Source organism: Epinephelus fuscoguttatus, linkage group LG20, assembly GCF_011397635.1.
Source record: "Epinephelus fuscoguttatus linkage group LG20, E.fuscoguttatus.final_Chr_v1".
Classification (NCBI taxonomy): Eukaryota; Metazoa; Chordata; class Actinopteri; order Perciformes; family Serranidae; genus Epinephelus; species Epinephelus fuscoguttatus.
The window spans coordinates 9,694,656-9,983,013 of NC_064771.1; the positions used below are offsets into that span (position 1 = coordinate 9,694,656).

General features: G+C 40.8%; 2 protein-coding genes across 4 annotated transcripts; one reads left to right on the forward strand and one right to left on the reverse strand.

The window, feature by feature from the left end:
* Positions 1–76,951: 76,951 nt before the first annotated feature.
* On the reverse strand, positions 76,952–226,173 carry LOC125881218 (urotensin-2 receptor). Of its 3 annotated transcripts, none has more exons than XM_049564283.1 (4): positions 226,042–226,173; positions 223,902–224,617; positions 218,390–218,768; positions 76,952–77,064 (listed from the first exon to the last, which is right to left on the reverse strand). In XM_049564283.1, the coding sequence occupies exons 2-3, from the start codon at positions 224,613–224,615 to the stop codon at positions 218,391–218,393; spliced, it is 1,092 nt and encodes a 363-aa protein (XP_049420240.1). In that variant the 5' UTR covers positions 224,616–224,617; positions 226,042–226,173; the 3' UTR covers positions 76,952–77,064; position 218,390. The 3 variants fall into 3 exon arrangements, with proteins under 3 accessions (XP_049420240.1, XP_049420239.1, XP_049420238.1); XM_049564282.1 differs by lacking the exon at positions 76,952–77,064 and adding an exon at positions 153,121–153,190; XM_049564281.1 differs by lacking the exon at positions 76,952–77,064 and adding an exon at positions 197,300–197,642.
* Positions 226,174–271,517: 45,344 nt separating this feature from the next.
* LOC125881215 (E3 ubiquitin-protein ligase TRIM39-like) lies at positions 271,518–278,300 on the forward strand. The gene is made up of 2 exons (XM_049564275.1): positions 271,518–271,615; positions 273,432–278,300. The coding sequence occupies exon 2, from the start codon at positions 273,441–273,443 to the stop codon at positions 275,070–275,072; it is 1,632 nt and encodes a 543-aa protein (XP_049420232.1). The 5' UTR covers positions 271,518–271,615; positions 273,432–273,440; the 3' UTR covers positions 275,073–278,300.
* The last annotated feature ends 10,058 nt before the right edge of the window (positions 278,301–288,358 follow it).

Sequence of the window (288,358 nt, forward strand, 5' to 3'; positions counted from 1 at the left end):
TACGTCGGCTTTGGGTCGGCCCAGTGCTGTAGAATATACCTGTCCACATATGGAAGTCGCCACAGAAGGAGAAATTTCATCTCCGCGATCTTTGTTTGGAACTGAGCTTGCAGGGCACAGCATCTCATCACAGTTGGTTTCAGGTAAGCTAATGGGAATAAATTGGCAGAAAATAGGTATGTTGTTTATTCTGTGACTGTTAAAAGAGGTTCCTGGTGAGTGGTGAAGCACGACTGGGTGTATATAGCACATGTCCCCACCAGCTAACGTTATCTTTCGTTAGCTGTTAGCTAGTTTAGCTCACGTTAGCCAACAGGCTACAACTGTGGTTTTCATTTTATTTTCCCTAGTTGACGTTATCTGCTCATCTGGTTATAGTGAGCACTCATTTTGGGTTAAAGTGGAAGTGCCCGGAGCTGCCAACTGGTCCCGGGCAGGGCTCGAGACTTGGGATCCCCTCACCTATGGTCCCACCTGGCCTGACCTCCGCGCCCCCCCGGCCTGACCTCCGCGCCCCTGGATGGATGCTCAAGTGTGGGTGAGAGGAGCGTAGAGGAGTGCGGGGGTCATGCTGGGCGGGCCGACACTGTGTATCCCAGAACGGGTGCTCAAGTGTGGGTGAGAAGAGCGGAGAGGAGCGTGGAGGTCAAACAGTGAAGTTTAAGGATGCCTTCGGTATGTTGTTAATGTGATTTTATGGGCAATTTATCAATCGAGGCCTCCTCCTCTGCAAAGCAAACTGGCCCGGTGACTACAGGTAATAGTGCAATTTTGAAACCACTGTTTTTCCGACATGAAGGACTGATTGTTGAGCTGTTAACGGTTAACGGAGTTAACGCCAGATCCCGTTATTTAACCGTTTCAACTCTAAATTAAGCAGAGTGACAGACCCAAAGCCTTCAATCTGGCTAAAAGACAGCTGAAATACTAAAATACAGTGAAGTTGGGAGTTTGGTACCAATAAAACCAATTTTCATTCAGATATCCTGAAAGGAGAATTAGAGGGAAAGTGGCTATGGCACTTGTTCTGTCACTAAAATTTAGCCTAAGTTTTCAGTGTTATTTAACCCTCTTCCCAACAAGCAAGGGCAATGGCAGTAATGGCACAAAAAGACAGTAATTTCAGCTGTATCAGGGTAGACATGTCACCATCTCCCCTTGGGAGAGCCGGTGATTGTTTGGAGCAATTTTTATCGTGCAATTAATAGAATTTCATCTGAGAAAGAATAATATATTTTGTCTCAATAAACTTGAAAGTGCATCATTTTATTGCCTAAACATATTATTATGTTATTATCTTATGTGTGTGTGTATATATATATATATATATATATATATATATGTATATATATATATGTGTAGTATAGTATATATAGTATATATATATATATATGTAATTATATCGAGCAATACATTGATTTTCAATTAGTCTTTGAGTGATAACTTGTCAACCGCAGAATTTAAGCACAAATATAATTACATACTTCACGAAAAGAAAATTGTCTCCAAAATATACTTAGCGTACTTGTGTTGAGAATGTCCCATTTCCTCCACGAAAGACATGCATTTGTGAAACACTTGTGACACTAGCATTTGTACCCAGACCCTCTAATTATGGCTTGATCAATGAAAACATCCTGTTTCAGTCAATAGATGAGACAGAGAAAAAAGCAGTATAATTACACTCTGTTTTCATGTGCTTCTTTCCCCATTCTGTGTAGTCATCAAAGCAACGAGATTGTTTTGTAGCCTCTCAGCCGGATGTGGGATTCAGATTAATAGAACCTCTTGGCTTTCATGTCCTCATGGCTCAGTTTTGGGCATAATTTGGTTTTCTTTTACCCCTTCATCCTTCCTTGGCCCCCTTTGGTGCCTTTCAGACCCACACTGCTCTCATTTCCTCTCAAGTAAACCATATTTCATCAGCTGTTTCTCTTTTATTAAGAGACTCTTCTCTCCTCTCGCCTTCTCTTCCATCTATTTATATATCAAGCCCAACAGCTTTAGATAAATTACTTCTGTGTTCTCTCACCCGCTTTGACAAATGCAGGTGCCAGACTCGAAACCTGAGACATTACACCTGTGCAATTACGAAAAAAGATCCAGAATAACACTGATAGATGAGTGCGGTCTCCATTGTCCGGCACAGCTTTAGTTTCCCATGTCAGACTTTGTCATATCCATTATTTCCAACTATCACGCCATCATTCTCAGGGGGGTTTAACACAAGTTATAGTTGAACCTGCCACTCATGGCTGTAGTTTGAATATTGAGACATGAGGTAGCTTGGTGAATAATAGCACACAGTTTATTATTTATTATTATTGGGAAGCACTTTTGGAAAATGTACACAAGGTTGCTACTTGCTCCTGTGAAGCTGCAGCAGTTGGGCCATGATAACTGGTCATATTTCCCAAACCTTCACACTATTTATACACATAGTATAGAAGAGGTACAGAAAAAGTATGTTTGACTGACTGACTAGAAGAAAAACATGAACAATCTTAAAATGTTCCTAAATGCTTGTGTGCCTTTTTTTTCCCTATGTACGCAATCTGCTAATATTTTTAGAGACCTGAAGTCATGACATCACTTCCTGTTTAGCCTGCAGTTTAGTTATTAGTAATTGAAACCTTCATGATTTTGCAACTCGGCTCGTCAAATCACCAGCGGCTGGTTTTAGAACATAAGGTTGGTCAGCTGTTTCTACAGCCAATCGAATTGTAGTAAAGTCCAATGGTTGAGTCAAAATGACCGCATGTTTGCCTGCTGTGGTGCTGGGCCTTTTGTTTCTGTCTTCATGGTCTGCTGGTGTCTGATGGTGGGTCGCTGCTGCTGTTTGCTGTATGTGCCATACACTCACTTTCTCATTGACTAACTAATTGGCACTACTTACTTATATTATTGTGGTCTATTTTATGATAAATACAGTGCATCTGATGCTCATTTTGTTTTTTGTTTTTTTACCGTTCCATCACCACTACAAATGTAGCTGTAGCCAGTATTACACTATCACTATCCTCATTTATATTATTTATATTCAGCCACGAAATAAGCCTGAAAATCTCAAAAATCACAGTGGCAAAACAGAGAGTTGTTGCATAGGGATGATACACCATCTCATCAAGTTGCATGGGTATGAAGCGGCAGGTTTCTAGAACGTTGCAGAACATGCATTGGATGTGCATTGGAAGTAGCTGCCTGTTTCAACTCGTCTCGTCACGAATCATTGGTCTGAACTGTCTGTGTTCTTAGGATTATCACAAATGTCAGTGGAATTTTGAACAAGGTTTTTTTTACTTCTGGAAAAGACCCCAAAAGGTCTGAATTCTCTTTAGCTCTCCAAAATGAAGTGGATGCTTTAACCAGAAACTAAAAAAAAAGAATTAAAGAGCAACTTAACATAATCTCATCCTTACCAGTTTTCATACTGTCCCCACTGCTAATGATCAGTGTTTCCAGCTATTTTTAATTGAAAATACCTAAAGCCTGCTCAAAAAGTTGCATGTTGTTAGATTACACTATGAGCTACTAAGCTTATTTGTGATGTAATTGCACAACTATTTACAGTAAGGCCTATATGAATCTCTAAAAAAGATGTAGTAGCAAATTAAAAGACATTATTTGAATATACAGAGTAGAAAAAAAATGTAGGAAAGCACTGCTTTAAAAATACGTACAATGTAACTTTGAAATGAAAGAGCTAGGCAGGAATGTGCCAAATATTTTAGAGGATGTACAAAGTTTCACAGTGTTAAGACAGAAGAAATAGAAAATGCAATGTACAGACATAGCAGTCTAAAATGATGTGTGCTAATGAAGATAATGACAACTTTATAATCCCACCAGGGGCAATGTGTTTAAACAGCTTGCCTTGCCCACATACAGTAACATCTAGATACATAAATGTGCCAAGAAGTTCAGTGGAATGAGGGAATCTATATATAAATAATAATTTAAAAAAAGTTATTAGACTGATAATAAAAAGCGGCAGCATGTCAATCAGAGAAGGTGTTTGCAGCCAATCACTTTCTCTGATTGATACACCTCAGTCTGTCCTTGTCAGGCACCAGCATACCAGTTGGTAAAGTAGGAGTTGAGGATGCACTTAATAATGGCAGGGTAAGTGTATGGTTAACTGTACCATCAATGCCTTTGGCAGGTTCAGCTTCTTCAGCTGCCACAGGAAGTACCTCTGCTGTGCTTTATTGAGGTCCAGGTGATGATGGAGACCAGGAAGTGGCAGAACTCCATGTGTTGACAGGGAAGTCACTGAGGGTGATGGTGGGTGGCAAATCCACAACCATCTCCACTGATTTTAGGGCATTAATAAGTTGTTTTGTCCACACCTGGTCATCAGATGATTAATGGTCCACCTGGTGAACAAGTGCAATGAGGGCGGTGTCATCTGCAAACTTCAGGAGCATTCAGGATTGCTAGAGGTGGCAGACTGCTTTGGATGGAAAATGCATGATGTTGACTTTGTTATGCTGTAACAGATGCTGTCAGTGATTCAGTTTGTTTTCATGTTCTCCTGCAGCTGATAAATAGTTTTAATTATTAAATCTAGGCTTGACACAGATTCCTCTCAGTGAGGCTTTGCTTATATAGGCTACATTATAATATTGTGAATTCAGGAAACTGGCATATTTTGCCAATGAACAGCAGGGGTGATCAGTGCTACCTTCTTCTGAGACGCTATTGGAATTAGGTCATTACCTCTCACTAGAACTTACTGATATAGTGTGAACAGTGTGTACACTGCCATGAGTTGACATTACTCACTGGAATTCAGGGGGGAGGTAACACAAGCATGAAAGTGGAATTGATCTTCACGTTTCTCAGAAAGCAAATAACTGCGTATCTCAAAACTATTGCTTTAACATTCTAAGATCTAGTGTTCCATATGTATGTTTGTGCATGTACTTCTGTTTGTTTTGTTTTCCAGCAGGCCACATAATTTCTTTCATAACGTCGTGCCAATGTATTGTCTGCTCAATGACTGTGTGTGCATTTTTGATTGTTTCCATCCATTGAGGTTTTTTTTTTCCTTATATGAATTCAGTCTGCATGAATTTATATCTCTTTTACAAAGAATGGAGAAAGCGTGTGGTGATGTAGCAACTGAAGCATATCTGGGCTGGATTAGTCATGCCCTACAATTCTTTGCCTGTTGCTTCAGCGTTGATGTTTTGATAAGGTCTTGCACCCAGACAAAAAACAAATGTCATGACGGAATGTAATTTCATTTTGCTTAACAGCACAAGCATAAAGCCTATTGTGTGTAGCTAATTTTTGTTTAGTGTGCTGTATAAATCCATATACAAATATAACAGTGTGCTGATACAAAAAAACATAATTTGATATATTTCATTGAATATCATGAAAAAGCACTTTCTCCCTCAGTGTTGCTTAACTGTCAAGTCCTACACTTCACTGCCAAGGAGGGCCATGTGGCACTACTACTTTTAATGCATGCTGGATCCCTACACAGTTCTTTTGTTTGTGCTACTTTAAAAAAGCAAAGTAAGCAAAAGTAATTCTTATAGTAATTCTTAAGTATGCATGCCAGTGTTGTTGCACAAGAAAGGCATGCTAAGGTAGAAAATGAATTGTTGTGCATTGGTCATGATGAATTTGAACAACTATCTGAATAACTAATAACGGTCAAACCTACACATAATTACACATGTAGATCTTGTCAAACCACAGAGAACCCATCTATCCAACAAAACAAAAAAACAAGCAGTACAAAGTGCCAACTTCAGACAAACTTCCTTTCCTCATACGAATAGCTTCTCTCAGCCAGCCCTTCAGGATAACATTTGCTTTTGACCCTTGGGTGAGAGCTAGATGGGGTGCTGACACTTCAACAAAAGCTAACCAGCTGAATAGGCTACTGATTATATCGGCTGTGATCAGTCAGACAAAAGCTGCGCCTATAAATGAGGTGCAACACTCCAGACAGGTACGTAACTGTGGCCTTTTGATGAATTTATAGGCTATTCATTCTGGACCCTATATGTTGCGCAAACGATAGAGAGATATCTCGATGCATTGTGAGGATGTCAGTGACATTTTACAAGAAACTGCTTTTCCACTGCCATGCTTCTGTCATGATTTCTCTTATACTAGGTACAGAGATGGGTACTAAACATTATAGCTGTCTGAAAAGTATGCCAGTGACGTAAGTATTGCGCACAATAATTGCTACAATGTAAAACAACATGAAAAATATAAAGATTTTAGGCCAAGTTTTCAGGGGAATTTAGTAAGAATCTTTTTTGAAACTTTTAAAAATAGTTTTTCAGGATTTTAGTGTTTACGGATATGCCAACATCTGACAGCAAGTAGATTTTATTAATATACAAATCACAGAGTATGGAGCCCAGAAACAGACAAAATGTAGTAACATTATTAATGATAAAAGAAATACCTTTCACCTTTAATCTCATGGAAGGTTAAAGCATCTCACTATAATTATTTACATAAAAATCTGATTTAGTGATGTATTCACTTCTAATTTTGTCTTGTCTGACAACCTTTACCCCGAGCAGCAACCTCCTCGGGTGAAAAATAACACAACACCAAAGTGCCAAAACCTTTAGTTCTCTGAATGGCCATTGGAGGCCGACTTTGAAAACCAGGCTGTCCTCAAAGAGCCCCATGTTAAAATGCCCAACTTTACAACAAAAAATAACATGTTTACAACCTGGTGCAAAAACTGGTTTTGGTCTCTATAGCTAATTTCCCTCTTCGTGACAAATGTACAAGGAGGGATTTTTACATAATTAACCTGTTCACATTTCATTAAGGCTTCAAGTTACGCATAATTAAGGAAGGGCCGTACTGAGTGCCCAATGGTGTCCTTGGCTTCTGAGTCAGATCCAGCCCTTGCTCCTATTCAGAGTCAGCCTTTTGTCCAAATATGGTCACTTCTGGCTCCAATAAACAAGATGGTGACAGCAGTAATGCTGATTCTAAGGTCTCAAACATGAGTCCACAAACACTGGGTGATGTCATGGTAGCTACATCTAGTATTTTTACAGTTTATGGTTTTACTTCATTTAGTCAGTTTTGGGGCTCCATGCTCTGTATTGTTAAAATAGACTTGCTGTTACCAACATTGTTACCCAGGTGTTGCTAAATTCATAAAAGAAATCTTAAGGATTGTACTGTATATTTAAACAACTGAAATATGTAGTGAGATCAGTTCTCTCAAGATAAAATGTTTTGCTCAGTTGGATTTTTTTTTGTCCATTTTCAAAAACTAAATAATTATATGGACATTCAGTTTGTAAAATGTACCAATGTTCATTAAAAATCAAAGGATGCAAAACAGTATTCACTATCAATTACATTTTACTGTGTGTGGTAACTTACAGTACTGTTTATGTAAACAGCTGGACTGTGAAGCTTTGTCCATTTACAGCTGTAAGTTTATGCTCATATTCCTCCCACATTGTTATCTCGTTAGTCTACTACTGAAGATTACAAAAAAACTTTTACACACTCAGCTGATGGGAAGGTTACACAGTTCTCTGTGGTATGGTAGACATACTTACCAGTACTTTTTTCAACTAGTTGTCAATATTTAGTATGACTGAACACATCTTATACTCTAAATAGACAGTTGGGTGATTACTTCCTTATATAAACCTGCAGTTCCTTGTATGGCCACTTGACTCTGGCTTCAAAAACTAGTTAATACTTTATGGATCCCCATGTTAAAATACCCATCTTTACAGCAGAAATAAACATGTTTACAGACTGGTATAATAAATGTTTATGTCTCTTTAGTTAATTTTCCAGCTCATGACCTCTCTATAGGGGTGAATTTTTATGTAACTTGTCCCTTTAAATTTTAAAAAGGCTTAATCTTATGCAAAATGTAGGTTGGGGCAGCATGGTGGTGTGATGGCTAGCTCGCCTCACAGCACGAGAGATCCTGCTTCAATCCCAGGAGGGAGCCTTTTCTGTGCGGTGTTTGCATGTTCTCCCTGTGTCGGCATGGGTTTTCTCATGGTTCTCCGGCTTCCTCCCACATTCCAAAGGCAGGTTGGGGATAAAAAAATTGGTGACTCTAAAATTGCCCATAGGTGTGAATGGTTGTCTGTGTCTATGTGTCAGCCCTGCGATAGTCTGGCTGTCCAGGGTGTACCCTGCCTCTCACCCAGTGTCAGTTGGGATAGGCTCCAGCCCCCCCGCAACCCTCAAGAAGATAAGCGGTTATGAAAATGGATGGATGAATGGATGGAAAATGTAGGTCGTGGCCACTTGGAGTGACAGGTGGGTGCTGTGAGTTGACTAGTCGCTGTCACATCGACAGTGTTGGTTAAGTAAAGTAAACATGGTGTAAACCCATATTCACAGAATGTAGGTGTAGCCCCTATTTCAGTGTTTTCTGTTTGTGGAAATTAGTTTAAGGATTTTATTCACATTATAAAGTCATTTTCAGCGTTGGTTGTGCTAAAAGCCCAGTCGGACATTTAGTTTTTTCGGTAAGTGCATTTTGTTTTAATGAAGTTAACCAGTTAACTTAGGTTCGGGAGCAGGGTCACGCCTCAACCACACCTCTAATCACCTTACAAGCTACTTATACCAGGCCAATCCATCCAGCCCTGTTTGTCTCAGATCTCTCAACAGATCCTCAGACAGACAGTGCTTCACGCACAGCTAAACAGCATCCCTGACTAAAGTCAATACAACAATTAGCTACTCACCCACCATGGACGCCGAATTGCACATCGGTCCACCTGATTCCGACAGCGATCTCTACGACGAACTGTACGAGACCGGTTATCCTCCTCCGGAGCAGCAACCGGACCGCAGCCAAGCGACCCGCAGGAGTCGGGTGCGTTCGGTGGTCTACGTACCACAATCTCGCCGATCAAGTTCCACCAACGAGATCTCTCCTACGCCCAGCAGAACCCGGGCATCATCTCCACCTTCCGCGAGGATCCACCACACCGGTCGCCGCAGGAGGGATCGCGGAGGCTGGCTTCATCCCTCCGCACCACCTACCCATCGGCAGCCTCCTTCACGTCAGCGAAGAGCCTCCGGTCCACAAACACGGCACCCTCGCTCTCTGCCCCCACCTCCAACCCAGCAGTCTCCACATCCACAATCACCGCCCGACATCAGAAACTGGACCGTCGCCTGTCTCCAAAGGTTCCTGAAGGAGAAAGGCATCCACTTCCACCGTACCGACAACAAATCCAAGTTGTTTCAACTGTATTCAGCCTCCATCGCCGCTGCTTCGACCATGCTTCCCATGCTTCCAGCTTCGATGCCCGGGCCAACCAACGCCGGCGTCACCAGCCGTGACGTCACTCAGGTCACCCCGCCACAACCACAGCCTGCAGCACCAGCCCCCCCTAGTGGGGGGGAGGTCGTATGTCCCCCTGTGCCTGCTCCCTCTGTCTCTGACTTCTCTCAGCTAATCTCAGCTTTCTTTTCATCCCTGTCTTCGCAGGCTTCACAAAATCCCTGTGCACATGTATCCTTTCATCCCATCATCCCTTCCTCTACCCGTCCTTCAGTCATCCAAAACAACATGGCTTCTGCTCCCCTATCTTCTCTCACCAGCAGCACAGCAGGTCAAGAGCCCAGTGCATCAAACCAGGGGGCCCCACCACAAGCTGTACAGCCTGCTTCCCTCTTTCCGACTTGTCTATCCTTTCCCCTCCCTCCCCTTCCCCTCCCTACCCCCTCCCTTCCCCAACACCCAAATGTTTTTTCCGATTGTGCAACTAACCACACTCTCGCCACAGCAGCACCACCCAGCCAACCAGCTTCAGCCCTCTATCGCCCTTCTCCTGTCTCTCCCACCTTACGCCACCAAATTCTAACTGGTAATTACGTCGATCTAGCCCAACTCCTTCAGCCATCCATCATAGACACCAGTCAACCCAGAGAAATTCACACTCACTCCGGCTACGTGCAGCTCCGCCACCCTTTACCATCTCGGTCCAAAGACTTGACCCCCACTGAATTTGCCCTTGCCTTTTCTTTCTACAGAGATGTCATCTGCTCAGCCTTCCCTGCACGGAGACCTGAGCTAGACGACTACCTGTCAATAGTGCTCGACATGGCTCTATGATTCGGAGGGACAGGGTTTTACTCTTACCATGTCCATTTTGCTAATCAAGCAGCCAGCCGCATACAACAATTCAACCAAGCAACATACTGGGGCACTCTCGATTCCGAGTTATACTGCCGCATCTTCGCCGCCCACACATCCCTCTCCTGCGAGTTGCGCGGAGCCCCCTCCCACCCTGCCACCACATGCACAGTCAGCGCCCCACCACCTCGATCACGTCCTTCTTCTTCACACGACACCTCAGTTTTCAACCGTTTATCAGTAGCTGCATCCCCACCTTCCATCATCCCTAAGCCCGCAGACTCACGTCCCTCAGTCAATGTCCTAGTTCCTAAAGGGGTGGATAAACGGGGGCGTCCAATCCTCTACCAGGCAGGGAGGATGGTCTGCAATAATTTCAACCACCTGGGCTGCTCCCTCTCCAACTGCCGCCTCCTGCACGTCTGTTCCTTCTGCAGAGGTGCGCACGCCAGGACCACCTGCCCTCACAACCCTACCACACACGCAACATGACTAGCACGACACCTAGCCACACCCATTAAGGTAAACATCCTTGCCACTGCTCTACAACATCATCCCGATAGAATGTTTGTTGATTTTCTCATCAATGGCTTCACACACGGTTTCCATCCCGGTATGGAAGTACTTCCCGACACTTCACACATCTGTCATAACCTCCAGTCCGCTCTCGCAGAACCTCACACTGTCGACACCCTGCTGGCTAAGGAAGTCAAAGAGGGTTTCATGATAGGGCCTTTCGACAGTCCCCCGTTTCCTATTCCGCATCAGTCCCATAGGCGTTGCAACTCGGAAATATTCAGGCAAAAAGAGGCTGATCATTGATCTATCTTCACCACACGGTTCACACATCCCGAGCATCAACAGCGTCATACCATGCCCACATTTCTCCATGCAATACACAAACATTGACCACGCCATCATCCTCATCCGTCTAGCAGGACGCGGGGCATGGCTTTCCAAAGCTGACATCACCAGCGCATTTAAAGTTCTGCCCATTCACCCAGACTACTGGCGTTTTTTCGGCGTTTGCTGGGAAGGAAGTTTTTACTTCTCAGTACGCCTCACCTTCGGATGCAGAAGCAGATCTTTGACTCATTCTCTGAAGCCCTTTGCTGGATCTTGGTCAACAACCACAAACTCCCTCATGTATTACACCTCCTCGACGATTTTCTCATAGTCACTCCACCATCCTCACCCCCTCACCATGAGCTCACTACCCTCATCAAAGCCTTTTCGGAACTTGGTGTTCCTCTTTCTGAAGAGAAAACCTCAGGGCCTGACACATCCATCGAGTTCTTGGGTATCACTCTCGATTCAGTCTCCTTCCAGGCTTCTCTGCCAGCCGAGAAAATACAGCGCATCACTTTGCTCCTATCTAACTATCTCCTAGCAGACAGATGCACCAAACACCAGCCGCTAGCCCTCCTTGGCCATCTCAATTATGCCATTCGCATAATTCCTCAGGCAAAATCCTTCCTCTCCAACCTCCTGACTAAAGCAGCAACCGTCCCCTCACTCCACGACAGAGTCAGCTTAGACGACGCCTGCAAAATGGAAATGCGCATGTGGCAGCATTTCTGTCCTCCTGGAACGGCATTTCGTTCTTTTATGAAGACTACCTCACGCAGCCCGGGGACATCCAACTTTACACGGACGCAGCTCCCTCCAAAGGTTTCGGCGGCTACTATGGAGGGAGGTGGTTCGCTTCAGCTTGGCCCCCAGAGTTTAGCTCTCTCGATTCAGAGTCCCGCTCTCCTTCATCCGCACTCCACGAGCTATATCCCATCATCATAGCTGCCATTCTTTGGGGGCACGAATGGTCAAAAAAATCCATACTCATCCACTCCGATAACACAGCAGCTATAGAGATAATTAACAAAGGGCGATCTCGCTCTCCCATCATCATGCAGTTTATGCGCAGACTCACACTAATCTCAGCTCAACAACAGTTCATTCTCCAGGCAGCTCATGTTCCCGGTCATTACAACAGCATCGCTGACTCATTGTCTTGCTTTTCATTCCAGAAATTCAGACACTTGGCTCCAAACTCGGATCTTCATCCCACATCAGTCCCACCGTTTTCAGCCACAATATTCAATTAGCTCCACAGCTAAGAAACCTCACAAGCGCCTCACAAGAGGCCATACTGAACAGCCTCGCTCCCAGCACTCTCTCTGCCTATCTAACCGGCTGGAACTCTTTCAAAGCATATCACGCCACTTACCAGATGTCATTTCCCTCTCTCGACATCACATCCATCTGCAACTTCATCACCCATGCTCATTCCATCTTAAACATCCGAGCATCCACTATCCAGACCTACCTAGCAGGAATCAACTGTTTCTATAAACTCGTCACTGGCTCCCCTTGTCCAGCCATCTCTCATTCACACGTTACAATGCTAGTCAAAGGCTTGCGCAAACAGGAACCCGTGCCTCCAACTAGACGCCTGCCACTCACCTCCGACCTTCTCAGCCTCTGCATCCACACCCTACGTTCAGGCTACGTGTCCCCGATGGTCGACTTAACCCTCGAATCCATGTTCCTGCTGGCTTTCTTCGGGTTCCTGAGATGCTCCGAATTTGCCCCAACTTCTTTCGCTTACAACCCTTCTCATCATCCCAGCATGTCCGACATAACCTTCCATACCTCTGACTCTCTCATATTCACACTCCGAAGGAGCAAAACCGATCAATTGGGCATTTCTTTCCCCATCTACCTCTTCCGCCTCAACTCCTATCTCAGCCCATATGAGCCACTGACAAAATACATCCACTCCAGGTTTGCTTCCAATGCATTACCTCAACACCCACTATTTCTCACCGACACAGGAAAAATGGCCACCCGATTCTGGTTCCAGAAACATCTACACAGAGTCCTCCGCATTTCAGGCATTTCTTCTGAACATTACTCAAGCCATTCCTTCCGCATCGGCGCAGCCTCCACCGCAGCCAGAATGGGCATCTCTGACCAAACCATCCAGGTCCTAGGTCGCTGGTCCTCTCAGGCATACCGCACATACAGTACAGGCCAAAAGTTTGGACACACCTTCTCATTCAATGCGTTTTCTTTATTTTCATGACTATTTACATTGTAGATTCTCACTGAAGGCATCAAAACTATGAATGAACACATGTGGAGTTATGTACTTAACAAAAAAAGGTGAAATAACTGAAAACATGTTTTATATTCTAGTTTCTTCAAAATAGCCACCCTTTGCTCTGATTACTGCTTTGCACACTCTTGGCATTCTCTCCATGAGCTTCAAGAGGTAGTCACCTGAAATGGTTTCCACTTCACAGGTGTGCCTTATCAGGGTTAATTAGTGGAATTTCTTGCTTTATCAATGGGGTTGGGACCATCAGTTGTGTTGTGCAGAAGTCAGGTTAATACACAGCCGACAGCCCTATTGGACAACTGTTAAAATTCATATTATGGCAAGAACCAATCAGCTAACTAAAGAAAAACGAGTGGCCATCATTACTTTAAGAAATGAAGGTCAGTCAGTCCGGAAAATTGCAAAAACTTGAAATGTGTCCCCAAGTGGAGTCGCAAAAACCATCAAGCGCTACAACGAAACTGGCACACATGAGGACCAACCCAGGAAAGGAAGACCAAGAGTCACCTCTGCTTCTGAGGATAAGTTCATCTGAGTCACCAGCCTCAGAAATCGCAAGTTAACAGCAGCTCAGATCAGAGACCAGATGAATGCCACACAGAGTTCTAGCAGCAGACCCATCTCTAGAACAACTGTTAAGAGGAGACTGCGCGAATCAGACCTTCATGGTCAAATAGCTGCTAGGAAACCACTGCTAAGGAGAGTGTTGGGAATAGAATGATTTTATGTGTTTTACTATCAGTTGTGTTTCACTATAAGTTTTAGATATGTGAACAATGAGAATACTGAGATGATTTCAGCTGATCTGAATGTGTTTGCTTTGCAGAAGTGGAGAAGTACAGGAGAGGAAGAGACATGAAGTCTGAGGAGCACATATCGCAATGCTTAGATAATTAGTTTCATATATGTTAAAAAGAATAGAAAGTGATGTACAGATAGTAAGGTACAGCACGTGTAGGGAGTTGTGTTGTTCTCTTGTCTTTCAAAACAGGAACCACGCCCTCACCGCCAGCGGGAAGGAGTCAGATTAACACGAGGCAGGGGCGTGGTGTGGTGAAGGAGGAAGTGGAACTGCCAATGAGAAGAGGACAACGCCTTGCGTGCACAATGACACTCTGTTAGGCTCAAATATACTGGGTCAGGGAAAGGACAGGAGGTCAGACTTCGTGAACTGACACACCTTTGTTGTTCGTCAGGGACGTGAAGTTGAGACCCAGAGCTCTGTAATTTTATTCCTTTACTGCTTAATAAACTACATTAACTGAGACCGAATATCTTCTCCTATTGCTTCATTAAAGAACACGCAGGACTGAGCTCACACATAGCACATTAGAGAGTAGGATGAGACTCTTAGTCCAACAAGAGGCAACAAGCAGAAGAGATTTGTTTGGGCCAAGAAACACAAGGAATGGACATTAGACCAGTGGAACTCTGTGCTTTGGTCTGATGAGTCCAAATTTGAGATCTTTGGTTCCAACCGCCGTGTCTTTGTGAGACGCAGAAAAGGTGAACGGATGGATTCCACATGCCTGGTTCCCACTGTGAAGCATGGAGGAGGAGGTGTGATGGTGTGGGGGTGTTTTGCTGGTGACACTGTTGGGGATTTATTCAAAATTGAAGGCACACTGAACCAGCATGGCTACCACAGCATCCTGCAGCGACATGCCATCCCATCCGGTTTGCGTTTAGTTGGACGATCATTTATTTTTCAACAGGACAATGACCCCAAACACACCTCCAGGCTGTGTAAGGGCTATTTGACCAAGAAGGAGAGTGATGGAGTGCTGCGGCAGATGACCTGGCCTCCACAGTCACCGGACCTGAACCCAATCGAGATGGTTTGGGGTGAGCTGGACCGCAGAGTGAAGGCAAAGGGGCCAACAAGTGCTAAACACCTCTGGGAACTCTTTCAAGACTGTTGGAAAACCATTTCAGGTGACTACCTCTTGAAGCTCATGGAGAGAATGCCAAGAGTGTGCAAAGCAGTAATCAGAGCAAAGGGTGGCTATTTTGAAGAAACTAGAATATAAAACATGTTTTCAGTTATTTCACCTTTTTTTGTTAAGTACATAACTCCACGTGTTCATTCATAGTTTTGATGCCTTCAGTGAGAATCTATAATGTAAATAATCATGAAAATGAAGAAAACGCATTGAATTAGAAGGTGTGTCCAAACTTTTGGCCTGTACTGTACATACATAACAACCTCAATGATCTACATCAAGCTCACATCCAACTGAGCTTATAAAAAATCCAAATCTTTTGGGGGTCCATAATCAGCTTGGGCGGAAAACGCCGAGACGGAACCCCCACACTGAGTCTCCTTCTGCCCAGCGTTCAGCGTACCCTCCGGACCAGCCTGGCTGACGATACCCTCCATCCATCCTCGCCCCTCCCCTCTACATCCACTCACCATCAACATCATCTCATACCTCAGAACATTCATTAAAATGTTAACTTCATATTGTTGTGGCGTGATCCTTGCTAGTGAAATGAAGTTAACCAGTTAACTTAGGTTCGGGAGCAGGGTCACGCCTCAACCACACCTCTAATCACCTTACAAGCTACTTATACCAGGCCAATCCATCCAGCCCTGTTTGTCTCAGATCTCTCATCCCGCCCACCCTTTCCCCTTCTATTCATCATCTCCACTACTCCTCTCATCCCTTCCAATTCTATCTAGTGCATATCTCTCCCATGTCTCATTCTAGGTACAGTCCGGGGGTCGATAATCAGCTTGGGCGGATAACGCCGAGACGGAACCCCCACACTGAGTCTCCTTCTGCCCAGCGTTCAGCGTACCCTCCGGACCAGCCTGGCTGACGATACCCTCCATCCATCCTCGCCCCTCCCCTCTACATCCACTCACCATCAACATCATCTCATACCTCAGAACATTCATTAAAATGTTAACTTCATATTGTTGTGGCGTGATCCTTGCTAGTGAAATGATTTTAAAGAGGCAACAGATAGGATTTTTTTTTTTTTAGCTTGGCACCACCTAGCTTCAGCAGCGTTGCTCGCACTGTCGCAATGACCCAATTGACCGTGGGGATCAGAGATAATCAATAAAATGTAGTCTGTAAAGCCACCAGTATACCTCTATGTATATGTAGAATGAGAAGGTGCGTGGACACTACTAAATAAATGAGAGAGACCAAGCAGCAATTATCAAATTTATCTGAAGAAAAAACAAATATTAATGCAAATAATTATATCAGAATGCACAGTACCAGTACAAACAACTCACAGTAAATTATACCAATATGTACAGTATCAGTGCAAACAACAGTAGACACGTAAGGGATAATGCATAGTGAGCCGGTGACTGTTGAAAAATAACTCCCGACAGGGGAATGCAACCCCGACACGCAGCGGAGGTATTTTTTCAACAGTCACCAGCTCACTATACATTATCCCGCTTATAACATGGCTTACTACTAAAAGATTCAAATGTTAAAACTGACATCAATATTATTAAACTGCTGGCAGAGTGTATTGACAGAGGAGAAGCGTTCACCAGACAAACGGGAGCGGAGGAGAGGATTTTACTCCATTTCTCCTGGTCGGAGAGGCTGGGTGCCCAGTAGCTGCTGCAGCGGCAGCGGCGGGGGTTATCACTGATACCTGACTCCGAGGGCTGCCGTAGAATGGCAACGAGGATGTCAGCTGACCAACACTCGCTACCCGGTCCCTGGTTGCGGCAATTTGCAATGCTGGCCAGCTAAGAATGAACTAGCAGCCAGTACAGTACAGTTCTCTCTCGGCTAGCTAACATTTAGCCGTGTTACTTACTGATCCATTAGAAAGAAAGCTAGCTGGACATTGGTTTTGAAGCCTCTTTGGTCACGGAGCTCACTCCATCTCTTGAACGCCTGATTGAGGTTTACTCTTGTTTTTCCTCTTCTTTTATCACTCTCCTTTTTGTGCATCCTCGCCTCCTCAGACAGATTAGCTCGTTTTCTTTTGCGAGGCCATTTTTCACTTATCTCCAAACTTTGTGCATCTGCCATTGTGCTCCTGACTCAACTATCTCATGCCCCGGCCAGTTCCTCATAAGGACTGGCTCCAGTCCCTGATTGGCTGACCGACCAGTTTGGCAATACATGACGCATTTCCTGCCGTAAAGCAGATTTTTTCTGTGAAAATTCGTCCCCGGTGGCAGAAGCTTATTACAAAGATTGCAAAGCCATTAAGTAACCTATGTAAACGCTGATAGTCTGATTTTACTGTGTATACTACCCTGTGCAACCCACATTATTTTCATAATGATATATATATATATAGGCAAAAATGCTGTCTGTTGCTTCTTTATTTTTTTGGTAGCAAAAATGATTGTCAGAGTTAGCCATAGACTGTAATTGCATTGCGCAAAACAAGCTAGCAGCTAGCGTTAGGGAAAGCTCCACTCTCTCATCCAATTATTGTCACTTCTGGCTCCAAATATCCAAGACCGCGACAGTCAGAATGCCAAACTCGATGCTTCAAAAAAAGAGTCCACAAACCAATGGGTGACATACCAAAGGCTAAGTCCATCATTTGTATACAGCCTATAATTTGAATATAGTTGAGTATAATAAGTTACTCTTCTGTGGGACTTTGTGCTCTTTCTTCAGTTGAAACTCAGGGCCAAGGTATGTGTGCAAAATACCACATCAAATTGATCTCCAAACTCTGTAAAGATCAAGCCTCTGAAATGTCACAAGTCTCTGCTCCTGTCCATCAATTTGTGCAGAAAACACTGATTAGAGCCATAAAGTACTCTGGATATCTCTGGGTCTGTGCCTCGCTCCCTGCCAGCACTTCATATTAGATGCGTAGTGATCCATGACAGCACCAGCCGCTGTGTATTTATATTTTCTGAAGTTAGTGTCATCAGAAAGATGAGAGAAATTTGTACCAGAGAGCATATTACTAGATGCAAACAAGGATGCATGTGTTGGCTAGCTCAGTGTTAACAATGTTTGGCTTTTTGGACTTAACAAAGACAAGTCTAATAAGTGTTACATCCCTGGGTCACACTGAAGCAAAAGCAGAGACCAAATGAGCTCTGGTGCTCTGGCAGCAAGGCTTTGATATGACAACACAGTCCAGCCTCATCTGCTTCAAATGAGGTTCACATATATTGACATGCACAGTGAACAGTCTCATAAACAGCATATGCTTCAGTGTATTAAGTAGTTCAAAGGACCGAATCATGGGGAAATTAAAGGCAATGGTAGAGTTACTAAGTATTTCTTCTCAAGCACTGAACCTAAGTAAAGTAGCCTGGAAATCCAGACCCAAATCTCGTAAGATTTAGGGTCTGGCCATGAGTAATGAAAGGGGCCCAACTCCAGGGGCGGCACCAAACATGCATTTGAAAATATCACTGCATGCAATTGGATAACACTACGACCAATCAGAAGAATACATGGGGTGACGTATCCAGAGCTTAGCTACCAGGGGAGCTAACTGGTAGATTAGACTCTTGCTGTATCCGGTCGGCAAAACAGCAAAAATGTCCTTCTTGCAAAGGAAGGATTCGAGCGCCGTCTTCTGTTCCTCTTTTAGAAAAAAAAGCCAAGTCTAACTTGTTCATTGTAGCGGCCAAAGCCGTTTCAAACAACTGGTGTTCATCCGTAGCCATCTTGCAATGTTTACTGACTGATTCCGGACTTCGTCGTCGCAGCACTGTCATCATCTGTTTAGCTCACCTCTGGCCCGCCTATATCAGATACACTGATGTGATTGGTGCAGCTCGGCTCCAACGGCATGGGTAATGAGCATCATTACTGATTGCCAGAGTGACTCGCTGAGCAAATTCAAATTGTACTCTTGCGAGAACTCTGGATATCCAGGCTATAAGTAAAGTACAAGTACCTCAAAATTGTACTTGAGTATTTACATTTTATGCTACTTGCTTACTGATACTACTGGAGGCAAATACTGTACTGTTTACTGCAGTCATTTATTTGACAGTATTCCTTAACTCTGGCTGTTCTCATGCAGTTTCCTCATGTTTTCACACTAAAAATAATGCACCAAAGCTCATACATACCCAATGTAAGGATGAGCCAGTAATTTATGCATGACATTTTGGAACGCTGTGATCCCGTGGCCAATGCACTAATGGGAGTAAAGAAGGTAGCAGTCCCCAGCAGCCCAGTTAGGAGGCATGTTGGGGTGTTGGATGGGTCACAAAACACAGGACTTACCAACACATTCTCATCCCATGTCGTTGAATATCACAGTCTTTCATGCCTAAATATGCTGCGCAAGGCAGCCTCCTGCATCTGTTGTCAACGTTCCAGGCCGCCATGTCAAAATACACTTCCGTTTTTATAGGACATGTACAGTTTCTGCTCATTAGATGCATAGTCTTGATCAAAATAAAATCACAATGTACTGTAGGTAAGACATTTAGTTTTTATGTTTATTTCCCTCTGTAACAAAAGTGTGTTTAGCTTTAGGCAATAAAAGCACATGGTTAGGTATCAGAGGTGGGGGACTCGAGTCATATGACTTGAATTGAGTTCAACTCCAGTCACAAATTTGACTAACACTGATAAAAGACTCAACTTTACTCTGACCTGGTGTTCATGACTTGAGACTTGACTTTGACTTTTGAATACATGATGACGCATATATAACAGCAGGGGAGGACCCACTGGCTGATATTCCTACCTATGCTACCACAGCTCTGTCCTCCTTCCCGCAGTTCTACTCGGAGGAATGGCAGCATGTACAGCATTAGCTTCACCCTGTGCTTTTATTCAGTTCTATCTCAGTGTTACATTTGAATTGCATTTTCAATAACTCATTCAGTATTGAACTTGCTTCGTAACTAGCAACACACTGTCATCTTCGGGCTGTTACACACACACACACAGTCACCGCAGTGAGAGCCAATACACGCGCTGCTGGCTTTATATGCTCAGGCTCTGCTCTTATTTGTACAAGGTTTTGATACTGCCACAGTGCGTAATGTTCTGTTCCTGCCTGCTGTCCCAACATAAGTTCACTATCTGTGAGTGTGTGTATGGGCACTTGCCGTGTGCATCCAAGCATCATGAGACAGTATCCCCAGTGAAGTTTTTTTTGGCCTTCAGTTCCTACAACAGTGTGTTATTACCTCACCTGCTCTCTGACAGCAGCAGGTATGTCATGTGAGTGAAGTCTTTTGCCCCATTCGTTTGACAATCCATGCTGGTCATTCCTTGTCGGATTTACATGACTGTATGACACGTCTGATCTGAAAGCGTTTCATTGCAACAGTCCGGAAAACATGGCGGCGCGCTGTAAGTTTGTTTTTGTTTGCATGGTTGCTGAGCAATGGAGACTTTGCTGGTTCAAACGACTTTAGGCTACAACAGGCTTGCACAGACTTTTTTTCCAACACAAATCAACAGTGGAAATAGAAATGCCATTGCAAAGTACTTGTATGATTTTTACAACATAAACGCTTAATTAAACAGCATATACGAGGACAAATAACTTTGTTTACCATTCACAATGTGCACAGCCATCTTCGTCGTGACGTCAATTCTACCGACTTGGTCTACCTGGACCTTGCCCGAGTTTGATGATGAGACCTCCGGGTAGAACGGGTGTTCCGGACAGAAACCTTATCAATCCCAGTTCCGGCTACCAATAGAATACAGCATTACACCCTGACTAGAGGGCTCAAAGCAGGAGAGGAAGTATTTAAATCCTTTACAAGTAAAGCTACTGTAAAAATGCCCCCTGTGACTGTTGTAGTCTACTATTATATATGATCTCATGAGATTACTAATGCACTGATGTTAAAGTAGGGTTTTACTGGTGTAGCTGATTGAGGTGGAGCTGGTTTTGAACTATTAACTAATGATTACTTTCATTATGGGTTAATCTGCTCGTTATTTTTTTCAGTAATTGACTGATTGTTTGGTTTGTAAAAATTCTGGAAATAGTGAGAAATAGCGTCACACTTACCCAGAGCCCAAAGTGACATCTTCATGATGTTTATTTGTCCAACCAACAGTTCAAACCTCATCATAAATATCATTATTGAATAATAAAAAATCTTAATATTTGTTAAGCTGGAACCATGAAATGTTTTTGAAAAACAACTTAGATGATTATCAAAATAGTGTCACATTTATTTTTCTGTCATTTCACTGATTAACTCATAGTTCCAGCTGTACTTGAACATTTTCATATGTTTCGAGTGCAAAATCTTAATTTGTAAAGTAACGAGTAACTGAGACTGACAGATAAATGTAGTGTAGTAGAGGTAGACAGTGGCATGAGAAGAAATGACTCAGATTTATACTCACAGTACCTGAGTAAATGTATTTAGTTATATTCCAACTGCACTTGTGAGTACAACTTGACTTGTGACTTGCTTGACCTGAGCAATGACTTGACCCGACTTGCTTGACTTATAGAAAAGAATTTTCTCGCAAGTGACTTGGGACTTGCTTGAGACTTGAAGGTTATGACTTGAGACTTGCCTATGACTTGCATGTGTGAATGGTTTGGCTCAACATTCACATAATTAGTGAACAGCGGGCTCGCGGATGAAAGTCTGGGGCTTGTAGGACCCATCCACTTATTCTCTCACCCACCTTAGGACTTTCAAGGTCTTTGTGTTACGTTGTTGCCATGACCATTACAAACTCACGCCACCTGGCGGTGTATCATACTGCAAGAGGTGCCCATTTGTGTTGGTGTCTGATGCTGAAAACTTGGATGAGCACCAATTTCCTGATGTTAAATTCAGACAAAACTGAAGTTATTGTTCTTGGCCCCAAACAACTCAGAGACTCTTTATCTGATGACATAGTTTCTCTAGATGGCATTGCTCTGGCCTCTAGCACTACCGTAAGAAACCTCGGAGTAATATTTGATCAAGATTTGTCTTTTAATTCTCATTTAAAACAAACCTCACGGACTGCATTTTTTCATCTGCGTAATATTGCGAAAATTAGGCCTATCCTGACCCGAAAAGATGCAGAAAAATTGGTCCACGCTTTTGTTACCTCAAGGCTGGATTACTGTAACTCTCTATTATCAGGTAGCTCTAGTAAGTCCTTAAAAACTCTCCAGCTAATTCAGAATGCAGCAACACGTGTACTAACAGGAACTAAGAAACGCGATCATATCTCTCCTGTTTTAGCTTCTCTGCACTGGCTCCCTGTAAAATCCAGAATTGAATTTAAAATCCTACTGTTAACTTATAAAGCTCTAAATGGTCAAGCTCCGTCATATCTTAGAGAGCTCATAGTGCCATATTATCCCACCAGAACACTGCGCTCTGAGAACGCAGGGTTACTCGTGGTCCCTAAAGTCTCCAAAAGTAGATCAGGAGCCAGAGCCTTTAGCTATCAGGCTCCTCTCCTGTGGAATCATCTTCCTGTTACGGTCCGGGAGGCAGACACCGTCTCCACATTTAAGACTAGACTTAAGACTTTTCTCTTTGATAAAGCATATAGTTAGGGCTGGCTCAGGCTTGCCCTGTACCAGCCCCTAGTTAGGCTGACTTAGGCCTAGTCTGCCGGAGGACCCCTCTATAATACACCGGGCCCCTTCTCTCCTTCTCTCTCTCTCTCTCTCGTATTCTATTACTGCATCTTGCTAACTCGGCCATTCTGGATGTCACTAACTTGGCTTCTTCTCCGGAGCCTTTGTGCTCCACTGTCTCTCAGATTAACTCATATCGTAGCCTGGACAGCGTGACGTGTGTGGTTGTGCTGCTGCCGTGGTCCTGCCAGATGCCTCCTGCTGCTGCTGCCATCATTAGTCATTAGTCATACTTCTACTGTTATTATACACATATGACTATTGTCACACATGTATACTGCCAGATATTAATACATACTTTCAACATATTGTACCGCAGTAACCAGAACTATAACTATAATATTATTACTTTCAATAATGTTATTGTAAGATACTGTCATTACCTGCATCTCTCTCTCTCTCTCTCTCTCTTTCTCTGTCTCATTGTGTCATGTGGATTACTGTTAATTTGTTATGCTGATCTGTTCTGTACGACATCTATTGCACGTCTGTCCGTCCTGGAAGAGGGATCCCTCCTCAGTTGCTCTTCCTGAGGTTTCTACCATTTTTTTTCCCCGTTAAAGGGGTTTTTTTGGGGAGTTTTTCCTTATCCGCTGCGAGGGTCACAAGGACAGAGGGATGTCGTATGCTGTAAAGCCCCTGTGAGGCAAATTGTGATTTGTGATATTGGGCTTTATAAATAAAATTGAATTGAATTGAATGCTGTAATTACTGACAGCGCGGCGATAGTTGACAAGTTGGGAATGAGATCAGGTTCGACCTTTGCCTGAGACTTTCTCCAGGACACTGGTGTTTAGAATCATGTGAACTTTGAGTCATTTTAATGTATGTCCTCACCATGTCTCTTCCTAAACCTAACCTCTGTAACTAAACATTAATCAGGCAACTTTACATTAAGAATATAACGTCACAGTGGGCCCCTTAATTCGTAGGACATCATACCAACTGTTGTATGAGGATACATTGCATTACTAGTTACTTTGCAGAGTCAGATTTTTACTACAAAATATCTATCAACAAATGTATTACGATATATTATCATAGGTTAAGCTATCCAGCAATAAAGTAATTCATTAGCCCCAAGTTATCCAGCTGCAACATTAAAGTTTAATGTATACACTGATGCATCAATAATTATAATCCAGTTATCTGATTCTGAAATTGGCCATTCTGCATATTTTTACTCAAACTTTGATACTTTAATCATTTGCTAACACCTTTGTACTTTTAAGTAAGATTTTGCATGGAAGACTTTTGCTTGATACAAAGTACACTGTAGCGTTGCTACTCTGAGTACTTCCTCCACTGCTGGGTGTATGCATGTTATTTCAGAGAAGCCAACAGTCCCACCTATTGTTCACTTTCACGCCATCCAAGGACTCTTTGACAGTCTTCCGATACTCCAGTCCCTGACTGAAACTCTATATGTCCATTTTCTCTTCAACCTCATTTCCTACCAGCGTTTGGGTCTTTATCTTACTCAAACACACTGTCACTAATCACTTTCTAAACCCCAATCTGTCATTCTGTTCAACCAGCCTCCTTGTTTTTATCAATTACTCAATCAGTGGAGTCACCTTGATCAATAGCCAGCGGCAGCCATCAAGGAGGATTAAGCAGTAATGACACTGAAATGGGGTTGCACAGGTCTTATCTGGATCTTCTGTGTTCAAATAAATTAACCTGACCAGGTAACAGTTCTTAAGAAAGGCTCTGGTGATATATTACTTCAAATTATTTTGAAAGGCTTTTCACTTGTGTATAGCTTGCAATATTATAGATCAAACAGTTAAAGCTGTACTAATTCATGTTTTGCTTGAAAAAAAGATCGAACATCACTGTAATGTGAAAGGTGTCACTTAAAGTGACAAACCCATAGAGAACTAGAAGGGCACTTGGAGAGCGCAAACCTCCTCCAAGGCCAATTGCCTTATATTGCAATGTCAAAGGTGCAGTACATGACATTCAGAACATTGATTTAGCAGCTCAACAGCTATTATTCATGTCCCCATTGGCTATATAATTGCCGCCACCCTGCACTGCCCACATCCAGGGCTGGGCTTGCTGTAGTTCTCATCTCACTGTTCATACGTTTCCCTGCATATCTACATATCCTACATAATCATGAGCCAGTATTTTCTGTATAACCTATAACATGAGACCAATGTCCTGATGGAAGTTAAGTAAAGATGGAAGTGGTCCTTTAAGAAGGGCAGGTTGGGGTGCTGGGTTGGTCACGAAACACAGGACTTTCCCTACGAGTCGTGTTTGGAACCATGTGAACTCTGAGTGAACTCAATTTAAGATACATCCTCACCATGTTTATTTCCCTTAACATAACCACAGCAACTTCACTTGCCTAAACCTAACTTCTGTAGCTTAACGTTAAATACGTAACTTTACATACATAACGTCATTTGTAGGGTGCTGATTTGTAGGATATCATACGAACTGTTGTGTGTGCATTTGAGATATTATACATGCCGGTGTATGGGGATATGTTGATGAGCACACTATTAACTGTGTCAGCACTGTTGCTGTTAATAGCAGTGTTAGCACCACTGATAATGCCATCCCAACCCATGGTGGCAGAATGGTCCTGTTACGGAAGTGTTACACTGACCCTCAGGTCCCCACCCCCACGTTGTTGCAGTGACTGTTAGCTTATCTCTATTATTAGCTCTGTCAGCACTGTTGGCATTGTTAGCACTACACTGCTAGCTGCCACCATTTCGGCCAGGCCACCCCCATGCTTGCTTGTGATGTCGAGGGGGAGAGAAAACAATTTGTGTATCCGTATTCGCATCTGCTCAAAATTAAACAGGATTTTCCTTGGCCCCTGTGACACCCTTCCACCAATTTACATGAGAATAGGGCTAGTAATTTTTTTGTACTGCTGCTGACAAACAAACAAACACACAAACCAAGCTGAATAAATGACCTTCATCTTATTAAAAAAAAAGTTGTGTACTGAACCACCCTACAGCCTGTTTCATGTCCTTGAAAAGACAACTCAACTCCTCAATTTTTTAATAGCCTAAGACAAAATACATAACATTTTCTATTCAATTTCTATTAACTGATACATTAATATTTCATATAGACCTGAGAATAATGATTAAAAAGTGTGCCTTGTAACAATTATTTTATGACATGTTCATTCTTGGCCTGGTGTGTTTCTGTGGCAGACAAAAGTAGGACCAGGTATGATTGATGGGAACGTTATTGGGTGTACATTCAGCAAATTCTCTGTGATGGATGTTCCCAGTTTTCTCTTGGAGGGCATTTGGTCAAAGTGTCCTCAGGTGTGGAGGTGCAGCTTTCTTGGGCAGCTTGTGCCTCTAGTTATTTTGAGGTGTCAGTGCAAAAATCTTGAAAGCAAGTGAGAGAGAGAGAGAGAGAGAGAGAGAGAGAGAGAGAGAGAGAGAGGGAGGGAGAAGGACAGACAAAAGGGGAGATGCGGAGGTGAACTTTTTAGATGAACTGAGACAGAGCTCCTCTGTACTGCCGTCCAGCTCCAAAGTGTAATACAGCACTCAACTTTGGTATTGACCAGCAGTTGCTTCACTCTCAATTGATTTGATTCATGTTGAAAGGAAAATAACTACTTGTTTGTGTTTTACAGGTTTCCCTATGCATTTAAACTGGACATTAAATCAATAGTTTCTTCTAAAATGTGTTGCCTAGACTTTGTTTGATTTATTATTGTATTTGAAGATGTTCACAAGAAATAAGAACCAATGCCTTTTTGAATTAATACTCTTCAGAGATTTCAGAAGTAATTCTGATGTACTTTTTCGTAATTTGGAATGAACAGACTAGTGCTTTAAATCACAATATTAAAACATGGGTCTCTCCAAAACATTCCCCAAAACCACTCTGAAGCATGAAGTGCATCCATCAGTGCTTACACACCAATAATTTACTTCAGTGAACACAGTTCAAGAGTGTTCACTTGATTTCAGTGCCTTCATGTTATTGTCAGTGTTACTGCAGCGCTTCCCCTTCAAATGAAGCTTTAACTATTTTTACCACATCAGGGTTCAACGCTAAGGGTTTTTTCTGGTCAGAAATCTACTTGCCCAAAGTCAGTTTTTACTTGCCCTATAAAAATTGTTTGTCAATCGTTCTCTGTCTATAATTTTTCGCCCTACTTGAGCCATGCCCACCTCTATTTATTTTTCACCCCTGTCTCCAGTTCTGCTGTATTAACACCGGGTTTAATATATTTTGCTTCCATCTCTCTGCCCTGCTCTACTCTACTTCAACACTACTTAGCTCTCTCTCTACTCTACCAGTAGACTACCACATCCACCTGTTGCACAAAACGCACACAGCAGTGTTTCCCCTAGGATGGAGTTGTAGCAGCGGAGGGGAAGCACACGCATGAAAAATAATTTTCACATGCGTGAAACTTTTTTGTATGCTTGCAAAGCACAGCCTGCTGGGATGTTTTTATGTATCTACTGGCACCAGAAGGGCTCTTTTGGACTAAGTACATACAGTACATTTGTGCACAGTAATGAGCAGGCGAAATGTCTGTCTAGCTTACATATGAGGTGTCTCAAGATTTAGGAACATACAATTGTATTGAATACAATAAAAGTAAAAAGTCACTTGACATGCTGCTGTTTTGTGCTATGACCTATTTAAGTGCTGGAAGTTGTTATTTACGTGACAACATTCGAACGCAACACAAGCTCAGCACGAGTGCTGTGCTTCACTGCTGTACGAGCAGCATGTTTGTCTGTGCGTAAAAGTAGTCTGTTGATGGTTATTTACACAGTGTCCATAACAATAACTTTGTCAGCTGACAAACTGCGCTGGGCTCGGGGTCAGGTTTGGTCAGGAAAATGTGGCCCGAGCCGCTCTAGCGTGATCAGCTGTGTGTGTGGCGGAACAGGGAGCAGAGGAGAATTGTTAATGCGTGACCATGTAGAGACAGAAATGACATGATGACATAACACCATAAACAGTATATTGTCATGTTATTATATGAAGCGTCCGTCGTGCAAAATAATATCAATGGGGGCTGTGGGCAGGACATTGTTACACAGCTGTGCCTGTGACTTCAAGCAGAGAGATTGCTGCATCAGAGCCGAAGGAGCACGTTTTAAAATACATTTATTTTATCAATTAGTTATTAACTTTTACTATTTTTAGCAACTTGCCCGATAGTGCTGCCACTAACGATTATTTTCATTGTCGACTAATCTGTCGATTATTTCTTCGATTAGTCGACTAATCATTTCATCGAAAAATGTGTTCAAATGTTGAAAAATGTCGGTCTGTCTCGCCCAAACCCCAAAATTACATCATCTAATGTCTTGTTTCATACTCACACCAAAGGATTTTAGTTCACCGTCATGGGAGAGTGTGTAAAGCTGCCAATATCTGAACGTAAGAAGCTGCAGTAAGAGCATTTTGGGGTACTTTTATAGTGCTTTTCTATGAAAAATGACTCAAACCGATTAGTTGACTACTAAAATAGTCACCGATTATTTTAATAGTCGATTAGTCATCGATTAGTCGACTAATCGTGGCAGCCCTATTGCCCGATTGGGCAAGTGAATTGTTAGTTTACATGCCCGACCTTGAGTTTTACTTGCCCCGGGCAATCGGGCAATCGTTATTGTTTAGCCCTGCACATTCATGCCAACTGATATTTCAACTCCCTTTATCTTTTACACTTCAACTGACAATTCAACGGCATTCATCTCTTTCTCTTAAACACACTCTCATTCCAGGTTGTCGAATACCAATGCTTTCTCACACCCCTGGCATGTAATAGTGATGCTGAAGGCACCCTTTTGTGTGTCTGTGAGATGCAGCCTTTAAAGTCTGTATGTGATGCACAGCTGTGTCCTCGGTGAAACTCACTGTAAGTTTTCAAGTTGTCGTCGTTAGGTTTAGGCAACATAACTACTTGGTTAGGTTTAAAAAGAACATGCTTTGGAGGTTAAAATATGTACATAACCTGTTGTAAATATGTTATGTGAGAGACTATGAAACATGGATAGACATAAATAAGTTATGTAATGTTACGCTAACAGCACTGACTTTTGGTTTCACACAGGACACAAACAGTCGTCTCCTGGCTAAAAGTCTGTTTGTGTTTGACAGTTCAAATCCTTTCAGGTCTCAGGTCTTCAACTCTGAACAACAAACACACTGTCTTAGCTTCTCTAAATTCCACAGCTTTGTGTGTTCATATGAAATTTACTCTATCTTCTTTGAGCATTCACACTAAAGCCCACACTTCAACCTATGCTTTTAGTTTATATACTAGGAATGGACCGAATATTCGGTAACCGAATATATTCGGCCAAATATTGCAAAAAAAACCCCCCCACACATTCGGTATTCGGTAGAATAAGTCAAAAGCAAGGCCGAATAATAGCGCCGTTTTGATAACGCAATCAAACGGCGTGCCGTGACGGGCGGAATAAAATGTCTGCAGTGTGGCGATCTGTCCCTCACAGCACTCGCATTTGCGACTAAAAATAGTTTTGAGTGAGCAAAATAGGCTTAAATCATTCAGCACGCTATGCGAGCAGCCTACAGATTTCAACCAGCAGCAGAAACGAAAGGCGAATCCCACCGATTGTGGGTTGACCGGGGGTCACAGACACAGACAGTAACGTTAATGTATTCCTGTCAAATACAGCGGCCATCGGCTTACCCGGCGACAGAGAAGTCGGTCCAATAATATCCTCTTCTTGGTGTCGTGACTGCCCAGAAGTACCTGAACAGCCGAGCCAGCCGAACGCAGGTATGTGACGTGTCAGAGGAGAAACGAGCCTTTCACATTTCTCTCTTTCTGGCAGTAACGGCCCACAAACCTCACCGCACTTTAGGGACTGTTCGTTACTTATGAAGGGACTGTCAGGGGAGGAGGGTGGCTGGTTGATTTTTATTTTATTTATTTATTTTATTTCAATCCCCCCTATGTTAATCACTTATTGATGCTGTTTTTGAAGTATGAGTAAGTCAATAAGTAATTTATTCCATTGAAATATCATTGATGTATTATAGAAAAGTGATTTATCTTTTCATAAATGACAAAAGGCACATCTGCCTCATTTTCACTGTGGTATCGTGATACTACTCAGAACCATGATGAAAGGTTAACTATACATTTGGAGACATCCACTGTGTTTTCTGGCTTGTCAAATAGAATACAGAACGATCAAATTGAAGCAGTCGGTGATGTGATTAGAAATTATATTAAAAGGGAGATTAATGCTGCCCCATTTGTTGCTGTAGAGGTAGACGAGACAGCGGATGTCACAAACAAAGCACAGATCTCTGTTATTTTGCGCTATGTAGCTAAAAGTGAAGTGGACTGTGAAGTGAAGGAGGCGTTTTTGGGATTTGATGATGTGAGTGATGATAGACGAGCCCCTGCTGTAGCTACGTATGTCTTGGGAGTGTTGGAGAAATACAGCTGTGTTGAAAAGCTAGTGGCTCAAACATATGATGGAGCTGCTGTGATGGCATCAGAGCTTAATGGGGTGCAGGCCAGAATTAAAGAAAAGGTGCCCAAGGCCATGTTTACACACTGTTATGCACACAAACTGAACCTTGTGCTGTTGCATTCAGCAAAATGTATGCCTGAGAGTAGAACGTTTTTTAAAACACTTGAGGGACTAGGGTCATTTTTTAGCAAATCCACGAAGCGCACCCACTTACTGGATGATGTTGTGAAACGGCGCTTACCAAGAGCAGCACCCACAAGATGGAGTTCAAATTCTCGGCTGCTGCAGACAACAAGCATGTACCAATCTGATCAGCGTGCTGTATTCCATATCATTCATTCATTTTCTAACCGCTTCATCCTCTTGAGGGTCGCGGGGGGGCTGGAGCCTATCCCAGCTGACATCGGGCGAGAGGCAGGGTACACCCTGGACAGGTCGCCAGACTATCGCAGGGCTGACACATAGAGACAAACAACCATTCACGCTCACATTCACACCTATGGACAATTTAGAGTTACCAATTAACCTAGTCCCCAATCTGCATGTCTTTGGACTGTGGGAGGAAGCCGGAGTGCCCAGAGAGAACCCACACTGACACGGGGAGAACATGCAAACTCCGCACAGAAGGGCTCCCATGCTCGGGATCGAACCGGCAACCCTCTTGCTGTGAGGCGAGAGTGCTAACCACCACACCACTGTGCCGCCCCGTATTCCGTATCATGATTGAAAATCCTAACAGTTGGGATAATGACACTCAAATGATGGCCGCTAGATATGATCGATGACTGTCAAAAGCATCAACATGCTTTTTAATTATGGCACATGAGGACATTTTCAGTGAAACCGATGCACTTTTTAGCGTGCTGCAAAACAAAGTCATGGACATTGGATATTGTTGTGCACGAATCCACGACACCATCGGAGTTGTTGAACGCATGAGACAGGAGCTTAACGCACTGTATAAGCGATTTGAGCAGAAATGCAGCACACTTGGCCTAAACGATAGCGGAAGAAATCAGTCGGTCAGACATGAGAGATAACGAATGTTTGATAACATTCTGGACAACATCAGTGTTCAAATGAAAGCTAGGTTTGATTATTTTGGTGAGCTAGCTTTCCTCGGTTTGGTTGACTGTACAAAATTTAATGAGATGTCACAACATTTTGATGACACCAAACTGCAGAGCCTGTCAAAATACGCAAAGTTTTTTGACTTTGTTAGACTAAAGGCTGATCTCATCGGACTGTACAGCTCACAAACGGTGAGGAATGAATGCAAATCTCCTGGACAGCTTCTCAGCTTTTTGGCCCAGAAGGATCTGCTACAGACTGTTCCTGAGGCGACAAAGTTACTCCAACTGGTGCTCACTGTACCAGCTACAACAGCGTCCGTGGAAAGGTCATTCTCTGCATTGAAAAGACTGAAAACATACAGTCGGAATAGGACCGATTCAGGATGACTTTCCTCCCTGGAGATCATCTCCGTTGAGGCGGAGAGACTTTTAAAACTAAAGGAAAATAAGGAGGACTTTTACAACAAAGTAACGGAGGTTTTTGTGGCGAAGGATAGGCACATGGACATCATCTACAAATAAAGGTAAGACCACAAACAGTTTTCATTTCAATCTTATAAAAAATGAGATTAGACTAAGAAAAATACAATAGAATATTTAAAAACTAAATTTTGGCCTTAAATAAAATATTCTTTGTTTTTCTTTTCATGCTTTTCATTGAGCAATCTGTATTATATTGATTTAAGTATCAGAATTAAAAGCTTTTAAAAACAACTGAATATTTCACTAAAGGTCAAAATTGAAATCTGTGTTTTTGTACACCGCTCTATACTCTCATTTGTGTTGTATGAATTGTAGAATTGCGACGGCCAACAGACGGAGGGTGCAGAGCAAATGCCCTCTATCCGCTTTCTCTTGCTGCTGTAATTGTAACGTTTTTTCTTATTTTTACGTACCTTTAATACGTACCTTACGTGTGTGTGTGAAGAATGCTGATGAGATGTGAAATAACAAGTAGCCAATTGAATAAGCTACCCTTTTGGGTTTATATATTTGTAAATCTGACTCTAAAGGAGTCAGTGCCTCACCAACCATGAACCTCACCGCACGCCACTGATTAGCATCAAGCTAGCAAACAATGGTACATCCTCACGGTTGGACAAAAAGTAATAACATTAACAAATAGCGGCGGCTTTTACTCACCACAGCTGCAGAGGCTCCCAGCTTCATTTGAAACAAACTACATTATAGACGGTCCGTTATTTATTAATCCCTCTGTGTGTTTATATATTTACTTTTTATCCGCTCTGTTGTCTCTGTAAAGTTAACATATTGCACCGTCATTTCAAACTCAACTTGTTTCAAATTAAAAGCCCCTTATAACCTCGGCTAGAGAATCCTTCCATTTTCTAAATAGGCTTTTATTCTGAAACATTTGTCAGAACTTCCTGTGGAAGATACAGTAGCTTGACAGTTTACATATGGCGCTTCTAATGTAGCTCCTGCCATCTGCTGACGCTTTTAGGTGACTACAACAACATGTCGGCTGGCACATGAACAGACACAGTGACTCAAATAATAGTGAAAGTAATAAAAACAGGTAACAAGTAAGAAAAACCTGATGACATCACACACGCCGTGAAAGACGATCGGGGATAATTGGTGAGTACCAGCGTGTAGCGTGTACCAGGCATAATGCAAGTCCTGAGTCTGAAATATGTCTGTCAGCGAGTCCTACTCCACCTATTTAGACTCCACCATAGACAACGGCAGCATTTCTCCGACCACGTAGCGAGCCACAAGCTCTGTGGCTTCTTTCAGACTGATAGGTTTAACATTATCTCCGTTATTAGAACCAAACGACAGCCGTTGCTGTTTCAGAGCTGAAGGACCAGCATTCTAAAAGTAACGGAAGTAACTGATGTCTTGTTTGAAAATGTATTTAAGTATTTGATTACTCAAACAGCAAACTAACACGTTAGGTTACTCGTTACTGCAAAAAGTAACCAAAGTACTCTAACGCGTTACTTTGTATCGCATTATACCCAACTCTGGTGGTTACTGAAGCAGTGTTACGCCAAATCTTTCCAGACTGCTTGAAGTTTTGAGGAACGCCTCTGCATGTCATCAGTCAGGACCTGTGGTGGTGCAAATGCAACATTTATACTCCGCCACATGGATAACTGCAATCAAACCGAAAGAGACAAATTGCACTCAGCTGCAAAACTTTATGAGTGTGTTTGTAATATAATTAGTGCCATATCTTTTGTGAATCAGACTGACTGAGAATGTTTGCAAGTGATACACATTTCATGGTGCTATCAGCGTCTGCAAGCCATTCTTTGTGAATCTGTTCTTAAGTGCATACCTTTTAACGGTTTCACTGTTGCAATTACTTTAAAGGGCCAGTGTGTAATATTTGGCATGATTTATTGTCAATCTGAATCTGATTCTGAATATTCTACCCATTAATATGTTTATACAAGTGTATAATCGCTATAAAATAAAATTCGTTTGGTTTTCGTAGCCTTATAATTATGCTATTATATATATATATATAGCAAGGGCCTTGCTTTAGAGAGGTCACCATCTTGCGCCGCCATGTATGTAAGGCAGCCCAAGCGGACAATCCAGCCAGCCAGAGAACACGTTTCACGTGTATAAATGAACCAACGAAGACAGTGGGAGGAAGGAAGAAGGAGGAGAAAACAGCAGAGAGTGTTAGTAGTTCGTCGATAGAGAGTAGTGAAAAGTTTTTTTAGTTATAAAGTTTGCGAATGGACCACACTTACCACGCAACAGGAGAGAATGAACCCGAACCGTCATCTGCGAGGAAAAGAAGACGCAACTTCACTCCTTGTGATGCACTCTCTGCGGCACTTTTTTTCCTGGTGATATATCTCCCCAACGATGGTAGCAGTAGCACCGAATCCCATTTTGTGCATTCGGCCTCTCTTCTCGCCCGCTCAGCATCAAACACATGGAGTTCCTCATCTGTATGCTCCGGCTCAAACAGGTATGGCTCTGGGTCTGTGTCCGCTACAAGAAACTCTTCAAAATCGCGTTCAAAGTCGTCCATTGCAGCTACTATAGTCCGGAGATATTGCTAGGCTAAATAAACAGCTGAGCTCTGTTTACTGGCTACGCTGTCAGTCAGTGTGCGGGCTGGAGATTGGTGGAGCAGAGAGGGGAGGGGGTCCCCACTCTGTATGGTAAACGAGTATGTGTGTATGAAGTGTGTCTGTTATGCTAGAAGAGTCAGCGTTTGGGAAGGAGTCTTTTACCCCCTGGAGTGTTACCGGAGTTTTTGGAGTGCTCAAATAAATGGGCCTTTTTCCCAAACGCTCCTCTGGTCTCCTGCTCGTGAGGGATTCATTACAGTATCGTAAAAAACTGTACGCAAGGCTTTTTGTCCCTACGAGGCCACTGTCATTTACCCGACGGGAGGGGTGAGCGAGTGAGCCCTGCAATCTAGAATTTGATCACTGGTGTCACTGTTTTCAACCCATTTTACACACTGGTCCTTTAAATATCTTGACTGCAAATTTTCAGCAGCGAGCCCCTTCACATTTTTATTGTTAAATCATCGTCATTAGAAACCTGAGAGACAACGTGGGGCCTGTGTTTTGTCTGGGTAAAATCTATTCAGCACTGGAGTGCAGTCAAAACAAATCTGATTCAAATAACTGTCACTTCAGCTAAGCATGACTGACTTCTTTGTGCTCTGTGTCATAACTATCCCACTGGGGTTCATTGCAGTTATGAACACATGAAAGAAACAGATGAAAATAAACAGCCCAGACTGTGGTTTTGCCTTCAGGTCATTTTCTTAGCTTGGCTTTCTAAGCATGAAGAACTGCTGGTTACCAGATGTCAACATCTGTCTCCTAAATGCTTTGTTTTGGGGTTGTTTCCTGTAGTTAGAATGATCATGTTCTCACCTCTGCTTGACTGACTGCCCTACATTTTCTGGTGGTTTCAGTGCAGCTTTCTCCTGCATTAAAGAATTCAATTTTATGTACCTACTCCATAAAAGCCTGAACACACTTTGAGTTTTGTCCCTCCAAATCCATGCTTTACCTAGATGAATGGACCATCTCAACTCTACACAGGTCAGTACACTACTCAGAGCAGGCAGCAAACACGACTTTAAAGTAGTCCATCAAACGGAGGCAGAGTTTATGACGAGACGAGCCAGGGACCTTCAACTTACCACACTCGGGAATAAAGTGAATGACAGCTACTTGCCATCACATTCTGTTCTGGGAGATTACAGTGAAATGAGCCCTGAAACAGCACTGACGTGCCAGTAAATGAATATAAATTCAGACATAACTTGTCATGAATTGGAGATGAATGGTTGTTCCCATGAGGGCATTACATTTGGCAGTGCGAGAACAAAAATGGAAAACAGAGGAAAAAATTGCAGATCTAATTTCCACATATTTCCTGGTCATTCTCATCAGCGTGTGCTTATATAGGATCCTTCCTCTCTCTCTTTAAGTGTCTGTAATTAACGCACTGACGCACATGAGCTCATCATACATGTAAAAGGCCAGAAAGGTCTCACACTCTCTCAGAAATACAAAAAGACTGCATGTTACTAAAAAAGAAGATAGGGTAAGGTGTTTCTAAGATGTTCTAGTTGAGAGGCAATGCAGATTAAAGGCAGGGCTGTGAGTGTGAGCACAAAGGAAACTCAGAATGCCTCTACCATGAAAACTTCACAAGATGTAGAGAGAAAAGGGAGCTTGAGGTGCCACCTCTCTGACCCTGAGTTTCCTCTTCTTCACTTTTGGCAGGATGAGAATAAATAAGGAAGAAACTGTCAGATGCACATAAGACAGTCTCTCTCTGTCTCTTCTGTGTTTTTTTTTGTTTGTTTTGAATAATGGAGGTGAATATTTTCTTTGTATTCAATGTACCATACATGTACACATATTATCTAGAAAGTGAAAATAAATGAAAGGGTACATGCACATAACATTTTATTACATCTCTTGGGTTGTAGTTAAATATGACTGGTATTTTATTCAGCCCAAGAACGATGTTTAAGACTCTTATTGCATTTGCAGCAAATGACATGGGGTTAGCACACGTAAGGTTGGTATATTATGGGCTGAGGTTGTCATAGTTTGCTTTTTAATCATAAAAGGAATTAGCTGTTCAGATTAACAGTTTCCACCTACTTGTGTGGATTCTTGTCACGTTTAAAATCAGGCATGAAAATGGGTCAGGAGTGAAAAAGGTGAGAAGGATACGAGACCAAGCACCTGCTCGGGGGTCCCGGGGTTATGCTCCTCGATTGTTTATTTTGATGGAAAAATGAGCTTCCAAATGCTCATATCTGATTTCTTTTAGATTTACGCTAGTGGTGGTCACATGCAGAATTACAAGATTGCACAAGGTATGAATGTGGGACACAAATTCAGCCCGGGACATTCAGCCGCACCGGCGCACACACCAACCCACACACCGGCCCACACACCGACCCACATGTTTCTACCTATAATCCTCTATATGCTTGTACACACTACACAAACGCTGTACTCTGAATCAACTGCATAAGAAAATCAGCAGTTATTGTTTAATTCCAGACTAAAAAATAAATGCAACAATGAATTGGCCACAAATGGCGATGTGCGTATTATTATCTAACTCAAAATAAGAGCATATGACTCTATCCTAATGCATCTAATATTATGCACAATATAATTGTCTGCCCTTTTAGTCAACTTATTACTACAACAAAAAAATCCCACTTAATACTACTAAAAAGGTTTTCCTCTGGCTAAAATGTAATGCATAGTAGGCTATGCCTTCACATTGCACCTGTCATATTTCTGGTCTCATCCTCCTCCTCATCACGACTGGGGTTAGTCTGTCCCTCAGCTTCACTGTCCTTGGGACTGGGAGCACCACCTAACGTTAATTGCATGCATCCACAGGAAAAAAAAGCACGCACATATTTTCTTTTAGTACAGGTTTAAATTATAATGACCTAATGCAATACCTAGTGGGCTAGTTGGCCTCTTGAAACGGACACCTAGAACAAATACGCAATTTGCCAAAGCCAACCTTGCTCATTACACACTCACGAATGTTAGCTAACGTTAATACACCTGCTATAATGGCACTGTTGGCTCCAGCTCCATCTCCGTCGTTAGCAACACCAGCAGCCTCAACCCGTCAACCAACGCTGTAGCCAAACAGGTTGGTTATTTTGGAGCACTGTGCTGCCTCTTCTTGTAAAGATTTAAATTTTTTTATTCAAGTTTTTTCCACGCCACTTTTTTTTTTACAGCTTTATCCATGTTTTCGGTTAAACTAGCCTGGTCTGCCATGAGTAATGACTGATGACTGCGGCTGAGCCAATCAGAAGAAAGACGAGAGCCTCTTCAATCTTATCTCCTCCTTCAAACATCAACACACAAGATTGACACCTACGTCCCCATCTTTTTTCTGTGGCTTTGCTCCACACACACACTGTCCTGTCCATTAAAGGCAAAAGCCCATAAAAAATAATCTTTAAAAAAACTTACTGATTGCTGCTTTTTTATTGAATGCCACTAGTAAAAAAAAAAATGCTTGCTGCACCTTTTGATTGTTACCAGGTGTAGGGATTGGATGGTAGTAAATCTCAACAAACAGGATGAACCCAATGGCATGAAGATGCAGAGCATGATGGAGGAATGAAGAGCATGAGACAAACAGGAATTTGTGGCTCCAGAGCTCTGGTTTTTACTGGAGTCCATACACAGAGTACAAAAAGTCCCACATCTCTCACCAAACATGCAGGACACTGCTGGGTGGCAAAGGAGTTGCACAGCTGCAGCTGATTCCAGTGATTGCAGCAGCAGAGCAGAGGAGACACTCAACCTTTCCCCCTCCTTCTCACACTCCACAATCAGTACGTTTACATGGACAGTTTAATTCCACTTTTAATCGGAATGAACGGCCATTCCGATTAAAAGTGGTCATGTAAACGGTCATTCCGACTGAAAAACGGTCATTCCGATTGAAAATTAAATCCGATTAAAGGGGGTGGTTTATTCCGTTTGTCATTCCAAATGAAAGAATTTTGTGTGTATGTATACACTCATTCCTCTTTAAGTTCATTCCGGTCTTTCTGCGCATGCTCGTTTCCTTGCCCTTCTGGTGCGATGACACATATAGCGTGCATAGCAACGGGCTGCATAGCAACGGGCTGAGCTAGAGCAGTCGGACTCGTTGCACTCACCGGTTTCCATTCGCCACAGCACGGTCTTCTACCTCCCTTCTCCTCCTCAACAGATGAAGCATTAGCAGAACAAGGTTGTTGTCGTACTGCTGCTTTAAGAATATAAGCAAAACACGCCCGAAAAAGGCACTAATAACGGCGTTGTCAAGCATCTTGTTATCCGGAGCGAGGACTACAGTGTTTTCTTCCGGTAAACGTAAACACGTAACATCCACCCCGCCCCCTATCCAATCAGAAACCTTCCCTGCCCCAAACCTTGCGCAGACCTGAATAAAGGCGATTGAACAGATCTCCCATGTAAACCCCTCATTCGGAATTAATATTTCCCATGTAAACTACCTGGAAACACTTTAATTCCGAATGATTTCATTCAGATTCATTTCATTCCGAATGAGAAGCCATCATGTAACCGTAGCCAATGATCTCTCACCTGGCTTTTCTACCCTGAGTCTCCACCCACATCAGTGAAATCACTGTGACACTCCCACGCTAACATTAAAACATATATTTACAATTTAACATTATTTATACTTAAAGAAGACCTATTATACTCATTTTCAGACCTTTTTATTTGATTTCTGGACTCCTATAGAGCAGCTACACACGATTACCTGCACACAAAGCTTTGTAGATCTTCAGGACGCTGTGCCTCACACTGCACTGCTTCCTTGCATTTCCTGTATCCCGCGAAAACGGTCTGTGTAATTTACTCCACCCCCCGGAACTCGCCTCCCACCGAGCCCACTCCGCTGTGATTGGTCACACTCCCGAGGACTTCCGAAGGGTTGCCGAGCGCTGCTGGCATGCCTGGGCATGCCCATATAAGTAAGTCTGGTACGCATTAACGTCACACGGACTACACTGTTTACAAAAAGACTGTAAAACACAGCATGCAGAGCCATCCAAAACAGCTTGCAGGGCTCACTTCCAAATACACAAACCTCGTTATCTGACGTGCTGGCATCGTTTATACAACATTTATAGGTCAGAAAAGAGGAAAAGCATAATAGTTCTCCTTTAACATACACAATGCAAATGACTTAAGTACTAATACAGATTACCGAAAATACCTAACATAAACCAAACTTAGCAAAATATCTCCTCTGTCTTCCCTGATCCTTCAACTCAGCCTGACAAGGTAATTAACAGCTGCTGGAGTCCTGTGGCTGCATTCTCATGTGTGCACTCCATGAAAACATGCCCCCCAGGAAGTACATCTCGAAGAGGGAGGAATAAGCAAGGGTTTTCAAAAATAAAAGTACCACAACAAAAACAAACTTCCTGCAATAGTCTGTATTGTCAAACTTTATAGTCAACATCAGGCCCAGAGTGGCTAATCGGGAGGACCGAGACAATTCCTGGTGGGCCGGTCTGACATTTGGGTTGCGAGGGCTGGTGGTCTTTTTTTTTTATTTTTTATTTTTTTTTTTTTATTGGGCCGGTGTTCAGTCATCGCAGACCACACTCAGTGGTGTTTGCAAAATGGAAAACAGAAAGAGCAAGGGTGGCAGTAGTCTCGCCACCAGACAATCAGAGATCTCCGCCTTCTGGTAGTCTGGGGACACTCCTTTCTAAAGTGTGTTTAACATACCGGAGAAAACGGCCGGCGACAAAGCAATACCTCTTGCATTTTTGAAAAGGACACACCCTCCCGGAAATGTGCGCTCCCCCTTTTCTTGTCCGCAAGGAAACAAACACACAGAGAACTTGAAAATGGATGCCGAGAGATTTAACTCCGTTTTATCAAACGTGTGCTCAGTCCACAAGATTGTGGAAATGAAGGACTTACAGCGACTTGAGCCATTTTGTACAACTACACGTGTTTCTAGTAGGACTATGTTTACGAGCACAAGAGTTCAGCGAGCCACTGAAGGACCGCCCTGCGGATTTACTATTGGTTCTGCAACATAGGGAGTTTTTTTAAACTCTGAAATTGTATCCACCCATCTAAACACAAAATCAGGGAGAAAGTCATCAGTCTTTAGTTAAGCAAAGCGTCTAAAGACTGACTTGTGAGTGTAGGGTGGCAGAGAAAAGGCTAGAATTATAAAGAGGAAAGCACTGGAAACAGACGCAGCCAAACGTGCAAAAATTGACAACTTTTTCACTAAAACGAGCTCGCCATTTGAAACGACAAATGAGGACAATGAAACGGGTAAAGCAAGATGTTGAACAAAATACAACTTTGCCTGCAAACCACCGTTCAAGTTAATTAATTATCAAGTGAATGAATTGTGTGGCGTTGTAACATATAACATAATGTTATTACTGTAATAAACAAAGTCGCAGAGACCAGTGCGCTGCTCAGGCGTTTATTAGTGTTTTAGGGTTGGCCATCTTTCTTTGAAGCTACTCTTATGCAGAGGAAATAAAGATCATGGCATCATTAGAAAGTAATGTTATACTGTGAATTACAAACTTGCAGAGAACAGTGCAATACTTAATACCTCCGCCAAGGAGGTTATGTTTTCGCCAGCATTGGTCTGTTTGTCTCCAAAATAACTCAAAAAGTTATGAACCGATATTGATGAAATTTTCAGGAAAGGTGGATAATTGGACAAGGAACATATGAAAACATTTTGGTGGTGATCGGTTGAAGCAAAGTGGATAAAAAAAAAGGTCTATCGTCTGACAGCCTCAGCAGCAATTACAATTTCTGAAGACGGTGAAAATAGCGCCATCTGGTGGCCAGAAAGCACATCTCGTTCTACTTGCTAAATATTGTTGTAATTCTAAAGTTGAAATTATTGTTCTGTGTTGGACAAAAAGAAAGTGAAAAATACAAAAAAACATATTATATTCTGTGTTGGTACAAAATAAAAAACAAAATAAATACACCACAGTGTCTCCATGGTGAAGGCATATATAACCTAATAATGACAGTGATGCAAATAACCTCATTGTGATGCAGGCTGCAAAATCTGATGTAGAGGGGGAGGGAATATCACCTACTTGGCGGAGGTCTGCACTCTGAGTGCTTTTCTATTTTTATTCTTTATTCATGTTTAAGGTTTGGATATCTGTGAACACTTATTTGCTTGATATTTGATACTGCAGAAAAGGACATCTGATGTTGTAAAGAACAGTGTTGGAGATTTGCCCTTTAACTCATGTTCTCATATTTGTGAAATCTAAGTTGTGATGAAACTGGTTCATTGCAGAGGAAAAAGAGATAGTGTTATTAGAGAGTGCAACACTTTCTATTTTATTTTTATTTTTTTCAAATTTAATATTTTTATTTACTCATTTCATTTTTAAGGTTTGGATATCTGTGAACACTTCTGATACTGTTGAAAAGGATGTTGTGTTGTAAAGAATAATGTTGGAGATGTGCACTCATGTTGAAATAAATCGACATTGTGAAGCAACCCTTACTTTAAAATACACTGAATTACAAGGCTTTAGAAAACAGTGCACTATTGTAGACTTAACATGTAAGGTTATAATAGGTCATGATCGAAATTGGGCCGGTCTGAGGCATGAAACTCCAGGGCTGAAAATGAGTCCCATTCTGGCCCTGGTCAACATGCATGTGTGTGTTCCCTTTTCACCTTAGTGAGGGGATGCTGTCCAGCTCTCTCAAATCAATATCTACCATTTTTTGTTTGTTTGTTTGTTTTTTTGGTAGCTACTTACTAAAATGTTCAGGCAGAAGGTACTTGCTCTAGCTCTGGTTAAGGGTGAGAGGCTGTCAGTAAATAGTTTGTTGGGCACAGAGAAACAGAGATCTGTGTGGGTACATGAGACCTTAATAAAAGAGGGTGGATCACAGGGAGTACGACGCTAGGCTAATTTATACAATGTAAAATGCCATAAACTTGTGCTAATAATGTTAGCATGTTGTATTGGTGGGGGAAATGTGTCCAGATAAAGACAAGTGTCTTTCCTACCACAGGGGTGAAAGGGGAAAAGACGAGAAGGGGGGTTTCCTCCTTGGGGCAAGGGTGATGTCACTCTCTCCTTCGTCAAGGAGAATCTGAATCCACATCCAAATCTAGGGGTTTTCTCCAGGGAATCTCAAAAACCTAGCCTATGCAGAAACAACACTATTACTCTCTGGGTTATGTCTGAGTTCCTGTCTCTTATGACATAATAAAATCACATCAAAATTCTTCAAACACTACTGTAACACAATAGTAATTAACTTCATGAATTACTGTTCAGCATTTCTCATGAAATATTTCATCCCTTTTAACATAACTTATCTTTTTAGCTTTTTAACCATGAATTATGATGATTTAACAATTTGCACATTAAATTATGATTATTGACATTTTATCCATGAAATAGACATGTATGTATCTTTTTTAATTAATGAGCTGAATGACAACACGTCAGCATTGGTGATACACATCACACAGTAGTTTTTTTTAACCATACTGCATATTATTAGCACTGGTGGTGCATAACAGGAGAGCTATGCTGCAAGTGTGCCCAGTATAACATAAAAAGAATACAAAAAATAATTAATGCACCACCAAGAGAAAATTGACTTATTACTCATATTGCAGGTTACCAATGTAAAAATTATGCTGCTTTAACACTCTTCATATCATAGCAGTGTGTAGAAAGTCAAGTTCACATATTAGCAAGGAAACAAACTTTCTGCAAGACCTCCTGCTACCATTGTTAGCTGCAGTTAGCCACATTAGCTTAGCTCGGCTCAACTCACCAAGACGCTGCCAAAAGATGTTAAAACTCCTGATGCACAGTTAACCACAGTTGGTTATACAAACCACTAGTTTTAATTTTGCTAGTCATTTAGCAATATGTTTCGTCTGCTCCTGTCGTCTCCGTGCCTCTGACTGACGGTCTGCTACGTGAAGAGGGTGGGACTTGACTGTCCTCTCCAATCAGAAGTCTTCATTGGCTGATTGAACCAATAAGAATCAAGTATAGGTAGGATACCTGTGATTGGCACCTCAGTACGTACTTCTAGTATAGTATGGAGAGGGACCCAACTGCAGTCAAGATGGCCGACTAGGGCGTCACCATACATCTAGTCTATACCGGAAAGTTGGAAAGTCCCAAGCGGAAGTTTCTTCTTCGTGTAATTTTTTGCTTATTCGGCGGCCATACTGATTAGCGGGTTGTGTTCAGAGAACGAGAGAACGGTAAGAAAAATAGTCTTTTAATTATCATCCAACGAGTGTGGTATGATTTCTAAGATGTAATTCGTGCTATTTACAAATGCAATACATCGAAGAATTAGAGTGTCATGTCTCGTGAAGGCTGTTTCTCCGCTTGACTCGATGGTCTGGGCTAACGTTAGCTTAGCCAAAGAAAGTATGCTAATGGATTTGGCAAAGTCGTATGGCAATTTTTTCAGCGTTTTTGGTGTGTGTATTACCCTATACACACACACACACGCATATTTATTTCTTACATATATATGTATGTGTGTGTGTGTGTGTGTATAAATAGATATATATATATATAACGGTAAGATATATAACGGTATATATATATATATATATATATATACATACATATACATATAGTTCGTGTGATCCTGGTCACATTATTATTACCATCAAGGAACATATCTGTTGTCCGGACATAGAACTGTTGGCTGTTGGACTCAGGCCGTGTTATTTGCCAAAGGAGTTTTCACATGCCATTATTATGACTGTGTACATCCCTCCTCATCCTCATCCATCCTTCAATCATGTCACCATGGAAACGACACTTTGTTGTTGTTTTTTTACACTAGTATGTGTGCCACTGCTGTATATATTGTTGCATATATTCTATTGTATTGTATATATTGTTGTACATTTTATAGCTTTAGCTTGCTTGGGAAATGGAAGGACATTATTGGATGGTCAATTTTATTCCTTTGGAAAGCATAAAAACAAGAGTGCAGCCTTTACAGCATCACAAGCTATGATTGGATCATGTAACTATTTTTCAGATATTGATCAAAATCCTTCAAGAAGAAGGCATGACGAGGCTGAAGGCAGAGATCACGATGGCCAGTGGCAGCCTCTTTTAAGCCCCTCCACCACCACCCGCTACCACCCACCCCCAAGAGATCACGATGGCCAGTGGGAGCCTCTTTTAAACCCCTCCACCACCACCTGCTACCACCAACCCCCAAGAGATCACGATGGCCAGTGGAAGCCTGGCGACCCCCATTCATTGTTTTTTCATTGTTGTATGTTCATGTATTTGTTTGCCTGTTCTGTTTTATGCTTTTCCCTTGTTTTTGATTTGTGATTGAACTCAGTAAAGACGTTGTTTACAAAAAAGAGAACTCCAAGTGAAGTTATTATTGCCAGTATGATAGTGTAATATTGTGTTTTATTGGATTCCAGAAATAAAATAGAATTAAAAGAAGACTGACAATAGGAAAATATAATTATTGCATTCATTTAATAGCTAAACTGGATAATGAACACATCTCTCGACCCAGGAAATGCCTGTTCTGTTGCAGTAACAAATGTCTGGCGCCATTGTGTTGCCCATGATGTCCCCGCTCATCCCTGAAGATCTCTGGTGGATGAAAATACAACCAGCAGGATTGAAGTCATTTCTCTAAGCTGATCTTCTGTGCCTTTGAACAAACGGGGTGTGGGGAGCTGTGTCTGCACAGTGTTTGATATTTGTAGCAGAGGCAGATTAATACACCATGAATCTACAACAATTTTCCTTCCTCCCCAGCAGACTGCAGCATAAAACAACACACTTGCCACCACAGACTGATAAAACATCTGCAGCATCTTACTACAGATGTCAAGAGATCTGAGCTTCCTTAAGAAAAAGAGGCGGCTCTGCCCCTTTTGTAGAGAGCGTCTATGTGTAGGGACCAGTCCAAATTATTATCCAGGTGTACACCTAGATACTTATGACTTGGCACCACCTTGATGTCCATCCCACAGGTATTCACTGGCTGAAGAGGGGGCTTGGACCCGCAGAAATCTATAATCATTTCCTTGGTCTTTGAGGTGTTCAGTAGGAGACAGTTCTTGTGACTCCAGTCACTGAAGGCTTTTATCAGTTCCCTGTATTCAGATTCCTGCCCATTCCTGATACATGCCACAATAGCAGTGTCGTCCGAGTATTTCTGGATGTGGCAGGACTCAGAGTTGTATTTGAAGTCTGCTGTGTATAGTGTGAACAGGAATGGAGCCAGGACAGTCTCCTGTGGAGCCCCCGTGCTGCTCATTAATGTCCCAGAAGCACAGTTCCCCAACCTGACATACTGTGCGCTTCCTCTCAGGTAATCTGTGATCCAGGAGATAAAGGAAGGATCATATGATTAATGCGTAATGTCTGGGCAGTAGAACCCTTACACTGTACCACCAAAGATTTACAGTGCCTTCTTTTTTACTGTTAACATAAATTAATATTAACCATATGCTAATGTGAAAGCAAGTATGACATTTGTTGTGACCATGTGTGCATGTTGCAACTGCAGCCTAATCTGAAAGTGCTGTTTATTTGGTTGTGTAAATTCTCATTTTTTATTAATTCTCAGTTTATTTAATCTGAGAATTCAGTTTATTTAACTTTAGTTATTCTTCAGTCCTATTGTGAATGTGTGTGTGTGTGTGTGTATGTGTGTGTGTGGCCACCACCACACAAACATAATATTTACATTTGTATTCATAACGTTGATATTAAAGTTAAATCCATGAAACGTTAGCATTATAACTTAGTGATATTATTGTAGGCTTTTAACTAACTTCTGAGTTTTACAGTAGCCTATAAAGTCGTGGCGAGACAATTAACTAGTCACTTATACCGTTACGATAAACATGTAACTGCACAAAATGCATAAAATTATGTTATGTGTCAATGTACGTGTTTTTTAAGCTTTTATTTTTGTTTTAGCTCGGTCATATTTCCGGGATCGAGTGGCGATTAACCAACTTCCGGTTGTGACTTCCGGCATGGATTGGATTAATGGCGGCGCCTTGTCGGCCATCTTGACTGCAGCAAGGTACTCTTGATAGTATGTGGTTTCGGATACAGCCCAACCGCATACTATACTAGAAGTACGTACTGATATTGCCAAAATGTAGTATATAGTATGCAGTATGCAAACATAAGAAAAATCTGCAGTATGCAAAAAATGCCCGGATGTCGTACTGATTTGGAAAAATTCCACAGTATGCATCAGACCAGTCTACCTCGCCTACTGTTTCCCACAATGCAATGCACCCTTGACTGGGACCAGTCAATTGTCGTAATGGCGGACAAGAGTGATCAAGCCGGGAATACTGCGAAGATGCTATTATTTTATTAAGTGTCATCCTGTACTGTACTGTGCGTGTGATATTATTTTATTAAGCGTCATGACAAATCTTTGATACCTACCTGACTTAACGTACATAGAGATGCACTAAATCATGTTGTCTGTAATGTAGCAATAATAAAAACCCAAGCTTGTGTAGCTGTTCATTTTAATACATTTATATTTATTGAAATTGTGATGTCTGTACATAAGAGCCCCAGAGGTAGCGTTGCTGTTCTGTCCAGTAAAAACATGAAACTTCAATTTATATTCAGACAAACTAATGTGGCAGCTACAATTGTTAGATTTCATCTATGAAACCAACATTTGTCTTCCAAAAGGATTTAAATGAGCCAGTGGTAAATCTCCAAAGAGCAGCAGGTCAGTTCATCGGGTTGCTTTCTCCACGGGATGACGACGGAGGTTGACCGGCGATCATCTCGGTATTCCGGCTGCGAGCTGCTTGCTGCTCCCGGCCAGCGGCTCCCACAGCGGCTCTTCTCATCCCTGAATACGTCGGAACAAATTTCCAAACAGGCTTATTTGGATAAACTGACCACGTGTTGGGGATCTAAATGGTTACTTTTACGCCTGAAAAAATATTAAAACTTAATAAAGTGACATATTAACAGCGCTACAGCGGAAATTAAAACAGCTTTTTGCCTGCTTTGAACTCTCCGCTTTCGCTGTCGGCTGTTGCGAAATGCATTCTGGGATACTTGGCTGTATACTGCATACTGCAAACGGTCTGCTGGAATGGCATACTGTATATATATTTTGTATGCAGTTTGCAGTACATACTGATGTAGTATGTAGTACGTTAGTATGCGGTTTCGGATACAGCTTTTGATTAGCAAACATAAAATAAAATGTGCTGGAATGAAATAAATAATACATAAAATAACACTGGGAGTAAAATAACTTTGCAGAACTCAGTGTTCTACTGGGTTACAATTGTTTTAAGAGTGGGCTGTTACGGTTGTGTGTATTCTGTGCTGCTGTCCCTTTTCCCTCCATTGTAGATCGGCCCAGGTGTGCTGCATTACTTAAGGAGGTGCAGCGCACCTAGTATGGAGGAGGTGCTTAAGAGCTCCTGTGCCAGCAGCAAAGGAAAGAGGCCTCTGGTGTGGAGACTGCTGCTGGTCCTGCTGCTGCTCAGTGTGGGATTTTTGTTGTCTTGTTTGCTTGTTAATTTGTTAATAAAACAAGAAGGTGCAGAAAAAGTTAATATTAATAAAAAGTTAATATTGTGGGTCAGTGATGGAATTTTGTTTGCCCCATAGGGCTGCCTAAGGGTGGGGCGTAACAGGCAGTTTGACAACCCGCTGTCTATGGTTGGGCCTTATAACTCTGGGTATCCAGTTTCTCCTCCGTTGTTTACCAACTGTAAACTTGTTGTCGTGACCATCACAGAAGGCCCTCCTCTCGGATCATCCCATTGGATAATGGGGGAAAAAAAGACGATGACAAGAGACAATGTGGAGCACTTTTCCTCTCTGAGTTGAAATTTTTTCAACTCGAGGAGTTTAGCAGCTGCTAAAACACTTTTTGTGTGATCGGGCAAATTTTTTGGCATTCCAGTTTGATTTGGGCGGAGGAGGCAAATTTCCATTTCCGACTTCCTTTTATATATAAGTAAATATGCCTAACCATTGCGATGGATTCAGAGTTTGCAGTGACTGCAATTATGTTCCGCCTCGTTAGTTCACCGCACGGACTGTTTAACCTGGCAACAACTGCAGCCGGCTCAAACGTGATTGGTCAATATCACGCGGACTACAAACAGCCTATAACTGGAAACCAGGGCTCTTCCGCTCTTCTTCCAGAGGCAAGATCTCTGGAGTTTGCCTACAGACTCTACATTCACTGAATGTAGAGTCTGTATATAGAGACTAATGCTTAGCTAACGTTAGGAAATTTTTGGCAAACTAGTTTTAACAAATAAATAAAAATTTTAGAAAGCAAAATGTAATATTGGCATTGCATTTGGTGAAGAGCGCATTCTGACTTGTTTAGGACTTAAACTCAAAGTTTAGGTCTTGAGACTTGCCTGTCTTGACTTTGGGACTTACTTTCGACTTGCAAAACAATGAGTTAGTCCCATCTGTTATATAGTACCCACCCTACATGAAATAGACAGCCTAGTTAGAAGACACATAACATATACACAATGTTGCTAATGAGTTTAATGAATAACCTGGTATGTATTTTCCACTTTTGTGTCACTGCTTGGGAATCATTTTTTTCTTTCTCTGCTTTTCTGAAAAATCCAGCACACAATTATCTTCCTCAGTCCTGCATAATTAGGGTGACTTTTACATACATACATACATACATACATAACTTCATTAACATATCTCTGTTATGGTAACTGCTCTCATAGTGTAAACAATACCAACAAAAATCAGCTGTTTTTTCAGATAACCAGAGCTGAGCTGGAGACTTCAGAGCCTATTTTACATATCAGTTTATCACAGCGCCTGCTATAGCAGATTGAGACAGCCATACTGGGCCTGAGATCATCAGTCATATATACTGATTCATCACTAAATGTTTTGATCATCCAATGGAGTGAAGTAGTTTCTGTTTGCAAAGAAGTGGTCAAAAGGTGCCAAAGTTCGGACTGAAAGCTGCACTAATATGAATTTTATCGAAAACTTTGTTTCACAACTTAAGCATTTCTCTATAACTCTGAATAATCACAGCTAAATAAGCAACAATCAAAGTTAATGCTGAAAACATTTTTGTTAAATACTCAGCTAAACACTTAAGCAGCACTTTGCTTCATCAGGACCACAACTATAAATGTATAGTAAACAATTCTGAGCCATGCTCACTGCCAGTGAGCAAAGCACAGACAAAATCAGAAATTTTGTTTGTTTACTTTCTAATTTTGTGTTTATGAAGGACATTATCAAATCAAGTGAGAAGCAGAATGAGGGTTAGGTCCCGCACTGCTCACAGATCCCATTTAACAGCTGTTAACAGCTCACAAGCTCTGCTACATCCACTTCACGACTTGCTTACTGAATGCTAATGTTGCTAGTGTGGCTTTGTGTCTGCAGGATGTGTAGATAGGCAACATTTGTAAACATGTTTGTCATATTAACTTAATGATATGATCACTTGTCAATGTTGTGTTGGCAGCCTGCCCTGCCCTTTAAAACACAACTGCCTAAAAACTACATCCATTCCAGATGCTTTGTCTAGCTGTACTGAGGCACAACAAAGCTTTGAGCTGAATGCTAACACCAGCATACTAACATACTTACAAGGTGGAGTCCTGCACCAGGTCAGGTACCTGTCAGTAAGAACAAAAGTAATATTAGGTGTCTGAGCTGACGTGTGGACACTCAACAGCCTCAGACAACTGTATCACATGGCAGATTAACAAAACATGCAGAGGGTATTTGACAAAACATCATGAAGAAACTGAAGATGCTGCTGGCTGCGCCATAGGACGGGGTCATCCCTATGTTCCCCGGGTCCTATGTTCCCCCCTATGTTCTGCAACTGGGGAACATAGGACCCTTTTTCTGAAAAAGGGTCCTATGTTCCCCCCGAAACGCGAAAGAAAAATGCACTTACGCGCAGACAACGCTCCCTAATACATATATTTAGAAAGGGCTCATTTTCTCCACTATAATTGCCGAATTCCGCGACAAATAGCCTATGCGGGGCTTCACTGATTTAATTCAGCATTTTCCCGCATAGTTTAATGTTGCTTATAAGATATAGAAACGCACTTACCTCATGTGTTCGCATGATTCAATGCCCAGAGGCGCAGACAACGCTCCCCAAGAGTCACATATATTTAAAAAGGGCTCATTTTCTCCACTATAATGGTCGAATTCTGTGCCAGATAGCCTTTGCGGTGTGTATAGGCTATGTGTGTGATGGCCTATTAATTAAACTTTATTTCCAGCACCTGTAGCCTATAGGCTATGCATGAATGGGACAGACACTGTCAACATTACGAAGGCATCAAGCTTCTCCATTGATTCACATAAAACCGATAGCCAATTACAACCTAAAATAACCTACATTATAGTATTTGGACATCGCGTCACATGGGCTATATCTTATAAGCAACATTAAACTATGTGGGAAAATGCTGAATTAAATCAGTGAAGCCCCGCATAGGCTATTTGTCGCGGAATTCGGCAATTATAGTGGAGAAAATGAGCCCTTTCTAAATATATGTATTAGGGAGCGTTGTCTGCGCGTAAGTGCGTTTTTCTTTCGCGTTCTGGGGGGAACATCAAACCCGGGAAACATAGGACCCTTTTTTGGAAAAGCGGGGAACATAGGACACTTTTCCAGAAAAAGGGTCCTATGTTCCCCGGTCCCTATATTATGGGGGAACATAGGACCCAGGGAACATAGGTACGGTTCCCCATGGGACAGTTATTTTGGAGATGTGGACACATGATTACCGCAAAATGGGTTATCTTGTGCCATTATGCATTAAATCAACAAATGGAAGCTGACTGAGTGCTTTGCACATCCAAATGGAACAATACGTTATGCAAAATGGCGTGACAGGGCAGGTCCGCATATGACTTGGGGTGTAGTTATAGGTAACAGATCAGTTACGGTACTGAGCTTTGCAGGTGTTGGCAGGTACAAGTTTGCAAAGTGCTAACATTTGCATCCAGCTGTAGAAGCCTTGCAGTTATTGGTATATGAAATACCACAGCTGTCCTAACACAGAGAGGTCTGTAAAGTATTTCTGAACCTAAAACGTAAACAAGGGTGCTACAGATGTAAAGGTGATTATCTCTTCATTACAATTTAATCAGACTTATAAAAAGGTTGTTAAAGTTTTCAGTTCTTGTTAAAAAAATAATTCACATGGTTCTGTTTTCTTTGAAAAATATAAATGTGTTTTGGAGCTTTGTGGAATCTCTCCTTGACTGAGAACTGTATCACACTGATGACTACTGATGGTTTCTCTGGAACACAAAAGTCTGCTGAGTGAGTCTTGCCATCACCTGGGTTTCATAGCCAGAAGCCATAATGTTATGGAGGCAGTGCAGAGTATCCATCATTGGGTTCTCAGTAAAGATAAGTCATTACTCTTCGGGATAAATTTACTAGAATAGATAAAAGGATATTTACTAGCGTTGGCGCCACTAAATAACCACAGACTTGCTGTAATCACATCAACATTCAAATTCCTGAGCGGGTTTTGCCAGTGGTTGCAGGTGTGCTCTGCGTGTGGAATTCTGCTAGTCTTCCAAGAGACACAGGTTCTGAAAAGGAGGCTGCAGGAGGGAGTCTCATTTTGATACTTCTAAAGGAATTAAGATCAACAATACAAGGCATCTGAAGGCCAAATGTGGCTATATAGTATGGTATGTGACCCAGAAAGGAAATAGGCAAGTACAACTAATGCAGATAGACACTGCAACCAGATTACAGGTCTGGAACATGTCATCCTGACTTTTCACAGTGCTGCAACCTGTCAAAAAAGAATCCAAATATAATGAGATGCAATGATAAAAACACCTGCTACTGGATGTCTGCTCAACATCCCTGTCGTTGAGGAAAATATATGACTAAGGGAGTGGAACACAGAAATTGGAGGTGAAGTGAGGATGGGGGAGAAATATGAAGGTGGAAGCGGAGCGTGGGTGAATTATGAGACAATTGGCCCTTGGGCACAGATATGCAAGGGGCCCTGGTACTTCTCCTAGATGGGAGCAACACACACAGACTTTGTGGTGGTCTTGCATCTCTTTGTAGTCATTATATCTTTTTTCCTCTGTGAGGTTCCAAGGACAGAGTGATGTTGTATGCTGTAAAGCCTTCTGAGGCAAATTGTGATTTGTGATATTGGGTTTTATAAATAAAATTGAATTGAATTGAACTGAACTGAATTGAACTGAATTGAATTTGGGTCTCTGAGCAAATTTGGGTTGGGTTTTTTTTAAGGTAATTGTGTGTCTTTTTTTAGTCACGTTGTGTCTGTTTGTACTTATTTTGGGTCACCTTGTTTGTTTGTTTTTTGGAGTCATTAGTGTCTAAGATAATTTTGTGTTTCCTTTTGGTTGTTCTGTGTCTTCTTGGAGTTGTTTGGGTCTCTTTGAGGTAACTGTGTATCTGACTGAAGTAGTCTTGTGTCTCTGTGAGGTATTTTTGTGTCTTATTTGAGTCTTTCTTGGTCATTTTGTGTTTCTCTGTAGCCATTTTGTGTCTCCTCATGCTTGCTTTGTGTCTCTTTGCAGTTCCTTTGCATCTTTTTGCAGAATTTCAGTGGGGGTATTGCCTGAAACGACCACTGACCAGGAAGAAAGACTTTTTTTTTTTTTTTTACCTCTTCTTCTGCTTCTCCTGGTTTGTGCTGTTGGCTTTGTTTTTTACTACCACAAATGCACTGCACTCTACATCACTTCCTCTCTTTGGTTCACTTCCTCTCTTTGGTTTTGGATAGTCCGTTTGCATTTCCCATTATAAGTGAACGTACCAGGGTTCACTTACAAGGGAACTGAGACCCCCAGTTTTCAAGCAGACCAGGGTTCGCTCGTTCGAATGAGCGTTCACACCACTCCCAACGAACCAAACGTGGGAGTGGACAAGGGTTCACTTAAAGCGGACCAATTAGCGCCAGTCTGAATGCATCCATTGTCTTATTGGAGTAATTTTGTGTCTCTTTGAGGTATAATTGAGTCTTTTTGGTGTCTTTTTGTGTCTTTGTGTCTTTCTTGCGGTTGCTTTATGTCTCTTTGAAGTTCCTTTGCTGTCTTTCTGTGTTTCTTTGTGGTCATTTTGTGTCTCCTTGTGGTTGTTTGGCCTTGTTGTAGTTGTTTAGATCTCTTTGAGGTAACTGTATGTCTTAGTGGGGTGACTTTGTGTCTCGTTCAGGAATTTTTTAAATTTTGTGGCTTTCTGTAAGTTCTTGTGCCATACTTGGTTTGTTTTGTGTTGCTCTGTAGTCATTTTGTGTCTCTTTGTGGTTGCTTTGTGTCACTTTGCACTTCCTTTGCATCTCTTTGCTAACTTTCTGTGTCTCTTTGTGTTCCTTTTGAGTAACTCCCTAGTCGGTACAACTTAATTTGAGTGACATTTTGCAAGCAAAGGCCAGGGTGCTAACCTGACACTTTGGACTGCTGGGCCTGTGTCTGGTAGGCTCGTTCAGTAATTCATCCATGAAGCACAAATAAAGAAATGGAAAACATTAAATTTGGGAAGGTGAGGCAACATGAAATATAAATGGTATATAAACAGAAAATTTCCTGAGACGTTCCACACAATTCATCAAGACTGGTGACTGTAGATGACATTTATGGAGGGACAAGTGAGCAGTCGTGTGTCTGAAGAGCCACTTCCTGCTGTTTTATGGGACTGGTTCTTGCTGAGAAAACAATTAAAATGTCTGTATTCATAATGTCAGTAGATATTTGCCACAGACAAGCTTTAAATTACAGATGTGACTTTTAGTGACCCTTTGGGGGAGCTGGCGTAAAGAAAGGAATACGTGTAGAGGGATTGTTACTGGAGCTTGTCAGCTCAGCCTTCTAATGTTCAGCCCCTTTCTTCCAAAATAATTACGGTATTCCTTTCACATGATTGATAATCTTGGTAGTGGCCCATAGAGCCTTGGCTATACTACAAGTGATTGAATAGAGTGTGTGTGGATGTGTGTGCGCGTCCATGATTCGGTAATGATGAGCCAATTAGGACTGGAGGCTGCCTCATCCATTCCTTTACAGGGATCAATAACCAGAGCCAGAGAGCGTGCAGCCCAAAGCACATCACTGCCTGTTCTCTACCAATTCAGATTTAGCAGTCCTGTTTGGTGTTTTGCTGCTCCACTGCTGTTATTTTCTCTCATCTAAATGCTTAGGATGCGCATCCTCACCAACAACAACAGATTATAAACTGATGTTGTTTTCTAAATCAACACAGTTCACTGTTCACAGTTTCACCAGCGGTGATCTGAGAGAACATTTTGAGATTTGGTGTTGCTGTTGGGTGCTTTACTTATAGTGCACATAAATGAAAAATGGTTTACGATAAAAGTGAATTTTTAAAATTTTCCCTTAATCAGAAACATCCCAAACATTTGAGGTTTACTTTTAGTTACTTGTTTAAACTTGATTCATCTAGAATAGCCTTACTGAGATTATGAATCTTTTACAAGAGTGTCCTTGGCAGCAATCAAGTAACAAATGAGACCGATGAGAAAACAACATGACCAATTAATTGAAAAGAAAAACACTTTACTGTAAAACTATTTCAGAGAGTGTTAAGCTTTCCTAAACTGTTTTCATTAATGTGTACTCCACCCCCATTTTGTAGCAAAAACGCCTAAAATGACTGTAGCTTCTGAACCGCTTTGACTACATGCATGCATGAGGTCTTGTCAGAAAGAAAATTCTCTTAAGTAATTACTCTATGTAATACAGAGACAGAGTAATGGGCCTCTGAAGTCAGTAAAAAATTGAAGATTTTGCCTAAAATAAAATAAAAAAGTGTATTTCAGGATGAATTACTGTCTGTGGCTTCGTCTTAGCAGGTAAATGACACTGTGGGGCTGTAGGCACACTATCAATGAACATTTGTTTCAAATTTGAAGAAGATTGCTTTTTCCATGAAAAGATCCAGGCGGAGCTCCAAATGACAAGTCGGTCACTCGGCTTCAAAATAAGTTCTGTCAGTGATCAAACAACACTCAGCCAGCTTCAAGCATTGTACCTCATTGAAATCAGGTGATTATGATAGCTGATGTTGTTTTGACACAGAAACACCATAAAATATCACCAAATAAAGCCATATGAAACGTGAAAGTTATGATCCCACTTTCTAGACGGTATCAGCCAAAAATAGTGGTAGGAGTGAGACTCTTATGTTTTATAAAACAGCTAAGTCCTCGCTAACAACTCTGCTTAAGATTGTGAGTAATCCTTTAACTTCTCCTGTCGAAAAACCATGACTTGTCACCACTCATCGCGATTTTGGACTTTGTGTGTTTAGGCTGCTCTGGTGTGAAATACATAGTAAATAAAAGAAAAACGATGTTATTTTCGAAAACTCGAGAGCTTCCTGAATCCGGCAATACCAAACATCACATGGTTTGATGACGTAGTGAGCCTGGGAGATACCATTTAACAGAGGAGGAGGGGAGCGAGGACGTCGGCGTCCTGGCAGAGTTGGAGAGGTTAAAAAAAATATTAAAGAGGACATATTATGATTATTTTCAGGGCCAGTTATTATAGTTTGGGTTTCTATTAGAACATGTTTAAATACTTTAATTTTTCTCATACTGTGCTGGAACTGTGAATAATCACCAGTAAAAGCTTCTAAACGCTACTACGACATATTTCAGCAGGAATATGATCCAAAATTGAAGAAAGAATTATAATATCAGCAACCAAGATTGAATGTTTCCCTGACATTAGCATGTAGTTATATGTAGCGGTGTAGGGGTACTACCCATTGTTCCAACCACCCAGAATTCCAAGGACCCATTAGTCCCAAAAGTCTTACTGGATTGAAAACCCATTTCTCTAACAACCCCCATTGTTCTGAAGTCCCAATTATTTGAAAATACAAACTCTCTGCAGTAAGACAACCCAATCACCAGAAAAAAATGTTTGCATTGTACATTTCTGTGAAACCTGGATATATTAATTTTCTCAGCGACGCTGTGGTGAGGGTTTCAGCACAAAAATCATTGGAAAAGGAGGGGCAGGTGGGTGACAAACATATGGGTTTGGTTGCTCAGATGCTGCCAGGAACAAAGCAAAGGGTAGGTAAAAACACCCAGAATCGGTTTCTCAAACGTTGCTGGGAAACCAAGATTAACTGCAGGGAATGTGTATTTTTAGAGAAATGGGACTTTGGAGCAATGGGCAATAACTGGCTGTCAGCGAAACGGGCTTATGTTCCAATGGAACATTTTTCGGACTAATGGGGCTTTAAAAAATTTTGGTCGTTGGAACAATGGCATGGCACCCAGTGTATATAATGACACATTTGCAGTAGCGTGGCAGAAGCAGATGACCTGATAAAGAAATCTGTAGAAACAGGGTGATGATTTCTGGCACAACTTCACCTACCTTGGGGTAGGTAGATGAAGTTGTACTACATACCAAATGCAATATGTCCAAGCAGCAACAAGAAGTGTCGCTGGAGTTTGGACCTCAGATAAAGAAATCTGTCATGATCTGACATCAGCTTGTAATCAAAGTTGAAAAAACATTTGAAACTGGGTATTGAAAACGGTCTTAAGAAGTTTTTGCACACAAGAATTACTTTTATGCAAGTTTACCTCATCTCTGGAAACTCTGGCCACTTTATATGAACAGCTGCTATTTTACCATTGTATAAATGACAAGAAAAGTGTATTAGGTTGTCAAATGTGTTACTTCTGAAACAAAGAATGGCCTCAAGACAAAATCCCTACACACCAGCTCAGGCGTTTTTAGTTATTTTTGATGATTAGACCTCTGCTCAGGTTGTAGTTGACCTGAGACGTACCGGAGGTCACCATACTCAATGGACATTTTTGCTTGTCACAGTAGAGAAAGCACAGGTGTAAATGATCAGATTAATGACATCTGAATTCCATTTAGCTCAGGGGTGTTAATATAGACAGTGTGGGCGGTGTTGTTTCACTGGGGCCCGTAGGGTGGAGGGGCCCAATTGTCATCTGGAAATACACCTGCATTCAAATAAGAACTCAGGTTATATCAAAAATGGTGGGATTTTTGAAAACCTGGCCCGTTGTCAGAGCCAACCTGCCTCACCCAACCTGTTTGACCAATCTGCATGAAACTCGGTGAACATAATCTAGGGACCAATATCTAAAGTTCCCTCTTGGCAAATGTTGGAAAACTTACTAAAACTGAGCTTCTATAAGGCAATGAATATTGCGGAGGGCGTGGCTCATCACATAAAGGTGTATAACATCTCAAGGGTTTCACTGATCACCACGCAACTTTGTAGGCACATGACCACACATAATCTGAGGGGACCCCTCCATTATTGACCTGATCAAACAAAATGGGGGCGCTAGAGAGCTAATTTCTTATCTAGGCCTAACCATCATATCGATTTTTACTAAACTTGGTAGACAGAGTTTTCGTCATTATATAGTAAGATAAAGCAATCGTACTATCAAATTCACAAAAACTCTGTCTGAATACATTGCTCTTCTTAATGGGCTCAGTTGACTATTTAATTAATCTGCAATTTCCTATGACCTGTATCCCAAACACACACCATGTGAAACTGTACATGGGCAACTGTGCATTCAATGGGTATGGACTAGTTGTGTGTAATTTCCAGTAAATATCACAATATAAAACATGTTTTCTGTTTTAGATCATATTAATGACAAAAAGACAGCAAGTACTTACCCATCTATTAAGCGTCTTAAGTATATGATCTCAAGCACACAGCTGATATCCCACATGGTTGGTTTACATAAGTGCACAGCTGATAGCTACCGTGGCTTGTTTACATGGCGTTACAGGGGTGCATAATTAATGTATTCACTGTGAACAGAGAGACGCTTGCTGTTAGGACACAGTGTTAGGCCTAGAGGGAAATATTTGTCCTGGATATTATGACTGGAGAGATTTAAATATGTCAGACTTCAACAGATTATCCTGGTCAAAAGCCAGAAAATGGAAATCCTGAGCGCAGCAGTGCTGATGATAAAGCTACATGTTGTGTGAGAGAGACAGAGAAGGGGAAGAGAAAGTGGAAGTTGGATTCTTGTACAATGTTTCTATTAGTTATAATAACTTATTCAGATCACTGCTTTGTCACTTCATGACCCACCCTGCTTGAAACCTGCAATATTTATTAAGAAGCCTACCTCAGCCACCCAACCCGCGGGCTGTGAGTCGACACACACACACCACTCGTGTATTCCCAATAAATAAATGTAAAAATAATTAGTTTGAAAAGGCAGTTTTCATTTACTGAAAGTTCCTCCTTGAATAAAGTCTAAATCTATTTCTGTATTGAGTTTCTCACCACATCCCCACTTATTATGGTCCTACCACAACTTGTGTTTTTAAAAACCTTGACAGCTCACGTATAGCTACAGTACAGTACAGCCGTACAGTCTCTCAAACCTGGATTTAACCTTTAATAAAAATCCAAAATATATTTTATCCTAAAATATAAACTTCATATATGAAAGCTTTCTTTACGTTCTGTGGTGTGACTGAAAATAACAGATTATCAATAAGAGCTGTAATCGTCTCCAGATGTCTCAGCCTCACACTGCACTCTGCAAAATCTTCTGCTGGCAGTCACTTCGTTTTCTACATGTCTGCAGTAAGTCTACATCTTTTCTTGAGCCTTGTGTGATAGCACTATAAATTATATTGCACCGCTTACCATAGCTGTTTTCTCCTTAGTGCCTTTTAGCAGCTGGTGTAGAGAAATTCTTCACATTTGTCCTTGATGGAACGTGGTCAGATAGCCTTACACTGAGTGCATTTGTGTCCAGTGAGCAGAGTATAGACACCACAAATACCACATACACACAGTGAATTTGTATTCAGCAGTGACCTGTGGGTTAATGCATTCACCAAATCCCAGTGCATGAAATAAAAAATGAGAAACTGAATGTTTTAAAACACTCACTGTAAAATCCTTTGAGGATGAACACACCTTTGACATGATATTCATTCACTGCATGTGTTTGGGTTACCCCAAAGAGTAAAAAAAAGAGGATTAACTTTTTTATTTGAAGGATCCAATTATGTGGTGACATGCAGACGTCCTTCCGGAGCTCAGCGGAGGCCAGACTCTCCTGCTGTGATGGATTGAGGAATCCTCCAGGACATGCAAATAGCTTGACAAACACCACTGGGAGTAACCTGCACCTGCCAGGCGCTCATTGCTTCAGACTGCGATTATGTTCATGTGTTTGACTGGAGGCAGACGGGCTGAGGTCTGTCACTCATCTCGTGTGTTTACTTGTGGCCACAAATGTCCACCTGACTCACTTCTGGAAACACTTCATTGTCCGCCCTGGGCACTGGGACTGTCTTGTGTAGCTGCAAATGAGAAAGAATGTGTCAGAGTGAAATGCAGCTCCACAGGGAATAAAATGTATTATACTGAAATACAGCAGTGGCTTGAATGGGTCCCAGATCATTTTATGAACATAAGTGTCTACTTTGGAGATGATATTAAAATTAAAGCTGCACTTTGCTCACAGAGAGACAGCTGGGGTCTGAAGGTGTCATTTCCATCAGGGAAGCCAGTACACACAAGGAGGTAAGGTTTCACAAAGGACAGTGTTTCTTATTCAGCGGAGTAAACACAAGCACGGGAACTGTTAAATTGATTGGAATGTCCCTCTAAGGGCTCTATTATTTGAATATTCCACTCAGGTCTACTTGGCAAAGACAGAAGGAGCAGCAGCTGCTTGTAAATCTGCCTCTCTGGTAAGGTTGTTTATATTTTATTTATTTGTACATAATCTAATAGAGACAGTGAACACAAACTGCTGCAGAATTTATAAGAATGAAGTGCTGTGAAGGTTGTTGTTTGCTTATCTGATATGTACCATGCTAATATCTCCAAACTAAGAGGTCATCCAAGGTGAACGGGGTGCAATTTGTAACATATAGTTATCACCATGAAACTTCCCCAGTTGGTTACCCACATTAAGCTGATTATATTTTGTATTACAAGTTTTCAGAAATGTAATGTTTAAACATGATGCATTATCTAATTAAATATATGCTAATTTGCATACTTCCAGAAAAGAAATCTGAACATTGGAAAAAGCCAGGTTCAAAATTCTTGCATCATTTTGTTGACATATCAGAGTCAAAAGTTTTCACAGAGAAAATCTTTGATACATCTTTTTATCACCCCATAAATCTGAAAATACTGTCAACAGAAATAAAAAAGCTAAGGCCTGAAATTTTTATTCCAATTTGTTGACATATTAGAATCAAAGGTTTTAACAAAGGGAATTTTGGATATCTCTTGTTATCACTCCATATATCTGAAAATACTGTCAACAGAGATTTAAAAAACAAGAACAATTTTAGCCATGTTTTCAGGAATAAAATGCTTTATAAATCTGGCTATGAATAATATGTGAACAAATCCCTCTGTGAAAACCTTCAGAATATAACTGGAAATTTTAGTGTATGTAAGGGCTACTGAAGTAGTGAATGAGAGAGAACTCATTCTGAGAAAATGGCCTTTAAAGATATGCATTGCCAAACTCCACAAATTTTGGACAAAAAAATGAGACACTACAGCTGAATATGATAAAAAATATGTATCAAGCATGGACTGTAAAAATAATGGATGAGCTATCGTGATGTTACCCATTTGTTTGTGGATTCCTGTTATGTGGCCTGAAGTTTGGCATTTCAGCCAACGCCATCTTGTTTTTTTTTAAATAGAAGTGACCATATTTGGACAAAAGGGTTGAGCTGTAGAGGAATGTGGGATGGATCTAACTGAGAAACTGAGGACACTATTGGTAGACAGGTTGCCACTCAAAGCAGCCCGCCCTTAATTATGTGTAACTTTAAGCCTAGGGTGAGCTATATAAAAATTCACCCGTGCACATTTGTCATGAAGTGGGAAATTAGCTAGCTAGAACTGGTTTTGTACTAGGCTGTAAACATGTTAATTTCTACTGTAAAACTGAGTATTTTAACATGGGGGTCTATGGGGATTGACTGGCTCCTGGAGCCAGCCTCAGGTGGCCATTCAAAGAACTGCAGTTTTTGGCACTTGTGTGTTGGCTCCATTTTTCAGTCCCAGAGGTTGCCACTTGATATCACCATGAAACATCCCCAGTTGATTTCTCACATTAAGATGATTCATTCTTGGATTACAAGTTTTCTGAAGTGTTATGTTTAACTGTGCAAATGGGGCTTTATTTTTTTAAATATGCCCTTTCTAATCTCAAAACAGAAATCTAAACAGAAATAAACACCTAAATATGTATTTTGGACGTTTTAGTTACACTAGTCTGAAAGAAGACATGTTATGGAAGCATAATAGCCCAAAATCTCAAAATTGACCAGTTCCTACATGAATGCTTTCTCCTTGAGTGTCTCACCTGAGATAAACTTTTAAAGTTTTCCAATTTTGTCCCTGAGTAGCTGTCATGCACTGTTGTTGTAACAGGAAGCCTCACCAAACTCTGCAGACACCCAGGAATAATATTCACAGGTTAACAAGCACTGAGAATACTGCCTGACACAGAAGCATGAACAACCCAGCATACCCTGAAGCCCTCAAGTGATACCTTCGGTATTCTTAGGCATACTGGTAGCAGGACAGTATGCACGGGAAGTGTTGAGGGCAGGAAGTACAGATAGAGCAGCCTGTTCTTATCCTCGGGGTGTCAAATATGGCAGCTTTGTCAGTAGCCGTCTGCATCAGATTTCGACGCATGAAGCACCCTCTAGTGTCTTTATGAGATGTGCCAGGCATTCACCTAACTCCAGTGTATACCCTCCACAGCAATGACATGGCATTAAGAGCAAGAAAGTTCAAGTACAGTGGGAGGGGTGGTGGATGGGTCAGACTAACCCAGGATAACGCTGTTTGTGTCCTATGTGAAATGTTGAGTTTTATTAACAGTATTACATATATAACATCATGTGACATTCATGACACATGACATATGTCACAGACGTCAGGTAACATACTCACTAACTTACTTAAGTTACACAACAAAAATACTTATTTTAACCCAAAGTCTGATCTTTTTTCTAAACCTAACCTTTTTGTTGCCTAAACCTAAAGTAGTTTTGGTGACAAATTGTTAATTTTCTGTCAACACAGTAGTTTTTATTGTAAAGACAAAATGCATGTGTCCAGTGAAAACTGACACACCATCCCTGAGCGTCCAAAATTGAAACTAGAGGGTTACCTAGAGTATCATGGTTTAACAGCCTGTTCTCATGCAGAGTTTATACATAACCAAGGTAAACACGCACCAATAATTTGTATATAACCCATGTAACTCAGAAAGGTTACGAATCATGTGCCCAGTGTGCTAATGGGAGTAAACAAGCAAGAAGTCAACATAAGAAGACAGGTTGTGGTGGTGAATGGATCACAAAATACAGGACTTTTCCCCCAGGAGACAGATGTGTGGAACCATGTGACTAGGGTTGGGTGATAATACGGTAAAAAGGTATCCTGCAGTATCGAAAAATAGCAACGGTATCAGTTTCATTACCGTCATTAAAAAATCTGCCACTCATATAGGCCTACAGTGGCCTGATATAATATTAAATATAATTTATTTAAGAATGGTAATTGATGACCTCAGAATGGTACTTGATGACTTCAGAATGGAACTTGATGACTTCAGAATGGTACTTGATGACCTCAGAATGGTACTTGATGACTTCAGAATGGAACTTGATGACCTCAGAATGGTACTTGATGACTTCGGAATGGTACTTGATGACTTCAGAATGGTACTTGATGGCTTCAGAATGGTACTTGATGGCTTCGGAATGGTACTTGATGACTTCGGAATGGTACTTGATGACTTCAGAATGGAACTTGATGACTTCAGAATGGTACTTGATGACCTCACAGGATTGGACATAACCCATGGCCCGATGGCCCGGGGCCAATCAAAAAGTATGTTGGGCAAGTTGACTGACAGGTCACAGGCCTGCTCGGGCCAGTGACGTTGTAAGGCTTTTTTTGTCAGGGGAACAACTCCAGCGGCTTTTTATCCCACTTTTCTTGAGCCTTCAGTGGATTTATTGGGCTTTTTGGCCAAAGGTGCCCTCACCTTTATTTGTGCAATGAAACACCAGAGGAGGGGGAAACATGTTGGTGCGCTTGTGCATCTCCGCGAACGCGGACACTGCACACTGCTGCCATGAAGGTATATTTCTCTCCAACATGCGTTCGCTGGCCAGTAAACTGGATGAACTTCAGCTACTGATGGTGAAAAACGGATACTTTTCTACACCTGCAGTTTTGTGCTTCACAGAGACGTGGCTGTGTGGATCGATACCGGACTCTGCGCTGCAGCTGGCAGGCTTCCAACTCTTGAGTGGATTGTAACACGGAACTCTCCGGCAAAACTAAAGGTGGAGGTATCTGTTTTTATACTAACAGTGATCCAGCAGCACTGCTCTCCTGATCTGGAATCTTTTTTCATCAACTGCAAACCTTTTTACTCCCCCCGTGAGTTTGCTTCATTCATTCTGGTCGGTGTTTACATCCCACCGCAGGCCAACGTGCAGGAGGCACAGCGCACGCTCGCCGACCAGATAGGCTACTGTGTGTGGAGCGGACTTACCCAGACTTCTTAGTTATTGTCCTTGGCGACTTTAACAAAGTTAACCTCGCCCATGAACTCCCCAAATACAAACAGTTTATAAAATGTCCGACCAGAGAGAAGAATATCCTGGATCACAATTACACAACTGTTAACAACGCCTATCACGCCGTCCCCCACGCTGCACTGGGCCACTCTGACCACAACACGGTACTTGATGACTTCAGAATGGTACTTGATAGGGTTGGGTGATAATACGGTAATAAGGTAAAATAGCAACAGTATGAGTTTTATTACTGTTATTAAAAAAATCTGCCACCAACATAGGCCTACAGTGGACTGATATAATATTAAATATAATTTATTTAATGTTTAAATAATGACTGTTTGTCCAGCACTTATGTATGTGTGGTTGAGTTTTCACTTTAATACTATTACAATTTAAAACTAATAATAGGCTATAATGTTTCTCATAACTGTTGTCGGGAGATGACATTTGATAAAGTTTTTGGATGTGACGTTGTCACGTGACAGCTCAGACATGAGGAAGAGAAGAAAAGATGGCAAGCCGCGCATCAAGCGAGTTGGTCCCCAGAAACCCTACAACTTCACAACTTCTGCAAGCAGCAGCAGTAGGTCCAGTTTCCATCAGAGTGGAGGAGGGAGAAGCGCAACCCGAACCACTGAAAAACAGATGACTGTGGGCAGTCTCCTTCAAAGGAAAGCCAATGCGGCGGCAGGTCCGGTCGACACCATACAGGAGCGAGCAGGAGGTAACTGCCTGTTGTCGTGAGCCTGTTATTCAGGGAGACGCAGACCTCCTGCTCAGGTGGAAATGTGATGGAGCCAAGCATTTTCCTCTGATGTCGAGGGCTGCCTGAAAGTACCTGTGCGTTTGTGCCACGAGCTCTCCATCAGAGCGCATATTTAGCACCGCGGCCAAAGTTGTCAATCCACTACGTGCCCTGCTCCAGCTGGAAAAAGTAAACATGCTGGTTTGTCTGGCGAAAAACCTTGAATAGTTTTGAAGCATATGATGCTGATGAGTTATCATTATACTTTTTTTTATGTCATTTTCAATGAGGAGTAGCTTGTTCTGATGGTCAAAACAGTTGGAACTTGGAGAGGGTGAACTTTTCAAACTAAAGGTAGGGTCTAAAAATAAACCAAGGAACAGTATTTCCCATTGCTTCTCAGGATAGGATTATATATGCCCATTTTCAGTCATGCCTTGTTATTTATTGTTCTGTTTTTCTTATTTGATAAGCCCTAGTACTGGATGCTGTAGAGCTGTACTTTTAATGTAGGTTATGTTGATAGGTTCTAAAAATAAACCATCGGACAGTAGCCGCTGCGGTCGGACACGCTGTATAGCACACATTATGTGGACTGTAGCCCACAGACGTTGTTATTTCATTCTGTTTCATTTGCAATTTTTTTTTAAAAAAATTATTAATAAAAGTTGTTAATGTTGTACATGTTTTGTTGTTATTTTTTCAGTATTCTTAGGCCTATGTAATGTTTGTTATTATGTTGCTGAACGGTATAGGCACAAGCCGAAATTTTGGCGACTCCCTCTGGGCCCTTTAAAGTGATTTTTAATTAGTCATGGTAATACTGTATACCCCGGGAAAATGCGGGGAAGGTTTAACGGTAACAAAATTTGGATACCGCCCAACTCTATATGTGACTTTGAGTTATTTTAAGGTACATTGTCACCATGTTTCTTTTCCTAACCCTAACCTACGCAAGTTTACTTCTAACCCTAACCTAATCCTAACTAACGTAACTTTATATAGATATCATACGAACCATTGTATGAGGATACAATGGACTAAGTGTTGGTATTTCATGAGTTGTAAGTGAAAATGTGTTGGGTTAGTGATAGGTTTCACTAGTAGGGAACATCACAGTTGGTACAGCTACAGCAAGCAGCATGGGAAGAAGAGGGAAAAAAGGATAAATGTCAGTAGTTACATAGTTTTTTTTTGTTGTAAATAAACCAAAGTATTGGACAAATTAATCTCATTCCCTTTATTATTTTCCAAAGTAGGCACATGACTGGAAATGAGGGGAGGGAGAGTTGGGGAATGACATGCAACAAAGGCACTGGGCCGTATGTGAACCAGAGACGCTTATGTCTTAACCCAAAGGTGCTTTATTAAAAGTCAAGGGGATCACCATATTCATCAGGATTCATCCAATGGGGCCCACAAATTTCTACCAAATTGTAATGGCAGTCCTACCAGTAATGGCAGCAATCGGATGACGAACCAACCAATATAACCATCACTAGAGCTAGTACAACTAAAAAATGTCAGCCAGCACCCACACTACTTCTTACAGTAAGCTCTGACATAGTACTTAGGTAATTGCCTGTCATTATTTTAGTTTGACGGCTTTCATCTTAATAGCTGGCTGTTAGATTGGTAATACACAAAACGAGGAGTCAGGGGAGGGTGGGCGCTTTTGGCAATTATGGGCTCAAAGAGCAAGGCCGTGCTATTTCCTGGAAGTGCACCAGTACAGACCTGGCTGAAAATCTATAAAAATCTATACAAAATATTTGCTTGTTTTTTTCCACAGCAGTACAGTAAAACTACATTTCCTCTGCCATCCCTAAACAGGTGGTACAATCAGAAATACATACAGAAATGCAGTCTCTGTATTTGCAATTTATATGTCCTGTCTTTAGCTTGTAACAAGCCAAGGCCTCCAACCAAGCTGCGTGGCTCTGAGACAGATGTGTTTGAAAATGTTTTTTGAGAGACATGAGAGGCCTGGCTGGAAAAGCCCATTAAGTTAAATGGTGCTGGAACAGATGCAGAAATTAGAGAAACAGAAAACAATTTACAAGGACATAAATTAAACACTGACCTGTGGTAGGCAGAGAAAACAGCTCAAGCTAGACAGAAACCAAATGAAGATAAACTCAGGAATAAGTGGATCTGAGGTTATTTTAAATTACAAGTCACTGTGAATTGTGACTGATGATGAGTGCTAAAAAAAAACGAATAAGGTCAGGGACACTGTGTTTACCTATTAGTTTTACAAGGGTTCCTGACAACACTTATTTCACTCAAAATAAGATTTAATTAATGTTAAGGGTAAGAGGTGAAGTCACCACAATTCAAGCAAAGAACTACTTTCTTTGCCGTATATCCTGCTTTGGTGATTACTCCAACATATCGTCATGCCTAAAAGACGACATTAGTTATTCCCCACTGACCTTTAAAATAACCTACATAGGTGTTCTAAAAAAGACATATGAGCTTTTTTCTGATCTAATACCAATTAAACTACTTTGTTTAAACTGCATTATTTGTAACCTATTATCACATTATAAAGTTAATGAGATGAGCGTGTTAGCAAACGGTTGCTTAATCAAACATAGCGAACATGGAGAAACATTCACATTCATTTGGAGTTATGTTTCTCTTTTCTTTTAGCTCTGTTTTGTTTTCCATCAACTCCTGACAGACATATCTGACTCATTGCTAAATGCTTCATGGTGTTGACTAGCTAATCCCTGACTTTGTTTGCATGTGGTTTTGGTACCGGGCAGGTAGGTGGTTTTCAAAAAGCTTTATTAGCTGAAAGCAGCTTCCTGCTGTGTCCAGAAAGGAGGTGAAACTGAATTCAAACAGTTACGCTGCCATAAAACCCATACAATGGAAAGACGCCCTAAAGACTAAAACATTTTGTAGAACTGCGGAAAAAACTGTAGAATTGGGTGCAAGTTCTTTGTTGATTTGTCAATATAAGTAACTTTTTTTTTTTTTTTACATTACATAAAGCGATTCAATCCATTATTTTATAAAAATATTAATAGCAGCTTTATAGTTAGGGAACATTTATCTTCATGGGTATGACAGGTGCTACGACCTGGCTCAAATGGCCACAATAAAAGAAAGACACACCATGATTATCACATAACAAATCATTATTTCACAAATCAAACCAGATGTCATCAATTAAATCTAATTAAAAGTGCCCATAGAACCAAATTAAAGATGGGCTAGATAAAGTATGAAGTGCAAACATTCGTTAAATCAGTAGTATGTGATCAGGTTAAGTGATGGGTGTGTGTATATGTGTGTGTTAGAAGGTGCGGTAAAGCAAAGGTAACTACCCAAGGCCCTGTCTACACGTATATAGATATTTTAAAGATTATCCTCCTTGGTTTAAAAAAGAAAAAAATCTGTCTGCACAACCTTTATTTCACAAAATGTCTCCATACACATAAGAATGCAAAAATGATTGCAAACACTCGTTGGCATTAGCTATCTACCACATTCTTCTTTTGTAGCAAAAGTCTTAAAGTGTACAAGCTATGTTACCTGTACACAGATCTCATCACTGTTGACTCCCTGAGATATAGGGACGCAGGAATTCAAGAAATCACGGATGCTTTGGCCATGCAGAAGTGTTTTTTTTTTTTTTTCCTCTCTTCATCAATCACGATTCAACTCTCTAAATTGTTCCACCTCCTGCTGGTTCAAATGATTCGATTCTCCAGAACCCTTGTTTCTCGCAAACATTAAATTGCAGATGCTGAGACAGACCAAATAACATTAGGTGCAGTGTTAATTTTGTTGACGAAAACTATGACAAAAATGTTTCGGCAATGACCTTTTTTTTTTTTACCATGACGAAGATGAGACGATGACAAGCAAAAAATAGATCTTGATAATACAACTAAGATGAAATCTGTGCTTCATTTTTGTTGACAAGGCGAGACATGACAAGAAATTTAAAAACAAATTGAAAGCCCAGAATAGCTGTGCTTGTAATGATCATAAAACTAGTAAACTCCAGTAGATTGTAAGTGTCAGGATGTTTTGCTCGTTGCTGAACGGACTTTAAACGTGACTTTAAACTCTGTTTGGGAGTGAGGCCAAGATGCAGAGGAAATATCTGTTTTCAAAAATATCTGTATATGTGTGGACAGGGCCTAACAAAACCAAAGGGAGAAGCAGAGAGGGAGACTGAAAGAGCCGTAGTTGTGGCTTCAGAAGGAATACTGGGCCCTAGTGCTCCAGATTATACCAATCAGTCAGTTGCAGGGAGAGGAGATACTTTGGCTAGTAATAGGTCAAAACCCCAGATGACACCAGGGGTGATCACACAGATATCACGATATGTAGGCTAGGTTAGCTATAACTGCAGGCTGCAGTGTCAAAGGGAGGGGTGGATACATGTGAATACTTGCTATGTGTTGCAGTGCTGTGTGATGCTACTGCATGCAACTGTACGTGACATGTTGCTATGCTACATGACACAACATGCCGTTATGTGATGCAACCAACGCAGTGCCGGCCCCTGGCATAGGCACTATAGGCGAATGCTAAGGGCGCAGTCATCCATAAGGGGCACCACAGTGGGGGAAGGAAAAAAAACATCAATCAAATGTTTATTTTAGTAATACAATTACTACTTTTATTCTGACATATTACATAAGGCCACAACAACATAACTCCATAGCAAAGCCTACTAAATAATAGAGGCCTTTTTCTCTGGGTTCCTACCGCCCCCTGGCACCCCTCCCCAGCTCGTTACACCTTACCTGCTCTGTGGGGGACATGGGTGAGTTATCTGACGTCTGTCCTTATCATGTCAAAACAACTACCGCTACACGTCTGTGTGGAGAGAAAGAACATGAAAAAACAAAAAAACAAATCCATGTTGAAATCGGCAGGAGGGCTAGTTATCGTTACCTCTAAGAAGCCGGTGGCTGCAAAGAACAGCTCCCGGAGGTTAAGCTCTATTTAGTAAAAATGACGATTGGGCAAAGGTAAATTATAAGGTTCTCGTGATGTGAGGCTTGCCTAGGACACCACATGTGCTAGGGCCGCCACTGAACCAATGTGTGTTGCACTTAAAGGAAGCCATTGTTTCTACTAGAACATGTTTACAGCTTAAATGGTCAATAAAACATGTCTATGTTGGAGCACCTGTATTCACCCTCTGTCCGACATGCTCTGTTATGGTCTCTTTAAGCCCTCCTCCAAAAAAAGCTCACTCTGTCTGCTCTGATTTGTTGGCTTTACATTTTGATGTCTCTCCACAGTCATTGCTGGGGAACTACCATAATAAAGGAGAAAAGCGGCACTTTCTATCACCAATAAAAGCTTCTAAACACAACTGGACATGCTCTAGTAGGAATACAATCCAAAATGGGGGAGAAATGAGCAACATCGGTAACCAAGATTACATGTTTCCCTGACGTTAGCATGCAGCTATAAAAACTCGCAATAGTGTGCCTGGAGCAGATGACCATATAAAGTAATCTGTCACAAACTGATGTCAGCTTGTAGCCAAAATAATAATAATATTAATAATAATAATAATAATAACTTTAATTTATATAGCGCCTTTCAAGAAACCCAAGGTCACTTTACAATACATAGTAATGAAACAATAACACCAACAGAACAGTACAATACAATGCAAGCAGTACAGAAAAGCAACAAAACTATACCAAACAACAGAAGAAAGCAGAGAAACTGTGTGATGGTACACTGAGCATGAGATGGATTATCGAATTAAAAAGCCATGGTGAACAGATTAGATCTGAGTGTGGATTTGAAAATGTCCAGTGAGGGGTGTTGCAGGTTACAGGGGGGAGAGAGTTCCAGAGGGTGGGGGCAGCGACACTGAAGGCCCGGTCACCAAAAGTTTGGAGGTGGGAGTGAGGGATGAAGAGGAGGCCGGAGTCAAAAAGAAGTAGAAAAAAAAGTTGGAAACAAGTATTCAGAATGAAAACCTACGAAAGGTTAAACACAGATTAAGCATTAGAACAAATGACTAATAAATGCTGTTATACTTCTGGTGAGGTAGGTCTTGATTTCCACTCTTCGCAAAACTTTCACATTCTTTAACTTGTTGTCTCTCACTTTCTATGTGTAGGTGGAGGATGAGTCACAATGACGTCTCCTATTAAACCTAGCAGTGGAAAGGTCTCAACCTGACAACTTTGGCCCTGAGAGAGTAACGCTTGTTTTGCATCTAACTGTTTATTTTCGGGCTGCCACTCATCCGAGTCTTCTGAGCATTTTTATTTTTATAATTTAACCACATAAATCAGAATAATACAAGTGATGAAAATGAATGCAGGGATGAATGCATCCCCAGAAGTGTGTTTTCATATTGTGTTAAAGTATTCCAGTCTGGGAATGTGTTAAGTGCTTTTGAATGACTCACTGATCAAGTGCGCATGTTATCCCAGTGGGATAAAGAGATGCTCCTTTAAAACTAATTAGGCTCATTCATTTAACTATAATTAATACCACTGGGCATGTAGAAGCTTTTCAGGAAAATAGAGTTAAAATAGAGCACTGTCAATACAGACCTATGAATCATGGTGACGGAGTGCAAGCCAGCTGAACAATAGTTGAACACTTTAACATTTTCCACTCCAAGCTTCTAAGTAGTGGAAGGCATTTCTTGGAAATGTTCAGCTCTCAATAAAGTTTTACCAAACAATGAACCTATTATTTCAAAAGAAAAGAAATATTAATGTGGAAAAATTGAGGCTCTCCCCCTGTGTGATTCATGATGTAAAGCAACAATAACGCCTTTGCACATTCTATTGTGTTCTAACAATTCCTCTGAAATGCCAAAGTCAGGTTTTCAAAGAAGCAAAAAGGTTGGAATGATGCATCAGAGGGATGATTCATTTGCCGAGAGTGGCCAATGACGTGAGGATTTGTAGTGGAGAGGGCAGAGAGCAGCTGTCTGGGCGGTGTTCAAGCCAGCCGACACGCTCTCTTTAATTACAGCTGTGCTCTCACACCTGCAGCCTGTGGAGACAAAGTGAGAATGGAAGAGTGGGGAAGAGGAAGCACAGAGATGGTGAATTCCCAAAGTACACATAACTTATAAATGATACTATAAAACATGCACAGTCCCCTCAAAATTAATTGTTTTTGTGATGAAAGGTTTGGCTTTAGACAAAAATCATGCTGCAGTACAAGCCCTGCCTTTCTTCATGTCTCAGTCTGTTTGATTGAAAATGTGGTTTTACTTTCAAACTAAGTGTTGTAGCGGCTTTGTTTGATGCTGTGTAGTATCAAGTATTGATTAAGAGTTGTTTTTTTAAATTTGGACTGGAGGCAGTTTCTGTCACACTCAAGTTGTCTCTGACAGAGAACATGCTGTACAGCAGCTAATCACTGTCTACCGTAGATGGAAATATTCAAAGCCAGCCAGACACTAGAGAACATCTTCATTCATTCAGTTTCCTGTATCTTGGTGGATTTGGCCCACTGGGGAATTGTGAGCATATATAGTCAAAAACAAACACTCTATTCCCTGTCCTGCATATAGGCTCTTCTTTTTGGCTTTCAGTCAACACTCTTAATTCAGAGTTATTTATAATAAGTTTAAAAGAAAATTCATGTTAGCAAAAGTAAGGTGAAGCAAGATTATTATTATTTTACTCCCAAACTGATGAGTACACGGACACCATGCGAGTGTAGTAGTTCTGTTTAAACTACTTTTTGGAGTCCATTTGGAGGACATGTTCCACACAGAACTCTGGGCAACTGTGGTAGAGCTTTGATCAGTGCCACACATTGACCCTGCGACACAATATAGGGGAGAAAAAACGAACTTCAGGCACTCATGCGTGGAACAAGAACAAATGGACCCGAATTATATTAAAAAGCCTTTATTAAAAAGAACACAGCTGCTTACATCAAAACACTGATGGGTTTCAACCCTAAGGTCTTCATCAGGGTGCACAAGAGTGGACAGGAATCAAGCAAACATTGTAGAAACTTGTTGAGGGGTGTCACCCAATTCTGATTGATAAGTGAAAGCAGGTGGGTGACAGCAAAGGAACACAATGGGAGGCCATTTTGAAGGTGACATGCCTCCACAAAACATCAAAATTACATCTGTCACATAAAAAAAGAAAGAAAATACAATCCATTACTTTAATTATTTAAGTTGTATATGTACAGACACATAAAATAAAAAAAATAAGATTTGTGTGTTTGACCATCTCTATCCCATGATCCTCAGGAATTATTGATCTTAATCTTATTTTATCTTAATCTTAATAAAGTCCCTTTGGTCAAATATTTGCTTGACTCCTGTCCACCCTTTTGCACCTTGAAGAAGGTCGAACCTGTTTGGTGTTTTGATGCAAGCAGACATATTTCTTTAATTAAGGCTTTTTAACTTAATTCAAGTGCATTTGCTCCTGCTCCATGTATGCATGCATTAAATTCATTTGTTCTTCCCATGTGCTGACCCTTTTCTTCAAGAGCACCTGTATTATCTTGAGTTTTATATGATAAAGTCCTCGAGCACTAGGGTTGTGCCAATGGGCGATCCGATCGCTCATCGGCGATAGAAGGGTTGTTTCACGATGTCTGTTTTAAATGACGATGCAATCGCGAGGTGTGGGGGCGGGGGACAGCGCGTGTGTGGAGCATGCTGACGAGATTGAGGCTGAATGAGGCTGAGTGAGAGGAGACAGAGGGAGGCTGCTTAGTGAGAGAGCGGAAGGTGGGGGTGGGGTGGGGGGGGGGGGAATCAACGCCTCCGCCTGCTCGACACAAGCATACTCGGGCGTACTATAAGCGGAGCGGACTCCGCGAGGAATGCCTGCAGTCATTCGGGCTTTCATAGTCGAGCGCACTTCTGCGTTGTAGTTTCCTGTAAAAATGTCCGTGAAAAATCCCCGCGATGTGAAAAATACATGCCGAGCAGTCACTGGTGCGTGGAGTGGAATCTGCGCGGTCGTAAAATCTGAGCTTTGCGCGCAGAGGGCTTGCGGACGTCCGCTTTGAGTCTGCGCGGACCTCCATGGAATCCGTTCTGCATATGTTCCGCCCGAGTATGTTCGGGCCTTAACGCGCATGTCGCGGAGTGGTGAACAAACCAAACAACACAATGTCAGGAGAAATTGAAAAGATATGCCATCTATGTAAAGTCAACTTGCTAATTAAGGAGCCATTACATGTTCAAGAGTTTTATAAAGCTGCTCAAACGCCAAACAGAGGCTATGAGCGTTTCAGCGGGCGCGTAATGCCCCGGCGATGACATCGTTCATCGGCGATTTCACTAGATGGCGATAGATGGCGAGGACGATAGGATATGGACAAGATCGCCCAACTCTATTGAGCACACCACTACTTCATTCTCCAAAGAACAGCGTAACTGTCCGACCACAGCAACAGATCTGGGCCTGAACCTGATTAAGGAATCCAGTGGTACCAACCATGTTATGCTAGCTTCTCAGGAAGGGGGCTAAGTAACACTCCAAAGTTAGGCTAAATTTTGTTTAGGGAAAGACAGCATGGTCATTTTAACAGAGGTCCCTTGACCTCCCACTTCAAGATATCTGAATGAAAATGGGTTCTGTGGGTACCTACCCCCCCCCCCATGAAGGTATGTCCACCTTATGTTATTCCCATACAGTTCAAGGCACAAACTATGCTTTAAGGTAATGTACCACTCCTATGTAATGCATACTGTTGAGCTGCTTTCTCCCCCACAAGATTCCTGGTCCTCCTCAGAAAAAGACAAAAATGAGTCTACAGTATGTGGGTCTTAGCAGGTTCATTGCATGCTGCTATTTTGTCTCTTCCACCACACTGTTGTAGCAGTGCAGCACTTATCTGACAGAAATAAATCTAAGGCCTCTAGTTTCCCGGTGCGGCACAAGGTGGCACAGGGTGGCGAACCCCGCGCAGAGCTAGTTTCAAGCAGCGTAACCCGAGGCGTGCTCAGTTTGGTAGTTTGGCAGACCGAGGTGCACTGAGATGGGTGTGGTGGCGCAGCAGGGGGAGGTGTCGACAGATCCAGCTTGGCGCAGTGACAGTTTCATGCCAAAAGGCTTCGCCGAAGGTGTGCTAAAAGCTCGCCAGCTGAAACCAGGTCTACTGTCAGCGCAGGGGGAGCGCAGCCGGTGTAGCGGAAGTTTGGCTGACTGGCGGACAGTGCGCACACATCACCAAAACCTCACAGGCAGGTTTCCAGAATATCAGGCACATTAACGATGCAATAAATACCCAAAAAAACACTATTCAATGCAACTATCTGCAATCAGCACATAAATGTATCTCTATATCGACTGTCCCGTCACATCTGATGTCAGATCAAAGGGGATTGGCACAGTTTGGCATGTTTGGCACGTTTGGCATGTTTGGTACGCGTAATGGAAACCCGTGGAGGTCTGCTCGCAGTTCCATATATTCAGACACTGCGAGCTTGGACCTCCCGGACCAAAACATCAGTTTCCTCCTGGGAGAAGTTTGGCCGTCTGATGCTGCTGCTCTCTTCTGCCATGGCGAATTGAGTAAACTCTCATTACGCCTTTGCGCAGTGGATTTAAGGGCAAGGAGAGGGGCTCATTTGATTGGTGTGATGTGAATTGGCTGTGTAAAACCCACTGCACGCCTTCTCTCCTCCCTCTTTCTGACTTGCGCCGGTAGGAGGGAAAGAGGAGTAGCTGACAGTTGATTCCTAATCAAATGCTCTGATCAGAATTGCTTTCCATAGTTCTAATGGAATTTAAGACTGTTTCAAAATGCAAAATCATGGAATTTTGAAACTGCAATAAAAAATTTAGCAGTTAATCGCGATCTTAAAAACTTAATCGCTTGACAGCCCTAATAGAAATAGACCCTTAAATGACTCACTCACATAGATATAAAGCTATTTATGTTTCTATGCTCATCCAAAAGGGAAATGCCAGCTGCTCTGGCAAAACCGTTGGGGATAGAGAAGTTAATTGATTGATCACTTTACTTAATCATTTCTTTGTCTTCTGTCATTAGCTGTGCTCTCTCACACCAGCAACAACAGGTAAAGTGACAGCTCATTCATTTTTAAATGAGCAATGATGTGAGAAGCGATGACTGGCGATCTCCATGACATCAGAAAGTTGGCCAAAGTTACAATTACACCTATTCAGTGCAGTGACATTCAATCCAAGGATGTGTTCAGCTTTATGTTGTTAGTCAATCTTCTTTTGACTTTTAGCCACTCTCTTTCAGTCAGTTTCAGAATGTAAAGAATGCTCACTTTGGTCAAAACATGAAATAAAACACAGAGCTTGTGGGAATCATAATGATCACTTCATAACAAAAATACCATAAGAATATGGCAAACAACATCATAATAACCATATTTAGCATTCACGAAAAAATTGAATGCTACTGTAAATGCCTATCGCTTTTCCACTACCCAAATTGTAGACATGACACAACACACACCTGAGCACAGAATGTACAGACATGAAAACAAAGAAACATGAATACACACATATCTAAAGTCTGTAATGTACTGTACATACAGTAATGACTTGCTCAACAAAGGCAAAATAAGGCTCACTAACTAACTGAGGAATTGATTGCAAAGCTTTTTAAAGCATCACTGACGTTTGAATTGGCAAATCTGAAAAGCCCTGAAAAGTGACTCTCCTCTCAGTTCTCATGAATGATGGACAGCGAGACATCTCCCTGTCCCCTGGGGGTTCCAGGATCAGCACCTTGGACAGCGACTGTGTCTGACTTTGTGCAGAATGGTTTATAAAATCCAGCTGTAAGGCAGGAAGATATGACGGACTGAAGGCTGATCTGACAGGCCACATTTATCACAGCTGAATATGACATATTTTTTACATCAGAAAAGTGTTCATTTCATCAGCTTTGTTGTAATCTAGAATGCCTAAAACACACTAACCTATGATGGAAGTAAAAGATGTGGAATAAGCGGGAACATGTCAATTTGAAAAATTCCAAATTGATATCAGACAGGTGAATGAAATAAAGATAACTGTTTATTACAGATTACAGGTGTACAGATTAACAGACGATATGTCATAGGATCTGACAGAAGACTCTGACACTAAGAATCTATAGGGAGATTTTCGAATCAAGGGGCGTCTGCCCTGAGCAGCAGCAAGATAAATCCCCCATTGAGGCCAGACACTGGTGGTGGTGGTGGCTGATGATTCTGCTGAGACTGATGGCTGATGAGGCTGATGAATCTACGAAGACTAGAGGGTGATGGGAAGATGGAGGGTGCACAACACTGCAGCATAAAGGCAGAAAGAGAATCATATTTAAAAGGACAGCAGCAAGATGACTAACCATACAGGTGTGTCACTGTGCTGTTGGCTTAATGTGACCAGCTAAAATCTCATTTAGCAGCCCCTGACAATGACAGCAAGAATTTTTAAGTTAGCATGCATGCAAGGAGTGAATGACAGATGGAATGAGAAATAGATTACAGGCCTACAAATGCAATAGCACAGTCTTCCTGACTAAACTTTAGCCATTAGCCTGGTAAGACCATTCTGATGACACGAGCTCAACATTCTGTTTAGCTCTCTGTATCAGTCTGGACTCAGTTCTGCCCCAAACACTTTCAGTGGTGGGAATACTTACCTTGACAGACAAACTCCTTCAGCTAATCAGTGTAACAAAACAGCGACAACATTTTCATCACCAAAGGAACCAGTCATTAAATCAAGCTTTTGCCAAATCCAGTTGGAAGAGGGGCACAATTGTCTTCTATTCCAAGGGGGCTTTGGAGCCAAATCCATATTATGCCTGCTCTATAGGCCAAACAGCGCAGAAGCAGTGCCGATTATCTATGTAATTTTACATGCGGCAGTAGTTCTCCTATATGCAACCTGTAACCTCACCACGAGATGCCACTAAATCCTACACACCGGACATTTAATGTGAACTTTGACGTTTTTGTTTGGCCATTGTCCCACTTGCTAACATGAAAGGAGTGAGCTTTATGACCTATACTGCAGCCAGCCACTAGGGGGTGATTGAGATATTTTGGCTGTCATGCCGTGCATCATTATATTCTGACTATGTGTTTAATCCATTGTTGATATCAAACAAAACATTAATAATAATTAATTTGCCATGATAACAATCTCTATCTCACCCTATTCATCTAGGTTTTAATTGCCTAAACCTACTCATGCCATAACCAAACTATAGGAATAACCAGTTTAAAAATTGTTGTTGCAAACAACAAATGGTCTGTAGATAGAACAAGCTCTGCACATTTAAACTACAGCAAATTTGCATGTGTTTTTAACTTCATTACTGTTGGTCATCCGTGAAAATATTAGCAACGGCACTGGCTGCAACTGAACAAAACTGGTCAGTCCGCTCAACTTACTCGGTGGAAATCTGTCATTGACTGCTTCAATAACCGGCTACACAGACAGACTGTTCCAGCAGCAAAGACAGCAAAAACCTTAATTAAAAGGTGTTTTTCTCTGTCAGCCTCAGGGACTTTGTTAAAAATAGGTTAGTTTTAACATAAGGATGAATCAATTTATCTGAAACCATATTAAAAGCACTCCAGACACCATTTAATAAAACACTGCCTTGAATTTTGACCTTTTAAAAGTAATCTTTGGGTGGGTGTTCTGATGGTGTATTACAGTGATAAATGGAAAATAGTGTATAATTTCAAAAAAGCAATTGGGAACCTACTGAAAATAACTGTTATCTTTAGTAACTCCAGCTCCTGTGAACACGTGTAGCCCTCTAATGGCTTTACTATTGGTTAGGTCACTAATGTCAGGGAGATACAGTAATTCAGTTGAATGTAAGCCTGTGTTGCCTGGAGGCTTGCTTTTATTTGTCCATGTTTTGAGATATTTGTAGCTAAATGGAATTACCACAGACCACACTTGGACAGTTTCCATAGGGACTATTTCCTAAGTGGAAATTAGTCTCAGTTAAAACTCTCCACAGTGAGGTCTATAGAAATTCTAATCACATCCATTGTGTTATGATAGAGGCAGACATCTCACAGGTAGATGTATCAAACCAACCCAGTTGCCAGCAAAAATGCTGGCATTTCATTGAGTTTCCACAGTGGAAACACAGTGATGACTTACTGAAAACTTATTTTTGTTTGTTGTTCTCAAGCAGTCGTCTGCAGCGGCAGGTGTCTTGCCTAGATGTTACACCATCCACCATCCTCTTGACCAAATGAAAAGTGTCTCCTTTAGATAAAGTTGTGCGGTAATGTTTGACCACAACATCAACTCAACGTGAATAAGATTAACAATGATGTCTACATCTGTTCTAAGGTAAGTCAACATCGTGTTTGAGGCAACTTATTGTCACTTTGCTGGAAAGAAATATAAAGCTATCTTTAACATCTCTAGCTAACGTTAGCTAAAGCTAGCCTAACGTTAGCTCCTAGCTGCGTTGTTCATCATGTCACCTTGTTTGCTGGGAGTTCGTTAGCCTATTTCGTTCTAGTTTTTGTACTTTGGTGATCGTACATCTTTGTTAGCTGTTGTCCAAAGGGCTCTAGTTAAGCTAACACTAACTTCTGGAGCTTAGCTTCATTAACTTATCTGTAATTGCAGAGATAACAAAGGTTGGCAAACGTTATGCTGAATGATTCAATGTAAATACTGTAACACCAAACTAACGGAGAGACACTGTTGGTAAAGATGGTAAAAAGGCTGTTATCCTTTTCTCATATTCTGAGCCAAAAACATTAACTTCAGTGGCACTTTGATGCGCCACAGTTTCGGCAAACGAGATGCGGTTTATCATGCTTACACTGTGACCTGTAAATTTTGGCTTGTAATTTAAGCTTTTCATCGACCTTCTCAACAATAAAATGATTAATATATCCCTCCAATGCGTAGTTTAGGCCCTTTTGGTTACTTCTCAATGACATCTGATCGTTATGTCTCCAAAAATCATCAACTGCCTCCTGTGAAATGCCGTGTACGTGACACCTGCCATAGCGCCGGTCACTGAATGTTGATATTGTGTCCAAGTGAGTGGAGGGGGCGTGGCTTAGCCATAGGTCAATGTCTGTAATAGTAACCACTTGGCTAAGGTTAGGAAACAATGGCAGCTAAAAGAAACAATTGTTTACTCCCACTGTTGGAAAGAAACAGAAGACCAACAGTCTCTTGTTTTAAAGTCTGCTGTTACTACCCATCCATCCACCCAGCCTCCTCCCTCTGTGGACCTGACTTTCTTCTTTGCTCCCAGACAACACGAGTTATAATTACTACACGTGCTGGAAGGCTTAAAAGGCACTGCTTTTGGCGATTTGCTGAAACAGCTGATGATATCATTCTTCTTGGCAGGACAGTCTTTTTGAGAGGTTGCATTCAGTACACTGATACACTTCATTGCACAACATAATCTCCCAGCTGCAAATATGGAGACATTGCATTTAAGAAGCAGAACTAACCAAGCCTGACATCGCCAGAAATTGCAAATGCGAGTTTGTCTGAAACCTCTCAGTTGATTTGATTTGAAGAGTGCAGTAATCAATGACTGCAGACCAAAATGCCTCTGGACACAACTTGATAGAGCTACAACTAATCAGCGCAATGAACATGATGTGGCGCCAAGTGAGAGACAAATGGAAAAAGTACAATATGCAGAGATGAGCTGTGATGGTGCAGCATCAATGTGTCTGTGACAGAGTGATGCTGTTTTAGTCATCAGATTTTGAGTGCTTCAACAGAAAGTTTCACATCAGCTGCAGCGATCTTGGTTGTTTTTGAGAATGCCTCAATGGTGCTCCTCTTTCCTAAGCTAGGTTCATGTTCACAATTGTATCCCTGACCTGACGGTGCAATAATGATTTCATCTCATACTTTGTGTAAAGTGCAAAGGCTCCACAAGTTATAAGTCATTGTCTCAAACATGCCGCGAGCCAGATCAACCTTTGTGATTGGCCCTGGCCTGCTGGAAATCTATTTCAACAATGGGAGGGGGGCCAGACATATCTGCAAGAGCAAATAAAACGTGAGCTCACAAATTGTCTGGTTCCCAGGGTAGAACGCAACGCTCTGTAATAATAAATTTCACAGGACAGAAAAACATTTTTGATTCTGCACAGAAGGCATAGTTTGGACTTTTGGAATAGAATATCCTGTCAGATTAGATGGAGCTGGACTCATCCTGGAGCAGCTTGATTTATTCAAAATGATTTGGCTGTATCACTTGGAATCTGTGCGTAGCAGCTTAGTGGTTTTGGAGAGCTCTGTGCATGCACCTATGTGCTCTGTAATGTTGTCAGTGATAAAATGTGGAGAAAAGCCTAATGTTCAGTCACCTTCCTGTATGGAGGAAACCTATTTAATCTTCATAGCTATATTTTCCATCAAGCAGTGGTATTGTAAGCTTCCTCTTATTCAGTGTGGGGTTTCTTAAGGCAGCATGAGACAGAGTCTGAAAGCAGGTGTCTTATTACAAAAGTGTGAGATTTGGCAACTCTGCCTTGCTTTCTTTCTGAAGAAAATGGCTGAACCTTCCAGTCATGGCATGCTGTATTCTACAGATAAACTGAGAAACAATTAGCATGTACAGTGTACACCTGCATGGATAACATTTAGAACCCAGATTTTTGGGCGCTTGCCAATACACAAATGTGGATGTAATGTGCCATGTGGCTTAATTAAATAGTTTTGATAACCTTGGAGGCTGTAGGGCAGAAAATAGTGTGTAGTTGACATACGGTTCAGCCTTTTCAGCCTGCCTTGAATTCTCAGCCTTGATCCCTCTCTTTCACTATCCATTTCTGCCCTCACTTTTCCTTCCGGCTGTGTCTGTCCCCAGCCTCCTTTAGATATCTCCGTTTCTGCCATATTTTACCCCTAATCCCGCACAGCTCTCTTCTTCATTTGTCCCCTCTTTGTTGAGATTGACACCATTACAATCTACCTCTGCCCTTTACTATCACTACTGTATCTCCCGTCCTGTAATCCACTCTGACCTCCTCACACCTTGCCTTAATTGCCGCCGTGCCTGTTAAATCTTAAAACCCAAATGTTTCAAATCAAGACAGGCTTTGCCCTCCGGGCTTTGAGTAATGTTTGGATGTCATGAAGTTTGACTTCCCACATTAAGTCTTCGTGTCATCTTCCCTTCCTTTCAAGCTGTCATGTTGACACATAAATTATGGTTCAGTGAGTGCTGCTGTAAAAGCTTACATCATAGAGGTGGAGGTCATGGCTGCACCCATCACTGAAGTCACTGAGGTCTGGACCTGGGTGTTTTTCCCGAGGTCAGGTGCATACAATAAAAAATAATTGCATTACTGTTAAAAAATAATTACAGTGTAATAATACAGTATTGTATAAATATAGTACTGTAAACCATACATTTTTCTTACATTTATTTACTGATTGAGACACATTTCTGTCATTCAAATCCAGAATGATGCAAACCAACACAAAGTTGAAATAAAAAAAGGCGTATATCATTTTACCATATTATTTTTATTTGCTTTGGCAGACAGAAGAGACAAGTGGAGAGTCACATAGAAAAGCACAGGCAGTGAAAACAGAGGGTGAGAGCGAGTTGAGGACGGGGAGAGAAATGTAACAGAAACAATGTAATGTTGGAGGCAGAGAGGCAAGAGGATATGAGAAAGAGGGGGCAAGTTATGGAATGCAACAAGAGAACAGAACAGAGGCTGAGAGGAAGAGAACAGGAGACACAAAGAGAAAACAGAGAGAGACAAGACGTACTCGAGGAGATGAGGCTGGAAGAGAGGTGACTGGAGAGGAAAGAGACGTAAGAGATCTGATGTCAGTCAAAGAGACACATTTCAGCAAAGTGTTAAACTACGAAGAGATGAAAATAACTACAGCCTTCTCAAGAATAAGTACTTCAAATATAACCATGAGTAAACATAGAGCCCTTTCACACTTTCCTTGTTTAGTCCAGACTTCTGGACTTCTCAGTTTGACCCAAACCAAAATTAAAGGTGTGACACCGCGGGACCAAACAGCCAGACCCTGGTCCAATGAAAAGAGGTGATCTCGGTTTCACCATGGTTTGTTTCCTTCTTCATGTGAGAACATTTTTTGGATGGTTCAGACCTCTGGACCAATTACAGGAAGTTTTGGCAGGCTATCGTCAAGTGATAAGAGTAGTGTAGTGCCTTAGTGCGAAGTGTGTGTGGTTTAGTGACAGAGAGAGTGATGGTGGCTGCCCTCAGAGCAGACAGGTGCTAGAGATTGGAGCAGAGGAGAAATTAGCAGGAAAGTTGTTGAGTGGCAGTAAATGTACCGTGTTCATTTCAGTTTTGTTTTTTTTCATGAACATAACATAACTCAACATAACAAAATGAGCTGCGGTAGCACATTGGGAGAAGTGGAGACAACTAGCCACTTTGAAAAACTCACAAAAACTCTTTTCAGTTCTCTGAGTGAATGAGAGAGAAGGGATCCGAGAGTATGGGAAAGCCTGTCTACAAACCAGTCAATGTCAAGTATAGGAAGACACAGCTCACGTAGGTGATGATAACAGGACATAGGTATGTCATGTCTACTTCTTCAGTGCGCTTGCATAATTGCAATATGAAAGCAAAAGGGTAGGACAATGAATCATGATACACTACAAAAACTGCCCAGGAGTGGCTTGAGGAGCGTGTCAAAGAGTTAAAGGCATCTACCTGGCCTCTGAATTCCCCAGATGCCAATCCAATCAAGCATTAGTGGGTACCCCAGAGTAGGGATGGGAATCGAGAACCGGTTCCTGTTAAGAACCGGTTCCAACTGGTCCAATTCATCGACATCATTAGCCTTTATGCTTAACGATTTCCTTATCGATTCTTTTCATTACGCCGAATCTATGCTCGTCAGTGAGCAGCACGTTCAACAACAAAGAAGACGTAATGGCGGAGAGACAGAAGCGGTCAAAGCCGTAACTTCACTTCACGCTGTTGTTAGCCTCCCTGGAGCTGCTAGCTCACTGTGGAGCTTCGGTGCATCCCCGCTCCAGGTGGATGGCGGGTGGGGCGTTGTTGTTGTTAGCCTCCCTGGAGCTGCTAGCCCAGTTTTGAGCTTCGGGGCATCCCCGCTCCAGGTGGACGGCGGGCGGGGCGCTGTTGTTGTTAGCCTCCCTGGAGCTGCTAGCTCACTGTGGAGCTTCGGCGCATCCCCGCCCCTGTTGTCAGATTTCATGGGAACACCAAGGATGGTAAGATGAGGGCAGTTGAGTTGATTTGCACGCTATTTGTTGTTACAATATGCTGGGCTAGCTGCATTAGCTGCCTCACCTGAGTTAGCTGCGCTAGCTGCGTAGTGTTGACACACTGAGGGTGGGGATGCTTTTTTTCAAATCTTTCTCATCATCTTTCTAAACTAGACCATGGCTTTAAGGTTCATAATAAAACGTTCTGAAAGCAGATGTATTGGGTTACAAACAACAGGAGGTGATACCATTAATTCACAGGAGGAATCGATGAGGGAATCGATAAAGAATCGGATCGATAAGCAGAATCGATAATGGCATTGATATCGATAAAATCCTATCAATTCCCATTCCTACCCCAGAGGTACCCCTGAGATATGGTGGTGTGTCCTTGATTTGGACTTAGCTCTGATCTGTTGAGGCATGGACACAGGGCCCACTGGGGGTGTTCTGTGTTGTCTGAAACTTGTGCTGGTGAATCCTTTGAGTCCTGTGGGTTGTGAAGTGGGGTACCTGCACGTCCCACAGATGCTTGATCAGGTTGGGATCTGGGGAATTCGTAGACCAAGTCAATGCTTTGAGCAATTTGTCACATTCCTCAGGCCATGTCTGAGCAGATTTTGTGATGTGGCATGGTGCATTGTTTAATGCTGGTACACCACCTTCCAACCCACAGGAATCAAAGGATCCACTACCAACGCACTGGTGTGAGAGAACACAGGACAACCCCAGTGGGTCCTACGTCCATGCCTTGACAGGTCAGAACCAAGTCCGATCCAAGGAGGCCCCACTGTGCATCATGGCTACCTATAAGCTACCGGCACATCCCATGAATGCTTGATCTGATTGGGACTTGGGGAATTTGGAGGTCAGGTCAATACCTTAAGCAGCTCTATGTCACATCTCTCAGGCCATTTCTGAGTAGTGTTTGCGGTATGACATTGCACATTGTCCTGCTGTAGGGGGCTATGCTACTGGGAGTGCTGTTGCCATGGCCACTTGTCTGGAACAGTGTTTGGGTGGGTATTGCATCTCTGGTGGCATCCACATAAATGCCATGACCAAAGGTTTCCCAGCAGACCATTGCATTGTAACAAGATGATAAATGTTAATTAATACATCTGTCAGTGGTTTTAATATTTTGGCTAATTGGTGTATATTCCTGAGTAGATGCAGATCAGTGATAGGATATCTGAATGGTATTCATGAAACTTGTCTCTGTAGAAGCAAAATTAAAAAAAAAAAGAAAAGCACTGGGAATCATTTTGAATCACAGATATAGTCCATAAGCAGGTGGCATCATCTGGTATTTAGTAATTGCACCAACCAAACTTAAGCCTAGTCTTAGCAATGCATGTACATGTGAATGCTCACAGGACTGTGACTATTGCATAGCAGCACAAACTGAGGAGGGCTTTGGTAAAATTCATGGAAAATCAACAGAACTTGCCAGCACCATTGACATGCTGTTAAAAAAGCAGAAAACATTGACAACACACCATCACAGTCAATAAAAGAAAATTATAGACTCAAACATTTGTATCCTTTTATTAACCATGTGACAAGCCAACTAAACACCAGGTTTGTGGAAAATTCTAAGACAGCAGTGCTTGCTACATACCTAACACCTTCAGCACTTTCCACACTTACAAACAAAACAACCTATCAAGGTGCTGTGGTAAAAATAAGACCTCCCTCAGCCAGACTCAACCAAGAGACTCAAAGATAAAGATAGAGGAAGGTAAAGAACCAACCTTAAACCACGCTGGCAACTGCAAAAGAACTCCAACATCCATTGTATCCTCTCCATCTATCTTATACTACCAGCGACCTCCTGTCCATGTGAGAGGTTCTCTACATTGCTCCACCTTTACACCTGGCTACAAGAAGCTATCAGAACTTTTAATGATGCATGTGCATAGAAACAGAGCACTGGATCTAGGACTTTTTCCCTTTTTATCCCAGAATGGTAGAAAAATTCTCTCCTCCTCTGTTGTTGTTTTCCTGTGCAGGCTTCCCTTGCTGTAATTGAGTCTGCTCAGCCTATTATATTGACAAGGGAAAGCTAGTGTGGGAGTTTAGTAAGCAGCAAGAACCTCAGTCCCTGTCTGCTCTGACAAAGCTGGCTTCACTGCATGCTAGATTTACTTTGGACCTTGCTGATAAATGATGGACTTTCACAGTTCTCACCATGAAATATGACATAACACTGTAGATAGTTAGAGCTAAGAGTGAGTGTTGGGTTAAAAAAAATCTCATTCATTCTCACATCCTAGGTAAAAAGAAACTTTCTTTCTATTAATTTACAGGACCGTCTTTTCAGACCTGCCTGCCAAACCTACGGCTCCCCGACCCAGCCTCATAGAAACAGATGAAAAGGATGGATTGATATTTTCACACAGTTTCTAGATTATTTGCAGTCTACTCCAAATTATGCTTCTTTTTCCTACCTTGAAGGACACCTGGCTAGACGTCCAATGCCCAAGGGACAAAACTAAAGAAAGAGACTGTAGGGGTCCTCCCTCATGAGATTTTTAATGTCAGACACTTCACGTTTGGCATTCTGGTCAGTTCCAAAGTCCTCTGCTACTCTCAACATAAATGTATAGGAAATAAAGAGGCCATAAAAGTAAAGCAACGTTTCATCAGTTAGATAAAGGATTAAAACATCAGATCATAGACATTAGCAAAATGTTTGGTTTGTCAAAATAAACCATTTGGTACATTTAGAAGAAGCAAGTACCCATTGAAAAACTCAGAAATAGCAAAGTACCTGGTAGACCATAGAAGCCACTATAATGGATGACTGAACAATACATTTATTTGCAAGAGTCATCAGAACTTTTCTGGATGTAAGCTTTAAAATAAAGATTAACCTTAAGTCCAAAACCTTCCATAAAAGATGGGCTAGCTTTTGGCAGATTCATATTCATCAGTGTCCAATAGGTTGGTAATCTTACAGCATATTATCTTCCTTTATGTAGGCATTATAAAGTAAGTCTAATTTTCACCATGCGTCCAACACCTTTCAGGAAGGATGTAGACCCTTTCTTTGGAAGATTCATTTCCACCAAGTGGCTTATTGTTAAAATTTCTCACATATCACACGTACACACAGACACACTGTCATTGTTTCCACTGATCCAGTGATTTGGCCTTTTCACTGCTTGGACATCATAGTCCCCTGCTGTATTTTGCTTTGGTTCACACAGAAAATACTCTCATTGTACTCATTCCCATTGACAGGACTGAGCTTCATTCAGGTCTGTGTTAGGACAGCCTTTTTCTTTTTACAAGCAGACCTGAGCTGCATGTATTTGCCAACATTAAAAAAAACAAACAGAAAAACACATCTGAGCCTTTTTAACCACGGCCACGATGACGCGTGTCACACGAGTGACAGACCTGTCATTCTGTGTCAGTCTCCTCTGCAAATCTGATTTAATAATTTTATGCTTGTCTCCTGAAACTCTTCTTGTCAAATATTTTCCATGTCACACCAATCATGTGAAAACATAGTGTATGCATTAGAGTAGGGTGAGCATGGAAATACAGGAGGAATCGCATCCCATATTGATTCAGTATGGGATAGTTTATTTTATTTTAATACCAGACAATGCTGTGTTAGATAGGATGGGTGGCAACCCTAAGTGACACCACTAAAGTGGAAATACTTGAGTGGCCGAAAGGCCAACATGGACTAACTCCGACCTCATGGACCTTTGGTCATGGACTTTTCATGTCCAGATTCGACATGAAAAGCAGCCTGTAGCTCTAACTGCTTCTGTGTACACCGAGCTTACGTGTGCGTGCTTGCACGCAAGACCAGCGAAAGCACATGAGCACACATGAAGGCGGTGCCCATGTCTCGCGCAAGCGCACACACGTGAGCACTGTCCACAGAGAGGCAGCTAGAGCTACAGGCTACAATGAGGCTAAAAACAGAGTTTAAATGAAGTTTTTCCAAACAACTTTTTTATGTTGGGGCTTCAGATCAGTACGGATGAGCAGTATGGAGATATTCTATGGTTTCAATTATGTGTTTTTTGGACGTTTTAATCTGGGGCGCCCAGCCTGCATTAGGTGGAGTTGTGCTGCTATCCCCTCTCCCCTTGGATCTCCGCAAGGGATGTGAGGACTCTAAAACTTAATCTGAACCTCCCTAGGCATATGGGTGAATAGATAATGGCTGAATTTTCATTTTTGGGCGCACTATCCCTTTAATCATTCATACACGCACATCAAAAGAGAGAAGGAGAAAGTTGTTAATTGTCCGTGTTAAACTTAAAGGAGCGGAGCAGAGCTCTCGCTGTGCTGCTTGAAACTGACAAAGTGCGTGTCCGCGTGCCGAAGATGCACGTGTCCATGTCCGTGCGCTTACTGACGTGAGCATTCTCACGGGAGCGGAAGCCTGTCCATAGCACTGCATTTTGTAGATGTAAAGCCCTGTGTGAATTTTATTTTATTTTTTTTCCTGTTAAAATCTTCTAATAAAGGAAAGATAGAAAATATTGCAATATCTTGTGTGCTGTAAAGTGGTTTGAAAAAAATGAAATCGGAATCGGCCAAAATCGGAATTGGCCATCCAAACACTCTGCAAATCGGAAATCGGTATCGTCCCAAAAAATTGCAATCGGTGCCGTTAAACAATAATAGAGGCTGGCCACTTGTAATGCTGACGGTAAAGGATGGCTTCTTTCGTCGCCAGAAGTCACCGACCAAGCACAGGATTTCAATGACTTCAGAGTGACACCGAGTTGGCAAGGTATGCAATGCTCTACTACAATGTTAAATAAATGGTGGATGTTACCCCCAAAAATAATACACACTTTAATATGGTGACTTGACATACCAGATTAAATAAATATAATTCAAATTAAAAATGACTTAGATGATTACATGTGCTGTGAAAGTGGTGACAACATTATTAAAAATAAATGCTGCAGCACACAGTTTTCATATTTTGGCCCAGTGTATGGTTGAGTTTTAGCTACTCAGTTGTCAACCCCCCATCCATTTCCAACAAAAAAATCTTTGATAACCCCACCAAACATTACAAAGTAGCAGCCATACTTTTGCATATACATTACATTATTAAACTACTACACAATGATGAGTTAACTAGATGATTTCTGTATTTTTTGTGAGCATCAATTTCCGAAGATAAACTTGGATTTTTGATTCTTGTATATCCCCAACTAGTCTTCCCTGCAGATTTTCAGATGACTTTTACCTGACTACTGATAAGTTCTCAAACTGACCATCATGATGTTATACTGAAAAACATGTACAACCAAATAGTGCTAAGATATGCTAACATTTTTATGGAATAAATCATGTCCAACAACAAAGATCTACTCAGATGTATTCTGGTATCAATTTCATATTTTGCATCAATAGGGAATGGGCGCAGTGATGTCACCATGGTTATCGCCGCCATGTTGATGGCTACGGGCAGCTTCGCAAGCGTAAACAAACACAGTAATTGAGTCGCATCGAGTGGAAAAAGCGAGGAGAAAGATGTTAAAATGCCAGAAAGGAAAGGGAATTTACCGGGATACATTAAACCATGAAGCCAGGGACCGGTATATGGAGAAAATGAACGCTATAAATGGTTTGGACTCACACGAAATTCCAAATAAAGAGTGGAGCAGTGACGAGGAGCTACTGCCGCAGTTCTGTACAACAGATATCTTCGCCTACCTTGTGTGCAGTGTGAGTGCCTACACTTCGGAGCAGTTCCGAAGTTATAAATCATTAAAGTCTCATGTGCAGTTCACAAATGGATGGGTGCAGGAGCTTCAGATTTTTAAGCCGGCAAACAATGTGAACACCGTCATTCAGTCAAAGGTACGTGAGCTCTACCTAGTCATCAGAGAAGAATAACACTTCATTATGTATCAATGCATAAAGGAAACCAAACATTAACCTTAACCCTTGAGTAATGTGTATATGTGACATATAAGTGACATTTATATATACAGAAAAGTATAATATCTGAATATTAGTTTATATTGCTTTACTAGACTTTGAAACACAGTTAAAAACACGCATGTGTACATGCTACAACCTATGCATTAACAGTTACTAAGCTAGGTAGAGAAAAATTTGTCAACATCTGTTTAATCTAATAAGATAAAGTTTTCAGTCTCTTCATCTCACTTTAGCCATTTTTTTGCAGCTGCAAAATGTATCTAATGGACTGAAAAAGCAATTAATTATATTATTTTAGCAGGCTGTCAAAGTTTAATTTGTAGTTGTTATATTAATAATTTATAAAATAAAAGAATCGGTACTTGGCACTGTGTGACAATACAATCTTGCCACACAATAATATCAAGATACTATGCTGTATTGATTTTTTTTCCCCCACCCTTAGTGATAACATAGATAAAGCCAAAACATGGCACTAGAGGGCAGAGTCAAAAGTTTCACACAACAGCAAACGAGGGGATGGTGTAGGAGGTCATAATATTGTACCTTTAAACAGAGCAGTCTCATAGACGGCTGTGGTCTGTGTGGCCATTAACTACATCTGGACGCGGACAAAAATTCTTGTAACTAATTTCACTATATATTATTACATATTAGTGATTCATCAAGTTCTGCCATTATTTAAATTTCTTCATTGTCTCCTATAGTTGTAGCTTATTCAGACTACGCTACACTACCTTCACAATCTTTGACGGCACTGCTCCATTTAATCTGTATCCATAAGCTTTCAGGAAACGTGCACGAATATTCATTCATTCATTTTCTGTAACCGCTTCATCCTCTTGAGGGTCACGGGGGGGTGGGGGTGGGGGGGGGGGAGCCCATCCTAGTTGACGCTGGGCAGGAGGCGGGGTACACCCTGGACAGGTTGCCAGACTATCGCAGGGCTGACACATAGAGACAGACAACCATTCACACTCACATTCACACCTACGGACAATTTAGAGTCACCAATTAACTTGCATGTCTTTGGACTGTGGGAGGAACAGCTGGAGTACCTGGAGAAAACCCACACTGACATGGGGAGAACATGCAAACTCCGCACAGAAGGGCTCTCCCACCCTAGCTCATTATTTGCCAACCGGTCCAGCTTCTCATTTTCATCAAACCAAAATAATTCAAGATTTTTGTTATGTTTTCTTAAAAAAGGTGCACTCAGGTATTCATATAAAGTACGGGCTGAAGTCTGCACTTCTGTGTCCTGCAAAAGAACACTCATATTGGTGAAATTTAGATTTTGGAGTCCACTGTTCCACTAGTTTTTGTGAATCCATTCCATCTCTTAATCAGCATTTGTTCCATCTGCCTTTTAGAAAAAATAAAAACATAAAGAGTAATGTCATATTTCTTAAAGGGAGTTTGCTGTAATATTTCCACCAGGGGCAGGATGGGAAATAATTTCCAAAGGAATCTAGCTGTACTTTTGCAAATTGAGTGATCCCCAGTCTCTGCAAAGTCCTTAGTGTATGACTAAAAAAATAGTCTTCACACATGAGAGGGTTCATTTCCAACCCACTTCACACCTGTAGCTCGTATGTATGTAATCAGCTGCCACCTGCCTCCCCAGCTGCACTCTATTTCCAATTACTGTCTCTGTTTATACAAAGAAGACACTTTTGCATGTTGTTTGCCAGGATATGTTGTTTGCTTTGTTGTTAGCCATTTCTACCTGAAACCTGTCATTTTTTACAAGCTGTTTATGATGTTCTGTTTGCCTGCTGGTTCCTCTATTTATTTTGTTTGTTAGCCTCACTTCAAGCTGCCTGTCAGTTGCCCGTCTGTAAGCCTGAACTTTGATTTAGGTACTGCATTTAATCCTACCTGCCCACTCTCTGTCTGCCTTTAGGTCAACACTTCTCCAAATTAACTAAATTGTGAGATGTATGTCACAACAGTTGCAGAACCTTGTGCCTTCATTGAAATATGGAAAGCTTCCTTAATATGAGAGCACTTTGTTGCTTTACCTGGGAATTTTCTAAAACATTATACAGTAGAAATCACTTTTCTCCACGCCTCCAAGGACCATTAGCGACCCCCAATACAGATATTAATGCCCCCCCCCCCCCCCCCACCCCCCCACTCAAAAAATGTGTTTTGCTTGTTGTTCAATTGCATATTTTTAAGCTTCACTGTGCAGAAGTTGTTTGTGCAGAGTCGGACACTACATGGCTGTTTTCATATTTATCTGCTGGAGCTTTTGTTCAATCTGAGTTACGTAGCTATTAACAGGATTTTGTGACATCCCAATTTGTTTGGAAGCCATTCATGCACACCATCAATCAATTTAGCAATTACTCCAAAACAACATTTATGGCAACAATCAAGTGAAAGAGCCTTGAGTGTCATGCTGCGAAGCAAGTTTGAAAGAGTCAGCCTTTCTTTGCTTTAGGTGGCTCGACAAAGCATAAAACCCCAATCAGCGATATCAGATATCACAACAGTGGTTATCAACTGTTTTTGATAATTCAGCTTTTCTTCACCATTTTCAAACTATTCTCATGAATGCAATAACACCTTGACATGTTGTTGGCCATAAGCTGAGAATTCATATGCTAATTATGACAATCTCACAAAAATGTAAAAAAGGAGTATGTGATAAAATTATATATTCAAAGGGTCAAAGACCATCTTCCAACTTTACTGGCCATTACACAACACCATAACTCAGGAATAGAGGGGGAGACATTTGAGCCCAGTTTCCACCAACACTTTCCGTAGAGTACCTTTGGTACCTTGACCCTTGCGTTTCCACTGCAAACAGTCGTCTTACATGTGGGTGGGGTTGTTGTCACTCATTGCTCCATCCAGCACTTGCTGTATATCCTCATCACCGGTGACACAGAGGAACATCTGCACCTTGTTTATTGTCTGCAGGATGGGGTTGTATACCGACATTTTCAGAACAAAAAAGAACAGGCTGCAGTGAGAGTCTCTCTCCATGGGGAAATTAAATATAGCAAGTTTGTGCATTTAGTCCTTGTCAGGCAAGTGCGGCCACAGGAACGATGATACATGATGCTTTTTTTCCCCCAAGTTAGGATTAGAATATATGCAGTTCACATCATGCAGTCGAAATTAATATATACTTTTAAATGTTAGCTAAAATGTAAGCTAAAGTAATGGTCAAAGTTGTCATACTGAACTTTTTAACCTGACAGTGAGTCTCATTCTCAAGTCATCAAATACAGATGCTTTAGCTTGGTGGTTCGGACTGTGTAGTAACTGAAATCCTGACCATGAAAGCCATGTTTGCCCACTTGGGCATCATGGAGCTCTTCTGTAATTTTATGTGGCTGGTTTAATTTTTCGATTTTTTTCTCTCCATGGCTCTTTAACAAGTAAAAACTACAGCATAAATATAACTGAGTAAAAAAGCAATGCATTCTATTTAAAAATTATTAAAATAAAAACTTCATTATATCAGAGGCAATGTGACGCAGCAGTGCAACCTTTTTGGCGTTTTTACATTTCACAGAAAAATAAATCTATCAAAGTGTTGCTGGCCAAGAAAATATCCCCCACACCATTACACCACCAGCAGCAGCCTGAACCGTTGATACAAGGCAGGATGCACCCATGCTTTCATGTTGTTTACATCAAATTCGCTTTTCCAATCTTATATTGTCCAGTTTTAGTGAGCCTGTGCGAATTGTAGCTTCAGTTTCCTCTTCTTAGCTGACAGGAGCAGCACCCGGTGTGGTCTTCTGCGGCTGTGACCCATCTGCTTCAAGGTTTGACGTCTAGCACCAACACCCACACCATGTTCAAAATCACTTAAATCACCTTTCCTCTCCATTCTGATGCTCGGTTTGAACTTAAGCAGGTCATGTTGACCATGTCTACATGCCTAAATACATTGAGTTGCTGCCACATGATTAGCTATTTGCATTGTCAAGCAGTTGAACTTGGAGCTTTTTGATATTCTTCCAGTTATTTTAAAAAGAGTACTTTTTTCTCAGGCTACAAATTTAAGTCCTTGAGGCCTTTGTGTGCCACGTAATGCACATTTCAATAATACTGACACGGTTATTCATTCAGCCAGCATTGGACACTCACTCTTGTTGACCTGCCAGCTCAATAGGGCTGGTCAGTAAAAACATTTGGTTGCATGCTCTCCACTGAAATATGACACTTCATGTGCACCCTTGCTATGACATTGATGTGCTGCAGAAACTTCCAGTAGTTGTATTTATTTTTAGCCCCTTCTATTTTGTGTGACCTGCACGGATATGTACCCTGTCATCAGATTTTGTCCTTGCATTTTAAAGTGGACCCTGTGTGCATATAGTTTGAATCATTTCATTGAATATCCTATTACATGAGCTACTGGAAGTTTATATTCTATTATTTAGACTGAAGAAGTGTAGACAGGATACACATACATTAGCAGGGGTGTTTTTAGGACACACTGCTATGAGCCACAGAGGTCTGAGTCCAGCTGTGAGGGTCAACAACAGGTCATGTAGCTGTCACACAACCATGATGACCTCAGACAACCCTGGTTGCAAAACCTCCACCGTTTGATGATTCAGGGAGAGAGATGAGAGACTGAAGTGGAAATCTGAGCTGTGCGCCATAACGTCATGGATAACTGGATGTTCTGAGGACTAGCAGGAGGTTAAAAGCATTAAAGACCGGGGTGTGTGAAGGATCAACACCATGCATGCTAACATGTATGATATATTGGGTATGCTGAGATACAGGGAAACCACTGGAGCTGGTAGCTGCAGAATGTATAAGCAAACAGATCACAGTAGCATGCTGTGGCCACTCAGTTCAATTCAGGCAACAGAATGTCTCCCCTGAACAACTGCAGAAGAAGTAGTTTTTGACCAAAGTCTGACATTTATGTGACAAATTTGTATTTAATATGGATTTGCTGGAATGTTAAATATCAATGTTCTTGTTTGGCAATGGGTCATTTTTTAAATCTGGCATATGCACAATAACAGAGGGCTGTTTTTGTTGCATCAATCATCTGTTATTCATTCTGTTAATGAATAACATTTATACTTCATCTGCCTCCAAAATGTATGTCCCCACATTGGTATAGCAGGAGTGAATGGAATTTGGCTTGTGGTTCTCATAGTCTTAAAAATACATTTGTAAAAGTCAAAAACCACAGACCTCACTGTTCCCAGGTTTAGTGGCCAGTTTTATATTCACTTGAGGATGTGGTGTATCATACTTGCTCGTTAAGGAAGTTTGAAGCTTCAGATGTCCTCATTGACATAGTAATGTGTTATCTAATCTGATATCTGATGTGTTGCAACTATACATGAGTTTCCATCCGCTTATTTTTTGTGCATTTTCAATTTACACATTAATAAACCTGAGTAGAAACACTGTCTAAAAATCAGTTTTCATGCTTGGCTGATGTGGAAAAGTTGGTGTATCAATTAAAAATTGAATGGAAACAGACTTGATGAATAAATTAAGACATACATGAAACATGCAACCTCAACACCCACTGAAGCCTCTGCTCCACTGAGGAGTCTTAAAATAGCGGCAGGCGAACATGGGACTCATGAGGAGACTGTAACCTTTCTTACACTGATACACAAAACAAACAAATGTCATATTTCCATTATGCTTTCCACCGTTTTCAATTCCCCAAAAGAGACAGGACAGGAAACCTCGAACTGCAGACAAGTTTAATTTTGACACTTTCTATAATACATTTTTGATCCATGGAGGATGTGTATTTGTAAAACATTTTTTAATGTTAATCATAGCTTGCAGCCCCTCAGTGGTAAGAGCAAGTGTAACTGCTTTATTTTGTGTTTTTACTGGTTGAAATCACTGGATCTGTTTGATGTGATGTTGAGACCTTTGTAGATGTTGAGACCTTTGTAGATAATTCGGCTACCGATAAAGATCATCTGAAAAAGGCAAGCACACATTAGCAGGTGCTGGGCTGGCAGCTATTCTCGAACATGCAAAATAGCATCGCAGAAACACTGATTTCTAACGTTCAGCTGCTTTGTTCAGTGTTTTTACTGGTTTTAATATCCTGGTCCATTTATTTTGGAGCGAAAGACTGTGGATAATTCAGATCCTGGCAAAAAGCTCCGAAACAATGAACACTGAAGGATTCTAACCTGGTGAAATTTCAGCTGGTTCTATCCATCCATCCATCCATCCATCCATCCATCCATCCATCCATCCATCCATCCATTTTCATCCACTTATCTGGGGTCTGGTCATGGGCGCAGTCGGGCAAGCAAAGCCCCCTAGAAGTCCCTCTCTACAGCAATGCTTTTCACCTCCTCCTAGGGCACCCCAAAGCATTCCTAGGTCAGATGAGATATATAATACCTCCAGCATGTTCTGGGTCTGCCCTGGGGCCTCCTACCAGTTGGACGTACCCAGGAACACTTCTAGCTGGATGGGGGGCATCCAAATCAAATGTCCCAACCACCTCAACCTGCCCCTTTTCAATGTGAAGGAGCAGCGGCTCTACTCCGAGCTCCCACAGGATATCGGTTGAGCTCAGCCGCCCCACAGAGGAAACTCATTTTGGCCGCTTGTATCCGCAATCTCATTCTTTCGGTCATTACCCAAAGCTCATGACCATAGGTGAGGGTTGAGATGTAGATGGACCAGCCAGTCTATAGCTTCAGCTCCCTCTTCACCACAACAGCCTGGCACAGCGCCCGCATCACTGCAGCTGGTTGCAATCTGCAATCCTCACTGCTACATGCCACTAAGTCCACCTAAATCTTACACACTAGACCTTTAGAAATTCTGTAATGTCATCACAATGTAAAGTCTATGAGCCTAATGGGAACTTGTGGGCAAACTCAGTGCGAGAAACACTACTGTGCATATTCAGTGGGCCGAATATCCTGGATATCCTTTTTTGTTTGGTGTATGTGCCAGGGAGCAATTCCATTGGACTTGGGGTCCAGTATGGTGTTGCTGTCATTATACATCTATGGCTGGTGATGACTGGTGCTCTTAACATCTCATTGCCTCCTCTCCTTCTGCAATAGTGAAATTGCAGCCAACTGGAGAATAAGTACCACCAACTGTTTAGTACGATTCACTTAACTCCTTATATTTACATACTGTAACTGTTGTGGATAGAAACACACGTTCATTTGCATTTTCTTTTGCCAGTTTTGAAATTTGGTTAAAATTTGTGCCACGTTTAGATGGGAAGCTGTCTAATGAGCTTTGTAGGCGTGGAACAAGAATCAGAGCCTCAGTATAAAGCAGCCATCATTGTGTGGGCAAAAAACTCAACAGTGCTGCTGAATTAGCACAGAATGAGGAATGTTTGAAGCATTTTGATGAATCCATGTTGCTCCAGCTGTCAGGCTACTGTAGCTAATAAGATGTCTGCTGATTGCATGGGTAAAAAGAATGAAATACATTTTTGTTTGGGGATTATGGATCTCAGTAGCTTCCAGCCTGCTACATTGGCATCAATTTTAATGGAAAATAGCTGGAACTAAATATCAAAGTATTTTTTCTACTTCCTGGAAACAATATGTAATTTGCATGATTGCACGGTATCAGGCCAAAATTCATTTCCTGCTGTTCTGATCTTCTTCCTGCTATTAGCCTTCTGACAATCAAATGACCATTTCCTCCATTTTGACTAGAAACTGAGTTGATTGCATTTCCTGAGCTTTCTCTCCCTTCTATCTCCCTGCAACCATTCTGAGCCCACATTATTCTCCTCTTCCACCAACCCTCCATCAAAGGATGTTATTAGTGGTTCAGTTTGACAGTTGAGTCACAAGCAGACTGAGCAAGGTTGTCACGCACCCATATTACATGCTCAGCAGTAGAGCGGCCCCATAGACCTCCCATAATAACTAAAAAACAAAAGTAAGGGAATAGAACAGGAGAATGGTGAATATGAGACGAGAACATGAGATTTCTTTGTTCTTCAAATAGGCCACGTCATTCAGTCCACACTCTGTTCAGAGACTTTTGGAACAAGCACCGGGATTGGACTGTCCCCATCTGTCTCCATGTTTCTCCTTTCAACTCATATTTGTCTGACTGGCAGAGAACTCTCAAGATCTTGGTCTGACATCAGTTGGTGGCTGATGTAACAGCTTTAAAGAGCCAAGGGAGTGAGTCGGGCCACATTTTGCACAGATTGCAATCACATATGTTTTTGGGGATCTTGCATACGAAAGAAACTCTAGGTCATGTAACATTTATTACCATACTTAGGCAGTCTGTAATACTGGCAGTAGAAACACATGTCCATGATGAAGAGCACAAACCAAAACCAAAAGCTAATGATCATAATACTAAATAAGCAATATTTACTCTTGTACCAGAGTGCATCATCAACCAGGTTTGTTAAAGAATGCTATCCATCCAACCCCAAACCTTACCAGATGGTGGCAATACAGTAATGGAGAGCAGATTTGTTTTGTACCTCTTTTGGATTAATATCTCAATTGAAGTGACTGAAAGCATTGTACCTTAAGTCTTTCAGCCCATATTCATAAATATTCATGTGGATATGGCTATAGGCCAGATCAACTTATCTTCTTTGTTGAATAACTGTGTTTATGAAAGAACCCAAATGCGATTATTTTGGGTGTGTCATGGTGGCACAGCTCAGTAACCATCTCTTTTTCATTGGCTACAAAAATTCTCGTATTACAGCCAAACAGTGCACTAAAACATTTCAGGTTACAAAAAGGCTATATAGTTACAGAATCTTGGTTAGTATTTGATCAGAACTGCCTTGTTTTACCATTTGATCTGAGTTGGGTCTGCATTTGAGTGGGGGTGGGTTGGAGGATGGGTGGGGGAGTCTCTCTCTCTTGATCCACTTCAAGGGCATGTGAAAATCTTGAAACAAGTCATCCAGGGTTTTATTTTTGCTTGGACATGAGCAGGGAGATCTTGGCACTGGTAAGACTGAGGAAAGTTTACCACAGTTTATTTACACATACTACCCACATTGTTATGATATAAATTTAGTTGAAAATCCGCAAGGTATCCCTTTAAGCAAGAAGGAAGTTTACCATAATCACCTCTTAGTTTTTTACTATTCGAAGTAGCACTAAACACACAACAAGATGGGATGGTTATGACCAAACACCCACAAATCTAATGACATTCCCAAAGTATTACACAAATTAAAAATTCTGACCTGATGATGGCGCTTGATGAAGTCAGGCTATCACCAAAGTTGTTACACTTCATTCTTAGGGGAACAGAAATGTGTTTAGACTACCAATTTTCTTGGCAGGCCATGCAGTAGATGTTGAGATATTTCACTCAAACCACAAATGCCATCCTCATGTGGTACTAAAGGAAGTCAGGGGATCACAGAGTCGTTAGGATTAATCATCTGGGGAACATAAATCTGAGTACCAAATGTCATGGCAATACATCCAGTAGTTAGCTATTTCCGTCTAGACTGAAGTGTTGGATCAATGACAGACTGAGAGAGAGACTGACATACCATCCAGTAGAATGTACAATAGTTTGGCCAGAAACTGATGATTCTGGAGTCTATTTATGGGATGATTTTTAGTGCCTGGCAACACTGCTGATAAGGTCCAACACACATCTCAACTCTACTTCAAATGGCTACGGAATCTGTTGAACTATAAATCAATTCCTACACATGAGGCTTGTGTGGTGAAACATTGATGGAAAAGAATAAATCCAGCTATAGTCTGACAATTGCTTCACCCACCCAACCCCACCCCATACTACTCTATGGTTCATATTTTATTTCACTGTCCTTTTACTTAAATAGTATTTCTGCACTGTGGTATTGCTGTTTTTACCTTGATAAAAGATCTGAATACATTTTCCACTGTTTCGAAGTCTAACATTAGGTCAGTAAAACAAGTAAAACAAAATGAGCCTTGTAGCCCAGAGGACCTCGTATGTCTACCCATACCGGTCCCTAGGATCTGAGACCCAACCCAGGACCTGTATGGGTTTGGGTCAGAGTGTGATTAATCTAATTTAACCAGCAATAAATGTTAAGTTCATTAAAACACAGAAAATAGCATTAATATTAACAAAAGTTTGAACATTTATATTTGCATAACCCAGTCGAGTCTCTACTATCACGGGCAAAAACGGGTATGGATTTCCCGGGTCCATTAGGGTTCGTCATTTTGTACCCATAAAGATGTCTTATGTTGACAGTCTAAACAAGGAGCTTCAAAGTCATATAATTTTCTTGTGTTCACAAGATGAGGAAAACATTAAAAAATGAGATTTCATGGAGCAGAAGAAAACAGTTTAAATAGCTCCCATAGATCAAAGACTGCCACTTTTCAAGCCATCCTCAAGTGTTTCATCTATTTTTTCTATGATTCTCAATCTACACAAACGTGTGAGTCAGCCATTTCAATTTACACCGTGATTGTATCCTTTCAGAAGTCTTAAATTTTCCAATTATGGAGGCTTTGGGATTCTTTGGGGATTTTACCCACAAGCCTTTATCGACAGCTCCTCTGCTCCTATTGTTTGTCAAGTCCTTAGAAAGAGGGAATGTGAAATAGTGAGTCAGAGGTGTACATGAAAAGAACAGACAATGTCTTGTCTTAAATAGCTTTCAAGATTTGAAGTGTGATTGCTTGAAGATTTCAGCTTGGCTTGGTGTCTGTGTGGGCACTTAGTGAGTGGCACTTAGTGTGATGGAGGCTATAGGTTTTCTGGCCTTCGTCTTCAATATTGTACTGTTGGGAGTAAAGACAATGAATAGCTGTTGAGTCAAAGAGAGACAGGACACGCTTTCATTTTAACAAAAAGTTGCAAGGAAGCTATAATTGAGATGGCTTAAACTGAGTCCAAGACAACAGTACCAAGCACAAGCTGAGTTTAAGTGAGGACCAAGTCAAAAATAGGGGTCAAGATGACATTGAGCTTGAAACCAATCAGACTGTGACAGAAAAACCAAGTCCCTTCATAGAATCTGAAATTGTTTTTGACAAACATGAACTAAGATTTCATTCAGTCATAGGCTTTACTCACCCATTGAGGGAAATCCCAAACAGGGTACATCCCAAGTCCCTTATCTTCATCTTTTCTTTGAGTTGTAGTCACTGCCACTTTTCCCAGAGGATGGGAAGAGATGCATAGTTGTGAGGGTAAAGGCCCATTTAAACATGTTAAGTACCATAAACTTTTGTTTGCCACAGATCTATTTTCTGCAGTAATCCAAAATCCAACAGAAAAATCTCAGTTGCTTTTTGGGGAGAAAACCAGGGTTATGTTAACTTTCATCTCAGCCCACAAAAAAATGTCATCCCTGCACCACTCTGCTGTCTTTTTTCATACCACTTTAGTTGCAAAACCTTGACTAAGAGTTGAACTGGTACTGCTGATCTCACTGGGCCGTGCTTACTGCTCTCTCTCCTCTGCTGCTGGTGCCTTCACAGTCACTAAGCTGTGGGGATTTACTGGCAACGGCGCCAAATGAATACAAATTTATTTTAAAACCTTTGGCTGCATCAGCCCCAAGAGACTTCAATCTCTCCATCTTTCAGCTTTTTAGCACTACCTTTAACTTTTTTGTTTGTTTGTTTTGTTTGTCTTTGTCAGTCTTGCTTGAGTCCACGATTTCTCCAAATGTCACCTCTTAATGGAAAAGGGGCGGGTCCTTAGGGAGTGCACCAAAAGCAACTGGCGGGAGGAGAGAGGCTGATGGATGTAATACCCAACTGTAGCCGACAGCCCACTTGTCTCGGCCAGACAACCACATAGCACTTGGTTACTTTTACATGTATATTTTGTGTAGCATCGGCCCATTTGTCAAGCAGCCCACTGGGAAAACTCCTGGTGCTCCAGATGGCCAGTTCAACTATGATGTGAAATAATGTCCAAATAATAAGAGTGCTCAGTTACCACAGCTAGCATTTAATCTTTTTATTTTACTGCTGTCCTCCCACATGACAAGAGAATGTGAAGTATTAGCTTCGGTATCCTTTGCCTTCCTTGCTGTTTCTTGCAAGTACTTTAAGGCTTTCCATACACAGTAAAAACAAGGTATGTGCTATTCTTTACCTTTTACTGTAACAAGAAAGTGTGCCGGCTGGAATATATGACCATTATTACCATGAATTACCATGAAAAAACACATTATTTGTGGGGGTTTGAAACCTTTGTAGTACTTTGCAGCTGTAAGGACCACAAATAAATCCTTTTGAAAGCGATGACTTCTTTAAAAGTTTGGGATGAATGCTTAAAACTGCTTGGAATTGTATCTACATTACTTTTATAATGAATTGTTTTATATGGACTGAGCCAATGTTAAAAAAGGATGCCAAGTCTACTTACAGACAGGTGGCACATTTTGAGACATGCAACACGCAATTGTGGTTGTTTATCGCACAACAACATCTGCCTTAATGTGATGAAGTGAAAATCATTTTGAAAAGAGGTATATGTAAGTATATAAATATATCTATCATATATATAAAAATATGTATAGAAATATCAGTACTGTAACTGACCACAGCTGTAAGTGCTGGAAAATCTTGAAAATGCACTTTTAAAAGTGCTTGAGCATGAAAGGGGTGCAGGAATAGTTTTATAGAACAAAACAGAAACACATGCAGTGTAACAAAAAGTACTTTATATAGAAAATTAGTCCATACCCATTGAGTGCACAGTTGCCCATGTATGGTTTCACATGGTGTGTGTTTGGGATACAGGTCATAGGAAATTGCAGATTAGATAGTCAACTGAACCCATTAAGAAGAGCAATGTATTCAGACAGAGTTTTTGAAAAACGTGGGACAGACAGAATGACTGACTGACAGAATGACACACTGACAGTTTCCATGATTATGTACAGCATACCATACCATGACTTAGTCATACCAAAAATTAGAAAAAACCCCCAATACATTCAGCCACAGGGGGAGCCACAACGATCTGTCGCATTTTAGCCATTTTTAAGCATTTTTCTGTTGTTATAGAGCCACCCAGTTGCCAATTACAGTTAAATTTCTCCAGTCACCTTGAGGCGTCCTGTTCTACATATCTACCAAGTTTAGTAAAAATCGATATGGCGGTTAGGCCTACATAAGAAATTAGCTCTCTAGCACCCCCATTTTGTTTGATAGGGTCAATAATGGAGGGGTCCCCTCAGATTATGTGTGGTCATATGCCTACAAAGTTGCGTGGTGATCGGTGAAACCCTTGAGATGTTATACACCTTTATGTGATGAGCCACGCCCACCAGATCGGTCAAACCTCCTAGTAAGAGATCGATTTTAAGTGTTTTTCAAAAAACTCAAAATGGCAGAAAATCTATAGTCTTGAGTAGAGGCATCTCTGTGCAAAGTTTCATGTCTCTACGACATATGGGTCATGAGATATGCCAATTCAAAGTTTGCAATTTCAATCGGTTGCTATAGCGCCCCCCTTTGGCCAGTTGATGTAATATTGCTTCATTTGCATCCTCCCATGACCCTCTACCACTGTGCCAAATTTCACATGGACTGACCAAGTCAGTGAGGAGAAAAACGTGGAACAGACACACAGACACACGGACTTTTCATCATTATACAGTAAGACAAATATGCTAATACACACATTGCAAAATCTGTAAAATACATAGAGCAATCTATATGTGCAAATACAAATTGGTGAAACACAGCAGGCCAGAGACTAATAACAGTAATTTGTGTCCATAATTTACTAATACACTCAAATATAAGACACATTGACACATTCCCTAAAATTCTACAAACACAAGTTTAAAAACTGATAGACCCCGATGAGTTGATTCAGAGGACTGTTTATTACAAGGTATTCATGCATGTGGTTTCCATTGTAAACACAGTAAAGGCTGTGCACCATTAATTTATATAGCCAGTTATTATATGCAACATCAATATGTGTGGGCACAATGTTTGTTTATCCAAATGCTTAGTATGTTTTATTACAACTCATAAAAAACAGGGATGCTGTTAATATGCTGTACACTAGGTAGAGCTGAGTAGTAATTACGCATTTTAAACCTAAAGTGTTGCTGGAGCAGAGATCTGTGTTGAGTTTATGAAGACTGATAACAACCCATAAAATTGCTTCTGACATTTCCAGTTAAGCCCGAACAAAGCCTCTTGGGAATAAACATGAGGTTGCTCTTTTAAGGGAATGTCTTACAGCACCAAGGTGTTTATTCTTTTCTTTCTGAGTCAAATATGTTTGACCTAAGTCTAACAATTATAAGAGAATGTCAAGTTAGATTGGATCGTAAGAGAGCAGGCTGGCATTGCTTGTGGGTGACTGTATGAGAAAGGATTGTCTGATACCAGTAGTGGTAACAGATTTGGGTATTTGATTACAAGACCTTGTATGGGGTTACGTGGGGATGTTTGTGTGCATTGATAACTGATGATAAACTGAACTATTAAAACATGAGAACAGAGCATGGAAAGGTTTCAAAGCCAGCCTGCCTTTCTTCACCAACAGCTAAAAGTTAATAGAAGTACTCTCATCTGACGCCATCCTCAGTAAGAATCTGCCAAAGACAGGGGATCCAAAGCAAGTACCACCACCAAGCCTCCGACCAGCTGTGAGTGTTATTTAAGGTGGTGAGTCCTGCTGTTTTATTAATGAGCTGTACCCCACTGGACGATGCCTGCTGCTTGCAATTCAAAAGACAAGAGTTCATGAGGGAGACAAAGGCATACATGAAACAGGAAGATGTAGCCAACTGTATGAGTTTACACCTGACAACTGCCTTTCCTTCAGCTCCAAGGACGAGACAGAGGGGATGAAGGGTTGGAGCCAGGGCCTGCAGTGCAGTGCCTTAGCACTGCACTGCAGGCCTCTACTCGTCAAATATCGGCACTTTGTCAGTGCTGCTCACATCTACATTTTACGCGCTAGGTATCCTCCTGGGTTTGTTGTTGATGGCATGTCAATTTATGCCCATTAAATTCCTTTTTTTCTTTCACTTCCATTTTCACAGGAAATGTACAGTACATTTTCTACTTGTCAGATGCTTTTTTTTTTTTTCAAATAAACCTTTAACATTGGTTCAACACCTCATGTTTACATTTATTTCCTTATGCAACATTAGCACATGGTTAGGTTTAAGCAACAAATGCCCGTTGTTACGTTTAGAAAAAACATCATGATTTGGCTTAAAATTCATACAGTACAGAAAGCGAGCACTGAGCTCCCAGCTTAAAGTCCTGGGTGAGTTGGACCAATCCACTACCCCTCCTGCTCACCCTATAGGGACTTTCCAACTTCTTATGTTACGTTGTGACCGGCAGCATTTCTAACTGACGCCATCCAGCGGTGTATCACAATGCCAAGACAAGTGACATCCAGCTGATCAGCGGCATATCATACCACCACGAAAGGTTCCGTCCAACCAAACTGACGCTACCCGGCTGCGCATCATACCACTGCAAAAGATACTTTTTGGTTGGACACCAAAATCATGGGCCGCATGGTGGTATTTGAGTTCTCAATGAAATCATGCTGGCTGTTTACATAAAAGACACCAAATTCATAACTGCCATATTTGCAGTATTAGTGAAATATTAGTGTGCAAGTAAAGTGTGTAATTTAAAATATCTTGAAATATCATAAATAACAATATGTTAGTCAGTGGCCATTTTTCTGCAGAGAGATTACTTTTACTGCTGACACTTTAAGGTCTGACAATACTCCTGTACTTTTACTTAAGTACAGTTTTACATTATGGTATTGGTATTTTACTTAAGTAAAGGATTTAAACTTAACTTCAACTGCTTTTGAAAATACAAATAAGTGCTTAAGCAGACAGACAGGGTTATGTAAGAGAGAATAGCCTGATCTTACATTTTCCTGATCATACTTGGACTAACATGTGCAGTACAATGTTATTTCTTTCTTATGCTAATAAATTCTACCAATAGCAGTTAGCAAAAGTTGGGAAACTTAGTGGTTGCTGGCCAGAAACAAGATGCTGCATTTGTCTACATCTGTCTATTATTAAAAATCTGCCATGGTTGCCATTGTAAACTGCATAATGTGCTGTGCCAGAATGGAAAGATTAAGAAGTGTAGCAACAGTAATTATGGATGGATCATAGGTCACTTCTCTCATTCATTAGTTTTTCTCAATCCAAACACTGGACAAATATTTTTTCTCTAGCTGTTTACGCACTGGGGCGGCACGGTGGTGTGGTGGTTAGCACTGTCGCCTTACAGCAAGAGGGTTGCTGGTTCGATCCCGGGTGTGGGAGCCCTTCTGTGCGGAGTTTGCATGTTCTCCCCATGTCAGCGTGGGTTCTCTCCGGGCACTCCGGCTTCCTCCCACAGTCCAGAGACATGCAGATTGGGGACTAGGTTAAGTGATAACTTAAGTGATAAACTGTCCGTAGGTGTGAATGTGAACATGAATGGTTGTTTGTCTCTATGTGTCAGCCCTGCGATAGTCTGGTGACCTGTCCAGGGTGTACCCTGCCTCTCGCCCGATGTCAGCTGGGATAGGCTCCAGCCCCCCCGCGACCCTCAAGAGAATGAAGCGATTAGAAGATGAATGAATGAATGTTTACTCACTGCTGTACTGTCATTTAATAGCATTTTCATCCATGACAATAACTTTCATTTAGGACCTTGTGGCATCAGGAATCTAACAATTTGCTGTTCTCTCACAAGATTAATCTGTGCAGATGAAACCTGAAGCCCTATATTCATCTGTTTGGTATCTCAGCAGTATATGCTGAAACCCACATATGGATTTATAGACACGGCTGGGGATAAATGGGATAGATACATATAATACATCTTGTATTGATTTTCTCCTGCATTTCACATCCTTTTCATCAGCTTCTTAAAAGGGGAAAGCAACTTTGACAAGCAGCTTGCGAAAACCCAAACAGCAGAACAAAATTGTAAGGCAATGCATACCAATAGTCACTTTATGTAAGATTGGATGAGATTATTTTCCCTCTCCCTCCAAAGTACCAGACATGATGGGAACCTCAAACTGTGTGGACTACCCAGGATTTACAAATATCAAACACACACAAACTTTGCTAACAGGACACTCAGAGTATTGTAGCCCATTTTTGGTATTGAAAGTAGATGATGGCTTGCAGCATTCCAAGGTTTATCTGACCTACTGAATGGAATGAAACCAATATTCATTATGACACAGCTCCTACTTCCACAGCAACCATTCACTTCCAAACTGATCTTCGTCCAACTGTCTCTGCACCCTCTCACACTATGTCACATAATGTTGATGTCCTTCAAACTATTGATCGATTAGTTAGATACCATGGTGAGCTGCTCTTGAGGGAGAAATTATGTTTAGCCTTACTGTTGGTTGTAGCCTTATGGATGGAGGTGTCCACCACTTTGTTCCAGACTGAAATCTCCCATCAGCTACTCAATGGATTGTCATGACATTTTGTACTGACATTAATGGTCCCTTGAGGATGTATTCTAACGACTTTGGTAATCCCCTGACTTTCCCCCTAGCGCCACCATGAAGTTGATATTTTGGGTTTTAAGTAAATTATCTCAGTAACTACTGAATTCATTGCCATGACATTTGGTACAGACATTCATGGTCCCTGCAGGATGACCATTTTTTTTTAAAAAATTAAATTTTATTTTGCATAGTAAAAAAGAAAAACAAGCAAACAAAACTGACAGAATACAGCAAGCAGATTGTGCAGGTGAGATTTAAAAAACCCCGAGAGGCTTATAGAGGGAATCTCACCATATCAGCATTAAGAACATATATTAATAAGTCCATAGCAAAAAACAGACAAACAAATATAAAAACATGGAATCAAAAAGCAAAGACAACAACAAATAGAATAACCATGACCAAATCAAACAGATGATCCCTTTTCAACTTTTCTACCTAGCACTATCGTCAGGTCAAAAGATGAATTTGTCCAGTACGCCTACTTTGGTTTAGGATCGAATATCTGCAAAACTAATGACATTCCCAGAAGCCTCAGCTGTACTTTTTGCTCAGCATTTATCAGTCATTACCAATATTAGCATTCTAACACACTAAACATAGGTGGTGAATATGGTACACATCACATCTGCTAAATATTGATATGTTAGCATTGCCACTGCAAGCATATTATTATGCTGATGTTAGCATTTATCTCAAACGTCCGCCCTCAAAACAAACTGAAACTGTTGAGAAGGGTCCAGGTGTAGAGCTCCATGCTCAGGCCCAACTCCATCATCAGACCCTTTTACTGTAGCTCCCCAGCTGGGAGAAAGCTGAGCTAAGAATCATCAAGATACAAAAGCATGCATTCATTAGTTTGACATACACCCTTCACCAATGACACCAAGGTAAACAATACAACCTAATATTTCAATATAATTGTAATAGTTAGATAACCACATGTAAAGCGGCAAATAACTTTGCTAGCATTAGTTAACTATGCTAATGTTGTTAGCAAACAAACATTATTACCAATGACGTTAGCGTACTAATAACATTAGCATAGCTAGCTATTGTTTGCAAACTCATTCAGTTAGTAAAGTTAGTATTTGTCGCTTAACATTACATTACTAAACTTTCTAAGAAGCAATTGTATCAAAATATTAGTATTGTTTAACATTGTGTTGCTGGTGGAGGGCTTGTGGCTTCTTCAATAACGAACACATGCTATTGTATAATGATGATCATCTTCTAAATACACAGTGGCATCTAAATATATAATACACATATTCATTAAAGGTAAGCATAACAAACAATAAGTATGTAGACTAAAAACCAAAAAACCTAAAACCAAATGTGATAAGCCAGCTAATAAGACTAACTTTACAGAGGCATGGATGTGATACAATGTATTAAATAGAAGCTCAGGAGTTTGATTCATTTACATTCCTTTACATTTAGCTTAAAACAATATTTAAAAAAGTGTTGTGAATTTTTTAACGTCACCTTTTACCACATTTACAGCAATATTTGTCAACTTAGAAATATATTAAATAGTTAAATCTAAATATTAAATGTGGCACCTAAATGTTGAATCTAAATATTAAATCTAAATCTAAATATAAATGTTAAATCTAAATATTAAATCTAAATCTAAATGTTAAGTCTATATGCTAAATCTAAATCTAAATGTTAAATCTAAATGTTCTGGGTGAAACTGAGGGCCAAATTCACAAAGAATGAACTGCGGCCGCTGATAGCACCTTGAATTGCACTTCATTTGCACCCACAGTTTGCTCCGTCTTAACATCCTATTCACAAAGGATATTGCGCTAATGATATACCAGCGCAAACACGCCCACAAAGTTTGGCAGCTGAGTGCAGTTTGCCCCTGATTTGCCCCTGATTGCAATAAGCCACATGGCAAAGTATAAATGCTGGCTTTGCGCCAAGAACACCGTGGCAGAACAATGGCAGACTTTGTTTAGCAAAGTACTGAATACTGTATACCCTCATGTAGTGATGTCTGCTGGTGAGTCAGTCTAACAGTGTCAGATGGGTTGATGCTGTGGATTTGACCAAGTTTGACCACTTTATCACTATTCCCTCTCACTTGTAGCTGTTTTTTCGTTATCTTTTGAATTTAATATGAAGTATGGAACTGTTTTTGTTCACGTTTGTTTCCCCTGTTTCGTAAAAAATAAATTATTGAAAGTTGCTTTTGAAGTGCGTGACAGAAGTGCGTTTTGAGAACGACCGCAGACTGTCACCTGCTCAACGCATCAATATCTTCGGATGCCATTAAAGTAATAATGATAATAATAATAATGTCAAAATATTATTTACAGACTGATTTAACAGACGATCACTTCTGCCATGATCACTGGAAAGTCTGGGCGAGAGGCTTCCGCAGAGGAGCGGCCAGTTTGCACCAGCTTTCTAAAGACGTTATTTACTTCACTCAAACTGCGTGTGGCTATTAGCGCTGGTGTTAGCGAGTTAGACGTTGTTTATCAATTAGGATCATTTGCATAGAAAGGGGCAATTTTTGTGCCAAATATATGTATATTACCTCATTTAAATACGTGCAAATAACACCGGAGCACCGAGACACAATCTGCTTGGTAGCGCAGTTAGTGGAGCATTTCACCCTCTGCGCGTGCTTTGTGAATTAGACGGTTTCTGTTTGCTCCATTTTTACTGGTTTAGCGGCCGCAAAAGCCACGCAATCCTTTTGTGAATTCGGCCCTAAATATTTAGCTAATATGCAAATTCACACTGCCGGTCACCGGAAGTACCAAAATAAAAGCTGGTCAGACTGTGTTTATAGAACCAAATAACGAATTAAAACCAACTTATCGGGGGAAATGAACACTTGAACATACATTAGCGTGATAATAACTACCTAAAATAACAAAAAACACGTTTGGAGAAATTTTATTTGACGTGTACTTTGAGTTCATTTTTCATGTCACTATATCACCGTTTAGACTAATCTGGTGTTTGTAAAATCTATAAACACAATGACTGAACAAACATTACTATTTCTGTGTGCACGTTTTGTAATTAATAACATGGTTATTGTAGATTAGCTGGGCTAACTGTTAGCTGTTAGCCCCGTTAGCGGTGTCTGTAATGACTCATTAACTCTAAATGGTCCGTGAAAATTTTTTTTTTCCAGCGGATGTCTTAGTTACAACATAATATGATGAACTATGACAAACTGATAAGGAAGTGCTATACAAACATGAATTTCCGCCTTAATACACATTATAACACAAGGTATTTTCAACTTTTAACACACACAGTAACGTGTAATTTTCCACCATGTGTCCTGTCAGTGAAGATCTGTCACACTGGGCCCGAGCCTGAAGCCCTGCAGCAGTGCCATATTGAGAACTGCCATGTTACAGATGAAACTAGCCAGTTAAACTTTAACATGTTAGTGTTTCTACAGATAGTCTTTGCTTCAGCACTGTCTTTAGCATTCATCATTGAAGGTTTCCACTTTTGGCTAACCCGAAGAGTTAATACCCTGAGTTTGAAAGCTATAAAGTGATCTACCAGGCTGCTTCTGTGAAGCTCCTCCACTGACCCACAGCTCTCAAGGTCAAAAACTACTTAAGTGGATAGAGATCAAGCCCTTGGGTGGGAACATTAGTAACTTTTCCTACAGAATCTCAGTCACACTTTGTCTATTTCAAGCAAGTAGATATTAATTCACTTTCAATCTGTTTCAAGGTAGCAAATGTCCAATTACCATTTGTCAATGTCTGTCCCAGATGCCACAGAATACCAGTGTGATAAAAGGGGAATAAAAAGATTTAAAGATAGTTGGGATGTGTTATTTTTCCCACACATTTTATTCAGCTCAAAGGTTGCTCCTTGGGTTATGTGGTGCAATATAACACTAATAAATTTTTCAGATATGCCAAAAGCACACAGACTAGAGCTTTAATCTACTTTTTCTCAGCCAGTATTGATGTCCGTCAAAGAGTTTTACCTATATAAAAACAGGCCAACCTAAAGATTGGCACAACATCTGCAATTACAGCAGTGCAGCATTCCTGTAAAATGTAAATGATGGGAATAATAAATAGTGGGCTACACAAAGTTTGTAACCCACCTAATACCAACCAAAAGCTGTTGAGCATGCAAATCAAACTTGGCGTGACTCATAAAAAAACAAGATGCTATTCAATGCCGCCCTCTGTGGATTAGCATCCACCTGACCATCTGCACAGGTTGGAATTTATACAGAGCCACATCCATGGTAATGACCTGTCTAATGGCTACCTTTGGGTCACACAGATGGCCCACATGCGACTGCTGTGTTAGTTAATCCAGTGGTTGACAGGCAGGGAAGCTCTCATTAGGAGTCCAGCCTCAGGATCCCACCCTGTTTGTCAGTGATCAGATAGCACTGAAATCCCAGCAGTGACATATTAAATCATATCTTATCATATTGGAGAATCAGAGCTGATAACGTCTTTTGGGACACACATGCATACTAATACATGTCTGACTGCATGTTTCAAGTTCTTCTATGATCATATGCATAACAATCAGGATCTCAGGGTCCCTCCAACGATGCTAATTAAATATGTATAGAAAGTAGATACAAACATAGTATCATACACTTTCATGCACACACCAGCAGCTTTTGGTCAGAGCTGTAGTAGTACAGATACCCTTGGAATTCAATTAATTTTATTTTTTAAAGTGCTTTTCCTACATGTCTTCTATGAGAAAGGCCTTCAAACACAGTCTGCTTTAATTATACATATTAAATATATGTTTTGAATAGAGACAGGAAAAGAAAAATGTTTTGCATAATATTAATTACAGAAAAAGATTTACAGATTAACAAAATGTAATGTGGGAGTATAGATCATATGGGGGTAACACTAAAGCCAACTACAGTCAAGCTTGATTAAAGCACCAATAACCTTAAAAAGAACACAGACACTTTTAACAACACTAATGAAAACAAGACTAGCTATCCAGAGTCATACAGCAGCTCGGTGAGGCTGTATTTGTAGAGAAATGCTAACATAAGCATGCTCACATTAACAAATTTGACATGTATTATGCTAAGCAGGCATAATGTTTACCATGTCCATCACAGTTTAGCATGTTAGGATGCTAACATTTGCTAATTAGCACCAAACACGGAGCCCAGCTGAGGCTGATGAGAATGGAATTATTTTTGCAGGTATTTAGTCATCAACTAAAGTACTGGACATTTTGACCTGATGATAGTGATGGATTAAAAGTTAAAGGTTTACCAAAGTTATTAGAATTCACCTTGAGGGGGACCTGTCAGAATTTAATGGAAATCCATCCAGGAGTTGATGAGACTTTTGGCTCAACATTGGTGCTCCAGTAGATATTGGCATATGAATGAAAAATCTGACCTGCTGGTGGTGCTTGCGTATTAAGTCGAGATCACCAAAGCCAGTAGGATTCATTATTTGGGGACCATGAATGTCTGTACAAAACTCCACGATAATCAGGGCCCACGGCCTTTTTTGGGGTATTTTTACTGCCTTTACTTTTAAGCTCATATCACAGTCATTATAAAGGCTACATACACATGCTATATCTTGTTTTTTTTTCAGGACACTCGGGGCTATCCAGATTTGCCATCATTTTACGTCCTTCTATATGCCTGTATTTTATATTAAGTTTTATATCAATGAAATCCTCCTCCTCCTGACTCCTTCACAAGTCAAAAATGTGTTTTATCTGAAAGAAACATGCAATATTTACATCTAAGATAATAGAAAAATAGTCAACCAAGTGCAATGATGTCCTCCAAGATAATATTTGCCACTTTGTTTGCAGTAAAAAAAAAAAACATTCTGGATCTTTTCTTCTGAACATGATCTTGACTTATTTTTCTGTGCTCCGTGCTGCTCTTTGACCTGACCTGAACCTTTTTTTGTTGTTGTTTTTCAGTTTCAGTTAAATATTGGGGGGACATTTTGGGCATTGGTGGGGGGGCATGTGTCCCTCTCAATGTATATGGTGACTACGGCCCTGTCATGCATGCATAATTAGGCTACAGTTGTCTGGGTGCGCAAAGGTGAAGTGGCTGGTCTTGTCATACAAAGTTTGATGGAGTGTCAACTGGACAATATGGAGATATTTGCATCTTGAAAGCCGGACTACAAATGTGGATAGACAGGTAGAAACACACGCAAGCCTAAGACGTGGTAAGATACGATATTCCTCACTATATGAAGTGACTGATAACAAGATCTGTATAATGGATTGTAAAGAAATTTGTCAGATTTTTATTTTGTAGACACCTGATCTGTATTTATAGCATGATGGGATGACAGCACAATGATGTGTGTGTGGTCCTGCACTTTCATATTATATGCGTGGCATTTCTGTGCGAGCCTGCATTTGTGAGTAATCCATCCAAGAGTAATGTGTGTGCAAAGCTATATGAAAGCTCTGTTATACATAATTTTAGTGTAACTTTATCATTTTTTCCGCGGTGAAAACATTGGACTACTGACAAGTGTGTGGTCTTGTCGGAAAATTATGGTTCCATTTTTTCACGTGATATGCATGGCTTCTCGCTATGACGCGTGGTCGCAGAGAAAATCCATAGAGAAGAACAGGTGTGAATTTGGACGCACTATGCGTTGTTCAGGCCCATAGGGTTAAAAAAGTGTTGTGATATTCTAATATCGGCAAAGATTCAAGCAGCTTTAGGGCTAAGAAAAACTTCACTTAAGGGCTCATGGCTACTAGCAACTTGCTTTATTGTCCTTTTTTGATAGATATTATTTGACACAGGTGACCTCCTATATCCTCACTGTGCACTCTCTTTCATTCCTCTACTTCAGAAAAACAGCTCAGGTTTGACTGCTTCAGTTGGAGAGTTTGATTTTCTTATACTGCATGACAGGTAGATGGTCACTAGTAGTGATCCCAGAACTGGCAGAAGAAACTGAGAGGCCCAATTTGAGCACACTGACTAAAATGACGGAAGATGGTAAATGGTCGTGAATGTAATAACACAGTAGTGATGGTAGGGCTTTAGGCACAATGCCATTGTACTGATGGATCATAACTCCCAAGCCCAAATAGTCCCATTGGACTGATAGTCCACCAGTCTGGTATCTCATTAACAAACACAAGCCATTTCTCTAATGACAAACTTCCAAACAGAAGCACATGGCTATTTATTATGCAAAATGACATCATCAGGCATTCCTACTGTGGCGCCACTCTGCCACTGATTGGCCTACCCTGATGTTCTTACCCTAACCAAACTTCAGATGGAGAGATGGGCAGTTCATTCTTTGCCATAGTGAGAATGTATGATAACATCATTCTGCATAATAAATAGCCTAGCTTTGTGCTTCTGTTTGGGAGAGTGTGCAGCATATTTTTGGTGAAATGGCCTTTCGGAACAATGGGTGTTTGACAACAAATGGGCTTTTGGTCTAATGGTTATTTTCCGGTCTTTTAGGCCCTCAGAAGAATGATCTCTAAACTTTGTCTCATCTAAAGATTAGGATCCTAAACAGTATTCTGTTGACAATTGACCTCCCAAACAGCCACTGCAACTCTCTTCTTGTAGCTCTCGCCATCGCCAAGAAAACAATCCTAGTCAATTGGAAAGATAAACAGACCCTCAACATCAAACATTGACTGAATCTCCTTGTAGAACATATTTCACTGGAGAAAATATCTGCTGGCCACAGAAACCAATTAACATACTTTACAGAAAAATGGTCACCATTTATTCACTCACTAAACGTGTCTGTATAGTGCCACTCAACCTGTGAGCATATGCCACCTGTACATATAAATATTACAACTCAAGAAAGACTGTTGTGTAATATGTAACGTGTTTCTGTTAATGATGTAACCCCTAATCCCTCTATCTCTCTCACCACAATATACCACAGCGGTTCATCAGAACTCAAGGTCTTAAGCATGTGTTAGGTGCACCTTCTCCCCCTTGAATCCGGGCCTGCTCCCTGGCTCTGTGGGGGATCGCGGGGCCGGGCGGTTTCCCCTGGGGGCAGGTGCGTCTGGACTGCTCGCCCTGTGAGCCTGGGGGGGGGGCGGGGTCTCCTCGTACTCTCTGGGCCTGGGGCGGCGTGGCCGGTCCCCCCTGGGGGGCTGTTTCTGCCCCAGGTGGTGGGTGGGCTCCTCCCCCCCTTCCCTCCGTGTCCGGTAGCCCTCCATGCTGCCCCCCGGCCCATCCTTATCTGTTCTCCAATTTTAAACCACCACATACACCTACATCTTGTGGGACAGATGGGAACAGATTCCAGGTGCCTTATGGCTGCACGGGCTGCAGGGCAGCAGTGTGCTGTAGCCATCAGCCTTGCCCCCACCTGTCTCCTATGTCCCTCAATTTTAATGCACCACATCACACTTATGGGCACTCACATTCACATTCACGGTGTATGGTTAATGTTTCTCTGTCAGGGATCGGAGAATCATAGTAAGGGGGGGGGGTTTACACACACTGTAGATATGCATGGCGTGGCTCGTGGGGCCCGGCCCTCCTGGGCTGAGGGTTGGAGCCAGGGAGCCCATTTACATCATGGTGGTGTTGCTGGGTTCCCGGTGTCTGGGGGATCCTGTGGCGGGTGAGCCGGGTGGTGCCCCGCCTGTCTGGGGTGTGTCTCTGGCTCTCTGGGGGTGCCGGCCTTTGCCGCCCCGGGTCCTTGGGCCTGCGTGGTGTCCTGCGGCCTCTGCGGCTCCCTGGTCTTGGGGTCTGGGCACCCCTGTGGACTTGGGATGCCATACATCCCCCTTTCCCCCGCAGGGCTGGCCCTGGACCCTGGTGATGGTTTTTCATAAACACATTGGGAGGGTTCAAATACACGCATGCATGTTCGATACTTCAGCTCTGTGACGCATCGCAAAGAACCGGTGGGATCACTCCAAAGGGGCCCACTTGCTTCTCAAACCTACCACACTGCGCTGGCAGCTCTTCTCTACAATCGGGCTTTCCCCCTCCACCAAGACTCTCACATTTTTGGTGTTCAGTTTAGACTTCTCTTTTGTTTTTGTTTTTCAGTACAGTATAGTAGACATGTATATGTTTATTTTTGATAATCTGCATGGAGCACAACCACCTCAAGGCCACAATACATCAGCTACACTGCCTGTTTCTCCCCTGTTTTTTTTGTTTGTTTGTGTAGTGATTGGCGCTTCCCCTGTTGGTCCCGCCCCGTAATCATTGGCAGGAAGTAAACAGACATCAGCTGTTTTCAATCTAGCCGTCCCTTAAAAGGAGGCGTAGTTAGCCAGGTGAGCGCTGCCTTGCTGTTTCCTGACCTCGTTACTACAGTCGCAGGGTGAACATTGGACTAAGGTATGTTTTTTTACCTGGCTTCTGTGTAGATGTATCTGTGCATGCTGACTGAATAGGATGTCGCTGGCCTCCCTGCAGGTGCTGTTTGCGGGCATTCTCGAGCTGGCCGGTGTTAGTGTTAGCTTCCCCCCCAACACACACATACAGCGCACACACAGGCTGGCAGGTGTGGCGTGCTTATGTGCCCTGATTGCGTGTAACTTGGAGCTTAAAGGTACGCCCTTCTTATACAGAAACTATCATTCATGTACAAATTATGCGTACTGATGTGCGTTTCTCATAATAGGAACAAAGTAACATGGCGATGGCTTCCGGATGATTTAGCCCCTTGGTATTGGTCTGAGGTAATGCAGTATGGCTCCAAGGAGTCCATTTTGCCCACCGTGGTTCAGATCCTGAAATTAATATTGTGTCTTTCTTTGCTTTTACTAGGAGGAGCTCTGTTGCCACTGCTGTTTTTGTCCCTTAATGTTTTGTTGTATAATTTGTTTAGGATTATCAGTGTTTATTTTTGGTCATTTGTGGATTTATTTTGGGTTTGAGTAACTTTTCTTTTTGATCTTACTTTGTTAGTTAATTTTGTGTTACTGTAGCAGTGGCGTGAGTCATATCCCACTGGCAGGTGCTCAAAGTGTTTTATCTTATCCCTTCGCTAAACCAACTGTCTGAACGTTCTGTATCCTTGGATTTCTTGCTAGTAGCAGGCTGGTCGGGTTGCTAGGCCCTATGGGCGGTGGGTGATTGGGTGGAGGGTTCACCTTTTCTTGGTTTGTCTTGCATGCCCTCCCTTGTGTCTCTAAGCTGTGTGCTATCTCTCTAACAGTGAGCGTGAATGTAATTTTTTACTGCATGCTATCCTATCGTGCTTTGCTAATTGTGTGCATTTTTTGTCTTGCAGTGCTACGTGTGTGAACAGTCGCATGACCCCTTTACCCTCTCCCCTCACTTCCCCAACCTGTGGGTCCCCTGGCACCCTTCCCCCTATGCTGGTAATGAAATCCCTGAAATCAATTTTAGGATTTTAAAAGTCTATTTTTGTAATAAAGAAATAATATTTTTCTAATATATTAGTCTCTTTATTTTTAAACAGGGTACAAAGACTAAATCAATTGCTTTTGCAATCTTAAATAAATTATGCTCACTGGCCTTGAAATGCACGTCTCTGCTCTTCCTTTCTTATCCAAGAACTTGTGTGTGTGAATATACTGAGTGTATATTCCCTGGGTGAAACTCCCAGAGTGGCGTTGTCGGGTCCATGTGGTCTGGGGTTGGGTAGGAACAAATCTACCCCCCTCCCTGGTCACATTTGTTTATTTGTTTGTTTTTCCTCCTTCTTCTCCGCATGCACTGTCACTATATAACTCAGGACTTAAGCACCTGCCCCCTCCGCCTTGCTTGTTTCCTTACTTCCCCCTTGACACACTTTGGTGTATCACGGCCCTCTCTGACTCATATTAGGAAGTTTTTCCAATAAAGGCTGTTAGGCTAGTCTCCAGGGAGGGTGGGTGATGGTCACAACCATGCATTATGGGTATAAAATACTTGACTGCAAGATTAACAGTACATCAATCTTCACAAGAAGCTTACACCCTTTTGTGGCGCTAAGCTATGAAGACCAATGCAGACAAGTAGGGAGAAAAAAAAACAAAACAGTATTCTGTTTCTGTCAGACAGTCTGAATACTAATGTACTGCAGACGATAGAGCAGGTAGATTTTTTTTCTCTAAATAGTATGACTTTTGAGGTTTTTTTTAATAATACAACTTCATGCCTGACTTCTCAGAGAACACAGATAGGGATATGTTTTGAATGTGCCGAAAGTTTTGAACATCAGCAGGAATCTCTTTGAAATACATATGAGCTATTAAAGTCCAAGGATTTCTTAATGCCTTAAAATGAATGAATTTATCATTGACATAGGTGCCACATGCACAGTTAAAGTTTACTTCCCCAAACAATGACACAAAAGAGGATGAGAGAGTAAATCATGCCTCCATGTGTGCTGACTCAGTGGATGTAACATTAAATGAGAAAAGAAGACCTACAGGAGATTATGGGCCCTATGTAGATGGTCTACAGCGGATGGCGGAGGGCGCATAATCCATGTCGCAAGTGTCATTGCTATTTAGATGCAGGCGCAGTTGTCATTTTCACGCACTGCGCCCTCGTCGTCTAACTAGCAAATGAACTTGTGCTTCTCTGGGTGTGTTGGTCTAAAAATGAGGAGTGGTCAGGCACAGTCATGGCGCATTGCTAGTTAGATGATGTAAAAAGCAAATGCACCAGTGACCAACAAAAACCTGGTCTAAAGTCAACGGCGCAGTATTTCGCTGTTAAACAAGTTAGTAATATGCGTCTCTAGGCGCAACGCACAACGTACGTTCACTCTGCTCAGACACACACGGAGCAGCCACACATATGCAAAAGATAACAAATAAAAATATGATTACAATGTGAAAGGTTATTATTGTGCACATTAAAATATTTATCAGAAGCACGTCTTAATGGTCAGTCATTAATCAGAATGATCTAATCGCAGTAATAATGATCATCATAATTTGTAATAATGACAAATGAAATTGTGAAATTATCTGTCTAATCAATCATGTTTTTGATTGAAAACCAAAGCCCACACATTGCATTTATTTTAACATGCTATACTAGGCTACATTATATTATATTATGTTGTTGTTATCTGAGTGTAGAGAGGACACACATGCAAATAAGAGGCAGAACACAGCTCTAGGAAACATGTGAAAACAACTAACAAACGTGGGTGGGGGACAAAATGCTGAACAGGTCCTAGCTGCAGGATCAGCACCTTGGGGAGCTCCACCGCAGACCTGACAGCTGTGCTTTTTTATATGATGTAAACAGGTTTGAATAATATTCCACAGATATTTAGTAAGATCTTTCTTGTATTAGTGATCCCACGCCTGCTTTACCTTGGGGAGCTTGGGTGCCTGTCTGTTGTCCCCTGTAGATCTGGTTCTGACGGGCCTTCACCTCCCGCACGAGGAGATCCGTCTCCTCAGCTGTAAAACGCTCACTCTTTCCAGTTGGTAGGTCCGCCATCTAACTAGTGATGGAGCGATTGGAGCCATGCGCTCCAATCACGCTTCTTTTAAAGGGAATGAGAGGTGACACTCTGATTGGTTTATTGAATGATACACCCAAACACACCCATGACCAATTCACAGAGTAAGTCCAACCCTTTTAGACTCGCCGCCATGGCACACAGTCTAAAAATGCGCTGTCTAACTAGCAAGTGACTGGGACATGCCCATGCGCCGCACGCCTGGCGCTTCGCGTTTTCTAAATAGGGCCCTAAATATTTGAAAGTAATACAGAATGACTGACAGCCTCACTGCAGTATATTCCTTTATGTTTTGATATTTTGAATTCAGGAAATGAAGTGTTTGACGCTAAAGGTTTCTTCCTTCACTGTTAATAAGGTGAATCAAATTAGATCAGAAGGGGCAAGTGTAATTGGAGCAGCTGCCTTAAATTCAGCCTACACACTTAGGCACTTTGCAAAAAAACATGAACTAATGGGTCATGTCAGGTAAGCAGGTCCACTCCACATGATCAAAGCCCTGAGGGAGCTTAGCGGGTTCAAGGGTTGGGCGTTTCAAGATCAGCCACTGCAGTTTCAATGCAGACTTAAACTCCCAGGTGTCATTTAGCTTTGGGCCAGCCAGAGGAAATGTGCTGCTGCTGTGGCGTGATCTGTGCTGCTGGCAAATTCATCAAACCCACTGAGCTGTCCAGAGGACATCAGCTTTAGAAAGCCTTGGTGCACTGGTAGGTGGAGGTCAAAGCTATGGTTACACATAATAAAATATGGATCTGAAGTGAATACGAAAAGTATCAGATGCTCTGAAAGAACATCTTTGCGTGCAATTAATGTGTAATTCAAGTTTTCAGTTTTGTTTCTTTGGCACTGGAACATTTAGCTATTGGGTTTCCTGCTGTTACTGAAAGGAAACATTCAGACTCAGATGCTCCCCAAGGAATCCTGAACCACACAAGCACTATAACATTCATAGATGCTTCCTGCACAGCAATTTTCTCTGACCTGCAGGTCTAGCACCCATTCCTCTAATGTCCTGGCTGGCTAAAGTTGCTGCTCTGCAGACTCTTGTTGGAAAAAAACAGTTTTTCTCATGTTTGCAGAGTATTTACCTTGTTGTGTACTTGTACCTCACTTAAATAATTTCAATTTCCCACAAAAAAGTGACTCAGGGGGTTCCTTTGAGGAAATTGCTCTGAAAATCAGTAAGTTTTTGTTTAATTGAATTGTTGAACAGCTAATAGGAAATCCCTGCAGCTAGTTGGCTTGGCAGAATGACTTGCAGTGAGTCAGAACATAGTGTTGTGATTGGTTTAAGTTGTGGAAAAGGGGAATGGGGAGTTGGCAAAGTGTGAGAAATACTTGAAGTAGTAATAGGAAGAAAGAGAGTCATTACAGTCGAATAAATGGCATTCATGTCAGATTTTTGGTAGAGTCGAAAAAGGAAAGAAGCAAAGGACAGAGCACTTGGTTTTAAATACCATTTATGAAATCAGGCGGTTACACGTGACACATGACAAACTTTGCCAAAAGGATGTAATATATCATTTCACATATATTCCATGTCATATTTTGGTGAAGTTGATGGGATAATCACCTTGTTCAGACGTAAGCATGATGTCTTAAACAGAGATCGGTAAATCTGTATAAGATGTGTTTGACAACATAATAAAATACAATAGAAGATGCCGAGACGTGACTACTTTTCCTACCATAAATCTGTCTGCTCTGTGCTTTGACTTGAAAAACCCCACTGACCCACCATGACAGCTGCCTACAGTGCTAAGTCGCATTTCACTGCTGCTCTTTTGCAGCAACAAATAATCCAGCTAGCCCATTGGCCAGGACTGACAATACAAGTGTGATTTAACAGGGTGCTGATTTACAGGTTAGAGAAGCAGAGGTCTTAAAGCAGAGTTCATGTCCTGTACACATCCCAACACACAGAGACACAAGTGCTTCTAAACTGGAAATTCAAAAATTCCTGTTCATATCTATACCTACGAAGAGTAATGGACCACAATGTGTATATAACCCATGTAATCATGAGCCAGTAATTTGTGTATAACCTACATAATAGGGAAGGCTGTGATCACATGACCAAATTGCTGATGGGAGTAAGAAAGACGTAAAACAATGAGTAAAAGTGATTGTAGGTTGGGGTGGGGAATAGGCCAACAACACCGGACTTCCCCCTAGAACACTGGTCCAGGACCTTGTGAAACCATATTTTAAGGTATGTCATCACCATGTTTCTTTTCCTAAAACTAACACTAACCCTTCATTTCCTTAACCTAACCAACAAAAATGTACTTGCCTAAACCTAACACTAACCTATGTAATATTACCTTAAGTTTAGAACTTTACATTAAGAACATAACAATATTCATGGAGTGCTAATTTGTAAGATATCTTATGAACCATTGTAGGTGCATTTTCGTACGATTTATGAACTGTTGTTGGCACTTCTTAGTTGGGTTAGATGGAGATGAAAGCTGCCACCATATACATCCTCCACCAGATCAGCCAATAGCAAATTTCAGCTGCAATAAAAATGTAAATGCCGGGTTTCAATAGGTAGAAGGGAGACACTATGTACATTTATAAAAAATTATGTAAAATTAAAATACTTTACAATACAATATCAAGATTTACTACAACCTACCCAGCCTGTTCTCATTCTGAACTTGTTAAATACCGCCCCTTGGTCAGTGATTTCGGTGTCAGACACAGATGTCAAAAACCATCTTTCACAGTAGTATGATTGGCTGCTGGGTGGCGTTGGTTTATATTGCGGCTCGACGGCACCTTTCGCGGTGGTATGATACGTCACTGGATGTAATCAGTGTGAAATGAAATGGGTGGGAAGTGGTGACAACTCCACTGTCCCAAAAATTGATAATCTAAAATAAAAAATTAACATCAAAGTGTCACTGAAATGAATGGGAAATTCCATTATACAGTAAAATGAAAAGCAGACTTTTGAACAAGGTCATTTTAGATAAAAAAAAAATTAGTACGATAAATGAAAAGGCACTTTATTGGCACATTTTGTTTATTTCTTTCATAATGTCCCATTTTTTAAATGTAATATTGAAAACCTTGGGGCAGAATTTTCTGACTACTTCCCCCTGTGTCATATCAGGGTAATTCATGTAATGTGCATACTGTTTATATATTCAGCAGTCCATTGAGGGACTATACTGTGTATTTTTTACACTGAGGTAAGAACACAATTCTCCCCATTACAACACCAACACACTTCTTGTGCTTGCCAAAACATCCTGAAAATTCTTAAACTCTTAATACACTGGAAATGTATTGTTCCAAATGCTAAAGTAATGAATAATTATAGAATTAAATTGGTTTATTTAAATTTACATTAGGGTACTATAATACAGCAGATCCCCTGTAATGTCTATGCTGCATAAAACAACAGCACAGCAACTAACAGCAGGCCTTTAGTGTTAATCACACATACAGCCCATATGCGATATTTTTAGAATAAAGTGGGCTATTTTAAAAGTGTCACAATAATATATAGTAAGAGTCCAACCAGCTACTTGAACTCTTTCAGCCCAAGTGGCTGTTAAGTGCTTCACCACTTATGGTTGACATTGATGAGCCTGCCACAATTATTCTTTAGCCACTGGCTCTGAACGTCATTCTGCTGTTACAGTACAGGCCTTTGTGGCTCTTTCTACACATAACACATAGTAACAATACCTAATCTACAATGTTTGTTATGCATGTCACATACACATATTTTTTAAAATAAACTCATGGATGCCGTAATTCAATACAAATAAATTACTTTATAATTGTTTTAATGGTTTGAGTCATGTGTTAAGTGCTGTTGCCATGTGGGTGTGTATGTGTGTCTCAGTGAAGCATTTGGAGAAGGAGCAGCTCTGGGGAAGAACTACATCAGTGTGCGTGTGTGTGTGTAGCCAGAAACTAGACTTTCTTCTGGATTGCTGTCAGGCCTGTTATAAAGGAGAAGATAAACCATTAATTTAGAATAAATAATAAACATGTCAGAATGGTATGGCGATTTGTCCAAGCTGTTCCTCTCAGCCTTCTGAAGTTAGGAACATTTATTTATAGATTCTTGGCTGCTCTCTATATCCATGGGTCAGATATTTCCTGCTGAATGCTGAAACAGGAGAGTGAGGGACACATTTAAAGTATACATGTTGTTTTTGCAAATAAAATTGTACCATAAATTGTCCATGTCAGGTTGTCCATACTTTTTTTAACCACCTTTACTTGAAGATGGGCTGAAAGGTTGTACAAGGTAGAGGGGGGGGGATGTATCGCAGAAATAGTTAAAATAGTTGCAATGGAACAAAAAATGCACAGCACAATGAAATACAACAAAAAATATTTATAGGTAACACACAGTTGAGTTAAGAGTACCATACAGACATTCTCTGTCACGGTGTGCACTTCCGACCTGCCATACATGCCACTCTCTTATGGTGTGTCTCAAATCAAATACTTTCGTTAGTATACTTCTATGTAGTATACTATGTGCACTATGTACTCATTGGCGTAGTGCGCAAATGTCGACAGGGTAGTGTTGTCTCAAACCAAACACGGCTGTTGTGCACTCACTGGAAATGACGACTGCAAATTAGCTAGTTAGCAAACAAGCATTAGCATTTGCATTATCGTTCACGATGCCAAATCATTACAGACTGCTAAATTAACCCAATAAACATACTGCTGGCTTATACCCGACAACAGTATAGTGGTGCTTAGTGCAAAAAACATGTGAATTTGTACAATGCAGCGACGTTCACGTTCCTGCCAGTGTAAACACTCCAGCTTCACAGACTATCCTTGCCAGATTGTTCTTTGTCATACTCATGCAAGACTTTCCAGCATTTATTCCTGTACTTCTTCCTTTTTTGCCAACTTTGCCTGTCTCTGACTCTCCTGCTTCGTCTGCTCCCTGGTAAACCACTCAGCCTTTTGTCGCTGACCAAAATATTTGCTACTGTGTTCCTGGTTTCTATATGTCTGTTCCCCATGACTGTTTGGAATAACTTCACCCAGCTCTTCATAGTGAGTTTACCTGTTCTGCTGCCTGTGATTTCCTGTGCTGTGGATTACCATGCCACGTGGCTGCACATTCTGTCAGTGTGTGTGTCGCATGACTCATCATTGCCATTGACAAGAACCTCGCTGCCTACACTTGGCTCCACACAGGTTTGCTGGGTTCTCCCGTGTGTACTCCTGGTTACGGACTCCCTGCTCGTCAGACATCACCTTCTGCCTACTCCCTCATGGTGCTGTTGTGCACTGTTTTTCATTTGTGTGCATCTAGCAGACATCACTTCATCTGCTCTCTGCTTTGATGTGTCACACCAAGCACTTTGGACTGTAACTGTGTCTTGGAAGGTTCTGAGCCAACTAACTGACTCTCACTGTTTTTCTCATTTGCCTGCTCACTCTGTGTTTGACAAGTGGTTTCACTAATGACTGTTACAAACTGTCCTTCTGTGTTTCTTACTGCTATTGGATTCAGACCACATCCATGACACTCTTGTAATATCGTCAAACTCATAATGGACACATTTTAAAAGGATTGAAATTGATGCAGCGGAACCATCTTTATATTCTATGCAATGTTTTTCTTGTAAAACATGGTGCCTTTATTACCCATTACACAACTTGACCACTGACACTTCAGTCAGACATTTGGTTATGCCAGTAGCGGTTAATGTAGCCTTAAGTGTCTGGTCTCAAACACAGATGAGGAGATGGCTACAGAGGTCTGATAAACTCACTGCTATCTGGGCATCTTTTATAATCTTTTTTTTTTTTTTGAGATACTGCATTATATTCAATAGTTTAAATGTGTGAAAGTTTTTACACTGACTTGAGATGGTTTTAGCTTTTGTCTAAAAAGATTTAATGTGATAAATAGGATATGGAGAATCCTTTGCCTAATAAGTTCCTACATGGCAAACATTTAACTCGCATTACTGATCAGCTGCTTCCTCTGTTGGTGTCATCCCATACATTACAATTGTAGCCAAGGTTTATTATAAATTGCACCTATACTTACGCAGATAATAAAATAAAAACATGGAGGCTCCTTATAAAACTTTGATTTACTCTGAGCACCTTACTCTGAAGAAATTTATGTTTCACAACTCAAAATATCCCACAGGAACATTGCATCCATTTGTCTTTGTCTCTGCACTGCAGTAGATATGGCTAATACTAGCTGACTTTTGAGAACAATGATCGTTTGCCCAATTGAAACAAATTCGTAAAGACTGCTCTCAATTTTTCTCTTGTAGATGGGTTAGATACCCAAGGTGACTTTTTTTGTGTCCAGTTCGCAAACTGTGCTTCTTCTGCTCTTTTTCCTGGCAGCTTACAGCCATGCGTAAAGGCCCCGACACACTAAACTGACATCAAACAACTCGTAGCGATGAAGGCCAACTGTTGCATCACCTCATGTAGCCTGTGTCTTGGCCAAAGAGTTGCACTCTACACACAGTAAAGACTACAGCCAACGGCCAACTAGCATCTACATTCTTCACCTGCACTAGTTAGCCAGTTAGCACATCAACAGCACAAGCAGATGTTGAAAGAACAATGGGTACTTAGTGTATGTCAGTAAACAATAACTCAAACAATTATGAATTGTTTGCGCTAAAGAGCTCAATGGTAAAAAAGAAACCTTATCTAATATAACAAATTTGTTTTGTTCTCATGCCCTCTTGACTTTAGTTGTTTGCTTTCCTCACGTCTGTTTCTCTTCTTGTGCCTATTAGGAGTGATTTCTTTCACAGTCGAGCTCAGCTGTCTCTGACGGCAATTCAACGTGCTCAATCAGCCAAAAAACAGCCTACAAATGCTGACTAGTGTCAATGTTGCACCATAAAAATTAGGGCAACAGACGCTCAACTACGGCCCAACACTGAGCAATGGAATTAGATGGCAACTCGTCAAATACACATTTCTTTTTTGCATCATTTCAAAAGTTATTAACTTACTCATTTGCTCAACAATTTTATGGAAACATGGCTACTCAAGTGACACCACTCAAAGAAAATGATCAGATTTCAACTTCATGCAGCACCCTCTGGAGGCACAATGTATTACTGTTTTTCCCTATATGCAGTATACTATCTGTAAAATGGTCACAGGTCCCCTTGAAGTTTATAAACAAAGTTACAATTATATTTTACGACTTTCAGGATATTCACACAGTGTTTCTACAGTAGCCTGTAAGGACATTTACACGTCAGTGCTGCTGTTCTGAAACCATTGTTCTCATAATGAGTGTCTTTATGTCCTCCACTTAGGGACACTGAGGTTGTTAGTAGCAACTGCAGATCTCAGGAATGAACAAGCTCTGCACTCAAGTAGAAAATTACAGTTTGAAGACACTGTTAATCTTTAGTGGGATTTCCACAGTCTAAAGGTGAAATGTTGAGGCAGCCACTCTGTCATGTTCAGCATAAATCCGGGGATCAAAAGATTAAACATGACTGAGAGTCTACAGCTAGTCTGGGAGGCTCTGCTTAGGCACAGCTGTGCTTTGAGCTAAATGCTGATGTCAGTGATGATGCTAACATGCTGATGTTAAGCTGAAATAATGCATGGGTCTATATATCAGCTGCATACAGCAGTCCAAAATGGGACTTATTTGCTTCGATAAAAAATTGGTTGCCTAGTGCATATCCTCCATCCCACTTCCCCAAAAATGTTTTTTCCAGCAGAGACTTTGCAGCCAAAACTGGTTATTTTTTAGTGAGACATCACAGTGTTTCCAGCTGTGACTGTACCACTATAACCAGGTGTTTTTTAACAAGACATTTACAGCATTCAAGCCATAATTGTGGCACTAAATGGGATATTTAAGCCAAAACACTTTCTTTTCCTAACCATAAGTGTATTTTGTGCCTAAACCTAACCACGCATTAACCACTGTGTTGTGAAATGTAAAAAACCTAACATTACAACATATCCACCACATATCAAAGTACTACATATCCAGGGTTTGCAGACACATTCATTGCCAACATTTATTCTGGTTGCTGACATTCATGTCCTAAATGTGCTCTCAATTGTACATGGACATTATGTATTACGGACTCTTATTTTGAAAGTGACTGAAAGCTGAAATGCTTGTTGGTAACCTGTCTATATAATGGGTGTGTCAATAAACGATTTTTTTTTGTGTTTGAGCAAGCAACACGTGTGGACGTCTCCTCATTTCTCCCAGGGTTTTATTCCTCCGTCATTTTATTTTATGCTGAATGAAGCATCTGGTACCACGAGCAGAGCGCCGTGCATTGCACTGTCAACACTGGTGATTAGGTTGCCATAAGGGTCATAAAGGGATCCTTTCCAATGGTAATTCCAGTGTGAGAGTCTGGGCATCAAATATACAGTCCTTTCTGTGCAAATTACATTTTCACATTAATACGCAGCTAATATGAGGCAGTCTGAAGCAAATCTAGTGGGTATCTTTCAAACATATAGACTTTTTCTTAAAACCTTTCTGTTTCTGTTTCCCTGGACAGTGATCCCTTGCTATAATGGAATACTAACACAAAGAGGGCACTTTATACTTTGAGATTGTAATTTTGGGGAGACTTGATTTGACGACTTGAGCCACTTGATTTGACTCTCTAAAACTTCTGAAGCCTTAAATCTTATAACCTTAATCATGTATTTTGAAATAGAGTGAGAACCGTGGGTTTTGTCCCCAGACTCTTCCACCACAGTAGGAAAGGGATCTTTTTATGGCCTATATGAATGGGAGGAATGATTTCAGTGACCATTAAACTCTTCATTGTACAGCTCACATGGGCTTGAAACTATTTTAATGGAAGAGACTTGATGAATATGAGCCAATCTTAAATCTTTAATAGCTTAAACAATAATATGGAAAGCACAGGTGTTATGGATGACATTTATGGTGGCTGCATTCCGTTTAGTTTTGTATGTCCCAGGGCCCTGTTCTTGTAAATGCTGGCTCACTGTGACACTTACGTGGAACAGAGCCATAGTTAATATTATTAGTTCTACCTGTGGTTTTCCTGCTATGACCAGTCAAATGAAATCACAATGCAAGAATTGCAGTAAGTCCACATCTGGAGTTGTCATCGCAACACAAATGGCTAAACACTTTAGCAATGACAGTACCTCTAATTTACATGTCCCTGTAAACTTCTAAATTCTGTTTTGCACAAGAGAGCTATAAAATACTAAGAGTGAAAGGTTGATTCACATCACCTCTCTCACCTATCTGATGCGACACTGCAGGTAGCATACCACACGTACTTTACTCATCTCCAGTTGGTTTTTCCACTAGTCTTGTTGTGTTTTAGCAGTAGTTTATCTGACTATGAATGCTTAATTTTTCTAATATAACCATTATTATAGCAGAATCTTAACCTGCCTTTTTCACAGTAAATGCTCTGTACAATCAAGCATGTACAACACTTTTGAATGAATTCTCCTAGACTTTTGAATAAAAAACAAGTATGAATGTATGTATGTGTGCATGTAAGACTGTCTAATCTGTATCACTGCTGACACAAAGGGCGTTAATTGTTTTAATGCTATGAATTCAGATGTTATTAAACTTCAGCCAAATTGAACAACTGTTCCTCCTCATGTTCCACTCAGCCATCTGCAAATCATGTTAGCGCAGATCACAGTCATATATACCTTAAACTGTGTCCTTACACAAGAATTTTTTTCTGAAAGATTTGTGTTCCTTTTTTTTGGTCTGACAACCATTTATTATTATACAGCACAGTATGTTGTGTTTGGAATACCTGGATTCACAAGAGAGGTTTCCCCTTGTTTCCATCAGTCTGTGTTTGTGACCAAGGAAACCATATCCACGCAGCACAGCCAGCTAGAAACAAGAATTCATTCACAGACTCTGACAGAATGGTTTAAAGGCTGCTCCAGGACTGCCAGAGCATCCTCTATTTAACTAGCAAATGCTTTTCACCTACATGTCAGAAATTACTGAAAAACATTTAGATCTTTTAAACACAGCACTTGTACTCTCTGGCTCCACTTCATATCTCCATGACCACCCAGATATACAACCAACAACCCACTGTGCTTTAATATTCAGGTACAAAACACTGGCTGTCCTTACTCCAGCTCAATCGCTCAACCTCTACCAGGTCACTGCCACTTGACTTATCCACGGGCAGACAATATTTGGAGATCACATGTTTTTGCCCGCAGTCAGCTGTGCACTAAGCAAGTAAAAGGAGATAAGACTGTACCCTGGGGAGCTCCCAATTCGGAGAGGTTGATGTCAGAAACATTACTATTCAGTATGACATACTGCCGTCTAGAGATAAGGTAATCCTGGACACATGCAGGTGTTCAGCAGTAGAGGTAAACAAGACTTCCAGTTCTGTTTAACAAGACCTCGCTGATTTCTCTGGGCAATTCCCCTGTCGCTATCTGAAGTGATGGCCCAACACTGAATACTCAAGTGGACTTTTGTGAAACCAATCCCATTAAAGCTGAGGGATGGCTGAAATACTAACATCATTTGTATTGCTCATGTTAACATTATTGTCACCAAAGTTAATCCAAGGTTTTGGGAAATTGCTGTCATTGCAGGTTTTTTGGGGTGAAGACAAAACAAAGAATACTCGGAGGATCAAAGTGGTTGAAAACAAGCCAACAGGTTTAAAACAAGCGCAACCAAACTGTAGCTAAAAATCTCTATTCCACAATTACGAATGAAATGTATCCTCATACAACGCTTCGTATGATATCCTGCAAAGAGGAACACATGACAATCCATATGATATCCTATGAATTAGCGCCCCACAAATTATGTTATGTACTTGATGTAAAATCACGCAAGTAACGAAAAGTTACGGTGTTAGGTTTAAGCTATTAAAGTTACTGTAGTTAGGTTTAGGAAAAGAAACATGATGACAACTTACACTAGAATGACTTTAAGTTCCCACAGTTCCAAACACCAGTCTCCTGGGGAAAGTCCTGTGTTTTATGACCCATCCACCACCACAACCTGACTCCTTACCACTCAGGACTACTTCCTTCTTAATTCCCTTCAGCACATGGGTCACGTGATTGCAGCTTCCCAAAATAGGTTGGTTATGCACAAATTACTGGCTCGTAATTAAGTGGGATATGTACAAATCTTGGTGCATTAGTTTTCATAGGAAAACATACCAACAGTGCATGAGAACAGCCTGACTATAGCAAGTATGGAGGCTCAAGGTTACCAAGATGTGAAGAAGATCACCTATTTAGCTGGCATGTCTAACTTATGAGCATATAGTTGGTTATTTACACATTTACAAGTAAAATTAGCCTTCTCTCAGAGATTTGTCTCTTTCCACTTGACAAATTATACATCCAATATTCACTCTCCATTTAGCTCTGGTTTGGTCTCCACCAGCTCCTTCAGGGAAATTTCTCTATGGCAGATATATGCTCCACCATGTTCAGGAGCAAGTTGCTGACTTTGTCTGTTGGTTTGTCACTAAAAGCATACACTTTCACAGTACACATAGTCATTTGATCCATTGTTATTGTAGAAATATAACAGCTTTAAAAAAAACCCCACACATATACAGAAATCAGTATTTCTGTTGATGTACTAGTGTTAGCCAGTTGGCTAATTTTCAGCTGCTTATAAAAAATTCAGCCATAAATACAGTTTACTTTTGATCTGTCTTCCAAACAGATCCAAACTGTCTTCAAAATTAGTTTTTTCCTCTCATGTTTGGCCAACCTGGTTTTTCATTTAAAACCTGTCTAATCTTCTGATAGCTCCTGCTTCCTACCCTTTGGGCATCTAGTATTCCCAGATCTAACTTAATAACTTGGTGGGTGCAGTGCAAATAAGGCCAAAGTTGTAATATACTTGATCCTTTAAGAGCTTATTAATGAATATAACCATCTCTGGAAATCTTAATTCATATTTTTGGAGTAGCTTTGATCACAGTTTATCACTCTGTTAAGTCTGGTCATGGGAAAGACACATCATGATACAAACATGTGGGGACTGACTTAAAGGCAGAGATAAACATTACAACTGTTGAGTAAATTATGAATATGATTTGGGTCAGTTGGTGTTGACAGCTGGCAGAGAAAATCTTTGTTCCCTAACCTGAAGTTATCTTTGTTTTCAAAGTTCACTGACCTGCAGTTCCCTCTGTAGGATATAGTCTGCACTGCCAATGCCTCTCCCTTTACATCTGGGATCCCACTACACTTACTCTACACTTTTATTCCTCCCTTTTTGGCCTTTTCAGTGCAATTTGCACTGTATAAACAATACAAGCTGCTGGCTGCAGTCTGTGTTTGTTTTGGTACAACTACATGTCTCAATTGGCATTCTCGCAGGATTTGTGGGCTTGTTTACCGCCAGAACTCCAGCCACTGCTCACCAGTGGTTGAGTTTGCTGTATTGCGTATTTATTCAGTCATAAAGTTTATGCCCCTTCATGCATGTCAAAGACTAAAACAATCTGTGCAAGTTAGTGGAAACAATCTTATAGGTTTAGTCCTCAGGTTTGTCTCAAGCGTGAAGGTGGCAGAACATTCACACATTAGCCATTCATACATGACTTTCAGAGCTTTACCGATGTGTTACTCTTAACTGTTGTACAGCTCTATCAAACAGTCAAGGGTTACAAAAAAGGTCCAAGGACTGTGTGTACCTGGAAGTTTACCCCCATGTGCTTGCCCACGTATGAATGTGAGGGAATAGATGATATGTCTGGTTATTGTATTCAAAGCAGCTCATTAGGACTGCAGCTGAATATTTTCTCATCTCCACTGGGGATTGGCCATCAGTATCACTTACTGAAGTATAACACTGATTTATACTCCAGTTTTAATTGCATTTCTTCACCTTCAGATTTGTATTGAAAACATAACCCTGAGTGGTTATAGAGGTTCTGAACCAGGCAAGGAACTCGCAAAACATTTGTCCAATGAATCCATTTGCATTTATTGGATGTTTTCTATTTCCGTGCTGTTTTCTGCTTCAGGTCTTTAAAGTGGCCAGGACAGCAAGTATTGTCCTGAAATGCTGATCAGCAGAGGATCTCTTGGGATGCCAGTTAAGAGACCGCACTCAGCAGAGAGAGAGAGAGAGAGAGAGAGAAAGAGAGAGAGAGAGAGAGAGAGAGAGAGAGAGCACTCAGCACTTTGTGGTGTTAAGTTGAGTGCTTTGCATGATGTTAATTTAAGCAGTTTTGTTTTTCAAGCTGGAGCCGAGCAAGCTCATACAGCTTTCCATATTAACCATTTGTTTGCTCGATCAGCATGAAAAAATATACTGCAGTTGTACTACGTGATCCTGCTATACAGTCTAAATAAAGTTGGACATTTCTGACATTAAAATGACAGATATCAAGTGTGACTTGCACGCTGTTTGCTAGTCATGATCAAAGTAACACAGTCACATCAAGTAAAAGGAATTAAATCTTCCCAATAGCAACAATCTAACCTACAGGCTACACTCTAAGATCAAATGTACATTCAATCATATTAGGTCAGCCCCAGTCAACTCCATCCATTCATCCAAGCAGAACATCATAGACACCAGTGACCCAATTTTTAACAAATGTAGAGGATTATGCCCAGGTGGCTGATGATAGGGTGGAAGATTTTCAGCAGTGTGTGGTTTGACTGTGCGCCTTTACAGAAAGTTCTCAGATCTTTTTAGCTAACAGTACCTCTAGTACTAATAAAAATAACAGTGGAAAGAGAAATGTGTTAAAGATTTATACTTCCTTATGGTCCTTATGCACTTTGGCACAATTTATTTTAGTGTGAATTATGAGTGACACTTTACAAAAAGTTTGTAATTCTCAAGTCAGCAACAAATCAAGAACTAACAGCTAATCAGCAGCTCACAAGTTCCGCTATTTCCTAGCCTAGTTCCAGACCATAGTCCCTGCCCACTCAACTGAGTAGGCTTGCATTACTGGTCTGGCATACTTCAATGAATTTGCGATTTATCCCGTCCAAACAATGGAAGGACCAATGAATGCCGGGGGTCTAGCGATTAGCCAATCAGCGCCACGCTGATGTCAAGCTGTGCACCGGTGGGTGACTGGTGAGGATAGCAACAATGGCGACCGCTACAGATCCTACAGACCACATTAACGATGCTATTGAGGTATTTCGCCACTACTCGCGTTAATGGAGGACCAAACTAAGGAAGCTGCTAAACTGGATTTAACGGCGATGCAGCTGGGCGTGCACAACGACGGAGACATTTTAAACAGGCAATGCTCGCTTGTTTTCGGCACCCCTGAGGCATGGATACTAATGAAGTCAGATTATGGGTGAGTCGTTGATCTCTAATGATTGGTTAGGGAAAAATCAAATTCCCTCCCCCTTGTAAATCGCCTTCAATGGAAGCCATGTCAGACTGAAGGTTCTGGGAGCTTCAGTCTGACCCTCAGGCTAGCTATTTCCTAAATCACTTTGAAGGGGTCGTTAACGACTATGTAGAATATTAGCATTTAATATAGTAAGTGACTTATGTTTGCCATTCCTGATTAGCTCTGATCTTGCTAGGTGCTTAATGGAGCTGAAACCAGTAACTTGCTATTGTTATTACACAGTGCTACATTTCTATTCTTTTTTTGTGCCTTTAGTGCAGCCTGTTCTTATTCCCAGGATGTCAAATACCTATGCTTTGTCAGACCCCTCAGTGTGTGGTATCAACACCAAAGGCTGCTCTTAGCGTCTTTATGGTATGCACTGGGCTTTTTGTCTAACTTCAATGTAAACCCATCCAATACTTGATGCTGAGAAAGTGCGGGTAGGGTGTGAGGGGAGGGGCGGTGAATGGGTCAGACAAAATAGACTTTCCTCCTACTCCTACTGCGTGAATGAGTCACAATCTACATATAGCTGTTGCACACTGGTTTCACTCACGTGACATATTTACGTCAAGTTACATTACTGGCAACTTATTGTTTCACAACATTGTTTTAGTTGTGCATCACATGGAGATACTACTGTACAGAGTGCCCTGTGCATTGCTATTAGATTGTGAGTGGTGTGACAAAGCACAAAGGCCAGCATTTGCCGCTCTGGGAATAAGAAGAGGTTGGCTGTTGAGCTTCCTCTGAGAATCTACCTTTATCTGAAGAACGATAGTAACAGAGAATAAAATCTTAGGGGGAAAAATGATATTCAGAACACATGAACATTCATACTGATATTTTATTTGCTATCATAGCATGCTACGTAGCTAGCTGGGTGCTGAACAGTGACAAATGGCAACTTTAGTCTCATACCAAGTAGACAGAAAAATATTCAACCTCAAAGTCTAAATAAATAAAAAAGAAGTCTATACCTGTTTTTAATATGATTCTTAAAACTACAGTGGTGGAAAAGAGTTTTCGGACACCCCATGTATTTGTGAAATATTGCATTAAGAATCACTCTTAGGTCTTCAAGTGCAATTTCTTTTAGTACAGTCACAGCCAAAATACTAAATAAATCCTAAAAAAGTCAGCCATTAAAAACTTAAAATTGACTGGTTCCATAAAAATACATAAGAAATTTTGAGTATTGGGTCATTTTGGTACCAGTGATGAAGGTCGTTCTTTTTATTAAAAGACAATTTTTGTTACCAAGCTTCGTGTCTACATAAAACCAGCACATTTGAAAGTTCTTCAGACACAAAAATGGCTAAAACAAGGAACCTAATGCAGGAAACATGCCTGAAGATAAAGATTCTCAGCCAGGAAGGGTACAGCTGCCGCCAGATAGCCAGGAAGTGCAGATGCAGTCCTTCAGCAGTTGGATACACTCTGCAGAAATACAGACGAACCAACAGCTTGGAAGACAAACCAAGATCTGGGCGTCCAAGGGTTTCTTCAGCAAGAAATGACCGCATCCTGATCCGCATGTGCAGGCAAAACCGCCGAATGACATCACAGGAGCTTCAGCAGCAGTGGTCAAACCAAACTGGTGTCCAGTGTTCCACCCGCACTGTGCGTGGCTGACTTTTAGATCATGGCTTAAGATCCTACAAGGCTATCAAGAAGCCCCTGATCAATGAGAGACAGAGATTAGCCCGGCGTCGTTGGGCCCAGGCACACAAGAACTGGACAGCCAGGAATTGGAAGAAGATTTTGTGGTCAGATGAGTCCAGTTTCCAGCTTTATCTTCCTCCTACTAATGTGAGGGTACGCAGAAGGCCAGGAGAAGCATTATCTCCAGCATGTACAGTACCTGCTGTCAAGCATGGTGGAGGCAGTATCATGGTTTGGGGATGCATGAGTGCTGCTGGTGTTGGTCATCTCACTGTCTGTGATGGCACATTGAACTCTACCAAGTATTGTACCATTCTTGAAACCCACACGCTCCCTTCTGCGCGTGCACTGTTCCATCGAGGTAAAAACTGGATGTTTCAACAAGATAATGCCCCTTGCCACACATCCAAGGCCAGTAGAACTTGGCTGCAGGAGCACAGTATCCAGGTCTTAGAGTGGCCAGCTCAGTCCCCGGACATGAGCCCCATTGAAAATCTGTGGTGGATTATCAAAGGTCTGTTTCAAAGCATAAACCAAAGAATTTAGAAGAATTAAAAGCAGTAATTCAAGAAGAATGGGACAAGATTACCCCTCAACAGTGTGAAAGGCTCGTGGGGAACATGCCAGCCAGGATTAGAGCTCTGCTACGTGCCAATGGCAGGACTACTAAATATTAATTTGATGATGTGAGGGTTTATTTATTTTTTGTTCAGTTTTGAACACATTCTCTGTTGTTTGTTGACTTTGATACCGACAATGTTGAGAACTGACATACTGAAACTGTCAAGAATTTAGTTTTGTTAGTTTTTCTTGTAAACAATAAACAAAAAAAATTGTATTTGTTTGTATCTGTCTAATGCAGCCACACCTTCTGAAACACAAAAAAGATTTTTCCACAAATATTTCATGATAATATTTGAGATTGTGTAAAATTTTAAGGGTGTCCGAAAACTTTTTTCCACCACTGTAGTTTATGATTTACTGCTTTCACTGAGGTTTGTAAAAGGATATTTTTTAAAACTTTTTTTTTTAGTGGGTGTCAAGTTCAGTGGTGGGACCAAGTCATTTTTTTGCAAGTCACAACTAAGTCTTTGCACTCAAGTCCAAAGCCAAGCCTCAATCAAGACAGGCAAGTCCCATGTTAAGACTCAAGTCCCAATAAATTCCAAGTCCTTCACTTTGAGTTTCGGGTCCCATGTAGTTTTTCTACATGAACGAAATTATCTTTGGTACCCTTTTCTCTAGCTGACACCCAGAAACATAATGTTGTTCTTCATGGTTCTCAACTTCTTGCAACTTCATTGGATACTGTCGGATTGGTTTAAACAAAGGGGACTCTGACAAAATCAAATTATATGTAGACTGGCTGGGTATGACTAGCGTTAGTTGATTCAGGAAATGAAGATAAATTAATTGATTCATGGCATGCTTTTCCATAACATACTTTTTAATCTTTGGGTTTTGGGGAAGGTATCAAATATTTTCATGTCAGAAGGTTCAAGTGAAGTCATGAGTCACTAGTGTCAAAGTCCAAGTCGTGTTGCAACTGATTTTGTCAAGTCAAATCTTAACTCATCAAGTGACTTGAGTCACAGGCACTGAACACCCACTTGTGCCAGCGTACAGTCGGGGGCAATTAAAAGCAATGTCAGATTAACCGCCAAAGTGTAGGCTTTGTTCTGCTTTGACCTGCCCTAGTGACTAGCCAATCACAACACAGAACCAAAGCAGTTTTGGGGAAAAAAACCAAAAAACATAGCAACTCAATAAAAGTTACAGAGCACGGCTGCAAGGAGCAACACTTTCCTCTTGAAGAAGTAATGTCAATGGTAAGTGAAAACAAATTCAATTTATTTAGTAGTTGTGTGGGTATACTTGAGGGTAACCTAAATTTACTTTACTGTGTGCACTTGTATGGTTTCTGTGCGTGTACAACGACTTCAGCCAGCCTTTTATAAGTTGTTATATAGACAGGCCTCTGGTAGCCAATGTAGTATCTGATGTGCCACATGTTATGTGATGACCGGGGTCTTATATGATCAGTTAGGGGCCCAGGTCAGGATTTATTATGGCTCAGGTCAAGGATAGATAAGTAAGATGAAAGGTTGGATTTCATCTAGATTGTCTCTCTGTCACTTGTCACATTTTGTCTCAAAGTTCATCAAAACAACCGACCTATATATGCAGGGTAAATTGAGCCGTTATTCAGAGCAGTTCATATTGGCTTCGAACTGTCTCTCAGGCTTCCTAGGTGCTTGATTTGATGCTGTACTTCTTGTAATAAACCTTTCTATATACAAGCAAGACGGTGTCAGCGGAGTGTCCTTCATCATCTTCACATCATCGCTATTTAATAAACAACACCGACACTGTTATGTTGCATTCTTTGGGTATTATAGCAGCAGAGTCTGTGTTGATTTGTGCACTTGGCCTATGATTTCTGTTCATGTGAGTCTTTATACTAATAATTACGGTAGCACTGATTATTGCTTTTCAGGGCATTTCATGGTGTGCATCATTTGTAATAATTTGATTGCTAAATATTTTATTTGTGTCAAGCTAGGAGAGGTGTTATTAAGTGTATGGATGGCGTCTGCAAAATTTCAGGACCATGGACCGAACTGTTTGTTGTGTGTATGGACCCACGCTTATGTGGCTTCCTGACCTTTCCAGTTCTATTGTGTATATATAGCCAGTTTGGTTTAGTTTCTAAGACAAAATCTAGAAGCTGCCACTTCATTCATTTCATTTTTTTTTTTTTTTTTTTTGCTGCCAAAAGTGCCTCGAGTGACAGCTAGCTGGATTGCAGTTATATTTGCTATAAAGAGCTGTTATTGTCCATTTGCAGCCATGAAATTTATTTAGTTTAATTATGTTATTGCAGTTCAAACTGTTAAATTAAGATTCGACCAAAACAGTTTTATAACTAGGTTCGGGAAAAAAGACCACACCTTGAACACATCCCATTTCCGCCCAACAGTATTTAAGCACACCTGATGTATTCTCTTTCCCTTCAACACATTTCTCACATCGACCGACGTGCACTTCATGGGTGGCACTACCGCGCATGCCCGTTCCACCCGGCCTTCCCCACGCAATAGCATTCTCCACATCATAATCCAAACTGGACATCAGAGACCAGGCGGCGGACAGTCTCCAATGCGTCCCAAAAAGACAAGGAATTCCCTCCATCTGCAGCCACACAGCTGGGTTCCAACGCCGCTTCATTAAACACCACGTCTACATAACCACCAGCATCGAGACATCCACGCTGGGATCGCTGCCCTTGACGTCACAGACTCCCGCCCCTCGAGGGCAGCAGCCAGTACCATTAGTTCCCACTAGCAAGTTTTAAGTTACTCATTGTCATATGCAATTAGAGGAAACAATTGTTTGTTTGTTTGGCAAACAGTAATCTTAAATCTCAGGTTCCCTCTATCAATGCTCATCTAATACGCATTAAGGGAAATCTTTCAAGTAGCCATTGCTCATTTAATTCGTACAAAGGGAAACCACACAAGTAAAACAAACTTACAAACTATAACTCTATGTGTTTGTCCTTTCTCAGATCATTCCATCATTCTTGTCATCTCTGCATTCGAAGACTTCATCACATCGTCACAGCCGTCTAATCAGTTCCACAACCGGAAAACCTTCCATCAGCTTCACAGAAAGCTATCGTAACGATCTCGTCCAAAGCACACCCTTAGCCCACCTTACTAGCCAGCGTCAGTCCCAGTTTATCTAACGCAACTTTATACTTCCAACTGTCTCTCGTTCTCACTCCCGAGAAGCAAATCAACGTAGCCTCCGCGACTCATCACTTCCTGCAGTGCTCCGAATCGCCCCAATGCATCTTCGACCCTCCACTTCGTCCCATTTTTTCTAACGCAACTTCATACTTCCAACTCTCTCTCGTTCTCACTCCTGAGAAGTAAATCAACGCAGCCTCCACTGCTGGCCACCACATTCTCTCCCACGTTTGCAACAGTTGTAACCATTTCCTCCTCCCAGACCCTTGTATATCCGTCCCAGACAAGCACTAATGGACAACCTCCTGCCCCATGTTTATCCCCTTCTCTCATTTGTTTATCCTTCCTCAACATTTTGTAATAAATAAACTCAGCCACCCCCACCCCTTCGTCCACAACCTGCGAAACGTACCCTGTCTCTACAGCAGCCATCCTTTTGGGGGCACAATCACATTTGCTTAACATGCTACTCATGCAGACACTCACCCTGGCCTCAGACCTGCACCAATCCATCAATCCGAGTGTCCCATATTCTCAATCGCCAACTCTTGCTTTCCCGTTATTAATTCCAGAAATTCTGACAGTTGGCACCAGCCTCCCACCTTTCGACTGTTTACTTGGGTTATCTCTTTGCACAGAGCCACTGTAACCGTTTATAGGAAGAAAATTCTTGACCACATTAAAATTCCAGAGCGCTGTCATCTTAAGTAAACATCACACATATGCAATATGATTCGAAACTCCCATGCACTCTTGAAGCTCTCTTTGCGGCTCTATCCAAAGCCGAGCTCACGAAGAGACAACTCCCCCACTCAGTCTCACTCACGGGATCCCTCCTGCGTTCCTGCCTTTGACTCAACATGTTCATCACTGTGCTCACCAGCTACCCTTCATCCCATATCCCTTCATCCCACATTCCTCAACCCTTCATTCCTCATCTATTTGACCCTCATCCCTCAACCCTCCGTCCCTCAACTCTCATCCCTCATCAATTCGACTCTCAATCCTTCATCCCTCATCCCTTCATCCTTTCAACCTTCATCCCTCATCCACTCAACCCTCAACCCTTCATCCCTCATCCCTTCATCCCACATCTCTCATCCCTTCATCCCTCAACCCTTCATCCCTTCATCCCACATCTCTCAACCCTTCATCCCTCAACCCTTCATCCCTCATCCCTTCATTCCTCATCCCTCATCCATTCGACCCTCAACCCTTCATCCCTCATCCCTTCATTCCTCATCCCTCATCCATTCGACCCTCAACCGTCCCCTCTTCGTGACAGGGGGAGAGACAAAGGGAGTGACATGCAGCAAGGTGCCACAGGCCGGAGTCAAACCCAGGCCATATACTAAGCCACCAACATCCCATCAAAGAGGATTCTGCTTGCTAAATTTTATATGCTGCCTCTTTTCCCTTGGCAGCTTTAGCGATGTTACTTTTTTTTTTTTACGAAATATATGCTCATATTTGCTGTAGGCATTAGAGTTCTCAACAGGCCCAAAAATTCAACCCGAAACCGAAATGACCCGAGGGACTTGAAGCCCGAAACCGGCCCGGCCCGACATCATCACGTACATCACTGGGTCTGAGCCCGACTGAACCAGAGTTGGTTTTTTTTGTGCACCTCAGCAGTCTGGCTTCCCTGGCTCAAATACACTATCTTTAATCACTTAACCAATCATTCATGTCCCAAAATAATATTACCAGACAGACAGGCTTCAACGTCAGCGTGGGGGAGAGCAACTATTGCGTATCATGTAGCGCTGCGGCGCTGCATTTAATGAGCCGCAGCCACTCTCAACACTTTTCCTGCACCTGCACGCTGACTGACTGACTGAACTTCGCTCACACTTCACAGCAGCATATCTTGTTTTAATATTATTATTTTTTTGTCAGAACGGAATTCAGCATTCTTTATTTTTAGCCTATAATTCGCATTTTCTTCATGCTTAATTATTATAGCCCTATTATCACCCCCTTTACACACACACACACACACACACACACACACACAGCAGAAGATAGCCTACTTCAACTTCAACTCGAACACTTTATTAAAAATGGTAACTATAACCTTCAAATATCAACAACATAACATTGAATAATGAATGGATTTGGAATAATCTTAACAGACATGCATATTTTCTTCCTCACAGGCTGCTCAAAAGTGAAAACCATGGACAGCAGCATTGTGTGTTAGTGCTGCTATCGCACCCTCACACAGTGCACTTCTCTGACAGACACACTTTTTTTCTCTCTCTCTCTCAAAGAGTATGGATACCAAGAGGCGAAGCTCAATAGAACGCCCCATAGCAACAGACTCGCCCATGGTTTCGTCCTACCACCGCCATTTTGGACTCTCAGCAGACCGCAGCAGACCCGCTTGCATACAAAAACACACAGACAAACTGAATATATCGCTATTAATTATGCTTACAATGCTACTCACCTCGTGATAGCTTGGTCACAGCTGTTTTTTCACGTTTTTGTAAAGCAAAATATAGACTTTAAAAAAAACTACTACTACTACTTTTTTTCTCCTCTCTCCTTGACATCTTGCATGTTGTCTGGGCGCAACAGTCCAAGCTCAACAGTCCAAAATGGCGGTAGCGCCCCTAGTGGCTGTTGGCAAAAATTCAACGGAGCTTCGCCTCTTGGTATCCATGCTCTTTGTCTCTCTCTCCGCTGTCCGAGCCCGACTCAGCCCGCCCCAATTAACTTAATTAGTCGGCACAAACCGACTACTGGCACAGATATAAATAGGTGCCTATGACTCAAGTCTGACTAGAGTCCAAGTCTTGGACTCTCGTCCACATCTCTGCTGACAGTTTAATGTAAGATCTTGCACTTAATATGTGGCACAAGAATAAATGGCAACAAATGTTTTCCTCCGCAGCAAAGAAACACCAGTGCAATGTCAACAAAAACAGTCCCACTGTTAATGTGCTAATTATATTGTGTGATAATGGAGAATAAATACTATGTTACTTATTTGTTGCTTCACATTTTCTATTGTATTAACTTTTTTCTCTCTCTGTGTCTCAGGGACATGTGATTGTGTTTTGCTGTGCTAATCTCTGAGTTTTTGTTTTCTTCCCTGCAGTCAGAGCCAAGCATATCACAGCAGGGTATGTGATAATGAAGAATGCTTCAAAGGAAGTTTTACTGCCACATCATTAAGGATGTTGAGCAGGCTTCTTCAGATAACTCCTCAGTGGTACAGTATAAAATAAGAATTATGATTAACCCAATTAATTACAGAGATTAACATCGATTCTACCAAGGACACAGAGACATGGAGTCAGAGAGGTCAAACAGTTCTTTTTAATAAGAGTGCACATCATTTACATCACTCATTGTCTTCAGTTGAGAATAACAGAATTACAACATCAGATCTGCTCCAGGTGTTAAGTTACCCACAGGGAGAATGCAATTAAAGATAAACACAGCATCAGCCAAGGGCAGACAAACCCCTTACGACTGGGTCGTGTGTGTCATCCCTTATTTTATTGTAACACAGCCTAATTAAGCAGGTGAAGATTTGCAGCGTGCTAAAGAATGATCGGCTACAAGTATAACCACAAGATGAATGTTCTGAGTGGCTACATTAACATGCAAGATGAGGTCTATTTTTAACCCTGTAATTCATTTAATTTAAGTTTGATTTGGTAGATATACAAACAGGTCGAAAAGAAACAGGCTGTGCTTTGTGTGATATTTATGAGAAACCTGGCTGAGAGACTGTCAGGACAACCTGATTTCCCTTTGATTTCATCACTACCTACAAAAGTACATCCTTTTAGGCTTAAATGGATTTAACAGGAGGTGGACCTTAATTTATCCACAGTTGACATTTACATTTAGAAGGTACTGTAAGAAGTTTTATAGCGACATGCTCAGCTTATAGCACCGAACTCACTGACAATCACAGACCAAATCCCAATGCAACTTTTAGCTTCTTTTAGCTTATTGTGGGTTTCGGACCCACATAGTATGGTTGAGTCTCACCACTCTCATCAGTTATCCCAAATTAGGTGTGTTCAGACAGATTTTCATCTACATTCTTGTCTATGTACATTTATGAAGCAGATTTATAAAGCTATGCTGTATAAAGAGAACTAGATACAGAGTTGGAGGTGGGGCCCCATTCATTCCTGTGAAAGTTGCTCAGTCACGCATGAAGCCAAAAAAGTCCCGCACTGTGTGGCCCATAATGGACCTCCAGGATTTTGTGGACTGTCTTTTGGGATTATCGCAGCCTTAAATGGTTGATTTCATGGCAGCTTTTCTCTTAAATTGTCATTTATGTTGCAGTGTTTATAGGCTTTTTTATGCAATGAAATTGTGGGAGTAAGTGAAAATGTGAAAAGTGAAGTTGTAATGCTGTCTTAGATTTGGAGCCTATCATTATGAGCATTTAATGTTTCCCACCGAATTGGAATTTAGGTGTGATGTAGTGGTAGTACATTCTGAATATGTTCTGAATCTAAATAGTCATATTTATGGTGAAGTTGTGGTGATAAGTCAAATTTGCAAGGTCGTGCGTAATGCATGGGGATTGGCTGAATTTGCATTAATTGTTCTGTTTGCAACATCCTGGAGGGACTTCATAGAGCAGGCACCCTAGAGACATCTACTGACCGAGCCTGCTACTTCTGGTTTAGTGCTCTGCTAACTTGAATGAGGATGAATTTTAATGAATCCCACAGCTCTTCTAGACTTTCCACGTTATTAGCCGGAATGGATCAAATTCTGTTACGGCAGTTGTGCCCCTCAAAAAAATGTATCCACTTATTTACAGAAGAGTCTTTTGCCATGTAAGTCTATGGGAAAATGTCTTTTTAGGTAGCAGGGCAGCACATGACGGACACAGTTCCACTGTTTGGCCACTACAAAAATTGGTCTACAAGCCTGATGTACCTTCTAGGGACCTGCCTGGGATTCCTGTGAACTTTCCACTCAAGTTGAAACATCTTCAACTTGCTTTTGCATCAGTGTACATCTAATTGTGTCTTTCAATTGACCACTTTACACATTCTGTCTGATTACAGAGTTGAAGTACAGGCAGTCATTTCCAGCTAACAAGCTCTTACAATCAGAAAATGCTACCTGTTCAGCAAGAAGTGGCAGAGAGCTGAAGCAAATGAGTTTACACTTAAGGAACATGCTAGCTACAGACTAACATTTGCCTACGAACCCATACACTAAGAGTATATTATTTAGTATATTAAACTCATCAGGTGTGTTTTTTTCACCTCCTAGTGGTCAAAGATAATTGAATACAACCTGAGGTTAAATGCCCTGACATAATTTCACTCCCTGTAGTTTTCACAAAAACACATATTGACAGAATTCTTTTGTTGTTGAAGATTGTAGCCTGACAGCTTTCTTTTTCAAAGACTTTTTTCTTTCTTTTGTAGTTGATAATGGAAAGATGAAAACGGGGAGAGAGGGCATGACATGCAACAAAGGGCTCCAGCCAGAATTGAACCAGGGACACTATGGTTATGTAGCATGTGCTGTAACGATTAGGCCAAAGTGGCACTCCACCTGACATCTTTTTATTGTCTCACATGCACATTTGGTGTTATTATTTAAGGTTATTATTTATTATTTTAGGTTATTATTTTACATACTGCCCTGGACATCTCTGAGGTTGTTTGACAGTGAATTGATGTAAACACATCTGAGAGGTTTGGCTAAAATATTAAGTTAAATTAAGTACTGCAAGTCACTTATCTCAGAGGGAAGATGCTGATTTTGGTCCATTATTAAGGTACCGCTTGATATACTGCTACAATTGTAAGACAGTATAAGAGTTGCATTTAAAAAGAAAAAGGAAAATTCAAAGCAACAGAAGCCCAAATATTCTTAAAGAACACAGAATGTGTCAACATTCAAAAGTACTTGAACCTTGTCAGACCCTCTCTGCCTGGTATATGCAGTCTTTCAAACTCCATGCCCCTAATTTGCAGTCGCAGTGGAATTTTACGTCTGCAAGCCTTATCTAAAATAACCCTGATGAAATCATAAGGTCCTCCAACAGAGGACATTTAATTTTTGTTTTCACAAGCTGAGTAGGTCTCCTGATAACAAGTGAAAAATGTGTAAAATTGGCCCTTTAGTGGCCCTTTAATTATTATAGATAAATATGCAGACACTGAACAGAAGTTGCATTCATACACAAAATGCCATTTGTGCTTATGACAGTGGTGAGTTCTGCTGAGGGTTTGCCACCAACCCAATCACAAGGATAAATGCTGGCATTGTATGTTTCTGCAAACCACGGATATTTTATATTTGTATGTTTCATATGTAGCTTGTGACAACGCTGTGGTTAATGTGTAGTTAGGTTTTGGCAAAAAAACAAACAAACAAACAAAAAAGAAAACATGGTTTTGATTAGGACAAGATCATGTTTTGGCCACCCTGCTTATTCCTCCCAACTCATCATATACAGAAGCTTGGTGGCCCTTGGTGTCAGATACAGCTGCCCCAAGGCACCCTTTAGCAACAGTATGAGATGTACTGAGCAGCGGCATTTTTTGACATTCCAAGCAACTGCTTTAGTATAAAGAGATAGAAAAGTTGCATAGGGTGGGTGGGTCAAACAAACCTGGACTTTAAACTAGGAGACTGCTGTTTCATCCCCCATGTGGAACCAAAAGTCAGTAGAGTTATTTTAATAACAACATAGTGTGCTAGTATGTGTAGCATACTATGCTAGTTACTAATTAGTTTTTTTTCTAAACCTAACCACATACTTTTGTTGCCTAAACTTTGTAAATTTCCTGTGAAAATGGAAGTTAATTTTGAAAATACATAATACATAACAAGCGTAAATTGACATACTGTCCCAAAGCATCCAAAACTTAAACTGGAGTACCTAGAGCATCACAGTCCTTTTACGTCAGCATAATAGACGCTTGGTCGCTGTTATTGTGTTGTAGCATGTGGTGGCGTAAGGAAGAAATGCGCCTGGACAACAATGCAAATTAAGGGGTATAGTTAAATCTGTTACGTCTTTCTAAACCACGTGCTTTTGTTGCCCTAAAGATAACCACATGCATTTGTTGTTGAAGGGAAAAAATGTCAATTTGTGGTGTTGTACTGACGTAGTATGTTTATTTTGAAAGATACTGCATGCAAACTATACATTGAATGTGAATACGGAAGGCGAGGGTACCTAGCATGTTATATGTGGATGTGGTAAGTCCATGACGTCACTGTGACAAGGTCAGTGTGAGAATGTGTTGCAATTTGATGTGATGGACCATTAACCAAGTGTTGGTATTTGACAAATTGGCAGTGAGAATGGGTTGTGTTGACTTAAAATACCTGGCTTGGTTGGTACAAACATGACTAGAAACTTTCCAACATCTTGCTTGAAATGTCCTGATGTGTGATTTTTGTTGTTTGTTGGTGTCAAACAGTGATCTGCTGCTGTCTGCTGGCAGCTGTCTTGCATCGGTGTCACTCAGCTCATATACATGTAATCTGACCTACATCCCTTTACAGATGTTGATATGTTATGTATGAAATGTACAAGTGTAACATATCCGTGGTTTGCAGATACGTACAATACCAACATTATACTCCAAAGACCTCTGAGCTCTGCTCTCCTGTCTACCAGTGAAACTCTGGATTCCTCTGCAGTAAAGACAGCCAGAGGCTATGATTGGTTTATGATTACAATCCAAATGTGGTTGTTATTAAACAGTGTCATGAATAATAATGAATCATAAATACTAATGTGGACTTTACATGTTACAGAAAGCACAGTTTTGTTTTACATATTTGACAATGCCCAGTGCTATTATACACCGTTAGGATTATCACTTCCTTTTGTCGCGTTCCAAGTAACCTACTGCTCAGTCACAGAGGATAGAAAGCAACCAAACCATGACATGCTTTTTGGCTGGCAGGCAGTTCTATCTGTGGCCAGTAAATTGGTTTATTTATGACATGGGAGCCTCAATCACAAGGTATGAAATCTGGCTTTACTCCACTGCATATTAGCATAGCCAGTGTTGATTTCTCATGTGTCTATATACAGTGTGGATGAGTACAAAGCCAGCAGGCTACAACTAAAAAGCCTATTGAACATCTTCAGATCCCATGGTGAGATCTGTATAAGTTTCTCCCATTTTTCAAGCTCCTGCACAAAATCTCCCAAATCTAAGAACAAGATTTCTTCAGAGGGTAGGTTGGTTAAATATGCATCAGCCAGGCAATGTTTGCTCCTTGTCTCCTGCTGCTCTGGGAGTTAAATCAATAGAGATGTAACAGCTTGGTTCCAACCTGCAACTCTGCTCACGTTCTTTGTATCCTTTCTTGTATCAGAATTGAAGCCATAACATGATCAAACTGGCCTAGGTTGACAATAGACGCCTCAGAGGAGCCTCACGGTTCTGAGAAATAACACACACAAAAGCGCATTTTGCATTTCAATATTTTGTTGGCATGTTGTAGAAATTGCTCGCATTGCACAGTAGCATTAAATAGCAGTATTGACATGCAAAGGAAATTTAAATATCTGTAAACAGATGAAATACATCAGCAACAACATCCATATGGGAGATTTCCTTTTCTCAACCATATATTAGATTTTGATCATTCTACTTATTACAGGTTATTTAAAAAAGTTGAGAACAAGGTTCTGATGTTTTTTTATATGGATTGAAGGAACATCTTGTTCTGCATAGACAATAAGGCAGGTGTTTCTCTGTTTTTCAAAAAAGTCCAATGAAAGACCAAAACCAACATTGTGTTCCCTTCATTTCTCAACACCTTGACTTCCCTACCCTGTCACTCAGCTCCAAGCCCATATGTTCCTACTTAAGATATAAATCTTTTTAAAAAAGTCAGAAATATGTATTTTTAATAGGCATAGTGTTCACTTACACATCTGGGCACTGTAGTTTTAAGTAAATGTTACTCATAGATAAATAAATACTGCATTTGTTGGAGACTATTTTCAGCAGTGGATAAATACACATTTTGTGGTCAGTTAATATTTATGGTGCCATGGTATTTGTGGGATTGAGTCGAAACAAAAATAAAAAACTACAGTGCCCATGGTAATTGTAGTGAAGGAGCAATTTAGCCACTACAACCGTGTGCCCATTCTATGCATGACCTGAAATTTGCCCCCATTCACTGTATATGGAAAGAGACTGATTTGTTGCATAAAGCATGCTGGGATACTTGCAATGTGGACCAAGCTGGAGGTGGGAGAGAGGGTGTGACAATTTGAAAAATTCATACGGTGCTCACACCAAAACAGCCAATACAGCTGCAGTCACAAGCAAGCGGCAGTGCAGGATGGACACAGGTTTAGACAAATTGTGGGCATGCAACAATAGCCCAGCTAGTGGTGTTGCTATGGAGATGGCAATATTGGTTGGTTATTTAGTTGTTCCACCTTTTTGGTCCAGATTGAGTTGTCTCCAGTATTACCTGGATTTCAATGAGATTTGGTACATTCCCGTCTTTGATGAGTTTCTGACTTATTACGAAACTCCATGTCAAAATGTTAATGTTCAGCACCTGGTTCATAACCAAATTCTAGTGAAACTGATGACAGGCCTATTGGCCCAGCTGTACCTTGGTGTGCCTTGGGTCTGGAGGGACAGGGAAAAGATTGTCAGAAACTTAACATTGCTGTGATTAGTTGTTTCTCTGTGAGGCAAAGCGTGTTGACACTGACCACAGCTACAAAGCTTTTTCTGCCAACATTTTGTCTCAGAAATATGCATAAGTCCAAAGCTCCACGTTGAGGGGTATGTGGACACTGAAGGACAGCCAACAGAGGGCCCGTGGCTGTGGGCATGGACCCCGCCAACTTCCCACCCTCCCTCTGGTTCTCCAGCAAAGGAGCAAAGCACAGCCTGGGTCAGTATGAGGGGCTTGCTGGAGGCTGCTGTGGGATAGAGCCAGGCAATAAGAGTCAAGCCAGGGGCCTGTGCCCATGGCCGAGTGCCTGCTGTCAGCTGTCCTCCAGTGTCCATGCTCCACTGGATGTGTAGCTGCTTCTCTGCCTCTTCAGTCCCTAACCTTCCAGATTTTTACAAACAAAACATAGAGGAGGAGTTTCTAAAAAATAAGTATTGTTCTTAATTAAACTACCTGAACCCTGGCTCTCCTTTCACCTACTATGACTACCTCTCCAGTCCTGTCAAATCTTCTACCTTGCCCCTCTGATCCAGGCTGTGCTCTGCTCCTTCACCAGAGAACCAGAGAGAGAGAGTGGGAGGTCAGCAGATGATCTGTGCCCACAGCCAAGACCCCTCTGTCGGTTTACCTCCACTGTCCACATACCCCTGGATGTGAAGTTGTGGACTTTGTCTTTTTTGGGGGGATTTCATGCCCCTGCTCTTTGGACATTTTTTCGATTTGACTGGAAAAATAATGTTATACACTCTAGCTAATCACACCACAGTAGAATGGGACTTGTCCCTCCAGGCCATCCATTCTCACATTACCCTTTTTGAAAACAGGCTTGACACACAGCTTCAACCTGGCAGCCCAGAGGATCAATACAATCAGCAGAGTTTCAAGGTGTAAACCTAAGATAAGTGTCACCAGTGCAGTATCTGACCACATGTCTCCCCCTCTGTTCCTGAGTTATTACATTGATTCACGGCGAGGAAAGTGTTTTTGCAGAACATTATGACATCAAAGTGAAGCTGACCCTTTTGGGTATAAAATATCATCATTTATCATTATATCCTATTCGTCTTTTGCATTAAATTTTGTCATAACTCTTGAGTTATAGCCAAAAACATATTTTGTGAGGATACAGTGACCTTTACCTTTGACCCCCAGTATCTAATCAGTTCATTCTTAAGTCCAAGTGGATGTTTCTGCAAAATTTGGGGAAACTCCCTTGAGGCCTTCTTTAGATATTGTGTTCATGAGAATATGACGGACACAAGGTAACAGTGACCTTGACCTTTGACCACCAAAATCTCATCAGTTCATCATTTAGTCCAAGTGAACGTTTGTGCCAAATTTGATAAAATTCCCTCAAGCTGTTCTCAAGATACCGCATTCACAAAAATAGACAGATAGGGTCACAGTGACCTTGACCTTTGACTACCAGATTTAAGCCGTTTATTGTTGATTCCAAGTAGACATTTGTGCCAAATTTTAAGAAAATCCCACAAGGCATTCTTGAGATATCGCATTCATGGACTTTCAAAAAACATTATGCCTCCGGCCACGGCTGTCGCTGGCATGGATGCATATAAACACAACTGAAGCGCTGTCAAGAGCATGGCAAACCAACAGATGGCAACGTTACTACAACCCTACTGTGAGAGGATAATGTTGGCCAATCAGGAGACTGGGAAAAAGCTATTACTGGAGGGCTACCTGACCTCTGTAGAGCATTCTGACACTTCTATTCCTCAATATATAGAGTAACTTTACATCAATGTGTAAATGTCAATGTGTTAAAAGCCCTGTTTGCAAGTTTAGAGCCAGCAGCATGTATTGCATGAAATGTCGCCTCATTGGTTCTCGATTGCGATGGATAACGGCCCACACTTTGATGTCATATTCCCAAACCTCTGTTTCCCCTGTCTACACTTCAACGCTTATTTTAAGTCAAATCTCAAATCTTCAGATCTTCACCTAGGGAGGAGTTTAACGAAAGATCCGTTTTCTGTGCCCTAAAAAGTAGTTTGCAGGTGGACAAAAGGCCAAACACAAAGAAATACATATTCAAAAAATATCTGTGAACATCTGGACTAGGCCTCACAGAGCCGCTAGCATGGCTTTAGTCTTTTTAGACAATGATTTGGGTCTATAGCACAGAGGGACATACAGTATATCAGCCTGTGGCTACACAGCTAACACCTTTTAGCAGCATCAATTCACTGTTGGTTTTGGTCCTTTTGTGGGATTTGTTGACAACAAGAAAAATAGATGCAGTAATATCGCCTTACTCGGTGTTCAGACCTAAAACAGCACTGTGTTAAAAACAACCCTTTTACTGTTATTAAACAGTATGATGTTTTTTGGTGGGCAGTGCTTACCTGGAGGCAAAACTATTCTCCACAGACATTAGCTAATACTAGCTAGCAAGTTCTGTTGAACTGTTTTATACAGTGGAGGAAGATGATGCGAGTGGTGCATTCAGAAATACTAATTCTGAGTGCCGGAGCGCACTCTGGCACAAACTGGACCTTTGGCTTTGTGGTTGATTACTATGTCGGTCTTACAAAGGAAGATGACACTTGAACAGTTTCTCCAGTTTGTTTTGCTTTCGAAGCTGAAGCGCTAAAAAGTAGAAATCCAGCACCTCCCCCATGTCTGATTAGGTAGACATGATAACCCTTTATACACATAATGTTATTCTACAACAGTAAATACTTTTCCTATAATGTTATATAGTGTGCACTGCACATGTGAGCATTTTTGATGATCACTTCTGTCCAGTCCCTTCGTCTTATCGCATTTAACCATAGTTGTCTTCGTTTTTGTTGACGGGCAGTGGCGGCTGGTATGTGATACAATTTAAGTTTTGAGCCATGACTTCTTCTATTCTAGCTCCCAATAACACAAGATGACATTTTAAGACTCCTATGTAGCCGACAGCCCCGCGGTAGAGAGTCATGTTTTGCCTCCAGCTAATAAAATTACGTCAATGTGACATCGAACCTAAGAGGCTCTATATGTTTGAAGGCTTATCATATGCCAAAACACTGGACAGAGATTTATTATACCATGAGAAATCATTTTATCTTATGTCACATTACGTTGAACCAGGTTCAAGTTTTGTCTTTGAAACCCTTGCATTTTTTCTGGAGTGACATGGTGGTCCACTTTAAATGAATGAAGGGGCTGTGTGTTTCACACAGTGCTGTTTTGTCTGAACACTGCCTTAAAATTAAAATACAAACATTCTGGATGTCCTTCAAAACCAGTCTTCTGTGACAGCTGAAGCTGCTTCATGCATTTTTTCTCTGTCATGGATTTAAAATATCACATGCCAGACACTTTTTTTTTTACTTCAGCTTAACTGACGCTACAATATAATTTCCTTTTTTTTTGTAAATCAAACCACTTATGAGTCAATATGTTGCCTTTACCTCACTTGTGTGTCAGCATTACTCCCTTGGTGTCTGTTGTCACTGAGAGCACTACTCCTCGAGCACCAAGAAATAACAGTTCCAAAGACTCTTTTAAATGTAGGCTGACACAAAGCACCGTGAGAAGGACGGAGGGTAAACATACGAGAAAGCGTAAAAGTTAAACAGTCTCTGTTTTGTTATGTAGGATGCTGATATTTCTCGTCACGCCACAGGAAGTTCTGGGAGTGACAAATAAATACAGACGTGAAGGTGTATATGCAGTGTCAAACAGCAGCAACCAGCTTCTCATTCAGTCCCTGCTGGTCCCCATGTGTTGAACTGCAAATACGTAAGTAAAGTTTATTTATATAGCACCTTTCACAGATACTAGATCACAAAGTACCCTCGATCCTCTTCATCCTCTTTCACAGTTGTGGTGATGAGGAGTTGAAGGTCTGCTGGTGTTTGTGTGGTCTCCAACAGGTTCTTCCTGTCCTTTCTTCCTCTTCCAGCATTGCTCAGTCATATCTATCAGGGAGACACAGGACAGGCTATTAATACCCTGGTTGTAAATCTTCCAAACACACACATATGTTCACACACTCCCCACTGCAGCGAGTGTTCTCTTTGGAAACTGTATGTAAAAATAGCAAAGAAGCAGTTATCAGTTCCTGTGTGCATTCATAATGGCAGGCACAGCTATTTTTACACACACACACACACACACACACACACATATGGAAAAATTCAAACTCAAATCATTATAGCATAATTTAGAGAGCATAGTTAATAGGATTCCCTGGCAGTATCAGATTAGATTTGAACAGTGTCTGTGGCATATTTGGTTTCACTGCCATTGTAATGCCTTTTACTCTCACACCAGAACACAGTTTATCCTCATACATTATGTATAATTGCTGCAGATGAACGGAGTCTCTCAAAGAATGGAGATTTTTCAGAGCTGTAGGAGCATCTCCCAAATTAGCGCACCTACCGGTGGATGACAGAATAGCCCTTATAGCTGAATAGCTGACTGTTGACAGCTGCAGTTTCAAATAATTTTGTGATGTATGGCTCAAAATAAGTATTTTACAAACATAATGCAACATATCTCCTGTGAAATATGTCATCTACTGTAACATGCATCATGCATATTAAGACATTATATTACATTGTTAAAGGGAAATTTCAGTTTATTTCAACCCGTCTCCTATCGTCCTAAATTTGTTTCAAGTCACTAGTGACATAGAAATAATAGTTAGCATGTTAGCCGTTAGCCTAGATACAGCCGTAGCGTCAGACCTGTTAAAACTTAATTGAACGGGCATCCTTTCCAGTGCAAAGTTAGTCCACTAAACAAGCTTTTTCTCCACAAAGACCGCCTCATATCGTTAGGATAAATGTCAGAGAACATATAGAAAACGACATGTAAACGTGTTGTCTTACCTTACTGGTGTGGTGCCATGTTTGTTGTTTACCATTTAGCTAAGGCTGCAGCCGGTCCCATTCCTTGCAACAGAGGTATTCCTCTTCTGTGGGCATTGGGGTACAGCATTCACAGGTAACGTTACACCACCAATCTCCAGAGCTAAAGCCTTCCATTAGCCATTCCTCCTCTGTCGTCCTCTACCTGTTGTGCCTCTCTCTCTCTCTCTCCTCCTCTGTTCTTCAATTTCACGAAGCTCTTCATCAGTGTATTCTGGCTCAAATAAATAAGGGTGGAAGAGGAATACCTCTGTTGCAAGGAATGGGACCGGCTGCAGCCTTAGCTAAATGGTAAACAACAAACATGGCACCACACCGGTAAGGTAAGACAACACGTTTACATGTCGTTTTCTATATGTTCTCTGACATTTATCCTAACGATATGAGGCGGTCTTTGTGGAGAAAAAGCTTGTTTAGTGGACTAACATTGCACTTGAAAGGATGCCCGTTCAATTAAGTTTTAACAGGTCTGACGCTACGGCTGTATCTAGGCTAACGGCTAACATGCTAACTGTTATTTCTATGTCATTAGTGACTTGAAAGAAATTTAGGATGATAGGAGACGGGTTGAAATAAACCGAAATTTCCCTTTAAAGTAACTCATTGTTAACTTTTTGCTTCATCCAGGAGACCTTTAATCAGGTCTCCTGGATGAAAGTCCTGTGTTTGTGTGACCCATCCACCTATGTGGACTTGATGTCTCTAAACTACATCCATAGGAGCAATTTGAACTTTAAGGTTGCGCATTGCAAGTTGTGGTTAAACTTCTCCCTCAACTCTCTTTTTTATGCCTCTCAAAACTACTACAACTACTACTGTATTTGCACATAGAATAGTATGGGGGAGGCTACTTTCAAACACTTAGCCTGTGGAGCTAAAAGCTACTTATCATCGAAAGTAGTTAAGCTGCAGCAGAGCTACACTGTTGTTGTAGCATAGTCAGGAAAAGTAGCTTAACAGCTCCTGGCACCTTATCTCTCTGCTCCACACTGTCAACCAAGCCTACTTGATTGATTCTCTCCTGCACAATCTAAACTATGGTGAAGCCACAGACACATTTCTGAGCTTTTTTTTCATTCAAAAAAAAAATAAAATGTAGCATTAGGTTGTGCTACAGTGCTACTGTATCAAAAAGCTGCTTACTGGAAATGATACATAATTTTGAAAATAGTTATGCAACCCAAAGTCTACTGAGAAATGTAGGTAAGTTAGTAGTTCTGCTAGTACCCAACACTTTGTGCAACCAAGTGCAGCACTATGAATGGTCTATACATTATCCCCATTTGAACAATTATTATGTCCGCATATTATGGCAGGCTTTTTACCCCACCTTTCAAGAATAGCCATTCACTATTACCATCATGCGTGCCACTTCACATGATGTACAAACTTTGGGCACACCCCACCTTTTATTCTTAATCTGTATCACAACTTTAAATCTCTTCTCACAGCTCACTTTTATTCAACTGTATCTGCATATTACAACTGTCCTTGAGCTTATTCAAATCAAATGGAAGTGGGTCAGATGCAAATTCATTCATTCACTGACTATTCATCTGCTTCACGAGATTTATCCGCACTATTCAAAAAGTAAATAAACAATTCATTGAATTTGATATACACAAGTGTGTTATCATTGAGCATACAGTCTATTTCACTATTAAGACCACAATTACAAATCAACCATTATTAAAATCACAACAATTAACAGTATTTCTATTACAGTAACATATTTGCAGCAAGATACTGAGAGAAAGGCAGCAGCACAAAGCTATGGGATGGCAAGTGACACTGATTGTATTGAATTTTGCTGCTGGCTATATTTAGGACCCATCTAATGCCCTCTTCTATGTCCTTTGTGCGGTTCATGTCACATCTTCTCCAGACTAGTACAATCTGAATGCAATAAATGAAACCTAAGACATATGAATTGATTTGCTGATTGCTGCATGTTGATGAAATAATTCATTAATCAAAGTGTTTTTGTTCAGTATCTGCAAAAGAGAATAAATGGAATAAAATGACATGATCAGTATTCTGGGCAAGAAAAAAGGCCTGAAAATCAAGGTAATAACTTATGCAGTTCATTTGAATAATAATATTTGTATCCTTGATAGGAAAAATTGTAATACTGTTCTTTTAATTTCATTACTCTTGAAATCAAGCTCACTGGGATTGCACAAAAAGAAAGGATCTTTGATCATTTCTATTATTGAAACAAGAAATTGCAAAGATCAACAGGAAACTGTGGAACAAAGTACTAATGAGATGGAAAATGAAACGGTCATTTGAGGCATAGAAGTTTGATATATTTAGCACTCATCTAATTTCTGGCTCCACTTCCTTCAGTGTGATTTATATTCCCCAGTTAAATAAAGACATCTTTAATGAAGTTTTGAGCATACACAGGTGAATTCTTTGTGGTACAGATTCCATTAGAGAACACAGTATATTGTTATATAGTCATACCAAATAATTTAAAAGAATTCTTTTACTTCTACAAAGAGTTTGATGGGACGATACCACTCTCATGTCTGTACTCTAAATGTGACTGGAAACAGCAGCAGCTGGTTAGTTTAGCACTAAGACTGGAAATGGGGAATGAACTAGCCTGGCTCTGTCAAACACAAAAGTCAGTAGAATTCATCCTCTGGGGACCATGAATATCATTAAATGATTTCAGAGCAATCCATCCAAACATTATGAAGATAATTCAGTCTGGACAATAATAGTCTATGTATCCTTGTTCAACGTTCCTCGTTCTAATGCAAAGTTATGGAGATTAGGTTTGGGAAAGGAAACATGGTGACGACATACCTAAAAATAACTCAAAGTTCACTTGGTTTCTGGACAGTGGTCTCCTGGGGGAAAGTCCCATGTTGTTTGACCCATCCACCACCCCAACCTGCCTCCTTACGCAGACATTTTGGTCTTTAAGGTAAATGGACCTGCATTTGTATAGCGCCTTGCTAGTCATCTGACCACTCAAAGCGCTTTTTACACTACGAGTCACATTCACTCATGCACACACACATATTCATACACATATTAAGGTTTAATCAGAAACAGAATGTACTTAGATTAAACAACCTTCAATGGGGCAAGATAATAAGAGCAGAATGTTCCAAAACAATTCTCTCTCACACACACACACACCCACACCCCACACACACACACACACACACACAGCATGTGCCTGTATGTTTTGGGCCCACCCTTTGTTTTGTGTTTTCCCCTTTCTTTTTTTCAGTGTGCAGCTGATTCCCATCACACCTCATCAGTGAGGATATGAATGAATGGAGGAGGAGTAGTGCCGGTGCCAGTGGGCCAAGAGCTGTGAGAGTGTTGTGTCATTAAGACATAGGTAACAAGTGAAAGTTTAGCTTAGTGTGGTGATATTTGGCTGGCTGTGTTTATTTATAAATTAAATAAATTTTGACCATGGGTGCCCAAACTTTTGCACAACTGTATATGTACAAACAGTGCATAAAAATACCCTGAAATGGTGGACTGAACATCTTTGCTGCATGCTGCTAGCATGGCAAAAAAATTGGTGACATATCTAACACTGCATGTCGTTAAACAGCAAACAGAAGTCATGAGCAGGCTACTGATCTCACTGTAATGTCTGGCTGATACCATACCTTGAGTTTTAAATGACATGCATAATGAAGGGTCTTTATATGTGTGTACGTGACAGAGTGTGTGTTAGCATGAGCAGATGCTGCTCTCGTCACTCTTTCCACCTTCTGTTTACAGGACTCTTTCACTGGAACATCCAGTATCCCCCTCTCCCAGTAAATGTGAGAGCTCTATCATTAAAAGATAGAATACACTCTCACACTCACACTAACACATGCACTTCCAAAACTTGGCACACAACAGGGACACTTAAGACCTTTTCCCACTCTATACTGCTGTTGCAGTTGGCATGAAAAATGCTTTAAAAGAGAACCCTTCAGACATTCTTTCATTAAACATCTGTTTTTTTTTTTTTAAACTTTCTCTCCTCTTCCCTAATCCACTTTCTAACTCTGTTTATTCAGTGCATACTGTTGCAATCAGGGATGTAGATCATATATTTGGACTCCATGATTGCTTTAATGATTAAATCTAATGCTGGTGTAATTCATGCCAAACCTTAAGAATTATGAAGAAAGGGTGTCTCGTCAACCTATGTTTGAATATTTTAACTTTCCAATTGCCAAAATCAACATTTCCGCATAACGTCATATCGCACCCACTGAGCAAATTGCTTTAAAATGTGATATGGTCAGCAGTGTACCAGCTGTATATGACTGTTTACATATGTAGGCAAAGCCACTTTTGGATCATAAAATAAAGTACACGTATGGGTAATTTGTTTGTCCAGTAACAGTTCATTAGACAGCTTAGTAACGCATGTATGGGTCAGTAGCTAGCATAAACAAATCCACTGTTTTTATTAAGCAGCTCAGTTCCTGAAACACTGTTGGTTGCAAAACACCTGCAAAGGTTACTTATCTATGCTATGCATCTGCTCTTGTACTAAATATGCTGTGACACTTTAATTTTCCTGCATAGGATTAATATTTTTCATCTCATCTTATCTTAATCAGGAGAGTCAGAATGATATTTTGATATGTAGTTTCAACACCTCGGGGGCCAATATTTTTCAAACTTGGTACATTCCCTTCAGTTAAATAGGAGGAGAGTGGGAGGATGGTTTCTGCACAATAACAAATTTATACAATTTATTATAGATACATTTCACATTTTATCATTTGATTATTTTAGTTATTTCAGTTAGTTTGTCTTAAATGGGAAAAAGAGACTGAGGTTGTTGTTGTGACAGAGTGCAGCCTGCACAGCATGTGTTCACACACATACACACATTAAAAGAGACCATTGATTTTTGTCACACCACATCAGACTTGATGCATGTCACGCTTCTGCGGTGAACTAAATTCACATCACGTATGGCTTGCACATGGAAGACAACTCTGCCAAAGTGCTCAGTATTGCCAGACACAAATGTTGATTTTTGAAAACCCCTGTATTTCATTCAATGGTTATATTTTTATGTCCAGTAGAGTTTTTAAAATGAGCACTTTCTACTGTATGGTTAAGGTCAGGAAAATTATGGTTGTGGCCAAAAACAAAATTATTAAGATATGGACAAAGCTGGATACATTGAAGGATAACCACACCCTAACCAACCCTGTCTGCCTTGATACACGAGATACTGCTTTGGCACTGACTATTGAAATTGGATGTAAATCATGACGTGCAGAGTCGTCTAATATAAAGGCACTGTCATGCACACAATAATAGGCTGCACACATGCACTGATAAAGCCCTCAAAATAGCACATTAGCACCTTGCGCTGTGCACTTTTGACCTGGTCTGCTAAGTCTTAGTAACTCTGACACTTACCCCGATGCAACTTTTGCCCTACTTGGGCACAGTAAAGTTCATATCAGATCACCAAAATATCAAGCATGAGCCCTGACGTGTTTTTCATGCACACATAAGATGGTATTAGAGTAGCAGATGCCAAGCATGAATGGTAGAAGTTTAGTTTTCTCATAGTTTATGATTTTAAGCTTTTAATCTAATTTGAGCAATTTGTGCAGGCATATTTCACTGCCAATGCCAGGTACAGTTGTGCCAATATTACAATACAATTATTATTGTATTTCTGGGATATTTCTTTATTTCATGACCTTCCTTTCGACTCACCAGACACAAAAGACATAATTGTGAAAAGTAATCAAATAGTCAGTAAAACAAAAATACAAAGTCAGTACAAAACACTGAACACATTTTATCAGCTTATTGTCCATCTGTGGTTTAAAACTCATCAGACATTTTGCTGAGTTAAGGATATTAATGAAATACTGTCTTCTGATTGGCTGTAAGGCGGGTACTTTGTAATAATAGTACAACAGACATAAATTTTGTACTTTGTGGTGTCTCTTGCTGCCTTTCTCTCCCTAGTGTCTGTTAGGGGTGGCAAAACAAATTGATTGGTAGAGGTGTTATTTTATTGTGGTAACGTTATAGCATACCCAAGCCAAAGGACGAAAGTAGACAATTGTAGGCAGTACAAGTGGACACAGACCTTCAGCTGCCCAAATATTAACTCAGCCCAAGGTAAACTCTCTACCAGATTAGCAAACTTTCTGTTGCTGCTGTTACAAAGATTAGACCACAGCCCGCTGTGAATCTCAGTGCTGAGGTTTACGCCTGCGGAATGAGTCGCCACAGTTGTTACTGAGTCAGTCTCTGGAGCTTCCACCCGCTCTGCTCATGACAAATTTTTGTCTCATTTGTTGTCAGAGCAGTGAGAGAGAATGCGGGACAAGGGACTGAGTAAACTAATGCGCTGCACGCAGCTCTACAATTAAATCAGAGTATCTTGAAAGCAACAAATCTAGAGGTAAGCTGGCATCTTAGCCCTAGTGTCTGTATGGCTTCCTGCTGGTTGTTTTGCTTGTTGGAAAACTGAAATGTTTCCTCTAAGCTTCTTACTATTGGTGAAGACATGAACGTTCAAGTGTGTTTTACTTTAACTTCTCATCCAGCACCATCATCAGGTCTTTTTTTTGTAGTAGTAAAACTAATGACATTCCCATCAGGATGGATGAATGGATGGACAGCTGCTTTAATTGACACTGCCATAAAACACGGCTTGTTGACTTTTTAGAATGTTACCTAGCTAAATTGCTTGTTGTTTGATGCTTTGACTGCTTTACTAGCACACATGCTTGGCTTGGGAACACAAACTGAAAACTGCCTTCACTCCCATTTTCTTTGCAGCATAATATCTCAGTTAAGCCACATCCCACTGGGCAAAAAAATAAAGCTGATGAATCCTCTCTTCCTTTATCAACAGCAATTGGGACATAAATGTTGGGGCTATTTGATGATAGTATCCCTGTAAAAGTACACTCAAGTGTGGTTGTCCTCCTCTAAAGGCTGTATCACTGATGCAAGTCATGCATCCTCCTCCCTAATGCTCACAGTAATAGAGTCATGTTCTTTCGCTGTTTGAATAGCAGTGGGCAGAAAATAGAAACCTGAATGACTCTGCTCCCCCGGCCCTCAGTCCAGCTGTTCATTGGCCACCTGTTGACATGAGATTGCTATGCATTTGGCTTTAAGCCCTGCCATTAATGTCTCTCCTTCATTACCCTGTCTCATTTTTGCCACTGTCCTGTTCCATCAGACCTCCCTTGCTCTGTCAGTGGCAGCCAAACCACCTTACGGCCCACTTGGCAGCAGCCCTCAGGCGGCGAGGTGCATATTTGTCCCTCTTTGCCAAGGCCTCATCATCAAGAGCTCATCAGAGACCATGAGTGGATCTCAATATGCTGGGGAAGTCAGGGTTCATTGACAGACTTTCCTCTGCCATTTCCTGTAACTCCACAGATGTTAAAGGAAGCAACCCTCAGTATGCTTATGTTGCATCTTCATAGAACTTTATTCTAATATTTGGAGAGATGGAGGGAGCTACCAGGATTTAGTTGACTGCAAAGTGAAGTATAGTAGCAGTGCAGGGGTATGAATCTCCTCCACGGCACAGCTAGCAGAAAGATTAACAGAGTAATTATTGAGGTAATCAGAGCTGCTGTTGTTATGTATTTCACACACCCTAGACCACATTCAACCTGGGTGGCAGCCAATTTAAATTGGGAATAGATTACTCTGCTTCTAGGTGAAAAATGCTTTGAGAATTGCAGAGAGTTAAATCGTCCGTGTGTGTGTTTGGGTTGGCTGTGATATTGGCTGAATGTCTGGGTAAAGGATGGGTTAAAAGTTTGTGTTCCAGTTCTTGCACCATGAGGGCCTGTGTGTCAGTGTTTCTGGTTCCCCGGCTTTTATGGCTTCTGCTTCCCGTTCGCTCCCTCTCTGGCAGGACATGCAGACCTAGCTTATCCCACCTGGCTTAACACACTGGCTGGTTCTTATCTTCACCTTGCAGCACTGCAGGCCTCATCCACACATGCAATTACACCAATGCACACAGACCACTAATAATGAGAGTGTGTCGATACTGTGTGTGCACATGTGCCTCTGTTTACATATGTGTGCTTTGACTGAGACAGGAAAATTTTACTTAGTTTACATTTTACATTCACTTTCATCAACTCATATTCAAGTTATCTGCTGCATGAAATCTTTACACTAAACAGCTGGCGAAAAACTTTTATACTATCTTACTAAAACCAGATACTCGCAGAAAATGTGTGTCATTTCAATTTTAACTTTATAAATTAAAAATGCAAGCAATATCATATTTCTCACTCGAGGCATATGCTGATATATATTTATCTTAATTAAAGTGTTTTCTAATTTATTTCAGCATGCCATTAATCCAATAAAATAACAGCGCTCCGGAGTGACACCCCATTACAACCACAGTTGGAAACTTAAATATTCACACAGCTCAGGGGAGCAATGTCAGCATTTGTGCTGCAGAAAATTAAAGTTCTCAAGATTTTTTTTAATTACATAAAACCCCATTTTCGATTCTACTTAGGGCTAGCATTTTATCATCAGTAGCCATTCCATGTATTAACATTCTGTTATTATCTTTATGTCTTGTTGTTGTCTATTAGTGGCGAAGTCTACCAGTCACACTGGATTCAAACTGACCTTACCAGGCAGAAATTCACAAAAAATGATGCTGCATATAATCCAGTGTTACTGTTTGTGATGTTATCTCAGAAATATCAGTCTCATTGTTTACTGTTCATTCTGCCAGCATCATATCAGAGCTGTATTAGTGACTAATAATGAAAACCAAACATTTGTAGTTCACGTTAAAAGCCTTTGATTGGCAAACACAGAGGGGATTTTATTATGAAGCAGTGACAGAAAACATAATTATTATTAAGCACTTATTGAGTGACCTGTACTCAAACAATGTCATTTTATTTGGCTGCACTGTAACACTTGTTTCTTTTCTATTGTATTTTTGAAAAGCGTGATGTCACAGGTAGTGGCTTTAGTTCAGCGTCAGAAAGGACTGTCTGACAGCAAAGTAAAGCGATGAAAATATTGTAAATATAGGGTACACTCAGACTGATACTGATATTTTTAGGTGGCTAAAAACTAATGAACTGGTGCAGCACGTGACGTGAAGGTTTTGAACCTGGAAGTTGCTTTAAAAAAACATTGCAATTTGGTCTATAACTAAAACACACAAAGCATTATCACCTTAGTGATATTAAGCTACTGGTTACTAGGCTTAATTGCCATGTGTGGATCCCCATGCAAGACAAATTTGCCACTGCAGTAGCATACTGACGTACTTGTAAGAGCTCTGTAAAGATGGCCAAATAGCATTAGACGAATGATAACAAACTGCTGAAATATAACAGCTGATTAACATCATGTATCATTTTGTCATGTGTATAGAGAACTATCTGTATCGCTGTATGTTTAAAATTATCCTGCATATATATCTTAAAAAGTGAATCTGACACTGTTGAAAATACTATTAATGATGGTTGCATACCAATTCATGAAATTTAATGAAGACAGATGGAGGGATTATAGTGCATGGTTATAGATACAATATTCCTCAGCAAAGCCTCTGTAGATTTGAGCTTTTGAACTAATCAAGATAAAAGCATTGGATTATGGGAATTTATAGCCCGCTGTAAACTGGGTGAGAGGCACCCTGCTGTGGCAAAAGTGCTGGATCTTGAAAGCAGCAAATTACACCATAACCAAAAACAACCGGGAAAGCTGCTGTGTTTGTTACTTTACATGTTTTTATGTTGTAACTTATCAAAGTTAAAAAGTAATTATCCTGAACAAAATATATGTATATTTACACCAAACCTGTAAAATGAAGTGTGATTAATATAAGAAGACAAAGCTTAGACTGTTTTCACTGTTGTGCTCCATTTGGAACTGTTTATTTGTCTTTTTTTGCTCAGTCTACATCCTCTGTAGTATTTAGTAATGCCATTCAGAGGATATGTCTTTGAGCAGAGCAGCTACATGTGCCTATTTGAGTACATGTGCCAAGGTCTTCTCGTGAGACTCCAAGTCGCCAACTAGAGGGGCATTATAATGTCTCTTCCATGAGCCTGAACAGTTCTTATAAAGGCAGTAAAGATCAGAAGAACCTTATACATGTCTCCATCTGCCTGGGTGCTTTGACAGGATGTCACGTTATGGCCGAGGTTTTGTACTACAAGAGAACAAAGGGAGGTAAGGAAAGGTCGCTAGAAAAGCTTCCTTTAAAAGTAGGATAGAAAGAAAATTGTAATGATGCCAGCATCACAGGAAGATGGGACAGAGCTGGGAGTCATTTCACTCCAGGGATACGTCAAAGAGAAACCTTCGACGTCGCAACAAGGGCAACCCTTTGATCCCGTCACATATTTAAATGTCACTTCATCAAACTCTGGCATATCAACAGGGAATCTCAACACATGTCTGCCTGCATAAATTCAAAGATTTCTTAGACTTTGCTTTGTTGCTTTTAATGTATTTTGTGTCCCAGAACAGAACCGCGAGTCAAAGAAAGTTTGACGAGCCTATAGCTCAACTATTAATGAGGCTCCCTACAACTATGTTAATGACCTTTGTCATGTTAGCATAAGCCTATACAAACTAAATCAAATCAAATCAAATTTTATTTCTGTAGCACATTTCATGCAAAGTAATCTCAATGTGCTTATACATACATCTGTGAATAAAACAAATTAAGTCCTGAGAGTAATTCATTGCTAGCTCACCCACCCACACAGACATACCCAATCACACATCTCCAGAAGAAACACCAGAGAGGGGAAGAAGAGACAGAGAGAGGGAGGCAGACAGACAGATAGACAGAGAGAGAGAGAGAGAGACACTAACTATTCATAGGCCTGAGAGAACAGGTAGGTCTTAAGCTTGACTTTTTAAAGGATGACAGTTGCAGAGAATCTCAGATCATCAGGCAGTTTGTTCCAGAGGGGGACCATAATGACTGAACGCACCTTCAACAAATTTATTTTGCATCATGGGCACAGTTAGGAGACCAGTGTCTGATGATCTGAGGGTTCTGGGGGGGTATGTCCGAGCAGCCGACTTCTGGTTTATCACTCCGCTGACTTGAATCGGGATAAAATTATTTAGTTCTGCAGCTCCAAATGTTACTTTCCAAATGTTATCGGACTCAGTGGATCAAATCCTTATTATGAAATAAGTCATATTGTGGTGCTAAAAAAATTTTCCACATATTTACAGGTGTCTCTTTGGCTATGTGAATCAATGGAAGAAGTATTTTGGCGCTCAATCACATCACATGATAGACCCTGAAAATTGCAGTACCATTGTTTGGCTACTACCAAAATTGGCTTTGAAGCCCAGCACACTTTCTGGGGCCCTGGTATGTACTAGATGAGCAACTCCATTGGAATGAATAGGCGCCATCTTGGCATCCAATATTTTGGTATTATCATAAATCTGTGTTTTGGACAAAGAGACATTTAAACAACAGAGAGCATGAATGTCTTCTGGTGAGGTAGGCTACTAATGTCTACAATGCTTATTGTTTACTTATGACATGCTAAGAAATAGTGTAAAAGAAGCACAGATAGGAAAGAGGCATACAGTTGGCAAAATGGCTCCAAAATACCAGTAAAGTTTACCTAGAGAGGGCTAACATTAAAGTTAGCTGCTGCAGTTACTTAAACAAGTTGGCTATAGCAGCACAACCACTGAGTGCATTGAACAGTAAATAGGTACACACATACACATTAAACATTTTGTTTTTATGACACTGTATATGTCTCCATTCAAATGTTACATTGGCTCACTTTAAAACCTTTTTTGGCCACCTTTTTTGGGGCATATAATCCCCTTTTAAGTTGATATGGCAAACCTGTTCACACACAGTTGCCTATTTAAACATCCAACAGATAGACAGCAACATTTGCATTCACCTGGAGTTGAATTTTTTGGCCTCCTGGCAAATGTAGTCCAATATTCACTACTTTTTTAGCTCTGTTTTTGGTCTCCACCAGCCCCTCAAGGAAATATCTTAGTCTTTAGCTGCTAAATGTTCCAACATGTTTACCAGCTCATCGCTAACTTTATGTCTGGATTTTAATGCGGGGCAGGTAGTATAGGGTGAGTGTTTTAGAACTTTAAAGGCTAATGAGTGGTGGGTGCGAACCAAAGCAGTCAAGTTGGGGGCTGTAAAACCAAAATAATGAACGAAAAGACACCATAAAGCTCCATTAGGATAAAAGGGGCGTAGCTGGGTAATAATTCTCTGTGGTTTTATCACATACAAGTGGTATTGTGATCTATTGTTAATATCAAGATATACTTTTGTGGCTGCTTTAAGTTTCTGTTTATTATAATAATTTTCACACTTGTGCTCTTTGAAGATCAGTTTTCATATGTTCACAACTGGATTGGCATTATGATTAGGAATATGGGAGTGAATGATTAATGGTGATTGTATATATTGCGCTGTGAGGTAGTCTTCATAAAATAATATGATAAGAAATGATTGCTTAGCCCACAAAAACATCTTGGAGCATACTATTTTCGATAGAGAGATTTTCTCCCTCCCTCTATCTTTCACTCAAAATTCTCACCTGCATGTGCCCTTAATGCCACCCTCACGCCTCAGCCCTGTCCTCTTTGTACCCTCACACCTACTGTCACACCCACTTCTCCCAGTTTTTGGAAAAGTCAGCTATGAAGGGCTGAAACTGAGATTATCCCCTACCTTTAAAGTCTCATGTAGACTATCAAATTGGAGCTCTTGACCTCTTAACAAGCTTGTTTAAATATAGAGGAGCGTTGAAAGATTGCTATTGATTATCTGTTCTGTCTGTCTCCATGCACTACCAAACTTTGTGGCTTACTGCTGAGTAACCAACAACATGATGTGACTGCGCTTATAGTGCCTCAATTCACAGGTGATACGCGTGATTTGTCTTTGTTGCTCCCGAAAAGATTTGACAAGCCAAACCCTGATCACTAAATCTGATCAAAGAAAGCCACCCATGGCATGAAATTGGAAAACACAGGAGAGCTTTTCCCAGTTACCCCTCTCATCTAGTTCATTCACTGTTCTTTTTCCACACCTGTTGAACAACTGTTCTTTAGCTTCGTGATTTCACTTTCAGGAGATCAGAGGTTGGGGTTTATTGGTTCTCTTTTATCCCCTCTCCCTCTTTGCTCTCTCTTACACTCTTTCAGTGCGTGTGTCTTCATTTCATGGCATTCCCCTTGGCTATTCGTGTCAAGGTGGGAGAATATAGCATGGATATCTTTATATCCCCGTGTCACATTTCACTCAACCAAAGGCAAATACAGCTGGATGAGTCTTGGCAGCACAGCATGACTACTTGAAACACCTTGATCTTCTTTCAGAACAGCACAAGCCTAATTTCCAGGAATCACCCTCTGATTACTTCTGACCAAACAACCAGCTGAATTGCACACTAACTCACAAATTGCCCTTATCACAGTCTTCCATTTAATTTTCTTTTCTTTCTTTTTTTTTTTTTATCAGGGTTGTTTGATTCTGTCGACCTCTTTGGAATGTTTTCCTCAAAACCTCAGGGGCTGCAGACTAATGGACGCTGATTGAGCTTAAGTTTTAATACTCTGCACTGTGCAAGGTTCTTGGTGACAAAAGCAGCAGCAGCAGCATTAGCAGTGGGAAGCAGAAATGCAGCATGCAGGAGATAAACGAAAAGCTACAGGGGATCAGTGATTGCATTTGCTCTGTCACTGGCTATTGACGAGATTACTGGGAAACTGTTCACATGTTGTGGAGAAAATCCCATCCAAATTTCATGTTTATTCAACACTAGTACTATCCTGAGGAAGAATTAGTCATATTTTATTTCAATTTAATTGCTTTCATTTAACTCTGACCTAATACCTCTTGTTTGGTGAATTTATCGCCTATTAATTTTGACTGGCCTCATGCTGTAATAGGTTTTGAAAAGAGGCCAAGTAGTAAAGTCCTTGAACCATATTTGAATGGTGTAATAAGATAAGGTTATATTTTATAAGATAAGATGAGATATACTTTATTGTCTCTCAAGGAAATTTGTCATGGGCTACAAGCTGCCCCGATCATCCCAATAACCAGGAGAAAATTTCAGCATTGTACATTTCTGCAATGCGAGTTGCCCCCTCCGGAGTTGCCCCCTGCTGGCCATTAAATGTATTATTAATGCAGGAGAATGTTAGATTTGGACATTTAATACATATGAGCTGACTTTGTCATGGGGTGGTCAACGGGATGGCGGATGGCATGGGCAAAATGCCTGCCAAGCTATAGACCACCACAAACTACTGTTTGAGATCAAAAAACAAAATTGTTTGTGTTGAATCAAATTATAGTTGGGTCTAATGACTTTTTAGGCACCGTACCTGGGTGTTTTTTAGGGACCCGTCACTGTTTTTCCAGCGGCATTTTAGGCACCATACCTGGATGTTTTTTGGGACCTGTCACTGTTTTTCCAGCGGCATTTTAGGCACTGTACCTGGATGTTTTTTAGGGACCCATCACTGTTTTTCCAGCAGCATTTTAGGCACCATACCTGAATATTTTTTGGGACCTGTCACTGCTTTTTGTATGGCATTTTAAGCGCTGTACCTGGATGTTTTTTAGGGACCCATTACTGTTTTTTCAGCTGCATTTTAGGCACCATACCTGAATGTTTTTTGGGATCTGTCACTGCTTTTTGTGTGGCATTTTAAGCGCTGTACCTGGATGTTTTTTAGGGACCCATTACTGTTTTTTCAGCTGCATTTTAGGCACCATACCTGAATGTTTTTTGGGATCTGTCACTGCTTTTCCAGTGGCATTTTAGGCACTGTACCTGGATGTTTTTTTAGGGACCCATCACTGCTTTTCCAGCAGCATTTTAGGCACTGTACCTGGATGTTTTTTAGGGACCCATCACTGTTTTTCCAGTGGTATTTTAGGCACTGTACCTGGATGTTTTTTAGGGACCCATCACTGTTTTTCCAGCGGTATTTTAGGCACTGTACCTGGAAGTTTTTTAGGGACCCATCACTGTTTTTCCAGCGGTATTTTAGGCACTGTACCTGGAAGTTTTTTAGGGACCCATCACTGTTTTTCCAGCGGTATTTTAGGCACTGTACCTGGATGTTTTTTAGGGACCCATCACTGTTTTTCCAGCGGTATTTTAGGCACTGTACCTGGAAGTTTTTTAGGGATCCGTCACTATTTTTCAAGCAAAATTTTAGGCACTGTACCGCGATGTTCTTTAGGGACCTGTAACCATTTTTCCAGCGGTATTTTAGGCATCGTGCCTAGATGGTTTTCGCCGCTTGTCACTGTTTTTCTAGCACTATTCTAGGTACCACACCTGGATGTTTTTTAGGGACCCGTGGCTGTTTTTCTAGCAGCATTTTAGGCACCAAATGTGATATCTTTTAGCTATTTGTGGCTGTGTTCCATGTGACTTTTTAGCCCCCAAATATGAGTGTTTCTTAGCCACCCATCACTGGTTTTTCAGCTGGGAAAGTGGCATGAAAAGTGGTTATCTTGTACCACTGCTTCAAGACAAAACATTATATTTTCAACACCATAACCAGATTTTGTTCCTGAACATAACCAGACATTAACATTATTTAATTAATGTTAATCAATGTGTTTTTAAAACGTAAAGTCTCAATGTATTCACCACATAATAACATGTAAATGTAACATATCAGTGGTTTGCAGAAATGTTGAATGCCAGCATTTTTTTCTGGTTATTGTGTTGTGCAGAGACACACATAGAACCTAGATCACACATACATGCATGAATGTGCTCAAATTAACATGTTTAATGTAGGTGCGAATGTTGGTGTACTGTCATAATTTTTTGTTTGAGTGAAGTACTTTGATTGTGTACTGGAGCTGCTCTCGTCTCTCTAGCAAACATATAGTATCTGTGGGCTTTTAATAATACGATCGCCAAGGTCAAATTTCATCATTTCTTCTTTCTGTGTCAATAGTGCTGCTGCCTGTGATGGTTTTAATGGAACAAAGCTGCCTGGCCAGCATTTGAGCATTTTCCATTACTCTAAAAGCTTATCTCTAGCATGAATTAGATATAACGTGGTCAGTACGGTAAGTGGTAAAAACAGGATGCAATGGATTTTTCTTGCATGCTGCCTTCTGCACAGTGATACAGTTGGCAGGTGTAGTTAGGAAGAAAGAAAATTGTTCCCACATGAAACTGCTTACAACGAGGTAGGTGGATTACCATGAGTCATGATTTCTGGAAAGAGACATTGCTGTTGAGTTTTTGAAATGTATTCTTTTGGCACTCTCAGCACCAAAAGTCAAGTGCCATCCAGTTCCATTATATAAGAGAGAAGGTAGACATCTCTACCGCCAATATCTCCGACACTCGGCAACTCACACCAAAACAATCTAGATTGATAAATAGCACTACAGGTAAGAGGAAAAATATGTATTTTTGATTTTGTCTTTCATAAGTCAAATACCAAAGTGAAACACTTCAGTCTCATATCAGCTCTAATCACATGGTATGTCATTAATACTGCTTCATTCCAGTTTGTTTGGGTCAACCACATTTTGGATCAGGTGTCATTATCCTATCTATTGGTCCTGTTCTGACTGTCCTGGGGTCCCTTTCTGGGCTGTTTTTCTAATTCTTAAAATATTTTATGCATGTTGACTTAGCTTTTTAACTGGTTTTAGAAAGAGTACCCACCCTCAAGTCTCTGGAATATCCATCACAGAGGCCCTCTCCTGGGCTAACAACACCTCAACAGTGGTGGGTAAAGCACCACAATGCCTTTATTTTCTGAGAAGGCTAGGAAGACGCATCATCCCCTGAAAGCTGCTTGTCAGCTTTTATAGATGCACCACAGAAAGCATCCTAACAAACTGCGGGAGCTGCACCAAGGCTGACCAAAAAAGCCCTTCAGCATGTTTGAAAGAGCACAGAACATCATTATCATTGAGCTGCCATCACTGGAACATCCTTACAGCACTTGCTGTGTGAGGAGGGGTAAGAACATCATTAAAGTCATTACACACCCCTGACATCATCTGTTCAGTTCAATTGTATTGTATTGTATTGTTTTGTACGGAATTGTATTGTATTTCATTGTACGGATGCTCAATCAGATTGGGATCTGGGTAATTTAAAGGCCTGGGTGGTGCCTTGCACTCTTTGTCATGGTCCTCGGGCCATTTCTGAGTATTGTTTGTAGTGAGGCATGGTGCACTGCCATCCAGGAGTGTTATTGACAATGGGGACTTGATCTGTAACGGTGTTTGGATGAGTGAAGTGCTTCAAGTGGCATCCACATAAATTTGAGGACCAACGGTTTCCCAGCAGAGCATAGCACTGTAATTAGATGGTCAGTATTGTTCATGTCATCTGTCAGTGGTTTTAATGTTTTGACTGATCAGTGTATTACTTACACTTAATATTGCTTATATTTTGTAGTTATGTGGGTTAGATTTTATTGGTAAATATTTTTTATCTACATTTGTGTCTTCTTTCTATTCTTTGTATGTTCAAAGCTTTAACAGTATGCACCCTTTGAGCATGCAGCATTTGCAATTTAGTTCTTGAAGCTTGAATGTTGTCTGTTTAGTACTTGAAACAAACATTTTTCCTCCTGCAGTATATGACCTCTAAAATGGTGTAGTTACATTTTTAGAGCACTTAAACAAAATATGCATACTGAAATATAGAACAACGATTGTCTTCGATCAACCAAAATTCTCTAATGTGACCACCGTTCGGGCGGCACAGTGTGTGGTGGTTAGCACTGTCGCCTCACAGCAAGAGGGTTCCCGGTTCGATCCTGGGTGTGGGAGCCCTTCTGTGTGGAGTTTGCATGTTCTCCCCGTGTCAGCGTGGGTTCTCTCCGGGCACTCCGGCTTCCTCCCACAGTCCAAAGACATGCAGATTGGGGACTAGGTTAATTGGTAACTCTAAATTGTCTGTAGGTGTGAATGTGAGCGTGAATGGTTGTTTGTCTCTATGTGTCAGCCCTGTGATAGTCTGGCGATCTGTCCAGGGTGTACCCTGCCTCTCGCCCGATGTCAGCTGGGATAGGCTCCAGCCCCCCCGTGACCCTCAAGAGAATGAAGCTGTTAGAAGAAGGTGACCACCATTCACCTTTAAATCTATACTGGTACTGGTTCTGGTACCTGGAATTTGGTACCAGTACACATGATTACCTTTTCTAGATACTATAATTTCTCTGTAAAAACAAAAACTTTACTTTTGAACAAGATACAGGGTGACATAGTGGACTAAAAAGCAATTCTGCTCTTTTCTAATCATACAAAGAGCTTATCCTCTGTCACTGTCTGTCTGTCTACTTGTGAGTGTACGTGTGTGTCTGCTCCTCTAGCAGTGATATAAGACTATTACTAAAATAACATGGAAATTACACCAAACATATCTCAGCAGATCAGCACTGCAGTGATAGTTTTGTTCTCTCTGGGAAGCTGACGGAGCGCAGCTGAGCTCCATGTTGGGCTTCCCAGCGCTTCCACTTTCTGTCTGAAGTTAAACCCGGTGGCTCCACAGAGCTCCATTGCTGGGTTTGGAACTTTGTTGCTGGTGTCCAGGCTACTGGGCACTTAATGACACTTCTGTCTCTTGTCTAAACCTGGTATTCTCACACAGGTGCAATCTCAGGTACAGAATCTTAGGACCAATTGTTTTAACTTGAATCGGTACTTGGTAGTAAAAACGTAATTTAGTTGATACCCTTAAAAGTATCAAGTTCTGTACCAAACCCTAGAGACTACATCTTATCTGAAAGGGGTCATGTGTGTTGATATTAATTGACAATGGTAGATGTTAGCTTATTTGTATATGTTATCAAAAGAGGGTCCTTAAATTCAGGATGTTTATTTTTTGTTCTGTCTTGTCAGTCATACTCTTTTGTGGGTTTCCTAACTGAGATCAGTTCTATCTACAGCACTGAAAATGCTGAATAAGTGTAGAAATTTCTCCACACGGCAGAGAATCCAGTTCTGACTCTCCACGGATTTCACTGGAGGGAACAGAGCCAACATTTGATTTGCTAACTAAAGGAAAATAAGTTCATGTTCCTCATTCCTGAGGGTTTAGACTTACCGTCAACCCGTAATCATAGGGCTCATCCTGTGCATCCCACCCACCAGCTTTAACTGAACAACAAAGCCTGTGATCAATTGCAGTTACATGTGTAGCTGTAAAGCATCACAAGTAATTGCAGCCACTTGTTTGCCTTGTATTTAATCAGTCTAGGACACGTTTCAATTAATGTATAATGTTAGGGCACCTCTCACGAAAGCCCTCCAGCATTTACTTTGGACACTTGTCTTGTGGCATCCTATCAACCGAATCCTGTCATTAATGCTTTGTGTCTCCATCTTGATTGTTGAGAGAAGAAAATATGTTTTCCCACACATTTCCTGTACTTACTATTTATCTCTGCAGGAGTGTTTCCTCATTACTGGCATGTTTGTGTGTTTAACTGTCTTTTTTTAAGCAGGTAATTATGTAAATATATTTCACATGAATTTGCTGTCACACAAGAAAGTCTCATCAAACATTCATGCATTGCTGAGGTACCTGATATGTATAATACAACAAATACATGCATATGAAGTAATTGCATTTTTCCACGTAAATTGAGTAATTTTCTGTTAATTATGTTGGTAAGTCAAAGTATGTGTGATGTGTAGCCTACATGTCACGGTGTTTGCTACTGGTGACCTTGCTCTTGTCTGAAATGGCATATGCTCCTTACTGATAACATTCCAGTTCTGCTGTTGTGATGAATTGAACACTACTTGTCAAAAACTTTCCAGCCTATCGTGGAAGGTATCTGTGACACAGAGGAAGCTTCTGAACAATGGATGAAATATGCATAATGAAAGAACAGCTCTACAATAAATCAGAGCAGTGGCAGAGCTAAGACTGCTTCAGCTCTTTTTAATATTTAGTCTTGATAAATATTTGCTAAGAAATATCTTTTTACAATGTATACACTTTAATTCAAAATTAAAATGACCAAAAATAATTAATTTTTAAATGTTTTAAATCAGTGTTTTCCAGGGGGCATATGTTTCTGGTTCCAACTTGTCATTCCTTGTAATTGGACTGGTGCAATACCAGTGAAGGTAGGCACCTAAAATGGTTTATAATATTACTTCCATTCCAGTGGCCACAGAGGGTTGACGAGCTGTTGGGTTTTGCAGGATATAGCAGTGCTGTGCACTTTGTTGAACTCTGTAACGCTGTCTGTCCATGTGCACTTAAAGGGCTCTAGTTTCCCGGTGGGCGCAGGGTGATGCAGGATGGTGAACCCCGTGCAGAGCTAGTTTCGAGCAGCGCAACCCGATGCGCGCTCAGTTTGGTAGTTTGGCAGACCGAGGTGCGCTGAGATGGGTGAGGCTGCACAGCAGGGGGAGGTGTCGACAGATCCAGCTTAGCGCAATGACAGTTTCGTGCCAAAAGGCTTCGCCGAAGGTGCGCTAAAAGCTCGCCAGCTGAAACCAAGTGGAGGTTTGGCTGACCAGCGGACAGTGCGCACATGTCACCAAAACCTCACAGGCAGGTTTCCAGAATATCAGGCACATTAATGATGCAATAAATACCCAAAAAAAACACTATTCAATGCAACTATCTGCAATCAGCACATAAATGTATCTCTATATCGACTGTCCCGTCACATCTGATGTCAGATCAAAGGGGATTGGCACCGTTTGGCACGTTTGGCATGCGTAATGGAAACCCAACATGATTTGATTAACACATCTGCAAACTAATGAGTTCACATCCCTCTCAGCCAACCACAAACAGCCACAGCATCAGATAGGGAGTATATATTCAGCATCTGTCATCTTAGAAAAGTCAAAAGAAAAAAAACAGAGTGAGACTGCGAGAGAGAAAGAGAGAGCGCACACGAGAGAAACGCAACATTGATTTACAATTGTGGTGACCTCCTCCCAGGCTACCTTTGCATCATCAGCCCATGGAGGTCTGCTTGCAGTTCCGTATATTTGGACAATGCGAGCTTGGACCTCCCGGACCAAAACATCAGTTTCCTCCTGGGAGAAGTTTGGCCGTCTGATGCTGCTGCTCTCTTCCGCCATGGTGAATTGAGTAAACTCTCATTACGCCTTCGCGCGGCGCATTTAAGAGCGAGGACAGGGGCTCATTTGATTGGTGTGATGTGTGTAAAACCCACTCCACACCTTTTCTCCTCCCTCTTTCTGACTTGCGCAGGTAGCAGGAACGGAGGTGGGAAAGAGGAGTAGCTGCACCAGGCGCACGGTGTGCCAAACTTGCAAAATCCGCCTGGACACACCCAGTTGGCGAAGCGCAGGTGCGCTGCGCCCCCCTCTCACCTGGTCTGCTAAACTAGAGGCCTAAGACTTTATATGATAATCTGTGTGCACCTTTCTAAGAGTGCAGAACAAAAGTCCTTAATATGGTTTTATGAAAATGAGAAGTCATTTGCAATCACCACAACTGGACCCTTAGCTAAATGTTATTAGCCCTTCACTCCAAATTGTAATGTAGGATGAACACAGTGCGCAGGAGTTGCTGCTGACTCAGCAGGTGTTAAAATAGTATGAACAAAGAGTAACATCGAGTGAGAATCAGTGCTAATGTTAGCAAGTACGTAAAGCAGTTTTCTGCTACCTTCTACTTTCTAGGTGCTTCTCAAAGTCATGGAGGTATCCCTAAATGGCTGAATTTCAATGAGACTATGTTATCGAATCCCACTGAAGAACTGTTCTAATGTCAAGGATCCATGGATTTCTACTGTAGACAGAGTCCTTCCCTCAGAGAATTTTCAAGGATGCATGTGTTTATCCTCAGCAAGCATTAAGTGCCCACAGTTCTTAGCCCACGATTTGCTGGAATTGAAGGCAGGGCCACTTAAATGATGCGCACCTGGGCACTTGCTAGCCTGTTGCAATGTGTGTTCACCAAGTGGTAGGACAAAGTCTTTTCAAGCCTCTATAGGGTCCTTGACTTTCAGAAGCACCATTTGAGTGGTGTACAAATTTAAAGAGCAATGTTACCCTCCATTTTAACTTGATTATGCCCCCTTTACAAAAAGAGAGTTGTCTCAAATTGCTTATTGATAATAAAATAAAATTGTGCACAGTAGCTACTGTATTATAAAACCAATATTTCCCAGAGGAGAATTAAAAGTTTGAGTTCACTGTAACTTTAATGTGTCTCCCTTTAGATTCTTACCTCTATGAACTCGATCTATCATGATCAACGATAAAATAAGACATTTCCTCTCCACTGAACACGCATAATGTCACAGTCACATCTGTATGCATTACAATTCCTCGAGAAGGAAGGCAGTGATATCTCATTTACACACCTAGTTAATAAAAGATAAACCCTGCTGTCATTGAACTAAGCATCTTTGAAGTGGCTGACTGTGCAGACGAAGACTCCTTCTTTTCCTGTAAGACTCAGCGATGAAATTCACAACATGCCTTTGGCTTTTGAATGTCCTCCACTGTCTGATGCAGTGTAACAAACCATTGACAACAGAGAAAAGAGGAGCTGTCCTGAAAGGGAGCAGCTTCACTACGCCACCAGATCAATGCAAAGGCACTGTGGATGACCTCATGAATAACACTGGAAAGAGACTGCCTGTGGCACTTCCTGTAGCGCAGTACAAAGCGTACCCTTTACTTCCTTTATTCTTTCAGCAATCAAAGTTGTATGGAAAGAGTTGACTGTAGACTTCAGGAGTTAATGGGATTAAACCAGCCTACCATAATACCATCAGATAGCTGTCACAAGCTTCTGGCTGTTTGGAACTCCAAAACCTTTTTGAAGCTCAGCTGTTGCAGACTGTGCAAGCAAGGATATTGTTGAAACTTGATCTGTCATATCACGTATGTCTATTTAGTTCATGTACAAATAAAATAACTAAAGGAGAAGCTAGGTTATTCTGCTTCTACTGACAAAGTGTTAAGAAAATAACAAATAAGCAAACTTATTTGCCTTGGGGGGGAAAACATACATACCTTATTAGAAATCATGGGAAATTAGAAACTCTTTTTGCAGTGTGCACCATTTTTTTCCTCTCTGCAGGTGAAGCTGATATTTAACAAATGGATTCATCAGGAGTACCTGGGGTCAAAAACTAATCCATAAAAACAGATGAGTGAGAAATTAAAGTAAGCCAATGCAATTTTTTTGAGCGTGACTCTTCATACTTGGCCTTGTCAACAGTAGTTGACAGAATAACCTTAATTCAAGGACCATTAACTTGCTTGTTCCTGTCAACTGCATCACATGGTTTTCCTCACCAAATGAAGTGAGCTCAGTTGTCATGAAACTACAGCTGTTAAAGCAACATCATTGCGATTTGGCGCCCCTACAGTTTGGGAGTTGTACACCACTGTTGTAAATACAAATTGTCCTGTCCTGAAGTAAGCTGTAGTGGTATGTCCTTGGCAGGGATGTTCACTCTGTAGTGGAACTGTTGTTGTTCTCCTGGGTCAGAATAAACAGTTTGCAACCTGCATTACAGATGAAATACAAGAGACACAGTTGCAGCGGGCACATCTGCCGCAGCATGCCCGCAGCAGAGCATGTCCATTAGAATTAATTGAAGCTGCTACACTGACCACAGACGCCATGCTGCCAGCGCTGGTATCATCGAGGCTTTTTTTCCTACTTTTAACGCAGCTGGTCTATTTTTTCTTCTCTGTGCTTGGCTCTGTGGCCCTCTAACAGGTAAAAACTAAATAGAACTGCATAAAAAATGAGCACAAACTGTTAAGAAATGCTGTGGGTATTTTTACATTTCACATTAATATTAATCAATCAAATCAGTGCATCCTGTTGTTGAAATGATCCAGTTACTTAATTCAGTACCAGTTCATATAGTCTTTACGCATCCAAACCCTCCATAACCAACTACATTGTCACTCAGCAAAACTCAATAAAAATCCCTGCCCGGCCCTGCCTATGTGACGTGTCGTGTCTGTGCCCCTTTCTGCTCATGCATTACTAAATATGTATAAGGTATAGATTTTTACAAGAGCAGTGTTTCTGTCATCGTCCTCTTGGGACTCTTTGCCTCTGCCATGACGTCTGAACTGCGAATAGCGAGCTAGCTTCTTTTTTTGTTTGTTCATTTTCTTTTTTCATTTTATCAGCTGTATTTAAATTATACAACAAGTTTACAACACGTTGTGTATACAATGTAAGTCCACATTTACAAACACACTAAGGACATCAAATGTTGAAATAAAAAAGATTAATCCAAGCTAGCTTCTCATAGCTAGGTGGCCGTGAGTGCTGTAGTGGTGTAAAACATTATTCTCTTTTCCTGGGATATGCTATCCATTCACAAAAGTTACAAAGTGCCAGAAAAGGCATTAGGAGTGTTGAGTGGGAATAACAGCGGCGCCACTCTCTCTATTCCAAGTTAACATACCATCTAATGATGTAGAAGCTGTTATTTTAAAGCTATATTGTGTTGGATTTAGTGGCATCTAGTGGTGAGGTGGCAAAACTGAAACATCTCCCATGTGCTAAACATGAAAATGGGAATGACTCTCTCTAGAGACAGTTTTTTGTTTGTCCATTCTTGGCGACTGTAGAAACAACATGGCAGTCTCCATGGGAAATGACCTGCTCTGTATGTAGATATAAGCCATTCTTTCTAAGGTAACAAAAACACCATGATTACCATTTTCAGGTGATTATACACTAATGAAAACTATCACAAATATTATACCATTTCTGCCAATAGATGCCCTTATATCCTACACACTGGATCTTAAAGGTAAAAAAAAAGTTGCATAATGTTGCTTTAACACTGATAAAACAATTTTCACGTTTATGTTCTTTGCGCCTCTGTACATTTAGTTAAGCATCACTGAGACTAATTCTTAACCTTTTGATAAAAGCCTCAAAAGAGATACCATTTAAAAGAGACCAGGATCATGACTGTAATCAAAAGAGTTCATGATCATCACACTCAGTCAACTGTGAAGGTCGCAGCATAATGATTCACATCATTTTCAGACTCATAAAACCAGTGAACCCTGGTGCCCTTTATGAAGCATCTGCATTTGTTATGTTTCTCACCCATTAACACCTCTATATAGATTGGAATCACACTCAATCATATTGTCACAGGATTTCCTTCACCTCTTGTAGCTTTGATGTTTTATTCCAACTCATTAGCTCTAAAAATTATACAGGAGAAGAGGTGATTTGTCAGTCTTGTTAAGGTGGTACCAGGAACAACCACTGAGGCAAAGGTCCCCATGATGTCCCATAGGCCTGAAAGACACTTCCTTTTGATCATAATTTAAGCAGTTAAACACCCATAAGCTTCTCACTGTTATTAAAAAACATCAAAAGAAAAAGAGAAAACACTGAATGCTGTGCTACAGTATAAATGACCTTCAGTTGAAGAGCTCCCAATAATTTGAGCAAAACTATTTATGGCTCTCCATGGTTGGAGCTGTTGTTAAGTCCTTCAGTCATTTGAAGTGCAGTATAGTTTCCAGTATCTGAATAAAACACTGATAACTTCATGCTGACAACCTTAGTGTGTGTGTGCCTGAATGTGGGGCAAGCATCTGCAGTGTGTTCCTGTTTGTTTGTATATTTTGGCTCCATGTTAAAGCAATCGCTGCGGGGACCTGGGAAAAGTTTCCATTAAGCAAACTGCACTGCCTGGCCCACCTTCACCCTGTGTGTTCTGATTGTAATAAGCCCTGCATCTGTCTACCATCCGCCTCTCACTGCTTCAAGCCTTCCTCCTCCCTCACCCTTCTCTCTCCTGCTGTGTACTTATCTTTCAATAGGCTCAGTCCACTTCTCGCATATGGTCCCATCATGCGTAACTGCTTCGATTCGCAACTTAATTTTGATGGATAATCTATTTACCTGGGCGAGATGAAGACTGGCAGGATGTTTATGAGATTTCATCACGCCTAGGTTGACAACAAGAAGGTCTGGTTGCAATGCAGCATCTGCACCGACATAATTGAGATGCAGCATGCTGCGTGTCCACAGATTTATTTAAATAGGTATATGCAAAGTTTGTGTTGCACATGCATCGAGACTGATTCAGAGTAATCCACAGTGTCAGGGAGTTATTGCTGTAATCAGGCACCATAAAGACTTTTAATCTCCAAAGGACTTGAATTCTAAATGGCCCTGCTGGCTCAGCAGGCTAAGGTGTGCAGGATGTACTTGAAATGTCCTTTCAATTATGGCTCAACCACTGTGTCAAATGTCATTCTCTCTCCTTGTCACCTGCTGCTGTATATCCAATAAAGCAGCAGAAATGCCTGGAAGTAGATAAATACATAATAAGGGATTAAATTGTATCATCTCAATTTTGGACTGTTTGAAATCTTGAATTGTGGAGCTCTAAACCAAAGTCCATTTAAACAGCCATTGCCCATAGTGTTCTGACTCCTTTACGCATTTCTGTATTTCACAGCTGGCCATTCATCTCTGTATTTTAAAGTAAGTGTTGTAAATTTTACTTTTGACTGTGGCTCACTTAAAAAACAGACTTTTATCTTAATGTGTTGACCCCAGTTAACTAAAGGTTATAAAAAAAGAAACAAGCTGCATTTCTGAGATGAATGGCTTCTTCACTCAGACATAACTTCAGAGCCAATATCACAGTGGTTTAAAATGCCTTTGGACTCCCAGAGTAAACAAATGTCCGTGTGTAGACCAAATGATATAGCCTTTGGAATTTACCAAATGCACCAGTAAGCTGTAACTTATTATAAACTAAGCTGTTCCACAAAAAGTAAAACAACTTCAGAAAGGAACTGAACATAGCTATAGTACCCATGTAACTTCTGTGTGTCTGTCTCCAGTCCAGAGTGAAATATTTCAAAAACTGTTTACCAACAGGTCAAAATTACAATTTCTCCAACCCTTCGGTTCATGAGCAGTGATCTTATAAAGTTATGTCTCTCCCGTTAGCCTCAGGTGTACTCTGTGTTTAGCAAATATTAGCATGCTAACAGGCTGAGGCAAGATGGTCAAACTGACAAATATTACCTGCTAAACATTAGTATGTTAGCATTTTCACTGTGAGCATGTTAACATCCTGAAATTAGCATTTAGCTCAACTTCACAGAACTGCTAGCATTGCTGTAAGTTCTTAAGGCCCAGACACACCAAACTGACATCAAAGCTCTAACGACAAAAAAGGCCAACTGTCAGCCAAAAAGTAACACCTGAATACACTGCAAGGACTACAGCTAACAGCCAGCTAGGACATACGTTCTACGCTTGCGTGAGAGGAAATAACTCTCCATATTAGCAGGCGGTGGTAATTTGTATTTGTCATTTAAAAAGGGAAACTGGAAGAGCACAAGATGCTTATTTGCCAGTTAGCACATTAACAACCCAAACTGATATTGAAAGAACAAAGGACATATACTGAACAATATCACAAACAATTAAATTTGTTTTTTTGCTGAAGAGCATAAGGGCTGAAAAAAAATCTTACCTTATAACAAGTTTTTTTTTCAATCTCATACATTCTTAGCTTCAGCAGTGTGTTTGCTTTTTCTCTTCTCATGCACTAAGTTGAATTACTAGTCAGAGTGATTTCATTCATTAACGAGCTGTCATCTCTGATGTCAATTTAACATGGGCCGACTCAGGCCAACAGTGTGAGCCACACCGCAAAACTAGGGCAACAGATGCTCACCAATGGTCTATCATCGACGACAGCCAACCATTGGCTTGGTGTGTCAGGGCCCTTAGTCTTCCCTACCCTGTCTGTAGCACTCTGTTCCAAACCCATTAGTTTCTGGTGAAGACTTAAATCTTAAAAAGCTCACAAATATATACTTTCATGTTAAAGAAGGAAGAATTATTTAAATTAGCTGGGCATTGTTTAATGTTACTTAAGTAGGACAAAACAGTGCGTTTGTTGGGGACTATTTTCAGTCGTGGATTTGGTCAGTATTTATGGCGGCAGGATGGTGCATGTGAGCCAAAATACACTACAGTATGTGTGTTCAAGGTAAAGAAGGATAATGTCAGCCAGTGCACTGGTGTGTCTTACTGATGTGCTTTTAATAGTTTTCAACAATAATGGAGCTCTACGACAAGAGGAATAGGATATATCAAGCCAAAAGAATAAGATATAGTAACACTTGTTAGTAGTATCAATGTATTGATGGATTTAGTCTTTTCCTGGGATTTCTTGACAACAACAACAACAACAACAACAAAAATAGAGTATTTCTTGCAAGTCCAATAATCTCGTGGAACTGCAATTTCCAATTGCTAGAATACCCATTTTAAGGTTATAGCATCATATATTGGCAACTCCACAAAGTAGCATTTGTAGTCCTAGAATGCATTCTGTTCAAAGAGGTAGATTATGCTAAAAAGTGAAGAGAACAACTCAACATGCAGCTTTACTCTTGTGAATGCCTGCTGCTGGGAATGTTGATTGTGTGGGTCATGCCAGAATCTACATCATCTTAGCAAATTGAGACCACATTCTCACAAATTAGAATGTTTTTTTTTGTTTGTTTGTTTTGGTTTTTTTCTACCAGGGAGACCCATCATGATTGAGACACATCCAAAGAGTGACTGAGGCTAAGTGAGTGTATTCAAAATGTTCAGTTCAAGAGGTTTTTAAGGCTTTTAAGGGCTTTTCCCTGCCAAAAAGTGTTTCTAAAGATGAAAAAAGAAAATCTACCAATGTGATGTCTTTAATTTTGGCTGTGAAAACATCTTACAATGTTGGCACATTTTGATTCATTTAAATAAAAAGAATTTGAGATCCGACACCAAAAACGACTTATTGAGGTGGATGGTTCTCTGTGGGACATGAGTCTAAATTTTTATTCCATCTTTTCATATTATTCAGATGAACTAAAGACTGAGAGAGACTGAGATTTAAGAATAGTTTGAGTGCATTTGGGATTACTGAGTTGTGTGTTTGTGTGTGTGTTCTTGTACTTGTTGCATTGTGAGGACCAAGACACTTTTTTAACAGTGGAGGACATTTTTGAAATTGAGGATTTCGGACATTCCTCACTTCTTCAAAGGTCTGTCTGAGAGTTAGGACTCAGTTTTAAGGTTCAGGCTAGAATAAGGTTTAGCTTAGGGTTAGGGTAGGTTTTGGGGTTAGGCATTTAGTTGTGATGGTTAAGGTCGGGTAGGGGACAAGGGAATGCATTACGTCAATGAGGTAGGGCTGTGCCCAAATCTGAATAATGTCAGTTAAGTCAGATTTGGCCATTTAATACAAATATTTGACAATTTGGGTTTTTCCCACATAAAGTTTAAGAGTTTGAAAAGGCTCTGCTGACATTCATGTGATATAGTAATCAAGCTAATGCCACTAATGACAGATCGGAAAAGTGGAACAACCTTTTTTTGCCAACACTAGATATAAAACAAAAGCCAGGGACTGTGCTGTATTGTGTATAAGAAGAGAGAAGATAATGTTATCTCGGAGCCTTACAGTGGAAAATTTCTCCTCCTCTGTGCGGCTGTCTGTTGCAAAGAGTAGCATGAAAGTCAGGAGCACTCACTCTGCAGCAAAATCTGGGGGCGAAAATGAACCCAGAAGTACTCTGCACAGCACACTGACTAGCAAAAAACAGAACCAAAATGAATAAATAAATAAGGTTTGCTCAACTTGAAGCAATCTAAATTGACTGAGGGGTCTCCAGCTGATGATTCAAATCTGCAACTTTCAAAGGGCAGTCCAACAGTTAGGGTCCACTTAAAGATAGAAGTACAGGGATGTGTGTGTGGGGAATGAGTGTGCCTGTGGTAGATAAAGCGACCAACGAAGCCACTTACTCTTGTCCCAGGAAAGCCTTCTATTTGTATTTGTAGACGTGGCATATTGATTGCAGTTGTAGCCTTCTCAGAGTAAATGAGTCTCAATTGGTCTGTGAGAACCATCAGTATGAGACATTTAATCTCAGACTCTGATGGATGTTTAACATTAAAATATTCAGCATTATTAATCATCCTGATCTAACCCTGTGGCTGCTGCTTCTTAGCTTTCATTAGTTGTTGTAGATGTTTCTATTTCATCCTTCACCACTTGAAATGTCATGATTACTCTCTGTTGTCTCTCCATCTGTCTTTCACTCTCCACTTTGCTGACTCGTTTGTGAGTGTTTTATGAGGTTGAAAGGTCCATGCGAGGGGGCTGCAGTCTGCTCAGACAACATTTGTCTTCTACCAAATTTGGCTCAAACTCCATCTATCATTGTTGCTTTTCTACAACCCCTAATGTCAATGTCAAAAACACCTGAGTGTGTGAAAGAGAAGAAGTTTGTTGGAGTGCGTGTTTGTTCAAACACAACTCTCAAACACTTCGAATAACCTCAAGATTAGCTCAATTGCCATGGGAGAAAAGCACAACCGCAAACCCAGAGTTTTTTCTGCCCAGAGCTTACTGCTTTGCCCTCCACAGCTACTGGAATCTCCCTTAACCTTGTATTCCTTACATACCCAACGGTGTTCATTACCAACACCTCCCACAGCTATATGGGCCTTAGCAGACTCACATTCACCTTGATAGAGGTTTGAACTTCTTTGTAACTTTTTAGCCATGCAGGGTTCTGGGGATGGCATGTTAGTTTGTGAGTCGGTTCACTATTTTGCTTCAAGCTGAAAAATCACAACTATGAGGTAGACTACCATAAATTGTAGCTTAAACCTTTGCAGCCTGGAGCAACATCACTTTTCTTGTGCTGCTTTCAGATGCCTTTCGTAAGTATTTAAACCTTGTGCCTTGAGCTAATTCATGTGATTTCTTTCAAAACATGGGGGAAAAGGCAATAAGCAACTTGATAAAAAAATATCCCACAAATTGCACACACACCAAAAAAATAATTTAGAATTAAATTAAATCATGTTAAAGAACTATTATAATTTTTAAGCACTCTTTCTAGGACATTTTCCTATTTGTTTGTATATTTCATTCCTCCTTTTCATCTTCTTTCTTTTTTTTTTTTTTTACCAATTTCTTGCTGTTTTTGGGGGGGTAATTTCTTCTTTCATTGCTCATTGCTTAGGAACTTGCTGGTGAACATAGTCAAGCATTTAGCAGCTAAGAGCCCGCAATCTCCTTCACCAGATGATGGAGACCAAATCTGAGCTAAAATAAATAAATAAGTATAATGCTAGAAAGAATACACAAAATAAATGTTAATGTTTTATTTTTTTTTAATTTAATGTTTGCTGGATGTGTAAATAGGCAAACAATTGCTTTTTATACATCGACAGGCAACTTTTAACTGCCTAACTTAACAATGTGTAAATAGTGTGTTTGTTTCAGTGTTCTCAAATAGCAAAAATTGAATAAATAAATGCAGCTTTAAGATATTAAACTGTCATTTTAACTACCATGTCAGCATTGTTATTGTGAGCTACCATTTTACTTTTATTTTAACTTCAGTCTTGTTAATCCAACATCCACAGCTACTGTAATTATGATAGTGAAAGTATTGTAATAGTACTGTATTGTAAATTGTATATATGTGATGTTGGCTGTTGTATAGCTTATAGTGCAACAATGGATTTTCCTTGTTGTCTGTGAAAACTGATTTGCTGTTTGACTAATAAGTAAACACCATGTCCTGATGTTCCTGACTTGAACTGCTGTAACCTAAGTGACACTGATGGTGTTGTATTGGGCCAAAGAGTACAGATAACACTGTACAGTACACTCAACGTCAGCTAATTAGGCACAGATACTAATTTATTCAAACAGCTGAAACGCCCAAACAGTGACTCATGTATAAATAAGGCATGGGTATGCAAAATGCAGGTGGGTTGAAGAGGCACACTGAAGCCAGGAATACAGTAGAAGATTTAAGATCTTCATTGATTTTGGCATGGATTAAGTTCACAAATTGGAATGCGATTTTGGCAAGGATGGAGTTTACTGATTCCCTCGAGTGCAAATCTGTTTACAAGATGATTCGGCAAGAACAGAGACACAAATATAAGAACCAATCCTGCTGAATCAGGTAATGCTGGATGCAATGCAGCAAAATCAGCATGTATTTGACATACCATCGTAAAAGCTATATTATATGCATGTAAGTAATTGATTATTCATCTTAAGATGGAAAATGTAAAAGTACTCAAGTCACTTTGAAATTGTCCTTATGGGACTGTGGATTTGGCTGGTGCCTCACTAAGAAACAAATATCCCTGGGGTGCAGCCTTGTTGCCAAAATGCGTCACTGATGACGGTGCTCAAAGTATAAGATTCAGGCCAGTATGGAGACCACAATTCTTAAATAACAATATGTTAGCAAGGAGGTGCAGAGAAGTAGTTCAACAAAAAAAATCATCACACTCCCTCTGTTCTGTTGTTCCCTTTAGTCTGAAAAGACTTAAGAGGCAACTCTGATGCTAGCTGAAACTTTCAACTTGAATGCTCCATCTAACTTCAGTTGACTGGCGGGGTCATTCAGAAAAGTTTATAAGTAGTTTCACAGACTAGAGAGACAAGGGCAGGCTTAGAAAGAAAAGGGACAACCAGAATGCAGTCAGTGGTGAAAAGGCTTTCAGTGCAGAGGTATTGAGTTATATGTAATAGAGGCCATTTAATCAGTAATAAAGCAGGCTGTAGAAAATTCAGTTAAAGAGTCAATAATTGTTTTATTTTGAATAGATTTTATTAAAATAACTAAAATTATATTACAACATTAAAAACGAGAGTAACTGAATTAAGTTAAGAATGAATAAAGTTAAGCTTATTTGCTAGCTCAAGCAGCTAACTTGACTTCTGCTCTTACTGCAATATACCAATCATCATTTTTATCACAGCAGTATACTTTAAGGAATGATTTGACATTTTTGAAAATACAATAATTTCCTTTCTTACCAGACTTTGGTGAGGAAATAGATACCATCCTCTGTCCTTTCAACATAAGGTTACAGCCAGCAGCTGGTTAGCTTAGGTTTGCATAAACACTCGAAGCAGGGGGAAGATGCTAGTGGCCTGTTCAAAGGGAACAAAATTTGTCCTCTAGCACTTCCACAGCTCACTAATGAACATGTTGTACTTCATCGGTTTAACTAAGAGACTGCAGATTAGAACAATAACTTTTCTTATCATTGTCACTCCCCATGCTTTACTGAGCTTGCTGCTTCTTATGGGGAGTGACCAGGTCAGACCTTGTGCGCTAAATGTAAACGCTGTACAAATTCTAAATTCATAGTCATTTTACTTGCATTTGCTGGCTGAAATGCTGTAGTTGTGTGGCAACCCATAATCTAATTGAACTGTCAAGAAATTGTATCCTTTGCTGTCGTGTGGAAACCATCTATCTCCAAAGGTTTTCCCGACTCAAGAAAAACAGTCCCGTCTCAAGTTTTAAGTAAGAGAATTTTCGCAACCCATAACGAAATACTAAAACCTTTAGCTCATCAAGAAAAATATTCAAAATCACCAAATTTGAAGTTATCTTATTTTCGTTGGACAGCGACAATATGTGTGCTCCAAAATGTTGAACCATTGTCTCTAAAAACACAGAAATTAATACAGAGCCTCAAACAATGAGATAAAGACAGAGCTACTACAAACCAAGCAGCAACCTCTAAACTATGAAATGAAGCCAGTGCTGAAGAGCCAAAAATCAAAACAGTATGTGAGTCAGATCCACCCCTCCCTCCTCCACAGCTCCAAGTTCTCGTCCAAATAGGGTCTCTTCTGGCTCCAAAAAACCAAGATGGCAACAGCTGACATGCCGAATTTGAGACTTCAAAACCAAGTGTTTTATGAAGATGTTATAGAAGTAAAGCACTTTTGTACTTGTAGTTCTAAAAGTAGTTTTCTTGTAGACGTAGAATAATGGTAACCAAGCCATAATTATTGTATGGAGGTCTGATGCAGGCTGCTCTCATGCACTGTTGGTACATTTTCGTATGAAACGTAATGTACTAAAATTTTGACATATCCAACATATTAATGTGCCAGCGACTTGTGCATAACTCACGTATTCTGGAAGGCTGCTATCACGTGAGCAAAGCACTGATGGGGTTAATGAAGAAAGCAGCTCCGAGTGGTCCAGTTAGGGGGCAGGTTGCTGTGGTTGATAGGTCACAAAACACAGGACTTTCTCCAGTAGACCAATGTCTGGTACCATGTGAACTTTGAGTCATATTAATATACATCCTCATCATTTTTCTCTTCCTAAACCTAACCACTGTAACTGTGGTCATTCATGGGGTGTATTTTCGTGGATATCATACCATTGTTTGATGATACATTGACTAGTGATGGTGATAATAGCCTCTATTTCACATTAGGGGGCTCCCCACAGTCAAATCACACCTACACTACAGTTATTTTTTTCTTTTTCATTTGTAATTTTCCAGTATACAACAGCCCATTTAACCACTGTAATTGTATATTTTAGGTTTTTGGTTCCACCCTGCATATTAAAATGACATTTTTATTACCTTCTCAATCTGTTTTAATATCAAATTGTTTTTCTTCTCTTCTTTTTTTCATGCAATAATGAACCAATTACCTCAAAAAATGACTGTCAGATAAAGTGTTCCTGACCAAGTTTTTCAAGCATAATGTGCTCATAATGGCTCATTTTGAAACTATCTAACGCCTTTCGGATGTTGAGCAACAGGATGTTAACTGTATTTTCAGCAAATGCTGCATGATGTTATTGAGTCAGCATGGCCCAAGGTCTCTGTGTTACAGTTCCAGCACCCGCATGCCCCAAGGTGTCCAGGTTGTAAAAATCTGTCCTACATTATACTAACAAGATAAACTCGTTGGTGTTTGTCCATGCTTTGGCTCTGCCCTGACAGCACTGCAAATACTATCAGCTCCTACTGGAAACTGAAAATTATGACTGTGTAGACACATTTAGAGTGCTTTTAATAAAAGCTGCAGCATCTCATTAAGCCCCACAGGACATCTCTTAAATCTAGATTAAACAGTGCAAAGCAATTTACGATTTACCAATTTACGCTCAGTGCCGGCAATATGGGATGTTTCCAGGTGATGGATCACTTGATCCCTTTGTTTGCTGACTAAAGGTGACACAGCAAGGACAATGCTATATTTGTATTCTGTCTCAGAGGTGTAAACACATCACTAAACTGGAGAGCTGTAGCGTATTCAAACCATTGTTGATAGCAGCATGATGTGAAAGAGGTAAACAAAGGAGGAATAAAAGGGACAAAGATTGGACATAAATGCAAAAACATACAAAAAAAGAAAAAGGATGAAGGACAGACAGGGTAACTGCTGGTGATTTATTGTCATTCTGGTAAGGGACTATATGAGAATGATTGGGAAGGGGTCATATTTCATTTAAAAATTCCATTGTAAAATACACATAAATATTGTTACATGGTTTGGGTACACCATCTTATAAGATTTATCTTTGACTCTTTTAGTTATTGATGGTGGACTTGTTCCAGTATTGTTGTATTATTTAAATATGGGGGAAGTGTATTGTATATTTTCTAAGTCAAGGTGATGGTCCAAATAAAATATTAACAACTCTTTGAAGGGCTGATCAAAAAAGTTAAAAACAAGGCTAGGTCTGTCTCCCAACCCCAGTCAGCTTTGTACAATCCCTAGTTTGGACATTTACGTGCATTGTTATGGACATCATTGGAAGCATTGGAATGGACATCAGCAGGCTCCTGTGACTCACGTTCAAGTATGTAAAAAAATTCTCTGCCAGGATCAATAGTTTACTGAACATTACTTTTCCCAATAAAAAGAAAACCAAAAGAGCTGGAAGCACACCTGTTCTTACTCTTTTACAGAGAATTTATGGATCTGTGCGCACTAAGATGGCTAGCATTAGTGTTACAGAAAACATCAGTCAGACTCAGACTCAGATGAGGGGTCTGTTGACCACCAAAAATAGAAGGTTGTAACAGTAAGTGCAGTTAGCATCTTTTATTTATGCTGTTTGTTAGCTTGTAACTGGTAGTGGCTGATTCAGCATTCGTGGTTGTCAAACATTCAATAATATCGGCTCCAATGTTATAGTGTGTTTGCATTGTCCAGTTTACGTCCAAAAAACTTCCCACTCTACCATGTTTGCTGTCAAATGTTCACTATGTTTATGCTAACTCTGCTTTCTATACTGAAAAGTCTGCTCTGCACTGGAGATTTTCGTTTCCTTGCTGGCATTTGCATATTAGACTGTGACACTACCACAAAGGTGAGGGGAGAAACATGTATAGTATTGTTAGAGGGTTTTAAAGTAGAATAGCCTTTAAATATATCCCAGAGTCGGGGTGTCGGTAGCATAGTGGATAGTGCCGGTGCCCCACTCCGGCTCACGACCATTTGCTGCATGTCATCCCCCCACTCTCTCTCACTTCCCCATTTCACTCTCTCCTGTCAATTAAAGGCAAAAGCCCAAAAAAAAAAAAAAAGGTGTGCTGCTGCACACAGGTAAAGGGGGCATAGGCTTTGGGGAAAAAAGGGGCAGGAATTGTTTGGGCGGGGTTTTTTGATTTTGTTTGCCGAGGAGGAAAGGAGGAGAGTAGTGGAAGTCGGACAGTCTGCGTAGGAAAAAATAAACCTCAATTGACTCTTGCTTAAGGTGTCAACCTCGACCGGGTGTGTGGAAGACCATAAAAAGACTGACAGCACACATCTCGACACATCGGCCCTTAATTTATAACATCTGACAAGCGTCAGCTGCAAGGGCGGATATCTTTAAATTTAATACTCTTTTGTCCCAGCTCATCAAATGTCTCTGTTACGTCGGCTTTGGGTTGGCCCATACCTGCCCACATACGGAAGTCGCTACGGAAGGTGGAATTTCATATCCACAGTCTTTGTTTGGAACTGAGCTCGCAGGACACAGCATCTCATCACAGCTGGTTTCAGGTAAGCTAACTGGAATAAATTGGTAGAAAATAGCTATGTTGTTTATTCTGTGACCGTTAAAAGAGGTTCCTGGTGAGAGGTGAAGCACGACTGGGTGTATATAGCACATGTCCCCACCAGCTAACGTTATCTTTCGTTAACTATTAGCTAGTTTAGCTCATGTTAGCTAACAGGCAACAACTGTGGTGTTTTCATTATATTTTCCCTAGTTGACGTTATCTCCTATCTTTTTATCGTGAGCACTCGTTTTGGGTTAAAGTGGAAGTGCCCAGAGCTGCCACCCGTGGTCCCGGGCAGGGCTCGAGACTTGGGATCCACTCATAGGTCCTGTTTATACAACAACAATTTCAACTGAAAACGGTAAACTTTTGTTGCGTTTTGGCCGATCGTTTACACGACAGCATTGTTTTGGGTGCCTGAAAACGCAACATTTTGAAAACGAGTTCCAGAGTGCAATTTTTTGGAAACGGCGCCGTCTCCATTGTCATGTAAACTTGCAATACGCAGTCCCTCTGAAAACTGAGACTTTTCGCACATGCGCATTATGGTTCCAGTCACTAGGCATGCGCGAGAAAGTCCACCCTCACAATAACAATGCCAAGCTCTGTTTGTGCTGTTCACCCTGTTGATTTTATCAGCACTTCTCCAGCAAAGTGTAACTTAGATCTACAGTAGCAACTCCACCTTGTCGCGGTCCTCTCTGCTCTTCTCACCTACACTTGAGCACCTGTTCTGGGATACACAGTGTCGGTAACAGTTAGCTATTTTTGAATGTTATCATTGATTTCTCACATTGAATGGTGAAATATTTGTAGTTTGAAAGGTCCGACCTAAATGAATAAAGGTCATAGTTAACGAAGCATATGAATATTAATATAGAGGGAGCGCCCACTGAGCGCAGCTTCTTTTATTGATCGTTTGAACGTCGCGTGGTGGTCATTTTCGATTAAAGGCCGACGTCTCAGCGACGTCTTGGCAATGAGCGAATGCTCTCCCTCTTAACGATCTAAACTTGATACATCAGGCCGACGTCAGCCAGATGTATGCGTACTATCTGGGTGGATTTCTTTTTTTTTTTTGGGAGGATATTTTTCTTTTTTTGCAATGCATTGCTTTTTTCCAATTCCTATTTTGCATTTTGAAGGGTGGACATTGAACATTTCTTTCCTCACTTAGAATATTTTAAAACTATAGTTGGTAATCCTGTTCAGAAACACTTCTTGTTATACTGGGTGAAATGGTCCTTCCATCCTGAGAGTAGTCAATATATAATGTGTTCAGAAAAAGGAATGAAAAAAATCCGACCTCTGTGGCAGCTGCAGGCCTGTAAAAACCCTGACCAATCCCTGCCATTCGGTGCGAATGGAAAGAACCAATCAGATGCCTTCATGTCTCGTCCTGCCCGAGCCCCCCTCTGTCCGTCCCTCCCTCCTCCCTGCGTGCACTCATCACGTGTCACCGTTGCCAGAAATATTCAGCACACTCCTCAGCAGAAATACCGAGTTAGCAGGAGTTTGCTGAACAATGCAGAGAAAATGCAGCCAAGTATCATTTCCAGCGTTACTTGTAACGGCTCGCCCCGCTAAACAGGCTGAGAAAAGAAAGTCGGAGGCATAAAAGGCTGCAACGAAAAAGGCTTTGGATAAAGCGAGAGGACAAACCAGACATCAACATTGGTGCAGCTTTTGAACGGTGGAGACAACTGAGGGAACTGAAGGGCCTGAAAAGTCATGCAGAGGTTGCTGTCTTTCTGTTGGACAGGTAATTATTTGTTTGCTGTTTGCTGGTTTTTTTATTTTACTCGGCTCTCCTCTGCCCTGCTGAGGCTGACTCCTACTGCAGGATGCACGTTAAAGCTTGTGGGGCCGTGGCTTTGGACGGAGCACTGACGGGAGGGGGGGGAGGGGGTGGAGCTTAGAGGAGGTGCCGCTTTCAAATCTTGCTAGCTCTCCAACATTACCAACTATAGCTTTAAGTTGGACAAAGAGAATAACTTTTAAAGTGGACATTCTTCCAATTACTTTTTTTCCCTCTTTTTTTAAAAAAAATGTATTTTCATTTGGGGAGGGGAAAAATATATAAATAAATCTTGTTTGAGCCTTACTTAAGTTTCCTTTTTCTGGTGTCAGTAGACGCAGTAAAGGCAGCCCCCTTATTTTGTTTACCCTGCTTTAACCAAGTTAATGCAATTACTGTAACTTTTGAATTTAACTTGTAACTAGGCTTTAAAGGTGAGCTGTTATGAGACAGCAATTGATATTTGTATTAGTGATGTACCTTATCCAGCTTGCTCAAGGGATGTTTGAATCCCAGATTTTAGGGTACTGCACAGACATCTCTTCTTTCTGTAGAGGAATGTGAAAACACCTCTCTAGTGACAAACTTTATACAGATAGAAGTCAGTATAGTCAAGGTCAGACGTAAAGGTAAGACAAACACATTATTGAGTTGAAGCAATCTTTAATGTCAACCATTAGCTTCACTGTTTCAGCCAATTAAAAAAGGGCAACAAGAGTGTGTCATTGATAAATACCTTCGGTATTTGGTTAGGCAGATCTGCTGTGTTATGCCCAATAACTCGACTTCTTCATCCTCCATGTCCTTCCTAAATTTGTATTTCACAAGGCCCACTTTATTCTTTTTTTCAGTTTTTCTATCCGTTTGAACCTCTAAATTTAAAAACATAATCTCAAATATTGTATAATAAAAGACAGATTGTATTTGCTTTTGCTTGCCAGCACAAAGTAAATGAAATTCAAGATGTGAGTAAGTTAAGGGGACATGCTGTCATGCTTTTCCTTACTTTCATATATAAATCATATTATCATATGTTTAATGTTACAATGTTGGATGTTCATATTAGGCATGTTCAGAGTTTCAGATAATGAGGTAAACATATGGAAAAGTAATCCATGTTAATAAAAACCTTCACACCATTCTACTTGATTTGTTTTGAAAGGTTTTTCTTCTTGGCCACAAGCTGACGCCAGGTCATAACAGATTTCTTTATATGGTCATCTGCTCCAGGTACACTACTGAAGGTGTTTACATTATGAAGCCTATCCTGCTACATGTAGCTATGTGCTAACATCAGGGAAACATGTAATAATGATTGCTGATATTGTTAATTTCTCCCTGATTTCAACCCTATTCCTGTTGGGACATGGAGTTGTGTTGAGAAGCTTTCATTGGTTGGTAATTTAACAGGAGAATGTGCCGCTATACTCAGTCATTCCCCATCTGCAGGTACATTGCTCTGTGTAGCTACATGCTAATGTCAGGGAACCATGTAGCTTGATCTTGGTTACTGTTGTTGTTTTCTGTTACAATTGACCCTTTGCTAAGACGCAGACTGGCCAATCATAACGTAGCATCGGGCTGGCTCAGACCAGGGTCAGACAACAACACAGCTGCTCCACTGACTCTAATGCAATCATTTCAGATTCCTTCATTTTCAGGCTGGTTTTGTGGATTTGGAGCTAAATGTTGTGCCTGGGGCACGTCGTGTATTAATGATACTCGTTACCTGGAGAGGTTGGAAAAAGATATACGTTTCTTCCCTGTTCCAAAACCAAAATCAAACCCTGAAAAGTGTAGGGTTAGCTAGCTAGCTACTGAAGATATAGCCTACTGAATGTATACACATGCTGCTTTTGCTTTTTAATGATTATAACAGTGAAAAAAAGACTGACCTTGCTTCACAGGAACCAGTGAAGGGAAGCAGGGGAACTTTGCTGATATTCAACCAGCTGTGTGTCCGCAGCCCCCCGACAGTCCAGCTGCCAGTCTGGGTGCTGGGAGCAGCAAGGGGCTGAAGCTAAACACTGTTCATCTGCACACACTGCGATGCCACACAGCTGGTTTAATATCAGCAAAGTTTCCCTTTATATTCATTGTCTTCTGTGGCGATCAGCAGTGATGTGGTAGTTCACTTTTACTCTGTGATTTGTAGGCTTTAGCCTCAATCTTTATTTTGTTACCTTGATTCCGTTGCCGTGTCAGTCTGACATCCTGGATATATTCAAATGCATATTGTAGACCCTTCTGTCTGCTTCTGAACCTGTCTGGTTACGTTTAGAATCTTTTGTTGGTGTTTTTTCAAGGTAGACAGTGTAGTAAGTGTACTATTCTCTGTTAGAGTCATATCCCAGCTGCAATGACAGTACAGGGTCATTGAGATGAATACTGGTGTTCTAGCACAGACAGCATGAGGAAAATAACATTTTTTTGAGCATTAAAACATGATTATCTGTCCAAGTAGCAATCCAAAATACAAGTATAAATCTGAAAATGAGCATAATAGGTCCTCTTTAACTGCTGTCTAGCTTAGTGTGTTCATGGGTGCAATCTTTGTTTCAGCTCCAATTATGCACATTCAGGTTTATATGTGAGCAGGAATTATCTCACGAGTAATCAGGCATTGGAACAGCTTTGCTGGGATTAAGATATTATATGTTGTGGTGAGCCACATGCCACCATTAAAAACCAGGAGCCCATTGTGCAACGCATTGGAATTTCAATTACTTTTAACATTGACTTTATTTTCCATCTCTAACCACACTGTATTGTTTTCTGTCCATGCAGGGCTGTTTCTTATAGTTTCAACAAGGCCCTTAGTTCTAATGTAGGTGCATCTTTCTGCTACAGCATACTAGTTAATTTTAGACATTGCTGGAATGCTTCCAACTGTGTGGCAACAATTCTGGAAAGGCCCCTGTCTGTTTCCACACAGCAGTGCTGCCATGTTCAAAGCCAGGTCCATAAAGCAATGGGCTGCCACTCCTGGGCTGGATTCAAACTGCCTTTCTAGGCATAAGGGATTTACAGAGAACAATGCATGCATGTAATCCAGCATTACTGTTTGCCATTTTATCTCATTAATGTCAGCCTCCCTGCTTATTGCTTTAAATCAAAGTTTTATCCAAAAACATTTACAGACATTATGATTAAAGGGATTCTCAACCTTCTTTGTATCATAAAATTGGGGTAATATGTGTAAATGAACTGCGGTTAAATTCTCTCCAAATTAGCAGGGCCCAAATCTCCCTGCTCATCATCTCTGAGCTCAAATTTGTAGCTGGCTGTAGGGCTGTTGCTCTACAGATTGTATTTTCACATTTTCATATGTCTGCCACCACGGACAGAAAGAGTATGGAAACTGTTTAAGAAAAACACCAGCCTCTCTTTCTTTCAAACTCAGACCAATCTCTGATCAAACAGCCCATTCTCATTCCGAAGTTGTCAAATACCGCCGTTCTGTCAGTGATTTCAGCGTCAGACTCCTGATGCCAAAAGCCACCTTGTGCTGTGGTATAATATGTGGGCGGGCGGTGTCGGTATGTAATGCAGCTGGACGTAACCTTTCTTGGAGGTATGATAGACAGCTGAATGGCATCAGGTTGAGATGCTTCCAATGATGACATGATGTAAGGAGCTGGAAAGTCCCTTTAGGGTGGGTGGGAGGAGTGCTGGGTGGGTCCAACAAACCCAGTACTTTCACCTACGAGATTCCTGTATGAATGAGGAGCCACATCATGATGTTTTTTCTAAGCCTAACTATGTGCTAATGTTAATGTCCCAGCGTTGGTAATTGCATCCCGAAACATCTACGGCAGATGCTAAAGGATACCTAGTGCATAATATGTCAGGCTGAAAAGACTGAAATCAAGGGAACAAGGAATTGCTGATCAAATATGAACCAATATCCTTTTACTGTGTTGCCTGTTTCTTGCCTAAAATGTTGACAGAAACATGTTTTAGTTTACCCTTTCATTCAAGATCATTTGTTACCAGTCCACTGCCATATTGTTGTGTCAAAACAGGCAGGTCACAGTACCTCACCCACCAGTGGGAGCATTTATAGGCCAGGTGCAGCACAGTGCAGTCTGGGAGACCTCTTGAGCAAAGTAAATGCCACAGCCCTTTATCTGAGTTTTCTCTGGTCATATAGCACCAGTTTCAGAAATATTTGTGTCTCCCTACTGCATGGACAGTAGAATTCAATAATTGTTATCTACTGTTGTTCAATTATAGTTATTCAGTATTTTAAAAAAGGGTTTATTTAATATAATTGCTTAGGGTATTTTACAGCATAGAGGCCTCTGGTATAAAGAAACCACAGTGTGAACTTGGAAAGTTATAAGGACTCACTTATTTTTGTTGAAATGAGAAAACTTTATTGCGCAAATAGTTTACATTTTTATACTGATTATTTGGCTTTTGTAAAACAGTGTACAGTTTTTGTATGTCCACAAACTTTTGGCCAGGTAGTGTCAGTGGTTGAGAGAGAGGGAGAAAGCTGTAAAGTTAGATTACATTCACAGGCTGTTCTGTGAGCACACATCCAGACATTCTATTGATTGTAACCGCTTTTTATGACTGCTAGATGACTGTGATTTATTGCACCAGATTAGCCCATGCAGAGTGTAGCTCCCTCGGCAAACAGCCACACACAGACAGATATAAAAACATCTTGGTTTATTGTAATAGAAGATCTCTTGTTCCCATGGATACCAGTTCAGCCCTCCACTTGTGATTAGGACAGGAACTCAGACATGAGCGGAGCTTCTTGGAATCCCTATTCAACCTGTCCTTCAGTGAGATTGATTTTCTTTGGACAGGGAGATGGACACATGTAAGATAGGCAGCTGAACCACGAGAGAGATACAGACATACACTAATAATAAAAACAGATAAAGAACCAAAAAAAAAGAGATCTAAAAGATCTGGAGAAGGAAACAGGGCACTGCGTTTGAGGACAGTTTAAATAATGCATCCTCCTCATTTAGAGTCTTCCTGGTGTCTTGATCAAATGTGTTCCTGCAGCCAGGAAGGAAACGTCTGTTGAGGGATGAAGGTATCAGGTCCTAGCCCTGCCTGCCCCAGGGAGGCCATTACAGCAGAATGCACTGGATTTAGAAGAATCCTTTTTCCATGATAAATAATGCATTCATTTAGACATGATCTCAGAGAAACTTCAAAATATTGGTCCTTGGCCAACTGTGTGGTGTCTCATGGACAAGCAGCAGAGTCTCCCTGGGAATGGTCCCTACTGGACAATTGTGTAGTACAATACATTTTCAAGGACAACGCAGGTCTTTCTGCATGGCAGGCATTTATCAGCACTCCACTTACCAACAAACCCCACAACTGAAGCTGCAGCAGTGGCTGTGACGTGCACGTCATGGAGGCATTTAAGGTACTTTAAAACCCTTAGGTCCCAAATTGCCACAATTTGTTGAAAACGCACACTTCTTCTTGGGGTTGTAACTCCGTCAAATCTGAACATACAGATATGATTAACTTATTTTTATATTCGGTATGACTTTCACTTTCTAAGGATATTATATCTCTGATGTTCAACTTGCATTAACAGCCATACATCAGCTTAGAAATCACTGAAAAGAAGACACCCTTTGCAACTCTAGAGCTTACCTGAGAATTCTTATGTTTTTAAGTTTTCTCTAGTATCAGTATTTACTGATAGTTGTCCTTCCAACCATGAGTACATTTAGATTATTCAGCATGCCTTTAATGGTGCCAAATTGCCAAAAATTAAATCAGTATAAGTTAAAACAGTTAAAACCCACAGCAGAATCCCTAACTACATTGCAACATATGCTTCCTGTTTCAGCCCCAAATTATGGGAACTGCAGACCATAATTATCCCTTAAAGAGAGGGAGGTGGTGTACTGTTTATGTAGCATGGTGAAAATCAGATGTTGGCTTGGTAGACAAACTTATGTCAGAATATTTAGTTTTCTTAACTAGGAATGCAGTACATTTTTGGGATAGATTGGGCTTCTGAGAAATACCATAATTTAGCACATGAGTTTTACTCTATATGGTCAAGGAAGTAGAACACATATATGGCAACAAATGTTTCTCACTATTTGGAATTGTTTGTTGTTTGGATTGCTTGTCCATAAGGTTTTCAACACACAGTAAATGTCTGTACATAAACTAAGGAAAATGTTAGTGTTCCAGGGATATAAGAATGTTGACAGGACATTGTGTACCTAAGTAATGTAATAAAACTGTAGCCGACTTAATACACACAAAAATCATTGACTTTGTCCTGTTGTCTGTCTATCTCTACACGTACTATGTAATGTTGCCATGAAGTTAGTGAATTAGCAATCATCCACACACGAGTCCTGTTTTCATACCACTGGATACTGTTTGCATTTTCAATAATCTGTACCATCAAAGTCATTCTGTGTTGTCTAATAACAGTCCCTGTTTGCACTGTAACCATGGGTAGCTGTACAGATTACAATCAACTCAACAAAGACACAGTGCTCTTTTTAAACTATCTATAGCTCATGGTCTAAAGTGCATGACGCAAGTGTATTTAGGGTGTGTCCAATTCCACTTTTGCTGGTTAAACAGTGCAAAATCTGTGCACAAAATAAGGGGCAAAGAGGTTGTATTTTGTCCCTTAATCAATCATAGGTGTGTTTTTTGGGCGAAACATGAATTCAGCCAATCTGAGTGACACCTCTAATTCTCTTTAAAAAGCCAAGTGAGCCTGCACCTGCACACTGCTATTTACACTGCTGATTTTGCATACTGGAACAGTGAGCAGTTTTCTGCTGAGAGTTATGCAGTAAGAGCAGTAATGTCACTGCAGCAAATATTGTGGGACACTTAAGCAGCAAAACTGAAAACTGCATTTAGAAACTCTGCAGAGGAAACAGATCTAAACTTTTAGGTTCAGAAATAGTTTTGCTGCTCCTTGTATGTAAATGCACACAGCATCTCTCTTAATTGAGAACAGCTCTGCTCTGCTCTCTGCTATGTTTATATTTTAGAGAATGTTATTATTATTTTCCTCATTAATAATTAATTATTTAACCAACTTGTGGACTCCCTTTTTGAAGCCTCACGGTCAGCACTTCGGCCATCACCATCTTGTTATTTGGAGCCAGCAGTGACCATAGTTGGACAAGAGGCTGGAGCTGTGGAGGAGCAAGGGTGGATCTGGCTGAGAAATTGAGGACACTATGTGCAGACAGCCTGTCACTCAAAGCAGTCCACCACACTTAATTATGCACAACTTTAAGCCTTCATAAAATGTAAACAGGTGAGTTATAAAAGAAATTTGTCTCTGTAGCTAAGCTGTAAACATGTTTATTTCTGTTGTAACACTGGGCATTTTAAAGGCCCCGACACACCAAGCTGATGATTGGCTGTTCATCAGTGCTGGGCTGACAGTGAGTCTCTGTTGCTCTAGTCAGCCAGGTGTGTCCCACACCATTGACCCTCATGTGCTTTTTGTGCTTTTTTTTGTGTGCTCTTACTAGATTTAGCCACATTTTAGTAACTTTAATCCTTATCCTAGATTTAGTCAACAGAAACTCAAAATGTATTAGTCAACAAAAAGTACATTCATTCATTCATTCATTTATCTTCTAACTGCTTCATCCTCTTCAGGGTCACGGGGGGGCTGTAGCCTATCCCAGCTGACATTGGGCGAGAGGCAGGGTACACCCTGGACAGGTTGCCAGACTATTGCAGGGCTGACACATAGAGACAAACAACCATTCACGCTCACATTCACACCTATGGAAAATTTAGAGTTACCAGTTAACCTAGTCCCCAATCTGCATGTCTTTGGACTGCGGGAGGAAGCTGGAGTGCCCGGAGAGAACCACGCTGACACGGGGAAAACATGCAAACTCCGCACAGAGGGGCTCCATGCCGCCCCACAAAAAGTACAGTTATCAGAAAATAGAAGGTGACAAGCTGTATAAAAGTTTCATTTACACATTTACTTATACAACTATAAATTATTTCTACACACTTCTATGTAGGCACATCTTACTATCTGAATAATGCGCCCTTTACATAGCTGGAAAATACTGTGCCTAATAGCAATATACCAACAATTCACCTGATCACACCTAATTCTAAGACCAAATGCCCAATGGCGTACAGATGGGCGCAAGAACATTTGCTACTTACACTGTGTGGGTGCTGGCTGTGAAAGTGACAACCCCATCTGTCTGAAACTAGCAATGACAGTTGCGCTCTTCGCCGCTTTGTGCCAGGGTTAAGATAGGGACCTTAGAACAAACCCTTTGTTTGACCAGCATGCTGGGGCCAGAGACTGGATGTTACAAATGTTTACTATCAGGAGACTGTGCTACTGCCCGATCAATTGTTTTCAGTTGTTTTAAAAGGTTTATCACTCATTTTACAAGGTCAGCATCCATCCCAGGATGGCGGCCTGAAGATGAAAAACTGATGGCTCTGCAGTTCCATTTACTGCAGTTATGAGGTGCAACCGTAGTTCACATTGATTGACAATGCTGCAGTGACAATCTCACAAATTCTGTTTATGGGTGAGAGAAAGCGAAGGAGAGCAGAAAGACCCCATTAAATTCTAAATTTCTGTCACGGTTCTCTGCTTTGGAACATTCTGCAACACCTTCCACTGAGCTGTATCATCCTCTTCTTCTGCAAACATACACAAACATTTTCATTATTAGAGCAGGACAGGAGCACAAAGGGAAATGGTAGGAGGAGAAGATGCCAACAAAAGCCAGCTGTAGGATTGAGAGGTGTTCAGTACAGTAGAAAGGGATTAACACGGATGAGTGCAAGGCCGATTTTTAATGTCTTGGTGTTGCTGGTGCAAGTGTGCCCCCCCCCCCTGCCAAATTGTGTGCAGATGCCAGACAATTTTCTCCAGGGTCAGGGGATAAGTATTTACAAGCATGTGTGAAGCCGAGGACCTGAGGACTATAAACACACACAGCTGTCCTGGGTCACTCACATCACTCAACACACACGCACACATCAATACTTTTACACAATCCTAATCCCTATTCTCCTTTGCTTCATCACTCAGAAGTCCAAATCTATGTTTAGCATGGCAGTTTTTCTGTTCTTCACTGACACACAAACCCCATCTGTCTTCTTGACTTCCACTGATTTTTTTTTTTACATTGTTCTTTTTCATGAGAGCAGACCAATTAAAAAAAAATGGGAGCTCACCTGCCCCCATCTTTCTGTTAAAATGTATACCATACTCAGACCCTCTCTATCCTCACTCTCGGTTTTCCTTCACTTTGCTTCAGTGCAAACCCATAAGCTTGAAATACTCGCTGAAGCAGCCTGTAACACCTGAATTGCTTGAGGGCATAGACATTCTGCATGCGCTGTGAGAACTAGGGCTTAAAGTTATAAGGAACTGGTCTGCTATCACGTTAGCCACCATGTCCTCAAGCCCTTTTTTTCTTCTTGGAAAAGAGAAGGCAGCTGGAGGTCTGATATCGTTTCCCCTCTGTATTGGTGTACCATACTGTATCCATGCTATCACACTGCTGTGAGTTTTTCCATTAACGTTCAGTATGATCTAGGTACAGCAAAGTGGGATTATTCAGCAGCCTCAAATTTCTGATTGAGACCAGTTTGCCAAGGCTGGATTACGAACTGGGCAAAGTGGCAACTGGCCCTGAGACCTCAGGAATTCCAAAATGTATAGGTTTACTCTGTGTTAATTGTTGCATGTAATTTGATTAAGTGTTAATTTGTCAAAGACTTTGCACCAGTAGAATACAATATTAACTATGGCAGGTCCTGCATTACTTCATGATGTGGCTTGTTTTGTTTTAACCCTATGGGCCCTAGGCGTTTTTGGAGTATTTTTACTGCCTTTACTTTTAAGCTCATATCACAGTCATTATAAAGGCTACATACACATGCTATATCTTTTTTTTTTTTTTCAGGACAATCTGGGATAACCAGATTGCCATGTTTACATACATGGAAATACATGTTTGCCAGTATTTTTTCATTATTGCAAGAAATTCCATTGACTCATTCACAAGTCAAAAATGTGTTTTATCTGAAAGAAACATGCAATATTACATCTAAGATCATAGAAAAATAGTCAACCAAGTGCAATGATGTCCTCCAAGATAATATTTGTCACTTTGTTTGCAGTAAACAAAAATTTGGGCATGGGGGGGGCACCTGTCCCCCTCAATGTATATGGTGACTACGGCCCTGTCAGCATGCATAATTAGGCTACAGTTGTCTGGGTGCACAAAGATGAAGTGGCTGGTCTTGGCATAAAAAGTTTGATGAAGTGTCAACTGGACAATATGGAGATATTTGCATCTTGAAAGCCGGACTACAAATGTGGATAGACAGGGAGAAACACACGCAAGCCTAAGACGTGGTAAGATACGATATTCCTCAATATATGAAGTGACTGATAACAAGATCTGTATAATGGATTGTAAAGAAATTCGTCAGGTTTTTATTTTGTAGACAGTTAATCTGGATTTAAAGTATGATGAGATGACAGCACAATGATGTGTGTGGTATCATTGGAAAACTCTGCTCCTGCGCTTTCATGTGATATGCGTGGCATTTCTGTGCGACCCTGCATTCGTGAGTAATCTATCCAAGAGTAATGTGTGTGCAAAGCTGTATGAAAGCTCTGTTTTACATAATTTTAGTGTAACTTTATCATTTTTTTTCACTGTGAAAACACTGGACTACTGTCTTGTCGGAAAGCTACGATTCCGCTGTTTCACGTGATTCACGCGTGGCTTCTTGCCATGACGCACGGTCGCAGAGAAAATCCACAGAGAAGAACAGGTGTGAATTTGGACGCACTATGCGTCGTTCGGGCCCATAGGGTTAAAGGAACATTTCAATATTTTTATGCTTCCATGCTGGTGACAGCTGTGGCCGGAGCCATTATGTTTTACGGGTTGTCCATCCATCCATCCGTCCATCCCATTCTTGTGAATGAATTTTCTCAAATACGCCTTGAGGGAATGTCTTTAAATTTGGCACATAAGTCCACTTAGAGTCAACAATGAAATGTTTAGATTTTGGTGGTCAGAGGTCAAAGGTCACTGTGACCATGTCTGTCTCAATCTTGAGGGCATGATATCTCAAGAACATCTTGAGGGAAGGTTTTCAAATGTGGCACAAACATCCACTCAGACTCAAGAATGAACTGTTTAGAATTTGGTGGTTGCAGGTCAAAGGCAAAGGTCACTGTGACCTTGCAAAACATATTTTTGGCTGTAACTTGAGAATTCATACACTAATTATGACAAAACATCACACAGATTTCTAATAGAATATAATTACAAAATGATGATATTTAATATCTTAAAGGTCAAAGGTCAACTTCACTTTGACATCAGAATTTTATGGAAAAAAAACAAACAAAAAACCCTTTCCTGGCCGTTACTAAATGTATTATCTCAGGAACAAAAGGGGAGACATTTGATCAGATACTGAATTGGTGATGATTGTATAGATCTTGCCTTGTGTGCAGAGAGAACCGCAAGGCAATAATTCTAGTTTCGCCCTGGATCTTATTTAGCTATTGCACCCACTATCTCTGTTGTAGTTCTTTGGGAAGCACAGGCTTTGCACAACAATGAATAATAGAGCAAGCGGCAAAAGCATCCTAAAGCTTTCCAAATAAGCTAGGGTTTCACATTAAGGAGTTGAATCAAATGGAAGAAATATTAATTTAGACTGAAGTAAGTACAGCTATACTTTGTATCTGATGCTTATTAGGAAACACCAGCATTATACACTATAACATTATGCATTATAATTTAAAAATGTTAGCATGCTTAAGTAAGCATTTAGGTCAAAAAACAGGCAGCCTTACAGAGATCAGAGATGCTAACATGACTCTAGGCTCTTAGCCTTGTTGCAATACAGTATTTATGAGCTACTTCTGTTGTAATAGAATTGTGCAACATAAAACTGGAGGTAATTTATGTTATTTATACTGCAAATGGATAGACAGTTTTGTTTGGTTAGCTATCATAGAGTTCTCACTGGTTCCCCTTGTCAAAAAGACAATTGGATTTTTCCATTAGATTTTAGGTTAGTACCAGAAATAAGCCAAGTGGCAAACAAACGTTTATGATACTTACACATTTGTTCAGCAAGATAATCTTCACAAATGAACACCATTTTCACAATTATGGAAGCCCAAACACAGTAGCCATGAGTAAAAAGCTAATGTAAGGCTATAAACAAACTCCACTGCAGTGGCAGGACATAACGACAATCACAATACTGTAAAGCCGCGTTTGGAGTGGCTCTGCCTAATGATGTTCTGCGGTGTCATTCAGCCACTTGTTAGCAACTGCCTTTTAAAAATACATACAAGCTTTAAAGTTCACAAGCGTGGTATTTATTGACAAATTTTATGACAAAATCTGAAAGTCTATTAAAACCGTATTTCAGGCATCTTACCAAAAACCCATTCAAAAAACCCACCAGAACCAGGAGTGGCAAAATGCTAACTCATTTCCAGGTGTTAGGACTCATTACTGGCAAACTCTTTTGCTCCATTAGATTACAATGCAGTAAGCCAATGGCTATTTCAGGAGACTAATTTATTTTTTTCTACCAGTTGGACTCAGAAAAATGTGTTTCAAATCATTTATGTGAAACTGAAGTTTATTTAAAGCTTAAAGAGGCTCATGCTACTTGCTCTGTCAGAATTGCTTCTTCTGAATCTGTACAATGGGGACCAGTAGTCAGAATGGCTACCTGTAGAATGATGATTTAGAATAAGATCCAGATTGGAAATTAACAGAATTTCCCTTTAGGCTATAACTTTAGACTATATTTTAGTCTACATTATGCAGACATTGTGCATCTTCTGAATACACTGTGTTTCATTAGACTGAATAACATAAAAACCTGCAACCAAATAGTCTAGTAGGCCACTCCAGAATATACAAGCACTAATTGGTTTTTGGTTTGGGCATGAAAACTCTCATGTACTATATACTGTGCACCGAAACATGATGGGAAACTTGGAGGTGCTTACACAATGCTCAGCGGGTGGAAGGTAGGGGATCAATGAAGCTCAGCAACAAATCCTACCCCTAGTCCCCCTTAAAGTTTAATCTGGCCACGCAGCATACTCAAAGGTTACTGGGAAAACTAATTCTGGTCTACATTTTGCAATTGGAAACTTAATGTATATAATTCATCTCCTGCATGGGAAGGCCTGCACTGCACATGAGAGGTAATTACTATCTTTAAAGTTCCATAACTCTGACATCATGCCTATCATTTAAATCTGAAAAGCACAGCTCTTTTCAACAAGCACTGAAATATTTGCAAGCTGCACTCAAAGCACAAAAAGCAAAGTGTGAAAATAAAAAGCCATCACTTGCTGTCACCCGCTGGAGTTTCTTATCAACACCTCCTGTCTGCTTACTCTGCTAAAGTCTGCACAAACTGTCACTCATTCCCAGATCCTATGAGCTGTCTGACTAGAATCTGGGGAAGAAGAAAAACATGAGGAATGAGCTCCTTGGAGTCAAATGCTGAAATTTATGTGCTCTAATCTAATGAGGATAAAGAAGTATAACCCAGGGAAGAAAGTGCACACACATTTGTGTGCATCAAATCATCAAAGAAGCCCGTGTTTCATCAGCTTAAGATCTTTCCAAATGAGGTGTGGAGGATAACATGAAACCTGCTAAGATAAGGGGGCACTTGATCAATCCCAATGACGATATAATCTTGTACAACATCAGTAGAGGGTGAGTCAAGGTGCTTATTGATCACGCTGGGGATTTTCCCAGACAATACAGCTTATAGTTACAGGCAAAGCTTCCTATAGCCTATTATGAGAGGAGAACAGCCATTCCAGTTTCCAGTTCCCAAAATGAGCCAAGTCAATGTAATCAGCTTTCAGATATATGGCTGGGAGATCAATAGTCTCTCACCGTCATGAGTGAGAGTGAATGAGTGTGTGTTTCTGGATGACCTTTACAGATGCGACCTCTGCTCGATTCTGCCAAGAGGCCCTCACAAATGCTATTTCATTTGGCAGCTGAGATGGAAGCTCTATGGGTAAAAGGCTAAAAGATGATAACCAAGTTAATGAGTCCTCTATCCATGTTTCTATGACTTTCTCTGGCACAGTCTGTGATTGAAGAGGATGGCTTTAAAGTGTGCAGCTCTGGACACAGGATTAAATAAATTGTAATTAAACATGGAGGATGTCTGGTCTGTGAGGGAATGATTATTGCATAGCCAGCTCTAATAGCGGTCAAGGCTTCTTTCGTTTGATCTTTTTGGAGTTTATGGGCAAGATTGTGCACTGCTGTGTGCAGATGCAATGAAAATATACAAAGCTGTGTGATTTGATGGCCTTGATTTCATGCCAAGAGTTAGACATAAAATTTCATGGCAATCCATCTCATAGTTATTGGGATTTTTCAGTCCGAATAAAAGTGCCCATTGGCCACATTGCCATTCATAGCCATGCTGCAAGCACAACTTTAAACGCTTCAAAATAACAGTTAAAGGTCCAGTGTGTAGGATTTAGGGGGATATAATGGCAGAAATGGAATATAATGTTATAAGTATGTTTTCTTTAGTGTAATCACCTTATAATAAGAATCGTTGTGTTATTGTTACGTTAGACTGATTAGTAATGGGAAACTGCTTTATTTAGGAGTTTTACTGCTTTAAATCTCTGGGTCCATTTGTTTTGGACAGGAGGACACCTCAAATAATTTGGCTCCCAGTAAAAACCTCCTGAATAATGAACACTAAAGGAATTCTAACCAGGAGAAGTGGCACTCATCTTTTTCTCTTTTTTAATGATCAAGTTTTTTTTTCTTCCTGGGAGCACAATACATATTTTATTGCCATAAAAACACTGAAAGACAAAGCTTTAAAGTTACTGAATAATATGTACAGGTACATACAAGTGATTATAGTGTAGCAGTTTGTTTGGCTTCTTTTGGATTATTCACCTTTTCTATTCAGTCACAGAGCTGAGCTGACAGAGAGAAATATTACTCAAAAATCTTTTATTGAAAGTCTCACTTCCTTTCCTGACTTATTTCCTCTCCTTGTCTGAGAGGAAACGGGCAGGTGTTTCGACATGTCACTACAACAATGAAAATGTGAGATAAATTACTGTGTTTTGTGGGGTCCATGTCATTGGTTCGACATCCCATTAGTCCGACTGTCCGCGGTGCTGAACGGCTCGCGGCGGGCGTATGGTGCGCCACGACCGGCTTGAGGCAGAGCAGGCTCACGGCTTATGTGTTTGTCACTTTCTTTTTCATTTTAACCCACACCATGATCTTTTCCTGACCCTAACCAAGTGGTTTTTGTGCCTAAACCTAACCAGACCTTAACCACAGGGCATGATGATGATTTCGGAATGGACTTCGGAACAATGAGTTTAATATGGTCGGAACAATGGGATGTCGGACCAATGGGCTTTCGAACCAATGAGCAGTTCCCGTTTTGTGAACATGCTACACATGGGGTTATTTATAGTCATATAGTTATAGATTATGTGAATGAAGATGTCTGTGTGTTACCATTAAGGTAAGGCTAAGGATGTTCTTAGAGCTCTTTTAAGCCAGTGTGCTCAAAACATGTGTATCTGCTTTTAAATGGTGTAGCTATTATCTCAGTAACACAAACAGAAAGTACATGGTGTAGTTTCAGACACAAGGAGTGAAATGTTATAATGCACCCAGTAGTCTGGGTTAGTTGTAACACAACCTGAGGCAGATGTAATATCATGAAATAAGGATTATGACAAAATTTAAGACATAAAAAGCTTTTTATTCAACAACTGATTTTTTTTTTGCCAAAATCATTTTGTGTGTGTGTGTTATGTCTGTGTCCTTATTCATGTGTTTGCGCCTGTCTTGCACTCTTGTGTGTGTTTGCTTACACTTCTGTGTGCCTCTGCTTGTTTGTATACTACATGTACCTCAGAAATTGATTTTTCCTTTTAAACTTGGCTGTCTGCCATACGATGCAAATAACACAGTTGGCTCTGTGCAGAGTCTATGCTGTAGCCTAAGCACGTGGCCTACGCCATTGTGAGCATTTATACTTGGGCAGTGGTGTGTCTGTGTCGATCTGCAGTCACACTTCTAAAACGGTAGTCAACAGCAAGGTTTCTGTGAGGGGCTGTAAAGTTTGATTGATTCAAAACACACATTAAACATGACTTGATAGCCACAGCTCTACACACATGTACACGAATTTGCTTAACTATAACTTGCAAGATATACAGACACATTTTCCCAACAAATACAACATGCTAACGTTATTAGCACAAACCTATAGCATTTTACATTACATAAGTTAGCCTTGCAAGTTTTCCTCTACTCACATAACAACATTTAACAAAGGTAACGTCACAAAATTCGTCTCCATCACAACTCACAAGATTTACTGACAAAACAACTGTCTTATACTAGACACGTTTCCCCACTTACACAACATGCTAATATTATTAGCATAAGCCTATGACATTTTACATTGCAAAGATTAGCTCAGCAGCTAGCTGACTTTCCTCTACTCATATGAAACCAGTATAAAATCACACACAGGACTTGAAACACCATTGTGTGGGGGCTTCATTGTCTGCACAATTTATTGTTTCTTATCTCTAAATAAAAGTAAATACAAGAATCCCCAGTCTCCCCTATACTAGCCCAGGTTATAGGGTTTTTATCCGGACACTGTTATGGGACTTTGTAGATAGTTGATACCAGTGCACAAAGTTGCCATAGATTGGAACAGGCAATACAAAACCAACTGAACCAATGTCCTCATCCCCTCTCATCCCTGTTAATTTCCTGGGAACCTCTAACACCACATTTCAGGGCAATCTCAGACCTGTGTGTGTGGGGAATATTCATCTTTAAATGTATGGAATAATTAAGCTTGTTGGAGGGGAGATTATGTATGCCCTTGCTGATGCGGTGAATATTAAACCACAGTCCAATAACACCGAGCTATACAGTACGTGTTTTCCACAGTGACTGCAAAAAATGCCTGCTCCCTACCATTTCCTGTGTCCACTGGCTGCATCCTGGTGTGGCCTGCGTTGCAGTAAAGACTAGATGCTATCAGTGTACATTAGGAGTTAGCACACTTCCACATAGCCTGCCAGGTAGCTGTCACCATGTGGACTCATGAGTTTAGCCTGCAACTTTTTATTGAGGAAACATTTATGGGGCAGAATTTAGCAGAGAGATGAATTAGCCAGCACTGATGTATTGTCAAGGGGCTCTTTTACAAAAATCCACTAAGGGCAATGAAAGACGCAAGTGGAAGGTAATAAAAAGAAAGAAATGTGTAAGTTTTAAATAATTTTAAGACAGCAGACTGAAAGTAAAATACACGATTCCATTTTCATGACCCATTGCGTTTTCCAATAGCTCATTTATTCCAAAACTTCTTTTCCAAAGGTGCTGTGGTAAAAACTGAGCCAGCCTTTGTATGCACCATTTTCCAGTAGTCACCAAAAGTCAGCAGAGCCTAGTGTGAAGTAGCCTTTGAGGAAGGGAGGGGAAGCTGCTGCTGCTGCTGCTGCTGCTATCCAATGATTAAGAAATGAATAATGAATGTCAGTGTGGAAAAAGATAAGATTTTGCCTGGTTTTATACATTTTTATTAGTCAGCTAAACATGTATCTTTCATACAGAGATAATACTTTTTTTTCCTCTTCAGAGAAAGAGCAAATTATATTATAGCTTCATGCTCGCAGAATCTTATCTGTGCTGCTGTCTTTTTGGGTCATTTAAGCGGGGTGGCTGTTATTGCACAGCAGGAAGACATAAAGTCAATCCACTCTCTGCAGTTTGATATTATGGCTTCATGTTTAGCCTCCCGTGTCCCTCACAATAAAAGCAAATGAGAGGATTTTCCAGCTGGTGGGTTATCAAGTTTGTGATACTTGTACAATTCTCTAGGCCAAATAAATGTTTTAAGTGTTTATGTCATTATAATTAAAACCTCATACTTTATATTGTTATTGGTAAATTAGAACAGCAATTTGATGTTTCACTGTTGTTGGTTTAAATCAAAGCATATTAGGCCAGACTGTGACTGAGCTGAGCAGTGACCTTCAGAGTGCTTTATGAGCTGTACATAACAGACTCTGTATGTGCCTCTGCACCTCTGCAGTCATGCTGCATCTTTAGTTTATACGTGACTAATGACATTTTAGAAAACAGTGTTGGAGATGCTGACTAAAAATGTAATCAGTTATATATTGCACATTACTGACTGAGAAACTTAACAGCAGAGGAAAGTCATTACGTTACTCTAATTCTGTTACACAGCACAGTATTGACGGTGCCTTGAAAAACTCATAAGCCTCCATGTGCCTCCATGTCCACAAATCACATCTGCTGAATTTAACGGCATAGAAAACAGAGTAGAAAGAGCAGATAGCCTAACCCATGGATATAAACATGAAGTAGATACAACGTTTGAGGCAGGAGCCTGTTCATTCCTATGAAAGTTGGCTGGTCGTGCATGGTGCCAAAAAAATGTGACTTCCCAGCTATCCTGCATCACAGGGCCCATAAAGATGTTACACAGTTTGGCCAATATATCAAATTGGATTCAAAACGCATTATTGTTCTGATGCCCCCAGGAACAAAGCTGGGCTTTGAAGCTAATTTCACATAGTGGTCAAAAGTGGAATTACATCATCTGCGTTTCTCATGTGATGCCATGGGGCCTAAAAAATACTTTTCCCCATAGATTTACATTGTAATAGAAACATCTGGAAATCAGTGGATACGTTTTTGGGAATGTCACAACCCAGTTAATGACTCATGTCAATATCAGAATTTGTATCCATTCCTTCCAATAACATTTTGCAAGTCTAATTTTAGCCCAATTCAAGTTAGTGGAGGGCTAAATCATTAGTTAGCCATTCAACTGGTGGAAGTTAGGTGCTAAGCTATACTTGGCCTCTGGCTGAGCTTGCTCTTTAGGTCCAACAATGCAGAAGATCCGACTAATTTTATATGGTGGAAATTGCACTTTTTTTTTTTTTGGCAAATGCACCACTGAACAGCTTTCACAGGAATGAACGGGGTCCTGCCTCCAGCGCTATATCCAGTTTTCTTTATACATCCATGGCTGTTCCTGAGGGCTTGGCCTTATCATTGTTGGATAGCTTAATGCCAGCCAGTGACTTCACCCACCTCTCTATTAGTCCTGTCTTTACAATGAAGCTGTGGGGTTCACCTTAAACTCAAAGCCTTGCTGATTCCTTAAAGCCGGCTAACCAGTGGCTAACATAAGCAAACAGGCTAAGAGGAGCCATTGGAGGCACTGGGTGGTGCATTCTTATTAGTGGGAGCCACTCTTTTGCTGGATGCTAGCAACCCCACCTCCACCCATGAACATTGTCGGTCTCTGAAGCCAGTTTGACATAGTGGCCAAACCCTGGAATTACGACTACCAGGTCAGTCAGGTGTTGCCACTGGGCCCAAAAACACTTCCTCTCATAGACTTACATTGCAAAATAGACCTCTGTAAATCAGTGAATACATTTTTTTAGCATCACAAGTCCTGCAAAATGACTCATTTCACTATCAGGATTTGATCAATTCAGTCAGATAATACTTTGAAAGTCCAGAAGAGCCACATGATGTAATCATTTTATCCCAATTCAAGTTAGCATAGGGCTAAACCATAAGTAAGCCAGTTTGGCTGGCAGAAGTCTCAAATGTGCTTGTACTATGGGCCTAAAAATGCAGAGGATCTGTCTAATTTAATATCTGGGACGTTTTTAAGCTTTATGTGACACTGAGCAACTTTCATGGTAATGAAAGGGGAATCCCTTAAAACTGTATTCAGTTCTCCTCATATATCTCTCCACTAGCACTCACGCTAACAAGTCCAGTCTGTAAACTGAACACACAGGGACAAAAATTAACATCAGCCCTCATCTTCCCAGTAAAACCCCTTTTACACATGCACTGCATACCTAAAATTATCTAGACATTACCCGGTGGACATGTTTGTGAGAATGCATATGCCTGAATCAGTTGGAGGTCACATTAAATGGACTTTACCCTGCCAGCTCCCAAGTACAAAGTCTGTGTAATGTCCGATTCCGGCGCAGGGTGGCGAACTCCGCGCAGAGCTAGTTTCGAGCAGTGCAACCCGAGGCGCGCTCAGTTTGGTAGTTTGGCAGACCAAGGTTCGCTGAGATGGGTGTGGTGGCGCAGCAGGGGGAGGTGTCAACAGATCCAGCTTGGCACAGTGACAGTTTCGTTCCAAAAGGCTTTGTCGAAGGTGCGCTAAAAGCTCGCCAGCTGAAACCAGGTCTACTGTTTGGCACGTTTGGCAACCCAACCTGATTTGATTAACACAGCTGCAAACTAATGAGTTCACATCCCTCTCAGCCAACCACAAACAGCCACAGCATCAGATAGGGAGTATATATTCAGCATCTGTAAACTTAGAAAAGTCAAAAGAAAAGAAACAGAGTGAGACTGCGAGAGAGAAAGAGAGAGCGCGCGCGCACGAAAGAAACGCAACATTGATTTACAATTGTGGTGACCTCCTCCCAGGCTACCTTTGCATCATCAGCTCATGGAGGTCTGCTCGCAGTTCCGTATATTTGGACACTGCGAGCTTGGACCTCCCGGACCAAAACATCAGTTTCCTCCTGGGAGAAGTTTGGCCGTCTGACACTGCTGCTCTCTTCTGCCATGGCGAATTGAGTAAACTCTCATTACGGGTTAGGGTTAGTACACTTTCCACATCCACATATGACGTGCAAGGTACCCTTAGCGCGTTGGTTGTTGATATTTTGGGTCACCATGTCAAGTTCTCTTCATTAAAAATACGCTTCAGTTTTCACTGGAAATTAAACATTTACATATAGTCCCTTTTTGAAATTAACGCACTTCATTGTTACAACACTGCAAATTAACTTTTTTTTTTCAACAACAAACACATGGTTAGGTTTAGGCAACAAAAACACAGTTAGGTTAAGGCAACAAAACGAAGTGGTTAGGTTTAGATAAAAAAAAAAACAGGGTTTGGCTTTAGAATCTTACGGGACGTAAACACCGCTCTCTCAGGTAGAAGTTGGTGGTTATTGGACCCATTCACCACCCTTCCCACCTGTGACACTCGAACATTCGCTGCCTTAACTTTCATCCCTGTCCCCCGGGTTTCCCTCTTATGTCGCCGGGCATCGTTAAACTATAACAACAACCGGCCGCATATCATGCCAACGTGTAAGGACGCCTTTTTGTGTTGGTTTGTGACGCCACAACTCACTGCCAGAGCCCAAGATTTTGACGACTTCGGAGTGAGGCTCAGTCATCAGACGAATTTCGAAATCCCTGTCATGTCTTGTCCTGCACGCTCTACCCAGGCATCACCCCTAACTGACACCAAACAAAGTATTCCAGTAGGTGAGGACACTTCTGAAACCAAAAAATCTCCTGCTGTGTGCTGCATGTGTAAAAGGTAAACTCTGAATGAAGTCTGGACCTGACTCTCGACATTATTCAGAGATTTTATGAGAAAATGCCTTAAAGCAGCAAAAAAGCCTTGCTGTAATTGCACAGTAATTACTATTTAATTACAACATTTTTAATTATAATCCCTATGCTTCTTGTTGCTGGAAAATGTTCCAGTGGTGGTGAGCCTTTTGGAGAAATACTGTCCATGTGTATGCGTCTCCAAGCGCTCAGGCACAAATATGGAGCCATATTTTCTGCCCTTGTGAATTATGGTAGGTGTCACTCAGCACATTGTATTCCAAGGCAGAGTAGTAATATGACTCACACTGCTACTCTGTCTCTACAGGCAGCCTGGACACACACCACACAGTAATCAGGGGTAAAGCACTATTAGTTGAGTGCAGAGTTATAAACCGGATTGTAAATATTGGATTTTTCCCTCTTTTTTCTCTCTTGTGGGATAAATTGGAATGAGAAAAAGATATTACTATAGAACATAAAGTAGTCTAGATCCATTTGAGAGGTTATGGGGGGGAAAGATAAACACTCAGCTATAATATCCTGCTGTGGCAATCTGGATTTAGTTATGAGCTACATTCATTTCAGTTATTTATTTAGCAGATGTCATCATCTGTAAAAGAACAAAAAAAGTAGTGTTATGTGTGTCAGCTGGCTTTTCTTCTGCAGATATATGGCTGTGCAACCACTCTCGCTAAGTCGCAAGTTAGTGGCAAGTGTGTGCCTGCACATGTGTGTGTGTGTATGAGCGTACATGCGTGTGTGTGTGTGTGTGTGTGTGTGTGCGAGTGCATCCTGCCGTCCCACCCCCTCCTCTCCACACCCTGCTCTTCACTCTCCGTTCCCCTCCGCTGCACTATGATTCAGTCCTCCAGCTTCCTCTGCACGGAACGTTTGCGGGCAGCATCTAAAACCCATTTAATGTATGTGACAGTCGTGCAGACTGGCCGACACATACATAAATACACACAAAATATTTTAGTATTGCAAGAATGTTGGCTTTTGGCGATAGTGCAAAGATATATAATCAAACTTGATACCGATTCCACACATGAGCCACCTTTCAGTCCTTGAATACAGTAGCAGGGTTGTTCAAAAAAAAAAAAAAAAAAAAAGAATAAGGCAGAATCTGACAAAAATCTAAAAAATTAATAGGAAAGTAAACCTTGAAAAAAAAGGATCCTTGAGGCAATAAAAAATAACAACTATGAAGAATAATATTTCAGTCAAAGAGTTACTTTATAGCTTTCTTGAGGCAATAGAAATTCCATGGATAATACTCAACATAATTAAGAGGTAAAGCTGAGCTAGGAAATCTACATTATTGTAAATCTTAACACTGTGCATGTGAAATGAAACGTTGCATGAATAATGTATTTTGTTCCTTTTAGAGATGAGAAAATATTCAGAAATGTATTCCAATGGTGTCACTGCAGAAAAGCATTCAACAAGGCGATAGATGTAGTTTAATATAGGCCAGGTGGAAGGGTTGGTGAGTGGGTCCAACAATCCCTGGACTTTCACCCAGAAGCCTGGTGATCACTTCCCAATTGCCAAACCAAATTTTTTTTCCCCTAAACTAAACCACCTGCTTTTCTTGCCTAAACCCAACCATGTGCTTTTGGTGACGTCCTAGTGTTGGACCAGGAATGTCAACAACTAGTTTGATAGTTTGACTGCAGTTTGTCAGGATTGACAGCTGCGAAAGGCTCATCTTCTAAGGTCATCAGAAGCATTACAAGGAGGCAAAAGACTATTATTCTTTCCATGTACCATCTATCTCATGTAATACTGTACAGGGTTAGTGGCCGTTTCAGCGAACATGACAGAAAGTTATTTTTATAAAAGTTAGCAACTAAAGTTTTAAGTCAAATTTGTGAATTGTGACATTGGGCTATGCAGATAAAACTGACCTGACATTTATAACATTTAAACTGCTAAGGTACGTCTGAAAATGTTCAGTACAGGACTAACGACATACCCTTTAGCTGTTTAAGCCCATGTCAACGTTAGCTTAGCAGATAGAGGAGAGACAGCTTCGCAACCATGATTCCCAGAAGTCCCACAGCCTTTCCCCTGACAAGCTTAAAATGATGCTGTGATGTGTTTAAATTTTAATTGCATGTTTCAACATTTTCTTTCAGTCATTTACACTACCAAGCTACCTGCTAGGTCAGTGTGCTCACGCAATGGTTTGTTTGATATTCTACAAAAATGCATACATGATTCATATGAATTAGCTCCCCACAAATGCTGTTATGTATTCGTATGTAACGTCAAGTCATGTACTTCACGTAAGGTTACATATATTAAGTTTAGGCAAGTAAATTTACTGGTTTAGGAAAAGAAACATGGTGATGACGTACCTTAAAATGACTCAAAGTTCACACAATTCAGAACACACTCCTGAGGAAATTCCTGGAGAAAAGTCCTGTGTTTTGTGACCCTTCCACCAACCTCATGACCAATGTTGGCATTGGTCATGAGGTTGCAGCCTTCCCAAATCAATCGCTATACTTGACTGGCTCGTGATTACTTAGAACATGTATTTCAGTGCATTACTTTTCATGGGAAAATGTACAGTGCATGAGAACAGCCTGAAGAATTTACATGAGTAAGTTGCCAATTCATTTAAGTAGAGAAAGACCTGTTTTTCTGTTGGTCTTTCATAAACAGAAAAAAGACATAGAACATGTTTCAAACATATTGAAATCATCAGCACCCAGAAAGCATTACCAGACAGGAGTCAAGATCACGTTTTCAGCATTTTACCGCTTGCAATTAATCCTGATTAGTTACAGCTGAATGCATGAAAATTGCAGTTGTGATATAAAAAGTTAAAGTTCCTTGTTCAGCTCTGAGTTCCACCTACTATTTCATATTCTTTAAAGAAACAACAAGATGCGGTTGGAAGCCCTATAAAGCAAGTAAGTGGACCTTTTAATATAGATTAAATTACAGTGATATATATGTTCAAATCACAGCAGTATGGTGCTGGCTGGCAAAATACTGCCAATATGAAATCAGGAGTGACCAAGATAGGAGATCTTTTGATATGTTTGATTACAAGTACAGACTTGAAGTTAAAATGGTGAAAATTGAAATGGAAAGTGAAAATGGATTGTTTTTCCTCAGAGGAACTGCTTTTGTGTCCATACACATACCCCATTGGTGGAACTGTGTCATGACTCAAATGAAATATGACTTTGATTGACTAATGTTTTGTACCCTTCGAAGAAAGAGACAACTGTCCTAAAACTGTTGGCAGAAAGTGTATTGACTGAACTGCATTGCTGTCCTGAAACTTCTGAATTTCCTATGCAATTGAGTATTTGTTGTTGCTGAACATGTTTCACCAGCTCCCCCAGTTCCATACATAAACATCAAGAGGCACCACTTGTCCAGAATCGACATGTTTACACTGCATACCAGGAAGTAGGAATCCTAAACAGACATGTTTTCAGAGGGCTAGAAAGCAATGCAATCTGTAATCACATAAGCCATCAGCACCAGCCTTTCCTCTTATTAGAAACTCCAGCAAAGCTGCCAAGTCTATATCATCTGCTGGCTTCCAGGATATTGATGCAGAATTGTTAGTAGAAAGATGGAAAAGAAGCTGTAACTTACTGCAGTACTGAGCTGTGTTAAGAGAAGGATGTAGTTTAGGGAGAAAGCTTATCTGTGGTCCCAGGGTCCTTTGCTCTTCAGCTCAATATTCTCTTAATGTGATAAACTAAGGAGACGTGTAAGAGTTATGTGTTCTCAACTATTTCTTTTGCCCTAGGTCAAATGTTCAATGTATGTTTCTGGGTCAAGTTGAAATCACCCACCCACAGCGCATCAACCTACTGCAGTTATGCTCTTTGAAACCTCAGGGCAAGGCAATTCTCTTGACTTAAGACATTGATGTCTTCACAGTGGCTGAACAAAGACTAGGCCCTTGGGAACACTGGACCCTGAACACATTTGGATGACACCGTATAGGGATTACTTATGGTCTTCTCATCAGCTAACAAAATCACAAGTGTCAGCAAGTAAAATCTGCCCCTACCTTACAAACTGCTGTTATGTGCTCGCAGAGAGGCTGTGTGTGTGAGCATAAAGCTCTCAGTACATTGCTGACTGCTGGAAGATGGCGACCTGCGTGGCGAACGCTGAAAGCGACGACTCCTGTTGAAGTAGCTGCCAGCACTCCAGGACCGCTTGTGCTTCCTCAGGTACTCCTTGTAGTTCTTGGTGAGCAGCGTGTACAGAAAAGGGTTGATGCAGCTGTTGGAATACGTCAGACACGTGGTCAGGTAGTTGATGTTGCGTTTGGCTTTGGTGGATAGGGGCAGCGAGGGGTGGAACTGACCCAGCAGCTGCCAGATCCAGAAGGGCAGGAAGCATGCCCAGAAGAGGAGCACGATGGTGAAGATCAGGTACAGCACCTTTGGGAACATAAGAGATAAATCATTAATGTGAATTATTAGGTGTTTTAGGACCAAATAGTTCTGGTGACTCCCTGAGAGCTGGGGAGCTCCCAGGAGGACTACATACCTTCAAGGGTTTATTTTTTCTGTTTGCATTCCCACCACCTGTGGCAATACTAAAGTGACATACTGTTAGCTGGTCAGCGGTTGGTATAGCAAAGTCACTTTTGCTTTGACGATTCAAAATTGGGTTGCGTATATGCTCAGTAAAGCCTGGACTTCTCTATCAGTACAGTCGCCTGTGTGTTCTTTACATTTTTCTTGTAACAAGCTGTTGTTTGTGTTTTGTATTGTGTGTTGTTCACAGATGGCTAACCCATTTTTTAAAACAGTGGTTGCCGGTGCTGCATCGACTGTGTTTGACCAATCAATGTACGCTTATGTCTGGATCAATCACCAGAGAATCCACTCTAAAATAGGAACTGAAAAAGTCCCTCAAAATGGCTGTCTAAGAAATAAGATCATTTGTAGCTGTGTGGACAAAACAAAAAGGGGTTTCTTGAACTGTGAAAGAGTTCCTCCAGTCCAAAGAAGGTTAATACTGTACAGGATAGTGGTGTATTAATCATGACATGCCAAACAAACTGTTATCATCTCAGAAAAATTATTAGATTGACTGTATGACTGTACAGCACATAGATACACAGAATAGAAAAACTTCTGTTTAATCTTCTTGATGTAGCTTTGCTGTATGTTAAAATGCCAAAAACATAAGGTAATGATGATAACTTAAAATCACTGCATTGTGGCCATATATATGGAGCCTTCAAGTGGAGGTATTTTGGTTTTGATGACTCATCTTCCAAATCCATGCACTGTAAAATTTGCATGTACTTGTTCATCTATGATAGCTGCTTAGGAGTTGAGCAGTACTCATTTTTCTCCAGTGATTAGTATTATAAAAAGCTAAGGACAGCTTATAAAACCCTGCCTGTCGTTCCTCGTTGTGATCCTCGTTGAGAAAGAGACCCACAGTTACACACAGCACTGGTAGGGACGGAGAGTATTAATTATTCCTGTACCAAGCAGCGGCACTTTTAAAAGTTGAACAGTCTGCATTCTCTCTTGCTCCAAGGTACAAGTAAATCCTATGAACAGCCTTTAATGCAACTGAATGGCAGCACTGGCACATTGTTAATCACATTGATAAGACAAAATTAACCCATGTTAAGCCCTGCTATGAAGAAAATTGGAAGGGGTTTGGTCTCAGCGTGAGAAGAGAGCAAACGGGAATGGAAAGAAGAAAAGCTGCAGCCTCAGGGAGAGGATTGATAACAAAATGTTTTAAGCAGAGAGCCGAACTGATGATGCTCTATTTATACACTTTATATAAAATATTTATCTTTCATGACAACAATGCTGTTGGCAAACTGTTGCCACAAACAGAAGGTCAAACAATGGCTATGACAAAGAATGTCACCAGTGCATGAGCAACAGGATAGGGCTCCTCCCTTAGGAGTTTGTACACTTTCCATATGGAGTATGACTGAATCAACAGCCCTGGTGAGTGGAATGTCTTTGGCGGTAGTTTAAACAGCGGCGTCTTGCCCAACTTCCTGTCTGCTCATGAGGCTCTACCTGATGGATGTGTCTGGATCCCTCTCCAGCCGAGCTGCAGAGTGGTTAAGACATGATGGGACAGGGACTAGATTGATGCTGCACACCAAAACAAGGAGAAATAAAAATGGGGCTTTAAATTGGATTAGAGGGGCTGTTCTGTCTCCACGAAGTCCACAAAGGGAGGATGTTAGGGCAGTGAGTAGTTGGATGGTCAACAAAAGGTCAAACTTTTATATGGAAGGCCAATATTTGTTTCCAGCCTCATGCAGACATTTAACTTTTCTTTTTCTTTTAACCATGATCATCAGTCGTAGTTATTTTTCCCCTAGCCTATTCAATACGTTTCAGTACCTGAACCTAGAAGTGCCAGATGACAAAACACTTGTTTTTGCAACATTGATTTGTAACACTTTCAGAATGAAGAACGTAGTTTGTTGTTTAAGTTGAGCTACATCCACGCTAATATGTTTTCTTTTTAAAACGCACAACTATTTATACCTTGCATCCATACTGCTCAGGTGTTTTTGAACCCCACCGAACAGAGATTTTTGAAACACTGCTTGGTTTAAAAAAAACACGGGCTGCATTTTAGCCTGGATGGGCAGAAACGGAGATGTTTGATGAAGCAGACAACCATGTTTGCTTCCTGATTGAGTCTTATCAGTCATGGCATGTCAAGCAAAAACATTGTAGCTAGGTTAACATAAGTTTTGTGATTTTCTTGTCTGAGTATTCCTTTCTCATTGCTATGGCTTCCACCAGCAATAGATATTGCTTCTTGAACTACTTAAAGTTGCAGTATTTGCTTTGCAACAACTCCCAATCAGTTTTTCGCCACCTTGACCACTTCATGTATTACTTGCAGTAAAAGTGCCATCCTACTTTTGCCATCTCTGTAGTATTTCAGGCTATTCTCATTAGGGCTGCCCCCGTAATAGTCGACCAAACATTATTCGACCAGAAAGGTCATCAGTCAACAAGACTTAATTGGTCGTTTAGTTGCAGAGAGAAAAGAAAACCCCGCTGTGCCTTGTTAAAATAAATCAAAGCCTATATGACTGGACCATGTGGGAATTTAATTTGAAAGGACAGACAAAGGAAGTGGCCACGCTCAGCAGGCGGACAGAAATCACATTACAAACCAATCACAGCCGTCAGATATCTTTCCTTTCTTCTATAAATATTCAGTCTGAGGACGGAAAAGTTGATCATCTTAGTGCAAGGCTACTCAGAGCTTTACATCTGTCCCAGCACCTGGTAGAAAATCATCTCTGCACTCAGAATTTCTGGTAAATAAGCTATACAGTGCTTGTTAAGGTTGCTTAGCAACCTCAGATGCAACCTGCTGCGCACTCTTCAAAGCTGGTACAAAAAAAGCACAAGAGTAGGACCCAGCATCCAACCTCATGTTTCCAGGCAGTTAAAGGGCTGGCACCTGTGGTTATTACACAGGCTAGTCAATAACATGTCAGGCAGGAATCATTTTGAGAAGGTGAAAGACAAGACCAAGGTGATACATAAACTCTGCAGGCAAACATTTGCCTATCATTTGTTGACTACAAACATGACGTATCATCTGAAACATGTAAGTAGCTACGTACATGTCCATTAGCCACTTAGCACAGTCATTACTGCTTTTGCTGTGGCGAAAAAGGCCCAGTTAAGGTCAGATTGGAAGCAGAATATGTACTTAGATGAAACAACCTTCAATGGGGCAAGATAATAAGAGCAGAATTTTCCAAAACAATTGTTTCTCTCCACGCCAGTCGACAAGCGCTTCTGGTCCCAGCTGTTGTCTCCGTCACATTTGGGGCTGTTTTTCCATCATGGGTAAGTAAATAACCTCATAAAATTATACGCCATGTTTTCCTAACAACTGTACATGTGTGTCCACTTCTTAGTAATGAGTATATATATATATAAACACACACACACACACACACACACACACATATATATATATATATCACATTTGTCAAACGGGGTGTTTTATTTTGAAATTTGTTTTATTCTGAAAATTGACCGGATGCTGTTGTTGTTGTTCCTTTGTTTGACTTCCTGCCTGGCTTGACACATTAGCTTGCGGCTTGCGCAGAAAATAGACCAGATGTTGAAATGATCGCTGCAGGGCGGTGTCATCCACACTGGCTGCGCCGCGCAGCTCTGTAGCCGGTATGGATGACACAATTGGTTAACATGGGCGCCGAAAGGAAACTGGCTTCACTTTGAGGCTATTCGCAGCGCTTCCACGGGCAGTGTGGCCCTGGCGTAAGGAGGAGTATAAGAATATTTGGTGAACTGTTCTGGGGTGCTGTCTTATTGTTGTGTGAAGTAAGTTGGTTTACAGTAAACTACCTGCTAAACTGCTAATTGCTGTGAAATGACCTCATGTCATTGAGTCGTTTTTTCAGCACTTTGCAAATAGTGTAATTAACAGGTGGCTCGCTCAGTGTGTGACGTGCACTTGTAGATAAAATATAGGTCTATATTAATTAAGGTTCATTAGTACAGTTTTGTATTTCTCTGTAATGTAGCACAGTGTTAACAATGTTAGTTACACTATTCTTTCTCAGACCTTGAACTCAAACCATTGTGTTGCCCCACCCAAAATGTATAATTCAATAAGTAAATTAACAACATGTGGGTGACTAGCTGACTAATGGCCTTAAATGATGACTCTTGGTCGATTAGGAAAATTCTTGGTCGGGGGAAACCCTAATTCTCATGTGCTGTTCATTTGCTCTAAAAGAAAGTAATGCATCAAAATGCGTACATATCCCACGTAATATTACAGTAACATATTTTGGAAGGCTGCAATTATGTGACCAATGTGCTGAAAAGCAAAGAAGGAAGTGGTCCGGAGCTATCCAGTAAGAATGCAGGTTGGGTGGAGAATGGGTCACAAAACAAGATTTTCCCTTAGCATTGTCCCAAGGCTGGTCATAGGAACAGTGTAAACATCGAGAGAAGTTTGAATCATTTTAAAGAACGACGTCACCACGTTTCTTTTCCTAAACCTAACCACAGTATCTTTACTTGCTTAAACGTAACCTACATAACTTTATATTAATTATGTCACTTTAACATTGAGGACATAACGTCATTTACGGGGCACAAATTCGTAAGGTATCACACAAACCATTGCATGAGGATACGCTGAGTGCCTCTAATAACTGAGCAATTAACTACAGTAGAGCATGCACAGTGTACCTGAATGGTCATGTGATATTCGTTTACAGGTGCGTTAGTATATTATTTCTGAAACGCTGTTAAAACACTCGTGTAGGGAGATAACATTTTAAAATTAAAATGCCAAAGTTTGGATGTGGCCTTAGAGGAATTGCAGGGTTTGGAGTACTGTTGTCATATATGGCTGAGCACATACATGCAAATATTCACAGCATACATCTTTGAAGATTAGCAGTAAAGCCCAAAAAGCACTAGCTTGTGTAAAATAAAACTACCTGTAACCCCTAAATTACACTCTCAAATATTCAGATATCAATATTCTCAATTTTGTGATTTACTGACCTTTTGATTGGGAAGTTTCTTGGTCAGTTTGAAGGTCTCCGTCTGCGAAACCCAATAAGTGCGTGCAAGCTGGATATAGAGATAGCCAATGATCAGTCCAGGAGCGACAATGCTAGTGCAAAACAGGAAGGAGATGTAAATCTTGTAGGACAGTGGCGACAGTGTGGGCTGACACATGGCCTTGTTGCCCAGTGTCATTAGCTGAATGCTCACGATCATTGGTAGGGTGAGTATGAGAGATGCTGCCCAAACCAGCAGAGCAATGGCCTTCCGGTAACTTTTAGACCGTTTGACTGTGTCGAGTGGCTTGATCACGGCAAAATAACGCTCCGTGCTCATGATTGTCAGTGTGAAGATACTGGCGTGCATGGTCAGGAAGTCCATGCTGATCAGAATCCGACACCCTGCATCCCCAAAGTACCACCCCTTTAGGAAGTGTGTGCAGACTACAAAGGGTATGGTGAGAAGATACAGCAGATCTGCCAAAGCTAAGTTTATGATGTAGATGTACATAGAAGCTGCAGTCCTCATGGAGTGGCACATGACCACCAGGGTGTAGATGTTCCCTGAGACTCCGATGAGGCACATGATGGAAAGGATGGTGCCGATCGTAAAAGTGGCGGCTGTGTCCTCATGTGAGCTCAGAGGGGGGTCGGTGGCGTTGGCGCCCCTCTCCACGAGGACTCCCACAGGCTCCATGGATACTGTGGTCATATCTGGATGTGTGGGAACAGAAATTTAAGGGTTGAGGTTAGCAATTTAACAGACATATTACATTTGCTAATCATCCTTGCCTCCTAACTTGGATTCATCTTTGAACATTTAATTCATTCAAGTGGACCTTACATAAATGGGGGCTTTTATAGTCAGAGAAACTATACTGGCCTCTTTTAATTCATTCATAATCTCCTTTTGTGACAAAAGAAGTCATTAGGGAAGGATTTAATGAGCTTGTGTTCAATGCAAAGCTTCTTTTTCAGGCTCCATCTCTACTAGTCATTTGTAAAATCTGTATCTCTCAGTTGACTGCTTGCATGTCTGCAGAGGTAAAAACCTTCCGTGACTAACTCACTCATACTGAGGAAAGTGAAATCCCTCGTTTTACTCGTGGCATAGAAGGCAGCTCTGAAAATAGCTTTTGGCGCATTCAATTTTTTATTTACATTAATATAAAACACCATGAGGTATGTCCCTTTGAGGTTACACAACTTTTCAGATGGCCACTGTCTGGAGTGGATGTGAAGAGGATTGCCACAGTCTGATTCAAAAATATGTTTGAAAAGCATTTGAGAAACAAAATGACAGAAACATACTACTGTAAAAGTTGCACTTTGATCACTTAACACTGATACAATTGTTAATCTAATGGGGAAAGAATTTCCAATGGAAATTAGAGCTTTACTTATATAGTGATATTCTGTCTGAGTGAGGCAAATTTACCCAAAACTACAGTTTAATCATTCCACAGCCAGACAGCAGAACCACCCGGGAAGCCATAAACACACACACAGCAGGACACAACTTAGGGCTGCAGTGTGGAAACACTGACAATTATAAAGCAGCAGCCTACAATGTAAGAAGAGGCAGGAAGGACTAAACGTCAGTGCACAAGTTGAAGGAGCTGGAGGTGAAGGAGTTTTACCTTGTTTAATTTAATGTGACAAATAAATGATTGATCAATTGATTTATGCCACCAGAATTTCAGGGGGGTGATGACAAAATACATCTTCACTCTCTGAGGGTAAACCAGCAAAATGATCAAGCTTTTGTAGCGCACTCACCAGAGCTTATGTTTACAGACAGAGCCAAATGTATCAGAGTTGATGCAACTGTTGAAGGAACACAGAGAACTTTTTACTCAGTCACAGAGGTCTCCTTTCGCCTAGTCTAATTCCAAGATGTCAAGACTCAGACAGAGATGAATAAGGAAGTGTTCTTCCTTTGCGACATATGCTGTTCCAAAGCACCAGGGACAGAGATAAAGTCAGACAGGGTTAATATTAAATTTCAGTCCCTGCTAATGGACCTGTCTGCTCCGATAAGCACAACAGCCCAGTAATGCATGCATGTAAATGCATCTTTAAGGACAATTACAAGTCTACATGGCCATGCAAGTGAATTAAAATACCCACAGCCTTACCTGGACTGCCTCCCAGGACAGAAGGGTTCAACACTTAGCCATGCTTTGTCTCACTTGGCTCCTCCAAACTTCACACTTACTGCAAAAATTTCACACGCCATAAAAGTCCAAACAGATTCTACAGCGTATTTGATAGGTGAAACACGCAGGTGGAAGAAAAGGAAAGAAAAATCTACATCCAGTACTCTTGAGGGGGGAAAATAAACTAAATGAGTCATCCACTACAAGAAAGATTCCTCCAGTGTTCACTAATCTCTCAACAGCAAATAAACCAATCCAAAGTGTCTAGATTCGAGAGACGTGCACTGATAGCTTAAAAGTTCTTTTCTATTCCCTCTACCCTTTGTGCACCTTGGTAGCATCCAAACACTGGATGTCAGCTGTGACATCGACAGAAGAGTAATTTAATTTAGCAGAGAAAAACAAGAGAACATCAATGAAATGATGATGAGAAGAGAGGATCACGTTAAGCTACAGCTGGTTACGGAGAATCCCCCCCTTTGACTGAGAGAGAGTAAGAGAGAGAGAGAGAGAGCAGAGGTAGAGAGGGAGCAAGAGAGGGAGAGACAGGAGCGCACTGCGAGTGAGGCACTCTCGCTCAGAAGCCCAAAGTGGGAGGGTGAAGACGGAGAGAACGGGTGAGAGAGAGGTATGCAGGAAATGTGTTCTGCCCTCTCTCTCTCTCTCTCTCTCTCTCTCTCTCTCTAACCCCTGTGCCATCTATTTCCATGCGACAGGGGCGTGCGCCACAAACTGATATGCAACACTGGGACTTGAGACACATTACACACTGACAGAACAACCCCTGCTGACACACACACACACACATACACACACACGTGCAGTATAAATCAGTAGCTAAAAAGACAGCCAGCACTACCCATTTGTTCCAGCTTGGTGTATCTAGTGTCCATTATTTTAAATGGATAGTGCCAGGGTCAATGTCACCTACCACTGCAGCAATTCACCTAAGCACAGTCATCAAACATCATCTGCCGTGGGGAGGTGGGGGGCACAAGCCAAGCTAAACAATGTATTTGGCCTTCTGCTGCTGCTCATACTGGCTACAGAGGGACAGTGCATGTATAATGGTGAATAGGAGCCTTTCTTACTTGTGCTCTTCCTCATTAACTCTGGCATTTCAACTAAAAACAATCAATTTGAAAAAAAACATCTCTGGTTTTCAAGGTGAGCTCAGACTGAAGTACATTTTAAAGGGAGAATTATTGCGATGTTGCAATGTTGAGACATGAGTGGATGTGAATAGATGCAAATTCTCGCAGGGAGGTGCAATCTGAGGTGAAGATGTGTCCATGTGAGTTGAAAATGTTTTCACTTCAGGTTAGAATCCCTTGGACTGTCACCATAACTAACCCAGTTTGTCCTTACAATTTATAGCTGACATTTATTTTGCTCAGGGTTGCCAACTTGGTGACGTTCTCACTAGATTTAGTGACTTTTCCGACCCTCTTAGCAACTGTTTTTGAATAAAGGGACCGGCAACGAATTAAGTAACTTTCTCACACCATCAGGGAAAGGCGAGAAATATATTCAAAAATATTGTAATTCATTCCCCTGCATACTTCTCAGAGTAATCGCAGTCCATTTCTCTTTTGGCAACAACACAGAGTCTCTTCTTCTCCTCTTGTGCCGTGCATGGTGCACAGGCCGTCAGTAAGTGTGGGGCAGGCGGGAAGACGCCGCAGGAGTGGGAGTTAAGTTGAAGCAAGTTTTTATGGTTATGTTGATGCTCTTGTTTTGAATTTTTCTCCAGATTGGAACTCTTTCTTTGACATTTGACTCTTGGCCTGACTTTGCTCTGTCCACCTTCTATGACTTTGGGCAGCGCCGGCTTGTGGCATAGGCAGTATAGGCAAATGCTGAGGGCGCTATCATCCATAGGGCACCACAAATGTTACTATTTTTTAGTTTTTTTCACTAATGCTATTACTACTGTTTTGAAATATTACATAGAGCCACAACAACATAACTACATAGCAAAGTCTACTGAATGATAGAGTGGCCTTTTTTTTATGGGTTCCTGCTGCCCCCTGGCCAGCGTACAGAAACGTAACTATTTTTACTGGGTAAAAAGTAGTGTAACGCGTTACTACTGAAAATATGATAACGGAACGTAGTTTCTTTGTCAGTTGGGCACAATGTTACTTTTCCTGGGGACAGATTTGACGGTGACACTGCCTGTCTGCTTCAGCTGCACACTAGGCAGGAACTGTGACAGTTGCCATGTCAACAGTACAGACAGGAGCGCCAAAATCAAGTATCGTATGAGGAATATGGAAGATACACACGCCTCAGCGGATTATTTTAACGGTTTGTCAACCGAAGACAGGTTAGCTTATTGTAATAAGCTAACAATTAGCAACGGAGTGAGGTTTCCTGACCCGTACTTAATGTCGGGTCAGTGGGTCACCAACCTAACGAAATGGCCTAAGCTACAGTGGCTGGGCATTTTTTTATATCTTGTGGAGAAACCCAGCGTTTATACGCATGAAAAACTCAAGGCATATGAATAATAATAATAATAATAATAATTTTGTACTTTGCGGTCATGCCCAAGATATTGAATATCGGGATTTATCTGATGGTTTTTGTGCTCTACGGGCCGAAGTACTGCCGAGCCAGCAACAAGGACACAAAACAGTAACGTTAACTAATGTACAAGACCTGGGCGATTCTGAACAAGTCGACCAACTATATACTGACAGCAAACTGCACTTGTATGGCTGGGTAATTGTTGTTTAATGTAACGTTAACCTCGCTAGTCAGACCTCAGACATGGGCAACATACGACCCCGGAACCTCAAAGGAAATCAAAACGACCCCCAAAACATCAATAAAATGCAGCATTGTGTTAACAGAAAACAGAACAATCATAACCTGCCTACCTTCCTGGTGCTGTGTGAACGGCAGCCTGTTGCAGCAGCTCCTATTTTGTGTATTTTAAATTGCTGCTGTGACATTGAAATTTCCCCCCGAGGGGTTAATAAAGTACCTACCATACCATACCAGAAGAGAAAATGAATTAATTTATTCGTGCAGGTCTGTAGCTTACTGCAAAGTATGAGTCTGTTACACAAACACAGTCTTGCAGTTACACATGTAATAACAGAACAGAAAATGATTTATTCATGAATATGACACTATTTGTTCAAAGATAGTGTCTGTGAATATTAATATTTTCCTCATTCAGTGATGCAGCAGGTCTGGCAAATAGGCTATTAGTGGTAGTAATCTGTCATGTAACAAATTCATGTAGCCTAGTTAACACAAATTAACTCTCACTCTTTAATCTTTATTTTATCACCAAAGTGGTAAATACCAGTGGGAAACTAAAGTAAAGTAAGGGATTACTTTTTTTAAGAAGTAACGAGTAATGAGCAAACACTACTTTTTAAAAGTAACTTCCCCAACACTGCCTCTGGCTTCCGTCCCCAGCTTGTTACACTTAACCTGCTCTCTGGGGGAGATGGGCGAGTTATCCAGCATTATGTGAACCCTGAAGCACGCTGTATCATTATCATGTCAAAACAACAAAAACCCTCTGGTGTCCACTCAACTGCCTCTACACTACTGAGAGGAGTGTATGTGGAGAGAAAGAACATGAAATAAACAACAACTCTGTGATGAAATAGGCAGGAGGAGAGCTTGTTAAGTTAGCTGTTGGCTGTTAGCAGTTAGCAGCTAGCAGCTAGTTTCATTACCGCTAAGCAGCCGGTGGCCTCAACGAACAGCTCATGGAGGTTGCATTGATTTATATTGTGAGGCATTCAAACTGTATTCAGTAAAAATTAGTATTGGTCGAAGGTTAATTACAACATTCTTATGATGTGTTAAGTGTAATCTTGTAAAGCTTTTGGTGAGAAACTTGATTAGGGGGAGAGATTTGTGGATGTTTCATAGCAATATAAAATAGATATTAGAGAGGGCATTATGATGTATCATGTATCATACAAAGGCATTTTGCTTTTTGCTTTTTCAAAGATGTTTTTTCATGTGAAAGAAGGTTATGTTAAAGGCTGTTTCATACATGTGCCTATGGTATCAAATGTGCTAAGACTGCCACTGGCTTTGGGTGATCTCTACCAGCCCTGTCTCTTAATAATTACATTTGTATACAACTAACTTGAAACAGCAAACACATTTTGAGGGAAATGCAATGCTCAATGAAATACGTGTTCTACTGATATAATGAGGAAATGTTTCTAAACATACCTGGCAAATCGCAAAAATGTGGAAACTGAACATATTGGCAAAATTTTCACACATTTTTTTAGTTAATATTTTAGTTGTTTTCCACCAAAATGGGCAGTCATGCATGACAGTACCCACTCATAGTGACTAAAGCATTACTTTTTATTACCTTTTTATCCACGTTTAACCTGAATTAAACCCAGGGTTCTGGCATCAAGGTTCTGTTTCCACCTTGCGAAGCCTATACAGTGCACATGCAGTGCTTCATTACCTTAAAGTAACATTGTCACTGATATCCAGGCAGTGATTACATTGCCACACTGTAATTAGGAAAGCAGTTTAGTAACATACAAACATATTTTCTTGCAGACAGGTACCTCACTGTAACTGACATAACCTCTATGCTTTATGCAAATGAATGACTGCTGACATCACCAATATTCAAATTAGTGTTTGATGTCATCCAGCAACTTTTAGCAACTTATACCCCTTTCCAACAGTCATGGGCTAGCTTGACTTGGCTGTCAGCCCAGCACAGCAGAGATCTGCATTTTCATTACAACAGGGCTACCTTCTTGAAGGTGTGTCTTCAGCTGATGGTGGCTTGTCTTAAGTGATGACGTTTAAAAGCAGTGGGCAGTGATCCACAGATCCGCGAAACTGCTAACAAAGTTCCACCAATTCAATAACAACACATTTCATTTCCAAAAGATTCTTCACAAAAGCCTCCCATTATATTGTTATGTATGAACTTTTATTGTGAAGCAACAAAATAAGAAAATGTTGAGTTTCTGAACAGCAACTTCACGCAACTTCTAATATGGCTGATAGGGAACAAGAAACAGTAAAATAAAGCATAAAGTAAAAAAAGATGCAGGACAGAAATCAAATTCCAAACAGGTGCAATGGTAAGGCAACAACAAGACATCCCCCAAAAAGGAAATGGTTTTACATGTGGTGGCCACAGACAGTTGGTTCCCCCTTCCTTCCATTCTTCTCTAGTTTTGTGTTCTGCTAGTGTCCTTGTCACTACTGATAGCATGAGGTGGTACCTGCGGCCCAGTCAGGTTGCATGTAGTCCAGCTCCTCCTGGATGGCACATCCATACACGCGGTCAAAAGAAGCTTTGTTGTGTCTCAGAATGTCTTAAGAGTATGGAGGAGATACCAGGAGACCGTTCATTACACAAGGAGAGCAGGACAGGCCGTAGAAGGGCATCAACTCAGCAGCAGGACCAGTATCTGCTCCTTTGTGTGAGGAGGAACAGGAGGATGACCTCCAACAGGCTACTGGTGTGCATGTTTCTGACCAAACTGTCAGAGACAGACTCCATGAGGGTGGCATGAGGGCCCAGCGTCCTCTAGTGGGACCTGTGCTCACACCCAGCACCGTACAGCTCAATCAGCATTTGCCAGAGAACACAAGAATTGGCAGGTTCACCAATGCTGCCCTGTTCTCTTCATGGATGAGAGCAGGTTCACACTGAGCACATGTGACAGGCGTGAAAGAGTCTGGAGATGCCGTGGTGAACATTATGCTGCCTGTAACATCATCCAGCATGACTGGTTTGGTGGTGAGTCAGTGATGGACTCGGGAGGCATATCCTTGGAGGGTCACACAGATGGGGGCCATACAAACTACTGAGTCACATTATGAGTTGCTGTGATAAAACTCACACAAGTTAGATCAGCCTGTGATTTTAATTTTATACTTTAATTTTCAGTGTGATTTTGAATCCAGCCCTCAGTGGGTTGATGATTTTGGTTTCCATTGATCATTGTTATGTCATTTTGTTCTCCACAAATTATATATTCTACATCAATGAAGATTTTCAACTTGAATAATTGGTTCATCAAGATCTGATATGTGATCAAAGTGTTCCCTATATTTTTTGAGAAGTGTATACTTAGATTATAATTTACACTAATTACTTACCTTTCTATATGGTGGCGGAGTCCGCCATCACTGCTCTGGATTCAAATGCCATGCATATCAATCTCCCAGGCAAATACCTGTACTGTGAAGCCATCTGGGCATAGCAGGCACTCAGGGTATTGAACCTCTGCCATCATCACATCTTTATGACAGTGTCTGTTTATTAGCCATGACCAGTAGCTCTAAAGTTTGCTCTGTAGGTTGGTTGGTCGATCATTAAGTCCATCAAAAGTGTTTGGCATGCAGTGGTTTGACATAACCACTGGATGCCAAAGTTAGGAATGTTCAAATCATCAATGTGAGAGTAATCAAGCAGGGCTCTCTTTGTTACATGGGTTAATTTCAATGATAGCCTCTTAATTGTTGTTTTTCTGTATTCTGGTGTGAACAGAACAAATAGTTTGAGTTATACTTCTTGAACTGTTTGCAAGTTCTATTTGTTTTAAAGAAAACAGCAGGAAATCAGATACAGAGCGGGAGAAAAATAGGTGACAAATAAACAACAGTCAATCTTATAAGCCAAATTGTTGTTAGTCTAAAGTCAATGCTGAGGAAACTGCAGCAGATAATTCTTAGTATTGTATGTATTAGTATGTATGCACTGACTTCTTTGGTGTGAAAATATATATTTTTGGTTTTTGTCACCACTTAAAATGCGGATAGATCAATTAGGTGCTTAATTTGACTGATATATAACAACCAAACATAACGCAAATGGGAAAGAAATCCAACCCACACATCCTAATGTTTTATTACCAGTAGGATGGTAACTTGACCAGTCTTTCCCAGTGGGCAGTTTGCAATTACAGTCAATTCAGCCTAATGCAGCTGCAGTCTTATCCCCCGCATTCTGTCCTTTGCTACTTATCTAATCAGCGCTGGCCTCCAGGCAGACTGATTTTATGCAGAAACGGCCACTCAGACAGGCCTTTTATGCTCCTGTATTTACAGCTGTAACCTTTTAACCTCTCAGGTCACAATGCCATTTCTAACAATAGAGACACTCTTTGCTGCAAATCAATACGTTTATCCACTCAACGAGGCAGACCATGGGCCGACCATGTGGTGAGCAGCCGCCATGTAGTATTCATGAAACTACAGCATATTTGTAGCAGCACTGAAATGATAAATAGCTGCTGGAAAAGACACTTGGCATTCTCAAGAGATACACAAATCTCTCTGACAACATGCATTTGCTTTTACGGCCAAATTAAATGTCAAAGAATTCCTATCAGAGTCGAGCAGGTGTAACGATGTAAACATGTCGGTTGAAAAACAAGCAGGTCTCTTTATGCTTTCTTGACTATCCAATGAAAATGAATTATCGGTTGTTATGTAATACTGTTCCGCGGGAATGTGTGTGTGAGCGTTTACGTGGAATGTAGCTGGGAGTTTATAAGGGGTGTCTGTGGGATCTTATCACAGCAGGGGTCACAATGCTTCTTCATGTTGTGTATGTGTGTGTGGGTGTGTTTAAGGTCACCCTCATAAAATTACAGACTATCTGTAAAGGGATTAAGGGAGCGCTGATGAGCAGCTATTAGAGCCAGATCAGGACTGGATATCTGCTGCTTACACAGTAAATGATGCAGTGCAACCGCCTGTCACAGATTTCTGCAATCATTAAGGAGTTTACGGGATGACACCCACTTCCACCTCATTAGCCATCACACACACACACACACACACACACACACACACACACACACACACACAGGGAAATGCAGAAAAGGAAGAGGAAAAGCAGAAAGGGTAAAAATAACACACAAATGAAGATTATCCATACCAAACTGACAGCTCTGTTGCGCTTGTGTGTATGGCTGCATGTGTTAGTGTGTTTATCCTCTTTAAGCATACTAAATGCCAGGCCAGTTGCTAAGGGGCAGCTGCATCTATCAGCTGCTCAGAAAATCACATGCTTTATCATATTAGTCTTAGTCTTAAGTGTGCGGTAAATAGCAATTTGACTGAATGGATAAATGCACCTTCAATGTGCACTCACTAACATTCACGATGGAGTGTGACTCAATGTGTGTGTGTTCGGTGTTGATAGTGACAGGTGTGCGTGGCTTCGTATGCCATTTGATGTTGTACGAGCACACGACATGCATAATGCAACCTTATTCTCAAGCAGTGAGCAGCGGTGACTGCTGTCTGCTCTTCATTTGTTCTGTGGATGAAAGGATGAAGTTTGCCAGTGTAGCAGACTGAGAGGAGAAGAACTGATGGAATGACGGAGGAATACAAATAAGACTGAATTCAAAATGAAGGCATGTTTAAAAAACTTTGAAACACAGCCAAGGTACAACAAAATCTTCAAATAATAGGGGCAAGGACAGCAAGAACATAGAGAGCACTAATAAAGTTGGAAAGCTCCATTGTTCCCTTCCTTGGGGTGGGTCCTGCATTCAAAATTATGCTTTAGTAAACGTTTTCAGTTTTTTCAATTGAAAACTTTTCAATCAGCAAAATGTACTCACATTTATGATTCTTAAAGGCAGAGTGAAAGTCCTAAAACCTGCAAGTTAGTAAGCATTTTAGCATGCCAGGTTCCCTCGTCACATAGTCAATGGGTTTTTTGAATGTGTAGGAGCCAAATATGTTTGTTAAAAAATCCAAGATTTAATTGGTAGTTCACTGTTTTGAACAAAAGGTGTCACTGTGATGTTCTCATGTGCAGGGGTAAAGGTAGGAGTGTCACTGTTGTCGTCAGGTGTTCGACCCGGAAGGGCAAAGGGTTTTTGACTGCTTTGGCGCCAAATGTTTGACATGCCGTATGCCGAGTGTTTTGGTCTTTTTTGGAACTAAATGGACATTGTTCACACTTGCATGGAGGAAATAAATTGTTTTTGCTGCAACCGAGAACAAGCTGTGGATTCAATATGGACACAATATGGCGTACAGTAAATCAAACTCAAGTCAGGTGTGTCAACCAGGTCACACAACATCTCAGTGGCTAAGTAATAGGCTAGCTTCTACAGAATGTTTTTTAGGTTAGATGCCTGACATAAGGTCTGTGATTAACACAAGCTTAAGAGACTTTCATGTTTTGGTTATGACATAAACTACATCAATAACTACCCCACTCATGAATTTTGAAGCTTTTCAAGCTCTAAAAAAACACAGCTGTTACCAGGTGGTTAAATGAGACTACAAACCATTATCATGCTTTACAGCCTCACTGCGGCGGCGACCTTAGTCATGCAATCACAGTATATTTTGTTTACAGCCTAATGTTAGCTTTTTACTTCTGGTGATTGCATTAAAAAAATCATAAAAGTGGTGTTCATTTGTGAAGAATATCTCGCTGAACAAAATGTGTAAGTATCATAAAGTTAAATTTGCCACAGAGCTTATTTGCTGCGATAATTAAAAAAACATCCCACTGGCTTTTTGACAGGGAACCAGGGTGATGCTAATTTCCATGTCGGACTACAAAAACACGACATCCCTGCAGCATTCTATGAGCTGTGTGTGCTCAGCCACGCCCACTTTTGAGCAATCTAACCAAATCTGTCAGATTTGATTTATATCCACCACATATTCTGTGTCCATGGGAAATTACTGACACCAAATCATCTGTTTTACTGTGATTAAAATATGTTTGCCTTGTTTTATTTGGTGACACCTGTGGTTAGTGGTTGTACTTACTCACAGTTTATAGATACCAAAAATTACAGTTATGCGACTTCACACCTGTCAAAAATGACACAGAATGATAATGGTAACAAAGTGTCTCAAATCTCAATTTGCTGCTCACTACAGAGTAAACTACTGAGTGTTTGTTAAGGGAGCTGTGATTGTGGGAAAAAGTGAGCGATTTCAGACACTGCATGGTTCTCTGATAATTTGCTTCCATGTAGTGGTGCCCATTTTGCTGCAGCTCTTAAGGTGTGCTCACAACAAATGCCAAACAAATTTTTCACATGGCAAAATTACATACAGAGTAATGCAAAGACACAAGCAATGGATGACAACCAAAATTGTGTGGTACGCTGTGTTGCAAAAGCCTATCAGCACTGAGATCTGGTTGAAATTCTCCTGACATCACCAAGTGTCAGAAATGGAGGACAATCTTATTGTCGCTGTCTGTGGGCACCCAGCGCTCTACCACTCGTTAGTACTTTACAGAAACATGAAGGAGAGGGTTTGGATTAAAGTCAGCAGAGCCATAGGACTACATGGTTAGTTCAAGCCTAGTTGTTGACCTGCTTCTTAGCAAAATGCTCTGTGTGATTTAAACTGGGCTTTTATTGTGAAAGGTAAAAAAACTAAAAGAGCCACAATGTGAAAAATGATAACGAGTGTTCCCAGTTTGGTTCACACTGGTTTCAAGCATAGAGCCTTCATGTTCACCGTGTTTACAGTTTTTAATTCCCTGCTTTCGGCTGTGCTTTACTACAAACCAAGTTAGCGCTAATCTTAGCATTAGCTGCCTTCCCCAGTTAGTTAGCAAAACTCTTAGCTCAGCTGGTAGCACAGCTGTAAATTGACTGTATTATCATGAGTAACAAGACAAAATTCGCTGTGAACACATCTTAAAGGGAAATTTCAGTTTATTTCAACCCGTCTCCTATCGTCCTAAATTTGTTTCAAGTGACTAGTGACATAAAAATAATAGTTAGCATGTTAGCCGTTAGCCTAGATACAGCCATAGCGTCAGACCTGTTAAAACGTAAGTGAACGGGCATACTTCAAGTGCAAAGTTAGTCCACTAAACAAGCTTTTTTCCCACAAAGACCGCCTCATATCGTTAGGATAAATGTCAGAGAACATACAGAAAACGACATGTAAACGTGTCGTCTTACCTTACTGGTGTGGTGCCATGTTTGTTTACCATTTAGCTCTGCTTTCCAAAGCGTGGCCGAAATATCACGAGAACAAGCAGCGATCTCATACCGTGCCCGAAATAAACCGAAATTTCCCTTTAAAGCTTTTTGGACTGCAGGGGCTTCTTTGTTGCAGTACCACATTTGGCCACTGGGGTAACTGAGCTCCCTCCATGATCCATTTACAGTGCACTGACAACTGATGTCACATAGATCTATCTAAAAAGAAAGTCAACAATGTAGTTTACTTTCTCAAATAAATAATACCAAATTCATCATTAAACCTATCTACTGCATTTAAACATGTCCATACACCATCCTTTGTTTACTAAATCATGTCCAGCACATACATGCATGATTTACTGTGAATTTTTTGAGCATGAGTATGGGACTTGAATCCCTCACAGGAAAGGCAGACAAAACTACCTTTAAACAATGCAAATACAATGAATGAACTTTCCTGTAAAATGCTGGCCATAAATACCATCAAAATTAGATTTGATGTGATTAAATTCATATAGGATTATAACTTAAAGTAAAAACTGACACATATGTGTGAGCAACATTTTAATGTTGTCACTAATTGAGGTGGAGCTAATTCTAATAGACTACACTGTTGGGTTGTTTACTCTATGACACTACGTCATTTTATACACTGGTCATACAGTTAATAAACAAGATTGAATGTCTTACAGCTACACTTAATACTAAGTTCACAGCTCTACATTTTTTTCCACAGCTTTCCTTTCTTTCCTCTGATGCTGAAAAATATTGCTTGCAGGGGTTGTGCTGTCTCAGTGGGGTGAGCTGAGGTGAAATGTCAGAGGCGAAAAATATAAAAAAGCTAAGTACTTTGAAATAGTAGAGTACAGTGCTACAATATGGGACTTCAACATGACAGACGGAGTGTCCAACCACAGAGCCACCCCTTAATTAAAATTCTTGGACGTATAAAAACTACGCATTTTTACAGTCTTGATCTTTCTTTTTACATGCTCTGCGAACTGCATAGGTGAAGTGCTGCTGGAGGGCACCTAATCAGTGCTCCACCACCTTTTTTCTCTAAGTGAGGAAAAGGAATATTCATGGTTCTCACAGTCTGGTTGAAATTCACATACATTTTTTAAGCATTTGTACATCTAGTTATCACTAAAGTGTATGCCATGCAAGAGAGACAATTCACTGGTCAGAGTGGTCATAAAGACATTTAAGGTGTGTTGATTCACGATGTCACGATGTGCGTTGAGTAACATGAAAGCAAACATTCCATCTTAAATGTTGACAGTAGCTGCCGGCTGTAACATAGACTAACAGTGTTCTGTACACGGATGAGGTTCCGTACAGATTACCCATAGCACCAATAGCTGAGAAAATACTTCAAGGCTATGAATGAAATTTATATGTGTGTAATCTTCAATTCCCCCTCTTTCATTCTCGCTCAAGCAAGAGACCTCCACGCCATACGTTCCTATTACATTTCAGGTTTGCTCAGTGCGTCCACAGCGCTTGACAATGGAGGGAGGGAAAGCTCCGGTCCTGACTGCAACTTGAGAGAGGAGATGACTAGAGTAGCAAAAATGTACATTTCGACTTAATTCATGCTTCTCACAATACAGTAGTTCATTGTCTGTACAAAATGATAATATTATTACATATGAAGTATTACCAGTTTAATATATCATTACTATATAATGACGAAAACTCTTGTCTGTCTGTGGGTGTGTCTGTTCCACGTTTTTCTCCTCACTGACTTGGTCAATCCATGTGAAATTTGGCACAGTGGTAGAGGGTCATGGGAGGATGTGAATGAAGTAATATAACATCAATTGGCCAAAGGGGGGCGCTAAAGCAACCAATTGAAATTGCAAACTTTGAATGGGCTGTATGTCGTAGAGACATGAAACTTTGCACAGAGATGTCTCCCCTCGTGAGGAACAAATCTGCCTCAAGAACCCATAACTTCCGGTTACATAGATTTTCCGCCATTTTGAATTTTTTGAAAAACACTTAAAATTGATCTCTTCCTAGGAAGTTTGACCGATCTGCATGAAATTTGGTGAACATAATCTAGGGGCCAATATCTAAAGTTCCCTCTTGGCAAAAGTGCCCAGGAGGTGAACTGGCACCTCTCCAGCTACCAGTCCACGCTCCATATTTTGGTCCGGACGGGGACTTGAACAGGCGACCCTCCGGTTCCCAAGTCCCTATGGACTGAGCTACTGCCCCCTTGAGGATTGGCATAGTTAGAAGGTGACAAAGTTACCAATGGGTATGGACTAGTTACCTTTTATTAGGTAAATGCTTTACAAGGGGCATATTTAACATCAATGCCAGGGAATGACTGCTTGACAGCACTCTCAAACTGCAGTTGCAAGTTGATTTTTGCTTTAGTTTTTTTAATTAACTTTATTGAGACAATTATATAACAAGTTTACAGAACTGCTACTTCAAATCTGTCAAAACAGATGCTGTTTGCACATCATTCTGCTCACACTGACAGAGATTTTCACAGATACTTGTCAAAATAATGTTATATTTGCTCTGTATGGAACACCATAAAGCCTCCGATCCTCTCAAAGGTGGAGGTGTTATTTTTTCCCACTTTTCTCAAAAACTATCGATCCAATACAGTATATAACAAGGTGTAGATTGTCCTGTGGATGTTCTCCCAGAGAATGAGCATATAAAAAGGTTGTCTGGCTTTTATCAACAAAGAAGTGCTTACTGACGTGCACTGAAGGGCAAATAGTGTACTGAACCTACGATAGCCTTTGAGTGATACAGTGAATTTAATTATTTTTTCTTAGTCTGTAGCTAAGTGTTAACTAATAAAAATGAAAAGGCAGTAAACATCATTTCATTTTTTGAAAAATCTAAATAGGTAAAATGTACCATGTTGTTACGTTACTCAACCCACCTCGGGCTAGCTAGCTGGTTGGCTTCTACTAATGCTAGCTAGCTAACTAGCATTGGTGACAATAACATAAGCCCGTTCTTCAACAAATGTATCTGAAATTAGTGGGGGTGCACCATCTCTTTCAACAGTACATTCATCTGGTGCGCTTTAGCAGCTACAGAGCAGGCCAACAACAGCAATGAAAAATAGTGTAGCTCTTACAGGTCCTAGGCGTGTTCCTTGATAACAGATTATGCTGAAACCCCTCGCCCCTGAAACTTCCTTCGAAAACAATCTGTCCGACTTACCTCCTCATGCAACTGGCCTGTCCCGGTCCTTCCTATTCAGAATCAACATAAGTGTGGCACACAATGATGACACGTTGGATGAGGAAGACTCCTTCGTGATGAAGGCCATCATCCACGCCATAAAGGACGACAGCGTGCCTGATCTGCGGCAATTGCTGGGCTCCTTCAACAGTTAACGAAGTCAACCAGCCAAACAAGCGTGAGACTCCTCCACTTCTCATTGCAGGTGTCTGTAGCAACATTCAGATCATTGAGGTGCTTCTTCCTTCAAATTTTCCTCACACTTATTTAAACCACTAAAAACACTAAAAAAAAAGCAGATTTTATGTTTTAAAAATCTGTGTTGTTCCAACACTGCTCGTCAAAGAGGGGCAGCTAACTACGGTGGCTGACATGAAAACTCAGATGGCCCAATTTAAAGCCATGTAGGCTTGTTAGAAACATGGCAGTGCCACATGTAGATCTCCACAGACGAGGAACCGCTCCCTAGCTCATTCTAAGGTAACGAAAATACAGTAACTCTTATTTTCCAGTGATTATATACCAAATAAAACATCCTTATTATTTTATATCCCTTATCTAATGTACCCCCCTAAATCCTACACACTGGACCTTTAAACAAAGCACTCCACCCCTGGCAAAGTGTAAACTCCAGGACAATGTGGTGGGTTAGAAGCCTGACTCTACCTCAGGCTGGTCCACTTTACTCTGTGGGTGGGTTATTATTATTGCCAAATGAGGCTTTCTTTCAGTGTGAATTAATTCAAATGCTTAATTACTAGATCTGACTTATTGGCCACATCAAAGCTGCTCTCAGCACAAAGACAGTAGGAAAACACAAAGAAAACGCCAGAGAAAAATGAGAGCTGGAGTTATGTAAGTGTTAGTTAGCCAGTAAGGAAAGCCGTCACAGTTCATTCATTACACTGACAGACAATCACAGTCCATTGTCTCACACGGATCAGTCTCAATAAAGACGTGTCTCTGCAGTGTCTCCACACTCACATCTAAAAGCACTGCTGTCAGCTCACTGTGTATAAATCATTCCACCAGGTTGGAAAGGGATTTGAATCAAAAACAACAGATTGTTTTGTTCTCCGGTGAGTTTGAGCGCACATCTGCAGCCCATCATAACGCAATTCATTACTCCTCCTAAGAGGAGAACCGCAGGAGGCTCCGTTGAAATTTGAAGTCAGGGAAAGTCATAATATGGGTTCAGGTAGATTCATCATTTTCCCGTTTCTATGCCCTATCTTATATGAGCTTGTATCATCCCATAATGCCAGGATGAATTCAGAGATGGATCTGGGTGCAAAATAAATCAGGTATTGCTCATATTGCTATCACATCTTCAAACAATCTGTGCAGCCTGGCCCCAATCCTGCCACATTTCAGAGATCAAAAATGAGACATGGTTATAAATACTGTAAAGGCAGCAGCAGGAAATAGAGACCAGCAATTATCTGGCTAAAAGAGGCCAAGGAGTGATGTGGTTTTTAAAAAATCTAATCTTTAAAGTCGCAATGACTATCAAATCTATTAACATGTTTTTAGAAATTGATTTTCTCGTGAGAAGGAAAAGGCCAAAGGGGTAAGAACCAGATTGATTTTCTTGATACTGGAGAGAACCGCCAGTCTGCCTTGTTTCAAGATAGTGGACTTGTTCCTTTCGTAGTGACTGTTAAAATAAAAAGTCTGATAACTTGTATTTTACTGCATCTTTCCCAGAGTTATGTGGACCTTAACTCATTAGGATTACGACACAAAAATAGCTTAATAGTGTAAAAGTGGCATTTTGTTGTTTGGGATGGGTGTAGGGAGTAGAGGTTTTCTGGTTTGAAGGTATGCTTCAAAGTGCTTGTCAGATTGTCAGACAGCTTTGAAAACCCCCTTTCCCCTTCACCTTTCTGACAATGGAATTTGATAACTGCCTCCAACTATTTCTTAAACTTTCCGAAACCAAAAATCCAACATTTAAACTTCCCTCTTAAGCTCTCGTTTTTCATTCTTTACACAACCTTTTGTGTGTAAGACTAAGTGCAACAGCATGAATGCCTTCAAGGAGAGACAAAAGTACATGCCGTTATCCCTGTTTGAACCATTTTGCCGTCTTTCATTTGTCTATGACAGTAAGCTATACACACTTTTGCCTTTTGACATCGTCGAACTAGTTTGTTTGGAATATAGTGTAGATTGGTCTGGGGCAGATTAAAAAGGAAACTCGCTGTGGGGAATCTGTCGCAGATGTTGTGTCACCCAAGCCAACTTGAAACCCCAGATGGTGTCCTAAAAAAAAGGGGAGCGATGGGAGAGGTATGCACAGGTTAGAATTAGAGATAAAGGATGATGAAGATGAAATGTCTTAACCAGGTATACTTAGTTTTGACAAGTTTGACAGTTTTTTTGTTGTTAAGATGTGGTCCTGCTCTCAAACCAAACAAAAAGTTAACTAGCTAACTGTTTTGTACTGATTCTAAAGGGACCTGAAGCTCTGCTGGAGGATGGCAGTGGGAGTGTTGTGGAATATGTGGGGATAAAGGAATGAAATGATGAAAATACATGGCAATCCTACATTTAAACGGATCAGAATGCAATGGTGAAGAAGAAAAAGATGATCACAGAATTAGTTCAAGTCAATACACACACACACACACACACACACACACACAGAAAATATTTTTTCAACTGAAGCTTAAAACTGTTTTTACTCAAAATAAATGAAAACCATCTAATGAGAGAATAAAATTCAGCCTACAGGCCTTTACACACTGGGGGTCTTTTTCTTCCATCTGACTTATTGATGCATTAATATATGTTTCATTCTTTCTCTCACGAGTACTCTCACACAGAACAGGACATTTATGTATGTACCATAAAGATTAAATTAAAAGCCTAGTCCAGATTTAACACCCAGTCCATTTTGCTAGCCTGGTGGGGCTACACCTTTTGACAAATAAAGGCCGGTCTGGTTGCCAAGCAGTTTAATTTTATAGAAGTTGTTGTTATAGAAAACCGAATTGTGGACTACCCACATGAGCTAACATCAGTTAGTTATTTAGATTGCACATACAAATATAAATGTTTAACTTTTGTTGATATGGTGATGCTACACATCGTTAGCTTGGTTGATATTATCTTACTGAAACTATAAGCACCAGAGAACACTGTAAGTCATTCAGATTTACAAGTGGTGACTCCGTTCTGCTGAAGCTGTCATAAAGTCGGAATATGTGTCCATTCATCGATTACCCGGTAAGTTGTTTACATTCCTTTAGTCTGTAAAGGTTCACTGATCCAAAGAATCAAAAGTGATTTTTAGAAAAATTAATCCATGTGATGAATTTTGTTTTAACAGGATAAAGTATTGTTGTGTCAGTATGCTAGGTGCAACAGTTTTGTGCAAAAGGATTTAAAGGCCTGTCCCCAAATTGACGTATCTTTTTTTTTTTTTCAAAACAAGGTCAATTTTTCATAGCTTTTGCACCAAAAATAATATCATCAATCAATCATTTTGCATATACTCATGAGGATTATAAAACTTAAGCCCTTTTTAAACAGGAATTGTGCAGATTTGCAGGAAAGCTCAATCAGTCTTATTTCAGCATGGGCAATAGGGGGCGTGAGTAAGTAACAAAACATGCAGCTCAGCATGTGACATAACGTGATGAGGGAAGCCGCGGCTGGTCAGTCCTTCGGCGATTCTCTCATAAGTTGGCCCGTCCCTCACCGTCCCCATCATCTGACGGTTAATGGCCTCTTCGTTTGTGAGGGCAAAAAGGGCGCACAATTCCTTGTCTCCCCAGTTGCTCATCTTTACAGTGTCTCTCAGGTTTACATTTCCCTCTTGCTACTAGCTGCTCGCAAATTCCTGCTATCAGCTGTTTCCTGTTTATCCACCGCCAGTGGCTCGCACATGCAGCGTCATCAACAGCTCCTCCCACAAGTCATCAACAGCCCCTCCCGTGGCAGAGGGGCGCCTTGTTCTTTTTAAACCAAAAAGGTTCCATAAATATGACTACCCTAGAAGGTGGAAAATTGGGCACCTCGGATCAACTCGCCAATCCGGCTCTGTGTGTCTAAACGCTTGCAGCTTGCCGGCAAAATGGCCCAACATTTGCTGAAAATCTGGCAGTGTAAAAGGGGCTTTAATTACTCCTTTTAACCTTGACAAAGGCAGTGCATACTGTTAACCATGTACAATTCCAATTCACTCAGACCATTTTGCTAAAAGGAAACTATAAAGTAGCTCACAGTAGCTCATGCTATACAACAAGTTACTTCTTACAGACTGTCAGATCCTGCTCTGGGTCATTTAGATCCTGGATTTCACAAATTTGAATCTCTGCTGGCGAATCTATTTGCATCAAAACCTTTTATTGAACAAAAGTTACAACTGTCGCAAATTGGCATTGCTGCCGGTATGAATAGTTTCACTGTAAAAAAAAAATGTTGGATAGAACGTGCCATTTATTTATCATGCCCCTTCTGTGTAAAGGCCTTTAGGATGGACATTCTTAAATAGTGTGTTACTCTCACTTGTTACCCAAGCAATAGCTGCAAGTAACAACTGTGTCACACAACTTTCAGACTGTTGAGTCTTACCGGGAAAACATAACTTCCAAGAGTTTGCGGGTGGGTGCTTTCAGGTAACAGAGGAACAGCAAAGAGATGGAGCAGTGGGGGTGGGAAGCTGGCAGGGATCCATTGTTTTGGACCCACACTAATGGACACAACTGCAGTGTGGGATTCACTTGATGAGTTAAAGTGGCCCACAGGGTGGCTCTGCATGTATGTGTTTCTGTGTGTGTGTGTGTGTGTGTGTGTGTGTGTGAGAGAGAGAGAGAGAGAGAGAAAGAGAGAGAGAGAGAGAGGTGTCATTGATTTCTGTCTGATGTCAAGCTGAGATTACATTTCATACAGGGCTGGTGTTTCTGGCTGTGTGTGTGTGTGTGCGTGCAGACAGATGTGACCGCAGACTCAGACCAAAGCACTACGGGTCGAACCATTCGCTGGCGATGACCACGATTTGATTGGACTCATACCCAAACAGCGGTGTAAGACAAGCCTCCCGGTGTGTATATCTGTGTGTGTGTGTGTTAAGGCAGTGTGTGCTCCTGATGCCAGATTAGAATAGTGTCTTTCTTTTCTGTTAACAGCTCACACACACACACACACACACACACACACACACACAAGGACATCCTGAGGGTGAAGTAAAGAGATGAAGGAAACAGGTTCTTGGTGGCGAAAGCAAACCAAACAAACACACACCAGACAGCCACTTTTTAAACCAAACTCTAAAGTTTCTTCTGGAAGAAAAAAACCATCCCTGGTGAGCCGTCTCATCTGCAAACACAGAATATTTGCCAAAATCTGTCAAAATCACTTAAATTCACTGAGCGTATGAATGCTCTTAGGTGCTGTGTGGTGCAGAGACAGCGTGAAAAAGTTCAAAGTTAGGTTTGTTAAAAAATAATGAAACTTTAATGAATGCTATGGTGGAGTGTTTGTAATACAAAATATTGAAAAAATCTAAGATGTCAAACTATAGCTGAAATCTGAAAGGTGTTGAGTTAGAATTCAGTCAAAACTCAGCTATAGCAGAACGTATGCAGAATGTATTTGGAGTGCCTCTGCATGAATTATTGAGCACTGAAGCTAAAAGAGAGACTGCAGCGACTCACTCTGACCCCACACTGCCCTCTAGCACCTCTGCCCCCTCTTGCTTTATACACCTAATACCCTCCTTTGTATTTGGAGGGTTGGAACTGCAGCAGCAAATTCTCCCATCACTTTTGCTAGTTGTTTTCTCTACATGAAGCCTAACAATCACCATGGAAACCAAAGACTATATAAAGGTGGCTGACACATGGCATGCTGCTTCATCTTTACTAATAGCCAGATCTACGGGTGAGAGCTGAGTGAACCAGGTGATGGAAAGGTAATAAAGTCATTAGCTAGCCCCTGTTCTTGTAATGACCAATTAGCCATCTGTGTGCTTGTGGATGTCTAAGAGTACAAGGGTTTCTTTGTAAAGCCAGTAACTTTGACCATGTGGCGTGACAGCATGATGATTATCCATATTATAAAGACCACATTATTATACTCAGGCTATAAATGAATTCACCTACTGCACCCCGCTGACTGAAATGTAATTAACTGATGCTAGGACTATAAAGAACTTTTTCCAGTCCTTTGTTTTATCATCATTAAAAGCAATCATAATTTCTTGCACCTTACTCTCAGTTTGCCTTTATCTGGTTTAATGGTTGACTGTTTTGAAAATTGTTAATACCCAAACCCACTTAACAACTAAAACTATTTTACAATACTACCCTCTATGTGGTAAACTACAGCAACAAAATGATATTTACTGATGAACACTTTCATTCAAATATGATTCTGAAACATCTCTTTCAGAGTTACTTGTGGAATTAGAGGTTTGTTGTTGGGCCCATATTATAGGGCAGACATTGAAATAAAGCTATTTATTTATATATTATCATTGCTGTTATTTAGTGATTTGCCGGACTTGTTGGAGCATTTTAGTCTTCTGAGCTTCATGAAGAAGATTTCCGTGGCCTATTGATTTGGGAAGTCCTTGAGAAGAGCCACCTAAAGGCTGCTGTAGGTGGAGGCAAAGGGTATTACAGTAGGTATATTGTGTAGTAACCAGAAAATAATGGACATAACCACTTAAAGGTCAGCATTGGTTTGTTAACTTTTATTTTGAAGCCTCAAGCTTGGCATTTTTGGCATCGCCGTCTTATTTCCTTGGAGCCGAAGTGACTACATTTGGACAAGCTGCTAGCTTAGTTAGCACGCTGCTTATACACTTATGGTTAACTGTGATAATACTAATGCTAATGCAGATTTTTGCTAGCAAAAAAATGGCTAAAACCATGAAAACGAATTGTACGTAACAGAAATACTGAACATCCGACCCCTCAAGAGGGTCTTTGAGTACAACCAAACTCTGAACAAGACTTTTTTTTGGCAACAGAAACATTATTAACTTTCAACAACTGACAACATGCTGTATAGCAACAGCCACAGCTACACCTATACTCTGTGAATCTGTGGTTACGCCATGATCATATTACCTGACCAAAGTTGTCACTGTCGTAGGGACTTGTCAATGGATGGCATGTCACTCAAAGCAGCCACGACCTTAAAGCTTAACTTTAAGCCTCGCTAAAATGTTAACCCATTGCACAATTGAAAGGGGGATGAACAGGGTGTAATCATGTTTATTTATGTTTATTTCATGTAAAGTTGGACATTTTAACATGGGGGTCTATGGGGATGGACTCGTTCTTACAGCCAGCCTTGAGTGGACATTTGAAGAACTGTAGTTTTTGGCACTTCTGAGAAGGTTGCTGCTTGGTAGTAACTTAGTCATACACTCCATACATGATGTCTGAAAGAGGCCCACTCTTGCAGCACAGTGCCCTCTGGTATTGGAGGAGCTGCTTTGCCAGTGTCTTTAGGCTAGCAATGATTCTCACTTTATTTGCTCTTGTGTCTTGGGGTCCCAGCACCCTGAAACCTGCGAACCAGACTGTCTTGACCTTGATATGGCAAATAATAAAAAGTAAGTGAATTAAAAGGAATACTGATTAAAATACATAAAATACAAAACATAAGCAGCAGGTCATGAGTTTATTTCACATTAAAGGTCTAGTGTGGGTGATGTCGTGGCATGTAGAGTTTGTAGATGGCAACCGACTGCAACTTCTCTCGTGTGCCAAGCGTGTAGGAGAAGTACGGTGGCCAGGTAAAATGCGAATGGCACTATGTATGTAACAACATGACAGACTCCATGGAAGAGGGCCCACTCCATATGTAGATGTAAACATCTCATTCTAAGGTAACAAAAACTAATAAAAACATAGAACATCATATTCCATTGCTGCAAATACATCCGTCTAAATCTTATACAGTGGGCATTCAACATAAGTCTTCAAAGCAATTGAAACATGAATATCTTACTTGCTCCCTGAACTTGCCCAGAGTTGAGGTTGTCTAGGTTCTGGTGTTGCTTGTCTAATAAAGAACTATGGGGCTGGGGATCACCAGGGTCTTTACTAGCTTTTATATAAGCCACAGTCATTGGAACCTAAAACTGTTTGTTCTGGTTGTGTTTATTTTCTTGAAACTTGCATTACTGTAAGGCTGTACTTTAAAATGGGCAATATTTCCAGATAGTTGCAGGCATACCTGCTGTTCACTAGCCAGGAAGTTGACTTGTTCTCTTTGGAAAATCTTTGACAGCCTTGACAGGTGGGGCAGCACATGTGCTTGCATATATACAGCTGCCACAAATCAGTACTTGGTGCAAAAAATGTACAGCCATTCTGCCAGCGGGCACTGGTCTACCTCCACCTCTTCAGCTAATGCTGCCAACACAGCACTGAGGTTCTGTGATAAATTTAGTGGCTGTCTGCTGGTGCTGGGACAGCCCGCAAGTGTCTTTGACCTCCTAAAGCGTAAATAAAAGAGATATCAATAAAATAAGATTGATGAAGTCAGGCAAGTCTGGAGATGTATTACTGATGAAATCTAACGTGATTAGATTGACATTTGACATTTTCTGTTAAATTTACCTTCACAGTCATATCACGTAGACCTGAGGTCTTTGATGCTGCCTGAAGGACAGTAGTCCTGTTACTGCTTTTTTGTTTTAATGAATGTGGAGCTACTGCAGGTGCTCGTCCATCCTGATGCACCCTGGGTCATCACAGCTGCTCCATAAGTCCTCAGCCCAAATACTTTGTGTGTAGGGATGTTCTTATTTCTCAAGTACCCCCTTGATTGCAGCCACTATAGTGTTTGCGCTTCAATCTAGCAGGTTTAGGAACATGCTCTACAGTTCCCCTTCTTGGTTGATGTATCTAATAATGATTTTTAAAAATGATAAAAGACAGAAAAGACATAAGGGATCACTGCAATCGAGCGCATCACAAATTACATTTTTCTGTAGACCATCACGAAAGTTGGCATTGCACTGATTCACTTGATATTTCCACTGGATTTTTGGATTGTCACTGAAAACAAGCTCTGTGGCAAACAGATGTTTATGATACTTAGATGTTTTGTCCAGCAAGATAATCTTTACAAATGTGCACCCTTTTCATAATTATAACAAAACTGTAAAGCCGTGTTCGGCGTGGCATGGTGTGCTGACGTTCTGTAGTCTCAATTAGCCATTTGTTAGCAAGTCTTTTATAAAACACATAGAAACTTTATATCAGCCATCTTCCCAAAAACCCATCCGAAAAACCTGTTGACTTTGAATTAGGGAACCATGAGTGTTAAAAATGCTAACTCATTTCCAGGTTTTAGAACTTATTCCTGGGGCACTGTATGCCAGGGTCAAGAATTACATAGTACCATTTTTAGTGCCTGGCATGCGTCATGGCTGCAATGTCTGTGCTCTTTTTAGGCTCAAGGCCTAAATTGGTCTATTTTCCTTTGAGGGTGGGCTCCTCCATTTCCACTATATTTCATTGATTATGAAAAGTGACCTTTTTTCTTGTGTTTCTGCCAATCTATAAGCGAAGCAGACTGTGTTATTTTTGGAGTGAGGTGATAATGAAAAGATAAAAATAGCACAGTACTGTATGGAACCTTTTCCCATGAGCTTTTCAAAGTAATCATGACAAAGTAGCTCTGCCAAGTCCAATAGCACTGGATAATTGGTGTGATGGGATTGTTATCGTTTTGTCAGATGGTACAGAAATTTAAAGGCCTCAATGACAGCGTTATACAACAGGCCTGAAAGCAATCTGTGTGCACTGTAATTTGTAAAACATATTTTGTTAACATATAAAATCTGTCTTCCAAATACAAAATGGATTGTGATGATTACAAAATTGTAGCTTTTGTCAGGAGTTTGAAACGACCTTTGCAGATAGAGTACAGGTCCAAGGCCATAGTCACACGCAGTGCTGAGGACAGTCATCAGAGACTGCAGTGGAAAGCCTGATGTCCACTCTCAGGTCACTTTCACCGTCAAAGCACAGCACCAGTACTTGCACTGTGGCATTCAGCTACCAGCTGCTGCCTGTTTAAATGCCTTAGTTACAGTTTGAGCTGATAATGAACATGTACAGTAGAGTCCACTTTTCTCTAAAGGCAAAAAGAAAAAGTGTGCTGGCTCCTCTGAAACATTGTGCACCTAATCCTTCAAACACTGTCAGATAACATATTTCGCACTGTCAGGCTGCCAAAATACAGAGGAGAGGAGCTGATAAAAATGTTATGTTAATCTGAGCTGCTCTCACATATTATCACGGGTTCAAAGTAATTAGCTTTTCAAACAGCAGCGAGTGATACGTGGATAGTCGTTGCCCTGGGTTTCACCTCTCAGACTACGTACATGTATGCTACATCGTTTTTCTTGTCTGAAGAATGTCTGCCTGCATTACGTCTGAAACCAAAGCTACATCTTTATGTTGTAAGGAAGAAAATGAGTATGTATTGTCTGTACTTGGTTTGCTGTGCAAGTCTGCAGGTTGGAAGAGTGATTTTAATTATTCGTAATCAACATTTATTGCATAGTTTTAGTACTTTTTTATTAGCTTGTTTCATATTTCAGGCATGTATTTTAGCACTCATTCTGCCCTATTGACTCTTGCAAACTCACAACTTAAATTACTACAATAATCCTTTACACCTGATTGATTGACTGTGGCCTGAGCCAGTCCCTACCTGGTGAGCAGGGTGCTGATGGTGCCCAGTGGTATGGCCAGAGGGAAGGATATCCCCTCCCACAAGAGGACATTTATTGGTAGAGTGGAACTACAAGACGGGGTGTTTCTCAAAGTCAAGGATCCTTTCTTGGGAGGACGAGTCCTCCCAAGAAAGGATCCTGCAGAGGCAAGGTAAGAGTCCTCCCTAGCATTCAGTGAACACACGTTGAAACAGGCTAACAAGTGTCCCCGGATGTACATCATTAACCCTCAGCAGACTGAGGGAGTTTCAGGGTACTGTGATCTTACTATATAATGACGAAAACTCTGTCTGTGTGTATGTGGGTGTGTCTGTTCCACGTTTTTCTCCTCACTGACTTGGTCAATCCATGTGAAATTTGGCACAGTGGTAGAGGGTCATGGGAGGATGCGAATGAAGCAATATTACATCAATTGGCCAAAGGGGGGCGCTATAGCATCCGACTGAAATTGCAAACTTTGAATGGGCATATCTCATGCCCCGTATGTCGTAGAGACATGAAACTTTGCACAGAGATGCCTCTTCTCATGAGGAACAAATCTGCCTCAAGAACCCATAACTTCCAGTTATATAGATTTTCCTCCATTTTGAATGGTGAATGAATGTTTTTTTTGAAAAACACTTATAATTGATCTCTTTCTAGGAAGTTTGACTGATCTGCATGAAACTTTGTAGGCATGTGACCACACATAATCTGAGGTGACCCCTCCATTATTGACCCCATCAAACAAAATGGGGGCGCTAGAGAGCTAATTTCTTATCAAGGCCTAACTGCCATATCGATTTTTACTAAACTTGGTAGATATGTAGAACAGGACGCCTCAAGGTGACTGGAGAAATTTAACTCTAATTGGCGACTGGGTGGCGCTATAACAACAGAAAAATGCTTAAAAATGGCTAAAATGTGACCGATCGCTGTGGCTCCCCCTGTGGCCGAATGTTTTGGGGGGTTTTCAAATTTCTGGTATGACTAAGTCATGGTATGGTATGCTGTACATAATCATGGAAACTGGCAGTGTGTCATTCTGTCTGTCCCACATTTTTCTACTCACTGATGCGGTCAGTCTACTGTATGTGAAACTGCACATAGGCATTGAGGATTGGGTAGAACGTGACAAAGCTACCAATGGGTATGTACTAGTAATTTAAGTATTTTCAGAGTCACGTGACTTTTAGAGAGAATATATTTCAGGATCATACTTGTGGAGTAATGAAGTAAAGACAATAGCTGGAAAAAGTTCTAAATTATCATTTACAGTATGAACACAGACTCACACACAGAATCACTCTGTCATTTCAAAGTGGTCCATATTTTATGTGTGTGTCACCACACACTCCACTACAATAATATGAATAGCAGATCTGATCTGATGATCCATTGTATATGATATCGCAACAAATGAGTGATGCTTTGACCTGCAGGATATTCCAATGTCTTTTCTGTGGCCGTTCTCACAGTGATTCCCCTGAAAAATACACCAATTAAGCTGACAGAATGAACGCAATTCTCGTGTGGGAGGGACACTTAGCACTCCATCTCTGCTGTAAATGATTAATTTAAAAACTTTTATGTTTTATCTAAATCATCTTATTTTAAAAATCTCATTATTCAGCAGTGGACACATTGGAAAGTGTAAATTAGGAGGTTGCTGTTAATATTTTTTCACGGTTGTATGATAAAAAACTCCTGGAGATATTAATCCAAATAAATGACATATTTATCTAAATATCCTGCAGAGCTCTGCTGGCGCAGGTTTCATTGAAGAAACATGCACCAGCAAATCGTGTGCAAAGAAATGTGGGGATTTTATACCCGCAGAGGACACACATGCATGCTTGGAATTTCTCTGAAAGGAGGACTCAGTCCTCTGTGAAATTCATATCCTTGACATTGGAACAGTCCCCGGCGGGGGTAGATGGCGGAACTTTCCTTAAATTCGGCCTTTTGAGGATCCTTTCTTGACTTTGAGAAACACCCAGGGGTTCAGACCAGCAACCAGGAACATAGGGCATGATTGAGGAGACAGCGGCATGAGACTAAAGAGGGGAATGATGAACCTGGGGTACAGTGCCAGGTACATCTGCGGTCCAAAGGTGAGGACCAGGTGTGCTTGTAGTGATTGATTGGTGTAGCCTATGTCTCTCCCTCAGTGTATATATAGGCACAGCTTCATAGATTCACAGGGGAGGAAGGAAAGGAAGACTCCAGCAGCACTCCTGAACCATGGTGACCAGCAATTTAAGACAGGTGACGCTCCCCAGGCAACGCAGGTCAACATCGTTACCCCACAGCAGCCAGAGAAACAAGCAGTTCAAGCGTAGAGAGAAACGAGAGTGAGAGGGCAACAAGACGGAGGACAGGACAAGCATACACCCGGCTGAGAGTAAGTCCAGAATGTTGTAATGCGACATAGAGGCAACAGCAAAGTGATGAGCTCTGCCTACCGTGTGTGTCCTTTGGGAAATGTTTAACATTGTGGCATAGAGGTGTGAGCTGGGTGGAAGCCGAGGTGTAGCCTGTTTACTGCTGTTTATTTGCTCTGTTCCAGGTATCATCATTGTTAGAACATGGACTGTATATGAAAATGGATGTCGTGACAGCTCTTCAATCATTTGGTTGGATAGGTGTATGGGTGGGAACTTGATACCATGGAGATTGCTACTACACAGACCATGGATCCAAATGATGTCACCAGTGCAAGAAGGCAGTGATCATATTAGATATTTTGACTTCATAATTGTACAGTGGGAGTAAGTGGAGATGCACCGCCCATCTTTATATAAATCTTTTTAGTGGTCAGAGAACAGCGGCAGAGCCCGAAGACGCAATGGCAAACAGTAGTGACCCACAAGGGCTGTAACAAGTGGGCAGACGATGAAGTCGTTGAGCAAAATCCCCCCTCCCTTTACTGTCCTACTTTTCCTCCTTGATGGCGCTGGACATTCTTTATTAATTTTAACTAACTTTTATAAGAACTGTGTTGGACTTTTAATTATTTCTAGCCTACTTATTAGCTTTTACGCATAAACATATTTTCATGGTACATTTTTAAAGTATAAATACATTTATATTTTAACTGCTTCCTGCTCACTGATTTTGAAACCCAAGCTGGTCTTTTCTAGATTTTAAAAGAATCTAAATACAAAATGGAGACCGAGTTGTTTTTACCTCTTTGTTCATTCCCAAAAATTTAACTGGTAAAATGATTCACTTGTGGATCTTGTTCACCCCATACACTCACACTTGAGTGACAAAACAGAAAGTGTGGAGGTTGTCAAACCAAAACAATTACCTGATGCGCGAAAAAGCAGAAGGGAACTGCCGAATAGGGGGATCATTTCCTGTGTGTTCATCACTACAAGCAATCCCTTTAAAGGGATAGTGCACCCAAAAATGAAATTCAGCCATTATCTACTCACCCATATGCCGATGGAGGCTCAGGTGAAGTTTTAGAGTCCTCACAACACTTGCGCAGATCCAAGGGGAGAGGAGGTAGCAACACAACTCCACCTAATGCAGGCTGATGGTGCCCCAGATTCAAATGTCCAAAAACACATTATTGAAACCACAAAATATCTCCATGCTGCTTGTCTGTAGTGATCCAAGTGTCCTGAAGCCCCGACATGAAAAGTTGTTTGGAAAAACGTCATTTGAATTCTGTTTTAACTGCCTCTCTGGGCACCGCGTTCACGTGTGTGCGCGAGACCAGCGAAAGCACGTGAACACACATGAACGCAGTGCCCTCTCTCCCCTGGGATGTTGTGAGGACTCTAAAACTTCGCCTGAGCCTCCATCTGCATATGGATAAGTAGATAATGGCAGAATTTTCATTTTTGGGTGCACTATCCCTTTAATATCACACAGAGTCATTTGATGCATCGCTATATTTAAAAATATTGATTAAAGCAGCTTTAAGTTTCACTGCTTTTTAAATTTCAGTGCTGAGTCTGATTTTCAGATCAAGCAATGAGCAGCATAGTGATCTTCAAACTGTCCCAGGAGATTAAGCCAAACATCATGTTTCATCATTGACCTACAGTATCTTCCCATCCACCAGGGTCTAGACTCCAGCAAAGGATCCGGCTCGAACTCATCTATTTTTGATGATATACGGTTTTCATGGGGTTTATTTGATAGGACTTTCAGTGTATGCATCATCTGGATTTGAACTCACTGTTCCTATCAAAAAAAAATCCTCTAAAAAAGTGTGGATGAATTTTTTTTTAAAAAACTTGAGATAAAGTCAGCTTTTTGGAATGCCATATAATATTGCTTGTTTTTGTTGTGAGCCCACCAATAACAAGATGAATTGAGATTAAAGCTTACAAAAGGAATAACCATTATTTCTGATGAATGCACTAATGTGATTTACTGTTAAACTAACATTGCCTTTAATTTTGTGCTGCGGTTCCTCTTTTGTAAATTTATTGCAATGGTTTTGTCTTCCTTGGCATATGCAGCTGTATGATTTTACAGGTGGAAAATATGGGCTCATAAACCTTGGAATCACATTAAAAAAGGTGCACAAAGTAAAATAAGAACTTCCAAGTAATGACTCTAATGGCAAATAAATCTTTTGTTGATGGTGTAAAAGCCCTAATAATCCATTATAATGCATAAACAAAATGTACAAGTACATTCTCTGCCAGCTTTGCATCATTAATAACCCTCTGGTAATTAGTCTAAAACAGCACAATCACTTCTCAAGCTATTTTACTCATAAGGTTGGCTGAGGAGAACTATTCAGCCTGTGAAAAGAACTGTAGAACTTCTTTGAGTCAGAAGGAACTTTATCAAGTCTGACATAGCAACCTGTGATGACATCATCAGAGTTATCTAAGCTTTGGCTCGGAAACTTCAAATTTATATAGTTTGTGAAACAAACTGAAATTGTGGTTTGCCAGGAAAGAGGATCTAACAAAAGATCAAATCCATTTGCATGACAGGAATTTTTGAAGGCTGACTCATACGGGGGACTAAGAGCCAAAATCATACTTTTTTGGCGTTGGAAATGTCATCTCAATCACGAGAGACAGAAGACTGAAGTAAAGATAACCTTTAATACTAAGAATTAGAGTACAGATAAACAGATGATCTGTGCTGATTTCTGGAGTCCAGACACTGGTGGTGCCGATGGCTGCTGACTCTGGGGTTGCAGAGGTGTATGAGGCTGAGGAATTTGTAAAGAGTGGGTGATGGGGAGGTGGAGGGCGCGCACGACAGCAGCAAGAAAAAACTACAGAAGAGAAAGAACCATATTTAAAATGAGGAGCAGTAAGATCGGCTGACAGAGAGGGGGTGTCACTGTGCTATTGGTTGATTGTCAATCAGCTGATGATTCAATTGACCTACCCAGACAATGACACCTAGAGACAGTGAGTGAGCATACGTGCAAGGAGTGAATGGCAAGGTGAGAAGGAAACTTACAGCCTGAGTATGAAAAGTATTGTCCTCCTGACTGAACTTTTGCTAGAGCTTCATTAGTTGGGTTTCCATCCAAATTTTTAGTGCAAATTTTGATGGAAATTTTAGAAAATTGGTAAAAGAAAATGCAAATTTATGTACATTTCTATCCACCCATATTGTACAAATACTAGGAGTTGATTCATCGAGATAAGCAGTAGATGACAAGCATATTTTCATAGAACGGTTTGAATGCTATCCTACGAATAATGAATGCACAACAGTTGGAATAACATCCTATGAATTTGCGCCACACAAATTATTACGTCCTTAACATACAGTTACGTAATTAATATAAAGTTACAGAGGTTAGGTTTAGGCAATAAAAGTTACTTGGTTGGATTTAGAAAAAGATACATGATGAGGACGTACCTTAAAATGACTCAAAGTTCACTAAAAGTTCACACAGATCAGAACATGCATCTCCAGGGGAAAGTCCCAGGGTAAAGTCTGATTTTTTGTGACCCATCCACCACCCCAGCCTGCCTCCTTACAAGCACTCAGGACTGCTTTCTTGTTTACTGCTGTAAATGCATTTTTTTTATGTGATCGCAGCCTTTTGAAAATACATGGGAAATGTACTAATTTGGGTGAACTGCTTTTCATAGGAAAACGTAAGAAAAATTTGTGAGAACAGCCTGAGATAATGAAGCCTCAAGTCAGGTGCCACTACAGAGGAGATAGCAACAAAATGATGTAAATAAAAGAGCACCAGTCAAACCTCAAACAAGGGAAACAATGGAAATAAAATTACTGAAATTGAAATGTGCATGTAAACTATGGAAATGCACCTAGCATCAGTTGGTACACCATTCTATACTGAAATACATTAACAACAAAATGGATTGCCATGAAATTTGGTGCAGATATTCATAGTGGCCAGAGGATGAATCCTGGTGACTTTTGTAATCCTCCGATTATTCCGTCAGGGCTAGTATCAGGTTTTTGTTTTAAGTCTCAACAATGTCTCAACACTTATTGCATGGATTGCAACAAAATTTGGCACAGATGATCATGGCCCCCAGAGGATGAATGAGTTTGGTGATGCCCTGAATTTTCGTCTGGTGCTACCATCAGAGCAAAGTTTTTTTTGGTGAACTATGTCAGCATGTGCTAAATGGATTGGTACAATGGTTTGTACAGATGGTCATGGTTCCCAGAGGATGTATCCTTGTGATTTTTGTTCTTAAAGGGATAGTGCACCCAAAAATGAAAATTCAGCCATTATATACTCACCCATATGCCGAGGGAGGCTCAGGTGAAGTTTTAGAGTCCAACGAAAGCACGTGAACACACATGAAGGCGGTGCCCATATCTCACAGTCTCGCGCAAGCGTGCACACGTGAGCGCAGTGTACAGAGAGGCAGTTAGGGCTACAGGCTACAGTGAGAAAAAAAAAACAGATCAAATGACGTTTTTCCCATGGACCGCAGAACGCATCTGAACAAGGGGGGGCCATAATTTCAAGTCACGCGGAGGGGGTGGGGGGGCATATGTATTGAAACAGACAATATTACTGATGTATTAAATAACGTTGCTGCACAGTCACATCTACAGTACACGCATGAACACGAACACATGCTTGCTCAGATTAACCCCTCTGATCCCACTCTAACATTCACACACAACAGGCCAAGCCTATTTATACATAAAGGCACAGATGAGGCCACAGTGGAAGCTGGAGTAATTTGATCATTTTGTTTTTTCTGTTTACTTGAAGAAAATCAGACAAATCAATGTCTCTTCATTTTCCCAGATGCAGCCAGCGCAGGTGCCCGCCGTTAGCTCGCGACGCTCATGCATGACGTATTGATAAACAATGCACTTGATAGGCACACTAATATCAAATCAATATGCAGCAGTCAGTGGGAGTTCTTTTTTTTATCGGCAGCAGTTGGTGAGAGTGAGTGAAGGTGTGTGGTGACTTGGCTCGTAAAAACACAGATAGGCTACAACTTAGGCTTTTATTCATATAAAATAGTTTGTCAGAGTAGAGCCCTGCGCGGGACTGTTTTCTTCATCACGCTCCTGCCCGCTCCGCTGAATTTCTGACCATTACCGCCCGCAACCGCAATGTGTATGTCCACTCCCGTCCGCTCCCGCAAAACTCTGAGAATTTATGCCCGCACAATAATAGAGATGCATTGATTTTGTGTCTTCTCCCGTCCCACAGGAGAAAACATGTCATTTTATAGGCTATTAATAAAGAGATTCATGGGGTTGTTGTTTCGTTTCCCTGGCCTGCATGTCTTTTGACGCACTGGTCAAGAATTGCGCTCCTATTTAGTTGTTTTCATTTAGTTTTTAATGAAATAAAGGCTGTTTCATATTCTATTCTCCTCCTCTGTATTTATTTATTTTTCTACCTTTATATAATCACGCAGTGATTGAGGTTAAGGCAAGCCTGGCGCCAGGATGAAGTTACTGAGAGAGCGGTTAAAAATTACGAGGGGGCAAATCTTTATTATGCAACATAGGTTCACACAGTGAGTTATAAAGAGCGCGCAGACGTGCGTAATAGTCGCTCGTAATGACAGCTCGTCGCCGGTGAAACACAATAAACTGCACGTCTTCTTTCATGTTTGTCTCATGACAGATGGAGCTGAATGACAGACAGACAGGTGGAGCAAGCGGCAAATTGGTATGAAAGCTGGATCAGGGCATATTCGTCCATTTATGAATAAATATGGAGTGGAAACGCTCATGCATGTACACCAAGTTCCTGTGTTGACATCCCGTCGCTAGGCTACATCTTCTTCTTCTTCTTATTATTATTATTATTATTATTTTTCTTCTTCTTCTACTGTTTAATGGTGGTTGGCAAACAGCGAATTGGCCCATTACCGCCACCAACTGGTGGAGTGTGGATCAAAATGACTATTAATATTTGCGTTGGGTCCCGCCGGGTCCCAATGCAGCCCTCTATGTCAGAGTACAAAAGTTACCCGGGCCATGGCTCCCCTGGCCCCCCCGGTTCCGCGGTCTATGGTTTTTCCAAACAACTTTTTATGCTGGGGCTTCAGGACACTTGGATCACTATGGACGAGCAGTATGGAGATATTTTGTGGTTTCAATTATGTGTTTTTGGACGTTTGTCTGGGGCACCGTCAGTCTGCATTAGGTGGAGTTGTGCTGCTACCCCCTCTCCCCTTGGATCTCCACAAGGGATGTGAGGACTCTGTGAAATTGCTGTGAAATTTTGTAAAGGCATTCATGTCCCCATGAGGATGAACTGTAATAAGTGTGGGGATCATTCCAGTTGTCCAATACCTTGGTTTATGACCAAATACATAAAAAGCTCCTGACATTTCCTTCAGCCTTAACTGTGTGTACGTAGTGTTAATTAGAAAATGCCAACATGCTAACACACTAAACTAAGATGGTGAACATGGTAAAAATGACCTGCTAAAAGCTGCTACAGACAAACTGAAATAGAATTGTAGTTGCAACACCAGGGCCTGTAACAAAAGATAACACGTGGAGAAATGAATCCATGTCTGCCAACAGCTCAAAGATGATTTCATGTTTGTAAATGTATTTTCAAGGAGCTCTGTTGGATTCAATAGTGAAATGTGAGAAATTACAGCCAAAAGAAATACTTGAATGATTGAGCACACCGTCACCTGAGAAGGTGAAATATGACTGAAAAAGAAAGGAAAAATACACCACTTAAAAAGTGGTTGTTTTTGTGAACACATTGCAGTGTGGGAGCTGGGTGGTTGTGTTCTCTGCCTCCACCTTGTCATCTGCTTTTATTTTTGGAATTCCAGGTGGTGGGGTCACAAAGGTTTTATCATTTCCTGTGTAATCTTCCTGAAAACTCAATTTTGGGAATTTTGGGTTTTCAATTTATTTGACTTCACTTTACACGCAGTCAGTGGGCTCAATCTCTTAAGGCTGGTTGGATTTAAGAAGAGTTTGGCATCACATCAAGGGTCTGCTACTTATCCTGTGTTGTTTTTTTGTCCTAAATATAAAGTCTAAGTATTATTCAAGCTTTCAAAGTGTTTTTATTCTACATAAGGACCTGAATGTCCCTTTTCCAGTGCTTCGCCATCAGGCTTCAACAAGGAAGTCTGGTTTGTGGGAGCTTAGAGGGAAATGCTCTGGAAACTGGAAACTTCTGTCTTTGACTGAACAAAGAAAAAAAAAATCCCACTTGATAAAACAGCCAGACACTTTGAGTCATGACCTCTGTGAAAAAGGAAGAAAGCAGTGGAGACACATGGTGAAATATGGAGAGAAGACACGCAAAAAGAAAATGTTATCTAAAATAGTTTGCAGAACTTCTCTCCACCGTGCTTCTGATCATTTATGATTAAGCCTGATAACACAGGGGTTGTTTTTTATTATTTTTTTAAGACTTTGGCCAGTGGACATAAAAATGTAAAATCAAATGACACAAATGAAAGAAAACAAGATAAAGTCTGGTTCAGTTAGATTGCAGACTTCCTGAAGGGAACTGTTTTCGTCAAGTACTGAAATCCTGAACCAATTTCTGTCGATAAATTAAGTTGGACACTGTTTTCTCAATGTTACAGACTATACCTCCAGGCTACTATCAGTCAGCCACTACATGTTTATCTATTTTATATAGAGTTGTAAAGCGCTGTCTCAGGCGCCCCTGGTTATAGAGTATATATATCTCATTCATTTTTCTCACAGACAGTGTTACGTGACTCACAGTTGGAGCTCTTCTGTGGCTTGGATCAGCATTAAACACTCTTGAATCATTAGTACAAAAGATAAACTGTGTAAGAGAATATCTGTTTCTTTGATAAAAAGTAGAAGGTACATGCCTGGGTACAAAAAAAAACTTGGAGGTAGAAGTTACAAACTAAATATCACAGTGTAGCACTTCCTTGTTGTTGTGAAACGAAGTGGATACACAGTCTCATTAAAGTCTATTTAAGAAGCAGTGTGTAAGATTTAGGGAGATTTAGTGGCAGCTGGCAGTGAGGACTGCAGATTGCACCCAGCTGCCCCAGACAGCCTGCTTGCCCAGCTCCTGCCAATGTGTGCACACCTTATTTTTTATCAAGACGTTCAGGAGGTTTTGACTGGGAGCTGAATAAAGGTGTCCTCCCCACCAATACAAATGGACTAGGTAAAAACATAAATAAAGCAGTTTCACATTACAAATCAGATTTTCTTTGATGTTGTTTTGGCAAGTCGAAGATGGGCCGCTAGCCTAGCACCTGCTAATCTTTGTTTACCTTTTTCTCTGATAACTTCAGACTCAGATGTTCAGGAGGTTTTTACCATGAGACGAATTACCTGCAGAGGTCTCTTAAGAAAGAATCAACCCATAGATTTGAACCGGTAGAAGCACTGAATAGAGCAGTTTCGTGTTACAAATCTGTTAAATTCAGAATGAAGAATGGCCTCAAAAACGCAGACAACTCAGCAGAGCTCAGTTCAAAAGATTTATTCAAAATATGAAGCAGAGCAGATGATACTTGAATTACCGGAGCAGGAATTGCGCCCAGGTCTCCCACGCAATAAGCAGGTTAAGTTGTCATTGGACCGGACAAGCTGTTCTCTAAGAGGTAGCAGGAATAAAAGATACAGAGGACCAGGGAGAGGACGAAGCAGGACCGAAACTACTGGGAAAAATCCAGTCTTGCTGGAGCTGAAGTCACATTTCCATTACAGTTTTGTGTAAAATAAATGCGATATTTCTAAAGTTTCGACAAAGTACAATTGCAACTTGCAGGTGTTTCCATCGTGTGAGACGTAATTCTCATATAATCTCCTCCTGCGAGACTCCACTTTGTTTGCGGAAGTAAGATGGACATTCCAAATCTCTTGCGAGCTGGAACAATTATCTCAGTTGCCACTGCTGCTGTTACAGTAGTCTACAACCGAAGACGAAGAGAGCGAGTGGTATTCCAAAGGCAAAGTCCTTATGTGTGGCAGCAACCACCAATAGGATTTCTGGGAGAGGATCGTGAACAAGGATTTTTTTTTTCCCCTCAAAACTGTATTTGTGAACAAGGAATTCACCGAGGACTTGAATGTCCGGTGACGTATATTTTCGAAAAAAGTGTTTCCAGTACACTTTTGAAATATACAGTACTTCTATATCGACACATCTGAAAAACCACCTCATGAGAGCGTAAAAACTTTTTCTGGATATTTTAGAGTTTTTTCGAAATGTAGGTGTTTCCATTACCAGTTTTTATTGCAATATTTAGGTTTTGCACATTTCTAGGGTTAATGGAAATGCACTTTGAGATGCAGAGCAGACAGTGAGGGTAATGGCAGCTTGAGGCTAGACTGAGGCAGGTGAAGGAGTCGGCAGGCAAGGCAGGTCTGTAAGTGCTGAATGAACTGCAGGTGTGTCAACTTCATTGCAGCTCCCTGCCCCGCATGCTCACTCACACACACACACACACACACACACACATACTGACAGACAGGGGAGACAAACTAGGGACAAACAATAGAAAGGGGAAAACAGGGGGCAAAAAAAGGGAAGGAGAAGAAAACAGGTGCAAATCCTGACAATATCTGTGTTTCTCTGATGCTGTTTGGCATGTTGGAGATGGGCTGCTAAGCTAGCACCTGCTAACTTAAATTCCAGATGTTTAGGAGGTTCTTATCAGGAGCTGAATTATCTGCAGAGGTTGCTTGCTCTCCAAAACAAATGGACCTGATGATTTAAATCAGTAAAACATTCAATGATTTCATTGAAAAAAAAACCAAAAAAAAAAAAACCGTTGGATTTTAGATGCTCTTGTTGCAGAGGAGCTGCTAACTACGTTGGCTGATGGGAAAATGCGAATGTCTCTATCTAGAGCCGTGTGTGATTTGTCTGTTCTGTGCTACTGTAGAAATATGGCGGTGAACATGGCTATCTCCATAGACGAGGACTCTCCTATGTAGATGCAAACAGCTCATTCTAAGGTAAGATTCTTATTTTCAGGTGATTATACAAACAGTAAAAATACTTATGATATTATTTTCCATTTTTGCTAATATATTACTGGACCTTTAATGAATGAAAAAACAAACAAACAACAACTCCTGCTTCAATGGTGAACATGACTGTAAATGAAATCACTAGTCCATCATTATTATGATCAAAAAGTAAGCTCATTCTTTACTGAAAAATACAAGCAGTCCACTGACTGTGCATGATATTGTGCATTTCATTTCTGCAGTTGTAATTTATAATCCCCTTCTTGGCTCAGTCTGTGTGTCCATTCCTGAGGTTCTCTAAATACTGGAGATGTGTTGTGTTTGCCAGTTGGCTGCCACAGGCAGGGATGCACAAGTCAAACCTGCACATGGTAGGTCATGCAAGGTCAGAGATGAATCACATTAGCACAAAGCCATCAAGCTGCAGGCTCTTAGACATCATACAGGCAGTGATGATGAATTAGTCTGAGCTCCTCAGGAAGAGTGTCTGCACGCCCTGACAGCAGATTGCAGCAAATTGCAGTTTTAAATTCACTGTACAAACTTTGCCTCAAACATCTTGGAGATGATAATTATAAAACAAGTCTCAGTGACCCAAGCTGCAAATCATTTTCAGCTGTTCAACAAATGGCTTCCAAGAAGCAATTAAACAGTGAAGTTTGGGGCTTACACTTTAAGCTGCTTAAGACCTTTGAGGTGTGGGGTCAAAAGTGTTATAATTGAAGATGTGAATGAAGAACATAAGTGACTCTCAGGAATCAAGAAGGTCATTGTGACAGGTCACTTGAGTCACATTACTGTACTGTGGATGAAAGAAATTGTTGCTCTCACCCCTCGCTCAGGCCTGACTTTATCTCTGCCTTGCATTACAAATTTGCAGTCAGGAATAAAATTAGCAATGTGAAAATATAAACAAAATGTGACTTGGTACCAATGCCAGTTCACTGACATTGTATCAACCCATACATGGATTACCATATGTGACACATATTGAACATGACTACTGCAGCCTTATTCTTGCTTTAAAGTATTAAAAGTGTATTATCAAGTCAGTCATTTGGTAAATTACTATGCTGAAATATGGAGTATTAGATAATCAGAGTGCCTGGTTGAACTTGAATAAGTGACTTCAAAAGTTTTATTCAATACTTTTACAATTACATGTTACATAAAATGTAGCTTGGCTACATTACATTTTACATGTAGAATTTAAGATCCAGACCTTAAACCACCCAGTTTATAGATTGGAGATATTTACTCACCTTCAACAGCTAACGCTAGCTAAAGTCCAATCATCAGAATGAGGCCCCAAGGTTCACATCAGCGATATATGAAGAGAACTGGATATAGTGTTGGAGGCAGGGCCCTCTTTATGTTTATGAAAACTGCTAAGTGGCATATGAAGCCAAAAAAGTTCAACTTCCCAGATGTAAAATTACCTGGATCTTGTGCATCATTAGGCCCTTATGGCAGTTTGGCATAATGTGGCTTATTATGCAGTCACAATAGAGACTTCGTCTCTCAGGTCATTATGTCAAATTGGCTTTAAAGTCTGGCTCTGCTACTGCAGGACTAGTTCACACACGCTCCAGCTCTGGACAAAGTGAATTGATGGAATTTTTTCACATGAGCCCTTTTGACACATCACAGTACGATTCCTATTCCTAAGTGTAGGTTTATTGGTGACTTTAGCAAATCAGGTAACAGTCCCTGCCCCAATAACAAGGCTCAGGCCAATCTCTCATGAATACAAAATGAAACAGAATGAACTTGATACTACCCATGACATCGAGTCTTGGTAAGAGAGCAAATGAGCTGATGGCTCAAAGTTTTTCACAGAACATAAGCCAGGTTAGTAATACACTACTAAAGTTGATTTGAAATTGTAACTTGTTATGCAAAAAACATTATTGTAATTTATGAGCAATTATTATTTGAACAAAAATTCAAAGCACTGACAATTTACAATTATTTTATGCTGTGAACTTGTTATTCACAAGTGAAGTCTATTTTATTTATAGCCACAAAACTTTTATACTTCAGCCACAAAACAATCACTTGTACATTAACTACTTGTCCCTTAGTGATGGGCAAAGCAATTCTTTAGATGTTACTGAATCACTAGAATCAGTTCATTAAAAAGATAAGTTCAAAAGATTTGTTCACCGAATCAGTCAGTGCTAGGCGGGAGGAGCCCTGACTATGTACTGCATTGTCCGACTCACTGAACTGATACATGGCTGAGCTGCTGCTGCATCTGCCCTGCACTGGTGAATCTCATTACTGGCCAGCCTAAGGTTTTAAGTTTGTTTATCTGGAAACTAAGTCTGTTAAAACAATGAGGAGGTGTGTGATTGTGTTCATGTGGCTTACTCCTGGCTACATTAGCCGTTAGCTTGGAGAAAACGCTCCCTATGAAAGTGTATCACTGAGAAGAAATGATGTGAATTACTCAGGGACCAGGGTTACGTCGTTCACCGAGTGATTCGTTCACCGAATGATTCGTCACGTGGTAGGCAGTCCCTCCCTGCCCCCAGGCTGCCTCACGACTCGCAAGTGATTCATTGTTCGCACAGACCGAATGTGCAGTTCCACTCCTGGCCTGCACGCTCGCTGCTGGGCTCAACTGAACTGAGAAATGAATACGTCACTTCCCTAAGTGATTCAGTTTAGTTCTGTTTCAACAGATTCGCTGTTTTGAACGATTCGTTAGTGAACGACACAACACTATTGTCCCATAACCTTGAATTTGTAAGGAATACTTTGTTTTTTGAATGTCTCAACAGTGAACGAAGAACCCAAAAACGGCAAACATTCTTAATGAATTGAAGTAAATGTGAATCTAATCTCATTTATCCAGTCATCATGCACAGTACTTCTCAAACACATGCACCTTTCCTAAAACCTTACTTTTCAAAACATGTCCGCATAAACAGAAATGCAACAGCAGATTTCAAACATGCACTTGCTCATGCACACTACTTGTATTCACACAGCCAAGTGAACGGAAAAAAAAATGTTGGAATTTGGCATTTCTGTAAACCACAGATATGTAGTTCACATTACATGTATATGAGAAGTTTTTCTCATCAGGAGGAGGAGAGGATGGTGGTTAGTGTTGTTTAGCACCATTTCAGGACATGTGCAGCCCGGTCTGTTGTTGTGTTTGGGAAGTACTAAACATATGACTGGATAAACAAGACTTGGCTTTTGCTTTTACTGCAAAAGTTATGTGACAGTTTGTAAAGGAATGTTTTGATGTAGTATTACAATTACCAAAACATTTCTCCCTGTACTTCAATTCATCAAGAATGTTTGCCATTTTTGGATTCTTCGTTTACAGTTGAGGCATGCACAAAACTTCGCCTTTAGGGCACATTTTACTGTGTTACCTTGGGTTCATCACAAAGTCTATGTAACGAAGGGTAAAATATACAGAAATGGTCATATTGTGGGTGAAGTATTCCTTTAAATTATAATCTGTACAATATACAGGATCCTCTGTCCTGAGACCCTAGGTTTAGAAAAAGACAAATTAGACACACACACACACACACACACACACACACACACAAAGAGGACACGTAAAACACAAAGTCAGGCGTCAACTTCAAAATCACTTCCTTCGAAAACATAGATAATTAATGGATTATGGCGGGTCCAGACTCTGCATCATCCTGTAATTACCTAACTTATTTTTTGCTGTGAATTAGCTACAGGTGTTATGTAAATTTAGCAGGCATTCCAGTCTCTCATGGCTGTGAGCAGAGAGTCTTACTGTGTTAATTTAGGATAATTACTTCAATAGGAAATGTAACCGAGGGAGAGTGTGAAGAAACTGTTCTTGGTGAGGAGATACGCGTGGAAAATTTTCATGGCAACAACAGCCAGGTGTTTACATCCTGATTTTTAATTATTTTGTATTTCCCAATAGACTGATACTTTTGTCCTGGACACCTGTGCTATTGTTTACAGCTAAATTTTGGTTTCTATTAGGTGAACTGATGAGAATTTGAATAGCGATCTGTTCATTAGTGGGTACACAGCAGTCTTTTTAAGCACAGGGAAAATACAGCCTTACAGGGGTATGAAATTTGATTATGCAAAAACCTAAATGCCTAAATGACTTTCATGTTTGGAAATTTGGGTTTGGAAACATTTATTTTCCATTTTTAGCAAGACACACTCATAATCTGTCAAGACATGTTCAAACACCTGGATTCATTGTTTTGGCAATCAGAAAGGAACATTCATTTGAGTAAATCTTGGAGTATTGAGTAAAAATGATACCTCCTTATCACAGAAGCCACAGGGCATTTTAAGGTGGATCTGGTGACATTATAACCATAAAAACATCTCCTGTGCTGCATACTTGTCCTAGTTTATTGCTCTGTTGTAATTCATTCTGTTTAGTCTCATCCCCCCTTTACCTTTCTCTGACCTGTTCTCTATGATGTTCTACACAATGCCTTCATTAGGAAAGGAATCCTTTTAAGTTATGTTAAGAAGATCAATCGGAGATCGGCCATAACGTGGAGGATGAAAATCCATGACAGCTTGCTTATGCTGTTTAGGTGCAATATCTACTTTCTTCTACATTTGTATAAATCTTGGATATGTGTGCATGTGTGTGTGTGTGTGTGTATTGTGGTTCGTCAGCAGCAGACTTGAGGTGTCCCAGAGAGTATAATTGTTGAGCAAACACAACCACAGAGTGTGAGAGAAACTATGGAAGCCCATTTATGCCACTGTGATGACAAAAAGAGACCATGTAAGTCATTATAATTAGAGAAACTTTTAGCAACCACCCCATCTCGTCCTTACAGGAACCTTCCTGTGTAATCAATCTACTGTTGTTTTTTCCACAGTAATTAGTATCTAGTTCCTAAAATGGATAGGCAGAGGGTACTTGCTCTAGCTGTGGTTGACGGTGAAAGACTACACTGCACAGGGAAATGGAGATCTATATGAGATCCTAAAGAAGAGGGTGGATCATGGGGAGTACCACCAGTTGGTCCAGGAGCTTCGTCTCGATGATGGCTGTTTCCAGGCATATTTCAGGATGATGGGGTAGTTTGACAACCTGCTGTCTATCGGGCCGTTTAGCTCTGTGTATCCAGCAGTTGCTCCCACCTGTTTTTCCTCAATTGTTTACCAACTTTAAACAAATTGCCATGACTACCACAGAGGACCCGCCTCTCAAATCATCTGAATGGACAGTGGGATAAAAGATGACGCAAAAAGAGATGACAGAGGGTGCTTTTCTGCTCTGAGTTGAAGTTTTTTCAACTTGAGGAGTTCAGGGAGCTCCGTCAAAAACGCCAGGTGCCTAGAGTGTAGAAACACAAGGCGCACAGTAATGCTAAATCACGTTATGTATGGAGCCTTAGTATTTCAAAATAATGAGAAACGTGCAAAATAATGACTTAGTATCAATTTTCATTATTTTGAAATACTCACTCATCATTTCAGGAAAGTTTCCCGTCATTTTGAGATACTAGGTGTTTTTTTCCATCACTGGCAGAAATGGACCTCCAAAGGAAACATCAATAGGCTACTACTACTGTAATCTGAGTCTGTTCTGTGTGTCAATGTTTGTCAGACACCCCTGATCAAGAAAATTAGCCAGATTTATATTGAAAACTGCACTGTGAGCACAATATAAACTGAAATAATTAAGGTAAAACAAGTTTTTGACATAGGGCCCTTCGTCAAGAAAGGGCCTCAAGATTAGGTGACCTTGCAAGAACCTAAAGGGCTTTCAGTGTCAGATGATATTGTAAATTAGTGACACAGATTTGCAATTAATTAAGTTATCGCAATCTATGTATTCAGTAAAACCTGGCCTTGAAGGGTCATGAGGGGCTGTGGGGCACCTGAATATGAAAGGGAAATATAAGTGTAAAGAAACTCAAGCAGAAATGAAGGATATTTAGTTTTAACCCTTAAGATTTTCATGCAACCAAACTATTAACTATCATTATATTTTCCTTTCTTAATTACCATTCTAGTCAGGCATTTAAAACCAATTGGGCCCTCCTGATGCTAAATCTTTCCAAATTAAGTAACCAGGAGTAAAATGAACACAGCTGTTTGTATCCTTAATCCATTCAAAAGAGAAGATAATTAGTGATTATCTGAGCAGCCTGTCAGGAGCCCGTAAAGTGCATGGAAGACAGAAGTGTTAAGAATTGTACCAAGTTAACACTTTCATTGTTAAAAAAAACTATAAAGTATTATTGGACCTGGTTGTAGTCATTTGTCTGCACAGTCCACTTAAACTCCACTATCCAGTGGAAGCAAGCAGATAGGAGACCATAAGGAGACATCAGAGTAGTTTCTTTTGGAAGACTGAAAAACCTCAGACTAGACACTACAGCAGCAAAAATGGGGATTAAAGAAATGTTAAAAGCAGACAGAACACCTAGGGATGCTGCTGCTGAGAAACACAAGTCAGATGTAACAAGTAGCTGAGCTAAACTCTGTCAGACTCTATCTTGAATCAGGTCGATTGGACGTCTCAGCTGGCTAACAGAGAGAAAATCATCTTTGAATGCAGACAACAAACAGACCCTCTCCTCTTGAAGATTTGCCTCAAGGTGTGATGCTGCTGATTTGTCAGTAAGTTTTTTAATCCCAGTAAATTTGTGATCTGCAGTTGAGGGTGTCTTCCTAAGTTTGACTGGAGAAGACATCTTAGTTTTATAGTTTTTAAAAACTGCTATAGAGAAAGTGATGTTTGCACCAGCAGACCCTGACTCTGGTCTGCGGAGATGGATTTTGGATTTATAAGAATTAAATCCAGTGAGACAGGGAGAGAAAAGTATACCACCAAATCCCCGTAGATAGCATTTCAGTGGATGTGAATTCCTCCGCTTAAATTCAACCACAGACAAAAAACAAGACAAATATCAAATGGTCCCAGCAGTAAGCCACAGTGATAGATTAAAATCGACAGTCTGATGCCACAGGTCCAATTCAGGGACTTTATTAATAAAAAGGCTTTAAGGTTTCTTTTTGTCTGCTTCACATTTGACACAAGGACATCCTGATGTTCAGAAGACTTAAGAAGCCTGCACAAACAAACAGTTGTGTGCAGAAACTTTTAAATTCTTAAAGAAAGAGGTACATTTCCACATGGGGATAATCAAACTGTGACAGTTTTGCCTGCAGTGTGCTGATCCCTGTGCAGCTGAGGCTGGATGCTCATCACCCCCCGGTACCCTCATGCTGAAGCAGCAACCAGCCAATGCAAAGAAAGGTCATATATAAACTTTCATACTGATGGCAGTTTGTAATATAATACTCATGCGCTATGTTAGTCGTTCAAATTGTCAACAAAAACAACATAGGGTTAAATTTGTTGTTTTTAATCAATTAAATATTGTTCTTACCAATTAATTGACTTTGTTCTCAGGTGAGAAACAAGAAATACATGTTGTGAAAACAGATGTTCAGCTGTGTAACAGCGCAGCTTCACAATGGTTTGGAACATATTAAATATTAAATCCAAGTACCATGTGTTTTATTTATGAGTTTCTGTGTCTCCAGTCCAAATTCATGTCTGCTGGGTTGGGCACATGGTGATGCCAGGGGGTTTGATCCATCCAGATTATTATGCTTTACTCAGCACAGCTGCTGCTTTGTTAGACTTTACAGCCCAGCAGAGGATACTGAGTAAAAAATCAGTAGCTATTCACAAACGTAAACAAACACTTTATTTATTGTTTTCAAACTAATGCAGACTGTGCCTCTGAGTTATGAGTGTGGACTTATCAACAAGCCAGCTGCCTGTCCTCTTACTTTTGTTTCTGTTGAATACAAAAAAAAACAAAAAAGCAAAATTAATAAAATAAACAATATTTTAAAATCATAAGAATTTAATTTCAGATCACCCTTTGCTGAGTCCTGCCCCTCGAACGCAGCCTGTCCAATCATAGCCTAGCAGGAGCTATAACTATTCTGCTGTGCTTCATAGACTCTTGTAACCGTGATGATACTCATTGTCATATATAAATATATAAGAATAAATGACTTATTTTTGTGTGATTGATTGTGGTGGGCCAGTCTGGCCAAAATACTGAGTCCAGCTTGTTATCCCAGCCCACTCCTGGGTGGACCAACAGTGAAAGAGCTGCTACGTCACATTTCCTGAAATGAAAGTGAAAGTTTATCTGACAGAGAGCAGAGCTGCAGTAGAGACAAGTCTCTCTGTGTCTCTCTAAAGAAATATTTAACTGATCCAGCAGGTTCTTCTCAACAACAAACACCGGTGAGTACGCTGCCCTACGGAGACAAAATGCAGTAATTAAGTTTTCTGTCATAATTTAGTTAAAACCAGAATCAGTAACAAAGAATAAACAAACTAGTCATGCTAAAAGCTAACTAGCCTAGCTTGGATTCCCTTAAAATGCATCAGCATACAGAGTTTCGTACCTGATTTTTATTCTCAGTTCCAGTGTGTCTGTAATTAGTGCTGTCTGTCTTTGTAAGGAAGTACAGCTTAGTGTGTTCCAACAACCAGTATGAAGTCTAATCCCGAGCTCCACTCAGACAGGAAGTTTCACTCATGGCAGAATTTCAGCTGAGGTCCATCAGTAGTCGTAGGTGTTGTAGAAATGAATGATCTCATAATTGTCTGCAGTCCAGAGCAGCAGATTCCAACTTTCTTGTACACATTAAATGTGTCTTATTCTCTGCTCTTTGTATCATCATCCTCTCCCTGTGTACCTTCTCTTCCTCCTCTTTGTCCAACCTGACTTCTCTTTGGACAGAGAAGATGATTTCTTCTTTAGCTCTACTCCCTCAGACACATACTTATAAAATGAATAGAAATAGATACATGTTAAATATAACTGTACATTGTAATAAATGTGTGAAGTTAAATGTTGAATTTGAATTTAAATTGTTATGCCTGCTTTGAAAAATTATTTTACTCACACTAGATTTTAGACCCAAGAAAACCAGTGTGGTTTTTATTTTTTTGGTATTGATTTGGTGACACTGGATGAAAGCTATTAAAGAAAATATATACATTTTCCATAAAAATGCATCTGTTGAACAAGTGAATTATAGATTAGCAATTAAAATAAGAGTGCAACTTGAGAAGAATTTAGTATATATTTTCTTAATCCAAGTTTTCACTAATATGGGCACATCAGCATCAGTGTTTTGTCATTCAAACAGTAATTTGTTGATGTTACATAAGTCAACCTTAGTGGTCCAGCATAAAACTAAGAAAGCACTAATAATAAAAATAAATAAATTAAATAATAATAAAAAAGAACAAAATACCAATATAAACAAATCCTACCTTTACCCTGTTACCACTAATACCAGTAATTGAATGATAATTAATAATGAATAATAAAGTCAGGGGGAAGTGTCCCTCCGTCCACCTGCAACGAGGCAGTACCATGGCATCATTGGAAAAACTCCAGAACGGGTCAACCTGTAGACAGCCAGCACAACCTTATCCCTTTATCCCCTGGCAACAATTAATTTACTGGCCTGTATTCACTTTTGTATTAACTGTGTTTTGTATTGTCTTGCAATAAATAAAAATAAGATAAAAAAAAAACACTGCTGGATCCAGAATGGCTGTTGAATTTTCAACTTAAAACTAACTTCACCACAGCAGACTGGTTGCAAATTTAGCTCAATTTCTATCAAAATAAACATCAAAACCATCTCCACCTGCACCTACTTTGAGGAGCATTTTGAGAAAAAGTATTTTCCTCCCAGACAGCCAAAGTAAAAGTTTTAGAATATGAATCTGCATGTCATCATTTATTTTGTGAGCCTGGTGCTCACAAAGACATACAGCTGAGCTGCACATCTGAGCTGTCTATTATTCACTGCATATTCCAGGACCTGACTACATAATGAGCTGTCTTAGTAAATTAGAAGCTGAATACGTGCAGATTGTGGCCACCAATTCATTGACAGCCACAGGTCATATTGCATTACACCATTTTCTTAGTGAATTTAGCGCTTAGTTGTAAAATAATAATCCACTGATCAAAGTTCATGGAAGTAATAATGACAAGATAATTACAGTTTTGTTCTTTCACACTTTTTGTCCTCAGAGTGCAGATATGTCTGCTGCCAGCTGTTTTCTGACTGAAAATCAGTTTCTGTGCTCCATCTGTCTGGAGGTGTTCACTGATCCAGTCGCCATACCATGTGGACACAACTTCTGCAAAACCTGCATCACTGGACACTGGGATTTTAATGTCCAGTGTCAGTGTCCAAACTGTAAAAAAGTTTTCAACACAAGACCAGAGCTGCAGGTCAATACTTTAATTTCTGAGATAGCTGCTCAGTTCAGACAGCCAGCTCAACAGAGCGCCAGCAGAAGCAGCTCAGAGCAAAAACTTTCAAATCTCGAAGAAGTTCCCTGTGACATCTGCACTGGAACCAAACTGAAGGCCGTGAAGTCCTGCCTGGTGTGTCTAGTCTCCTACTGTGAGACTCACCTGGAGCCTCATCTGACAATATCAAGTCTGAAAAGACATCAGCTGGCCGACTCTGTGGAGAACCTGGAGGGCAGGATGTGTACGAAGCATGATAAACTGCTGGAGCTGTTCTGTAAGACTGACCAGTTGTGTGTCTGCATGCTCTGCACTATTTCAGACCACAAGACACACGATGTTGTTCCTCTAAAAGAAGGATATGAGGGAAAGAAGGCTGAGCTGGAGGCTGAAATTCAAGAGATGATCCAGAAAAGACAAGAGAAGGTTGAACAGATCAAAAACTCAGTGGAGCTCAGTAAGGATGACGCAGACCGAGAGATAGCAGATGGCGTTCAGGTCCTCACCACTCTGAAGGAATCTGTTGAGAGAAGCCAGGCCAAGCTGATTGACACAATCAAAGAGAAGCAGAAAAAGACAGAGAAACAGGCTGAAGGCTTCCTCACAGAGCTGGAACAGGAAATCTCTGACCTGAGGAAGAGAAGCACTGAGGTGGAGCAGCTCTCACAGTCTGAAGACTATCTCCACCTCCTCCAAAGCTTACTGTCCCTGAACACTGCTTCACTCACCAAGGACTGGACAGAAGTCAGTGTCCATCCACTGTATGCAGGGACTGTGAGTAGAGTTTTGGCTCCCCTGGAAGAGATGCTCAGTGAACAGATTAAGAAGCTGTTTGGGGTTGAGCTGAAGAGGGTTCAGCAGTACGCAGTGGATGTGACTCTTGATCCTGATACAGCATATAACAAACTCATCCTGTCTGATGATGGGAAACAAGTAAAATGTGGTAATGACTGGAAGTTTCTCCCAGACAATCCAAAGAGATTTGATACATGTCCTAATGTCTTAGCAAAGCAGAGTTTCCCCTCAGGAAGATTTTATTACGAGGTACAAGTTAAAGGGAAGACTGACTGGTATTTAGGAGTGGCCAGAGACTCCATCAACAGGAAAGGGAGCATCACGCCGAGCCCTCAGATTGGCTTCTGGCTAATATGTTTGAGGAATGAAAACGAGTACAAAGCTTGTGCCGGGCCTGCAGTCCCTCTGTCTCTGAGATCTCAGCCTGAGAAGGTGGGGGTGTTTGTGGATTATGAGGAGGGTCTTGTGTCTTTTTATGATGTTGATGCTGCGTTTCTTATCTACACCTTTACTGGCTGCTCCTTCATGGAGAAACTCTACCCACTCTTTTGTCCTCTTGGTGACAATAGTGGTAAAAACTCTGCCCCTCTGATTATCTCTCCTGTCAAACACACTGAGTAGAACAATTATTTGATTTTCCTCAGAGAGATTCACTATCAGGGTAAAGCAAAAATAGGTATGTGTTCTTACTTTGTCACACAACAGAAAAATGTGTTACTGACCACCCAGCCAAATTTGAATGATGAAAAATTGCTACTGGGAGCGTGTCCACTGAAGGATCTGAAATGAGGGTCAAGCTGCTGCAAAGCAATGGACTTTCATTAGCAGCTAACCCAGTAGCACATACAGTTTATGGTAGCACAGCATACACCACCCAAGCCAAAAAAAACAGTGTTGCTCTGCAGCGACAGCCTCTCGTTCAGCAGCTAACAGCAGCTAACGTTAGCACAAAGTAGGGCTGCAACTAACCATTATTTTCATTGTCGACTAATTTGTCGTTTATTTCTTTGATTAGTCGACTAATCATTTTAGCGAAAAATGTGTTATAATGTTGAAAAATGTCGGTCTGTCTCTCCCAAACCCCAAAAACTGTCTTGTTTCGTACTGGCACAGGGTTTTAGTTCTTTGTCATGGGAGAGTGTGTAAAGCTGCCAATATCTGAACGTAAGAAGATTAGTGGACTACTAAAATAGTCACTTATTACTTTTATAGTCGATTAGTCATCGATTAGTTGACTAATCGTTGCAGCCCTAGCAGAAAGCACACACCCACAGTGGCAGGCCGTAACTACTGGCAGGCTAGGTAGCAAACTCAGGCAAAAAGACAGAAAGAAACATTACTGACAGGTATTTTGCTTGTGTTTATATGATTGTGGCATTTCACAGAGATGCTTTTTCATGTATTTGTAGATATGAATTTTAAATGGCACTGCATAGTTTTCCATCTCTTCACATGTTTTCAACAAGTATTTTCAAAGATGTGTGACATGTTTTGAAAGAAATCACTGAATTTACTTCAGCCTTTAAAGGTCCACAGTGTAGGATTTCGGGCATCTAGCAGTGAGGTTGCAAAACTGAAAGTTCTCTTGTGTGCCAAGTGTGTGGGAAAGTGATACTCAACTCAAGGCCCACACTAAGGTGCCTGATGGCCCCTTTTATACTTTTATTATACATTATGCTGCCTTTTCACAGCCGCACAGCAACCGCATACCTGCAAGAGTGCTCCCTAAAAAAGCAAAGCAGTCTGCTGCAACTACAACGACTACAACTGTGCTGACAGAGATAATTCGGGGAATGACACTGAGGGAAGTGCAAGCTAGCTTGGAGCCATATAAATAACAGCTGAATAACTCTGAAGTCATCGAATACTGGTGTCAGGCAAAGACAAAAAAAAGCTGTACTCTCATGTCGGCTTGATACGCAGCCAGTCCCAGTGGCATCGGCGGGAAATGCGTCTAGACAACAACAGAGGTTAAGGGGGCAAAAGTCTCAGTAGGGCAGGCAAGAGGGGAGGTGGATGGGCCCAACAACCACCTACTTTCACCAGGGGTGCTGGCATTCATGTTCCGAAAGCGGAACGCTGTTCGTTTTTCCTCAACCCAACTATATGCTTTTGTTGCCTTAACCTAAACATGTGGGTGCTGGCTAAAGGTAACCACGTGTGCGTGATGGCTAAACATAATCATGTGCATTTGTTGTTGAAGGGAAAAAACATCAATTGGCGGTGTTGTATCCATGCAGTGAGTTTTGAAAGAGACTGTATGCAAAGTGTACATTTCCTGTGAAGGAATAAGTGTATTTTGAAAACAGATAATATATGTAACAGGCTGAAATTGACATGGCATCCCAGAATTTCAACAACCAACGCACCCAGGGTACGTTGCACGTCATACGTTGACATGGAAAATCCATTACCAAACATCAATATGTGACAAGGACAGAATGAGAATGCGTTGTATAAGTTGTTAATGCTGTGTTGTTCGACTCTGGGTGTTCCGACATCAACATTATCAGCTTGGCACAACAAAATCTGTGCGTATTTACGTGGGCGGCAATTGCTTCATACGCCGACTGTTATGTTCGTAACCACATTCCCTCTGCCCCCTTCCTCTCTTTGAACTGACTGGAGGCTGCCAGTTACCACACGTGGGTGTGAAAGCAGCTTTAAAAAGGCATCAAATTAGAGCTTGTTTATCAAAATAGTGCCGGAGGAGGATCTGTGGATCCCCTTACAGACATCCAGTCTAAGCCCCAAATGTCCTCAAATCCTTGAAATGCCCCTGCATACGTGTGCGGGGCTGCTGACTGGCTCTTGACCTCCTGTCATTTTGCAAAAGTGGCCCCTGGGCAATGCAAGTTGAGTATGCATGATGTAGGAGAACTGCAGTGCCTGGCAAAAAAACGCGAATGGCCCTAACTGGAGCCAGTGTTTGGTATGTCCAGTCTGAACAACTGTAAAAACAACATGGCATAGCCCGTTGAAGTGTACCCATTCTACATGTACATACAAATGGCTCATTTTAAGGTAACAAAAACACAACAATTCTTAATTTCAACTGAATATAATCTAATGAAAACATAGTTATGAATATTATATACAGTTACTGCCAATAGATGCCCCTAAATCATACACACTGGACCTTTAATGTAATGTGTATTATTTGTGATGTTTGTGCATACAGTGATGTTCATTTACTATTTTTCTGTAAATGGTTTTGTTTGATGCGTCACTTGGCTACTTAGAGCAGAAAGAATTTTGTGGCATTGACTTAATTTGTCTATGTAGTAAATTTAGTAATTCTCTGAACCCAGAGGCTGTATTCGGCGTCTGACTTCCGGCAGACGGCGAATACAGCCTCTGGGGGCAGACCTCTGATTTTTTGGCATTCCGGTTTGATTTGGGCGGAGGAGACAAATTTCCGTTTTCTGACTTCCGTTTATATATAAGTAAATATGCTGAACCATTGCAATGGATTCAGAGTTTGCAGTGACGCCAATTATATTGCACCTCGTTAGTTCACTGCACGGACCATTTAACCTGGCAACAACTGCAGCTGGCTCAAACATGTTTGATCAATATCACGTGGACTACAAACAGCTCTTCAGCTCTTCTTCCGGAGGCAAGATCTCCGGGGTTTGCCTACAGACTCTACAGTCACTGAATGTAGATTCTGTATATAGTCTGTACATACCTGGCTTCAAGACTATTTATCATCAGAAAACAATGTACTCAGACATGAGAAGCATTTCCACATTCCTTAGGTGTTGGTGTACAAAATTCTGAATATTTTAATTAATTTTGAATAAGACAAAAATCATTTGCTTTTCTCTCATCTCATTTTTAAATAAACAAAAGCAAACTAAAGTTCAAATTGTGTCTGTTGAAGTCATTTTGTTTCTTACTAAGCACTGAAAAACAAGCTGATGGTGTTTGTAATGACCACTAAATCAGTCAATCACCACGTCAAACTCCTTATTTCACAGACTTTCACAAGTCAACACTTTGAGATTTTCAAAATCATGCACTGAAACAAAAGTCCTAACTATAAATTATGTGTGTTTTCTCAGACATTCCATAGATTTTCTTGTGGTAGAGAATGATTAAGGCCTTTTACTCTCTAACTGGGGAGCCATTACAAAATTACAACATTTTACTTTAACTTGAAGGGGATGTATTTTGCACCTCTGTACTTTTGTCTGAAATACAGCCAAAATGGCCAAAATGCAAAATGTTTAAATCGTATGCAACTACTAGCTTATTAGTTCACCTAATTGATATGGACAAACGGTGACCAAAAAAAAAAAAAACGGTGCCGCACAATGATTTAACGTTAACTTGCTCACATAGTTACCTCCGCCAAGGAGGTCAAGTTTTTGCCGGCGTTGGTCAGTTTGTCTGTTTGTCTACAAAATAACTCGAAAAGTTCTGAATGGATTTTGATGAAATTTTCAGGAAGGGATGATAATGGGACAAGGAATAGATGATAAAATTTTGGTGGTGATTGGTTGAAGCGAAGTGGATAAAATAATAAAATGGCGGGAAATCCGAGCTGCTTGGCGGAGGTCTGCGAGTAAATATTGTGTGCTGTAAAGTTGTTTTTTGTGGAAAGGCCAATTTATCTTCACCTCATCCTCTTTTTCTTGGCTGCTTGGATTTACCTGCAATGCTTAAGGGTGACACGGAATTTCAAAATAAAGGTGTACCATAAAGATGCTGGTACGGATCGATGTTTTGACCTTGCATCGATGACACCAGATCATTGATGATCATTTTTTTTATAGATAAAAATTTGATGGATCTTTACACCCATATTATACACATGCTGCTTTTTTGCTTTTTAATGACAAGTCTACAACAAGAGCAGTTAGTGACAATGTGGGATTCCAACACGTTCTCATCCCAAGTCATCAAATATGGTTCCTTTGTCGGTAGCCTTTACATTCACATATTCCACGCTAGGTATCCCCCTACTGTTGACGTTCCAGGATGCGCTACCAATACCAGTACATCAACTAAAGCATATGATCAGGTTTGGGAAAAAAACATCTTGGTTTAGCATTTGGGAAGCAAACATCAGATTCCAGGGTGAAAGCTGTTTTTTTGACCAATCCACCTTCAGAATGAGAACAGGCTGGGGCTCCATGCTCGTTCTGAAATAGAAGTGGCTAATAAGGAAGAGGCGGGGCTTAGCAAAGGGCAAATTGTGTGAATAATTAATCCGACTTAATGTTTAAGAATACATTGCAAAATATTAATCTGAATCCAAAATAATAACAGACTACACCAGCACAGCGTGTCACTGACAAACTGTCTGTTTCCACAGACCTCTCACTTAAGAGATAAGATAAGATAAGATAAGATGGATTTTATTTGCCAGAAGGAAATTTGTCTTGGATACATGTGGTACCTACATACAATAAAGTTATACATACAGTTCCTACATCCATACAGTCCATACACAGAGCTGTCGTTATTCACAATCCCACACACTCAGTATCTACAGTACATGTACAGACTGCCATCAGCCAACAAACTGTACGCTGCCCATTGCACCACACATCTGTTTTACATAGTCACCATAAAAATGACATGGTTATGTTTTTTTTTTTAAAAAAAAGTGAATATATATATAAATATACATATATAAATTTAAAGGATCTAAAAACACACAAAAAAGTACACCATCTGATACAAACATTGACACTTAAAAGAAAAGGACCAGCAGCAAGTCATTATCGAGGCACTGAAATTCCTCTGCTGTTGAGGGCTGTTATTGCAATTGGAATGAATGATTTTTTGTCCATTGTTTTTCTGGCCAGTGGGACTTTGTATCTCCTGCCTGATGGGAGGAGACTGAATGAATGATGGAGGGGATGAGAGGGTTCCTCTGTGATCAGGGTGGCTTTCCTGATCACAGAGCGCTCATACAGATGGGACAGTGGAGTTTGTGGTGAACCGATTATTTTGCTGGCTTGATTTGTGAGCCGTGAGAGTTTTGTTTTCTGTTTGTTGGTGAGAAAGTTGTACCAGGAGGTGATATTGAAGGTGAGAATGGATTCTATGAGTGACCGGTATGGTATATGGACTCTGTGGTTTTGTCTGTAAATCAGCTGATTTTTGCACACAAAATTGAACAGAATTCTGCAGTCAATTTATGAAAGCCTAACTTGCACCCATGTCATTGTACATTCTCAAAAAGGGAAACTTCACTGATTTTTAAAAAGCTTTGTATCACCACAGTGTGGGCAATTTGTGCAGATCCCCAGGTTTGGCCTCCCTAAGTGCTTCCTGGAGCTTCCCAGTCATGCACTGGCAGGGTCTCCTGGTTCACTGTCATCCACGGATTTTGACAGTGGATGAGCATGGTGCTCCAGGCAGTGGCAGCCCAGAGGGAGGCTTACATCAATTTTACTGTCTTCATATGTATTTTACTATATTATATTTCTCTAAAATGTAATTCCTCTAGTTTATACAACAGTGACATACATATCTAAGGGTTAAATCAAACAGTGATGTTATTTTAGATAATATTATATATATTTATATAACAGCATGGCCTAAAAATATTATTTGTAAGCCGTATCGGCCAGTCCTCCCTCACAGACACTAAGTCTTGTTTGTCCCGGTAGGAAACTCATTTTGGCAAACAGCTTAAATGCACAAATTTAATTATCGTATTTTTTGTCCACACTTCATTCATCACTGTCTGAACCATAATCCTTTTCCCCACCAGACATCAGTCCTCTATCTGCAACACCCAAGATAATCCTCTAGCACACACACACACACACACACACACACACACACACACACACAGCCATCGTCTTCTTTCTGTTTATTTCATGGTACTTGTTTTTGGTGGGGTGTGTGAGAGAGCTCCATCAAAGAGCCTGGTTTTTGCTATTCAGTGACGGTACTCGGCAGCAGACTGGAGACAGGCCGTGGTCGGTGTACCGGAACATTGTGGATTCAACCTCTGCAGCACGCAGCCCATGGGTTCTTCTTAACTTGCTCTATCACCACATACAAGAATGAGAAAATGGACGAGAAGTGGCAGAGCGTATCGGCTGTAAAGGCATCATGTGCTGTGGGCTCCAATGGCTCTGAGAGTGGAGACCAGTAATGACAGAGGATAGCGATGGCACAGGCAGAAGTTAAAGAAAAGAGATTGTATTCAGTCTTTTTTGTTATAGTGCTACCTGCCTTCCTCTTAATGCCCCCCTGCTGCTTACCTGATACTTTCATCATCAATGTAGCACTCAGTGTGTATTTATGGGAGAGAAAACATGGAAAAAGGGTTTGAAGTTCAAAGCAGCGAGACGTCACAAACAAGACTTTCCCTCTTTGAAATGAGCATGTACTGTGTCTTCGTAATGAGGGGAGTAGTCTGCAGGGACTCATGGATCCTCTGAAGTGCCAGCAGGGTCAGCTCAGCTCCTTCGCCATCGATAAATGCTCTCTTCTGGAATTAGAAAAGTCTCTTCCTTGCTCCCTTGTGTGCAATGCCTTCACTACTTATTTCCTGTAAAGCCTGAGTCAGATCCCTCAGGCTGGCCAACAGCACTTGTGGTGCTCTTTTCAGTCCAACAAGTATGAATATCCTCTGCAGAGTTTCAGTCGAGATGAATTTTCTGTCAAGCAGTAAGTCAATCGATGTGGTCCAGGGAGCCGTGGTGAAGAGGTTCTACGGCTACAGTTTCACCAGTGAGAGCTACTTGATGCAAATTTGAGTACTGATGAAGAGGAAATAGAGGGCTTGTCAATGCTTTTCTTTTAACATTTCCACAAATGAAGTGGTAATCCTCAGATATTAATTGAACGTGGTGACATCAGTACATCCATGCATGTCCCAGAGACAACTTGAAAAACTTGGTTTGCTAATTAATGCCAGGTTGTAAACAAACTCATTATTGTCAGTCATGCTGCATGCTGAAGGAATTGTTAATTAACCTTTAAGATGTCTTAGAGATTAATGAAGACATTTCCAAATACTGATTCCTAGTTCCTTTCCTCTAAAAGACTGATATTAATCTGCACCATTTTGTAGGATTCATTTATCTGGTTGACTCCTGATGGCCATGCAAGCACCTGCATCGGCCACTACAGTCACTAATAAATAGACTGACTGTGATTGACTGGCATCATGTTAACAGAATACTAGAAAGTCAATTACAGTCATTTGGAATAACGTTACTACCTGTATGGTCCTATATTTCAGTTAAACCACTGGCTCTGTGATACTAACTAGCTTCCACCCATCCATCCATTTTCATCCACTTATATGGGGTCAAGTTACAGGCGCAGCAGGCCAAGCAAAGCACCCCAGACACCCCTCTCCCCAGCAACGCTTTCCAGCTCCTCCTGGGGGACCCCAAGGTGTTCCCAGGCCAGATGAGATATGTAGTCCCTCCAGCGTGTTCTGGGACTGCCGTGGGACTTCCTACCAGTGGGACATGCCGAACACAATGGGAGGCGCCCAGCAGCATCCTGATCAGATGCCCGAACCACCTCAACTGACCTCTTTCGACATGAAGGAGCAGCGGCTCTACTCCAAGCTCCCTCCGGATGTCCGAGCTCCTCACCCTATCTCTGAGGCTGAGCTTGCCACCCCACAGAGGAAACTCATTTCGGCCGCTTGCATTCGGTCTAACTGACTAACCAAGTAGTTTGCCATTTACAAATCACTTTATTGGTTGATGTTTCAAAGTAACCAAGGACAGATCTATGCAGTTTAGCTTTACAGCTAACTGGCTAATCTTTGGTTCGATTATGTTCAGCTCGTTGGTCACTGGGCTTGCTGTAACTTAGCTATGATGCATGGATCCTGCACTGGTTGCTTTGTAGCTGATAAAGTAATTTGTACACCAGCCGTGGGAGTCTGGATGAATTAGCTGATAACATCTACTTAATACAGTCTTTTGCTCAATTTGCTAGCTACCCATTTGTCCTCATTAGAAAGCGAGCCAACATTAGCTAACATTAGCCTGCTAAAATCACAATATCAAAATATATTTCACATGTCAGTGTATCCTTAAATAGGGTTCCCACAGGTCTTTAAAAACACTAAAAAGACATTGAATTCATTAATCCAAAATCGAGGCCTTAATTAGTATAAGAAAGTCTTACATCAATCTTTTAAAAGTGACCACACAGCAAGTACAATTTTATGAATTGTTTTTTGTTTCAACTTTGCAGTTAGGACTAAAACTGAAAATTACTGATGCAAATTAACCATATAACTTTATAAGGTGCATTCTGTGACATGAAAAAGAAAATGTCAAAATTGCAGCAAGGGGCTAAGAGAGGAGACCATCCAAAATGACTGAACATGTCCAAAGTTTGGGATCATCTCAAACTCAAACAAATCAGGAACTCTGGACAGTGTTTTTTACTGTAAAACAAAACTAGCTCAGCGCAGTAGCACAACGTCAATGCATCAGCATCTCAAAAGACAGCACCCAGTCCACAGAGCGGACTCAACAGACGGTAAAATTGATGTAAGCCTCCCTCTGGGCTGCCACTGCCTGGAGCACCATGCTCATCCACTGTCAAAATCCGTGGATGACAGTGAACCAGAAGACCCTGCCAGTGCATGACTGGGAAGCTCCAGGAAGCACTTAGGGAGGCCAAACCTGGGGATCTGCACAAATTGCCCACACTGTGGTGATACAAAGGTTTTAAAACTCAGTGAAGTTTCCCTTTTTGAGAATGTACAATGATATGGGTGCAAGTTAGGCTTTCATAAATTGACTGCAGAATTCTGTTCAATTTGTGAGCAAAAATCAGCTGATTTACAGACAAAACCACAGAAAAAAAAAGAATAGCAGATAAAATGCTGCTGGCACTTTGTGAAAACCTGAGCTTCTTACATGTTATTATGATAGACACACACACCCACAGTACTCCTCTCACAGTGATGCATAAAAAAGAAAATAAATAAATAAAAAAATCAGGTGGTGTAAGTAGCAGATGGAACGAATTATTTCATGTAATTTAAGCAATGAAAATGTTGATATTTCCAAAAAAAGAACCCAATTAGTTATTATTTAAAAGACTTGTCTTGTCTTCTCTTTTCTATATGTATTATTGCCATTATATTATCAAGATAGTGGAATCAACAGTACTCACGAAACTCTAGCGAAAGTTCAGTCAGGAAGACAATACTTTTCACGCTCAGGCTGTAAGTTTCTTTCTCACCCTGCCATTCACTCCTTGCACGTATGCTCACTCACTGTCTCTCAGTGTCATTGTCTGGGTTGATCAATTGAATCATCAGCTCTAGGCTTGTCACTATACCAGAATTTCAGTAGTCGATACCAATACCAATGAATTTCCACGATTCTTGATACTCATTTGATACCACGATAAAAATCCAAAAAAAGAAACTGAAACTCCTTCACCTTGAATTCTTTAAACAAGTCAGGGTGTCTGTCTTTTAAGTCTTTAGCCAGGTTTTAAGTGTTTCCTCCTTTGGTCTGGAAACTTTGGAGGCACCACTTGCACACTGGTTTTTGTGAGTTACTCCGCGGCGGCCCCCCCTTGACGGCGCCACTGGCTGCACACATGTGAGTTGTTGACGGTGACAACGTGTGTGTGTGTGTGTGTCAACTTCGTTGAGTGCAGCGCTATGGTGGTATATGACAGCAAAAAGACGGGGACCTCGACACTTAGGAGGCGCATAACGAAGGCTTGCCATGGAAAGAAAGATGAGAGTCAGACTTCAATGTTCACATTTGTATCCTTAAAAAAAAGTCGGGTCTAAACCCAGCTAAAGGGACAGGCCGGGCTGGGCTCGCACATAACATTTTTTGGGCCGGATCTAAGCTCTAGCACTTGTAGAAGCCATTGTTTCTTGTCCTCGACACAGACTGACGTGTGTATACTGCCCCCATCAGTTCCGACAGGAATCGACACGGCCCAGTGAGGGCAAAGCTGTGTCTGGTACTTGTGCATGTCATTAAATGTCACAAAAAAAGGACATAGAAGAGTATGACATATAATATCATAAAAAGTCATAGTATAGTATAGTATGCTTTAATGTTATAAAACGGTCATAGTAAAGTACGTCAGAATGTTATAAAAATGTCAGGTAAAGTATGTCATAAAATATCCGAAAGAAGTTTTAGTTTAGTTTGATGTACAGTGTCATAAAAATAGTCAGAGTATGTTATGTCATAAAGAATGTCTATAGAAAGTCAACATAAAGTATGTCATAAAATGACATTAAATAAAGTCATTGTTTTTAATGATGTGCAGTGTCATAACAAGGTCTTAGTCTGTCTGAGTATGTAGTAAAATGTCTTTGATGAAATTTATAGTATAGTACAGTGTTCAGTGTCATAAAAAAGTCATAGTATAATATGACATACAGTGTCATGAAAATGTCATAGTATGGTATGTAAGAACATGTCATGTCATAGTGTAGTTTGTCATACAATGTCATAAAAAGTCCAGGTAAAGTATGTCATAAAATTTCATTTAATAAAAGTCATAGTTTAGTAGGACGTACAGTATCGTTAAAAGGTCTTAGTATATGTCTGACATTGTCATAAAGTACATCAAGGTAAAGTATGTAGTAAAATGTCTTTAAAAAAATTCATAGTATAGTATGATGTACAATGTCATATTATAGTACATCATAAATTGTAATTAAAAAGTCAAAGTATAGTATGACGAGTAGTATAGTAAATTATGCAGCTGAGACCAAACCAGAGCTGTAAGTGTTGGAGAAGTTTCTCCAGCTATACCTACCCTAGGGCAAGGCTCCACCAGCCACCCTCAGCAGTGACCATCAGACGCAGAGAGTAATCAGCAGTAATTGTATGAGTGTGATAGGCGTGTTCCTACTCTTAGTGAAATTTCCCTGATTAAATGAAAATGTGTTTTTTTCTGGATAAGTTCATGTAAATAAAACATTTTGCTATATTTGGCTTTGACTCATTTGGTATCATGGGAAGCTTTGGGATCTGCTAATACAGTTTATGCAAAGCTGAACTTAACTTAGTCAATCCAGCGGCAGGTCAGGCAGGGTACAGGAGGTTAAATAACTTGGGTCAAATGATTGCTGTTTTTGCTTCCATTTGTATTGTCTAGAGCAATGCTGCATCCACTGACAGTTGATGAGTGTGTATGTCAGACAGGAAAAGATGGAAAAAAGGATTAAGAGAGAGACATGACATAGAGGCATGTGGAGCAGCTATCATGTGTGAAACAGAAAGGAGTAGAAAAAAAGCAAGAGGTGATAAGCTGGTAAAAGGTTAATGACAGAGCAGCTGAGACACAATTGATCCCTCATAATCTTCAATATGCTGAGTGGAACACAACTTCAGCACAGTGACAAGGCTATTTCTGCAGCCAAGCCCCAGAAGGAAGACTAGTAGGTGTGTGTGTGTGTGTGTGTGTGTGTGTGTGTGTGTGTGTGTGTGTGTGTGTGTGTGTGTGTGTGTGTGTGTGTGTGATCTTGATGTCCAGTACTGAATGTAACCTTGTAAATGATAGAGGACCTTAAATCTTTTTACTATACAGACAAAAATGTTCACATATACACACAGACAAGAGTGTTTTCACATTTTTTGATTAGCATGTCATCACTCCTTAAAGAGACAGCAGGTTTATGGTTCACTACACTCTCAGGTCACACACAAACCTTCAGCTATGAGTGGAAATTAGTAGTTTTCCAGCATCATTAGAGATCCGACCTTTAATTTTGCAGGGAATAATAAGAAAAATAAATGCTGTTATTATATAGTGCCACTAAGCTGCTTCATCACTCCATCACATGTTCATTTGTGGTGCAAAAATCATTGCTCCAGCAGCTACATACTGCAGCTGTCCTATCTCCTCCATCTGTTGACCTTAAAGGGGGAAGTGAAGGACCAAAGAAGGACAGAGGCATCATGGAGAACAGCCGTGAGGAAGGGAGATAACAGGAAGGGGGTGAGAGATAGAATCAGATGAGAGGCAGGGCCACACCCGAACACAAACACACACACACACACACACACACACACACACACACACACACACACACACACACACACACACACAAGCAGTGCTAGAGAGCTGTGTAAAAAGGTGGAGTGGATCATTTTGTCATATATGCTGAACACATTTGAAGAGAGATATGATTAGTGCTTTAAGTTGCTCATAACAATATTTGCATTGCTTTAATGTATAACTTCTCAGAGCAAAATTTTCTTTTGTTTGATCTGTTCAATTTAAATTACATTTGGCTCCATGAGCAACAACGAGCCCATTCAATCTGAAAGCAAACTTGAAGCAGCCACATGGAAAATGGATTTATGCTTAGTTTTATAAGAGGAAAGACGTATAGGATGCAGACTAATTTGTCGGTTTGGTTAATGCATATCTGTTTAACTTTCCCATGTCCATTATAGAACAGCACATAGCCCCTAGCTTTTCTATGGGAAGCATCCGGGACAGTCTTTATCCACTGTGTGGGAGACAGTCCCAGATGGAGCTTTAAGGAAATATGACATAAATTTGTGGTTATGGAGGTTGAACTTTAGCACACAGCTTCAGACATAGTAATTCCCATATTATGACTATCATATATTTTAGGGCAAACAAAGACACCAGGGAGGGTGGATATAGATGGGAGACACTTTGGTGATTGATGTAAAAGCGCACTATTCTTCCAAAAGATATATATACCCTTATATGGTGTTTTTAACACATCAGTCCAAACTCAGTTGAGTTGTTCATATAGGCTGAGATCTGGTGTCTGTATAAACTGTTTGAATTGGCAAATGTTTCACTCATTAGTTCATGTCCTTCTTTTAATTTGTCCCATTTGTACATATTGTGGGGTGTGGGGGAGGGATCATGAGCCACTTCCACTGACTGAGGTGTTAAAGAGTCTGATGGCTGTGGGAACGAGGGACATC

Coding starts and splice junctions, on each gene's coding strand:
- LOC125881215 (XM_049564275.1), top strand. CDS start 273,441: ATGTCTGCTGCCAGCTGTTTTCTGACTGAAAATCAGTTTCTGTGCTCC.
- LOC125881218 (XM_049564283.1), bottom strand. CDS start 224,615: ATGACCACAGTATCCATGGAGCCTGTGGGAGTCCTCGTGGAGAGGGGC. Junction 218,769..223,901: donor AGAAACTTCCCAATCAAAAG/GTCAGTAAATCA, acceptor ATGTTCCCAAAG/GTGCTGTACCTGATCTTCAC.